The 279624-nt window shown below is 44.6% G+C and overlaps 3 protein-coding genes and 2 long non-coding RNA genes across 20 annotated transcripts; 4 read left to right on the forward strand and 1 right to left on the reverse strand.

The window, feature by feature from the left end:
• Positions 1 to 78675: 78675 nt before the first annotated feature.
• Positions 78676 to 94249, reverse strand: ARV1 (ARV1 homolog, fatty acid homeostasis modulator). Of its 4 annotated transcripts, XM_057490252.1 has the most exons (7): positions 93917 to 94056; positions 91277 to 91415; positions 87808 to 87877; positions 87398 to 87517; positions 85085 to 85238; positions 82291 to 82515; positions 78676 to 81529 (listed from the first exon to the last, which is right to left on the reverse strand). In XM_057490252.1, the coding sequence occupies exons 2-7, from the start codon at positions 91393 to 91395 to the stop codon at positions 81387 to 81389; spliced, it is 831 nt and encodes a 276-aa protein (XP_057346235.1). In that variant the 5' UTR covers positions 91396 to 91415; positions 93917 to 94056; the 3' UTR covers positions 78676 to 81386. The 4 variants fall into 4 exon arrangements, with proteins under 4 accessions (XP_057346235.1, XP_057346236.1, XP_057346237.1 ...); XM_057490253.1 differs by lacking the exon at positions 91277 to 91415 and having other exon boundaries at positions 93917 to 94096; XM_057490254.1 differs by lacking the exons at positions 91277 to 91415; positions 93917 to 94056 and adding an exon at positions 93576 to 93896.
• A 93-nt stretch (positions 94250 to 94342) lies between these two features.
• TTC13 (tetratricopeptide repeat domain 13) lies at positions 94343 to 174994 on the forward strand. 11 transcript variants are annotated; one of them, XM_036875717.2, is made up of 23 exons: positions 94345 to 94618; positions 115884 to 115978; positions 119227 to 119302; positions 122439 to 122509; positions 131426 to 131491; positions 132974 to 133066; positions 135675 to 135791; positions 136805 to 136915; positions 143563 to 143645; positions 145179 to 145320; positions 145699 to 145873; positions 147475 to 147631; positions 155863 to 155993; positions 156575 to 156707; positions 157823 to 157915; positions 160042 to 160125; positions 160943 to 161027; positions 166213 to 166322; positions 168525 to 168660; positions 169584 to 169663; positions 172442 to 172520; positions 172675 to 172754; positions 174211 to 174994. In XM_036875717.2, exons 1-23 carry the CDS (start codon positions 94372 to 94374, stop codon positions 174323 to 174325), a joined length of 2559 nt encoding a protein of 852 aa, XP_036731612.2. In that variant the 5' UTR covers positions 94345 to 94371; the 3' UTR covers positions 174326 to 174994. The 11 variants fall into 11 exon arrangements, 9 of the variants coding, with proteins under 9 accessions (XP_036731612.2, XP_036731613.2, XP_036731614.2 ...); XM_036875718.2 differs by having other exon boundaries at positions 166216 to 166322; XM_057490258.1 differs by lacking the exon at positions 94345 to 94618 and adding an exon at positions 121983 to 122038 and having other exon boundaries at positions 115917 to 115978.
• Positions 174995 to 199308: 24314 nt separating this feature from the next.
• On the forward strand, positions 199309 to 228695 carry C12H1orf198 (chromosome 12 C1orf198 homolog). Of its 3 annotated transcripts, none has more exons than XM_036875705.2 (4): positions 199309 to 199703; positions 212713 to 212763; positions 222910 to 223404; positions 225852 to 228695. In XM_036875705.2, exons 1-4 carry the CDS (start codon positions 199365 to 199367, stop codon positions 225906 to 225908), a joined length of 942 nt encoding a protein of 313 aa, XP_036731600.2. In that variant the 5' UTR covers positions 199309 to 199364; the 3' UTR covers positions 225909 to 228695. The 3 variants fall into 3 exon arrangements, with proteins under 3 accessions (XP_036731600.2, XP_036731599.2, XP_036731601.2); XM_036875704.2 differs by having other exon boundaries at positions 199310 to 199703; positions 222871 to 223404; XM_036875706.2 differs by lacking the exon at positions 199309 to 199703 and adding an exon at positions 212480 to 212620 and having other exon boundaries at positions 222871 to 223404.
• Positions 228696 to 260813: 32118 nt separating this feature from the next.
• On the forward strand, positions 260814 to 266707 carry LOC130679922 (uncharacterized). Its single transcript, XR_008992913.1, has 3 exons — positions 260814 to 260996; positions 266135 to 266277; positions 266552 to 266707. It is a non-coding gene; the product is annotated as an uncharacterized LOC130679922 (long non-coding RNA).
• Positions 266708 to 267057: 350 nt separating this feature from the next.
• LOC130679929 (uncharacterized) lies at positions 267058 to 269178 on the forward strand. The gene is made up of 3 exons (XR_008992924.1): positions 267058 to 267147; positions 267485 to 267674; positions 267767 to 269178. It is a non-coding gene; the product is annotated as an uncharacterized LOC130679929 (long non-coding RNA).
• The last annotated feature ends 10446 nt before the right edge of the window (positions 269179 to 279624 follow it).

Consider the following 279624-nt stretch of genomic DNA (forward strand, 5'->3'; position numbering starts at 1 on the left):
CAGATTTAATGCTCTGCTGTCCTTGTCTTGAAATTCTTCATCATTTTATTTTTGAACTTGTGTTTCGTGCACAGAGTGGGTGGGATGGTGAAGCCGTGCGTGAGCAGAGAGGCCGCCCAGTGTGCTCCCCGCCTGTCGTTGCCTCCTGCTTGTGTGTGGTGTCCCCCTTGCCTGGTGAGCACAGTGTTACAGTGGGCACACTGTGCATGTACTTCAGCAAGACTCAAAGTGAGCACAGGTGAACACGTCACATCCGTGACTAAGTGAACAGGACCACACTTTCCCTACAAACAAGAACTTTGACCTCTTATTTGTAGGAAGAAGGCAGCTGCCTTTGGGGAACAACCAAGAACCCTCCCGTGTCCTTTTTTCACGCCTGTGACTCCCTGTGTTAACCAACCACTTACGCTGGAAATGGTGACGTAGAAGGAAAGGGAAAGGGCAGCACACAGCTCCCTGTCCTTGCAGCTGCTCGTCATCCATCAGCAAGCCGAAGGTAGGAAGGTTGGTAGGATGTCCAGGTATTGAGAAGTGAAGTAAAGACCCTTGAGCTAGTCTTGTGCAGGATATCCACTGCTCTGGTAAGAACAAGATTCATATGCAGGTACCAGCTGTGAAATACGGACTGTGTAATCTTGGTGAGTCCACATACAAATTATTTAAAACTGGCATTGCATAATATAAAGACAAATGGTAAAATTCATGCTAGTAATTAAATATTATCATTTTTATTTACTTAGAATAACATTAAATACTAAATAAAACACCATCCATGACAAGTCAAGAGACCACAAAGGAACAGAGCTTTCTATTTTAGTCCCTTTAACAATGCTTTGTTAATGCATTTTGAACAAAAGCCCGTATGTTTTCATCGCAGTGGGCCTGCAAATTCTGTAGCCAGCCCTGGAAATAGCTGTGCAGTGTCTCCATGGCCCAGTGGGGTAAATGCCATGAGCCTCCTGCCCTGGCAGAGTAGCATCCTGGAAGACCCCCGAATAGAAACAAATCTCTAGGGCAAAGGGGGGGCACCCTCAAATTTAAGAGGATCTAAAACAGGTGTGTTAGTCTGCTGGGGCTGCGTTAACAAAGAACCACAGGCTGGGGGACTTACAGACAACAGGCATTTATTTTCTCACAGTGCTGGAGGCTGGAAGTCCAAGGTCAAGGTGTAAGTAGGGCTGGAATCTCCTGAGGTTTGCAGATGGCTGTCTTCTCCCCGTGCCCTCTGTTTTGTTCTTAGGTCTGTATTGTCTGTGTCCTAATCAATGCTTCTTGTAAGGACACCAGTCATACTGGATTAGGGCCACCCCAGGGGCCTCATTTTAATTTAATCACTTCTTTAAAGTCCCTGTCCCCGAATGCAGTCACATTCTCAGGGGTTAGGGCTGCAACATATGAATTGCGGAGGTACTCAGCCCAGCCCATAACAATAGACAAAACTGGTTTCAAAGTAGAAATTTAAACACATTAAAAAAGACTAAAATTATACATTTGTGCACCCTAGTTGACAGACCCAGATGTATTTGCAGTCTTAGAGTGAAGTGTCCTTTGGAATGAACAAATAGAGCTTCTGTGTAATTCCACATATCCACAAACCAAAACAAACCCCAGAGCTTCCTAATTGGGGATTTGTCCACTTCACGTTCAGTGGCACCAAAAACCAGCCTAGGGCTTTTCTTTTGTTCTAGCAGAAAGTCAACAGGAAGTGGAATTGAGCATTTAGACATCTCCTGGCGTTTGTTTTTAATCACACTCTACTCAGTTGTCCAAACCTAATTAAGCTCTTGGCTTGCTTCATAGGAGAGGGGTGACATTAATTACATGTCATTGGCCACAGTGTGCCCTTTTTTATAATTGTTACTATTTGTATTGTTTTTAGATACACAGACAAGCTTTCTCTTAGCCTGGGCTGCTATAACAAAAATATCATTGACTGAGTGGTTTAAACGACAAATATTTATTTCTCACAGTTCTGGAAGCTGGGAAGTCTTTTATTTTGATTTTTGGAACACTAAGGACTGAAAGAATTCTGTGGTGATACTGATTTTAAGTGAAATGTGCTTCTGTAGTTGGGGTTGGCGAGTCTGGGATGAAGGGTGTGGTCCTAGGCATGGTGGTGGCCGCGTCACGGACCAGCTGGCCAGGAACTGACGGGCTTCTGTCTTCTTTAATCATCGTGGCGCATTTCCTTAAAGGCCATCTCTATTTTCCAACTTTAGAAATTAACCCTGGGGTTTAATAGTGAAAATCAAAGTGTCCTATCTCTCTTTTAAAAAGTATTCTCCCAAAGTGAGGTTTGAAAGGGAGCCCAGTACAGAGCAGGAAGAAAATAACACAAGTTGTATTTGTATTTAATTTTCCTGTCATAAAGTTAACTGTTTATCTTTTGTATGTCATATTCGTACATAATAATTTAGTGCAGTAGTACAAGTCTATAATTTAGAAATAAGCAGGCGTACGTAAGTAAATATGGTGGTATGTTCTCAAAACTTTTTTTTTTTTAGAAAAAAGAGGTGCATAGTAACAGATGTCTGGAGATCCTGCTCTGTGGACCCAGATGTCTTCCCAAGTCCTCCTGTTTACCCTGTGAGTCATTAGAACCCCTTACCACCACACGTGCTCCACAAATATGCTCTGTGCAGCAGCCAGACCTCCTCCCTAAGTCAGGCGGTCCCTGCAGGCTGTGCAGGGGTTTCCGTGAGGGTGGGCATCATTGGTTTACTATTTCCCCTCTCCCTCCATGAGCAGTCCCAAGTGCTGAACGGCTAGTGCAGCCCCTCTTTGCAAACACAGGCTCTGAAATCAAGTGGGTGTGGAGCCCAGTCGGCCCCTCCGAAGCCATGTGCCTTTGAGAGGGTTGTGTGACTTCCCAACAAGACCGGTGCTCATTCATAATATGGAGATGAAAGTAGTATGACCGTCATTGACAGACGTGGTGAGCATCATGCTTTTAAAAATGGCCTGTGCTTCCATAGCGCCCTACGAGGAAATTTACGCACGTAAACGCTGAGAGTGTTTGCAGAGTTACCTTGGCAATTTCTCCATCCTGTAGTGCCCCCCACCTCCTGAAGATTTATCAGGACCCAGGAGTGGCTGCCACAGGGGTCTACCTCCCTTGATGAGTAGCATTGCAGGTAGTTGCCTTAATTTTTTGCAAACTTCTGAATGCATTTTGTCTGGTAGGTCCATTTGTTGGTATTTGCTGTCTGTGTTGCAAATGGAATGTTGCACCAAACACCTCAATGCTATTGAATACAGACCAAGCATTGGTTGACAGCATATTAATTGCTGGGTGATTTTAAGCATTTCATATCCTTTCATAAGCCTGTTATTGACATGTAGACATTTCCCTGTGTTCTAATTAAGTCTTAGTAAGTTGGCTAGGGGTTTTCTTGCTAACATATAATGAATGATAAATGTTCCCATTGAAAATAATGGGGGAAAGACTCCTGTTTTGTTGTTCAGAACCTCCTAGTCTCAAGAATGGATTAACTAGTGTTGAGTGGGAGAGGTCTGTGCTTTGTTCTGCTCTGATTGTGAAATAAAAACACATTGGATAAAAGAAAGACCTTTTTGCCTAAATAATTTCTAAAACAGACTCTTCCTGGACCAAGAGCTGCTCTTCTGACTCACATGCTGATTGTGAGTATCTTAAAATTAAAAAATAATACACCATTGATATTAGACACTAGCTAAATTTGATCTTTTGAAGCTCATTTGTTCATATCTTCTGAGATGTGTTTGCTAAAAGCAGAATGGTATTTTGAGCTCCCAATTTATTCGTATTTTATTGTGATACAAATCATTTTCATAGCTAATATTCATTTACCACTAATAAGCCACAGAAGTATTGCACTGCATAGAAAAGGGTTAGTAATTACTACAAAATGATCCCCTAATTGTATTATGACAGTTACTTTCAATGGTAGGGAAATTTTGTTGGTGTATAAATTACCTACTTATTATATACATACCACTTAAAATTATATTTACTTAATACTTTAAAATTTTATTACACACTACTTTAAAATTTTACAAATTCTAAGTTAAAATACTTTAGACTTTGTAAGTGTAAAACATTTACAAAGACTGAATCTAGTAAAAAATAATTTGAGCCAGAAGTACACCTATGCTGCCCATGAGCCCAGAAAGTGCAATAGCTTAAAAGAAGTTACTTAATACATATTCTGGGGCAATCTGTATTTCCTCTGTATATTACTAATTTTTATTTAGAGACAATCAGCACCTCACATAATGAGGAGCTTTTTTCCAAAACCATTTGAGAGTTGATTGATAACCTGGTGTTCTTTCATTCCTAAAGACTTTAGTGTGGATTTCCTACAAATGACAATATGTGCCCCCATAACCATAACACAAGCATCAGCATCAGGAATTTTACACGGTTACTTTACTACCATTTCATCCACAAACCCCACTCATGATCTGGCAACTGTCCCAGTAATCCACGATGGGATGCATGTATGTATTCATGAGTCTCTTGGTCTCCCTCAGCCTAGAATAGTTCTTCAGTCATTCCTGACTTTCATGACTGGGACACTTTTGAAGATTGCAGGCCAGTTATGTTCTAGAAGGTTCCTCAGTTTGGGTTTATCTGATGTCTTCTCATGATTAGACCTGGGTTATGAGTCTTTGGCAGCAATAACACAGAAGTAATGTTATGTTCTTGCTGCATCCTAGGCGATGACACGGGATTCAGATTTGTCCCATTACAGGTGGTGTTGATTTTGATCGCTTGGTTAAGGTAGGTTCCAGTCTGCATTGTGAAGCTACCATTTTTCCTTCCAAAATTCAGAAGTGTTTTGTGGGGTTGGTATTTTAACATTATATAAACATGCCATTCCTTATCAAACTTGATTCATTATTTTTTATGTATGTTTGAACATACATTTTCCTGTTTTTAAATAGATTACGATCTGTTACTATCATTATTTATTCTGGTGATCATTTTTCCTCCAGTGTGACCGACCAGTGGGCCTTCTCAAGCTGACTTCAGTGTTCTTTTGACGAGTCCCCATCACTCTGTGAGCACTTTGGCACAAGATGTTCTTAGTCTGTCTTGTACTGTCCCTGCTCAGCCCTCAAGTCAGTTAACTTCTGGTTCCTTTCAATGGAGAAGGAAATTTACAAGCCAGGATCTGCACCCTAGGAAGCTCACTGTTGTTGAGATGTCATTGTTTCCAAGCAATTCACTGAACAGTGTGTGTATGTGAGCATACAGACAGGCATTTCCCTCTACATTTACTCCTATGTATCTGTGTATTTTGAACTTGAGTTCATTCATTTCCTTTCAATCCCAGGCCAAGACATGGGTTCATTCTAGTTCTCTCTGCCCTCTCATATTTGTAACTGCCTTCTCCAAACATGAGAATCCTCTCTCCTGTTACCCTTAATATACTTAGAGGATTTGATCAGCTCCCCTGTAAGTAAGCAGTCTCACATCTCCCCGCCACATGCCCGCGCTCCCTCACCTGCTTCAGATTCTTAGTGCTGCGAGGCCCCCACCGACATGGACACCGTTTCATGCTGCTCAGACACTGGCGCCAGGCCAAGCTTCCCCTCTGTGGGGACTCCCTCACTTCCCTGGGCAGGCCCTGAGTCCTGACCCTGGGCCGCTGCTCCAGCCCCACTCCGTGTGGGCACGCTCCTCACCTCTCAAAGGTCAGAAGCCCTACGTCTGGCTGCCCCAACAGTGAGATGCCCTCTGCACTGGACTTGGGCTAACAAACCTCGTGTCAGGTTCTGTGCAGTCTTTAACCCTGGTAACAAATGACACAGCAAAACAAACAAACCTTTTGATACCACTGGCATTTTTTATACTATGCAAAAACTATGTAACTATTTTCAACTTTAATGAAATGTTGGAATATATAAAAAATATTAACCAAACATAAATTTGAAATACTGTTGGATACATGATGGGTACAGGGAGTTGGTGCATGCATGCCATGAAAAGCCCATTAGAGGCCATGCACAGTTTTATTTTAGAAATTCTTAATGTTCAGTGAAGATACAAATTATAGATTTCAACCAAAGGTATACTTTTTTTTTAATCCACTTTTAAATGTATTTGCTAAAGGTTGATTTGCCATGGTGCTTTAAGTAAAATTAATATTGCTAGCAAAAAGTTACAGGAACCAAAATTCAATATACATAATGATCCTGAAAGCATCGAAGGGATTCAGAAATTTTTTGAAGAAAACTCTTAAGCAATACTTACAAAATATGCATTATTGATGGGAAATTGCAACATCTCTTACATTATGTCTACTTCTCCAATGTAGGAAGTATTAGAAAAAGGAGAATGAAAACCCATTTAAACTCCAAATCTCATGGTCAGCCCAAGTCTAATCCAAAATTAATTTGAAAGTAATTTTTTTCTATATTCATTAGAACAATAACATCTTTCAAAGGGAAGTTTATGATACTTACCACCATGACCTCCTCCACGATTCAGATGTCATATATATGAGACTCATAATGAATAAACAGTCATTTTTAAAAAATTTAAACATGGTGTTTTATTACTCCAGTATATATATTTTTGTTTTTTATTTTGGTATCATTAATATACAATCACGTGAGCAACAATGTGGTTACTAGATTCCCCCCATTATCAAGTCCCCACCACATACCCCATTACAGTCACTGTCCATCAGTGTAGTAAGATGCTGTAAAATCACTACTTGTCTTCTCTGTATATACTGCATTCCCTGTGCCCCCACCTACATTATGTGTGCTAATTGTAATGCCCCTTTTCCCCCTTCTCCCTCCATCCCCACCCACCCTCCCCAGTCCCTTTCCCTTTGGTAACTGTCAGTCCATTCTTGGGTTCTGTGAGTCTGCTGCTGTTTTGTTCCTTCAGTTTTTGCTTTGTTCTTATACTCCACAGGTGAGTGAAATCATTTGGTACTTGTCTTTCTCTGCCCGGCTTATTTCACTGAGCATAATACCCTCTAGCTCCATCCATGTTGTTGCAAATGGTAGGATTTGGTTTCTTCTTATGGCTCAATAATACTCCATTGTGTGTATGTACCACATCTTCTTTATCCATTCACCTACTGATGGACACTTAGGTTGCTTCCATTTCTTGGCTTTTGTAAATAGTGCTGCGATAAACATGGGTGCATATGTCTTTTTGAAACTGGGAAACTTGTGCTATGTAATTTATAAAAGAAATAGACTGGGCATATATAAGCAATGTGACCTTGATGGGATATCAACATACAAGGATCTGAGAACCTCCATTTCATTCCTGAGGCCTAGTATGCCATCCTTAGTATATTTTAATACATGTGTGGCAATAGCTGATCAGACGCCTTTCTGTATACTCCCGTAGCTCTCAGGATGTGTTTGACTTGACTCTCAGGACAGTGTCACCGGAGAACGCGTGATTGTTCTACAGTCTGGTGACCCTGAGTTTCTAATGATTTGTGATTAAGTTTTCTATTTTCTATAATTGTATGTTCCATTGAATTTGCAAAATCTATACATACTGACTTTATTGGGTAACTTTATTTTGGTATTTTGGAAACTATTATTAATGAGAAAGAATAATTCAGTAAGCGCAGGTTTTTACTTATGGAAGACGCACTCTGCTGATCCCCTTCAAGGTGTCATGGACGTGCATGCCAGCCCTGTGTCCTGGATGACCCCTGCCCACTCCTGGAGGTGTGACCTGCACAGGAGAGAGGAACCCCTCACACCTCTGACTGCCTTTAGGTCAGGAGGGGCTGTATTTTGACCCCCTAGTTTGAGTTGTTCTCAGCTTAGATAGGTTTCCTTCCCCCATACCCCTTAACCTAGAAAATTACTACTTACCCCATGGGTTACAGATTTATGTGCCTTGCTTGGGATCCTCCAGGACTTGGAGGCCAGGTTGGGGGCCCTGGTCTCTGTCCCCAGAAGACCCCATTCTTAGCAATGAATTACTTGAGCACATTCCTAAATGTGCTACCAGCCAGGGCAATGGTCTATGTGACTATGTTGCAAGTTAAATATGGATTTCAGATATGGAGTGATATTTCTACTTACACATTATTCCTTGCATATGTGAAATGCAAGTTTAAGTGGGCATCCTGGTGCGTCGGTTGTTTGCCGAATCTGGCAACCCTCTCTCCATGGCAGAGTATGATGTCTGGGGGAGGCTTTGGAAATTCTTTGTGAGCCCGCCAGATTCTGAGAGGGCCTGCCTGAAAGAGGGTCAAGGAGATACTGGAGACAGTAAAACAGGGGTCCCACGGCTCCCCCACCAGGAGGCCTCCCTCGGACAGGTGCCCACTTACAGTAGTATGGGAAACCCCCAGCCCCACCGGTTCTCCTGAAGGCTTTGTCCTTCATGCATATAACTGGGGCTGGGACCTGGCATCCTTGAGGGTCTGTGAAAACTGTGGGCTTCTCCAAAAGCGTGCATCACCAGGACAAGGTGCGCAGTTTCAGAGGGCCACAGCCCGTGCTTTGAGGCCTTCCTTGGACCTCACAGGGCACCATATGCCAGAGGCTCTCCACAGACCCTTCCAGCAATAAGAAGTCATCACTCTGTGGCTCTCGTCCTGCTGAAAGAATAAGAAACCAACGTGTGAAGGTACAAAACTGTGGAACACCTTGCCCGTGCCATCATGGAACATTTTTGTCAGATGATGTCAAAAGATTTCACCAACGTTAATCTATTCCTGCCTCTGCCTACCTGGTCACAGGTGGTTGATTCTGTGTTTGCTATTTATGTGTAGAAAGTCACAGATGGAAACAAGAACTTTTCAGGATTTCAGAAAAATTCTCTAAGCATCTTATTTTATTGGACCCCTGTCTTTCCATCTCTTTTGAAGAGAGGTGAGACCTGAGGACAGGTGGGGTTCTCTGATATTACTGGGTTCAGAAGTATCTGGGCAAAATGCCCTGGCAGGTCCCAGGTGGCTAAGACATCCAACATAGTATTGAAGCTCGCAGAAAATACTGTCAATAGGGAAGATCAGGGTTGTATGATGCTATTATAAAAACACAATGACAGTTGCTCTCTGTTGAGCACTTACTCTGAAGGCAGTGTGCCAGGGGCTGTGTTCATTTCTCCATCCCATCCCGGGGACTGAATGAGGCATGTATTGCTGTCCCCATTTTATAGAAGAGGAGACTAAGGCTTAGAAAGTAAACCTTGCCCATGGCCACAGAAGCTTCACAATATTCACCTTAGTCCATACAATACCTAGCGTGGCACTGACAGGCTGGTGAGAAAGCAGGGCCCCACATCTCCCTCCTTTAATTCTGGTAAGACCCCATGGTGCCAGACCATGGGAGGGCCCGAAGGCAAGAGGTGGATTTGGGGGAGTTGGCTGGCCCGGTTTCCTGGGACCACTGCCGTAGGTGGAAGGGGACGCCAGCAATCAAACAGGGAAGGGGTGGAGTGTAGGTTTCTCTGTGTCTTGCTGGTGCAGAAGCGTGCAGTCTGCTCTCAGCCTGGCCACCCCCTGCCCAGGTGTAGTCATGGAGGGACTCTAGGGTGGAAATTGCGCTGTCCCAGATGGAGATTCACCAGGAGGAGCTGGGCAGGGCCTCCCTGGACAGGGTCAGAATCTTGGCGCTGTGTCTGTCTGTCACTTTTATCATGTGCCCTGGAAGCCAGGTTATCACACGCCTCTGGTCAGCCTGGGGCCACCAGATTCGAAGTCCTCACAAACCTTCCCACCTCCTGTCACCTTCAGGTTCTCTGACGTGGGCTCGAAGTCCTCAGATCCTCCCACTGCCCGCAGCCCCCCGAGCACCTGGACTGTTCCTGTGGATCCTGCAGGAGAGAGGGGCTTGTTCTTCCAGCCTGACTCAGGGTTGACACCTGCTAACCCCGCTGTGTCCTCATGCCCCTCAGGGAATGAGCCAGGGAGCCACATCCCAGGTTCAGCGGCCACACAGAATCCCTGGAGCGTGACATCAGAGTGACAGAAATCACTATACAGGACAAGAGTGCAAAATCAACCAATAATGACTTCCATTTTCTATGATCATGAAACATACAGTACCCACCAAATCCATGCCCTTCAGCAGACAACCACTTTGAGAATCAAAATGACAGTTTTACAGGCCTTTGTCAATGAACAGCTTCTATCAATTCACTGCTTAAAAAAAAGATTTGAAGTTTAGGAAACAGACTTCAGAAATGACTTTTAACCTTGCCATTATCTATATTGATTCAGATTGACCCAGATTTGCTTTGCATTTGTGGTCTATGGTCAGAATTTTTCAATTTCTAAAGAGCAGAAGCATGCTCAGACAATTGCCAGTGGGCATAAAAGATGGCCAAAACCTTGAATTAGTTGGAGCAAAGACAGAGGATTAACATTTCTGGAACATTTATTTTGTGTAATACGCTCAGCTCCAGTACGATGCTGAGCGTATTACACACCTTATCTTACTTAGTCCTGACAAAAATTCTCTCAGGCAAGCATTGTATTATTCTTCATGGTACATGTGAAGTACAGAGGTTAAGAGGCACCACCCCCCCTAGCAAATGGGATTCTATTTCTCTAGATCCCACTGTGCTCCAAGAGAAGGACAATTCTCCAACTCTTCTTGGCTAATATTTTAAAAACAATTTTTTTCTTGAGGTACAATTTACATACCATAACATGTTTATAAGTTTCATTTTTTTGTTTACATTTCCCTCCCCACCACCAGCAGCTAGGTGCAGGGCAGACACTCCTGCAACACAGAAAGCTCCTTCCAGCCCCTGCCAGCTGGAGCCCGTGCACCCCACGTAACCGCTGAGATTTTTACTGGACGTTAGCTTTGCCTCTTCTCCCAAGTCACATAAAATGAAACCATATATTCCGTTGTCTCTTTGTGTCTCTTTGATATCTGCCTTCTTTCACTCAACATAAGTTTTGCGACTCACACATAAGTGCTTTTTCTGTCTGTCGTGTGTGCCCTGTTACTGTTGAGTCCTATTCTGTTTAAGGGATACACCCTCACTCTTAATCCGTTCTCCTGATGATGGACACTTGGGCTATTTCCAGTTTTTGACTGTTAGGAATAAGGTCACATGAACACTTGTCTAGGCCTTTTTGGGGGGTGGGCAGACATGTTTTCATTTCTTTAAGGTAAGTATCTAGGGGTGGAACTGCTGGGTCATAAGGTAGATGCTTGTTTGACCTTTTTAAAGAACTACCAACCCGTCTCCAAAATGTTATACTCTTGGTTAAATTTTAAAGCTAATTCAACAAATATTTACTGAACAAAAATCTCTGCTCTTAGGGCAGCTAGTTGGGGAAGATACAATCAACAAATAAACAAGTTAAATATAAAATGCCACATGGTGATATGTGCTGTAGAGGAAAATAAAGCTCTAAGGAGGAGGAAGCATCTGGCTTGTGCATGATTCACATTAGCTACTGTCAATTTTTAAAAAAAGAAACTGGGATTTGCTTCTTTTGTGACCCAGAAGTCAGCTCATTGGATTTTGCAACAGGGAGATGGTTTGGTGACCTCAACTAGAAACGTTTCAGGGAATCATAAGACCTCTGATTTAGCCGTGACTCATTCTTGCCAGTGGATGCAGAAAAGGGCTGCAAACCGTCAGAGGTGAGCTTTGGACTGTGGAGTCTTGCAGGCTAGGCTCACATCCCGGCTCCATCACTTACTGAGTGCTCTTGGGCAACTTACCACATTCTCTAAGTGTCCATTTCCTTATTTGCAAATAAAGATAATGGCAAGAGTCCTAAGCCCATACAGCTATAAGGACAAAGGAGATAATGCTTTTTACGTTGCTTGATACAGACTGATACGTGATAAACACTCAGTGTTGATTGTTGACATTGTAAAAAGGAGACTCTTGCTTCTTTTGTGAGACAGGTGAGCATGTGACCCTCATAGCCTACGTTTTCTGCCAGGTGTCTGCATATTCCCTGAAATTTATATTCTGATGGTCACGTCTGTTTTTGAGTTGCTGCTTCTGAAGGAACCTCCTGAGATCACTTGTGTTTTGCCTTCTGTGGCTGGTCTCTTTCTTCTTCTCTGTGCTGACCCAGATGTGGAATTCAGCCCCCTTTCCTTGATTTCTCCCCAACCCTCAAAATCTTGATTTCACACAAAGCAATTAGGTATAGCAGACATAACTGATGGACTGGGAAGACAAGGAAGGGGCCAATTTATTTGATAATACCCAAACATTATTGAAATGGCCCCAAACACCATAAAATCAGGTACTTCACAAAAGAGTCTAGTCCTTCTGACCCCTGCCACACCATCCCGTTTTTTCCCATCACCTTCTGATTTTTTCTATTTCTCTTCATCCCTCTGTTCTTGGCATTCTTCACCAAGTTCCTGTTCATTTCTCCCAAGAGCAGTTTAATTGTCTCATTTGTTTTCTTGTTTTCTGAAACCCCTGCTTTCAGTGTCCAATCTCTGCCACCAGGCATCTCACCGACAAAGACTCTTTCCTCTACAAGAGAAAGTTTTACAGCAGTTGTACCTGATAAACAACATTTGGCAAATGATCTGTCTTCTGTCCTAGTTATCTTCATGTGTGAGCTGAGATGTCTAATTCTGGGCAGGGACTGGCTTTGCCCCAGGGTCTAAGAGCCAGCCCTTTCCCGGAAGGTGTGATGTCTCAGATGCCCTGCTGGGCTTTCTGACCAGTGGAGGAGAGACCTGGGGCTTTGCAGGGCTGCTTCTGCCTTTCTCTCCCTCCCTCTTCCCCTTCAGGGCAAGGTACAGGGCGACGGGATGGCAAGAGCCTCGCTGGCAGGTGCCGGCTGCATTTCTGAGCTGTGTTCTTGGGCTCTCCTTGAGAATCTCAGCGCATTTTCTGCAGATATGCTTCACCAAGGAAACCTTTGGGGTTTTTTTTGTGCCCTTAGCAAAGTGTGTTCTGTTTTCGGTATTTTTCATTTTTGGAATTATGCCTTGAATTGCAGCTTAATTGTTCTGCTTTTCCTTTACTTCTCTGTAATTGCCAATTCTTCTAATTTTATTTTCTTTTAAGAATACTTTTTAAAAAATCCTCTTTCCTTAGCATAAACACATGCACACACACAAAAACATAGTTAGGCATAAATCTAACAAAATATGTACAAGATCTATACAAGGAAAACTATAAAGTCTGATGAAAAAATCAAAGAACTAAATACATGGAGAGAGATTTCCATACCCACGGATAGTGAGACTCAGTAGTGTTGAGATGTCAGCTCTTCCCCAATTGATATGTAGACTCAATGCAATCCTAATCACAAACCCAGCAAGTAATTTTGTGGATACTAACAAACTGATTCTAAAGTTTAAAGTCTATGTGAACAGGCAAAGACTCAGAATAGCCAACACAATTATGAACAAAGTTAGAGGACTGACACTATGTGAGTTCAAGACTTACTATAAAGCTACTGTAAGCAAGACAGTGCAGGATTGGCAAAAGAAAAGACAAATAGATCAATGGAACAGAATAAAGAGCACAGGAATAGACCCACACAAAGACGGCCAACTGATCTTTGACCAAGGAACAAAGACAACTCAGTAGAGATGCTTGTTTGACCTTTTTAAAGAACTTTTCAACTATGATGCAGGTTCAGGACATGTACCTGCCAGTAAATGAATCTAGACACAGACCTTCCACCCTTTACAAAAAATAACTCAAAATGAGTCATAGGCTTAAGTGTAGAACATGAAACTATAAAATTCACATAGGAGAAAATCTAGTTGGCCTTGAGGTCAGCAATGGTGTTTTAGATCAAAAAGTACAAAGACAAAGTCAGTAAGTCATGCCTCATTAAAATTCAAAACTGCTCTTCAAAAGACAATATTAAGCAAACAGAAGACAAGCCACAGAGTGGGAGAAAATATTTGGAAAGACATCTGAGAAGGAATATACAAACTCAACATACACAAAGATATACAAACTGAGCAATAAGAGAACAAACAACCCAACTTACAAATAAGCAAAATACCTGAACAGACATCTCAACAACCAAGATATTACTGATGGCAAACATGCATACGAAAAGATGCTCAACATCGTAAGTCATTAGGGAACTGCAAATTAAAACAATAGTGAGAAACTGCTACATACCCACAACACCAAATGCTGGTGAGGATATGGATCAACGTAATCTCTCATCATTGCAGGTAGGAATTCCAAATGGTACAGCCACTTTGGAAGACACTTTGGCGGTTTCTTACAAAATCAAACATATTCTTGCGACATGACCCAGCAGTCATGTTCATTGGCATTTACCCAAGGGAGTTGAACACTTACATCCGCACAAAACTATGGAATGTGCTACGTGAGGACTGAACCCTAATGGAACCTGTGGACGTCAGTTAATAATAATGTATCCATATCGGCTCACCAATTATAATAAAAATAACACAGTAGTGAAAGACATTAATAATAGGGGAACTATTGTGTTGGGGGAGATGAGTGTGAGGGAATATACAGGAACCCTCTACTTTATCATCAACTTCTCTGTAAATCTAGAATTGCTCTGTATTAGTTTACTAGGACTCTTGTAATGAAATACCACACACTGGGTGGCTTAAAAACAGTAGAGCTTCCTTTTCTCACGTTTCCGGGGGGCTAGAAGTTTGAAGTGAAGTGTCGGCAGTGCCAGGCACCCTCTGAGACTCAAGGTGGGGTCCCCCCTGGCCTCTTCCCAGCTCCTGGCCCCGGCTGGCAGTCTGCGGTTCCGGTGGCTCACAGCACCATCTGTCCGAGCTCTGCCTCGTCAGTGACCACTCCCCCAACATACCCCTTCTGTGCATGTTTGTGTCTGGTCCCAACTTCCTCTTTTTACAAGGGCAGCAGTCATACTGGCCCAGGACCCATCCCAATGCCCTCATCTTAATTATCTGCAAAGACTCTATTTCCAAATAAGGTCACATCCACACGTACTGGGGACTTCCACTTATCTTTTGGAAGGACACAATTCAAATCATAACGTGCTCTAAAACATAAAATTGCCAATTAAAAAAAATCCTCTTTCCTTCTATTGTCATAGAAGGAAGATAGGGAGAGACATGAAGAAATAACTCCTCTATCTTTGGCTTAATTCTCTGGCAAAATATGTCTTCTAGGGATATTTGACTAGTGGTGACTGTAGACTCTAAGACTTGACGGTGCTTATGATATGATTTTCTGTCATCCTCAGTATTCTATTGAGGTAGAGGCAAAAGATTTAAGTTGCAGGAAAAAGGATCTCATTCTTACTCTTATATGCCATCTCTAAAAAATGAAAAATGCCTCAAAATATAGGCTATCACGGATATCAGTGTCTAGAAAGCAGCAAATTAAACTTGGAGTTTTAATGACCATTCCTTATGTTCAATAGCATGGGGGCAAAGGGTCAGGACGGAGGACGGGAGGAATCCGGTTTGTTGCGTACCTTGTTAACCTAGTAAAATGGCTGGTTACCTGACTTTGTTGGAATACGTACTAAAAAGAACATGGCCTCAGATCTGCTTCCAAGTCAGTACCATGTCCATCTGTTCTGAGCCAAAGCTGTGATCTGGACCTCAGCCACCTCTCTGTCTCCTCGCATGAAGCAGTATCTCTAGGACAGCAGAGGTTCATCTGTGCCAGCTGCAAGTGGCTGCCTGCTGCTTCCCTTCTTCCTGTTTTGTTTGCTTGAGACAATGTTCCTAGTAAAAAACAGTCACCTCCTGTACTCCGTCATAGCTGGGGGTTCCGGGAGACCTCATCTTCTGGAGTCATGTTTAGAAGTCCCCAAAAAGGGCGACCCTTCCTAAACCAAAGAACAGCGGTCTCAACCTTGGCCTCTGCCCAGGTCCCAGGTATGGATGCAGTGCCTTGAAGTCCAGCAGCCGCCTCTTGACTGTGACTGTGCTGGTCTCACTCTCAGGAAAGGGGAGATGATCGGTGGAAGGAATCTGGGACACTAGTGGAATTATGGGGCTGCTGCCCCCACCCCTGCTCATTTTCTCCTCCCACCTTTTTTCTTACAGTTTTATCTGTTGAAGAAACTAGGTCATTCCGCCTTTGCAAGTCGCCACAGTTGGTGCTTCGCTAATTGCATCTCTGTGCTGCCAGTATGTTCCTCTCTGCCTGTTCCCTATAAATTGATAGCTCTCCAGGCCTGCTCTGATTCAAGTTTGACCCTTTGGGGGTGTGGGAGGAAGGTGTATTCACAGATAGTGTTGTAATAACTTCCATCACAAGACTCAGAATGTCTGGTTGTCTGTCTTAAGTGCTATTTGCAGCCCTGAGGTTAGTCAGGGGTTCCAAATAGATGATACTGTGATTTTATTGTTCCTTCATTTATAAGCAGGAATAAAGGGAAACTTGCTCGTCAACTATTTGGTTGCTTTGAGGAACAATTAGTACAGAAAAGATAATATAAACTCTTGATTCTTTTCCTTTATTCATCATTTTAAAAAAGAATGGGTTCATTTCCTAGTATCCTTAAAAGCAATCAATGAAGAGGTTTTTAATATGTTCATTTGTTTGTTTGTTTGTTTTGGAATAACTCCTGGACTTAAATATGTGTTGTGTTTAAGTCCATAGCTATTACTATTTTTAGCGGTACTCAGATAGTCCTACGTTGGCCCTGGGAGTCTCTTCAAGTGGCTTTTGAACCCATTTCTCAGCTCCAGCGTCTCTGCTGGCTTCCTCGCTGTCTGCTGTGACAAGATGCTACAGTCCCATCTTGTGTATTTCCTGGAACCAGCCACTTGGCCATTTCTAGGAAATGGTATTTAAAGACCTCAGTCTGGCGCTTGCGGCTCCTATTGCTAGTGGGTTGGCTGTGGGATTAATATATAAATCAAGTATAGAAATCAAATGTATAATCATATATGACTTGATTATTTTTCCTGTATTTCCTGATACATGATCAAGAACAGAACAAAGTAGACCAAAACAGTTTCCGTGACCAAATTGCCCTTGCTGTTGTTTCAATACCACGTAAGACGTGGTGGCGCCCCAGGAGACTGGAGACTGCCAAGGACTAAGTTTAGAGTTAGTTAATGGTTGTGTATCAAGCCCCCCCCCACAGAATTCTATTGTTGTAAACATGTATTTGCTCAATAAATACAAAGGGAGCCCTCTCAGCACCACTCGTGCTGTTACGCCTCGAGTCCCCTGGCTGGTCCTTTCAGATCTTCAACATCTCATCGTGTCTCCCCACTTATCTGTGGGTCAGAGACAGCCGGTAGCTGACAAGTGGTGCCCGAACAGGGACCCTGAAACTCAGAGCCGGGAAACTCTGAAGATCGCCGATCTGATAAGACTCCCAGGAAATCGCACATAGGGAAAGGATCGAGACATCAGGGACACTATAATGGGCCAAACTGAAACCAAAACAGCTAACTGGAGGATTACTTAAAATTACACCGTGCCCTCCTGAAAACCTCAGGAGTGAAAACTTCTAAAAAAGATTTTGCTCAACTTGACAAATATATTAAAAACATTGTTACTGGTTGCTGCCACAAGGAACCCTCAGACAAGCTGATGGGACTAATGTATTAAAAGATTTCAAAAAGGCTCACAGACAGGGAAACATTATCCCTGTGCCTGTTTGGGTGGATCAATAGCACCCTAATAAAGAAAACCTGGCAGCCTTACACACATTCGTTCAAGAACAGCTTCAGCTAGCTAGATTAGAATTTTCCACGAGCCCATGGAATTCCCCTGTATTTGTTATAAAAAAGAAGTCAGGAAATTGGAGACTCTTACATGACTTAAGACAAAAAAATTAATGCAGTACTTAAGCCTATGGGTCCTTTGCAAGAAGGCCTCCCTTCTCCAGCTATGACTCCGGAAGACTGGGACATGGTTATCATTGATCTTAAAGACTGTTTTTTTTTTTTTTTTACAATTCCTTTAGCTGTGGCAGATAAGGAAAAGTTTGCTTTTACTGTACCCTCCTTAAATTTACAAGCTCCTTCAGAAAGATTCCAATAGAAAGTACTTGCTCAAGGAACATTAAACAGCCCTACAATTTGTCAAAATTATGTACACAGGGCTCTCTTGTCCCCTCCTGGTGTGACCCAGGAGCCATCTGTCCTCTCACTGTATCTCTAAATAAAAGGCTTCCCTTAGCTCTCCTACCTTGACTGTTTGCTAAGTTCATTTATCAGCTCCGCAAACAAGAACCACGGCATCATCTTTGGGGGCTCGTCCAGGATAACTTCAGAGGTGAGTTATCAGCATCCAACCCTGCCTTTTCTTTCACTGTCCTTATAGAAGGAAGCCATCTGTGGCACACACATTGGGCGCTCATCAGCCACTTAAATGGGACTAGCCCAGCTGCCGATCTCAAAGTCTTGAGTGACATGTTCCCCTGTGTCTCCCTCAGTGGATCCCCCATCTCCCTTGGGAGCCGGGAAAGTCACCTGAGTGGAGGCCAGGATTCCCCTTCAGAGGCATCTCCTTGGATGCGAGGGGCTGAGGAAGGCCCTGGGCAACTGCGAGAGTCTAGGCTGAGGCTACACTTCAGCGGCTCCTCAAAGGCCCGCGTGTCTGGAATCAGACCCCGACAGACCGACTGGGTATCCCTGAAGAGTGTCTCTCTTTCTGTCTCTCTTTGACGTCCAGCCTGGTTCTTCAGGCCGCCCTGGCCTCTGAGTGAGGCAGGGGGCGTCCCTAACTCTCTTCTAACTTCATCAACATCATGGAACCCAATGCCAACCACCACAAGGTAAGAGATGGCTCTTGTTCCTGACTAAATGCTGCACTCTTTATCTCATAAAATGTGTCTGAGCACCTGTTAGTCACTTAAAAGACAATTAACGTCAGCTACCAGTCTTAAGTCTCTGATTAGAAAGACTTGGCCCCTGAGAGAAGTATACAGTATAATAAGATTATGCAGCTAAATACATTTTGATACAAAGAAGGAAAATGGTCAAAAATTCCATAACTACAATATGGTATTAGTTTTCTAAATTTTTTTTTGGTGAAAATCTATTCTTAGTGGGTTCATTATTATCTTCAAAATTTGGGAGTTTTTTAAACTAGACTCCCTGAAATGGAAGAAAATTATCTTCTGCAATACAGCCTGGCTTTAAATGACTGGAGCTAGAACTGTGCTTGCATTCCATTTCCAGCCCCTAGACACACACAGTCCCTGTCAGTACAGAGCCTTCATGGGCCCTGTTAGTCTGGGGCCGTCTGAACTGAACCTTAACCCAGTGATGTAAACTGCTCACCCTTGGAGTGTATTCTTGAAAACTGAGATACTTTTAATCAAGTAAGCTAAAAAGAAAGAAGGCAGTTGAATATTAGTAACTCAAATCTTTGTTATCAGTTTATCTGTCTGTGTATATGTCCTTTTATGAAAAGTGTTGCTAACTGTAGTCATTATGTCTCAATCTGTATGTTTGTGTGTCTAAGTGTGTAAATGAAAAATACTTTTCTACCTCTGGATGGTATTAATAAAAATTGATTTAAAGACAAGTGCTTGTGAAAATTGGGCATTCTAAAACTTCCAGAAAATTCTAATAGAAGGTATTAAGCAGTAATGCTAATTTAAGTTGAACTAAAACACACATGTCCTTATGGTTATCAGTTGCCTAAGTTTACCTAAAGTCGTTGAAGTTGATGTTATCTGTTAAATATTTCAAGAAAAAATGCTTAAAGAGAGGCTTGACTTTGTCCATTGCTTGGTAAGCTTTGTAAGCATAGGTGTTAGGAATGAGTAAACTAAATAAGTGTAGCAAGTAAACCTCTTAATAATAGTGTGTTAATGTATTACAGTGTGTTACAATGTGTATACCTACAAACAGCCTGAGAATCTTTGTGGTAACCTAAAATCTTAATGTTTTGCTAAGTAGACATACTTTGTGCTCAGAGATTATGCTATAAAGTACATGGTTCCAGGAATTATAAAGTGTGTTAATAAATTTGTTGATCTAAAGAATGCTAGTGCAATGGTTTACAATAGCCACCTCTCAGTATTCACTGAAAATTAAAGTTCCTAATGGTTTTAAGGTCTAATTCAAGCTACTTAAAGTAATAAAGAACAGCATCTTACTACACTGATGGACAGTGACTGTAATGGGGTTTGTGGGGGGGACTTGGTGATGGGGAGAATCTAGTAAACATAATGTTCCTCATGTAATTGTAGATTAATGATACCAAAATAAAAATAATAAAAATAATAAAAATAAAGTAATAAAGAAAACATCTCTACTTGCTAAAAAAAGATGTGTGTTTTAATAAGAGAAAGTATAAGGGTAAAAGAAGGTAACTATTCTAAAGTACAGCTGTTTATTTAAAGAGGGAGAACACTGAATGTAAAAAGAAGGGTGTAGAAAGTTTATAGAAGAATTATTGATATGGTCATGCTGTGTGAAATTAAAGCAAATAAATCTTGATATCAAGTACACAGCAAAATTAGAATTTTTTTTCAGTATCATTAATGTACAATTACTTGAACAATATTATGGTTACTAGACTCCCCCTATTATTATCAAGTCCCCCCCCACATACCCCATTAAAGTCACTGTCCATCAGCATAGTAAGATGTTGTAGAATCATGACTTGTGTTCTCTGTATATACTGCCTTTCCTGTGTGTCTTGCCAATGGGTTTCAGCCCTGGGCAAGTTCACTATGGATTTAGTGTGACCAAAAAAAATGACAGCAAAACGTTCTTGGGGGTGAAAGGGTTATATCCAACTTTATTTCCAGGTGGCAGGTCAGTGATTAAAATCCCGTTCACTCAGAGTGAGTCTGCATGCAGCAAGCCAGTCTCTGTCTCTGGGCCCCTCTGCCAGCACAGCCATCCTCTGGGCCTCTCTGCACAGCCATCCTCTGGGTCTCTCTGCACAGTCATCCTGCACAGCCATCCTCTGGGCCTCTCTGCACAGTTGTCCTGCACAGCTGTCCTCTGGGCCTCTGTCCTCGGCACTGCCACCACTCCAGCCTCTGCTCTGCTCTCCTGCAGCCTTGCAGCCCTGCCACTGTGTCGCGCCCAGAGCACTGGACGGAGCTCTTTATATAGAGTCAACAGCCATGTATTGCCCACAGGTGTGCAGTGAGTTAGTCAACCAGGGCCAGGTGAGAATCCTGGCCACAGGAACTCTCATTTTATCCACACTGTGTCCCCCCCACCTGCTACATTATGTGTGCTAATCGTAATGCCCCTTTTTCCCCCTTCTCCCTCCCTCCCCACCCACCCTCCCAGTCCCTTTCCCTTTGATAACTGTTAGTCCATTCTTGGCTTCTGTGATTGTGCTGCTATTTTGGTCCTTCAGTTTTTGCTTTGTTCTTATGCTCCACAGATGAGTGAAATCATTTGGTACTTGTCTTTCTCTGCCTGGCTTATTTCACTGAGCATAATACCCTCTAGCTCCATCCCTGTTGTTGCAAATGGTAGGATTTGTTTTCTTCTTATGACTGAATAATATTCTATTGTGTATATGTACCACATCTTTATCCATTCATCTGCTGATGGACACTTAGTTTGCTTCCATTTCTTGGCTATTGTGAATAGTGCTGTGATAAGCATAGGGATGCATGTGTCTTTTTCAAACTGAGCTGCTGCATTCTTAGGGTAAATTCCTAGGAGTGGAATTCCTGGGTGAAATGGTATTTCTGTTTTGAGTTTTTGAGGAACCTCCATACTGCTTTCCACAATGGTTGAACTAGTTTACATTCACCAGCAGTGTAGGAGGGTTCCTCTTTCTCCACATCCCCGCCAACATTTGTTGTTGTTTGTGTTTTGGATGTTGGCCATCCTAACTGGTGTGAGGTGATATTTCATTGTGGTTTTAATTTGCATTTCTCTGATGATTAGCGATGTGGAGCACCTTTTCATGTGCCTGTTGGCCATTTGAATTTCTTCTTTGGAGAACTGTCTGTTCAGCTCCTCTGCCCATTTTTAAATTGAATTATTTGCTTTTTGTTTGTTGAGGTGTGTGAGCTCTTTATATATTTTGGACATCAACCTTTATTGGATCTTCACTTATGAATATATTCTCCCATACTGTAGGATGCCTACATCTATTCTATTGATGGTGTCCTTTGCTGTACAGAAGCTTTTCAGCTTGTTCATTTTTATATAGTCCCACTTGTTCATTTTTGCTTTTGTTTCCCTTGCTCAGAGAGATATATTCATGAAGAAGTTGCTCATGTTTATGTGCAAGAGATTTTTGCCTGTGTTTTTTCTAGGAGTTTTATGGTTTCATAACTTACATTCAGGTCTTTGATCCATTTTGAATTTACTTTTGTATATGGGGTTAGACAATAATCCAGTTTCATTCTCTTGCATGTAGCTGTCCAGTTTTGCCAACACCAGCTGTTGAAGAGGCTGTCATTTCCCCATTGTGTATCCATGGCTCCTTTATTGTATAAATTGGCCATATATGCTTGGGTTTATATCTGGGCTCTCTATTCTGGAAAAATTAGAATTTTGTTCTCAGTTAAAAGGACAAAGTTTTCTTAAACTGTTAGTCTGCTCTTAATGTTGAAAGATTGCAAAGAGTTTTCTAATTGTTTTATCAAAACAGTTTCTCATGCTTAAAGTCTCAATGAGTTGTCTAAGTATTTAAGAAAATGAGACCTTAATATTAAAAGGACTAAAAGCTAAGCTTTGCTAACAACCGTGTAATCTGTATTTGCCTTTAAAATCTTTTATTGTCATTCTGGTTAAATAGATAAGTATTGTTTCATAGTGACTTATGATTCTATTTAGGCAAGTGCCTTAAAAATTTTCTGATAGCTTCCCAAAATCAAATTCAAAAAGGTGCTTTTTACCTCTAGTTCACTCTGATATTTTCCAGAGGGTCCCTGAAGGATGTCAGAGGAATTTTTTCTCTCATCAGGGAAAATATTTGGCTAATTTGGCTTATTTATCTGATATATATTTACCTGGAAAGCATTGTCAAGGGAATGATGCTAAACTTTGTTGCTGAATGTTTTATGTCACAGAATATCCAAATTTCCTTATGCCAACTGTCTTATAGTAAGCTCTCATTAGATCTTTAACCATGGCCATTTGTAAGTCTTTTGTCATTTATAGTCACTGTTTTATTACTCCTAAACTAGTAAAGAACTAGATTTCAGCAGAACAAGTATTGGTTACATAATATTAACTAAACTAAGGGAAATGATTTTGTGGCTTTTTGTTTCAAATGTTGCTGATAAAGTGTTATAAGCTTTTTCTCTTAAGCTGACTGACAACAGTTTTGTAAATCATAATACCTTTATAAGCAGAATTGAAACATTTATCTTTCTCTCTACCTGACCCCTCCAGAATTTAAAAACTTCCAGTATTTTTATATTTTATGGCAGTATGTTTATTTGCATAAGCTCAGTAAGAATCTGCCTTCCTTGTAACAGGACCAATTAAAAACACTGGTTAAGTTACCAAGGCTTTGACTGGAACGTCATACCTGAGATACACGTGTGTAAACTCACATATGAACAGACAGCTTTAAGGAACAGGTTGACTTTATAAAGCCAACAAAGCCCCTTGGAAGAACTGGCCTGGTACCTTGCTTACAGGGTTCCCAGCAGCCTTACCAGGTGAGTAAGGAAGGTCACTTCCTGGCAAGTGCAGGAACCTCAGGATGTCTTGGGAACCTCAAAAAGAGAGGAATTCACCCCAAATCTACAGGTACTGCAGGCAAAACCTGATGGCACATCTGGCTTGGCTTTCTGGCCTCTAGGGACCTTTAAAAGTCCAATCTGAGATTCCTTATAAAAACTTCCAGCAAAGCACACTTAAAAGATCCTATGTAATCAATTGCTCTTCTTGCTACACTTATGCAAATAGTCAAGCCAAGTGTTAATTATTTTCTTAATCTAGTTACTTCTAATAAAAATGAGGGTGATTTTAGAGAAAAGTATTGTTTGAATAATGCAGCCTTATCTATACTAAATCCTAATACTAGTCATTGGGACGTAGACTAGATCCAGAATTCTAGTTTCCCCCAAAGTACCTGGCTATGATTCCCCAGATGTTTAAGTTTTCGCCCACCATTTCAATTAAAATTTTACTGTTTCTCGTCCTCATATGCAGACACACATTCTTAATCTTGTCAAGTTGCTCCAAAAAGGAAACTCCAACTCCAGAACAGACAAAACTAACCTGTGGTAACAGACGTCAGAAAACGGTTGCCTTTAGATTGGGGGTGGTGACGGACTGGAAAGGTGCATAAGATAACTTTCAGAGTGATGGGGATGTTCTGTATCTTGCCCTGCAATTGTCAAAACTCATTGAACTGGTCATCTAAGATCTTTTTATTGTGTTGTATGTTAATTATATAAGGAGGGTTGGAGGGTAGGAGGACAGGGGCGAGGAGGGTAGACGTCCAGGCAGGCAGGCACATGGTCTGCTCAGAGCATCTTGATGGCTTATGCCTGGAAAACAGGCACTGTGCAGGAAGTGAGCTCCACCCCTGCGTGTAAACTGACTATAGGCAGCAAGGAGGACTGAATGATTCTGTGCAAATTACACCTGTGCCTTGGAAAGATTACCTTGCAATAGATGAGATTTAGGGAGTTAGGCTATCTGCTATGACCCAGGTGATGTTACAGAAGATAATTTGGAGACTCCACTTGGTTACAGTGGCACATGCAATGTTATTTCTAACCTCCCTAACAGGAGGAGTTAGCATTTCACTGGTTGCTAGGGAAATTGTGTTCTTAGCAGTTACATATTGGTTCCTAATTTTAAAAGACTTGGGAGAACGGAGAGTCTTAGAGAAACCTAGAAATCTCTACTGGTATGCCCTGCTAGGACTTGTACACTTGCTAAAATGTGGCTATTTTCCTCTTAACGCCTTTCTGAGTGACTGTCACCTTAGCAACAATGATACTGGACAATGCCAGGTCCTTAACGGAGGACTCCCGCGGGTCACATGAAGTCCTGGAAGCTGTGATCAGGACTGCCGGCAGGTGCTGGCACAGATGGGATGACTGGTGGCCGCTGCCAGGGCCAGGGCGTGGGCTGGGAAGATTGTGTGCAGAGGGTAACCTGACAGGAACACAGGATTTCTGCCAGCCCATCAGGGCCACTATGGGGCAAAATTCCACATCCTTTTGGCCCTAGACTAAAGCTTAGTGTGGCTTCTTGGTTATAGTAAACAAAGCTCATGCTTCTCCAATGGAAGACACCACGGAGGCAGTAGGAGAAGAATCCCGAACTGTCCTCTGGCTTGGGAGCCGTAGAGTCCTCAGAGCAACAAGGGTAGCTGTAGGGCCCTACCATCTCCATGATCTGCACCCACACCCAGCTCCATTTAATAAGATGGACAATTGACCTAAATCATTTGTAAAGTGCTAATAAACTCAGTTTGGTGACCCCTTAACCCCCTGCCCACAGAAAATACACAGGACCATCTCTGGCGGAGCACAGAGCTATGTCTCAGCATCCCTGACCCCTTTCCATCCCGAATGCACCCTCTTTCCACCTCACCACTGGAAAGCAATTTTAGGCAGCTTGCCAGTATTTTCCTGAGGTGATTTTGTGAGGAGATGAAGAGGATTTCCCTCTGTTTGGCTCTGGACCTGCCTGTGCAAGTGGGAGTGGTCGGCACACCATCTCTCTGCCCCCCATCCCGAGACTAGCCCACCCACCCCCAAATGCAGGCTGGAGGAGGCTGGTCGGGAAATGCCTCAAGGGAGACGGGGAGGCAGAGCAGAGCGTGAGGCCAGCAGAGGAGGGAGACTGCAAAGCAAGAGGCAGTGTGCAGTGTTCCCTCCTTTGGGAGACAAGGTGCAGGTGGTGGGGCGGCAGGATGGCCGAGGGAGAGGAAGGGGGGAGCGAGAAGCTGGGTACCCTGGCACTTAGCCACCCCCCCAGCCTGCTCTCTGAGGAACGACAATCTCATGACACACGTGGATTTCTGTACCTGTCACAGCGGTGACGTAGGCAGTAGGCATTCACAGGCACGGCTATTTCGGTGGGAAAATATGCCCGACCAAGCAATTTTTTGGAATTTCCTGTTCAGAAAAAGCAACCCCGAATGGCAGCTTAGACTCTTGCATGTGACAGTATGACACAAACAGATGAAATACAATGTTCAAATCAAATAATAAAATACGCTGTTATCTTACTACGCTGATGGACAGTGACTGTGAAGGGGTATGTGGGGGGGACTTGGTGAAGGGGGGAGCCTAGTAAACATAATGTTCTTCATGTAATTGTAGATTAATGATACCAAAATAAAAAAATTTTTTAAAAAAAGATAAAATAAATAGGGTAAAATGTTAAAAAAAAATACGCTGTTATTTGGCATTTTGTATGTCACCTATGAAATAATGGAAAACATATTTTGCCAGGCATTTGTTAACACCAAAGCGTTCCAATCTGCTGGCGGTGGTCTCTTGGGGTCAGCACTGCCGGGGCGCCCTGGGGAGGAACAGGCAGGGTGGGCAGGCTCCTCTGGAAGTGGCTTCTGGCCCCCAGCTGCTCCCCCACCCTAAGGGGTGGGACTGTGCTTCAGCACCCCTCACCTCTTCAGCAGGAAAGCCCTTGCGAGGCTGCCAGGCAGGCTGGGCCCAGAAGACCAGGGAGCAGACCTGGTATACCGGCGGAGCCCGGCACTTGGTGGAGGCCCTCAGAGAGGCCACAGGGGTGGGAGGGAGGCTGTCATTGAGGGGAGTGGGGCACAGCGGTAGGGAATCCGGGGATCTCTGGGCACCCTAACCCCTGGGCTGCAGGGAGCAGGGAGGCCCCTTACAGAGATAAATAGCCTCCAGGATGCTCCCCCTCCAACGTGACTCCATCACTTTGGAGCAGAGGCCCGAACCAGGCCACGCCCACAGTAACAGCGGAGATAAAATCCATAGCAGCCGGGCTGGAAGCAGAAACCCTGTCTGCGCGCAGCTGCGCAGCACAAGCCACTAGAGGCCGCTGCTCTCCCAGGAGAGGAGGGCCACAAACCAACAAGAAAGGAAGTCCTTCCAGCCGTCACTCAGGACAGCTCTGCAAACTATTCCTATCACCATGAAAAGGCAAAGCTACAGGCAGACAAAGATCACAGAGACAACACCAGAGAAGGAGACAGACCTAACCAGTCTTCCTGACAAAGAATTCAAAATAAGAATCATAAACATGCTGACAGAGATGCAGAGAAATACGCAAGAGAAATGGGATGATGTCCGGAGGGAGATCACAGATGCCAGAAAGGAGATTGCAGAAATGAAACAAACTCTGGAAGGGTTTATAAGCAGAATGGATAGGATGCAAGAGGCCATTGATGGAATTGAAACCAGAAAACAGGAACGCATAGAAGCTGACATAGAGAGAGATAAAAGGATCTCCAGGAATGAAACAATGTTAAGAGAACTGTGTGACCAATCCAAAAGGAACAATATCCGTATTATAGGGGTTCCAGAAGAAGAAGAGCGAGGAAAAGAGATGGAAAGTATCTTAGAAGAAATAAGTGCTGAAAACTTCCCCAAACTGGGGGAGGAAATAATTGAACAGACCACGGAAATACACAGAACCACCAACAGAAAGGATCCAAGGAGGACAACACCAAGACACATAATAATTAAAATGGCAAAGATCAAGGACAAAGAAAGAGTTTTAAAGGCAGCTAGAGAGAAAAAGGTCACCTATAAAGGAAAACCCATCAGGCTAACATCAGACTTCTCGACAGAAACCCTACAGGCCAGAAGAGAATGGCATGATATATTTAATACAATGAAACAGAAGGGCCTTGAACCAAGGATACTGTATCCAGCACGACTATCATTCAAATATGATGGTGGGATTAAACAATTCCCAGACAAACAAAAGCTGAGGGAATTTGCTTTCCACAAACCACCTCGACAGAACATCTTACAGGGACTGCTCTAGATGGGAGCACTCCTAGAAAGAGCACAGAACAAAACATCCAACATATGAAGAATCGAGGAGGAGGAATAAGAAGGGAGAGAAGAAAAGAATCTCCAGACAGTGTATATAACAGCTCAATAAGTGAGCTAAGTTAGGCAGTAAGATACTTAAGAGGCTAACCTTGAACCTTTGTTAACCACGAATTTAAAGCCTGCAATGGCAATAAGTACATATCTTTCAATAGTCACCCTAAATGTTAATGGGCTGAATGCACCAATCAAAAGACATAGAGTAATAGAATGGATAAAAAAGCAAGATCCATCTATATGCTGCTTACAAGAAACTCACCTCAAACCCAAAGACATGTACAGACTAAAAGTCAAGGGATGGAAAAAGATATTTCAGGCAAACAACAGCAAGAAGAAAGCAGGGGTTGCAGTACTAGTATCAGACAAAATAGACTTCAAAACAAAGAAAGTAACAAGAGATAAAGAAGGACACTACATAATGATAAAGGGCTCAGTCCAAAAAGAGGATATAACCATTCTAAATATATATGCACCCAACACAGGAGCACCAGCATATGTGAAACAAATACTAACAGAACTAAAAGGGGAAATAGACTGCAAGGCATTCATTCTAGGACACTTCAACACACCACTCACCCCAAAGGATAGATCCACTGGGCAGAAAATAAGTAAGGACATGGAAGCACTGAACAACAGTAGAGCAGATGGACCTAATAGACATCTATAGAACTCTACATCCAAAAGCAACAGGATATATATTCTTCTCAAGTGTACATGGAACATTCTCCAGAATAGACCACATACTAGGCCACAAAAAGAGCCTCAGAAAATTCCAAAAGATTGAAATCCTACCAACCAACTTTTCAGACCACAAAGGCATAAAACTAGAAATAAACTGTACAAAGAAAGCAAAGAGGCTCACAAACACATGGAGGCTTAACAACACGCTCCTAAATAATCAATGGATCAATGACCAAATCAAAATGGAGATCCAGCAATATATGGAAACAAATCACAACAACAACACTAAGCCCCAACTTCTTTGGGACGCAGCAAAAGCAGTCTTAAGAGGAAAGTATATAGCAATCCAAGCATATTTAAAAAAGGAAGAACAATCCCAAATGAATGGTCTAATGTCACAATTATCGAAATTGGAAAAAGAAGAACAAATGAGGCCTATGGTCAGCAGAAGGAGGGACATAATAAAGATCAGAGAAGAAATAAATAAAATTGAGAAGAATAAAACAATAGCAAAAATTAATGAAACCAAGAGCTGGTTCTTCAATAAACAAAATAGATAAGCCTCTAGCCAGACTTATTAAGAAGAAAAGAGAGTCAACACAAATCAACAGTATCAGAAACGAGAAAGGAAAAATCACGATGGACCCCACAGAAATACAAAGAATTATTAGAGAATACTATGAAAACCTATATGCTAACAAGCTGGGAAACCTAGGAGAAATGGACAAATTCCTAGAAAAATACAACCTTTCACGATTGACCCAGAAAGAAACAGAAAATCTAAACAGACCAATTACCAGCAACGAAATTGAAGCGGTAATCAAAGAACTACCAAAGAACAAAAGCCCCGGGCCAGATGGATTTTCCTCGGAATTTTATCAGACACACAGGGAAGATATAATACCCATTCTCCTTAAAGTTTACCAAAAAATAGAAGAGGAGGGGATACTCCCAAACTCATTCTATGAAGCTAATATCACCCTAATACCAAAACCAGGCAAAAACCCCACCGAAAAAGAAAACTACAGACCAATATCCCTGACGAATGTAGATGCAAAAATACTCAATAAAATATTAGCAAACCGAATTCAAAAATACATCAAAAGGATCGTACACCATGACCAAGTGGGATTCATCCCAGGGATGCAAGGATGGTACAACATTCGAAAGTCCATCAACATCATCCACCACATCAACAAAAAGAAAGACAAAAACCACATGATCATCTCCATAAATGCTGAAAAAGCATTTGACAAAGTTCAACATCCATTCATGATAAAAACTCTCAGCAAAATGGGAATAGAGGGCAAGTACCTCAACATAATAAAGGCCATCTATGATAAACCCACAGCCAACATTATATGGAACAGCGAGAAGCTGAAAGTATTTCCTCTGAGATTGGGAACTAGACAGGGATGCCCACTGTCTCCACTGTTATTTAACATAGTACTGGAGGTCCTAGCCACGGCAATCAGACAAAACAAAGAAATACAAGGAATCCAGATTGGTAAAGAAGAAGTTAAACTGTCACTATTTGCAGATGACATGATACTGTACATAAAAAATCCTAAAGACTCCACCCCAAAACTACTAGAACTGATATCGGAATACAGCAAAGTTGCAGGATAAAAAATCAACACACAGAAATCTGTGGCTTTCCTATACACTAACAATGAACCAACAGAAAGAGAAATCAGGAAAACAACTCCATTCACAATTGCCTCAAAAAAAATAAAATACCTAGGAATAAACCTAACCAAAGAAGTGAAAGACTTATACTCTGAAAACTACAAGTCACTCTTAAGAGAAATTAATGGGGACACTAACAGATGGAAACTCATCCCATGCTCGTGGCTAGGAAGAATTAATATCGTCAAAATGGCCATCCTGCCCAAAGCAATATACAGATTTGATGCAATCCCTATGAAACTACCAGCAACATTCTTCAATGAACTGGAACAAATAATTCAAAAATTCATATGGAAACACCAAAGACCCCGAATAGCCAAAGCAATCCTGAGAAAGAAGAATAAAGTAGGGGGGATCTCACTCCCCAACTTCAAGCTCTACTATAAAGCCATAGTAATCAAGACAATTTGGTACTGGCACAAGAGCAGAGCCACAGACCAATGGAACAGACTAGAGAATCCAGACATATACGGTCAATTAATATTTGATAAAGGAGCCATGGACATACAATGGCAAAATGACAGTCTCTTCAACAGATGGTGCTGGCAAAACTGGACAGCTACATGTAGGAGAATGAAACTGGACCATTGTCTAACCCCATATACAAAAGTAAACTCAAAATGGATCAAAGACCTGAATGTAAGTCATGAAACCATTAAACTCTTGGAAGAAAACATAGGCAAAAACCTCTTAGACATAAACATGAGTGACCTCTTCTTGAACATATCTCCCTGGGCAAGGAAAACAACAGCAAAAATGAGTAAGTGGGACTATATTAAGCTGAAAAGCTTCTGTACAGCAAAAGACACCATCAATAGAACAAAAAGGAACCCTACAGTATGGGAGAATATCTTTGAAAATGACACATCCGATAGAGGCTTGATGTCCAGAATATATAAAGAGCTCACACGCCTCAACAAACAAAAAACAAATAACCCAATTAAAAAATGGGCAGAGGAACTGAACAGACAGTTCTCCAAAAAAGAAATACAGATGGCCAACAGACACATGAAAAGATGCTCCACATCGCTAATTATCAGAGAAATGCAAATTAAAACTACAATGAGGTATCACCTCACACCAGTAAGGATGGCTGCCATCCAAAAGACAAACAACAACAAATGTTGGCGAGGCTGTGGAGAAAGGGGAACCCTCCTACACTGCTGGTGGGAATGTAAGTTAGTTCAACCATTGTGGAAAGCAGTGTGGAGGTTCCTCAGAATGCTCATAATAGAAATACCATTTGACCCAGGAATTCCACTCCTAGGAATTTACCCTAAGAATGCAGCAATCAAGTATGAGAAAGATCAGTGCACCCCTATGTTTATCACAGCACTATTTACAATAGCCAAGAATTGGAAGCAACCTAAATGTCCATCGATAGATGAATGGATAAAGAAGATGTGGTACATATACACAATGGAATACTACTCAGCCATAAGAAAAGGGCAAATCCAACCATTTGCAGCAACATGGATGGAGCTGGAGGGTATTATGCTCAGTGAAACAAGCCAAGTGGAGAAAGAGAAATACCAAATGATTTCACTCATCTGTGGAATATATGAACAAAGGAAAAACTGAAGGGACAAAACAGCAGCAGAATCACAGAACTCAAGAATGGACTAACAGGTACCAAAGGGAAAGGGACTGGGGAGGATGGGTGGGTAGGGAGGGATAAGGTGGGGGAGAAGTAGAGGGGTACTAGTATTAGCATGCATGGGGGGGTAGGAGAAAAGGGAGGGCTGTACAACACATAGAAGGCAAGTAGTGATTCTACAACATTTTGCTATGCTGATGGACAGTGACTGTAAAGGGGTTTATGGGGGGACCTGGTATAGGGGAGAGCCTAGTAAACATAATATTCGTCATGTAAGTGTAGATTAGTGATACCAAAATTTAAAAAAAAAACAAACAAGGGCAGTTCCTGTGTGGTAACCTCCAATGAGTTCTACACAAGGGTATAAAGGGCTTATAAAAGTGTAGGCAAAGGGTTTGTTTGTGTTTATACAGAGGATCAAAGCCTAATTGGGCTACCCCAAAAATGAACTAAGATACGATATGAAAAAGAACTTCCAACATCAGCACTCTCGGGAAGACTCATGCCAGAAGACGATCATCAAAATACCCCAACAAAGATCCACGCACTGCTACAGCTGTAGATGCACTCATCCCACCAGTTCCTGGACTTGCCATGGGAATGAAGAAGGAGATATCTAAGCTGGCCTGTGCATACAGTAAAACAACAAATTTGACTGGATCTATACTGTTGGAACTCAATCAAGAATTAGGAGAAGTGCAAATTGTAGCGCTCCAAAATCTTACAACTACAGACTATTTACTGTTAAAAGAACATAAGGGATGTGAACATTCCCCAGGAATGGGTTGTTTTGATTTGTCTGATTTCTCTCAGACTGTTCAAGTTCAGTTGGACAATATCCACCATACCATAGATAAGTTTTCACAAATGCCTAAGGTGCCTAACTGGTTTTCTTGGTTTCACTGGAGATGGCTGGTAATTACAGGTATGCTTTGGTTATGTAACTATACTCCTATTATGTTAATGTGTGTGCGCAATTTAAGTAGTAGCTTAAAACCTATACATGCTGAAGTTACTCTACAAGAAGATATGTCAAAGAAATAATCAATCTTCCCAAGTTTTCTGCCGCCTGCTACTTCTATAGCTTTTATTCTTCCTTCCTAATTACAACCCTTAAATAGAATTCGTGCCTCATATCAAATTTACCGACTATCATAACTCTTCCAAGTGGTAAAGATACCTCAAGACAAATGCTGGGCATAGAAGCTACAGGGCATAAATATGCAAAGAAATAAAACGCTAACCATTTCAAACAATAAGGCTTCTCTCTCACTTACCAACTTTACATTTCCCTGTATGGCCCCGGAAGATGACTGGTTAGCCAGAGACGGGTAAGATTCCTCAAGGGAGGAACAACCTAAGAGAGGCACAGTTGCAGGGGGGCCATCAGGTGAGAAATTGGGGATCAACAGAGGTGAGGCTTAGAACCTCAACCCCCCTGTTCTGAGAGAAATCTTCTGCATACGTGGATGTTTTATTGCCCTGGTCTAGCTTGGATTAACACATAGTCTACAGGCACACACCTGATCATCTACATTTGCTCTCTTACAACACTAAACTATGTTTTCTACCTTTATCTTGTATCTACCTACCACTTCAGCATTTTATTAAAAATAATAATAATAAAGAGAGAATTGTGGTATCCACATATAAATCAAGTATAAAAACCAAATGAGTATTCATATTTGAACTGACTGTTTATAGTTCATAATGCATGAGCAAAATCGAAAGTTTCTGTGATGACTGCCCTTGTACTGTTCACTATGTAACTTATTCATTATGTAAGAATTTGTTCTCCATGTAAGAACTTGTTTGTTATGCCTCAGAAGATTGGAGACTGACGAAAATTAGGCTTGGGGTGGATTAATGATTGTGCATTGAGCATTGACTCCCCTATACAGAATTTTATTGTCATTAACAACCATTTGATCAATAAATATGAGAGATGCCCTCACAAAAAAAAAAAGGACAGACTTCCAATGGTAAAATAAATAAGTAACCGGGATGTAATGTATAGCATAAGGAATATAGTCAAGATATTGTAACAGCTTGGTAGGGTGATAGCTGGAACCTAGAATTATGTATATAAATGTTTTACCACTGTGTTGTACACTTGAAACTAATGTAATGTAATACTGTGCATCAACTACCCTTCAATAAAAAATAATTATTAAAAAAAAAAAAGAATAATAATAATAAAGAGAGAAATGTGGTATGCACATATAAATCAAGTATAAAAACCAAATGAGTATTCATATTTGAACTGACTGTTTATAGTTCATAATGCATGAGCAAAACCGAAGGTTTCTGTGATGACTGCCCTTGTACTGTTCACCATGTAACTTATTCATTATGTAAGAATTTGTTCTCCATGTAAGAACTTGTTTGTTATGCCTCAGAAGACTGGAGACTGACGAAAATTAGGCTTGGGGTGGATTAATGATTGTGCATTGAGCATTGACTCCCCTATACAGAATTTTATTGTTGTTAACAACCATTTGATCAATAAATATGAGAGATGCCCTCACCAAAAAAAAAAAAAAAAAAGTACACACTTCCAATGGTAAAATGATATGTAACCGGGATGTAATGAATATAGTCAAGATATTGTAACAGCTCGGTATGGTGATAGCTGGTACCTAGAATTGTCATGTATATAAATGTTGAATCACTATGTTGTACACCTGAAACTAGTGTAATGTAATACTGTGTGTCAACTACCCTTCAATAAAAAATAATTATCTACAAAAAAAACAAAAAAAACTTTAGTGAAGAGTATTTTTCCTAACTCTGCTGCAAAGGATGGTCAATAGCCTCTTAAGGCACTAGAATAATGGTGTTTACAAATTCACTTAAGCAGCCCAGAAGCCACAGCAGATTAAATCTAGCAGACTATGAAAAATAATACAAAGAAGGCTACTGGATATCACAAGTACTTTATTATTTCTTCTTTTGAAAATCTGTAGAGCATATATATGAATTTTCTCTCTCTTTGGGGTGTTGCTCCCCCAGAAACCCTGGCGCACCCCTCTAGCTGGTGAGCTGGTGGGAAGGAAGCACAGCCCAAGTGGGTACCCCAGCTGTGCATTCTGTCCCTAATCTAATCACCTTCCCCACATAGCCTCAGGCAGTGTGTGAGGCAGGAAATCAACCCTGTAAAAAAAAAATTCCTAATTAGAGGTCCCCTTCTCCCAGAAATGGGAATTTTGGACTCGTTTTTACCCTCTCGTTCAACCTGGCTGGGTGCCTCCAAATGCTTGGGTTCCTGCACAGCCACAGGTACAGAGGGAATGGATGTGGCCCTGCGGTGGGGCGTGGGCATTTGCGCCCACCCGCCTACTGAAATGATCTCAGCGCACAGCAGAATCATCCACTAAAATAGCCAAAACACAAATCTTCCCAAAAACTGAACGTGGAGCCATTCTGGGGAGGCAGTGCCTGCAGCCCTGGCCTCTTCCCTTTGCTGCCTTCCTTGTGGCCACTACCCTTCAGGGCTCGGGAGGCAGGGTCAGCCCAGTGGTGCATTTTCCCTCCCAGGGTCACTCACTGCGACCTGCAGGAGAAGGTGTCTGTGTGTGGATCCTCAGCATCACACTGACAATGAGCATGTGAACAATAAATGGACGGATGATTGAGTTGCTGTGTGTACCGGCCTTTTTCCAGAGTAACAGCATATACGTTATATACAGTTGACCCTTGAACAATGAGGGTTAAGGATGCTGACCCCTCTGGCAGTCGGAAAATTCTACTGTAAATTTTGACTCCCCCGAAACTTAACTACTCATAGTCTACTGTTGAAGCCTTATGGATGACCTAAGCCGTTGATGAACACATATTTTGAAAGTTACAGGTAGTATACACTGTATTTTAAAATAAAGTAAGCTAGAGAAAAGATTCTTTCAAACTGGTGCACATCTCCCAAGATTTTCCAATACATTTATTGAAAAAAAATCCACATGTAAGTGGACCCGCGCAGTTCAAACCTGTGTTGTTCAAGGGTCAGCTGTATTCTAACAATGCCCTCTCTGCGTCAGACTGGACTTTTTGCGTCAGCCGGCTTTATTGGAAGCTCGGGTTTGTTTTGTCTGTTTGCTGTGCAGTTTTCCCCAAAGGTCTGTGTTTCGTGGCTGGGGTTTAAAGGAAGGCTGACTGGAGAGAGAAGGGCTGCGGCCACTTACTGACAGATAGAACTTCAGGGAGAAAACGCTTGGTGGAGACACCCCCGCTGCAGGGCCGCCTCCCATTCCGCCCCCAGCGGGTCCCTCTCTGATCTCAGTCGCTCCTATGTCCCCTCCCATCTGGGGCCACGTCTCCATCTTCTCAGATCCAGTGTCCCCAAATTGAGCACGGGCCTCTGCGGTGGGGAAGGTGTCCTAGGAACAGAATTTACCAGGGTCAGAGGAATAATGGAAAAAAGGACGCCAGAGGGAAATTCTGTAATGTTTCATTCATTTCAACACTTTACAGCAGCTACTTTGATAGATCTGATAACGAGTGCTCAACCGAGAATGCTGACTACTTCCCCAGCCTCCAGTTCCTCATCCACAAAATGGGGACATAGCACCAATCTTGCATTGGTTTTGGGGTGAGAATTAAATAAGAGGATGTACTTGGAAATACTTTGTAAACTATAAAAAATTTTGCAAATATAAATAATGCCAATTATTATTATATAAAGCATTCAGTCCTCGGGTCTGGGGAAATAACCTGGGTGCATATATGAGGAGAACCACCTTCATATTATGAATTAACTGATTTTTTAAAACTAATTGAAATCCTTTCACTTTCTGTTTTGGCCCAATTTATCAGAAAACTGAACTTTTAAATAAGAATCCTCTGCTATTGCTCTGCGCTTCTCGTAATTGTTTCCCCTTGTCTCTGTGGAAATGAAGGAGTCTGCAGACTGCAAGGGGCTGTCCGCATCCAGGCGGCACCCCAGCCCAAGAACGGGGGGGGACGCTGCTTCAGCCGCAGCGTGGCATTGCCCAGCAGGGACAGCGGCAGACTGCAGCCTCCAGCTGGGGGCCAGCTCCTTTGGCCAGAGAAATGGGGAGCAAGTCCTCCCGTGGTTGAGCGTCCAGCAGTCCACGTTTCTAGCTTCTGTGCCCGGTGCTCTGAGTCCCCGTGAGCACTGACTCACTGACGGACCAACGACTCCAGTCCTCAGTCCTGCTGGCTGCTCAAAGGTCTGGAGATGTGTGTAGGCACTGACTCCACCCATGGGTTTCCCGCTTTACCACGTTGGGTGCTGGGTGCTGTTTACCAAGCCCCGGAGCAGATGGCAGGGCCTGCAGGTGGGGGCCTGTTAGAGGGGCTGTGTAGGGACTTGAGGCTCCCACGGAGGGTCCAGACCTGCAAACCCAAGGGGCCAAGTGCAGAAGCAGGAAGAGGGGTGGAAGGTGTCACTTCATCATTCCAAATGGGGAAGCAGAATCCTATCCCATGTCACCTCCTCCTCCCTCAGCTGAGTCCCGGCTGCCTGGATGTGGATCAAATGAGGGTTCCTGTGGCCAGGATTCTCACCTGGCCCTGGTTGACTAGCTCACTGCACACCTGTGGGCAATACATGGCTGTTGGCTCTATATAAAGAGCTCTGCCCAGTGTTCTCCGTGCAACACGGTGGAAGGGCTGCAAGGCTGCAGGAGAGCAGAGCAGAGGCTGGAGTGGTGGCAGCACCAAGGACAGAGGCCCAGAGGACGGCTGTGTGGGCAGGGAGGCTGAGAGGCAGAGACCAGCTTGCTGCCTACAGACTCGCTCTGAGTGAATGGGATTTTAGTGACTGACCTGCCACCTGTGGGAATAAAGTTGGGTATAACCCTTTCACCCCAAGAACATTTTGCTGTCAATTTCTTTGGTCCCATTGAATCCATAGCAAACTTGCCCAGGGCTGAAACCCATTGGCAAGACACTGGACTAGGCGGGCAGAGCTCTGCCAAACTGAGGGGCAGCTCTGGACAGACACAGCCGCTCTGGGAGACCAGGAGGTAGAAGAGAACAGTCATGAAATGGCAGGAAAACCTTTTCGTTGGCGGCTCAGAGCAGGTGGGGGTGGGATGGTTAAAAATCAGGCTTCAAGGAAACAGAAGCTGCAGCAGGCCCTTGGACTCAGCTCAGAAACGAAAGCAAACTGATGATTTTCCTCACCATCAAAATCCTTTTCACAACGGGAGTCAACCGATATGTTTTATCCTAATTTCAAGGCCCTTCAAGAATAGCCCGTGAAAAGAAGAGCAAGCAGGCAAGCACATAATATGGTCAACATTAAGCGGCTCAATTCCTAAGGAGAGAGAGGCCAGAAGCAGGGCTGCATTTGGGGGGTGTCACAGTCCATTAGAAAGCAGTGTCTTAGTTGCATATACTGTGGTGACATACAAGCATATGGAATCCCAGGTGCTGAATATGAATCTGTGGCTTTGCAGGAGGTTTTGTGAAATGGTCCAGGTCCTCTGCTAATGGCCGCCTCAGAGGTCACTCCACAAGCATGCGCTCTTCATAAGTGGTGGTGGTGGCTGCTGCATGAAGGACCCCTCCCTTCCCCCCCTGGCTGGAGGTTTGGGAAACTGGTTGGGGAAGCACTAAATCCTTGCCTTTGTTTCCCACTTGAGAATTGGTTTGGGGTGGGCCAAAAAGAAAAACCCCAAAAAGGTTAGGAATTTGTGCCCTGGAGTCAACCTGCATGGAGTGCGCCGCTCTCGTCTGCACTCTACAACCTTGGAAAGGCTTGCTCTCTGCATCAAGCACACGGGAAAACTTTGTACTGTCTGTGTGTGCGTTCTGTGAGTGCTCAAGGGCTGCACCAGTCTTTTAAAAGTAATGAGCTGTTTTGGATTGGCACCCACTCCAACCTTGACCACAGCAGGTGCCACTGAGGATGTGGAGCAACAGCATTCAACACAACTGAACATACATGTGTGCTGCGCCCCAAATGAGTCGACAACTCACGTCCACATGAAAGCCTGCACACGGATGTTTATTGCACCTTTATGCATAATTGCCAAGACTTGGAAGTAACCCACATACCCTTCAGGAGGTGAATGGATTGACAAACCGTGGTTCATGCAGACAATTGACTATTATTTGACACTAAAAAGAAATGAGCTATATGAAGCCATGAAAAGATACGGAGGAATCCTGAATGCATATGACTAAGTGAAAGAGCCCCGGTGGAGAGGCGGCATGCTGTGTGATTGCAGCCGTTTGACATTCAGGAAAAGCAAAACTGTGGAGGCGGGGAAAGGATTGGGACGCCAGGGGCTGGGGGCGGAGGAAGGGGCAGGCAGAGCACAGGGGATTTGGGGGGGCAGTGCAGCTATTCTGCAGGAGACCCGAATGATGGGTCTATGTGTTTAGACAGCATCAAACCCACAGAGTGTGTTGGGCAGCCCTAGGGTGCACTGCGGACTTGGGGCTGATGTGTCCGTGTAGGTGTGACATTCCGATGCGAGGAGCAGCATGCACACCCCAGGACGAAGCCCGTGGTCTCCTCTGACTCCCCAAATCGCCGAGGCTGCCCTTGGGATCCACACTGGGGTTACAGCTGCCTGTTGTTGCTTTGAGGTGTCTTTCATCTCCTTGAAGGATTTGGGTAATTTCTCCCACTTCCCATTGTATCATTTCGTGTGTGAAAGGCAAGACTTTTGCATGAATCTCAGTACAAAATGTGACAATCTCATCTACTGTGGGCGTCTTCATTTCTTAGGATCTGTAAAGCACTCTGCTGTTGCTTTGCAAGAAGACAGGGAATTATGAGCCATCCTATAATGATGGGATTGCTACACAGTACCCGTGAGGGTTCCATCAGGCAAGCAAGACCACTACCTAGCATGTAGTAAGACTCTGCACCATTCTGGGAGGTGTTAAGGAAGGAAGGGTCTAGAATTGGGCTCTGGAATCAGAGAAGATTCACTGACCAGCCCACCTGAGATGCTGGTGCAAGGGAACCAGTCCAAGCTCTTAGGTGACCGTGAATGGGAGCTGGTGGAGGAGTCGGTCAAAGGCTCTCTCTTCTGCGTGGTCACTGCCCCAGGTCTGCAGCTAAGTGTCTGGTGGTGGACTGGGGCCACTGTTGGTCAGCACGGTCAGCGGCAGGGAAAAAGACAGCAATGGAGCTCGGAAAACAAAGAAAAAGCTTTCGGGCTCCTCTGCATCCGCCTCTCACCGTCCTGACCACAGGGACCCTCAGACAGTAATGGAGCTGCTTTGTTTCCACCTTTCAAATGCTTGATATTCTTCTTTTGGTCATTTCTGACCTAAAATCTTGCAGGGCTAGAGATTCTGAGAAACATATTTCCATCCCAACAGGCCCTGGCCATGCATGAGAGGGTTGCATCTAGGATGGGTTGAGGAGGAGGGAGTGATGACTATTGGCTGTAACCTCAAAAGCAACCTACAACCTTCTCATGCAAATTTCTTCAAAACAAGACCAGCCGAAATTCTGGAGCACCTGTTCTCATAATGAAAAACTTACCGTAAGAAGTAAGTAGATCTGAGCACACAGGGTCAGCCAGCCCTGTATGATGCGCTCCACTGCCCCAGTGGCCCTGTTAGGGGCAGTGAGCCCATGCCCTGGTGTCTGGGAATTACAGCTGCGGCCGTCCCTGTGCACCACCCTTGGCCCCAGAGATCTATCCCACCTGCAGTGGTACCTCTCCTAGGGGAATGTTCCAGAACAAAGGCTGGCTGAAGTAAGGGCGTGGAGGCAAGCCCTTCGTCTCAGCTTGGGAACGCTCAGCTCCAGAGCTCCACTTAGGACCAGCCGAGGCCTTGGGTGCAAGTGCCCTGCTGCTCAGAACCTCCTGCCTCCTCAGGTGTGTCCTGTACACCAGCACACCTGCGTGCGGCTTCCCGGCTCAGTGTCTGTTTCCAGGGAACCTCCCCCATCGCAGGCAAGCACCTCCTCGGAGGGAACCTCTCCCCCGACTCTGGTCACGTGGCTCTAGCAGAAGTGGCCACAGCAGAGTGGCCCTCCGGCTGCCGCAGGGACAGGCATTGTCTCCCGCTCATGGGGAAGTCAGTCCACAATGAGTGAGAATGAAGGCAACACAGCAACCAGCAAAAGTTAGAGTCCTGATTGCCGTCACTCTTGGGGTACCCTACATGCTCTGGTTCCTTGCTTCTTTAGATTTAGTTGTTTAACTTTCTTTGTAGTCTCAAGGGGTTGGAAGGATTTGGGGCTGATCAAGGGAAACAGGATGACCCGGGGGAAACAGAAACACACAAGCTTTACGGGTGGTGTCTTGCCAGTGGGTTCCAGCCCCGGGCACGTTGGCTGTGGATTCAATGGGACCAAAGAAATTGACAGCAAAACGTTCTTTGGGGTGAAAGGGTTTATTACCCGGCTTGTTCTCCCAGTGGTAGGTCAAGCACTGGCGTCTCTGCCTCCGCCCAGAGCACTGGGCCGAGCTCTCTGTATAGCGCAATGACAGCTTACTGCCTACAGGTGTGGAAGCGGTACCCTAGCAACAGGCCAGTTACTACATCATCAGGTGGTTTAAGTTCAGTGAGGATCCTGGCCATAGGAACCCCAACTTCCCCACAGGTGGTCCTTGGACAGACAGAGTTTTGTCCGCCCCAGTGTGAGCCCATCCCCAGGCTACAATACGGGGGCCCCATCCAGGAGGCGAGAAAGAGAATGGGAGAATCTGGAGGGGCTCACGTGGCTGGTGGTGGCCCTCAGCAGCCCCGGCTCAGAGGGTTCTGCAGGTCACTCCACCACCGTACAAACGGCCAGCAGATGGGGGATGAGATGAGGGATGTAAAGCAGGCCTTCTCTCAATGGGTAAAACTGTGTTTGTTTGGGCAATTTAAAAAATAACTGGACGTGTAACAATTTCACTGAGCGCTGATGGACTCTGAGCCGCAGGTCCCAGCGTGCAGTGAAGCCGCGAACGCCCCGGGGACCGAGGCACAGAGGCCATCTGCCCTCAGCTACGCAACAAGTCTACTGGCTCCTGCTCTGTGCTTTCAAAAGATGCCCTTGCTGCTTAAGCTGGTTTAGGCCGAAGCTCTGATAGTTCAGTCAAGGAGGTCCGTCTAGTACAGAAGTCTGGCCTAGGCCTTCCCATGTACAGCGGTTTGTGCCCCTCCCTGTGCTCAGGGCCTCGAGGTCTGCACTGCCCTCAGCACATGGCTCTGTTCCGCATCATCGCTTCAGAGTCTCCCATGGGGCCTGCCTGGCCTCTGTCGCCGGTCAGCTCTCTGAGGATGCAGCCTTGCCTGGTGGCCTGCTTCAGTCAGGACCCCATGCCCGGGGCAGCTCCTTCCTCTCCCCTGCACTGAGGGGCTGCAGGCCGCAGCCTCGCCATCCTGGGGACAGGCTTCCTCCGCATAGGGAGGCTGTGAGAGCTCAGAGTGGACCCACACGGTGGCCTGAGCTGCCACGGCCTTCTGGGTTCCTGCTGTGTCACATGATTTCCCTTTTTACTTCAGTTCCTGGGTGCTCACTGATGCCCGGGACGTTTGCCCATCTGCCGTGTTTAGCCCTCTTACAGGAAGTGGCACCACACTCGATCAGTCAATCAGCCCATCAATAGTGAAAAATAAAGCCCAGACTGGGACGCAGGAGTCCTGGTTCTGGCCCTGGAGCCGTGTAGGCAACTCCATACCTAAGCTTCCCCATCTGCAGTACGAGGATGCGTGGCCCCATGTGTCGGGCATGTCATCCCACATAACAATGGACTGCATATTTGGGAATAACCCCTGGGCTTCCAGAACATACACAACTTGTCTGAGATCACACGCGGTGAGTGGTAGGACCTGGGTGGGGGTGTGGATGGTCTGCCCTGGGAGCCCACCCCCGGCTCCATTGCCCCGTGTTCCCCAGCTGCACCCTCTTAGCTGCCCTCTGCCTCTAAACTCTGGCAGTGTTTGCCGCCGCTTGCACCAGCCCAGCCCCAGGCTGGCTGTGCTCCTGGCCCTTGCCTGGGAACCCGTTTGGACTCACGGCCTTCCTGATTCAACATCACTCAAATTTGTGAGATTTCAGCAAATCGTTGCACCTGGTTTCTTCCCAGAAGACCTAAAACATTAAGGAGGTGATGTTTGAAATGGGGGATGCTCCTTGCTGGCTATGCTGAGAACAGCATTATTTCAGGGAATGGATCTGCTTATCATTTTGTAACGCATATAGAGAGGTGTTTAAAAACACATGTAACAAAGATGGTTATGTGAGTGCCACACACTTAAAAAATAATAAACTGGGTTTAGGCATGCCTACAGAGCACAGGGCTCCAGAGCACCCAGAATCATAGGCTCCTTGCTCTAGAAGGGACGTTCTGTATCATTTAGTTATTTCTCTCAGCTCCATCCATTTCGGTTGGATGGACATCTACTCAGGGAAGAATATGGGGGTTTTTCTGGGCCTGGAGGAGGGCTGGAGGACTGGGACCGACCGCTTCGGCAGAGCGGCAGAGTGGCTCCAGCTCACTCCCCGCGAGCGCAGTGGTAGCCACACACCGAGGAGCCAGGAGACCTATTTTTGGAAGGTATATCAGGACAGCGACTTCATGAGTCTGTGAGAGGATGCTTTTTCCTTTCGAAAATACTCTGTAAGGTCTCAATGTTCCACTTTCCTGGGAACTGAGCAGCTGCTGCTTTTCAGAGGAGCTATAAATAGTCCTAAGCAATTTGAATAAATAATGCAGCAGAATGAGGGTGAGGAGGGCCAGGTGTGCCGGGAACCCTGACTCGCCTGGCAGTGTGAGCAGGGCACACGGAGAGACAAGGTGCCCCGGGCCCAGCACCCAAAAGCCAAGGGTACGGGAGAGAGGGCTACTGCGATGCTCTCCGAAGGAACCGGCCCTCAAGTGGCCTCCCTGCCTGGAGGAACAGTGCCAAGCCCAGAAGGGACTCGTGGCAGAGCTGCGCGGAGCCTGGGCGTGGAGATGTGCTGGGAGTGGCCACTAGAGCTGCAGTCAGGAAGCCCTGATCTGAGCAGGAGGTGCGCAGTGTGTGCTGGGCTCAGCACCCCTCCTCGGGACCAGGACCTCATGTTGGCCTCCTTCAAAAGGTGCCCTCGTGCATGGAGTGGCCCATCTGAGTGTTCTGAGCCGCAGTGAAGCAAGAGCCCCTTCTTGGCAAAGATAAACAGAATGCAAGAAATCATCCCCCATGTGCACAGAATCACCCAAGGCCCAGTGATCAGGGATCCTGACCTGGAATCAGTCAACAGTTCAGCCATCCCTCGCCTCCCATATTCCCGAGCCCCTGTTCCGACTGCCCTCGGGACATCAGTGTTGTCTCCTCACCACTTTGCTCCTTCATGATTTGAGAAGCCTGTTCGGGAGAGCTGTGCTGACCTACGATGGCCTCAGCGTGGGGCAGGAGGGGCCATGTGCCCGAGGGCGGGTGTGGCCAGGCCCAGGAGGGAAATCAGTCCAGGCACTTCCCTGTGTGGCTCCCCTGCCTGCCCCAGGCTCCTCCAGGGACGGCCTTTCCCAGTGGGCAGAGGTGTGGCACACGGCTCCCTGTCTCCTCAAGCCAACAAGAGAGATGTATAGATGTTGAACCCCCAACAGCATTCTCCAGGACATAGTATTTTTGTGCTCTGATTCTCCAGAATTCCTTTCCTGGATAATCTGTCCCCCGTGTGGGAAAAGATGTTCGATTCTCTGAAGACTTGCACTCTTATACAAGCCTCCATTCCTGCCCGTCAGCAGAGCGGCCACACATACAGTCTCAGGTCCAGCTCTGACTACAATCCTCAGTGGGGCAGGAGCAAGCACAGGCATGAATAGCCCATTGCTGGTGTAACGTGTGTAATGCATCCTTCACGTAGATCCCAGGACACAACTTTGGGAGGATCCACGGTGACAGTTAGAGGTCACGGGGGAATCTGCTGCCCCTCTCCCCTAACCTTTCCCCTTGTCCACACAGACCCACGCCAGCAACTGGTGTTCACCAATTAGGCTGTTCATGAACAAGTCAGGAAGAAGAGAAACCAGTCTCTGTGTTTCGTGTTGTCGTACCCCTTGTTGAAGTCCCTCTGCTCCCACGTTTGGCAGGCTCTGGGGAAGCTGTGAATTCCGGTCAGTGAGGCCGGTGGTAGTCTCTAATAGGGGTGAGCACCGTTCAGTTACAATTGGAAGGACTGCTTGGTGTGAGATACCCCTAAAGAAATAACAGGGGCTCATGATTTAAATCCATACTGAGGTATCACACCAGGTCCTCCCAGCAGGATGGCACAGACCGGGTCCTTGATAAGAGGGAAAGAGATGTTTAATGGTCCCTGTCAAACCAATGTCTGGCCAGGGCTGGCCAGCAGGTTGCCCTTTGAGGGGCAGTGTGGGTTCAAGTCTAAAGTTGCTGCTCCTCATTGGCCACGTCCTACCAGGGAGGCCAGCAGAGGCTCCACAACCCTCTCCTGACCTGAGGGAGGGCCAAGGAGGACTCCCCACTTGCATCCCTGGGGAAGCTCTATCATCGCCCGGGTGTCAATGAAACACACATCGTGAAGTGATACCCTAGAGGAGACGGGGTGGAGGCCCCAAGGTAGGACTGCTCAGAGCTCTCCAAGCAATGTCAGTGCTGAAAGCTCCCCATGGATCTGAGCAGGGGCAACATCACCTCTCCCAGGGCCCAGACAGCTGCAGTACAGCACAGGTGGACTTAAATGAGGCACACCTTCCATACCTGAGCCCTCCCAGTCCTTTCCCTGACATTCCTCCTCCTGCAGAGACTTCTGCTGCCCCAGCCACGTAGATGCATTGCTTAACCTCCTTGCACCCATAGCTCAGAACCCGGCTTTCTTCCTTCGCTCACACTCATCCTTCTGGTTAGAATCTCCGTTCTTACCACGTCTCCTCTACCTAGTCAGATATGACGTACCTTCCAAGACCAGCTCAAGTGTCATTTGACTTACTGATCATATTGATTTGTATTTTTCTGTCTTCATTGAGTTCTTACCTTGTGCCAAGAGCTTTACGTACATTAATTTTGGTTCTTGCAACAATCTCCTAAGACCGAGATTATGATTCCCACTTTATAGATGAGAAAACTGTGTTCAAAGAAGCTACATATTTTTTTCCAAGATTACACAGAACTGTCAGAGCTGGGACTCAAATACATGAGTGAATTGATGAATCTATGCTACTGATAAGCAAATGATGCTTTTATCATTATAGAATGATCTTTGTCTCTAGAGACAGTTTTATACTTAAAATCTACTTAAATCTGAAATGAGTCTGTTGCAAACAGCCTTTCATTGGATATTTTTTGTTGTTATCCGTTTAGCCACTCTGTGCCTTTTGCTTAGGGAGTTTAATCCATTTACATTTAAAGTAATTATTAATAGGTGAAAACTTACTATTGTCATTTTGTCAATTGTTTTCTGTCTCTTTTATTAGTTGTCTTTTGTCTCTTTTCTGTTTTGCCCCCCTCTCTCTCTTGTTATCTCCCTTGGTTATTTGATGATTTTTGTAGTGATTTGCTTGGATTCTTTTCATGTTTTGCAGATCTATTACAGGTTTTTTCCCCTTGTGGTTAGCTCAGGCCTTGCACGAAATATCTTATAGCTAAACCACTTAAGCTGATAACAACTTGACTTCAATTGCACACAAAATTTCCCCACTTTTATTCTCCCTATCCCAATTTTCTTGTCGTCAGCATTCGCTCCTTTTCCTATTAAGTGTCCATGAACAAATTCTTATCTTTGTAACTGATATATTTGGGGTCAAAGGTAATCATGCCACTTTTGCAGTGTTAATAAATCTGCATTTATCCATATATTTACCTTTACCAGTGAGACTGAGGCTTTCGTATGCTTTTGCATTGCTATTCAGCATGTTTTCACTTAAATCTGCAGAACTCTCTCAAGAATTTCTTGCAAGGCAGGCCTAGTGGTGACAGGCTCCCTCAGTCTTTGTTCATCTGAGAAAGACTTTATCCCTTCTTTCTTTTTAAAGGATAGTTTTTCCATGTATAATATTCTTGCTTGGCAGTTTTATCTCTCGAATGTATCATCCTATTCTCTCCTGCCCTGCAAGTTCTCTGCTGATGGTTTTATGGGTTTCCTTTATATGTGACAAGCTTTGTTCTTATTGCTTTCAAATTTCTCCCTTTGACTTTTGATAATTTAATTATAATGTGTGTTGGCATCGTCCCCTTTGGAATGATCTCGTTTGGGAGCTTTGCAGCTTCGTGAATCTAGATGTCCATTTCCCTCCAAAGATTTGGAAAATTTTAGACGTTATTTCTTTAAATATGCTTTTTTCTTTTAAATATGCTCCTTCTGCTTTTCCCATAATACATATATTTGTTCTTTTAATGGAGTCATGTCATAACTCCTGTAGGCTTTCTTTACTGCTTTTCATTTTTTTTCTCTGACTAGATAATTTCATAACTTCATAACTTCTCTTCAAGCACACAGATTCTTTCTTCGATTTGATTGAGCTGCTGTATATTTCAGTTCACTCACTGTATTCTTTAGCTCCAGAATTTATGTCTGGTTCTTTTCTTTTATTATTTCTATCTCTTTGTTGAACTTTTCATTTTGATTATGTACTTTTCTGATGTTGTTGAGGAGTCTGTATTCTCTTGGAGCTCGCTGAGTTTCTTTAAAACAATTATTTTGAATTCTTTGTCAGGCCATTCATAGATGTCCATGTCTCTGGGGCTGATTGCTGGGAAATTATTGTGTTTTTTTGGCAGTGTCATATTGCTTTTGTTTTTCATCTTCTTTGTAGCCTTGCAATGATGTCTGTGCATTTGAAGGAGAGGTTCTGTATTCTAGGCTTTGTGGGCTGGTCTTGATGAGTGGGAGACCATCATTTAGGGGAGGAGGCCGCTGGCTGGGTGGCATGTGGAAGCTCTAGCTCAGGAGGGCACCAGGGTGGCTCAACCCCAGGGGAGCACAGTGGTATAAATGTGGGGCAGCTCCACCAGCTGAGGGCAGCATTGGTGAAGACTGCAGGGACCTTCAGGGGCCAAAGGCAGTGAGTGTCTGCAGTGGCGGCTGCTGGGACCTTGGTGGTGAAGGCTGCTGGAATTATCCTGCTCCCCTTTACCTCCGCAGGGGTAGTCAGAGCTACGTGGGACTCACTGGGTGCTGGGGTCCGCAGTACAGGTGTGCACAGAGTGGCTGCAGGGCCAAGGCCTGGGGCACGGGCATGTGCAAATCGGCAGTGGTGCCATGATTGGTATTCCAAACACTTTTGAGTGTGAATTTTCTTTCCAGTCTACATCATCATACAGAAATGCTGGTATAGGAAATTATTCACTGCATAGGTGGAGAGATACCTATAGCCTTTGTCCTTTATGACTTAAAGACTTGATTAGCAATGTGCCTTGGAGAAACGTTCATCCTATTACACAATATATGCTATGGATATATACATTTTTATGAGTGGTGAGCAAAGTTTTTAAAATAAAACTCCAAAATACATAGGCCATTGTAAACACTACGATTAATTTCATGGAGAACCCTGGAATTGTCACTCTTCTGGGATCTGCTGATGGCATGCAGGCCGAAGCCTTTTGTTCTGCCAACTTCTGGTTAAGAAAAGCATGTTATCCATCTATAATATGCTCCACTGACCAAGGCGTGACTCAGGGCCTCCCATGCTCATGCTGCCCACATGAAGCTTGGCGTGACATTCAAAGTGTTTGATAACCAGCAGCATGAGCAGTGACCAAGCATGCAGACATGGACCAGCGTGCCATATGAACTGTGCACCAGATGAGTATCACCTCTGCTTAGTGCTAACGTGTGGCCCCCCTTTTAGACTGAAAAGGTAAAATGGTTTGATAAATACCAAAAGGCCTTAACCCAGAAAAAAAAACTGCAGTTGTTTGTGTGAATTATGACATTTCATCTCTAGGAAGCTTTGCCTAAGAGAAATATCAAAATAAGTGACATAAACATAGGCATAGGGCATTTTTGTCACTGAAAATCATCTCACTGCAAAGTGGCTTCCTACAGTTGGTCAAAAGGGAGAGTCAAAATGAGGTAGTGAAGATCACTTTTTATTCCATTTAAAATTGGTTTTGTTTTGTTCATACCCACTTAAAACATCTCCAGGGAAAATAACTGGTTTCTGGTTAATAGCCTGCAAGAAGTTGCAAGTGGAAGCAGTTTGGTAAATGTTGAGGCCTATAACTTAATAAAGAAATCTTTCTCATGCAAAAATAAGCATTATTTGGTGTGTATGGTGGCGGGGGGGAGTGGAGGTCATGCTGGGAGAGGAGGTAAGACAGTGAGCACCCTAGTGTCACACTGAGCACGGTGTGGGGGATAAAACCTCTTGCACACACCATCTGTGAGCTGTGTACACAAATGCTGGCATGAACCCTGAAAGCTGTGCCCAGATTTCCATATGCACCACGGCAGAGCCAGCCTAGCTTCATAGGACTTCTGAGCAAGGGATAAAATATCTGGTCAGAGCTGACTTGATCCCTTCTGGGGCCTCCCCTGCTTGGTCCAGTCCCAGGAAAGGCAAGGGCATGGAGGCTGAGGGGACCTGGCAGAAGGCACATGACAGCTGCAGTGGCGTTTTGCAGGCAGGAAGGACCGAAGATTCAGGGATGAGACAAAGCAAAATTGTGCAAGTGATGATAATTATCCAGGGTAGATTTTCTTTTTTCATGGCTATTCCTCTTAAATGTCTTGCCACTGGCCACTCATGATTGTGTAGTAAAGGGTTTTAACTTAGCAGATTTATTTAATGGTGTTCAAAGAAACTAGCCCTTGACTGGCTTCTAGCTCCATCCCTTGTGCCGGAGTCCAGCTCCAGTCGGGGGTGGGGGATGAAGCCCAAAAGGATGAGATGGAGTCGGCACCCAGAGAGACAGGACACAGAGTCAGATGGAGGTGGTCTCTCGACAAAGTGCCGATGACAGCTTTATTTATACCATTTTGCACAAGGATATGATTATTTTTTATTGTTCTGTTGATTAATTGGTATAGACAGTTAATTAATAGGTAAAGGCAAGCTTTTTTCTTTCTTCTTCTTTCTAATATATTCATGGTTGGTCAAGTGTTAGACAGGTGATCATTTTCTGTTCCTTGACTGAAACTTTTCCTAGCAACATGTACTCTTTTATGTTTTACGTTTCTATGCAATGCAGTTTCTAAGTAATGCATGTGACCACAGAAATGTACAGCATGTAATAGTGACTATGGAGTCTATCAGCTCAGGGTGAAATATGGGTCACTCACTGCTACAGTTAGCTAGGCAGGTATCATCATCTATATTTCTAATGCAATGGGTACATTTTATCTCCTCATAATATTTATTCTTTTGTAGGTAGATGCAAGATAAAGATAGAAAGCATGATTTAGAACTGTAAGAAGGCAAGTGTAGATGATCAGGTCTGTGCCTATAGACTAGGTATTAATTCAAGCCAGACAAGGGCAACAAAACATCCACGGGTGTAGACAATTTCTCTCAAAACTTGGGGGGGTGAGCTTCTAAGCCTCACCTCTGTTGGCCCCCATTTTCTCACCTGATGGCCCCCCTACAACTGTGCCTGTCTTAGGTTGTTCCTCCCTTGAGGAATCTTACCCGTCTCTGGCTAACCAGCCATCTTACGGAGCCATACAGGGAGATGTAAAGCTGGTAAATGAGAGAGAAGTAATATCCTTTGAAAATGTTAGCTTTTCACTTCTTTGCAGATTTATGCTCTGTGGCTTCTATGCCCAGCACTTGTCTTGAGGTATCTTTACCACTTGGAAGAATTATGGTACTTGGTAATTTCACATATGAGGCACAAATTCTAGTAAAGGGCTGTAATGAGGAAGGAAGAAGAAAAACTATAGAAGTAGCAGAGGGAAGAAAATGAGAAGATTGATTAAGTGTCAGGCAGGGTTATTCTATTCAATATTCCATCATAACTCTATTTCTCTAATTTTCCTATAAAACTCTTCATCACTAATTTCACTAGCATTACAAAAAAGAAGGGGGCATTCCCACTTAGGTGGAGATGGGGTGGTCAATGTTTGACTGACTGACTGCAGGTTTCGGTATTCTATGCCAAGATTGCCATCTGGCCCCTGCATGTTCTTTTCTTCAGGACCACTGTCCTGAAAAGCTTCTGGGAAGTTTATGTTCTCCTCCTTTCTGTGCTGCTTAGCAAAGGTTAGCTTAGCCCTTGGCAACAATGCAAGCAAAGACAAAGCCAATAGTATAATGGAGAATAACAAAATCAAGGTGGGTAATATGGGGAGCCAGCTGCGAAGGCCCCTGCTTTGTGGGGGGGTCTTCCTCCAGCCTGAACTCTGCTACCCAGCTTGAGCAGCATGGCTCCCGGCACCCTTGAGATGTGCTGCCTGCTAAGAGTGTTTTTGTATCCCTGGAACTCTGGGCCATGACGCATAGTCAATGCTAACAGTGTGCTTTTTGTGGGGGCCTTGCGCCAAGCCATATCAGTTTGACTCCTGGAGTAGCTGGAGGCTGAGAACTAACTTTAATCGTGTGGGTGTTCCATGCTTATGTGACCACCCCCCACAAAAACTCTACCCCCCAAGGCTTGAGGGGGCTTCCCTGGTCACCAATAGTCCATATATGCTGTCACATATCAGTGCTGGGAGAAGTAAGGGCTGTCTACACGACTCTAGCAAAGGAGGATCCCTGGAAGCCTCAGCCTGGGTTCTCCTGGACTCCACTCCCACACACCTTTTCCCTGTGCTCCTTTTATTCTGCATCCTTTGACTGTAGTAACCCATAACTGTGAGTGTAACAGCTTCTCTGAGTTCTGTGAGTTCTTCTGGCAAATCACTGGCAAACTTTCTATCTGAAGGTGGTCTTTCCATTTAACCTGCGGGTGGTCTTGGGGATCCCTGAGCACAAGGTTATTTTCGTTCCGGGAGGACTCCGAGCTGTTGGAGTTCCTGAGACGCGGGTGAGTGTTATGTCCAGCCTCCATCGGCACACTTGCTCAGCTGCGTCACACTGTCCCCTTCCCGAACTGCGGGCACTGGTGGGGCATCAAAGTGAAATAGTACAAGCAGGTGATTGGTTACAGGGGTCTGGTTGGGGGGCAAGAGGTGGATGGTGGAGAAGCAATGGAAGAGGGGATCACATGCAGCTGGGAGCAAAAACTAAGATGTAGCAGAGATCATAGGAGAGGAGAGCATGGATGAGAAAAGCTAACCGATCCCTGAGGAACACTGATGGTCGTGCATGAGAGCATCTAAGCTCCCAGGGCCAGATGCCAGGTCTTGAGCTTCATTTATTCCAGCCTCTGGCACAGCACTGGCCACACAGAAACTAATTCTAAAATTCACTCTGATTTATCTGCACTTTCATTTACTAGAATCCTATCATAGTTTAGTATTTGAAATGCTGCTAGGGGATAATCATTTTAAAAAGGTACGATCATGACTTTCATATAAACATAAAATGAACATTTGTAAAGATTCTATTTCATTCATTAATTAACAAGGGAACCAGTAAGATGTCACTAGGACTTTAAGGGAGGATCCAAAGAACACACACATATACAACAGTAGTGCTTAAATGAATTTGCTTATTTTTATTATTATTATTTTGGTATCGTTAATGTACAATTACTTAAATAACATTATGGTTTCTAGACTCTCCTATTATCAAGTCTCCCCCACATACCCCATTACAGTCACTGTCCATCAGTGTAGTAAGATGCTATAGAGTCATTACTTGTCTTTTCTGTATATACTGCCTTCTCATGTCCCCCTGCTACATTATGTGTGCTAATCATAATGCCCCTTTTCCCCCTTATCCCTCCCTTACCACCCACCCTCCCCAGGCCCTTTCCCTTTGGTAACTGTCAGTCCATTCTTGGCTTCTGTGAGTCTGCTGCTATTTCGTTCCTTCAGAAAGATATCTAGAAAATCCCCAGTCACTTGAAAATTAAGTAACTTAATAACACATGAGTTATTTACAATAGCCAAGAAATGGAAGCAACCTAAGTGTCCATCAGTACATGAATGGATAAAGAAGATGTGGTACATATACACCATGGAATATTATTCAGCCACAGGAAGAAAACGAATCCTACCATTTGCAACAACATGGATGGAGCTGGAGGGTATTATGCTCAGTGAAATAAGCCAGGCAGGGAAAGACAAGTACCAAATGATTTCACTCATATGTGGAGTATAAGAACAAAGAAAAACCTGAAGGAACAAAATTTGCTGAAACCAACATCCATGCGCTTACTACCTATTCTTTCTCCAGAGTTTTATGGTTTCAAGTCTTACATTTGTAAAAACAAACAAAAAACTGTTTCATCCCCCTTCTAAACCTAAGACATGCTTTTTGATTTTCATCCTCTTCTATGTCCTCCAGAGACTTGTTTCATCGATCTTAAGACATACCCATTTCCTTTTTTCACTGGTTTATTTAGGATTGCTCTGTCTTAAAAATGATGACTAGAAGTAAATACAGCTTTTTCTTTCCTCAGGTGGTTGTGTTTATATACTAAAGATATATATCCATGTTAATATGTATAGCTCTAATTCATTCATTTTAACTGGTATATACTAATTTGTTTTATAAACAGACCACAACCTTTTAATTAATTTTTCCAATATTTCACTATACAAATAGTGCTGAAATTTACATTTTTGTATATGACCTCTTGTGCACATGGATGAGAACTTTTCTGGATTCTATATCTGGAAGTGGAATTGCTGTGATGGAAATGGCATACAGCTTTGATTTTACTCTGTATTGCTTAATATTTTTATACAGTGTTTATACCAGTTGGCACCACCAGTGTGTAAGAGATTTCCTGTTGTACATTTTTGCCAATCTTTGGGATTTCCTTGTTTTTTGCCTTCCCACTTCCTCTATATAGAACTTGCTATGAAGTCCAGTAGATTTTACTTCTACAGTTTTTTTATTTCTAGCTCTTCTTTGCCCAGCCACAAAGAAAAATTTTTGATTCATTTTATCTCGTATTCATAATCATCTCTGTATTTTTGACTCTACTGCTACAACCTTAGATGAGACCCTTACTGGTTGTCTAAATTATTGCACCAGAGTGAATATTGCAATCTCTCTATTGGAAATCTCTTCCTGCTCCAATCCATCCTGCTTAAAACTGCTAGATCAGTATTTCTCATTGTAAGTAGTTTACCATTGTTTGCAGTGTTAAATTTAAACACTTAATGGGGTATTCAGGGTTATCTATTATAAGGTCCTAAACTACCTTTTCAACCACTATTTTCTGCATATGCCCTATACACAGCCAGACTAGATTTCCTGCATTTATTAATTCATTCAAATAGCTGATATTTAATGCTCGTACTATACTATACAGGTATATTCTCTGATGATGTAAATAGAATCCTACTTTTGTTGAGAGAGTTAAAGGTACCTTATTTTACAAAATGCTTATCAGAGTTATTTAGTAACTCAGGAATTTTTAATATAAATTATTGGTGCTTCCTAAGGAGATTCTAAAGATTATGTTTAGCAAATATTCTAGCTTAGTGAGATTAATGAAGTGAGACTTAACAGTAGTGCCTATAGTAGTGCCTCTATTTAATTTATAACAACAAGTAGTAGATGTCATATATTGGATACCTAATATGTGCAAATGACTGGGCTAATTCTGTTGTAAGAGAGGTAAACTTGTACCTTTTTAGAGTTCTTTTGCCTGGGCCTGGGGTTTAAACTGACATAAGACAGATCAACAGGTGGAAAGCATACAAATTTATGTAGTACAAGTTTTGTGGGACATGGACGTCTGCATAAGGAATGAAGAGTTGGTAGTTGAAGATAGTGGCTTGTATAAGAGTGGTAGCAGTCAAATTCTGAATGTTTATAAGGTACAAAAAAGTTTCTTTGATTGGTTGGATATGTGATATGAGAAAATAAGAAGACAAGATGATTCCCAATTTGACTTTCTGGCTGAGCAACTGGAAAGATGGTGTTGTCATCAACTGTGTGTAAGATGTGGAAGTTTGTCAAATGGAGCAGGTTTGGGATAGGAATGGGGATTTCAGGAGTTTGGTTTTGGATATAGTAGGTGTTTAAGTGTCTAGTAGATACACAAGTGGAGATTGTTGAAAACTTTCCAGAGCAATACCATCTAAATTGAGGTTGAAGAATGAATTAATTTATGATGAGATTTGAAAGCCTTCTTTATACACTTATATGAATCTTGGCATTATCTACTTTATACATTCTCTACTTTACTACTACATAGTAATATCTAAACAGCTAAAGAGTATTATCATTTAAAAAGTAATAAGATTTTTTTATCTCAAATTATTCTGGGTCAAGTTTTCAGAGTATTTCAGTGGCTACTGTATCCGTAAGTTGTACTGGGTGCTTTTACATTTATTGACTCTTACCATAGTTACTTAACAAAACATTACTCCTATTTTACATTTGGATAAACTGAGTCTGAGAGAGATTAACATTGTCTAAGGTCAGTGATACATTAAGCGATCAGTGTGGATTAAAATCTAGGTCTTTAGATCCTATTGCCCATGTTCCTTATTTTTTAAATGTCTTTTTTTTAACTTTGTGAATTTTTAAACTTTTGTTTAATGTTGCAAGGAATTGGAGTCCTATCATTGGTTATTTTTTGAACTGCAGCTGTCAGTACAGTTGGCTCTTACAGAAGCTCCTTTTCCCCCAGCCTCCATTCCCACGTGTAGTGCTTAATACGTACTTAGAAAACTACAGCTGCTGTCATCATCGTCTTTATCTCCCCCTCTAGCATGCTGTGGCCTGGGCAATAACAAATCAAGCTTATTGGAATCGTGTAAATTATAAAACCTCAGAGATTAAGGACTTCTAATTAATGAATCATTAGTTTTAACACATGTATTTTGTCTGATGCAAGCCATTTTTTGTTTCTTTCCCTTTATTGGCTGTTTTCTGGGGAAGTGGGTTTGATAAAGAGCTGTTTTTCTGACTGGAAAAGCAATATTCTCTCAGATGCCAATGGGTATTTTCACTGTGACATTGAACATAAGTCCTTCTACTTCAGTAGGAAATGGGAATATTGGTGTCCATTGAAACGTTTGCTTTTGAGGTAATGATGCCATATTTTAAAAACTTAAACCTTTGCCTTTAGATCAAAATTATGTCTTAAATTTCATGAAACTTGATACTGTATGTTTTTATTTGTTTTGAAAGACATACTTAAGAGCAAGTAATTTCAGATATTCTCCAGGCGAGAAATATTTTAGCAAAAACGTACACATTTTAAAAAGTATCAGTTAAAAAACAAAACAAAACCCTGGTGTGGATAGTTAAAAAACAAAGCAAAGCCCTTCTGTGGATTCACAAAGCCTATACATTTGAAAGGTGATTTTAAGCATATACTTAGGACATAGGTAGGAAATTCACCTAGCCTTTATGTTTCTGTTCTGTAACTATATGGCTTTATTTCGAGTGTACTGGTTTTTACATTTTAAAAAATTTTATGCTGCTTTTCCAAGAAAGAAAAAATACATATTCATCCATCTTTTTCCTTTCTTTAAAGTCTACTCTTTCATTATTTTACCCCAAATACTTAAGTATAATTTAAGTTCATTGTAATCATTAAATGAACTTTTTAAGTGAATAAAAATTTTGGTTGGCCCCAAAACACCCTTCTTTATTGTAACTAAATAATCTGTGTAATTTCATATTTTAGTTAATTCCATCCAGGAGTATAAGTATATATCCTGAACATTTCTACTTACACATAAAAAATAACAGTACATGTGCTAAATGTTTGTGTATTCTTTGTCTATTTTGCTTTATTTTTTATTTGTAGTGTTTTGTCTTTAATTCAGTTGGGGAAAAAGAAAAATGACAAGTCAATCAGAAAATTTTTTGTAGGAAATACCTTATTATTGTCTTTTAAAAATAATTTTACTGAACTAAATCTATCACATCCTTTATTAATTGGAATGCCCAAGTAATGAATATTCTGATTATTTTTTCCCCAAATGCTTTCTCTTAACGTAATTGAAATTTTTACTTCATGTATTTGTACAAGTATAAAATTGAATTATTTTTGATGATTTGAAGAAGGCAGGGGGCTTCTGGGTCCTGATTTAACAGTCTGAGCTGTTATGAATCTTGTTTGAAAAACAGTACAAACAAATATTAAATATGGGTCTTAATTTGATAATTTGAACAACAAAACTAGTTTTGTAAACAAAGCATAATGAAATATTAAAGGTGTAATGGTGGTAATTAAAAAACACCAGAGATTTGTCATATGGGGGATAAAATTAATTGCTAAGTGAGTGATATGAACAGGTATAATACTAGGAGTTGAGATAAGAGAACGGTGGTCACCAGAATGAGTGGTGAAGGATCCTTTAAGGGAAAGGATCCTGAGCTTCAAGCACTGAAGGACTTCAAACATTAAGTTTTATAACATCTTTATCAAGATATAATTTACATACAAGGCAGTTCATACATTTACAGTAGACAGTGCAACAGTTTTTGGTGTATTACATTAAATTTTTTCAGTTGTAAAACATTTAACATAAAAGTTGCCATTTTAACCACTTTTATTCTAATTTTTTTTTTTTACTGAAGTACATACAATAAAATGCACAAATCTAGTGTACAGCTGGATTAATTTTAGTGTGTGTACCCTCTTGTAACTGTCACCCAGATGGAGATATCAAAGATTCCACTAATTTTCCCTGTTTATTTTTCCCATTTTAACTGTTTTTGAGTGTACAATTCATTGGCATTAATTATATTTACAGTGTTGTGCAACTATCACCATTATCTGTTTCCAAACTTTCTTGTCATCCCAAACAGAAACTCTGTAACCAGTAAGCACTAATTCCCCATTCCCCCCTCATTGCAGGCCCCAGTAAGCTTGAATCTATTTTCTGTCCCCATGAATTTGCCTATTTTAGACATTTCCCATAACTGGAATCATATAGTACATTGCCCATTTATGTAGGTTTTATTTTACTTAGTATAATGTTTTCAAGGTTCGTTCATGTTACAGCATGTCAGAGCCTCATTGCTCTTCAGGCTCAGTAATTTCCCATCATATATACATATATACAACAAATATGACATACAGTTGACCCTTAAACAGCATAGGTTTGAACTGTGTGGCTCCACTTAGGCATGGATGTTTTTCAGTAAGTACATTAGAAAATTCTTTGGAGATTTGCAACAATTGGAAAAACTTGCAAATAGACTACAAATAACCAAAAATGTTAAGAAAGTTAGGTATGTCATGAATACATACAATATATGTAGATACTAGTCTTTTATCATTTACTACCATAAAATATGCACAAACACAGACCATAAAGGATGCCATTCACAGTTAAGAGAAATGTGAACAATATGTGTAACAACAACAAAAAAGATGCTGTCTGTTATTGGTAAGGCTTCTGGGTCAACAGTAGGCTATTAGTAGTTAAGTTTTAAATGAGTCAAAGTTATATGTGGGTTTTCAACGGCAAAGGATGTCAACATCCCTAACCTTCATGTTCAAGGGTCAGGTGCATATATATATATGTTCATATATCACATTGGTTTATCCATTCATCAGTTGTTGATGGACATTTAGATACATAAATATCTCTTCAATCCTCTGCTTTCAATTATTTTGGGTATGTGTGTACCTTAGAGTGGAATTGTTATGTCTTGTGCTAATTTTATGTTTAGCTTTTGGAGGGACTGTCAAACTGTTTTGAACAGCGACTGCATCAAGCATTCCTTTTTATTCATTATGCTATAGATACAGAGCATGTAAAAGGTTAGACGGAAGGAATACTAGCTTCAGCACAAACCATACACTGTTTTTAAAAGTAAACAGAAAGCTATATGTTATTCATGAGACCATTTGTATGTATGAAGAGCCACCTCTTAAAGTGAATTTTAATTAAATAATTAAGCCTTCTGGTTGTATGTAATCTCAGTTTTATATGTAATATTTTATAGAACATGGTTATCAAATTTCTATTTCTCATACCCTAGGAATCTGTTGTAAGAGGATAGGTAAAGAAGTTTCCACAAGTAATTAGTGTAACTTTCTGCCCAATTTTAAGATATTTATTTTTTAGTTGCCCTTGTTACATTATAAAGTAAAATCTTAATTATATCTACCTAGAAGATATTCCCAGTATATTATTTTCAGTCATTTTATATTAATTTATTTACTTCATATACATTAGCATTTTATATAAGTCTGAGAGAGAAGATGAGGTATTTCAGTGCACATTTTAAAGATGACTCTTAAAAGTGTAAATTCTAGTATTCAGTGTGAGCCAGAACAATGTGTGGCATTGCTGGTAAGATAATAAAGAATTTAAAGGGATCAAAACTAAAGAGGAAGGATATTAAAAGATAATATTGTTAAAATGTCCGTATTGCTCCAAAGTGATCAGATTCCACGCAGTTCCTGTCAAAATCCCAATGGGATTTTTTACAGAAATAGAAAAAACATGCTAAAATTCTTACATAACCACAAAAGGTCATAAATAGCCAAATCAATCTTTAGAAAGAACAAAGCTGAAGACATCATACTTTCTGATTTCAATATGTATTACAAAGGTACAGTAATCAAAATAGTATTAATACTGATGTAAAAGTAGATGTATAGACCAATGGGGAGAACAGAATAGGGAGCCCAGAAATAAATCCACACATGCAGTCAGCTGAAACTTGAAAACAATGCCAAGAATACACAATAAGGAAAGGCTAGTCTGCTCAACAAATTTTAAAAGTATTTGTACTTTTAGTAAAACTCTTACCAAAGTTGTCCTTTCTCATTTTCTTCTTTCGATTTTTCTTTTATCATGCAATTTAGAAGATTACTTGTCACATGGTAGGAAGCATCAAATGAATCCTAGATCTAATTTGATTCCCAGTATCTTAGTGCATTAATTAAAAAACACACCTAATCTCCTGTACAAATTAATCCCTGATACATAAGCAGACTCACATTTAGCAGACTTATTAATGCCTTAGACTTTTCAGGAACTAATAATATGTGAAAGTCAGATGAAAGTTTTTTAGAGAAAATACTTTTTTTTCTAGGAAGAATAACTTTCCAAGTCTTAGTTTTCACTTAGTACTTGGAATTAATATTTTTTGTAGATTAAATTTTGTCTTTATCTAGTTAATTTCTTTATTGCCAGTTATTGAGAGGTTCTGTTCTAGAGGCTGCTTTGACTTTTTGCGTAGTAAAAAAAACCCTAAACCAAAAGCTATCTAAATAGACTTGAAGGTTAATATTAAAATATGAAGAATCTTCCCCTTATCTAGTGTCTCTGACATACTCTCCAAGTCTAATTCCAGGATGCTGCCTCACACCTTGCTGCCAGTGACCCTGTTTAGATTGGATGGAATGGTGTTCCAGGTGTATTTGTGACCTAGGCCTGCTCTGAGAACACTGGCCTATTCCCGTACAGCATGCAGCGTGGGGGAACTTGACAGCGGAGGAATGATTTTGTTTGCCTGTTACTCTTCCCAGGTCTGTCTTATTATCTTTCTTCTTTCTTCCTAGGTTGTCCAGAATTCCTTTTACGTCCTTACTCTCTTGTACTGATTTGAAGTTTGAATGTCATTACCGAGTCCGGATCTGTTGCCTAATAAGCTTTTTCTAGAGTTCCCAGATTTCTCCAGGTTTGGACTTTTCATCACTGTATCAGGCTACATTTTAGAAGGAAATGTCAATTTTGTTGTCCTCAGGAACACTGAGATCTCTTTTTCTGCCATATGACTTTTCTTTGATGGCCATCTAGTATCTTTTAGAAGACCCTCTTTTATTATTCCAAACTTTATTTGGGGACTCCATGAATCTATAATTTTCATTAGTATAGTTGAGATGCTTTATTAGGGGTACTAATACTTCTCTGTTGGCTTCTCCTGAAAAATGTTATACCTGATATTGAACAGGGGACTTGTATGTGAGTGATGGATTATTTATCAGTCCTAATAAAAGTGCCAGTTTTTGGACTCTTAACTTCTTTGGATGTTTTATCTTAATTGTTAGGTTCTTTCACTTACTTCACACTTTCCCTTTCCTCACATCCTAGAACACAACTTACTGAGGGTGGAAATGGACTCAGTACTCAATTATGTGTCTTGGACCCCAAATGGAGAGTTTTCAGGGTGTCAGAAATTGGGAAGAGGAGAGCAAGACGCTGGTGGTATGATGGTTCCTTGCCCGGTCCTGTGTCGTGATGCACAGTGTTTGAAAGGCAGGCCATCTTTTCTAAGCTGTCGCCTGAGTACTAATGGTATCTTCCCAGAAGACTTGGGTTGTTTCCTGAAATGGGCCTACCTGGTTCTTTGTGGAAGTACTGCCCATGTGTAAGGGGACATTCCTGCATCTAATAAGCAGCTAACAGAAGTCTACAGAGTCCCTCTCTGGAAGCTTTTCTAAAATCTTTATTGCCTAAAAAGGATACGTTTTGTCCTAATCTGTTTATTAATTATTCCTTAGACATGATATTGAAACTGAACTTTGTGGAAATTTGGTCTCCCTAGTGTAATCTGGTGTATTACAGCCCCAATCCCCTGGAGAGCGGGGACCACAGGCCGCATCGCAAGGTCCAGTCTCTCCCTCCCATCGCCCTGGCTCCCGCTGTGTGCGCATGGCGAGGAGCCTCGGGAAGGGCTGGACTGTGGTAAGGGTTACTTAGGAAAGGATTCTTGGGTGACTGGAGAGCCTTAACCCAGGTAGTCACATATCCTTGTAGAAACTTCTTAAGAAGAGTGGCAGTCCAGTTGTCCCTACTTCTTTCAGAATGCCAGGTCTTACAGCAGACTTGCCAGCCAGCCCTTGTAAGAGTTATTTGGGAAGATTGCGGCAGAAGACTCTTTGACTAAAGAGAGATAACTCTAAAGCATGGATGTTGACTTCAAACATTATTTTCTCTAGGATGGTCCTTACAGACATGGCAACTCGCCTCAGCACAGATGCGAGAAAAGCAGAAATGGAGGAAAACACCTCGGTTGACTTGTCAAAACAATCAAGTTTTACTTCACTAAGAAACCCAAACGAGATGACTCTAAGGACCTGACTCTTTGCAGGTATTATTTCTGTTCCCCTGTCCTATATGTTCATAACATCCCATTGTATTTGTTTAGAAACCTTCCACCATACTAAAGGTGACTTTTTGACCATTTGTGTAAATAGGAATTTTCTTATGTAATGTCAACTCTCTACTATAAGTAAATGTATTCTTTCATCTTTTTTATGAATTAATTTGCATCATCTTTACTTGAAAGAGAATGAAAGCTAAACTTTTACTAAAGATGGATAACTCTAGAGCATGGATATTGATTTCAAACATTATTTTCTCTAGTACGAACCTTAATGAAATGGAAACTCATCTCAGCAAAGAGCAGAGAAAAAGAAAATTGGAGGAAAACACTTCTGGTAACTCGTCAGAACCAAGTTTTCCTTGTGTTAAGAAAGAGAAATGAGATGATTGGAAGGACCTGACTGTTTGCAGGTATTATTTCTGCGTCCCTGTCCTGTATGTTCATAACATCCCCTTGTATTTGTTTAGAAACCTTCCACCATACTAAAGGTGACTTTTTGACCATTTGTGTAAATAGGAATTTTCTTATGTAATGTCAACTCTCTACTATAAGTAAATGTATTCTTTCATCTTTTTTATGAATTGATTTGCATTGTCTTTACTTGAAAGAGAATGAAAGCTAAACTTTTACTAAAGATACGTAACTCTAAAGCATAGATGTTGACTTCAAGCATCATTTTCTCTAGGATGATCCTTACGGACATGGCAACTCGCCTCAGCACAGACCCGAGAAAAGCAGAAATGGAGAAAAACACCTGTGGTGACTTGTCAAAACAACCAACTTTTACTTCTCTTAAGAAACCCAAACGAGAAGACTCTAAGGACCCGGACCTTAGTAGTATGGACATTTTAACAATATTAGTTCTTCCAATGTATGAATGCAGGATATTTCCCCACTTCGGTATGTCTTTGTCCTCTTGCATTTCTTTTATCAAAGTCATATATTTTTCAGCATATAGAACATTCACCTCCTTGGTTGAATTTGTTCATAAGTACTTTACAACTTTTGATGCTATTTTGTAAATAAGGTTGTTTTCTTGATTTACTTTTTGGATATAGCATTGGTAGTATAACAAAACCAACTGATTTTTGTGTGTTGATTTTGTGTTATAGAACTTTCCTGGATTTGTTATTAGTACTAATAGAAGTATTGTTAATAGAATCTTTAGGGTTTCTACATATAGGATCATTTCATCTATAAACAGAGACAATTTTACTGCTTCTGTTATGATTTGGATGCATCTTATTTGTTTTGCTTTGCTCAACTGCTGTTGCTAGGATGTCCAGTACTGTGAAGACTAGGAGTGAAAACTGTGGGCATTGTTGCCTTCTGCTAAAACTTAGAGGGAAAGCTTACAGTCTTCCCGCCTTATTGATGTGAGCTTGGGAATTCATAAAGGGCCTTTATTATGTTGTGGTTAAGTTCTTCCTATACCTATTTTTGCTGTTCATTTTTATCATGAATAGATGTAAAACTTTGTGAAATGCTGTTCCTGCATCTATTGAGATGATCTAGTGACTTTTATTATTCATTCTATTAATGTGGTGTATCACATTGACTGATTAGTGAATGTTACACAGATCTTACATTCCAGGTGGAAATCTGGGAAACTCTCTGTACCTTCCTCCAATCTTGATGAGGACCTCAACTGCTGTGAAAGACAGTTGTTATTATGAGTGGCTACTTAGTGACGTTAAGACCATCATAGAAATCATAGTTGGTATATATCAACTATGTTAGAAAGTTTGACTATTTAAGAGGATAAACAAACGCAAAACACTTCGATGAGTAAGCACAAGATATACATTATTTTCAAATACCATAGAAGATGTTTTAAGCAGGCAAATTTTAGGCCTAAAAGTGATCAACTTCATCCAAGCAGAAACCCCAGAAATCAGATGTTCTTGCACTCTGTGATGACAATCAGCTGTCACTTCAAAGTGTAACCAACAAGTAACATCTAGCAGCATACACATTTCACTTAACATCAGTTAAAAGATCCGTTGTATTAAATATAAACATCAAAGTGAGGTTACTTCACAGAGACAGTGAAGTGCCAAGGAGAATAGTGGTGATCAGAGTCAAAGGACCATCTGTCAGAAAAGTGTGGAGCAGTGTAACTAATTCTACTGATACTAACAGTGTCACAGAGAAACATGGATTCTGGCCATCCACAGGTAGTATGCACTAAAGTAGAAAATTACAAATTCAAAAATTGATCCAGAATATAAAAATACTTTCAAATGATAAGGAAATAATCACACAATGAATAATTATATGATAAACTGGAGAGGTGTTCAAATCAAGAAACTCAGAATGTCTTGAGACATTAGTGTCTGTTAGAGAATGTCTAGGTGAAATGCTTTACTCATGAGAACAATATGGATGTTTATGCTTTTAGAGGAAAATAATACATATTCCAATAACTGTTTTAATTCAGGCATATAAAAAAACCTCAAAATTTATAAGATTTCTTAAAATGGTCAACAGAGCTTCAAGGAAAATATAAAAATTTCCCAGCACTAGAAATGATTCAAGAGAAAGATTCAGAGAATAAATAAAAGTGAGAAGCCAGTGATCCATCAGTATACTGGCTGAGCACAAGCCAGGATTGATTCCTTTGTCCCAGATCGATGGGAAAAAAAACAAATAAATATAGTGATTTGAGACTGAAAGGCGAGATCTCCAAACACAAGAGAATGTCACTACAAAGGTGGAAAAGAGAAAAACAATGGAAAGGCTTTATCACTAGAGATGTGCCACGAATTCCTGAAAATTCCAGTGTGCTTTACTGACCACCAGAACCATGAAAATATGAGTGAAATATAATACTCTTTTTATCTAAAGGCTTTCAATGTCTTTTACCATAGTTTCCACATGCATCACAGTAACAGAGAAGTTTAGTCTCATACCACCTGCATCAATTATTGAATTTGGGAGGAAACAGTGAACACGTTCTCTGCATCAGGTACTCTGCTCAAAATCAGTCAATTCCCAGCCTCTCAGACGTTCTCCCTCCTAAATCCCTGAAATGCAGGAAAGTCCAAAATGGATTCTATTTTAACAAACTAAACTTTTCTAATTCCACAGGCCCACCTTATTAAGAGCCATCTTTCCATGTGGCTTTCTCTGCCACACCTAAAGTCCATTTGTCCTGAAGCCAGAGAGGCCAGCCTCTTGTCTCAGAAGCTACACATTACCATGTCTGGCCCCTGAAACAGACTCTTCCCCTCTGTGAAAGTAGAGATTGATAGATCTCTACTTACAGTGACATGGAGACCTAGAGGAGGAGAGATGTGGAGGGAATTTAGGACTAGATACACCTACAGAGAGATGCGATCTATAGACATATGAAGGACGTTGCAGATGTAGGTAGAGAGGCAGATATAATGTGCTTGTATATACATTCAATTAGCAAATATAAGACATATTTTATTACTTGTAGGCTCTGATCACATACATGTGGGAAACATAGGCAGAATTCTAGTGGGTCCAGAAACTCTCGTTCATGAGTACTAGGGAAGTAACTTCAAGCAGAAGAAAGGAATCAAGGAAAAGAACTACTGAAATTCACCCTACAGTTCAAAATGGTTTTTTTCCAACATGATTTTCAGATGCATCTGTGTCCCTTTTATGAGATGTGTGTGTGCAAGAGACAGAGAGAGACACAAGGAGAGACAGACAAATACACAGAGTGAGAATTTATAGTCAACAGGCTCTATTCAGCACTAGTAGTTGACATGCTCACTTCCCTTGTGGGTGGGACTTTCACAGACTGCAGATAGACCTAATAACTGGGGTTCCACTCCCCTCCCCCATGGAGATCCAATGCTTGCCACCCCCAGAGAATCTCAGGGCTGGGCGTTGGAGCCTGCACAGTCAATGGACGGCCTGTGGGAAACACATCTGGGTGCTCTCAGGAGGCCCTGGCTGCTGTAGAACCCAGAGGCACCATTCTCAGAAACAATCTGCCTAAGGAGGTGTTGGGTTTTTAATTATCCCAATTAATGTGAACTTTAACCTACTCACATGGAGATTCCAGATTCATAGGACTTGGCAGTTTCAAACCAGATTTCTTCTACAGCTTTCTGGCCCATGTCAAACATTTGCTGGAAGTGCTTCCATCCAGTTTTTTCAGTAACCATGAGATATTCTTCATTCTCTGGGTGTAGCTGGCAAGAATATGAGGCTATGACGAGTGACTGACAAAAACCACTGCAATACATGAAGAAACAAAGCATCCCTCTCTACAGGTGTCAATGGGATTACACTTTCAAACTCTGCAAGGACATGACCTGCTACCTGCGTAGGATTCTCGCTTTCAATCATTATGTACATGATGGCGATCGCCACTTCAAATGCATACTAGCCATAGCTCACGTCATCCAAGTAAAAAATCCCAGACACTTGAGGGGTGGAGCCAAGATGGCGGTGTGAGTAGAGCAGCGGAAATCTCCTCCCAAAACCACACATATTTATGAAAATATAACAAAGACAAGTCTTCCTAGAATAGAGACCAGAGGACACAGGACAACATCCAGACCACATCCACACCTGCGAGAACCCAGTGCCTCGCAAAGGGGGTAAGATACAAGCCCCAGCCCAGCAGGACCCGAGCGCCCCTCCCCCCAGCTCCCAGTGGGAGGACAGGAGTCGGAGCTGGAGGGACAGGGAGCCCAGGACTGCTGAACACCCAGCCCCAGCCATCCGGACCAGAGCGCAGACACAGTACATGTGTGAGGTGCTGGATACTAGGGAAAAAAGACAGCAAGACTGGTGAGTGGGCCCCTGAGGCCAGTGCCATAGGACAAAGAAAAGTGAGCGGCTTTTTTTTTTTTTAATTATTTATTTGATTTTTTTTTTTTTTTTTTTGGCGCGTGCTTTTTGGAAGTCTTAAAGGGACAGGGACCTCAAAACCAGATGGAAGCATCCCAGGACACTTAGTCCAGAGGCAGGGAATCTGGGGATCTCTGGGGACACTAACCCCCAGGGCAGCAAGGAGCACGGAGGCCCCTTATGAAGATAAATAGCCTCCCAGCCACTACCCCTCCAACGCGGCTCCACCATTTTGGAGCAGCAGCCTGAGCCAGGCCACGCCCACAGCAACAGCGGAGATAAACTCCATAGCAGCCGGGCAGGAAGCAGAAACCCTGTCTGCGTGCAGCTGCTCAGCACAAGCCACTAGAGGCCGCTGTTCTCCCAGGAGAGGAGGGCCACAAACCAACAAGAAGGGAAGTTCTTCCAGCCGTCACTCGTCCCAGCTCTGCAAACTATTCCTATCACCATGAAAAGGCAAAGCTAAAGGCAGACAAAGATCACAGAGACAACACCAGAGAAGGAGACAAACCTAACCAGTCGTCCTGAAAAAGAATTCAAAATAAAAATCATAAACATGCTGACGGAGATGCAGAGAAATATGCAAGAGCTAAGGGATGAAGTCTGGAGGGAGATCACAGATGCCAGAAAGGAGATTACAGAGGTAAAACAAACTCTGGAAGGATTTATAAGCAGAATGGATAAGATGCAAGAGGCCATTGATGGAATAGAAACCAGAGAACAGGAACACATAGAAGCTGACATAGAGAGAGATCAAAGGATCTCCAAGAATGAAACAATATTAAGAGAACTGTGTGACCAATCCAAAAGGAACAATATTCATATTATAGGGGTACCAGAAGAAGAAGAGAGAGAAAAAGGGATAGAAAGTGTCCTTGAAGAAATAATTGCCAAAAACTTCCCCAAACTGGGGGAGAAAATAATCGAACAGACCACGGAAATACACAGAACTCCCAACAGAAAGGGCCCAAGGAGGACAACACCAAGACACGTAATAATTAAAATGGCAAAGATCAAAGACAAGGACAGAGTGTTAAAGGCAGCTAGAGAGAAAAAGGTCACCTATAAAGGAAAACCCATCAGGCTATCATCAGACTTCTCAACAGAAACCTTACAGGCCAGAAGATATGGCATGATATATTTAATGCAATGAAACAGAAGGGCCTTGAACCAAGGATACTGTATCGAGCACGATTATCATTTAAATATGATGGAGGGATTAAACAATTCCCAGACAAGCAAAAGCTGAGGGAATTGGCTTCCCACAAACCACCTAAACAGGGCATCTTACAGGGACTGCTCTAGATGGGAGCACTCCTAAAAAGAGCACAGAACAAAACACCCAACATATGAAGAATGGAGGAGGAGGAATAACAAGGGAGAGAAGAAAAGAATCTCCAGACAGTATATATAACAGCTCAGTAAGCGAGCTAAGTTAGGCAGTAAGATACTAAAGAGGCTAACCTTGAACCTTTGGTAACCACGAATTTAAAGCCTGCAATGGCAATAAGTACATATCTCTCAATAGTCACCCTAAATGTAAATGGACTGAATGCACCAATCAAAAGACACAGAGTAACAGAATGGATAAAAAAGCAAGACCCATCTATATGCTGCTTACAAGAAACTCACCTCAAACCCAAAGACATGCACAGACTAAAAGTCAAGGGATGGAAAAAGATATTTCAGGCAAACAACAGCGAGAAGAAAGCAGGGGTTGCAGTACTAATATCAGACAAAATAGACTTCAAAACAAAGAAAGTAACAAGAGATAAAGAAGGACACTACATAATGATACAGGGTTCAGTCCAACAAGAGGATATAACCATTCCAAATATATATGAACCCAACACAGGAGCACCAGCATATGTGAAACAAATACTAACAGAACTAAAAGGGGAAATAGACTGCAAGGCATTCATTCTAGGAGACTTCAACACACCACTCACTCCAAAGGATAGATCCACCGGGCAGAAAATAAGTAAGGACACGGAGGCACGGAAACAACACAGTAGAGCAGATGGACCTAATAGACATCTATAGAACTCTACATCCAAAAGCAACAGGATATACATTCTTCTCAAGGGTACATGGAACATTCTCCAGAATAGACCACATACTAGGCCACAAAAAGAGCCTCAGTAAGTTCCAAAATATTGAAATTCTACCAACCAATTTTTCAGAACACAAAGGTATAAAACTAGAAATAAATTCTGCAAAGAAAACAAAAAGGCTCACAAACACATGGAGGCTTAATAACATGCTCCTAAATAATCAATGGATCAATGAACAAATTAAAATAGAGATCAAGGAATATATGGAAACAAATGACAACAACAACACAAAGCCCCAACTTCTGTGGGACGCAGCGAAAGCAGCCTTAAGAGGAAAGTATACAGCGATCCAGGCACACTTGAAGAAGGAAGAACAATCCCAAATGAATAGTCTAACATCACAATTATTGAAACTGGAAAAAGAAGAACAAATGAGGCCTAAGGTCAGCAGAAGGAGGGACATAATAAAGATCAGAGAAGAAATAAACAAAATTGAGAAGAATAAAACAATAGCAAAAACCAATGAAACCAAGAGCTGGTTCTTTGAGAAAATAAACAAAATAGATAAGCCTCTAGCCAAACTTATTAAGAGAAAAAGAGAATCAACACAAATCAACAGAATCACAAATGAGAACGGAAAAATCACAACAGACTCCACAGAAATACAAAGAATTATTAAAGACTACTATGAAAACCTATATGCCAACAAGCTGGAAAACCTAGAAGAAATGGACAACTTCCTAGAAATGGACAACTTCCAAGACTGACCAAGGAAGAAACACAAAAGTTAAACAAACCAATTACGAGCAAAGAATTGAAGCGGTAATCAAAAAACTACCCAAGAACAAAACCCCCGGGCCAGATGGATTTACCTTGGAATTCTATCAGACATACAGAGAAGACATAATACCTATTCTCCTTAAAGTTTTCCAAAAAATAGAAGAGGAGGAAGTACTCCCAAACTCATTCTATGAAGCCAACATCACCTTAATACCAAAACAAGGCAAAGACCCCACCAAAAAAGAAAATTACAGACCAATATCCCTGATCAATGTAGATGCAAAAATACTCAATAAAATATTAGCAAACCGAATTCACCAGTATATCAAAAGGATCATACACCATGACCAAGTGGGATTCATCCCAGGGATGCAAGGATGGTATAACATTCAAAAATCCATCAACATCATCCACCACATCAACAAAAAGAAAGACAAAAACCACATGATCATCTCCATAAATGCTGAAAAAGCATTGGACAAAATTCAACATCCATTCATGATAAAAACTCTCAGCAAAATGGGAATAGAGGGCAAGTACCTCAACATAATAAAGGCCATATATGATAAACCCACAGCCAACATTATACCGAACAGCGAGAAGCTGAAAGCTTTTCCTCTGAGATCGGGAACAAGACAGGGATGCCCACTCTCCCCACTGTTATTTAACATAGTACTGGAGGTCCTAGTCACGGCAATCAGACAAAACAAAGAAATACAAGGAATCCAGATTGGTAAAGAAGAAGTTAAACTGTCACTATTTGCAGATGACATGATATTGTACATAAAAAACCCCAAAGACTCCACTCCAAAACTACTAGAACTGATATCAGAATACAGCAAAGTTGCAGGATACAAAATTAACACACAGAAATCTGTGGGTTTCCTATATACTAACAAAGAACCAATAGAAAGATAAATCAGGAAAACAACTCCATTCACAATTGCATCAAAAAGAATAAAATACCTAGGAATAAACCTAACCAAAGAAGTGAAAGACCTATACCCTGAAAACTACAAGTCACTCTTAAGAGAAATTAAAGGGGACACTAACAAATGGAAACTCATCGCATGCTTGTGGCTAGGAAGAATTAATATCGTCAAAATGGCCATCCTCCCCAAAGCAATATACAGATTTGATGCAATCCCTATCAAATTACCAGCAACATTCTTCAACGAACTGGAACAAATAGTTCAAAAATTCATATGGAAACACCAAAGACCCCGAATAGCCGAAGCAATCCTGAGAAAGAAGAATAAAGTAGGGGGGGATCTCGCTCCCCAACTTCAAGCTCTACTACAAAGCCATAGTAATCAAGACAATTTGGTACTGGCACAAGAACAGAGCCACAGACCAGTGGAACAGACTAGAGACTCCAGACATTAACCCAAACATATATGGTCAATTAATATTTGATAAAGGAGCCATGGACATACAATGGCGAAACAACAGTCTCTTCAACAGATGGTGCTGGCAAAACTGGACAGCTACATGTAGGAGAATGAAACTGGACCATTGTCTAACTCCATACACAAAAGTAAATTCAAAATGGATCAAAGACCTGAATGTAAGTCATGAAACCATAAAACTCTTAGAAAAAAAACATAGGCAAAAACCTCTTAGACATAAACATGAGTGACCTCTTCTTGAACATATCTCCCCCGGCACGGAAAACAACAGCAAAAATGAGTAAGTGGGACTATATTAAGCTGAAAAGCTTCTGTACAGCAAAAGCCACCATCAATAGAACAAAAAGGTACCCTACAGTATGGGAGAATATATTTGTAAATGACAGATCCGATAAAGGCTTGACGTCCAAAATATATAAAGAGCTCACCCACCTCAACAAACAAAAAACAAATAATCCAATTAAAAAATGGGCAGAGGAACTGAACAGACAGTTCTCCAAAAAAGAAATACAGATGGCCAACAGACACATGAAAAGATGCTCCACATCACTAATTATCAGAGAAATGCAAATTAAAACCACAATGAGGTATCACCTTACACCAGTAAGGATGGCTACCATCCAAAAGACAGAAAACAACAAATGTTGGCGAGGTTGTGGAGAAAGGGGAACCCTCCTACACTGCTGGTGAGAATGTAAATTAGTTCAACCATTGTGGAAAGCAGTGTGGAGGTTCCTCAAAATGCTCAAAATAGACTTACCATTTGACCCAGGAATTCCACTCCTAGGAATTTACCCTTAGAACGCAGCACTCAAGTTTGAAAAAGACAGATGCACCCCTATGTTTATCGCAGCACTATTTACAAAAGCCGAGATATGGAAGCAACCTAAGTATCCATCAGTAGATGAATGGATAAAGATGTGGTACATATACACAATGGAATATTACTCAGCCATAAGAAGAAAACAAATCCTACCATTTGCAACAACATGGATGGAGCTAGAGGGTATTATGCTCAGTGAAATAAGCCAAGCGGAGAAAGAGAAATTCCAAATGATTTCACTCATCTGTGGAGTATAAGAACAAAGGAAAAACTGAAGGAACAAAACAGCAGCAGAATCACAGAACCCAAGAATGGACTAATAGGTACCAAAGGGAAAGGGACTGGGGAGGATGGGTGGGTAGGGAGGGATAAGGGGGGGGAAGAAGAAAGGGGGTATTATGATTAGCATGCATAATGGGGGGGTGGGAGAAAGGGGAGGGCTGTACAACACAGAGAAGGCAAGTAGTGATTCTACAACATTTTGCTATGCTGATGGTCAGTGACTGTAAAGGGGTTTGTGGGGGGGACCTGGTATAGGGGAGAGCCTAGTAAACATAATATTCTTCATGTAATTGTAGATCAATGATAAAAAAAAAGAAAGAAAAGGGGGATTACTCCCTGATAGGATAAAACTAACTGTCAATCAACGATTAATGCATGCTTTAAATATCCTTAATTTTGATCATTTAAAGGGTATCAGATGATCAGGTATGGAAATACATTTTTCTGATAATATTCCTTTCTCTTAAAAAAAAAAAAGCAGTTCCTGTGTGGTGATCTCCATTAAGTTCTTCACAATGGTATAAAGGACATGTCAAAGTGTGGGCAAAGGGTTTGTTTGTGTTTATACAGAGGATCAAAGCCTAATTTGGCTACCCAGAAAAAGAATTAAGATACGATATGAAGAAGAACTTCCAACATCAACATTCTCTGGAAGAGTCATTCCAGAAGATGATCATCAAAAAACTTCAACAAAGATCCTGGCGCTGTTGCAGGTGTAGCTGCATTCATCCTGCCAGTTCCTGGACTTGCCATGGGAATGAAGAAGGAGATATCTAAGCTGGCCTGTGCATACAGTAAAACAACAAATTTGACTGGATCTATACTGTCGGAACTCAACCAAGAATTAGGAGAAGTGCAAGTTGCAGCGCTCCAAAATCTTGCGACTACAGACTATCTACTGTTAAAAGAACATATGGGATGTGAACAGTTCCCAGGAATGTATTGTTTTAATTTGTCTGATTTTTCTCAAACTATTCAAATTCAGTTAGACAGTATCCACCATATCATTGATAAGTTTTCACAAATGCCTAGGGTGCCTAACTGGTTTTTTTGGTTTCACTGGATATGGCTGGTAATTGTAGGTCTGCTTTGGTTATGTAGCTATATTCCTATTATGTTAAAGTGTATACACAATTTAATTAGGAGTTTAAAACCTATACATGCTTATGTTACTCTACAAAAAGATATGTCAAAGAAATAATCAATCTTCCCATGTTTTCTTCCGTCTGCTACTTCTATAGCTTTTCTTCTTCCTTCCTAATTACAACCCTTAAGTAGAATTCGTGCCTCATATCGAAATTACCGAGTATCATAATTCTTCCAAGTGGTAAAGATATCTCAAGACAAATGCTGGGCATAGAAGCCACAGGGCATAAATCTGCAAAGAAGTAAAAAGCTAACCTTTTCAAACAATATTGCTTCTCTCACTTACCAACTTTACATTTCCCTGTATGGCCCTGGAAGATGACTGGTTAGCCAGAGACGGGTAAGATTCCTCAAGGGAGGAACAACCTAAGACAGGCACAGTCGCAGGGGGGCCATCAGGTGAGAAATTAGGGATCAACAGAGGTGAGGCTTAGAACCTCACCCCCCCTGTTTTGAGAGAAATCTTCTGCATCCGTGGATGTTTTGTTGCCCTTGTCTAGCTTGGATTAATACTTAGTCTATAGGCACACACCTGATCATCTACATTTGTCCTCTTACAGCACTAAACTATGTTTTCTACCTTTATCTTGCATCTACCTACCACTTCAGCATTTTATTTAAAATAATAATAATAATAAGGGAGAAATGTGGGATTCACATATAAATCAAGTATAAAAATCAAACGAATATTCATATTTGACCTGATTGTTTATGGTTCATAATGCGTGATCAAAACCGGAAGTTTCTGTGACGACTGCCCTTGCACTGTTCACCATGTACGAACTTATTCACTATGTAAGAATTTGTTCACCATGTAAGAACTTGTTTGTTATGCTTCAGAAGATTGGAGACTGTTGAGAATTAGGCTTGGGGTTGATTAATGATCGTGCATTGAGTCCCTATACAGAATTTTATTGTTGTTAACAACCATTTGATCAATAAATGAGAGATGCCCTCTCAAAAAAAAAAAAAACCCCAGACACTTGATGTATAGCATCTCCAAACGCTGACTTGCTGTACTCTATTAAAATCTTATGGTTATTAAGATCTCCATGATTGACACCTGAAAGGAGAAAATTACAGCCATGTGATAAGTTATTTAATACCCCAGCTCATCCTCTTTGCTTTTCTCTTTCTCGGGCATAGCCGCTCACACAATTTCACAGGCCTTCAGAGGAAAGAGCCAAACCTTATTTTTCTTGAAATAAAAAAAATTCTCCTGAAAAGGATAAAAGCAGTTCATTTCAGTGGTTGTTTTTGTTTTTGCTTCTCAAAAATACAAGACCAGTAAATGGATGCTCCAGTTATTGCAAACCCCAGATTTTGACCACCAGCCAAATAAAGGGAAAAGGAGAATTGCCCCAAACCAGGAACACTGAAAGAGAACGGGCATGTGTTCATATTATTATAAGAAGCAGAGCCCAAGGACGGACCGGATACATGTGCCTCCAGTGTAAGATTTCAAAAAATAAAATCTGATGACAAAGTAATTCTGGATTTCCTCAGTCTTTTGATTATGGAAATAGATGGTGATATCTTAAGTCATCACTACTCAAATAGGGGTCTGTGGCCAGTGTTCGCCACAGACTCACTGGACTGTGAGATAAAAACAGAAATTAAGAGTGTTTACAGAATTTTATGGCATTCTGTCACCTAAGAGTGTGATCCCTGGCCTTAATTCATTAGCAGAGCATTACTAAGCCAGAGCGGTGTCAAACCCACATGGTAAGTCATCTGTGGTGCAAGCCGTGAAGAGTAAGACCATGTAGCAGGCTACAGTGGGTCAGGAAAAAAAAACCAAACTTGTCTTTCACCATGGATAGTTTGAGAAACACTGATTTCAACTATTAAGGATTAGGAGACAGGAATGTCCATGAGTGCTGAAGCAGTGAGTCATGTACTTTATAATAAACTTTTAATATAAAGTCCATAGTATTATTTTCCAAATATAGTGTGGATCTCTTCTATAAGACTTAAGATTTTTTAAATCATGCTAAAGTAAAGTAGCACAGTGGGTACATGTAGAAATGATCAACATTACTATAAACTAGATTCTCAACTAAATACTTCTGAAAGTTGGAAGCATCATACAACTGATGCCATGCCATAGTTTCAGTGGCAATGCTTTTTCTTCCTTAGAGGTTTATAAAGTAATGGTGCCTCTTAATCCAGTGGTGCTTAGAATCTACTAAATATGTTACTTCATTCATGCAATCTGTATATATAGGTACCTCTCATGTCTCATTTCATTGCTTCTATTCACCTGTTCAATGGCCTATAAAGAAATACAGCTACTTAATGCCTGCGTCTAATCACCCACTTCTGGTTCCACCTCCATCTCCTGGGCCTACCACGGCCACTGCAGCTCTGAGTACCAGCACTATCCCTGTATCTAATTATCCACTTCTAGCTCCACCATTATCCCAGGCACATGGGGCACACCTGCCCAGAAAGTAGTTGGCGTGAAGGAGGGGACATCATTCCTACGATTGAAAGACCTTGTGTTCCTGTATTTCATCAGTACAGCTGGGGGCCACCGGGCCAAAACACAGGTGACACAGGTGAAGGCAAACATCTCAGCTGTAACAGGAGGCCCCTGTGTCACCACCTGCCATTACATCACTTGGAGCTCCCCTACCAGGGCACAAGTGGAGGTATGGGCAATAGCACCCCTTCTGCTATGGCTGGATGTCCTCACTGGCCCCATCAATGCAGGGCACCTGGGGCAACAAAATGCAGGTGGTGTGACAGTGGACAGTACCCTCATTTCTAGAAACTAGTCTGTTCTCAGCCCAAAGCCTGTGCCTCATTGCTCCAGCAGCATGTATGGAGGCTCCTGGTCAAACAGCCACTCCTGTGCTTTGGGTACAAGCTGTACTGATCACAGCTTCGCAGGAACCACCACTTGATTCCGTCCTTCTATTATGAATCTCAACAAATATGGAGAAGATGCTTGTCTGCAATCTGTATGTAGCATAAATGGACTTGACTTTATTAGAAAATCGACCTGCTCTCTTCCTACAGAAAGCCAGGAGCCTGCACCTTGAGTGTGCATGTTGTAAGGACAGTTTTCTCTAGTCTTGGCACTACTGAGGTGCCTGTGGCTGTTATAGGGGCTTCACATCCTCTCATCCATTTAACAAAATCTTTCCCAGAATGTGTGTATATTATATATTCACACTAAACCCTGTTCTTGCTAATGTGCCTCTGCTCTGTTTACTCTGTGACTCGGCGACAGAGGAGGAACACACATACATGAGTGATAATGTTCTGAGCCACACTTAACTATGCAACATGCCCCACGCCCCAGGGACTGGGATGTGGAAGTAGCCGCGTTTTATGACTGTGCGTGCTCACCGCGAGGCCTGCGTGCTGAGCGTTTAACGGATGACAACCCAGGGGGAAGCAAGTCCAGAGGAAGGAGGCCGGGTTGGCTTATGTGGCCCTTTCCCTCTCCTCTCCCACTGCTCTGAGCTCACCGGAGGCTAGGGAATCCCTGCTGTGACACAGAAAACCACTCTTATCATTTTGGTTTTTAAACATGTTTAATTCTGCATGTGTGTGTCTTCTGTAACTTAGACTTTGGCCGATCATCCTCACACATTCCCACTTCCCCACGAGAACGGATTTGGCATCCAGGTCCTCGAGGCTGGAGGAGCCACAGAAGGAAGCGCTTCTGCCTGCTGTGTGATTATTGAAGATTTAAGCTTACTTAGAATTTATCACATAGCTTAAAAATACCAGAAAAGGTCCTCTTTAATGACTGACCTGACTCTAACCTAAACTTTTTGTCTTTCTGTAGAATCTAAAAATACATTTTGGCTCATATATACCATGATGCTTTCACCCCAACTTGGTTCAAAGGATTCAAACACTGACAGAAAACCTTCCAGCAAGAGACCAATTGTCTATTTCCATGTGTCGGATCAGGCTATGTTGTGCACTCATAAAGTGAGTGCTTTCTCTCCTCTGGCACTTGGCTGTGTTGAGAACTCAAGAGCCAGCAGTGGGTGTGCCAGTGTGCCCACCATGGGACGGTAACTGATCATGATTGTGGTTATGAAGCAGGCGTCCTACGATGGCTGGAGTGAGCGTTGCTTTTCAGTAAGAGGGGATATATAAAAGTGACTTAATTTTTATACCTTCAAGTGGACTTCTGTATAAGTATGTTTGTGGTCGTTACACCACATACCGATCTTGGATGGTTGGGGGCCTGGAAAACAAAGACATTATCCTAAGGCACCAAGCCCTGCCACGGCCTTGTAACTTCCCAGTGTGACTAAGAGCAATTCTGCCTCAGCAATCATATCTAAACAAACTTGAAAGACCTGGCAAAACTTAACAACTGTAAAATATAGGTGTGGGGTGTATAAGGGTTATCACTGTACAAGTCTTTTGACTTTTTTTTTTACTTTGAATTTTTTCATAAAAATTGTTGAAACCAATGTGGGGCCAATGACAGTGAAGACAAGCCCCCTGGCTGGGCAGAGGGACGGGGTGCAGGAGGGAAGCAGTCACTCGGCAGCCTTTCCTCCTGGGGTCTTACCTTTACTCTCTCACCCCAATGAGGGATGTAATAAACAACACACTGAGTGGAGCGTAAGGTCAGGGTTGGATCAGATGGTTTCCCCTGCAGACCTCTGCCACATTCCACAGCCTGAAGACTTGTGATTTTTTTTAAAGATTAACAAATACCTTTATGGTCTTCAAGAAAGACTGCGGATGTACTGAGAATGGATTTATAAATGAGTGATGTATTAGTTCACTTGTCTAAATTAACAGACCAAAGATTTGAAAAGCTATGATCAGTGTACTGCACTTTATTTTTCCTAATACTTGTTTTTTAATTTACTGTTTTTTTTTCAGTTGTCTGCTTTTGAAGCATGTTTTCTCCCTCCTGTTACCATCTGCAGGCTCCACCTAGTGGCTATTCTGTGACACTATTCCAATAGATGTGCTTCATTTTTCTTTGGATTCTTTTTAACATCATGTCCTTGGGATAAATCACAACTCATGCAGCCCACTGTAATCCACCTTACATGCTTCCCAGTATAATTTTTAGACTCCCGACGCCCACTTTCCACCTAGGTGAATTGTGTACTATCGGCTCCTGCAGACACACGTTACTCTCTGGCCTCTGCAAGTGTTGCTGCTTTCTGCCAGGGATTCTGGAAGTCCCTTTCCTTTCTCTTGGAAGGTGTCCTCACTTTCTGAAGCTGGAACAGGTGTTTCTGCTCTGTATTTCCCTGGGACTTAACAGTACCATCACACTGCACTGATTTATCCACTCCCAACACTGCTCAGGACCTTCTGAGGACGTATTCAGCACCTGTCTGTACTGTCTGACACACACACAGTAGGTGCTCAGTGAGGACTTCTTCAGTGACTAATAATGAACAAAAGAACAAATGAATGAAAGGGGAGAGAAAAGGGGAGAGGTGCTAGCTTATTTTGTAACAGCTTTACTGACACGTAACTCACCCTTGTAAAAAATACAATTCTGTGGTTTTCAGTTACCTTATTTGTATTTGGACCAGCCAATTTTAAAGAGCAACCTACTTAGTGGGGAAGATACTGAAGTTACAAAGAAGTCACAAAACTATTTTGACTTTATTAAAAGAAAATGTTTCTACTGTTGTATAACACAAAATATTTTAAATATGCTACTTAAAGCTAGTAACATTTAAATTGAAAAGATATAAACACATTAAAGGAATGAAACACAGATCTTTCATGATGTGTGAATCATAAATTCATGTTCTTCTTTCAATGCAAACGCTCATCTGAAATTGTCTGTAACGTACACATCTTCACTTGCTGTGCCTGTCAGTCCCTACAGCAATCGTCCCTAGGCATGTGGGAGGGTGTGTGTGTGTGATGTAGCCGCTCCCTATGTGAGGGAGGTTGTAGGTTGGGGTTCCCAGTGCCACAACTGTGGCTTTCTTTCCAGGAAGTGTATCCATATCTTTGCTTCATTTCGTGCAACAGGAATGAGAAGCCTGGTTTGTATTTTCTCTTTTCTCTCTTTCCAGAGCAGCTGGTCATGCCACAGAGTACAGAACAAAACTGTGGGTCATAAAAGGCTTCAGAAATGGCACTTTCTGCTGAAAATCCAATCAACCAAAGCTGAGGAGGTCAAGCCCTGTACGATGGGAGATGCAGTCACCGCATACACAGTGTTGCCTGGAACCAACCGCTAACCAGGTTGGGGGAGCCAGGCACAGGCACAATTTTAACAGAAGATGTGGACAAGTATAAAGCATGGGATGACATTAAGGGGGATAATGGCTCTCAAATGATGACCTTGTCCTGCCGACCAGGGTTCAGCAGTGTGGGAGCGCAGACAGGGTCCCAGGTGCCGCGCAGCTGCGCAGGCCTGGGTGTGGGAGGGTGATGGTGGGAGAGCACTGCAGACTCCAGTGTTTGCCGAGTTTCACTCCATGGAGAAGCAGAGATGACTGTGTCTGGTTAGGAAGAGAAGAGGCTGCTCAGCTTGGGGAGAGAACAGGACACGTCTGGGACGAGAAGGAGACTGCAGCAGAGAATGGGCGTCGGAAGAGCCCGTGGAGGAGAAATGAGGACCGGGTGTGGGGACCACACTGAATCCTAGAGAAAACAGAAGACCTTCCTCAGGAGACTCTGGAAACGCCTGTGTCCACAGTGAGAATGGTGCGAGACACGGATGGACACTGGAAGTGCTGCTGGGTAAAGATTTCCATGGCACCAGCTTGGCTGGAAGGCCAGTGAAGGGTTACCAACTCAGGCAGGAGATGAGGGGTGAGCTGGGGTCTGAGGGAAAAGGGAAAAGGGACATTTCCAGAGAAAGCTGTCAGCAGAGGCTCCTGTGCGGGTGGGTGGAGGGATGAATGTGTGTGCAGGGCACTGGCCTCCTGGCTGAGGCAGTCGGGGGAAGGGGCACAGAGACGGGAGCTGGGCGATCGGCCTGGAGGAGGCTCCTGTGCCGGAGGGAGGAGGGTCGATCTGTGCAGAGGGGACGTGGAGAAAAATGACCCACAGGCAGCCTGTCCCAGGAGGGCACTGCGTCAGCAGCCTCCACAGCACAGCAAAGAGGGGCCTCCGAGAAAGAATTGGCAATGACTAGCTTCCCTGTGGCTTTGATGAGCACAGACACGAGAGACTATGGGAGAACGCATTTTTATAAAGAGAAAAGGTAGTGGAGAAACAGGCTTAGACCAGTTGCTCCAGAAGCAAGAGCTGAGCCTGACCATTGCCAGAGGGGAAGGAGCCCTGGCAGAGGAGGGGATAAGGAGCAACACCCCTAAAGGCCTGGAAAGGACGGGGTAGTGGCTGAGCGTGAAGGGGGGCAGAGGCGGCAGGAGGGAGGGTGGTGTTTTAGCTCTGTGAGGGTCCCTGACAGACGAGCAGGAGCTGCCTGAGCTTTCCCTCTGTGGGTCACGGATGCAGCCATCTTCCTCCACCTCTGTGCTGTCCTCAGGCCAGCTTGCGAGTCCACTCCAGGGCCCTGCCCAGAGGCTACAGAGGGGAACCAGTCCCAAGAGGAAGCTGAGCAGAATTCTGAGGCGGGAGGAAGGGATGGGGGGAGGAGATGGCCAAGGAGCTGTGAGGCACCAAGGAGAGATCCAGGAAGCTAGCAGTCCTCATTCCCAGCAGAGTGAGCGCAGACGTGGGGGTCAGGAGCCTGCAGGGTTCCAGAACCTGATGGCAGTTCACTAGCGCTGACGATCAGTGATCCAACTGAGGCTCTGTGGACATGCAGGACAGCCTGCATATGTGACACTCGCTGCACACTATGGACAGGATGGATGGTGGGACTCACCAGACAGCTCTGGCAAGGCATGTCTGACATAAGAGGAGTAGCTGACGGAGGTCAAGGGACCGACAGAGAACAGCCCGGCAGCTGCCTCCAGGCTGCACGTGTGGTTGAAATAAATGAGGCTGGTCAGAGTAGAAGCTAGAGGTCAAGGGACTAAAACTCAACAAGGCAGGGAGGGCAGAAGAGAGGCAGTAGGGTGGTGGGAAAGGGTAGGAGGTAACCGTCAGTGGGTGAGATTCCAGAGTCTGAGCTCTTACAGGACTGAGCTGGCATGCCAAGTGTTAGCAAAACTGGGAAGAGGGCCCTAGAAGCAACAAAACCACAATGCTGATGTCACTGAGGATGTGGAGGACCCCGGGAGACAGTTTCCGTTGTCCTTGAGGGAGACGTAGGTGACCTAAAAGGCCATCAGGTGCTGGGGTGGTTATGTAAGGGCACCTGTTATACAATGACATCTAATCTGAGAAGGATACTCATGCATGAACACTAAGACGCTTCTGTACCTCTTCAAAAGTCTTGATATTTATAGCTGGCGTAGTCACTTCCAAGATGCCATTCCACCCGCTGGAAGAAGTAGACCATGGTGCTTTCCAGCAGTAAGCCACTCAAGATGGCCAAAAAGGAGAGCTTTCGGTTGATGTTCAGGGTCACTGGAAAAGAAAAGGCAATAAGCTATTAAGATTTTAATTAAATGATACTGGCATGTAAATTATGATAGTGTGAATGAAACTGTTTTGTAAAGTTGTTTGTAGAAAATCTCTGTTTTTATTAATCAGTGCTGTTCCCTTCTCCCACTTTTCTGTCTGCAAACCTTTTGAGAGTACCAATCATCTGCTTATAACAAAAGCACTCAGCTTCTCCTGTTGAAATGCAGAATCCCATGAATATTAAAGGAGAAAATAAAAAGTTGATTCTAAAGTTATAAAGAGACTAGCAGGAAAAAGTTGACACTATCAGTTTTACAGTTTATGAGATGATAAACACTGTGGCAAGAAGTTATCAGGTTAACAGGCTCATTAAGACAGCACTTCTCACAATGTGTGGGGAAAATGGAGACACACAGGGCTGCTCACCCCTCCCTTGGTATAGTATGAATTGTCCAGGCTTGACAACTGCCTGGCCATGTAAATCTGGACAAATCATTCATAACATGGAGGGAATGATGGCAGCTGTCCTAACTGATCCCACAGGATAGAGATAATGTATATGAAAGCATTTTGAAAATGAAATAATACCATGTGGTAAACTGAACAGAGACTGGTTATGTGCTCTGCATAAGGCACACAGAAACAGAAGGCTTTGTTACTGTTCTATGAAGAATTCTGGTGTTTACCAGGTCATATAAAGCTGTGACCTAAGCAGCTTGTATATGGACTGAAAGCTGAGAAGACAGAATAAAACACAAACATACCTCTAATTGCCTGAAAATGTGATGTTAGAACAAATACTTTGATGAGTCGGAGGCACAGTGGGGTATAGTCGTGTTCCCAGATGACAGCTGGGATCAGCAAGAGCTTTCCATAGCTAGACAATAGCAATGCTTTCAGCAGCAGAATAAAGCTGGGCTGTTTTTTTGCTGTCATGAGTCGTCCTACCCACAGGAAAGTAAAAATGCCGGTAAAAAAGGCAGCTTGTTCTAAGGAGGAAATGGAAAACAAAAATATCAATGCCTCTATCCAGACCATATCCCCTTAAAAACAAACAAACCACAGTTCCAAAATACAACTTATCAACTGACTTCAAGAGAAATGCTTTATCGAGATGAAGCTTTTCCTTTATTTTCTTTTTCTTTAAAAAGAAACTCCCGCCTTTGGTGTCAAATCCTGTTGGCATGAATTCAGAAACAGAAACAATTCTTTCATGACGTATTTCATCACCCACTGAAGAAAAAGTGACTCCATTAGAATTGTAATCGTCGACTTTTGCAGTTCTTCCTAGGAAGTAAGATTCTGCCTAAGCATCTTCAGTGTTAGAGTTCTGCTCCGAAAGAATACGACAGGACAGTGGAGGCTTTCAGTCTAAAAGGTGAGGGCATCCTAAGATGTTCACATGAAGACGGCTCTCTTTGTTCGTTTTTCTATTTATTGAGTACCTATTATCTACAAGATTGTGAACACTGTTATATAAATTAAAAACTCCCTTTATTCACTTAAAGTTTTTCAGTGCAATTTCTTATCCTTCCAGAAGGTGCACATATAGAGTCCAGACCAGAAGCAGCAATAGTCCTGCTGGTGTCCGAGTCAGAACAGAGCACAAGCAGTTCTGTTCCAGCAACTAGGAACTTAGCATTTCTTTGGACGGCATTATTTTTAGTAAGATGGCTAGTCCGCTGAGTACCCAGCTGCATACCTTTTGAGTGGTCTGTCCCTAATTCTGTTTTTTTTCCCCATAAATTGTGTTATTTAGGTAGTGAAAAAGAAACACATTTTTCTGGAATATACACATATTATAGGAGAAATAACTGTATTCTTCCTGAAGTGTTTCATAACCAAATACAGCCAAATTAAAGAAGTTCCAAATACAGGTGATCAGGATCAATAAATAATTTAGGATGGTTGACCTATGTGAAATTTGTTATATTCATCAGGGAAGACATGCTATCTCTCTGAAACATAACTGAGGGCTTGTCAACTGCAAGGATCTGCTCAAAAAGGGAGATATCACAGCCTGGGCTTTGAACAAAAAAATAACAAAAGTCATAAAGAACTCCCTACCAGGAGTCATCTCACAATAGTGGTTGTCTCCTGTCACTGGAAATAAAGCTAGGTTATCTTGTAGAATTGGGAGAAGAGGGTTTCTCACACTGGATAGAAGGGAGGACCTGATAACCTCCACACTAAACTAGAACCTCGGAGGTGGATAAAACTGCGCCAGCACTCGGTCCGGGGACAGACGTTACAGGGCTCAGTCCTGAAGGCCTGCACCCGCAGGGGGGTCCAGCGCAGCCGCTGCCTACCTGCAGACACAGATGTGCACCCAGAGTCCTTCCTCATCTCCAGGCTGATGCTAACCTGCCATGAGGCTGTGGGGAAACCTCTGCCCTTCCTACTTCTGTTTCTACAGCTGTGGGTAGGGGAGAACCCCCTGCTTACCAAAGAGGATGCTTATGGAAAAAAAGTAAGTTGATAAAATCATAAAAGCAGTGTTTAAATTATAAAATGCCATTATTTACGTAAGATATTCCTTACAAACTATTTTAAGGGTATGTAACTGAATTATGAATTCGATAAAGACACATAAGAAAGTTGAGTGACATTAGAAAAAAAATTTCTGATTGAGGGTCAAAATATCTACTATGGAGTAGGGGCTACAGGAATTCCAAACTCAGAAAATAAGCTTGGTTTGTCTTTTGTTTTAAAAATTATGGACATAAAGGAGTTTATCCTTAGAACTTTTAAAAGGCTTTGCTTTAAGGTTTACGATTCTATTAGATTCTAGGTCTTGACTTAGGTGATGTGTTCAAGGGTGTTTTTAATATTATGTGTGTTTGAAAATTCTCAGCATACAAATGGATTTTAAGACAACAGGACTGGACAAGAGGACCAAGGGAGAGGGCAGAGAGAGGAAAAAAGGACAGCACAGGACACAGTTCAGACATATGACACTGAAGTGGGCTGGAGACTTACCATTACTAATAAAGTATTTTCTTATAACCACTGAATTTTAGAAGCAGAGAAGCATGGAAACCAGTAACCTAAGTTACAAATTCAAATTCTGAAGAAAAGCAATTCCTGAACTTCAAGAAATTTGGCAGAGTAGCCAATTTCCCTGGATAAGATCAGATACATAATAAGTTTTCCCTATTTAATACACTGCATTAGTACAATGAAATTAGTACAATACTTCGGATAATGTCTGGCAATTATCAGTCTGTTTTAATAAAGACGGGAACTAGGTAATCTTAAAACTGGATAATGAGAACTTAAATTTAAGAATTTTATCAATAATATTGTCTCAAAATATTTTATGAAACTCTCTAGTCTGATAAGCAACTACTTCCATACAGTTTGTGTGGTAACAAATAAAAAAGATAATTTAGGCAGATAATTTAGACAAACACCTTAGCAGGTTAGTGTAGAACTGAAAACAGTCTCAAGTTTATATTAACTCGCTCCTCTTACTGATGATTAAGACCAGGTACCTCACTTTTAATCAGCATAGTAAATACTAATTAATTAAGAATAGAAAGCACGGCTTCTTCCTACCTAGAGAAGCAATTGCAAACATTCTATAGAAATCCCACTCCTTGGCATATCGGATAAAGTCATCAGGATCAGTGTTCTGATTTGAATCTTGAAGCTGCCACCATCTGAGATATGCTTCACAAAGCAAACAGAATATGTAGAGTTTCCTATGCATCTGGTAGTGAAAAAGATACTGCCATTCAACTAAAGAAACACTTATACATAAACATATAAGCAATAGGCATAGTCATAGCTGAGCATTTGTGGTTTTGAGGAACTTCCCATCTAGTAGTTTTTCAAATTCAGAACTGTCCAGTGAAGGGTGTAATTGTTTACAGTCTGTAAACCGGTGCAGTTAAGTCAACAATGTCCATCAGAATCATATGGGGGATATTACAAAATACAAATGTCTGGGCCCCAATCCTGAATCTGAATCTTTGGAACTAAATCCTGGATATGCACATTTTGTTAACAATTTCAGGGGTGGGGGAGATTCTACTGTGTATCCCTAGTGAAGAAGCACTGCTTTGAATAATTCACCCTTCAGTGTATCCTGTACACCTGTCCTGTACACAGTATCAAGCCCAGAATTGATGTGACTCATTGATAGGTGGGAAGCAGCATCAAGGGAACAGACTTAATCTGAAGATTCCATGATACCTCGTAAGAAGCTATCAGTCTAAACATGAATTTAAAAAAATTCCCCCAGGCTGGATAAGTGTAAATTAAGACATTTGAAGATACAATAATTAAAAGGTGCTGCATCAGCTGGAAGTTCTAGAGTCTGAGATTTTGGCAAAAATAGAAAATACTAGGCAACAAGAATTGGCTTTGTTCTATGTAGTTCTCCTATGGGTTGAACTTCATCAATGTAAAGTGAGGAAAAGACTGTGTGTGCAAATCCAGTCCAGCTGGTTACAGGAATCAGCGTGAACTTCCGAGGCATCTCTGATTTGCACACTGCTTCTCCTAGCTGCACTTCGACTTGCCTAGGGAGTTTTAAGAAATACTGATGCCTGAATCCCATCCCCACAAATTCTGATTTGTTTCTGGGTAGGGCCTCAGCTTGGAAGGCTTAATTGTCGCCCTCGCTCCCAGGTGATACTCTGCGTAGCAAAATTTGAGAATCAGTGCTCTAGCGATTGAACAATGGCACTGGCTAGTTAACCTAGAGGCAAGGGGTGGAGGATAAATTGTACTTATCGTACATTTTAGCCCAAACGCAAGGTTGAAAAAAATTCAGCAAATGAAAATACAGGACACCCACTTAAATATGAGTTTCAGAAAAATAACTTTTTTTTTGTATGTTCCATGAACTATTTGGGACATAAATAAAATTGTTTATCTAAAAAAATATTGTTTCTCTGATTTTCAAATTTAATTGAGTGTCCTGTGTTTTCTGTCAACTCCACCCAAACTATTAAAGAACTACAATTTGGAATTCTGTCAGAAAAACGTATATTTTGAATAATTAAACTTTATAAGTTAGTACTTTTCTGATTAAGCTCAGTGTTGTCATTCATTTCATGCATTCCCTCAGTAGCAGAGTATAAAATGAAAAAAATTGTTTTAAAATATTTTTTCTTTTAATGTTTGCTTACATCTAGGTATAATTCTCTCCTTAACCAGATAAATTTTATTTTATTCTTTTAGAAGTGATGTCAGTTTTAAAAGGTAGCCTCTTAAAAGGCAATCCAGATTCGCTAGTCAGTTTCCTGCCAGTGACCACATTCCTCAATAATCACAAGACATTGTGCACCTTTTTAAAAATCAATGTCTGCTATCTCTAAACTTCCATCATTGTTGATAGAAAAGACCCACCCTCACTGGAATTTTTTTTTCCTGTTTACAATTACTTTATTCAGTTACGGAGAACTTACCTTACCAATTAAATACAAAACATCCCACTTTTATGCAATCTGCAGATTTTACTGCACTCCACAAAAACTGCAATCAATTTTTGAAAACTTGATCACTGAGCAGATATGCAGAACATGAGCTGGTAATACAGGACATACGGTTGGGCCATGCTGTCTGAATTCTTTTGATATACACTCTGATGAAGGTTTCACATGACAAACAATGTGGTTACTACATTCACCCATATTATCGTGCCCCCCCCCCATTGCAGTCACTGCCCATCAGTGTAGTAAGATGCCAGAGAGTCACTATTTGTCTTCTCTGTGCTACACTGTCTTCCCCACGATCGCCCCACACCATGTGGGCCTCACTGAAATTTTAAAAAATAACGTTCCTTAATTCTGTTCAACATTATTAAAAAGGCAAAAGCATCATCACGTAAAATTAAACAATAAAAAAATTACCACAACTTACGTTTATTTTAGTATTGAAAAGAATATGCCTGTAGGCCTGGGCTTTGCATAAAATAGCATTAATCAAGATGATAACAGGATCATACTCGATATATTTGTCTACAGGTTTCAGGCAGGATGTCTGAAATAATGCAAGATAACATTAGAACTGATAGAATCTGGACCTGCATACCATCTGTCGAATAAGCCCTCCCACCATCTCAGAGAGACCTCGGTGTTGTCTTCCCTACGCTACAAGCATTCTCCAGAGGACACGTCAGCAAGCCACAAGCCCACCTTTCCCCTGACCCCTCCCCTCAAAGAGCCCGCCAAAGCCCTGGCCATAAAAAGCCTCTTGACCTGTTAAGAGACCCTCTTTCCTTTGTTCTGCCGGCCAGGACAGAGGGGGCCCTCTCAGGTTCAGCAATCAACCTGCCTGGACTGTCGAGTTCGCATCCCCTCTCTTCTTTCAAGAACAAGAAAATCCATACATTCTGAAACCCTAGAAGATTTCAAAATAGCAGTCTATTTTGGACTTGAATAGCAATAAGGCCATATCAGCATTTATTTAAGTAAATTTCTATTTTGATAGAAAATGCTCATCTATACAAGCTCTCCTTTCAGAATGACTAAATATAATCTTTAAGGTGAGAAAAAATTATTTTTAATCTCATATTTAAGGAGCTAAAAAAACTTTTAATTTGAAGACTGATTTTAGGCAGGAATGTATGTCCTAAAATTCTAATTTCTATGTATGAATTGTTATAAAATAAACTTATAATGTACGTTCATTGATAATCGGTTGCCTGTTGGCTAGATGGCCACCAACTTTGTAGTTCTTGAAACATGATCAGGAGAAAAGTGTGCAGAAAAGTAACCCTCATGCAGAGCTTCTGAGAGCTAAAAGCAAGTAAAGAATGTGGCATGGTGTCAATAATCCTGGAGTGACAGATACCAAGAAAAGCCTGTTTTTTCTGCAAGAACATGGAGAATATGGAAAGAAAATGCTCTTTCTCTGCTACAGGAGACATTGGAGAATGCTGGGCTGTGTGTAAGGAACAGGGTTGTAGTTACCCAAATCAAGGCTCCCTGGACTCTCAGTAATTCCTATTAAATGGCTTTTTTTGACACTTGAGATTAGTGTTTTCAAATACTAACACCGTTAGGACAAATGCAGGTGTACAAGAACAAGTACATTAGAAATGTGACATTGGAAACAGTTACAAAATTGCATCAAGGCTACAATTCACTGCCTAAACTAATGGCTACATTCAACCATAAAATAGAAACAGAAGTGATAGACGTGCATATGCAGGAGGTTGGCCTTGTGATTCCATCAAAGTGCTAGACAAAAAGTGAAGCCCACTGAAGAATAGTAACCCTGCACTCCAAATGCAGTGATAAATTAGATCCACTGCCAATTTAAACAGTTTCTCCACTTCATCCATGTCACAGTAAGAAATGGGTATGTTTTTGACTTATGAAATGAGCCACTGAAGGGAGATGTGCTAGTTCCTCAAATTTAAACCCACTGAATAAAATGGAAGCATGGGAAGTTGATAATTTTGCAGGTTTTTAGCTGAGCAAAGAGTAAGCCAGTATTTACATGGAAACCACAGAAACAGGAATTCCATATTCATGAAAAAGCTGTTTTTCAGATCCATCCCTTGTGCTATGTGGGGAACACTTCCTCTCTTTATATGAACAAGACTGGAAGACCACAGAAGCTATTTTCATTTTAAAATGAAACCACTGACTGGTCAAAAGTCCCTTAAAAGTACTCTAAAACTGATCTTCAGATCGCACCACAAGTCTAAGACAAGATTTGGACAGTTTTTAGAAGCAGCTAGACAGAAACCAGAGCCAGGAGACACCATGGCTCAGTTATTCCTTGCACAATCATTTGTCTGACAAATGTGTCTGGAGTGGCTATCACACTCATGACACCAGTTCCCTCAGCCATTTCTATGGACCAGGCATTTCCAAGGTGCTAGATCTGCACCTTGAAACATAACCCTTTGTCCTCGAGGGCCTTACAGCTCAGAAGGGGAAGAGGAATAAGCATGCCACTCTGATGGAATGCACACAGGGTGACACAGACTCCAACAGAAGAGGCAGCTCCTGGTGTCATGTGATACACTATGTGCTCGGCCCATCTTCCCTTCTTAGCATTGAGAGTATATAGACATCAGGAACTCAAGCCTACAGGTTCCCTCCCTAGCCATTTGGGCCTGATTTTCCCTTGTTCTTCCTTTACCTTGCTGGAAGGAAGAAAATCACACACACAAAACAAATAAATGTAGTACAACATCTTACTAGGAGATAGCTTAACATAGCAGATGTTTTCTTATTTTGGCAAAATCGTTCCATTCCATATTAATAGATGAGTATCCTGAAAGAGAAAGTTGTCTTCTAAGAAATCCCTGTAGCACAGGGACTATGCAAACCCTGGAAACTCACATAGCACCTCCACCACCTCTACCTTGACGTGGATAGGCCTGACTTTCTGCTGCTGTGTTCCTCATTCCCTAATGAATCATGTGTTTTTCAGAACATGAAATGGCAAACTTCATCATGAAATTCTTGTTGCTTCTTCCTTCCCATCATCGCTAGGACCACCCCCTTCCCACTTACTCTCAAACCTGTTTAATTTTAGCTTCACAGCAAACAAACACTTATCTTAAAAGTGGAACCCACTAAAGAGTGTAAGCTCCTCAAGGGCAGAGCTGTCATTTATTCATCTTTGCGTACAGCGTCCGGGTGGGCTGGAGGGTAGGAATGAACACTGTAGCCCGGAACAGAACTGACACCTATGATAACCTCAAAGGAGTCTTGTTTTGTTTTCATAATGAATTTATCAAATATCTGAGCACTTAAAACAGGCTAGGCACTATAGGATATTAAAAGTACTGCATCTTCAAGCATAATTGTAATAAACTATGAAAAGCTGAAGCAGAGCAAGAGGCTAAAAGCAAAGGACATACTTCCATCAGATGAAGGAAAATCAGGGAAACACAGAAAGGCAAGCTGTGAAGAAAGGCAGCAGAAAAATGCAAAGAGCAAAGGGGAGGAAGATGAGGATGAAAAACACAGGTAGGAGATCAGGCTGAATACTCTGCTGACTCCAAACATGGCAGGGAAGACACCAGAGAGTATGTGAGTTACCAGCTTTAACCACTTTAGAAATTGTGGCTATTTTTTCACAACATAGAGCCTGATGTCTAGAATCTTTTACTTTTTAATATCAGCACTTGGAGAGCCTTTAAAAATTACTTATTTTGTGCTTTGATTTCAGAGTCTAGCATCAATTACATGATTTCTCCTGAGTAATGCTATTCTACATATGCATTAGTGTGCCAAAAACGAGGACATTACACACTGTCTCATTAGGGAATGACTGTATACAATAATGATCCCATAATGTACTGTGCCACCATTCAGTACTCCAAATATAACTCTAGAATCATTTTCCTGAGTGAGTGCAGTGTCGGTGGGAAAAAAGTGGGGGAGGCTATCCTGTTGACCCAAACAGCTATCTATTGTGTCTTTCCATGAACATAGAGAAGCCAGCACTGGATGACTAGGGAAGGGACACTGTTGTCAGCTTAATCCAATAATTGAAAAAGAAAAGGCTATTTTATATCATTAAAAATCACTAAATAAAATACATAGGCAGATACTAGCTTTTCTTTGGACAAAAGACTATATTCACTGTTTTGTGGCTGTCATCTTTCAGATGGGCCTGCCCAAAGGTCACTAAGTCATCAATGTCATTTTCAACTGGACCAGCCCTAAGTCACTGGGTTTTGACCTGAGATAGCTTGCCAGGATGACCACGGATATGATTATCTGAAAACCTAGGAAGATCCCTTCATTCAACAGATACTTGCTGAGTACCTACCATGTGTCAGGCATTGTCCTAGGCAATCCAGGTACATTAATGAATGAAATACACATAATCTCTGTCCTTGTGTAGCTTATATTCCAGCGGGAGACAGGCAATAAATAAGTCAATGACATGGACTATTAGATGACAGGTGCTGTGGGAAAGACAAAGCAGGAAAGGGTGATAAGGTGAACCAGACTGGGAGGGGATCATAATTTCTGAGAGGGTGGACAGAGTAGGCCTCTCTGAGAAGATGTTAAAAAAAATACTTGAAGGTGAGAAACGTAGCCATGCAGAAATCTGAGAGCTGTGTTCCAGGAAGGGCGCAACGGCCTTGAGGAAGGAACTTGCCAGGCTTAAGGAACGTCAGGAGGCCAGTGGGACTGCCGTAGAATGGGGGGAGGGAGGGGGAGCAGCAGGAGACCACACAGGGCAGGGACTGGCCTTGACTCTGAGCAAGACAGAAAGTCACCGGAAGGTCTGACCAAAGGACAGACATAATCTAACTACATTTTAAAAGGATCAGTCTGGCTGCCATGTGAAGAGACTCAAAGAGGTAAAGGTGACAGAAGGAAACCGGTTGAGCATTGTGACAATCCCCCAGGTAAGACATGGCAGCCTGGGCCACGGCTGCAGCAGCACGGGTGGCCTGAGCAGTGGATTCCGAGCAAATGTGAAAGTAGAACTAACAGCATTTGTGAAACAACTGGATTAGGAATGTGAGAGAAAGAGGAATCAAGGATGATCCCAAGGTTTTTGGTTTTAGAAACTAAAACGGTAGAGTTGTCATGAACTCTGGAAGTCTGAGGTGACTACTGGAACCCAGCTGGAGAAGTAACGTTGTAGTTGGATTTTGAGTCTGGAGTTCAAGATAAGAGGTTCAGGCTGGAGTTTTAAATTTGGGAGTGGCAACATTCAGATGATACATAATGCCATAAGCCAGAATGAGCTCCTTAAAGAAGACAGAAAGAAGCTCAATAAGGGACTTCACCACTAAGAGGTAAGGAGGGGAGGCAGAACCAGAAAGGAGATTGAGAAGAAATAGCCAGAGAGATGAGAAGAAAACTGGAAGAGCCTGGCGTCCTGGCAGGGGCACCGGGCATTTCCAGGAGAGGCAGGTATGAGGGTCCAGCTGCCGACAGCTAACTCAAAATGGACCACTGGATTTAGCAAAGTACAGGTCACCCAAACAGTGATCTTCAAAAGTGTCTAGGGAGATGGTAGGTGGGAAGAAAGTCTGAAGTAGATTCAAGAGAATCTAGGAGAGGAAATAAAGACAGCAAATATAAACCTCTTTTCAAGGATTTTTACAGGAGAAAAAGTGCAGGAGCCAAAGGAGGAAGTGAGGTCAAGAGTGGGCTGCTTTCTTAATGAAAAAAAACAATAGCATGCATGTTGCTGGGAATGATGCAGTAGAGTAGTAGAGTATCGCTACAGGGATGTCCTTAAGACAGCCAAGAGGATAGGATCTAGCGCACAGGGCACGCTGGCTTCAGACAGTATTCGAACAGTTCATCCGTAGTAAGGAAGACAGAGCACATGAAAAATGAATGCTAGCTAGTATTGGGTTTGTGTGGTTGCAAAGCTCGCGGAAGTTCTCCGTTTTCTTAGCAAAGGAAACAGGATAGGTGAGGACACCTCAGGAGAAGGCGCGGTGATGACCGTCCCCAGGAGCGGGCATGTGGGTGTACTAGTGAAACGAGGCGATCGCCAAACTGCGTTAGGGGCCTGCGTGAGCTCAGTGGTCATGGCTTCAAGATGTCTTTTCCCCCAGCAACATGCAGCTGCAAGAGGGCAGGGACAGATGAGGCAATATGCTGAATTTAACTAGGGTTGAAATTTTGCCAAGTGGAGGAAACCATCTGTGAGAGGAACAGTGATTATATTGGTTGACAATGGCTAAATAGGAACACTTGTATATTACTACAGGCCATTTTTTTCTATTGAGGATTATTAATAAAAAATCACCAGGAGATTAAAAAAAACGGGACAAAGCATACTGACTGCCCATTATATGACATGTTATTTGCTAATGCCCCCCAAAGAACATCCAATTTTATGACTTTTTAAACATAAGTTCATTTTTTATAGACTATGAACACCTTGAAAACAAATTTTCTACTCCCTCGGGTTTCGTTTTTGTATCACCAATGCCTACATAGTGCTTTGTAATACTGTATGTTCAATAACCACAATAGATGACACCTGATAAAAAAAATTCCAGGAAAATTTAACCTCGGTCATGGAGTGTAAGGATGGTAACGCTGTCTATCGAAGGGATAATAGCCACGAATAAAATGGCTTTGCAGCGAACCCAACGTCAGTCTAAACCGACCTTTAAACGTCTCTGCACAAAGCCTCCATCCACCTGCGGCGGAAGATCCGTCCGCCCCGCTCGGTCTCACCAGCGGACGTGACGGTGTGAGGCGAGCGCACAGGGCGGCGGGTTCGCTCCTGCCAAGGTGTTTCGGGCCCAGGCTCGCCGGATCCCGGACGGCAAGGCCAGCATCAGCTGAAGGCTGTATAAGGAGACCCTGACACTCGTTGATTTTTACCGCCTTAAAAAGCCGAAACAGACCCCACTGCCGTTCATGGCCCCCAAATTTGACGCCGCGCCATTTTCTTCCCGAGGACACCCCACGCCCGACAACTCACGCAGATGGACAGCTTCAGCACGCCGTGGTTATAGTCGCGGTATAGCTCCCTGGCCTCCTGGCTGCATTCGATGCACTTGTACCGGCAGGAGGCCGCGGCAGCTGTAGAAGCCGACACCGCCCCCTCCGCGTCCCCCTGGCCCGACCGCGGTCCACTCCGCCCGCCAGGGCCCATTTCCTCGCGACGGCGGCCGGCAGCTTCCCATTCAGCGGCTGGGAAGACGTCAGACCCCAGCCCGGAAGGCCTGCGCTGCCGGGACTCGTAGTCCCAGACCCGGAGATGCGGAATACGCCGCCCGACCGGGACTACGCAGCCGATCGGGAGGCCCCGCCCCTTCCGGGATGGGCCCGCCCCTTCCGCTCCCCCCCTTCGGGCTCGGCCCCGGCCCGCGGCAGGTCAGATTGGGAGGCCCCGGCGCGCGCGGGAGGGCCGCCGCGCATGCGCCCTGGGGAAAGATGGCACCTGCCGGTCGTGGCTGCTGCTGCTCCTGCTGCTGCTCGGGCAGCGCTGCGGCCTCCGCGGGCGCCGCCCGACGCGCCCTGGTGCTGCTGCTGGGGGTCTTGTCCGCCGCGCCTCGCCCTGCCGCCCTGGCCACCGAGCACTACTCGCCGCTGTCCCTACTCAAGCAGGAGGCCCCCGCAGGCGGCGGCTGCAGCCCGCAGGCCGGGGACTGGGGGGACCAGTACTCGGCCGAGTGCGGCGGTGAGTGGGCGGCGGCGGGCGGGCGTCCGGGGCCGCGGGACCGACTTGCGGGCCGCCCTGGCGTCCCGCCGGGCCGCTTCCCGCCACCGGCGCTCACGCTCTTCGTCCTCGCCGGTGGCCGCCCTGGGGAGGGCAGCGAGTGGAGGAAGCTGACAGCGCGCTCCTGGCCGGGGCGACCCTCGGAAGGGCGGAGGAGATGGCGGGCGGTCCCGGGCAGCCCGTGTTCCCGCGGTGGGAGCGAGGGAGGGACGGATGGGCGCGGGGTCCCGGGCCCTATTCAGGTCTGGGAATCAGGTGGCCAAACCGCCCGGGTTTGATGTCCCGTATTAAATACAGCATCTAAAAATACGATCCCTGAAGAAAGAAAGGAACAAAAGACCAAGCCCGTCTTATGTGTTCGTTGGCATCTTGTTTCCAGTTTAACGTGACTTGTGAGCTGTCAGCGTAAAAAAGGACCCTGCAGGCTTTGAGCCTGTGGATAGCAGAGCTGTGTGTGTCCTGGAACCGAGCCAGCTCATTCACTAAGATTGGGCGCTGTTGGCCTCAGTTTAAGAAGTCATTACAGGTGCCACGGGAGAAAAACACGTGTACATTTTTCGTTTTTGATGTTCTGTAGTGGATCTTTTCACCCGCCCACCCCTCCTTCCCTCTTCTGTGTGAGTTCCCACAAGGCTCGCTTTTGAAAGGTCTGGGTCTACCTAACTCACTAGGAGCTGGCTGGTTGCTTTTTTGGTGTGACAGCAGTGTTCTTTAGCATCTGTACCTGAAAGACAGTAAGTATTTTTTAGTGGAGATGAAATGTCAGGATTAGCATACTCATTTCCTTTTGGCATGATCTGACTTCCCAGAGGAACTCATTGAGTGGTATGGGACTTCTTTATTTTGTAGTAGGCCTTGATGGTGACAGCATAAATAATGTGGCCAGTTTTGTATAGTGGGAAAAGAATGGCTTTTATCTCTGTCATTTTCTGTGACTCTGAACAAGTTAATTGACTGTCTTTGCAAAATTGCCTCTATAAATTGAAGACTCTTACCTAATTCCAGGGTTTTCATTTGTTCACAAGAGTGCTATGAAGAAAATGAAAAATAGCTATCATACATAGAGTGCTTGCTGTATGCCAGGTGCTACTGTGTGAGCTAATCAACCTGTTCTCTGTCAGAACACAGGTAACCACTTCATTGGATGGTAGCTCCTTTTTTCAGATGGGGAAACTGGGACACATTGAAATCATCACCTTACTGAGATCCCACAGCTGTAAAGGGAGGAGCCCAGGTGGCCAGGCTCCAGGCAAAACTTTGTCTTAAACACTAAGTTTAACACACTGGTTACAAGTAGGAAAAAGCCATAGTATTTACTACAATATAGTACATACTGTGTAAATCTTCATTTCCCCTTCTCTCTTATAGTCATGTGATACTCACTGGCTAAAGAAGACCCAGATTCTAGGCAACAGAAAATACACATCAACTTCTATTATGGAATTGATTGTTTTTATTGATCTTGGTGACTCATTTCACTCTCTGGCTTTAGGCTTATGCCAGTGCTTAAGAGTCATTTGAGCCAACTCTGAGCCATAGTATGCTTTCCCCTCAGATGATGGAGGTTTTCACAAACTAGGCATCTGGAGGAATCCTGTCCATTCACTCTTCCCTCCTGTATGGAGACCAGTATCTAATGTTCTCTGCTTCAGAGGATGAACACTGTATTATGAGGCTTTAAGCATAATTTATTTAAATCTTCCTATTTTCATTTTACCTCCCCCATGTAGTACTTATTTGCTTAGTTTGGAATTAAAAATGTGCTGCTGCGAATGAGTGGCATGAGACTCTCAGACAATGTCCTTGAGCTGATACGAATGTCCCAGTTGCTGTAGACTGGTGCTACAGTGGCTGGGCTGCTGCCACCATCAGCCCCGGGAAGTAATTCCCAGAGTCACCTGCTTATGGTTCTTGGGGCTCCAGCTGTTTCTTTTAGCGTGACTGGCTGCAGTATGTGACAAAAGCCATTTCTGTTGTGGTAGAGGCTCCCAAAGTTATGTTCCACCTTATCCTAGACAAAGTAGGTAGAAGTTGGACCCTATGAAACTTGCCCCAGTCCCTTTCTGTCCTAAAAGGAACAGACGTAGGAACAAATTCAGGATTTACAGCTGACCATATCATAGGCTTATGTTCTGTATCCAGAGCCCCCGTGTGACCAAGATAAGTGCCTGAATCCAGAACCTAACAGCTCTTCAGAGACTCGCCAGCTACTAACCATGTCACTGTCACCTGCTGGCCTACCTAGCCACAAGCCTGTCCATATCAAGCCAGCCCCTGTACAGAGGACAGACATGGCACAGCCACTTTTCAGAAGCCGCCCCACAGATTGCGAATTCAGATGACTGGGTTGATATCTGCTTGGGTCTAAATCTGCACGCCCTCCAAAGCGCTGTATGTGTACTGTGTATTCTCTTAAGGCAGAACCTCCAGGGGTTGTAGGGCCTAAGAATGTAGGGCTGGTGGGCACCTGTGTGCCTGAACAGTGCACTGGCTGGACCACCTTGCTGTGTGGACCACCATCAGGTGGAATCCAGGGCCTGTCAGTGGGCAGCCCAGTGAGGTCCAGCCACAGAGATGACAAGCATGGTGACCCAGTTTCGAGGCCACAGGTCTCAGCCTGAGCTTTGTTGTTCCCTGGTCCCCTTTAACCTTTGCTGCACCAGCACATTTTTACATTTTACTTGTTATTTGAAAAGCATGTATAACCACAGACTTCTGATCGTCTCTGTTTTTATGCGGTGAAAATAATCTGTTTTAACAAAATGAACACTGTAATGTATATACTTTTCAAATAAAAGTAAATTTCCCTGGTTGCCGTTGCTCTGTCTTCAGTTTGAAGTTGAGGGGAGAAATAATAAACAGGAGTTTTTCACCAAGTCTTTCCCTCAGTTTACATGCATTCTTACTTAATCCCCTTGGCACTGAAGCAGGTAGAATTTTTATTCCCATTTTACCTAAGGTGAAGCTGAAGCAAGGAGAAATAGGAAAGGTTACACAGGAAAGAGTAAGTCAAGGTTTAAACCCAGCCTCCTGACCATTTATAGTAGTTCCTCAGTAATTGCTTATTAGTGTAATTTTTACTAACATTGATGATCAGTTCCTATACCCTGAAGCTTGCTTATTGGGAGTTATGTTCTTAAATAACTTCTAGAATTTTATGTTTACATATATGCAAGGGTCATCATGGAACCTGATATTCTGAACTGTGGAGCTAGAACAGGTCTGTCCTTTCATTTGAAAGCCATCTGCGTGCCTGCCAGGTGCTACTTTGCTCCAGCCTGGGGCGCAACACCACTGGCTGAGACTGTGAGGGGAGCTGTATTCTGGTGGGGGAAGACAGTGTTTGACAGGCCCTGTGATAAGTGCCATGAATTAAGAGTAATGTGGGTGAGACACCTTTGAGAGGTGACATGGTCACAGGCCTGAATAGGGTGAGATTGGGAAGAGTTGAATGGCATTTTGATTTGACACCCTCATGTAGGTCTGGTAAACTAAGGTGTAGTTAAACTAATTCGTCCATTGATTCAAGAATTCAGGTGTTCTCTGCTCTCCTACCAAAGCTAAACTGCATCTTACTCAGTGTGGCATTCATCTACAGTAAACACATCTTTATGCATTTTTTACAGATAGTCTAAGATGTATTTAGTCTTTCAAACATGTTTCTAGTAACTGTTTCAAAAATACTCATTTTCCTGCTTTGACAATGTATTAATAAAAGCAGTGACTTTATTAGATTTTTCTTTTTACTGCCTTCTTGCTCCTAAGTGAGGCAGTCTTGATAGTTTTCAAACAGCCACCTTCATCTAACTGGTGACATTAACATGGTACATGCTTAAGGCCTCAGTCAGATTCAGTGTGATTTTCTTTAGTTTGTTCAAGTTAATAATCCCAGATTTGAGTTTATTTTCTCACAGTTCTTTGTGGAAAAAAGAATATTAGTGTCTGTCCAACTTGGAAATTCCTGCCAGAAAAATATGGAGGTGCCTACAAACCTTGCTCAGTGTTTGACAAAGTAAGACTTAAAGCTTGTCAGTATATGTGGTATCTTCCTTAACTGAGGAACTGGTCATTTAATTACGTAAAGTTGGTTTTATTGCTCATAGTGCTTAAATTATTGCTGTGACTTGAAGGTGGTAGAGAATCAATAAAGGGAAGCTTTTATAATGAGCACCATTTCCTTTTTTCTGGCTACAAGGAAATTAAGAACCCTCAAGTTTTATGCTCAGTTACGGCAACTGGGTAACCTTTACCATAAGTATGTTGGCTTGATTCTCTTTTCCTTGGCCCTGTTAGGTGGTGCGTCCGCTCAGCACCTCTTCCACGCAAAAGACCTGTTGACTCCTCCGATGACTTTTCCCTGCCCGTGTTTGGGGTGTTTTAAGTGCCTCTGTTCCCTAGTCCCTGCTGGTGTCTTGTCATGGCTGAGGTCACTTTACCCAGTATAGCTGGTGCTTGTTAGTGTATGAGAAAGCCTTTGTGAGAAAGCCTTCAGCTCATAAAAGTATGTGCCACTTGGCGCTCTGGTGCCACTTCCAGCTAGCCTATAGCCCCGGGCTAAGTCAATAGCCTCAGCAGGTCGGGCCGGCTGCCCAGTTTTGGCTCCAGCACCCTCTGCCCTGTTCTGTTCCTGGATTGGCACCGCTTAATGTGCTTCCTTGCCTCTTTCTCCATCTGCACAGCTGACCAACTCATTTTCTTTTGGTTTTATATATTCTTCACATGTGTTAGTACTTTTATGTGGGTTAATACAGCTTTGATCAGGTTACATTCACGCTTTAAAATACCACTCTAAGATGGCCTTTGCGGGTCCTTGTTTGAATGGAATAATTATATATTGACTTTATAATCTAATTCTCAGTGAGCAGCAGCGTCTGTTTTCAAGGCACTTTATGGTGACTCACACATCTCAGGTACTGATGAATAATATTTTATTAGAATAGACAAAGCATATAAATTCTCCAAGGAGAATTTTTCCTGTTACGACTTTCCCTGTTATTACATCCTAAAAGACATTCACCACTTGTGACCAGCACTGAGCAGTGTGACGCAGAGCGGCCTCCGTGATGGCTGCCTTGCAAATTCAGAGAGGCCTACAAGCACAAGGCAACGCAAAGTGACGCCACAAGGCAGTGGCTTGGCCTTAAGAGAGCTTCTTCAGCCGTGGTGGTGCTGCCGCCCCCAGGTTACCCCACCCCAGTGAGAACAGCTTGCAGCAAGTGCCTGGCATCTGAATTCCCAGTTCTAGCCCATCCCCAGAAAAAGCCCAGTCATCCTTGTCGTCAGGTATGAACAAATGTGAATGGGCTGAGCTTGGCACATCTTCTGTTGTAACTAGAGCAAGGTGGTCAGTGAGAGCGCCGCCCAGCAGCTGGTGAATGCCTTAAAAATGTTTCCTTCAGGGACTGGCCATGAGTATGCTGTTTGCAAGCTTTCAGTCTTCACTTGCAGCCGTGGATATGTGACAAATACGTGCTACTTCCAATACCACCTTCCTTCCTCACTGGGTGGCGATGACCCCTCTTACTTGATTGAGAAAGAAGCACTCACCAAGAACTCCACACCTCCCCACCATACCCACTCTCCGCCTGCCTGGCTGTACGGGGAGCTTTGGCCTTCGGCCCTGACAGGGTGGGTGCGTCACAGGCTTCTGCCTAGGATAGCGCTCTGGTGCCCCAATGAGCATGTGGTCTGGTGTCCCCTTGTCTCCCAGCTGCATCCAAATGGCTGCAGTAGCGCCCGTCTTGAAAGAACCAGTGCAAAGGCAGGACCACATGTCCTGCAGCCACCACCTCATCTCTTGGCTCCCTTTACAGTGCAGCTCCTCAAAGGAGACGTTTACATGCACTGTCTCCAATTCTTTCTTGAACCTAACACTGTCGGCCCTTTGTCTCTCAACCAAATCTGCTCTTAGAGTCTCTGTATGTGAGATTTAGGAGCAGAGGAAGGAGTTTTGTGGCACTGCTATCCCTAAACTGCTCGTTACGAGGATGCAGCATTGGCAGAGCGAGTGGTGACAAATGAACCGTTACGTTTCTGGTGTGGTCCTAGAGCACAGGTGGGGCAAGTCTCCACTCTGTTATTTCTTCATTTTGTGACCTTTAAACATGTCCATCAACATCGAGCTTACTTCCCTGTGTGTACAATGAGTCTAAAGTATGTTCTGTCAACCTCAGAGGATGAAGAACAAAAAGAAATAATGTTTGTGAAAGCATTTGGAAAGGTGTAAAGTACTGGGAAGACCAAAACAGAGAGAAGAAATGGACGGGAAAAAAACGTAATTTTAGCCTAGATGTATAGGGTAACATTTAGCAGTTATTTCTCTGAATTTTCTCCGAATATCACAGTAGCCCTATGAGAGTATGCAGTAATAGTTATTCCTATTTTACAAGCAAGGGAACTAAGGCTGGGAGCTATTAAAGGACTTGTCCCAAGTCAAATAGCTAGTCAGGCATCTGATCTGAGTCAGCCTGGCTCCACAGCCTGTGCCTGAACCATACTCTATCAGTTTGCTTCCAAGCTAATTAATTAAATTTGAAGTCAGGAAAAGAGTAGATTTTTTTTTTTCCTGTTTGAGGAAATCTTTTTTTATTCCCTATTGAACTTAAGGATTCAAGACACAGGGAACAGTTTAAAGAAAACATACAGAGAACAAAAGTGTATCCCCCATGTTTGGGGGTCACCGGCTGCTCTCACATTAGGATCCGAGAGGAAAGTATCTCCAGGTGCACTTGAACAACACTATATAAGAAAAACCCAGTGTGGAAAAGAGTAGATTTAATATCAGAGTTGGTTCTTTGAAAATACTGGTAATGTTTAGGCAATTATCTAGCAAAGTTGACAAAAGTGAGAAGAAGCAATTATTTGACTTTAGGAAGAAAGGTGTATAATGAAAATTTAAAATCACTGTAACACCTTTGTATAGTTTGATGGCAAAGAAGTAGAATAATTTAAAGAAATGGATAGTCCATTAGAAAAGTAAATTGCCAAGTTGATTCTCCCTCTGCCTCTTCAATACCTTGTTTCCACCAGGCTCAGCTCTTTTCTTCTCCTTACACGTAGCTTCCTCAGCCTTAGAGCTTACCTACTTTCTCTGCCTAGTAATCCCTCATAAATTAGTGATTAGCAAACTGATACCGTAGTTCCTATCTTTCTCTGGAATTTCCTAGCTTTGAGCAAAATGGCTTACAGGTTCGCGTCTCACAGGAACTTGACTTAAACCCAGAGTTACCTCTTTGACTTCCCTGAGCCAGTCTTCCCCTTGACCTTCCCATTTCAGGACAGGGTATCACTCTTTGTCTAGCTGTGCAAACCAGAAGCCGGCACCTTTTTCCTCTCCCCATGCCTACTTTTTCTCAAAGCACTGTTGGACTTCCTATACCTCCTTAGACTATGACCCTCCATTTCAACCCTCTGCCTTTGTTTGAACTTTCCCCCTTTTTTCTCCAGCCAGGCCTCATTGACCTGCCCTCCTGTCCTCACCTCACATGACTGTCAGTGAGCTTTCTTCCTGTGCAAGCCTTCTGTGGCTTCTTAGTATTAAAGAAGAAGGGGGATAAATCAACTGGCTGCTAAACTTGAGAAACAAGAAGAGCAGATAAAGGACATTGGAAGGGCTAGTTAGAGCAAAGCCAGGATAAAGGAATTAGAAACAGAGCAACTGAAGAATTGATAAATAGATCCAGGATTTGGTTATTTAAAACAATAAAATAGATAAACCTGATAAGGCTAACACATAAATAGGAAAGCAGATGCAAGGGTACCTTAAGAATGGGAGTATGGAGGAAGATTCTGAAGATGACAGTGTGAGTAGGGTGGCAGAAATCTCCCAAAACCATATATATTTTGAAAATACAGCAAATACAACTATTCCTAAAAGACTGACCAGAAGATACAGTACACCAGCCAGGCTACATCTGCATCTGCAAGAACTCAACATCTCATGGAAAAGGGTAAGATACAAAGCCGTGACCCGGCAGGACCCGAGCACTCCCTCTACCCCAGCTCACTGGCGGGAGGAAAAGAATTAGAGTGGTGAGGGAGTAGAAGCACAGGACTGCTAAATAACCAGCCCTAGGAATCTGCACTGGGAGCAGAGACACACATTGCATGGGGTACTGGATATTAGAGGGACGGAAAAGCAAAATCCGAGACTAAGACTGCGAACAGGTTCCCACACCCAGCTGCCCTGGGAGAAAAGGAAGGCAGGTGTTTTAAAAGCTTTAAAGGGACAAGGGTTTAACAGGTGGACAAAATCATTCTGGCACACTCAGCCCAGCAGGCTGGGAACTTTAAGGAACTTGAGGCGCCCTAACCCCTGGGTGGCAATGCAGCTCCAAAGCCCCTCATGGCAATAAGCAGCCTGCCATTCCTTCCCCCCTGCCAGCACTGAAAGCAAACCGGCTGACCCACCATTGCTGTGGAACAGCCGGGGAGCGGCTCCGCCCACAGCAACCACACAGAGGCTTCTCCCTGCGCACGGCTAACCCACCCAGACCCAGAGGCTGCCCCCTGCGTGCAGTTGACTGACACAGTGGAGACTGGCGCAGAGTCTGGAAGGCACCAAGGAGGGGCTTTGTTCTTGTGGCAAACAGGTGCTGCTTGCCTGCAACCCCCACCAATGCCCTAGGCCATCCCGAGGGCCACCCTGCCCACACAGCTCAGGGGATTAACCAAGAGGCTGCCCCCTGTGTGTGGTCGACCAGCACAGACAGAGGAGACAGGTGCAGAGTCTGGGAGGCATGAAGGGGCTCTGTTCTGGTTGTGAACATGCGCCGCTGGCCAGTGACCCCCACCAGTGCCCTGGGCCATCTTAAGGGCCACCCCACCCACCGCAGCTCAGGGAATTAAGCCAGAGACTGCTCCCTGTGTGTGGTTGACCGGCACAGCCAGTGGAGATGGGCAAGGCAACCAGCAAGCAGGAAGGGACTTTGCTTTTGCATCTGACACAAGTGCCACTCCCCGGTGACCATTCCCATAACCATGAAAAGGCAGAAGAACCTTGTTCAGTCCAAAATCCCTCAAATACCACAGAGAGGGCCTGGTGAGACTGCAATCACCCATATTCCTGAAAAAATTCAAAATGAAAGTCATAAGCATGCTGATGGAGCTACAGAGAAATATGCAAGAGCTAAGGGATGAATTCTGGAGGCAGATAACAGAAATGAAACAAATAATGAAGGGATTTAAGAGGAGACTGGATGAGGTGCAAGTGCTGTTAATGGAATATAAATCAGAGGACAGGAATACAGAGAAGCTGATGCAGAGAAAGATAAAAGGATCTCTAGGAATGAAAGAATATTAAGAGAACTGTGTGACCAATCCAAACGGAACAATATTCGCATTATAGGGGTACCAGAAGAAGAAGAGAGAGAAAAAGGGGTAGAAAGTGTGTGAAGAAATAATTGCTGAAAACTCCCCCAATCTGGGGAAGGAAATAGTCTCTCAGACCACGGAAGTGCACAGATCTCCCAACACAAGGGACCCAAGGAGGACAACACTAAGACATATAACAATTAAAATGGCAAAGTTCAAAGACAAGGACAGAGGATTAAAAGCAGCCAGAGAGAGAAAAAAGATCACCTACAAAGGAAAACCTATCAGACTATCAGCAGACTTCTCAGCAGAAACCTTACAGGTCAGAAGGGAGTGACATGATATATTCAATGCAATGAAACAGAAGGGCCTTGAATTTAAATTTGAAGGAGGGATTAAGCAATTCCCAGATAAAAAGTTGGAATTTGCCTCCCACAAACCATCTCTACAATGTATTTTAAAGGGACTGCTGTAGATGGAAGCACTCCTAAGCCTAAATAGCTGTCACCAGAGAAAATAAAACCACAGCAAAGAAAGTAGACCAACCAAATACCAACTAAAGTCAAAATAAAATCAGCTATCCACAAAATCAGTCAAGGGAAACACAAAGAGTACAAAATAAAACACCTAACATATAAAGACTGGAGGAGGAAGAAAAAGAGGGGAGAGAAATAAAGAATCATCAGACTGTGTGTATAATAGCATAATAAGTGAATTATGTTAGATGGTTAGATACTAAAGAAGCTGCCCTTGAACCTTTGTTAACCACAAATCCAAAGCCTGCAATGGCAATAATTACATATCTATTGATAATCACCCTAAATGTAAATGGACTGAATGCACCAATCAAAAGACACAGAGTAATAGAATGGATAAAAAAGAAAGACCCATCTATATGCTGCCTACAAGAGACTCACTTCAAACCCAAAGACGTACATAGAATAAAAAGTGAAGGGATGGAAAAAGATACTTCATCCAAACAATAGGGAGAAAAAAGCTGGAGTTGCAGTACTTGTGTCAGACAAAATAGACTTCCAAACAAAGAAAGTAACAAGAGACAAGCACATTACATAATGTGATAAAGGGGTCAGTCCAACAAGAGGATATAACCATTATAAATATGCACTGAACACAGGAGCACCTACATATGTGAAACAAATACTAACAGAATTATACGGGGAAATAGAATGCAATGCATTCATTTTAGGAGACTTCAACACTCCACTCACTCCAAAGGAGAGGTCAACCAGACAGAAAATAAGTAAGGACACAGGCACTGAACAACACATTAGAACAGATGGACCTAACAGACATCTACAGAACTCTGCACCCAAAAGCAGCAGGATACACATTCTTAAGTGCACACGGAACATTTTCCAGAATAGACCACATACTAGGCCACAAAAAGAGCCTCAGTAAATTCAAAAAGATTGAAATTTTGTCAACCAACTTCTCAGACAACAAGGGTATGAAACTAGAAATAAGTTGTACAAAGAAAACAAAAAGGCTCACAAACACATGGAGGCTTAACAACATGCTCCTAAATAATCAATGGATCAGTGACCAAATTAAAAGAGAGATCAAGCAATATATGGAGACAAATGAAAACAACAGCACAAAGCCCCAACTTCTGTGGGATGCAGCAAAGGCAGTTCTAAGAGGAAAGTATATAGCAATCCAGGCCTATTTAAAGAAGGAAGAACAATCCCAAATGAATAGTCTGAATTCATAATTATTGAAACTGGAGAAAGAAGAACAAATGAGACCCAAAGTCAGCAGAAGGAGGGACATAATAAAGATCAGAGAAGAAATAAATTAAATTGAGAAGAATAAAACAATAGAAAAAATTAATAAAACCAAGAGCTGGTTCTTTTTTTTTTTTTTATTGAAGGGTAGTTGACACACAGTATTACATTAGTTTCAGGTGTACAACACAGTGATTCAACATTTGTATACATGATAATTCTAGGTACCAGCTATCACCATACCAAGTTGTTACAATATTTTGACTATATTCCTTATGCTATACATTACATCCCGGTTACTTATTTATTTTACAATTGGAAGTGCGTGTATATATATATATATATATTTTGTGTGTGTGTGAGGGCATCTCTCATATTTATTGATCAAATGGTTGTTGACAACAATAAAATTCTCTATAGGGGGGTCAATGCTCAATGCACAATCATTAATCCACCCCAAGCCTAATTTTTGTCAGTCTCCAATCTTTTGAAGCTTAACGAACAAGTTCTTACATGGAGTACAAATTCTTACCTAGTGAATAAGTTACATGGTGAACATTACAGGGGCAGTCATCACAGAAGCTTTCGGTTTTGAAAGAGCTGGTTCTTTGACAAAATAAAATAGATAAACCCCTAGCCAGACTTATTAAGAAAAAAAGACAATTGACACACACAAACAGAATCAGAAATGAGGAAAAATCACGATGGACACCACAGAAATAACACAGAATTATTAGAGAAGAGAATACTATGAAAATCTATATGCTTACAAACTGGATAACCTAGAAGAAATGAACAACTTTCTAGAAAAATACAACCTTCTAAGGCTGACCCAGGAAGAAACAGAAAATCTAAACAGACCAATTACCAGCAATGAAATTGAATCAGTAATCAAAAAACTACCCAGGAACAAAACCCCGGGCTATATGGATTCACTGCTGAATTTTATCAGACATATAGAGAAGACATAATACCCATTCTCCTTAAAGTTTTCCAAAAAATAGAAGAGGACAGAATACCTCCAAACTCATTCTATGAAGCCAGCATCACTCTAATACCAAAGTCAGGCAAAGACCCCACCAAAAAAGAAAATTACACATCAATATCCCTGATGAACATAGATGCAAAAATACTCAACAAAATATTAGCAAACGAATTCAAAAATTCATCAACAGGATCATACACCATATCAAGTGGGATTCATCTCAGGGATGCAAGGATGATACAACATTAAAAAATCCATCAACATCATCCACCCCATCAACAAAAAGGACAAAAACCACATGATCATCTCCATAGACGCTGAAAAAGCATTAGACAAAATTCAACATCCATTCATGATAAAAACTCTTAACAGAATGGGTATAGAAGGCAAGTACCTCAACATAATAAAGGCCATATATGACAAACCCACAGCCAACATCATATTCAACATTGAGAAGATGAAAGCTTTTCCTCTAAGATTGGGAACAAGACAAGGATGCCCACTCTCCCTGATTTTATTCAACATAGTACTTGAGGTCCTAGCCACGGCAATCAGACAACACAAAGAAAAAGGCATTCAGATTGGTAAGGAAGAAGTCAGCTGTCACTGTTTGCAGATGACATGATACTGTACATAAAAAAAACCCTAAAGTATCCACTCCAAAACTACTAGAACCAATGTCTGAATTCAGCGAAGTTGCAGGATACAAAATTAATACACAGAAATCTGTTGCAGGCCTATACACTAATGATGAACTAGCAGAAACGGAAATCAAGAAAACAATTCCATTCACAATTGCATCAAAAAGAATAAAATTCCTAGGAATAAACCTAACCAAGGGAGTGAAAGACCTATACCCTGAAAACTACAAAACACTCCTAAGAGAAATTAAAGAGGACACTAATAAATGGAAACTCATCCCATGCTCTTGGGTAGGAAGAATTAATATTGTCCAAATGGCCATCCTGCCTAAAGCAATTTACAGATTCAATGCAATCCCTATCAAAATACAAACAGCATTCTTCAACAAACTGGAACAAATAGTTCTAAAATTCATATGGAACCACAAAAGACCCCGAATAGCCAAAGCAATCCTGAGAAGGAAGAATAAAGCAGGAGGGATCTGGCTTTCCAACTTCAAGCTCTTCTACAAAGCCACAGTAATCAAGACAATTTGGTAGTGGCACAACAACAGAAACATAGACCAGTGGAACAGAATAGAGACTCTAGATATTAACGCAAGCATATATGGCCAATTAATATATGATAAAGTAGCCGTGGATATACAATGGGGAAAAGACAGCCTCTTCAACAGCTGGTGTTGGCAAAACTGGACAGCTACATGTAAGAGGATGAAACTGGATTACTGTCAAACTCCATACACAAAAGTAAACTAAATGGATCAAAGACCTGAATGCAAGTCATGAAACCATAAAACTCTTAGAAGAAAACATAGGCAAAACTCTCTTGACTACAAACATGAACAACTTCTTCATGAACATATCTCCACAGGCAAGGGAAACAAAATAAAAAATGAACAAATGAGACTATATCAAACTGAAAAGCTTCTGTACAGCAAAGGACACCATCAATAGAACAAAAAGACATCCTACAGTATAAGAAAATATATTAATAAATGACATATCTGATAAAGGGTTGACATCCAAAATATACAAAGAGCTCATGCACCTCAACAAACAAAAAGCAAATGATCCAATTAAAAATGGGCAGAGGAGCTGAACAGACAGTTCTCCAAAGAAGAAATTCAGATGGCCAACAAACACATGAAAAGATGCTCCACATTGCTAATCATCAGAGAAATGCAAATTAAAGCCAAAATGAGATGCCACCTCACACCAGTTAGGATGGCCACCATCCAAAAGACAGACAACAACAATTGTTGGCGAGGATGTGGAGAAAGGGGAACCCTCCTATACTGCTGGTGGGAATGTAAATTAGTTCCACCATTGTGGCAAACAGTATGGAGATTCCTAAAAAACTCAAAATAGAAATACCATTTGACCCAGGAATCCCACTCCTAGAAATTTACCCTAAGAATGCAGCAGCCCAATTTGAAAAAGACAGATTCACCCCTATGTTTATCGCAGCACTATTTACTATAGCCAAGAAATGGAAGCAACTTAAGTGTCCGTCAGTAGATGAATGGATAAAGAAGAGGTGGTAAATATACACAATGGAATATTATTCAGCCATAAGAAGAAAACAAATCCTACCATTTGCAACAACATGGATGGAGCTAGAGGGTATTATGCTCAGTGAGATAAGCCGGCGGAGAAAGACAAGTATCAAATGATTTCACTCTTCTGTGGAGTGTAAGAACAAAGGAAAAACTGAAGGAACAAAACAGCAGCAGAATCACAGAACCCAAGAATGGACTAACAGGTACCAAAGGGAAAGGGACTGGGGAGGATGGGAGGGAAGGGAGGGATAAGGGGGAAAAGAGGTATTACCATTAGCACACATAATGTACAGGGGGTTCACAGGGAAGGCAGTATAACACAGAAAAGACAAGTAGTGATTCTATAGCACCTTACTATGGTGATGGACAGTGACTGTAATGGTGTATGTGGTGGGAACTTGATAATGGGGGGAATCTAGTAAGTGTATACTAATGATACCAAAAAAAAAAAAAAAGTCTAGAGACAGACCCTAGTGACTATAATGTAATATAAAGCTGGGGTTCAAGTGGATAATTTAATAAGTGGTGCTGGGAATATTGGCTAACGAGATGGAAAATAATTAGAAATTCTTTATATCATAGGCCAGAATAGATCAGATGACTTAAAATTAGCAAAATAAGTGCTTTACAAAAGAAGAGACACAAATGGCCAAGAAGCCAGAAGTTCAATCTTAGTAGTACTGTTTTCAGATTGGTAAATATGAAAAGGATGGCAATACTCTGAGAGAAATAGACTGTCTTGTACATTGCTAGTGGAAAGAAATTGTTATTACATACTGGAAAGGAAATGGAGCAACATATATGAAATGTCTTAAAATGTTTATTATGCCCTTTGCCTCAGCAGTTATATTTGTTAGAATTTAATTTAATTGCCTAGTTGGGTAAATTTTCAAATATATGGGTCAAGGATACTCATTGTAACACTTTATATTAGGGAAAAAAGAAAGGACATCCAAGGTACCCGATGATGAGGAATGGTTACTTTCCATGTGCAGGAATGCTATTGCAGCCATTTAAAATGATATAGGTGTGTATTTATCGAAACAATCAATTCCATCAGTAGAGGAATTGTTGGAATGGAATAAGACCATATATATGTAGTGTCTAGCACAGTGCTTAGCATAGGGTGAGTTCTCAAATGTCAGCTTTTTTCAAAGGTAGGGAAAACAGGTTATAAGTTAATATATGTCTGACTACCCTACCAACATCCATTACTGTCTCTACATTCTCATCAGACTGAAGTCTTTCTCTTAGGTCCAAGACTTTCCCCAGTCTAACCACTTATCTTCCAACCTCATACCTTTTATTTTTCCAACTCCAACTCCCTCCTCTAGCCAAAGGTGTCTGCTCACTGCCTTTTTGCATTTTCTTGCCTTTGTACTTTTGTGTACACCACTCATTCCTCCTGAAATGCCCATTCCCTTTTTGTGCTCCAGTCTAAACCCATCCATCCTTTTAAACCCTGTTTGCATCTAGTGAACCCTAACATTCCAGCTTCAGTAATTTCTTACCAACCACAGCTTCTTTGATGTATCCTGTACAGTTTCTTGTTAAGACACACACGTGAGAATTTGGCTAAGTTGATGCTCTGTAATGACTGCTGACCATATTAGACCATATCTTTTTAAATACTTTATTGAGGTAAAAGGCAAATCACATAAACCATTTTTTTTGAGAGGGCATCTCTCATATTTATTGATCAAATGGTTGTTAACAACAATAAAATTCTGTATAGGGGAGTCAATGCACAATCATTAATCAACCCCAAGCCTAATTCTCAACAGTCTCCAATCTTCTGAAGCATAACAAACAAGTTCTTACATGGTGAACAGTGCAAGGGCAGTCATCACAGAAACTTTCGGTTTTGATCACGCATTATGAACTATAAACAATCAGGTCAAATATGAATATTTGTTTGATTTTTATACTTGATTTATATGTGAATCCCACATTTCTCCCTTATTATTATTATTATTATTATTATTATTTTAAATAAAATGCTGAAGTGGTAGGTAGATGCAAGATAAAGGTAGAAAACATAGTTTAGTGCTGTAAGAGGGCAAATGTAGATGATCAGGTCTGTGCCTATAGACTAAGTATTAATCCAAGCTAGACAAGGGCAACAAAACATCCACGGATGCAGAAGATTTCTCTCAAAACAGGAGGGGTGAGGTTTCAAGCCTAACCTCTGTTGATCCCCAATTTCTCACCTGATGGCCCCCCTGCAACTGTGCCTGTCTTAGGTTGTTCCTCCCTTGAGGAATCTTACCCGTCTCTGGCTAACCAGTCATCTTCCGGGGCCATACAGGGAAATGTAAAGTTGGTAAGTGAGAGAGAAGCAATATTGTTTGAAAAGGTTAGCTTTTTACTTCTTTGCAGATTTATGCCCTGTGGCTTCTATGCCCAGCATTTGTATTGAGGTATCTTTATCACTTGGAAGAATTATGATACTCGGTAATTTTGATATGAGGCACGAATTCTACTTAAGGGTTGTAATTAGGAAGGAAGTAGAAAAGCTATAGAAGTAGCAGGCGGAAGAAAACATGGGAAGATTGATTATTTCTTTGACATATCTTCTTGTAGAGTAACATAAGCATGTATAGGTTTTAAACTACTAATTAAATTGCGTACACCTATTAACATAATAGGAATACAGCTACATAACCAAAGCAGACCTACAATTACCAGCCATCTCCAGTGAAACCAAGAAAACCAGTTAGGCACCCTAGGCATTTGTGAAAGCTTATCAATGATATGATGGATATTGTCTAACTGAATTTGAATAGTTTGAGAAAAATCAGACAAATTAAAACAACACATTCCTGGGAACTGTTCACATCCCATATGTTCTTTTAACAGTAGATAGTCTATAGTCGCAAGATTTTGGAGCGCTGCAACTTGCACTTCTCCTAATTCTTGGTTGAGTTCTGACAGTATAGATCCAGTCAAATTTGTTGTTTTACTGTATGCACAGGCCAGCTTAGATATCTCCTTCTTCATTCCAATGGCAAGTCCAGGAACTGGCAGGATGAATGCAGCTACACCTGCAACAGCGCAAGGATCTTTGTTGAAGTTTTTTGATGATGATCTTCTGGAATGACTCTTCCAGAGAATGTTGATGTTGGAAGTTCTTCTTCATATCGTATCTTAATTCTTTTTCTGGGTAGCCAATTTAGGCTTTGATCCTCTATGTAAACACAAACAAACCCTTTGCCCACACTTTGATATGTCCTTTATACCATTGTGAAGAACTTTTTGGAGATCACCACACAGGAACTGCTTTTTTTTTTTTAAGAGAAAGGAATATTATCAGAAAAATGTATTTCCATAGCTGATCATCTGACACCCTTTAAATGATCAAAATTAAGGATATTTAAAGCATACATTAATCGTTGATTTACAGTTAGTTTTATCCTATCAGGGAGTAATCCCCCTTTTCTTTCTTTTTTTTTGTTATCATTAATCTACAATTACATGAAGAATATTATGTTTACTAGGCTCTCCCCTATACCAGGTCTCCCCACAAACCCCTTTACAGTCACTGTCCATCAGCATAGCAAAATGTTGTAGAATCACTACTTGTCTTCTCTGTGTTGTACAGCCCTCCCCTTTCTCCCACCTCCCCCTTTATGCATGCTAATCTTAATACCCCCCTTCATCTTCCCCCCGCTTATCCCTCCCTACCCACCCATCCTCCCCAGTCCCTTTCCCTTTGGTACCTGTTAGTCCATTCTTGGGTTCTGCGATTCTGCTGCTGTTTTGTTCCTTCAGTTTTTCCTTTGTTCTTATACTCCACAGATGAGTGAAATCATTTGGTATTTCTCTTTCTCCGTTTGGCTTATTTCACTGAGCATAAAAGCCTCTAGCTCCATTCATGTTGTTGCAAATGGTAGGATTTGTTTGCTTCTTACGGCTGAGTAATATTCCATTGTGTATATGTACCACATCTTTATCCATTCATGTACTGATGGACACTTAGGTTGCTTCCAATTCTTGGCTATTGTAAATAGTGCTGCAATAAACAAAGGGGTGCATCTGTCTTTTTCAAACTTGAGTGCTGCCTTTTTAGGGTAAATTCCTAGGAGTGGAATTCCTGGGTCAAATGGTAAGTCTATTTTGAGGGTTTTGAGGAACCTCCATACCGCTTTCCACTATGGTTGAACTAATTTACATTCCCACCAGCAGTGTAGGAGGGTTCCCCTTTCTGCACAACCTCGCCAACATTTGTTGTTGTTTATCTTTTGGATGGCAGCTGTCCTTACTGGTGTGAGGTGATATCTCATTGTGGTTTTAATTTGCATTTCTCTGATAATTAGCAATGTGGAGCATCTTTTCATGTGTCTGTTGGCCATCTGTATTTCTTTTTTAGAGAACTGTCTGTTCAGTTCCTCTGCCCATTTTTTAATTGGATTAGTTGTTTTTTGTTTGTTGAGGTGGGTGAGCTCTTTATATATTTTGGACGTCAAGCCTTTATCGGATCTATCATTTACAAATATATTCTCCCATACTGTAGGGTACCTTTTTGTTCTATTGATGATGGCTTTTGCTGTACAGAAGCTTTTCAGCTTAATATAGTCCCACTTGTTCATTTTTGCTGTTGTTTTCCTTGCCCAGGGAGATATGTTCAAGAAGTGGTCACTCATGTTTATGTCTAAGAGGTTTTTGCCTATGTTTTTTTCTAAGAGTTTTATGGTTTCATGACTTACATTCAGGTCTTTGATCCATTTTGAATTTACTTTTGTGTATGGGGTTAGATAATGGTCCAGTTTCATTCTCTTACATGTAGCTGTCCTGTTTTGCCAGCACCGTCTGTTGAAGAGACTGTCGTTTCGCCATTGTATGTCCATGGCTCCTTTGTCAAATATTAATTGACCATATATGTTTGGGTTAATGTCTGGAGTCTCTAATCTGTTCCACTGGTCTGTGGCTCTGTTCTTGTGCCAGTACCAAATTGTCTTGATTACTATGGCTTTGTAGTAGAGGTTGAAGATGGGGAGTGAGATCCCCTCTACTTTATTCTTCTTTCTCAGGATTGCTTTGGCTATTCGGGGTCTTTGGTGTTTCCATATGATTTTTTGAACTATTTGTTCCAGTTCATTGAAGAATGTTGCTGGTAATTTGATAGGGATTGCATCAAATCTGTATATTGCTTTGGGCAGGATGGCCATTTTGATGATATTAATTCTTCCTAGCCACAAGCATGGGATGAGTTTCCATTTGTTAGTGTCCCCTTTAATTTCTCTTAAGAGTGACTTGTAGTTTTCAGGGTATAGGTCTTTCACTTCTTTGGTTAGGTTTATTCCTAAGTATTTTATTCTTTTTGATGCAGTTGTGAATGGAGCTGTTTTCCTGATTTCTCTTTCTATTGGTTCATTGTTAGTGTATAGGAAAGCCACAGATTTCTGTGTGTTAGTTTTGTATCCTGCAACTTTGCTGTATTCCAATATCAGTTCTAGTAGTTTTGGAGTGGAGTCTTTAGGGTTTTTTATGTACAATATCATGTCATCTGCAAATAGTGACAGTTTAACTTCTTCTTTACCAATCTGGATTCCTTGTATTTCTTTGTTTTGTCTGATTGCCGTGGCAACGACCTCCAGTACAATGTTAAATAACAGTGGGGAGAGTGGGCATCCCTGTCTTGTTCCCGATCTCAGAGGAAAAGCTTTCAGCTTCTCGCTGTTCAGTATGATGTTGGCCGTGGGTTTATCATATATGGCCTTTATTATGTTGAGGTACTTGCCCTCTGTACCCATTTTGCTGAGTTTTTATCATGAATGGTTGTTGAATTTTGCCAAATGCTTTTTCAGCATCTATCACATAAACCATTTTTAAGTGAACAGTTCACTGACATTTAGTAGATTCACAATGTACAACCACCCCAAAGCATGTCCATCAGTCCACAGTAAACCCCCTTACCCACGGAACAGTATCTCCCTGTTCTCTCCTTCAGCCACCAATGTTCTTTATGATCCATGGATTCACCTATTCTGCGTATTTCCTGTAAATGGAGTCATACAGTATGTGATGACCTTTTGTGTCTGGCTTCTTTCACTGTGTTTTTGTTGTGGAGGTTCTTCCACGTTGTAATGTCAGTGCTTTATTCTTTTTTAAGGTTGAGTAACATCCTGCTGTGTATGTGTATCACCGTTTGTCTGTTCATTGTCTGTTGATGGGCATTTTAATTTTTCTGAATAATGCTGCTATGAGCATGTATGTACATGTACTTGTTTGAGTCTGTTTTCAGTCTTTTGGATACATACCTAGGAATGAAATAGTGGGACCATTTGGTAACTCTGCTCTTTGAGGAGCCACCGTGCTATTTCCCACAACAGCTGCACCATTTTGTATCCCCATCAGCAATGCACAAGTGTTCTAATTTCTCTGTATCCTGGCCAACACTTGTGATTTCCCATTAAAAAAGAAATTATAGCCATTCTAGTGGGTGCAAAGTGGCACTGCATTAAGGTTTTATTTGTACCCCTAATTAACAATGATATAGAGCATCTTTTCTTGTACTCAATGGCCGTTGGTATGTCTTTCTTGGAAAACTGCCTGTTTTTCAATTGGGTTGTCTTTTTCTTGTTGAGTTTTAGCATTTGTTTATATATTCTAGATACTAGATCCTTAGAACATATGTTGTAACATTTAGGTGTCCCTGTCTTGACTTTTATCTCCCTTCTGTGATTTTTTTTTTTTAACCCTTGGTGAATTTCCAGATAGGAGATGCCTAATAAAAGGATCATAATAACTATGTAAATTAATGGTTGTGAGGACAATCAGTGATGGGTATGCAAGATTTTTTTACTTGGAAACCGCAAAATGTTACACAGTTGCAAAGGCGGAAGATAAGATGCCCCTTTCAGTGTTTGTTACACTTGTCCTTATTTTGGTTTCCTGGATTCTTAATATTACAATTCATTTTTAAGCACCTAGGAGCCCCAAGTTTTAAGGTGAAGAGAATAACAAGGAATGTTTGCTTTTCAGACTCATCCTTTTTGAGCTTCCATGACTCAGACTGCGAACCCAAAGGATCGCCACCCTGTGACTCCTTGCTTTCCCTCAACACTGAAAAGATCCTGGTACGAACCTTCTTTCCATGCCTTCTGTTGTGTGACCTGAAGCACAGTGATGCTAGTTCCCAAAGGCAGAGGTCATCTCTGTTTATCAACCAGAGTTGGGTCTAGGTGGTTCCATGTGTATAAGATAAAGATGGGTCATCTGGTATCTAATCACATTGAATTACTGACTTACGGATTAGATGACCAGTCATCTGGACCCAGTGCTTTGTAGTTTTAAGTTTTAAGGAATAAAGGGGAGATCGTGGTTGAACCTTATTTCTAGGAACCTTATGTATTTGCACAATCCTGTTTTTCCAGCCTTTGCCTGTGTGGGAATCTTTTGCATCTGTGTTTCTTATTAGTGCCAACAAAACTGTCCGGGAGATCGCTCCCTTCCAGGGATGAGTGTCTGGCGCTGGGTGACGTCTGTGTCTGTCTGTCCGTGTGAGCACATATGCTCCTCCTGCCTGCCTCAAGGTCGGGGGCCTTCTTTTGGTTCATGCATAAGTCTATGAAGCCAAGTTATTCTTCCAGAAACAAGGTTAATGTAGTGTTTCTCCAGGCCTTTCCCTTTAACATCCATGTAGATACTGTTTGCTTCTTTTGTTTAAAATTTCCCTTGAGGATACTCTTTCTTTTCCAGACAAAGTTTTGCCTTTTTGTGTAAGAACTACTGAATATAGGTAGGTATGCAAACAAGAAAAGGACCAACTGATTTTACCTAACTCATTGCGTAGCCATCAATTTGATATATGGAAAAATTTTTGAGTCAGACTGGGTTGCCTTTACTACTGGTAATGTAGTAAGTTGGCCATCACTGAAAACATTGAGGTAGAAATTTGGATAACCCTCATCTTGCGTTGGTGATTAGATTCTTAAGAGTTATTGGTGATCTTCTTACTCATAGTAATGCAAATATTTTCTACTAGTAGAATTTCCAGATGCACTAGCTAGTAAACTGTGGGAGAAAGCCCATCAATCTTGGCCTTTCCTTTCCTGTAGGTTGAAAATATGCGAGTTGGACTATTCATTTATTCACTAATTCTCCAGATATTTATTTCGAACCTATTATGTGCCGGGGGTTGTGCTACTGGGAATATAGCAGAGTCAGATAACCTTGGCTGCCCTGAGAGTCACCCACCACATAATTACACAAACAAACATAGGAGTGCAATTGTGTAATCCCATGAAGGAAGAACAAAGGGTCAGCATATAGTCTCCCTTAAGTTAGGGGAATCAGGCAAGACAGCTTTCAGGAATTGAAGCCTAAGCAGGGACCTGACAGATGGTCTGGAGTTAGGCTGCTAGTGATGTGGGGCTGTGTGTTTAGCTTTCTTGATCATAGCTTCTCACCTCTGTCCACAGAAGGCATCTATAGATGCAGTATTAGAAATGGGAAAGAGTCTTTTTGGTCAAGAAATTAATTTGTCCACACTATACTTTTCCTGTTACAGATTTATTTCTAATATAATAAAAACACTTTTAAATCAGATATGCTCTTCAGCATACTCTTGATTTTGCTTGGTAAATGATTTCTTTTTATTGGATTTCATTTCTTTTATCTTCCCCTATCTTCCTGCTTACAGGCTTGGCAAATGGTAGACCCTCATTTGAATACTGGATGAGATAATAAGACTTTTAAAATATTTAAGGCATTACTTATAGACTCCTTTTCTTGGCTCCAAGCAATATGCTATGCAGAAAAGTCCTTGGCATCTGCAAGCTTTTCTGTAACTGTCTGACACAGGGGAGGGGCTTGTGTATGTATGTCCAGGGCTGTGATGCCTCCCCAGGTTGTTAAATCTGCCGCTTCTTAAAGAAGCTCTTTGAGGTTCCCACACGTAGAAGTTCCCACCTTAGAGCAAAACAAGAAAAGGCTGGCAGAGTTTCTCTCTAGTCATCAAGGTCTTACTGGAAGAAATAAAGTAGAAAACATTTCCATAGAAGAATTTTCAGGTGTTTTCATCTTGTCTAGAGTCCTGACTGGAATGTGGTAAAAATTTTGAATCTCCTGCAATGGGATGCCCTTCTGGCCTGTATCTTTAACCTTGTGTTTTATCCAGAGGGACCTTATTCTTGACCTGCTTTTGTAGGCAAACCAAAGACCACTCTGTATCTGAACATCGATTTGGATTTTGAGGGGATAGGGAATACATGTGGAAATACCTGGTCACTGTGTACCTGAGTCAGTGAAGCCCAGGAGACCACAGTTCAGCATGGCTAATGAGTACCAGTCATTAGCTAAACAGCATATACATAGGTTGGAGGACTACCTCATGTAAAATTATTTGGCTATGATATATACCTGGAGGCATCTGTACTGTGGATTTAAAAAAAGAGGAATTCAGATAATTGGGTTGTCACTGGGTTCTAATCCTACAGTTTTGCCAAAAGCGACAGATCTTTAGTCTCTTACTTTCTCAGCTTTTCCTGTCTGTGCGTGTGTACAAATTCTCATCATATCTTAGGTGACTCTGATACGCAGTTATTTCAGTGTGTACCCTTAGGCTAGGCGCATCTCAATCTAGCGTCAGCAGTCAAATCTTCCTGTGGCAGCTCTTTGTATTCTCAGACATGATTTGCTCCAAAACACGGTGGAGCCATCATTTCATACAGTGGACCAATCCTGCCTGTAAAATCATTCCAGTTACTAGGCTAACTTATTTAATTTTTCCCTAGTTTCTACTTTTGTTTTAGCTCTTTTGCCAAATGTGCATGTGTGTGTCTGCAGGATGTCTTCATGGGTGAATTTACTATGTTGAGTAGGATGGTTATAGTCTTACCTACTGTGCATTATTTAATAGAAAGTCTTCTTTCTTGATCAGATGTTGTAGGTCCTTTTATGGCACCATCTCTGTTCAATGTATAGCTCTTATTTCTAAAATATTTTTAGAGTTTAAAAAGCAGTATTCTGGTACCAAGCCCACTGGAGGGGCTGACCATGAGAATGTGATCTTTGCAACATAATCGAGGTATTAAGTAGCTGTGGAAATGCGGAGGGAGCTTTGAAACACCCAGCAAGATTAATCCCTATGGAAGTAAAAAGACATTTGTTCTTGGGAACAAAACCACTGATGATAAGGGGAGGGAACAAGTCAGCTTCACTATAAACTGTGTCCTTGAAATACATCACTGATGTGACTTTAAGTGAATATTTTCTTGCTTCCATGTAAATCAGATGTAGCTTTAATTTTGTAAAATACAGGTTTTCATTATAAGCTTTCTGTCAGTTTGTGATAAGCTGAAATGCATGTTTGTTTTCTTTTCAGAGCCAGGCCAAGTCTATTGCAGAACAAAAGAGATTCCCGTTTGCTACTGATAATGACAGCACAAATGAAGAGTTAGGTGAGACATGCATTGGGGATATTCACTTGGTGTTTGCCTAGAATTTATGGTTAGATGAAGAGCAGGTAGGCGGGATGCGGTAGAAGGAACAGAGACTGTAGTTTGATCTTGGATAGGATGCTCAGGCGTGGTGAGGGTCCATGCAATATGTGTCCTACAGTAGAAGGCTTGGATGGAATGATCGGTAAGGACTGCCCCACATTTGTGTTTCTAGGGAAATTAATAATTATGCTGATGAGCTCTTATAAGCTATAATCATGCATTAATAGGTTATTTGTGTGCTGTCATCAAATCTGAGCAATATAGAAGTGAAAGCAGAAGAGACTCACACCTCCTCTAATCTGTGTAATAAAATAGCTAGGTTTAAGTTAATTTTACTCAAGAGGCCAGTCCATTACTATTGGGTCTGAGAACGTGGTATAGAAGAGTTGAATTTGTTTGGCTCGGCAGATAGATGGTGCCGTCTGGCTTGTTCATGGCATGTTTTAAACAGGCTTGTTTCCCCAGGGTCTGATATGCTTTGGGTGTGTCTCCCTCTTTGGTCAGCTCACACTCGAAGGAGTGGAAGCAAAATTGTAGACAGGACAGACTTGACGTAAGCACCTGCTTCTTTGCGGGGCCGGTAGCCAGAAGCGCCCTGAGAAAAATGTTTTCTGACTCACACATGATCATTGTACCCTTCCCACGGCCAAACACGGTTCATGTCAAGACTGGGCACTTCTTGTGCTGGCTCCCTTCCTCTGCTAGTGCAGATAATTAAGAGTTGACTGTTTTCAAAGTGTTAATCCCTTCTTGGTGATGTTCTTTGAGAACTGACTTGTTAAGGTATCGGATTTGGTCTTCTCTGAAGTTGCTGGACTCTGGTCAGCCTCTCAACTCATTTATTTTAAATAGTGAGTTAAAGGCCTGGTATGTGCCAAGCTTGTTCTCTGCTCTAAGGGAAATCCTAGTAGACCCTGGGTTGGCACAGGCCCAGGGCTGGCGTAGGATCTTTTGTACCACGGTATTTTTTTCTTGGAAGAGCAACTTCCTTCAGCATACTCATGCCAGGAGGCGTAGAATTGCTGGTTAGTAACAATTTCTCTGAGAATTCCAGCTATCCCAGTTTGTTTTTTAATGTCTTTGGACTCCCGCAATAATATTTGTATCCTAATAGGTATTTATAGTTGGGCAAGATTTGGGGTTTTTTAGTGGATATTTTGGGTTTTTCAAAAAGAATGTTCACCTTTTAGATGGAGAAATTTAAGAGCTGCATTTGATTTTATTTGAGCGCTGTTCACAGCCTACCATGGACAATTTAAACATGTTCCTAAGTACAATATTTATCCCCTAAATCATAGTTTGTGTTTATGGGTCACTTAATTCATTTGCTCATTCAACAAATATTTGCTGATTATGGGAAGATAGATAGGAAATTCTAAAAATTCTAAAAATTTCAGAAGGAACTTAGGAAAATTTTCTCCAGGCTTGTTAGGCAGGACCCAGAGAGTAACAACTGGTGACTAAGGTGATCACGTGACCAGTAAGTGGCAGTGCCAGAACCCAGCCCTGGTCTTGGTTTTCCATTAAATCAGCATTTTCCTGCACTCAAAAAAGTACAGGTCTGTGCTTCAGTCCCTGTTCATCTAATCACTGGGAAATTCAGCCCATTTTGCAGTTGGACCCCATACACAGACATTTATTTCAGGGAAGCTTCTGGTTTGGGAGGGTGGATCCCCCGAGCCAGGCAGCCTGCTTCCTTTGTCTCACTCCAGCTTGTCTTTGGACAGTTTAACTGCTTCTTTTCCTTATCTGCAAATGGGAATAATGTGTCTGCCTCATTGCAATTAAAGAATAAATGCATTAATACACAAAAGTTCAGGACTGTGCCTGGCAGGAGTTCAGGAGTGCAATATACATGTTTTTACTACTAATACAGCTGGCCATCTGCCAGGTGTGTCCACTTACCTTGTTATCTGATACATCTCAATATCCATTCTGATTCTTCTGAATATGAATTTGACCTTAATTTATCTTTTCAAAGAAATTAGGATAAAAACAGTCCTTTTTTGTTTTGAAGAATACACCTAAAGTTCTTGTATTATTATGATGCTCAGTGTTTTTGAACTTTACTTTTATCACCCTAAACCTCTCTGCATTTAATGTTTCTAGCACATTTAATGTTTTTGCTACTTTTAACTATTGGGAAATGTATGCTCTTAATGTCAGTAAAAATTTTAGTTGCCCATCTTGAACACCTATTCTAGGTCCTAGAATTAGAGGGTTGCAATAAAGTCCTTTGCAAAGAAATGTGATCAAAATAGTATTATGTCATGTGAAGAATACAGTTTTTTTTCAGGGATATTTGGGGATTTGGAGTTAGAGCAGATATTATAGATGGAAATGTAACTGAGAATATTAAAAATTATTGTTTTATGGACTGGTGCAAAACTTTAGTTAAAGTATTGCCCTGTTTTAATAGATTGTCTTGGTTCTAATTTCAAAATACCAGTTCCCTAAAGAAATTGATCAAACACTGTTTATTCGTTTTAGTGTATATTTTGAATAGTGTTTTGACTATATTTTGAAAAGAAGAGGTAAGAAAAAGACTACCATTGCATTGCAGTGGTGTGAATTTATCTACAGCTAAGCATTCTGTTAATGTATTATTAATTTGAGCCTCTGTTTTTGTTCTTACTAGGTAATTGGCAGTAAATTCAGCACCCCCAGGAATCGAGATTTGTGATGCCTATTTGGGTATTTCTCATAACTTTCACAGTAAAATCACATTGCCATGTTATATGGATATTATTCAGTCTTGTTACTTGTTCTTTTGATATATAGATAGGTAACATCATAAAGGTCACTTGGTAGTTGAAAATGAGTGATGGGCTTAGGAAAAGATAATTACTTTTTGTAGGCAGATGTTTTATAGATGGCTTTAATAATTTAATCTAGATAGAACTAGAACTAGAAGACTGATGAGCAAGTACGGAGTGCTAGCAGAATTCCATTACATCTTATTAACTTCTCCTTTTCTTTAACTGCTTCTAGTCCTTGGAGCTGCCTTTTAAGATTCAGTAAAGAATTTAGTTACTGATTCCAGTATGAGATCCTTTCTTCTTTCCTTTAATATTTTTTGTATTTTGTTTCATAGCTATTGCTTATGTGTTGATTGGCAGTGGTCTCTATGATGAAGCAATAAGACATTTTTCAACAATGCTTCAGGTAATTTTTCTTCTTACGTAATTTCAAGTTTATAATCATGACAAAAATATGAACTTACGTGTAACTAAAGTGCTGCAATAAAACATCAATTTTAAGGTTATACGAGAAAGTAAAGAAAATCAGCCCTTAGCCCTTTGTTGGTGCGGGCTCTCATCTTGTAACACGCTCTCATTTAATCTAAGGAAATCAAGCAGTTTGTTCATAGTCTCTCCCCTGACCGCCGATCTGGTGTCAGAATGGGGATTCAAATGCAGGTTTAGAAGAGGCAACATTAACTTCAGTTCACATCCCTCTTTGCATGGTATCTCCCATGAGATGTGGACCCTAGAAATTCTTGGAATTACAATGTTTGCTTTCTGCACAGGAGTTGATCTGTACGGTCAACTCAAGTTCCACCCATGGGTTTGTTTCTCACCTTAAAGTGTAATTATGAGACCTCTTCAGTAGAAGTATTGGGCCTTATTGTCAGATGACTGACTGTGTTAAAATCTGGTTAAGATAGAATGCTTAACTATACATGTGTAAGAGTTGCAAAGGAAATCTGTAATACTGCCTAACATTGTTGGTCTTATATCTCATACCGTTATTTAACTGTATTCTCTTAGATGCTTGATTGTTACTGATTGTTGATGTGTCTGTCCAGTAGAGTGTAGCAAATAAAACAGGGACTTTAGAGTGGAGATACCCAAGTTCTCATCCACTCTGCTGCTTACCAGCCAGTTATTTAACTTCCTAGATTACGGGGATAATAACAACTACCTCCAAAAATATTCTTGCTAGGTTTAATGATATATCCTCTAAAGTTCTTGGTTCCAGTGCCTGGCACATAGTAAGTGCTCAGTTAACCTTAGCTATTCAGAGCACCATTCTGACATACTCATCTGTGCTAGTGCAGTAAGAGCCAGCAGATAATTTATAATCCAGCCCGTGACTTAATTTAAAAATGTTAATTTTGAAATATTTACTCTATTTCTGTTCTCTTTTTAGACATGGGATTGGTTATGTTGATATCTATCTTTACTCTCCAAAAATTGATGAGATATCTTTAGTTATTACTTTTAAGTCCTCAGATTCAAGGTCCTGTGTGTTTGAGTAGTCATATGTAATAATATTCTTCAGGTAGTTCAAAGTACAAAGGAAGATTATAAATAGTTTTAAATATTGCCTTTCAATTTAGCATTGCTATATTTAAAAAGGTAAGCAAGCACTTTATACAGTTAACACTTAACCGTGGTTTGAAAGGGACGTTTTGAAACATTTATAGGAGCAAATAGTTAATTTATGGTAACCAATAGCAGAAAACAGTATGAGCTTATAGATGTCTTATCAATTCATTCAACTTTTTGAAAATATTACCATTGTAGTTGAAGGCAATATAACAATGTCAAAGAAGAAACTAAGTACTACAAAATTTCCTAATTTTGCCCCTTTACCATTATTTAAGTCTTTTGTTTATGGCCTTTTCAAAGTATGCCTTTGTGTTTTGTAGTCTGAGTATACGTACTATTTTATATTATGTTTCATGTTATTTCATACTGTAAATGTTTTCCAGTATTTCTCTACAATCTTATGTTTTTCTTGACTCTATAATACCCCTTGTATTGTCCATGTATTGTTGTAAAACATACTTTTCTTGCAGTTGCATTCAGAAAGCAGATCAAAATTTCTCTTCATGCCCAGAAAATATCTTACTGTATTGAAACATGTTGTGGCACTTTCATCAATCTGTGGTACACTGGGCTGCTTTCAGATGGGAAATTTTTCTTGGCGAGTGTGTGCATCATAAGGTCGGACTGCTTTTCTGGTGATTTAAGCTATTGAAAGGGCAGAAATGGAGGCTGGGGGGAAGCAGAAAGTTCAAATACCACTGTCCACAGAAGGAAGAGCTGTGTGATCATAACACATTCTATGCAGGAACGAGAGTGCCCACAGCTTTCCTGTTGGTGCTTTTCTTCGTGCTTTCTCTCTTTTTCTTCTTTATTTTAGTGCTTCCGGGCCTTTTCCACATCATGACACATGGCACACTGAAACAAATAGGAGGAGCATACTTAGAGGCATCCACAGAGAGCTCAGTGAAAATTTGTCACGTTTTCTTCATCTTATATGACCATCATAAATACAAAACACAAAGAGCTGATATTAAATGCTGAATTTCTTTTAAAAAATTTTAATAAGAAACTTGATCCTGCTTTTCTGGAAAAAAACTCTTCCATATTAGGCTTTATGTTTGAAATTGGTGCCCACAATTCCTATTTAAGAGCTTTTTGTTGATTTCTTCAAATTCTTGGCAGGCAGCCAGTCCCATCAAGAAATTGTACATACACAGGTGGTAGCAGGTGTCCAAAGAATGGCTATTATGTGGTTATAATCCTTCTTCAGTTGATCAGAACTCCTTTTCTCACTGTGAATCAGGATTTGCATAAATCAGTCTCTTTAAATTGTATTTTAAAAATATGATCATTCTTTAACTGCTTTTCCTTTTCTCTTATTGGCAAATGCAGTGATTCTATTTCTTAATGAAATTGATTTGTATTCCAACAATTCCTTCTTGTATCCAGTGCTCAGAGGAGTGGTGAGGCGTTCGGTCCCCACTGCTGAGCAGATGCCACTGTCCTGCCTTTCTCTTGTCCCATTAAGACTAAACTAAATGCCACTGGAGGATCATTTTTGTCTGCACCTGCTAATTAGATGATCACCTGTTCCTTGCAAGACCTTCCACATGTGCAAAAACCCTGTATTTTTAATCCGATAAAGTCCTTTAGCAGATCTGCGGTGATAATTGTCCACACACAAACTATTTGGGTTTTTTTAGTTCATTAACTCTTGATAAAACTTTCTTTTGGACAACCTGGGAACTCCAGTATGAAGGAGCAGAGGATGGAATCTGATTCCACTCTAAGCTGAAAACAAAGGGAACCAGGCGGGCTTGGATTTTATTAGATTCACTGTTTTTATAGTATCATTTAATGTAAAATTCGGATATGTGCAAGGAGCTGCTTAAATTCCAGAACGATCTTTGGTGTAAAGCTTTTATACCACCACCCTGTTGTCTTAGCTGCACCATCAGGGAACAAACCTATGAGACAGTTCCAAGATCTGTGTCATTTCAAAGTGTTCGTTTGAATGTTTATCCAAATGTGGTTTATTCAGCACATCTCTCAAGGAAAAAAAGTGCCCCTCAAACACCAGAGTTGCTAAGTGAGCACAGTTCCGAGGCTTAATAGATCTATCCATCGACATTGAAAACTCCTGTTCCACAACTGTGGAGGCGGTGTTGTCTCTAGATCAGTTTCCTTCCACAGGCGGCAGCGCATCAGTGATAGTGTTCTTGAAAAGCGGAGCCGTTTCCCTGGGCCTGTGCTGCTTTGGTCCCCTGGCAGGGCTGGGAGCATAAGCACTACAACCACTTGATGGGACAGTCGACCTCTGCTGTTCATTGTGTGACCTTGAGCTCACCTGATTCTAATCTGATTCTGGTGGAACTGAATTCATAAAAGAACTTTGTTTCTCACTGTATGCTGGCAGATAAAATTTAAACATTCCTCTGTGTATGACTTTGTAAATATCCTTTATGTAAAGAAGTTTGTGCACCTGCCACTTAGGTAAAACTTAATCCTCGTTACAGTGCTGTGTGGTGACTTTTTTAGGCTTGTCTTTGAGCCAGTGACTTTTGAGTTTTAATCAGAAAGCCAGACTTGTGGTGGAAAAATAAATATTTCATGAATCTAAAGTCACTATATAAGTAATATAATGACAATAGTAAATTAGACCTTTATGGATTTTAGAAAATTGATTTTCTGAGAATTAAAACATATAAGTGGACATGACTCTGTAGGGTAACTATCTTACACCATGATTTTGCATTTGTGTAAAATAAGTACTCTTGGAAAATTGAAATAATAGTTTTCACTTAAAGCACTTAAAATTCTGAAAACTTTATAAAATGTAAATATTATGAGACTTGTATACTCAAAAATACTTTGAGAAGCTGATATTCTGAGCCCAGTTTGTTTTTAGAAACAAACATTTGTTTTATTTGAAAAAATAATTCATTGTGACATTCCATAAAGAAAGAGTTTTGACTTGTGGTTAACATTCAAAGCCAATGATAGATAAGATAATAAAGTTGTATCAGATCAAAGAAAGTAATAAAACCTATTTAATTTTAGGAATCTTTAATACTAGATTATAACTGTTAGTAACAACCATAGTAATTGTATATCCTTCAATGCTGTTGTAAAAAAAATGCTAAAAAGGAAGAGTTAACTGAATAGAGAAAACATAAATACTATTTAATTTAGTCGTTCTTTTTGGCATTTTTTCTAACAGCATAAGTAGGATGCTTAATTATTGTTGTTATAGTCTATTATTAAGAGTTCCAAAATGTAAATAATAGATTCTGTTGCTTTTTTTGATTGATGCAACTTCATCTTATCTATCATTGGCAGAATGGGAAGGAGAGTAAGTCACTGCTCTAGTCCTGAGCAGACCAGGCAGGAGCAGCCCAAGAGGGCCATTGTAGAGTCTGCGTGGGGCCCCTGTAGCGCTCTCCGCCAGCAGGGGCCACAGGTAAAACCCTAAGAGCCAAAATAATAATGACTGAATTCAGGAAGTTGTCAGTGCTCAGGTATTTCACTATTATAAACTTCTCAATGGCCATTTTTTAAAGGTTTAAAATTTTTTACTCTATAAAAATGTTGCAAGTGCAGTAGCTGGTGGCACACCTGTCACACAACTTCGTCTGCTGAACCGTGGCCCTGGCCCTCCCCTTCCGTCTGCCCCCCCATTCTTACTAGCCGTACCATCCTGCTCACTTCCTCTAGGAGAACAGGCCAGGCAGAGCCGACTTTGATCAAACAGCCCGTAATGTCCATTCAGATTTCTCGGCTGTCTAGTATATGGCCAGTATTTGTTGCTAAACAATAACTGCCACATATTAAGAGTGTGTGCCACGACCCAAACATGGAGAGACACCCGCTTGAGGATAGTGTATTCTGATGGGGTGACATGCAAAGGCAAGGTGATGATGTAAGAGAAGGGTGACTTTACTGGAGTTCTGTCTCCTTGGATGGTCTAGAAGGCATCTTCAACTCAAAGGGTCTGAATGAGCTGTGCACGCTCCCCTGACGCCTCCACACACCCCTAGCCACAGCTGAAAAAGAATCCCTAGTCATATGCCATGTCTCCTGGCTCAGTGAGGGGCACCCCTCCACTGGATTACACGCGTCCTTGTGCACCACACATCTGTGTGCTACTCACGTCATCCCCAACCCTGTCTGCACACCCCCGTCACGTCTCCTGTGTCATCTGCTCCTCCTGGCTCTGATCTGCCAGATGACTGAAGCAGCTGTCCCTTCCTGGCATATCTCCTTATGCTCTACACACACGCACACACACACACACATGCACATATATACGCATGTGTGCTTTCAACACATACTTTGCTATTGCTTTTAGGTTATAGATAAAAGTCCTTAATAAGGTCCCTAGTACTCTCCAGCCTCATCTTGGAACAGATGCCATGTTCCCTGCTTCCCTCAGGACCTTTGCACAGCCTGCTCCCTCTGCCTTGACCAGCCCCTCTGGGATTCCCCCGCCCCCTACAGATCTCAGCCCAGGTATCCCTTCCTTCAGGAAGCCTTCCTAACCTTGTCTAGGTCTTCATGCATTTTCTAGAATCAACATTTACTAATCTGGCACTTACTGAGCTTGTAACCTTACATTTGTGATTCTTTTGGCTATGCTCCAAGAAGGCAAGAATCTTTCCCTTCTGTGTTGGTTTGTGCTTACTGTGGCGTTCCAGTACATGGAACCGGACGTGGCTGATAGCTGGCCCTGAGTAAATATCTGGTGAATGAATGACTACTGTCCATACAACATACTAAATAAGGTTGAGGAAAAGGAGCATATTTACTTTCCGAGGGAATCAGGAAGGAGTTAGAGAAGAGGCAGTGTTTGGGCTGAGACTTCAGGAATAGAGGACTTTCTTGGGCGTGGGGGCAGTGAGGGGGTGCTTGGGCAGATGGGAGAGCATTTGCAAACACGCTGAGGGTGGGAGAGCATGCTGCATCCAGGGAGCTGTTGAGTAACGCTGACTTACAGAGTATGAATTGTGAGTGGGAGAATGGAAGGAGGTGCTGAGCAGTAAGGCAGGAAGATGATCAGTATTTTCTGCAAAGGCATTTAGGTGTTACCTCCTTGTCAAACTGTGAGGTGCTACCCTTTCTTCAGGCCTGAAATTAATTGGCAAGTCAAGGCCAGCATTTTTAAAAACATGAAATATATTAGACTAAGAAATATAAGATTACATTGTATATAGTAAGGCTAGGTATGATTTAGTGAAACTTGTTTCTGATACATGTATGTATGTATGTGTGTATGTTACGTACATATGTAAAAAAAACAATGTTACAGTGTAAAATGTATTTTTGCCATGGGTTAGAGTACACATGTTTGATTGTTGCTGTTGTAGGTGTCGGGGAGCCAATGAATGATTTCAGCCAGGATAGTGACGTGACCAGACATCCCCGTTAGATAACTCAGTGAAGTCTGGAGACTAGGTGGGAAAAACAGGAAAGTGGTTATGGCAATTACAGGAGCCTAAGTGAGAGAGGGAGGCTTGGGAGGGGGAAAGTGGCCGATGGGTCGGAAGGCAGAGACACCAGCTGTATTCCAGAGGTGGAACTTCCAGGATTTTATCAGTAGACATGTTGGTGGGGCCATGAGGATTCTTGGAGTGGCTGGTCTGGCCCCAGGCATATGGGGGTGCTGGGCCCTTCAGTGGGATAACCACTTACTTAAATACACCTTTTCCTGATTCACCTCTTGGTCGTCTGGTATAAAATTTTTCTCAGTTTTGGCAGAAAAGCTTCTCAGATAGTAGATAATCCTGAGTTGTTGTGAATCTGAGAGCAGGGTCTTCCTCCCGAAGCTTGTCATCACAGGGTGGGCTCGCCGCACCCACCCCAGCCTGGCTGCGGTGCCGTCTGCTGACTGCTCTAGCCTCTGGGAGGTGGTGGTGTTATGGAAAAATCCAAAGACAGTCTTATTTAATTCCTTAATTCCTTATTTCATCAACAGGTAACAGTTTTTTTGGCTCCTCCCCTTCCTCCGTACCTGTATCCCTGTCCCTCTGACTTACTCTGCCTGTCTGTGAGTCAGGAAGGATACTTAAATGTTGAAAGTGTCATCTCTGGGTGTCAGGGTCAAAGGCTGCCCTTGACTTTCCTTTTTGTGGTTTTCTTCATTATTCTATAATTTATAATAGATTTTCTATGTATTCATTTAAATTTTTTGTTTGTAACAAAAATTTCTGTTATTTTCCATAGTACACATTACTTAAAACTTTTTTTTCTGATTATAAATATATATATGTTTGTTTTAAACAAAAGGAATACATGAGTGCATTAAGTAGAAGGGCGACATATCTAGTAATTCCATCCCAAAAGAAAATTACTCTGTAACGAGGATTAGTATTTTGGAGAACATTTTTTCTGGGTGCATACCAACCCACACAATCAAATATAGATTTCTTTTTTTTTTTTTAAGAAGTAACTAACATTCCTCTATAATTCTACAACTTGAACTTCTTTCCCGTTTAGCAAGTAGCGTGGACAACCTTTCATGCCAGTCACATAGAAGTTAAAAATCTTAGATCCAGAGCTCTATGGAGCTGGACCCAGATGGGCCCAGGTGACCTGATAATGCAGAAGAGAGGGGTGGGCCTGTGGTAAACTGATGAATCTAACCCCTAATCTCCAGAGGCAGCCGGCATTTAGCCCTAATGTTCTGTTTTTTTTTTTCTCATGTGAGAATGCCAAAATGTGGGCCTTTGTTGGATTTTTTTGATTTTTCAAGAGAAGCTAGAAATCTGTAATTATTTACCTGAATTTTTCCAGTTTTCCACACACACTATGAGTCAGTCTGCCTGCAGGGTGGTAGCCAAGATTGTGGCGATTCGTCTGTGTCACCTGATAAGAAATGTGCCTCATTCTGTTTAAAGTAACCTTTTTTGTTTTGCAACGTACGGCATATTCTTTATTTTTTCCCGTTTTCTCGTTGAAGCTGATGTGTCTGTTTGCGGTATGGCAGACACCATCTCCCAGATTTGAACCTGAACAATAGCTCCGTCTTCATAGTGCCTCGTCTTGTTCAGTCCTGTTAAATTCTCCAGCAGTGTCCGGAGTTCACCTTACAGCCAGAGGCTGCTTGCTTCTCTTTCTTAAATGTATAGGGAAGGAGTCAGGGAAGAGGTAGAAACTGCAGAGGCTCCATGTGGAGAGGGGCATTTCACTCAGCAAGTGGGACCATTCATCCCACCGACCTGTGTGTGGGCCTGGGGGGCAGGGGCACAGATGCTGTGCCCTTGGGGCTGAGAGGTGGGGCACCTCGCTGCCTGGGAGCAGGTTCTTGTTCTGACCTGTTGGTGTGAAGGCCTGCACCGATCCCGGCTGTTGAGCTGGGCCCCTCCTGGTCCTCACCGCACGGCACCGAGGGGCTCTTCCTATGAAAGGAGGCAAACTAGGAAGACACGTTGTGCAGCCCTTTCCTTCTAACCCTTCGCCTCTCGGAGCCTCCATCTCCGCTGTGAGCCGTCATTGTCGATGCTGCCAATCAGTGTTCTCTAGACGATTACATTTTAAGTAAGGTGACTATGAAATAAATTATTAGCACAGAGCTCAGTAATATTGGCTCTCTTTATTGCATTTTTCATGCAAATCCCCTGTAATGTGACTCATTCAAATGAGATTTAAGAATACAGACTTCTCCGGCCGGGTATTTATTATCAACTCAGGAGTGGTGGCGGCATAAAGTAGCGTGTGTCGCTCATGGCGTTAACATGCTTTAAGCAGAAACTGATGTTGTTTTTTTGTTTTGTTTATAGTTTTTGACGTGTTTCTGTTTTGGTCTGACTAGGAGGAGCCTGATCTGGTTAGTGCAATTTATGGCCGAGGGATAGCCTATGGAAAGAAGGGACTACATGTGAGTATGGAATAGTTAACACTTGCCGTAGTGCCCTGTGGCATGCCACGGACAGGGTGCCCGCAGAGCCGCCCACCAGCAGGGCGCTGCCGGAGCGTGCGGTGTGCCCTGCCAGTTCACAAACGGGAAGATGGCAACAGAGATTGGCCCAAGTTCAAGTGGCTAGGAAGTGTGGTGGACTAGGAATTTCTACCCAGGCCTTCTGGAAGTCACCTTTGCCATCCTTTCTACTCCAAAAGGCCAACCTTTGCCAGCCTAAACTTTATTTCACGATGAACTAGACATAGACCAAGAAAAGCCTGACAGCTTCACTGAATTCCTAAGAAATATTCATTGGTAAAAGCGAAGACAGGGTAGTGCAGTAGGACTTAGCATTTGAGTTTCTTATGCAGTTTTTAAGGTTGAGTAAAAGAACAAAAGTTTTTTTGTAAATTTATTTTAATTCTCGTGTATTACACTTGCCTCAGATAGGTGTATCTTTGTAGCTTATTCCCCTTATTTCTCTGAAGAATGTAGGAAGTTTATAATATTTTGCTCAGAGGCACTGTTGTGTATACAAATGAAGACTTGCCTTAGATTCTATAGTAATAATGAAATGCTCTAAGATCCAGATCTCCAAATTTTCAGTCTGGATTGTGCTATGTAAACTTTTTCTATTGTCTTACTGTATATTAAAAATATTCAAATAAGGTTACAGTTTGAGGGAGAAACATTACTTTTGTATCTTCGCCAATTCAAAACATTGTACTAATCAGGTAAGGCCTATTGGGGCAATTTTATGTGACATTTTTGTATACTCCTGAGACATAGAGGGCTGAGGACAAACTCAGATTTGGTAATGACAGAGGTGTTTAGGAAGAAAATAGTGTTACATTCACAGCATCAATAAATGACCCTATCTACTTTCAGGGTGTCAGTAAATGACAGAAGTTGTTCCATCAGAGATAAGCTGCTTCTTCCTAATTCTCATCTCTTTTAATTTTATTTCTTGACGTGAAATGTGCTTGTATTTGTAATGCATTTTTAATGTAAAAGTAACCTGTAGGTTTTAAAGTGTGCCTAGACTTCTTAGGGTGTAGGTGTAGAGGCCCAGGGATTTGGGGCTCACACTGACTTGACCCTTTCTCCTCCTGCATTGCCACTAGTCAGCATCATTTCACACGCTGGTATCCACATACTTGCCCCATGAAGTTCATTGACTCGGTGTTTAAATGGGTTAAATTTAGAAAATATCCTACCATCTGTGGAACTTGTAATAGGCAGCCAGGTCCAACATGGTATTGATGGAGAGGTAGATTTGAGTGAATCAGGTAACTGTGAAATGATTCATGGAACTGGGCAGATCTCTTATACAGAAGCTAAGTTCATATTTATTTCTAAATAAGTAGTTATATCATTACTAAATTATTAGTTTTTTCAGAAAATCTGTTCCACCTGGTTTGAGTCACAGTACATCTCATACTAAGCTAATGCCTTTTCAAGGATATTAAGAATGCTGAGCTTGCTCTGTTCGAACTGAGCCGAGTAATTACTTTGGAACCAGATCGTCCAGAGGTATTTGAGCAGCGAGCAGAAGTGAGTGTGGTTTTCTTTTTCCCTCTGTCATTATTGTATTAGATTTTTTTCCTATTATTTTATTACTTACAGATTTTAAGGCTCCCATATACCTATTGTGTTTCTCTCCATAGGTACTTAATGCCTTTAAACATGACTGAGATCACTAGAGAACTGTGGGCCAAGTGATACTTATGATTTTAACGTATATTAGTAATATTTAGTTTTAAAATATGTGGTCATGATGTGTACTACTGTCAGTGTTCATTAGAAAAATATATCACACATGATGTTTTACTGTATATGTGACATACTTTTACAAAACTATATGATAGTATGGGCAAAATGAAATTTAGAGCCATTAGAAGTCCGTGTGTGTATGTGTGTGTGTGTATGTGCGTGCATGCTTATATGTAATTCTTTTGAGCTATACCTGTCTACATAGAGACATAGATAAGGTAAGAGCAACTATAACCAAGCTTTGGAGGAACTTCTGACTTGAGGTGGAGACAGAGAGGTAACATGTGGTGGGAACACCAGGTAATATTTGTGCCGGTGAACACTAAGAGGTGCTTTGTCAGGAGCAGAAAGGCAGGGCCTGCTGGGCTCTGGGAGAAGCTGGCAGGGACAGGTGTGGGGAGTGTGCAGGGGCCTCACGAAGATGGTGCTGGAGCCTGTCAGATCCCATGTCTTGGGCACAAGGTGGAGAATCAGAGAAGAGAATTGAACAAGGTGTTCACATCAGAGGAGTGTGTGCAGAGGTGCTCCCTGCAATGCTTTTAAATGAAATGTGTTCATTGTACCATGTTCATAAAATAACAGTCATCTAGGTTTCATGTGCTGTTTGTTTTACTGCACATTTGACCATGTTAAGTGCTTTAGAATTAATGTTAATGTACTCAGTCTGAAGAAAACTTGACTTTAATCATCTGACCCACTGGGATTTCATAGTTGAATACAGGAAAAAATGGCTTCCCTCTCCCCCGCACCCTTTTAGGGGAGAAAACTTAGCAAGTAAGGAAACACTTTCAGTAATTTGAAAACCATATTTGTGATGTTTTTGTTCTCCACACTATGGTTCAGTTGTTTAAAGTGCATTTTATGTTTTATTGGGAATTTGGCTTTCTGAATACAATTCTTTCTCAATTAATGGTAGAATTCCTTATCTCTTGCCAATTTTGGTTTATAACCCCAAGGGTTCAGTGACTGGTTTGTCCATTACTGCAGGAGGGCCTTGGTATTTAGTGTGAGCCCAGGTGGCTGACTTGGTAAGAGGGGTGCTCATACCTTTTGCCTCCACTACTGTGATGTGATGTTACAATGTTATAACAAAGCATGAATTAGGTGTGCTTAGAAAGACTTATTTAGCAGCTTTAAATATTTGTGCATTTAATAAAAAGCTAATTGTGTACCCCAAAATGAGATTGGTAATCAGAAAAGTACTTTTTAACTATCTTAACTGTTCATAGTATCATTCCTCTTTTCTGGCATCATCATTCCAGCAAGTCTCTCTACATAGTGATTTTTTCCAGCTAAATTATAGCCTACCACTTATATATGTCAGAAATTATTTTATGAGAAAACTTTCACTTTCATACTTTCTGAGGTTGTCTATAGCATAATTTAACCATTGTTAGTTACTCAGGTCATTGTTGTATGTATTGATTATTGTGCTGGGGTGTGATAATTCAATATGCATCTAGGTAGGGATGTTGTCCCTTGCAAAATATAAACCCAGACCACTATGCTTTTTGAATTCTCAGGCAGATATTCTATTTCTTTCCTCTTTCTGAGCTGTTGTTCTTGTGATCGGTGATGTGCCTGCCTGAATCCAACCTCTTGTGCTGATTTGAAGTTCCTGCAGAATAGGAGAGCCTGATGGAAATGGCCTACTTATGAGAACAAAATTAACCCTAATTTGAGGACATTTGTTTGGGATAAAATGCTTGAGCTTGATTGCATGAATACTGATACACATTTTGGGTTTTCTTACGTCTTTTCTGGTGTACTTCTGCGTTCTGAATTGTCTTCTGTATTGTCACTGTTGCCTGAACACAACCAATTGCTGGATTGAAAGAGCTCTCCAGACACGCTTGCAGATGTTTTTGCTACTACTTTGCAGATCATGACTGAGGAGTTGAGAGTTAACACAAAAGGGCCTACAAAACACCTGGAATTTTAGAAATTGTCTCTCAGCACTGATGCACAGAGAGCATGGCTACAGGCCATGGAGGACTCTAATCTGTGCCTAATAATCTCTGTACTTTAATGATTCAAAGTTATCTTTCAGAACAATTTTGACATGACAAATTTTGCCTTGAAATGTAAAGGATAGGTTGAGAAAAATGGTCACATTTCAGGAAAAGCAACACCTGTTAAGAGTCCAGAATGTGAAGCAGTGACAAAGCAATTGCTGCCTGATGGCTTCACAGCCTCCCTCCAGCTGGGCCCCACTCGTGGCCTTGGGGCCTCACTGCGCAGTACGTGGGGTAAAGGAGGCTAGTCTGCCTAGAGAGTGATGCTGTGAGTGGAGTGTGGGGAACTGGAATGGGGAAGTCACAGATGTTTTGGCAGTTTTAAGGTTGGCCTTTGGAATTGTTCTTCCCTGATTACATTTTTGGATTTATAGATTCTGTCCCCTCTGGGACGAATTAATGAAGCAGTGAATGATCTCACTAAAGCTATTCAGCTCCAGCCTTCAGCACGGCTGTACAGGCACCGGGGGACCTTATACTTCATATCAGAGGTGAGTTATTTTTGCCTTGAAACATTTGCTTTCATGGTGGTAAAGATTTCACTTTTCCTTGTACTTCAGAAAGCTGTGCTATTTGGTAGGTTTGGGTTTGGGGCTGTATAATATTCTTGTGATGTGAGACAATTATAAAAGCATTTTCTTTAGCTGAAATTGAACCTAGTACAGAAATATTGAGTACCAAAAACATTTTCTTGCTTGAGCTGTCAGCAATAACTAATTCTGGACTAGGGAAAAAAAGAGAGACGGGGAGAAACAGAAGAGAAATTTTGTTCTTCGATTATAGTTTGGCCTTTCTTGCAAATGTCAGCATAGGGAGGCAAGCATTGTGACCAATATGATTATTAAATTTGGAGGTACAATTTGCATCTCTTTGGGTATCACAACTGAAGAGCCATCGCCTGAACTAACTGGTTCCCAAACTGTAGCTTCTCTATGTAAGTGACCCAAATCTAAGAAGATTTGTCTTTTATCATGATAGTGGTATTTATGATTACCACAGTTATTTTGTGGGTTTACAGTAATTTTGATAACAATTTCTATTGCTAAGGAAAACATTTTTAAAGTCTCAGCATAATGCATTTTAAAGTTGATGAATTGCATAATTATTTTAGAAGTATTCCATATAATAAAATGCTAGTATCAGAAAATAATTGTAGTCATCGATTGCATGAATACTGATACCCATTTTGGGTTTTCTTACGTCTTTTCTGGTGTACTATCTAACATGATGAATTTAACAGTTTTAAAAAAATCTTTTTGTGGTTGAGATAGTATACTTCAGTTAAACCTTTCTGAGTTTTTCCTGCCAATTTCCTAAGAAAATCAACTATTTAAACAAACAGTATAAGCATTCAACTAATGTATATGGTCATGAAATGTTTCCTCTAGAGCCAAAGAAAACAGGCACAGGATGAATTGGGACTTTTGTTTTCTACCAATCAAAAGTAGGAAATGTCCAAATATCTAATAAATACTATTTTGTTGTTTTTCACTCCTTTTTGTAGGATTATGCAACAGCCCATGAAGACTTTCAGCAGTCCCTAGAGCTGAACAAAAACCAGCCCACAGCTATGCTATACAAAGGTCTAACTTTCTTTCACAGAGGACTCTTGAAGGTGAACGTGCTGTACGATCTGTGCACAATAGAGCGATTCTGCCTTTCTTTTGTGGTTGGGAAGACTTGAGTGGAATTTAGTTTGGCATGTTTTAAAATGGCATCTCAAGTGTCTGTCTCACTGGCTTATTTTAAAATGGAAGTAGAGCTCCTACTATTTGGTAGGTAATTGGAGGAAAGCGCAGGAAGAGAGCAGAAAAGTCAGGAAGAGGGAGAAATATTCTTTACACTTACAAAGGATACCCAGAGGTTTATTTCCACATGTAATTGATCATATAGTAAATGCACTAAAGAAAGTATTGTAGCAAGGTGCTTTGGAAACAAAGATAAGAAAGATTGTTTAAACTAGGGAATTAGAGGAGGTTCCAGAGGACAAGTGGACTTTGTCCTGGGCCTTGAAGGCAGAGTGGGACTGGGGGAGGGCAGGCACTCGGGGCCGAGAGGAAGGGAAGCCTGCAGCCTGAGTGCTGACACAGAGCATGGACATCGGCCCACTCCGGGGGCAGCTGGTGGCCAGGCTTCAGTCTGGGGAGGTGGGTGGAGAGCTGGCTGACGGAAGTCCTAGGAAGTCTAGAGTACTGTGCTAAGCATTTTGACTTTAATTTGTAGGCCCAGGGAAGGTATAGAATCTAGACCCAGGGAGGTTGGGGAGGAATAAATAGTTGAGGCCAAATCTGTCATTTAGGAAGTGGACTGTGGCTTGACAGCCCTGAGGATGTGAGGGACGGAGAAACTGACAAGGAGACGCTGGCAGCGTCCCGGTCGGGTGGTGACTTAGGGCCTCCCCTGAAGCCCTCGGGAGCCTGCGGGGCATTTCTGCTATGACCAAGTCACTGGGGCTTGAAGGCTGCCACTGGGAGGAGAAGGTGAGGGACTCGGGAAAGGGGCCATCCAGGCTGCCTCCCGTGCGGGGCAGGGATGGAGTGACCCTGCCCTGGACTCTGCCTTCTCCCAGGGAATGCCGAGAACCTGCCGCGCAGCACATGCGCCCTACGCTGGGAGCAGGGGCGGGTCAGACTCCGTGGAGAGCTGGCTTGGGGTCTGGACCTCCTGGTGCTGACTCGGGGTCCCACGGCCTGGCACTTAGGAGGTACTCTAGTCCAGGGCACAAATGAACTGCCTGATGCGAGACAGGCTCCCAAAGAGCTGCGCAGTCAGCCTGTGCAGGTGGAAACGCTTCGTCCTGAGCAGGAGGAGCCCTCGTGGAGAAGGTTGTACATAACCTGAATTAAAAAGCTGAGAAGAATTTCAGACAAAAGAACATTGAAAATACTTCTTGTGAAACACACACACACACACACACACACACACACACACCACTTGGAGGGTGGGAAGAGGGTTCACCTTTAAAAAGGCCTGCAAGCCGATGAGCCCGCGGTGCCATAACGAACAAGACTTAGAAATTACATCAGTGGAAGAAGAAGAAAGGCCTGATGGAAGTGAATGGTGAATGCAACCACCCACAGTGTCAAAAGAAGAAAATTGAACACAAGTATCAAACAAGATAAACTGAATAAATACATCAGAAAGCAGGAGTCCTTAAAAGAGAGATCATCTCAACTACAACGTGAAAATGAGTCGCTCGGACAGCAACTGGATGACGCTCAAAATGAGGCTGAAGACGATAAAAAGGCCCTGTTTAACATCCTAAACCAGTTCCAAGAATCTGTAAAAGAACTTCAAACTGAATATAAAAACGTCGTATGCTAATAGGAAAAAATAAAGAATTAATCAGTGATTGTCGTCATCTGAAAGAAAGAATGAATCAAGGAGAAAATAAGAAAAGAAAACCAGAAGTAGTTGTGAGAGAACTGCAGCGACAACGGGGTGACACCGTAGTACGACCGCCTAGGTCAGAGGCTCTGCTTGCGGGTGCATTACATTGCCGTATTAGTGTGCAAGGTAAGACCTGGTACTTAAAGAAGACAGTAAATAAATACAGAAGTCGAGTAGAACCAGCACTGCAAGAGACGTTAGAGCAGTTAACAGCGACTGATAATGCTTCATTCTGAGGGCAAATGGAACTCAGAATTAAAGACCTAGAATCTGAACTCTCCAAAAAAACTTCTCAAGAAGGTTCTATTAAAACTAACTTGGAAAAATATAAACAGCTCTACCTAGAGGAATTAAAGTTTAACAGGTCATCTGCACCTCGACTAAATGAGACTTATGAGCTGCTAGCAGAGATCAATACCACACTTTCTGGAGAGAAACAGAGCACATCTTCACTCAGCTCTCTTACTGTGAGGCCAGGGCTGGAACCGACTTATGTTGGAATCCATTGACATTTATTGCTCAATAGACTTTACTCCATGAGAATATTTAATGATTTCTCACCTCAGCAAACAAACTTCAAGTAACAGAATGGAGACATACTTGTTCAAGATGCAGCAAGGATTGGAAAAAAATATAACTAGGGAACTAAAAGAAGCTGCTGTTAAATTCAAATCTGAATCCTGTATAGCTGCTCCTCTGGGATCTACTAATGGGTCAACTACAACACAAGATCTATTTTGGCTAAACATTCTATGATCACTTTTTCTGTGATGCTTTTTTTTTTTTTTGAGAGTGTGTGGTAACATTTGTTTATGTGAAAGAAAGAATAAATCCACAAAAATACATATTTAAAAAAATAAGGCCTCAGGCTGTAAAACCTTAGTGTTATGGGCAGTGCCTGTCACATAGTAGGTACTCAATAAGTGTTAGTGGAATAAATGAATTTCAAGGACAGAGCATTGGATTTGGACTTTCCTGAGCCCTCACTCCGAATCTTTTGACCGGACAAGTACTTAAACTCTGTCGGCTACTCCTCCGTGTCTGTCAAGTAGAGACGCTTCTACTCTGCCTCCAAAGTGACTGTGAGGATTAAACATAATGCGCATGGAAAGTACTTTACAAGCTGTAAACGTGAATCAGGTATTACACATTCTTTTACATGTGAGAATTTAATTCCATAGCCTCTAAAAAATAACTCCCATGCACTGAAAACCAAACCAAAAAGAATTTTGCAAATCTGACATCACACTCCTCAGATCCTTCTTGCCAAGTACAGGGAAGGTGGTTCTAACAAGGACGCCTCTCTTGCCTCAGTCTTCACATGGCGGCTCCAGGCGTTGGGAGCCATGATTTAAATTGTGCTTCAGGCAGCTACCAGATGGGCTTTTTGGGTTTATTTTGTATCTGCCCTCTATTCCTCTCATCTTCTCTGGGTCACCTTAAGTAAAAAAATTCAGAATTGCAATACTATATGCAAAGTCTCCCTGGAGGAGAGAAAAGATTTAAACCCAAAAGACCAATCATTAGTATTAAGAGGTTAAAAATATATAAATACATAAAAATTGTTTTAAAGTAAACAAATGTAAACAAAGGATTTCACTTTGAACTCTAAAGCCAGGTTTAGGAATGTGGCCCAGGCTCTTGGTGTTACTCAGAAATGAGGATTTTTCAGAAAAGAGCTTTAATAGAGACTAACCACCAGTTGGACCAGGACTAAATTTCAGTTTGGTTTCCTCCAAATCGACACAATGAGAACCTACAAAGAGTGCCTTCATTCCCTGAGCAATAGAAGCCCCTCAGTGAACCAGTCTCACCAGATTATTTGGTCCTTGGCTTGGCACCGTGCCCATGAGCACAGCATCAGCATGTGTGATGGATGGGAACTTTTTCTTTGCATTTTTATAGATCTGCTGTCCAAGGAGATCTGAGTGTTCACTTATTGTCTCACTCACCCCAACGGCATCTCCATCCCCATGAAGTATAGAAGGAGCAGAGGGTGCCCCAGTTATACAGATTGGAAAACTGAGTCAGTGGTGAAATGCCTTAATTAAATTAATGAATTTAGTTTAGATATAGAAACAGAGTACATAATGGACCAATGAGTTTGAGCTATCTTTGTATCCTAAAGGTGGTCTCTTCAAGTCGGAGCAATCTAGAGACTAATGAAGTGGGTGATTCACTCATTTACTTCATGATATAATGCATTAGAAATATATTAGGCACTGTTATATGACAAGTTGCACGACTGTCCAATTCAGTAGATATATCAGGCATTTGGGGTTTTCCTAGGGGGGGATAAAACAGTAAAAACTTTCCTATTGAATTCTGTTTTATCTATCGTGTAAGGATATTTCAAAAATTGTGCATTCCTGGCACATGTTTTTATCAGCCTTTACTTTGAGAGCTGCCTGAGATTGTTAGTCATGCTGAGCAACCCCCGAGTGATGGCTGCCTCCAGCTAGCAAGGCGGCTGAAGTGGAGACGCCCTCACTACCAGACCCCTTCAGAGCTAGACCACATGCTTAGAGACTGATTCACTCGAACGTAGTTTCTTGGTTCCCAATGGCTTAAAATCGTGATTCTGCTGTGTCCCCCTTTTGGCAGAATGAGGTAGAGAGCTGTGCAGTGATTAGACAGGAACCCTGAAACCAAAGGCTTAAAAGCTGAAGAGGGATCAGACTTTGAAGAACTGTGGCGTGCCAGCGTGCTGTAAGTGCAGTGGGCAGCAGACGTCTCCACAAGACGTCCACCAACACCCCAGGCCGAACCCCCACCGCCCCGCCGCTGCCCTTCCTCCCTACTTCCTTACGTTGGTTAATGCTCTGCCTTCCACCCAGGCTCTTCAGCTTAAAAGCTTCTACCCCCTCTTTTCCCTCATCCCCTGGACCCAAACAGCCACCAAATTCTGTCGTAGTTTGCCTTTAAAAATGTCTCCTGAACTTGACCCTTCTTTTCTCTCCCCAGAGACTCTCTCAATTTGAGCTCTCATTATCTCTTGCCCAGACCCCCATACAGGCTCCACGCCCCGCTCTCCAGCTGTCCTCTCTGTTGCAGTGGTAGTCGTCTCTGAAGAGTAGTTTGTGAGGTTGCACACCTGCTCACATTCCCCCCAGTCCTCACTGCCTGCAGGGCAGCACCCAGACTGCAGAGCATGGTAGAGGCCCACACACCCACCAGCTTGCCACACTGGCCTGGCCTCCCCTGTCCTGAGCACCCCGCACCCCCACCGCTCCACCTACCCCCTCCATTTCCGACCATTCTGTGCCGCTGTACAGGAGCCCTGCCCCGCACAAGACACTCATTCTTCACAAATTCCTGTTCACCCCGTAAGCCCCAGCTCCATGGGCCCTACTCTGTGGAGCCTCTCCCTGTGTTCCCAGGCTCAGTTAGTTGTTCCTTTCTCTTTATTCCTGGAGACTTTTCCTTGTCTCTCTATTGTAGCTCTTAGTTTGTATTCTAATAACCTGGCTACATAATTGGCTTTTAACTAGACTGAGTTCTTAGGGGACAGAGATAATGACTTGCTCATCCTTGTGTCCTCTGTACCTCACACTGTCCCTGGTACATAGTAGGCACTCGATACATGTTTGTTGAATTGAAAACGTAGTTGTAAAAATCCTAAAAGCTCAAGACTGTACCATGGCAGGAAGCCTAATGAAGACGGGTCCTTAATATCTCTTAAATGTTCAAATTTATCCATTCTTATCTTTCTACCAAACAGTAACCAGTGGCGTTCTTTGATGCATTTCTCACTGTTGCCTCGGAAGAGTCTGAAAGCCAGCCTCTCTTGCCCTGCTGGTACCCTCAAAGAAAATCAAGAAGCAGGGGATGCATGACTTTTTGAAAAAAATTAGGATTGTACTGCTTTTGTGTAACTAATTTCAGTGCCTACCAAATCATTAAATATTTATTGAGTGCCTACCATATGCCATCTTTGGTAGTTTTCCATTATGAACAATCTAATCAGGTGTGAAGTGATCTATCACAGAAGCTTTAAAGTCTCTCATTAAAGCTATTAGAGATCTAAATCTGCTTGTAGCCGTTAAGTAAGATAAGTATTTTCTTTGGGAATGTGTAAAATGTCTTCATAAATTTTTATTGCAGTAAATAATCAAGTCATAATGAAAAGCTCATTCTGTCCCGGTTCAAGCCTAGGATGTTTATCCTGAAACAGAATGGCGCATGTTATGAACCGTTTTCCCAGCATCCCAGGCGGCCAGGTGCGCTGTTTCCCAGGGCCGCTCCCTGAAGCACAGTGCCTTCTGGCTTTCACTCCCTGAGCCGCAGACCTGGAGGTGTGCCGGCGAGGCTGTGCCCAAACGCCCCCCATGTTAAGGTCTCTGTTTTATTTTGTCTTGCTGTTTCTTTTCCCAAGCAGCTCATGAGAATCCTTGAGAGAGCTGATCCGGGAGCCTTGTTGCTTGTTTCATTAACGACCTCAAACTGAGGCTCCTTTTTTGTCTTTTTGGTTGGTTCAACCTTAAATGCTGCTAGTCGTGATCGTTTTGAATTATTTTACACAGGTTTTAGGCTTACTTTTGCCCCACAGGGCCTTTATTACTTAAGGAAATGATAGTAATAAGAAGGTGATATCATTAGTAAAGTCCTAATGAAATAGATAGATGCTGTTTCCCTGTTTTGGAAGGAGCAACTTCTAAGGCTCTGTTGTTCATAGTAATGCATTTGTTTACTGTGGAAATTAAATCCTCCTGACTCATAGTTTGTTGTACCTTCTACCTCTCTTTTTTTTAAGTACTCCTATTTTTTAAAAAAATCACTCAGAGGCCATTTATATTTATGTCCTTTAGTGATATATAAGTGAAACTCAATTTTAACAGACCATTACACTAATTTTCTATATACTTATTATAGGAAGCAATTGAATCCTTCAAAGAAGCTTTGAAGCAGAAAGTTGATTTTATTGATGCGTATAAAAGTCTGGGGCAGGCCTATAGGTAAGTAGAGTTCTGATAGTTGGGGTAGGAGGGAGTGTGGGGAGACAAGGTAGCCTTAAAAAGAAATTCCTCCACCCAGAGAGGTGGTCATTCTTAATCGCATAGGCTTTTACCTACTTGTTTAGGTCTTCTCTGAAATACAGAAGGAACCATGTGTCAGGATATCAGGATGCATATTATTATCTCTATAACAACTTCAGTTTGTATATATCGGTCTAGAAAATGTCAGTCCCTCAGGGGTTATTGTTTTGAATGTTGGCATTATGAGCTGTTGAGTGATACATGCTCCTGCTTGTTCAGACAATGACTAAAGTTAATTTACATATCACTATGATCCTTCTGAAGATTCCTAGAATAAAGTGACCCAGAGTTACAATTATCATGGAGCAGCCATGCCCTCCTCACTCCACGCATCGCTCTGACCAGTAGAGCTATTCTGATTTTTGGCTTTCAAAAAGATGTTCCACTCAGACCTGAACAGGACGGCATGGTATGAGGCAAGGGACCCATGATTTAGGAGTCAGGAGATTTGGTTCCAGGCCTGGAATGCTCTTCTACAGTTGTGGGTCCTCAACTTCTCTGAGCCCCAGGGTCCTCACTTAGGAACATATTAGAGAAGTTAGAAAAGAAAGGCAATAACCGAGATCCCCTTCAAAACTCTCTTTAGTTACCTTATTTGGGAAGGATTAATTCAAGAGTTTACTTACCTGATTGAATCGGTAATTGGAGAAGCTTTCTTTGTTAACTTGAAGAAAGTGTGTTTGGATTAGTTTTGGGTTTAAGGAATGATATTTATCCTTCCTGTTCCACAAAATTGTTGGGAATATAAATTGAAAAAAGATTAGAAAGTACCTAGTAAATAGCATGCTATATAAATGTAAGCGGCTATTATATGTTTTTTAATAATCATTATTTATGGAAAATTGATGTATGGGTTTTTTTATGTAAAAATTTTATGAAAAATTTTTGTAAAAATTTTATACATATGAAAGAAGGCTGGTCAGTAAGTCATTTCCACTCTGAAATAATCACAATTCTAAAATATGCTGCTATTTTTTAGAATTTCAAGTTACATAATGATTTAGTAGATCTTAAGTGAAGTGACTTCAGTGACAGAAAAAAAATACAATAGGCTGTGAATTTGATTCAGAATGATAAATCTCTGTATGGTTGTAACTTACATACTTTTTTTTCCAAAGGAGAAATGTATGTTCATATCCAAATACTAAAATTTACACACAGTTTTTTAGGGGTTGAAGCTCATCGTGAATTGGGGAGAGAGAGCTCAGTAAGCACTTGCTTTTGGAAATCAATAAATTAGTTTTCCCCAAAGAATTTCAATGGCTCTGTGGTTATTCTATAATCTGGTAAGGTTTAGAAAAAAGTAAGTGGGATGTGATGTGTCAAAGCCTGTGGAGTTATGAAGCGGTAAAATAAAAAAGGGAATACTCATTTCAAGGTGTCTTGTATGAATATTGAACCATATCCTTACTAAAATGTCTGTACTGTGTTCATAACTTGTTAAATACCTAGAGAACTGGGTAATTTTGAAGCAGCCACCGAGAGCTTTCAAAAGGCACTGTTGCTCAACCAAAATCATGTCCAGACGCTCCAGCTCCGGGGAATGATGCTTTACCACCATGGCAGCTTACAGGAAGCCCTTAAAAATTTCAAGGTGAGCACCATATGTGAGGACAAGTAGTGACTCTATAGCATCTGACTACACTGATGGACAATGACTGCAATGGGGTATGTTGGGGGACTCAATAATATGGGTGAATGTAATAACCATGTGGCTCATGTGAAACCATAAGATTGTATATCAGTGATACCTTAATTAAAAAAGGGTGGGGCCAAGAATAGGTCTTATACTTCAGCAAAAAGAAAGAAAAAAAACCATTGCTTTGTTCAGTAGACTAACGTACAGAGCGTGCATTCGGTCTGATTGAACCTGGATGGAAAACTCCCCTAATCCCAGAATAAAGAATCCAGCACTTCACAGGTATCTTTAACTGTACCGATACTAACAGCATTTTCTCCTTCAATGCCTCAGCGGTGTCTGCAGCTGGAGCCATACAATGAGGTGTGCCAGTACATGAAAGGACTCAGCCATGTTGCAATGGGACAGTTTTATGAGGGCATAAAAGCACAAACTAAAGTTATGCTCAATGATCCCCTCCCAGGCCAGAAGGCAAGCCCAGAGTATCTTAAAGTGAAATATCTCCGAGGTAAGTCGGCAAATTGCAGAATCATTGAATTTTCATGCTCAAAGCTTTACAAATCATACTGATTGTCTCGTCTGGTCCACAGGAGACAGTTGGGTCTCAAAGAAGCTATGTAACTTGTTGGTAACACCCCTTGGTTAAGGGCCGTATCTGGACTAGATTGAGTCCATGCCTACTAACGGCCAGCCTAGTACTTTTTCTACTACTCCCTACATTTTTTCTTTCTAAAGTTAAAAAATTTAATCGAGTCAAAAAGACACATTGTGAACTGAATGTGACAGTCACTTGGGTATACATGACTCATCACATCTCGCCCTCACATAGGAACGGCAGGCAGGGAAGCTTTTAGGGGGTTTTTACTGTTAAGTGTGACCTGGTCTCTCTGCTCTGTCATTCCTTCATACCACGATTCTGACAGATTTTGGAGAAATTAAACTGGGAGGAGGAAGAAGGCAAATCGTTAAGTCACCCTTTTTTTGAGTCATAGTCTTACTCACCCTTCCTGTGCCAAGCATAAAGATAGTTTTGTTTTTCATAGAAAGCCCAAGTCTGCTTCCATTTCTTTCCCTTCCCTTGTCATCATTGGCCTTCTGTACCAATACTGTCCCGCTGAAAGAAATCGCAGGCCGCATATGTGACTTCACATTTCTACTAACCACATTAAAAAAGCAAGAACAAGCAGGTATAATTGATTTAAGTACTATACTTGGTTTAACTCAGTATATTCCCAGTATTAGTTCAACCTATAATTAATATGAAAGCACTATTCAATATATATTTTACATCATTTTTTGTACTAAGCCTTTGAAATCTGGTGTATATTTTATACACAGTACATCTCAATTTGGCTGCTAAATTTTCATTGGAAATACTTGATTTGAAGTTAGATTTCATAATTTAAAATGGAAAAAGTAAATTCGTATATGCAAGTTATTCCAAACATACTGAAGTTTACTAATAATTGTATCAAATATCAGTTTTTAAGTTTAAGTTAATTAAGATTAAATAAAATCTAAAATTAAGTTTCTCACTCACACCAGCTGCATTTTCAGTACTCAGTAGCCAGGTGGCTAGGAGCTGCCTATTGGACAACACAGCTCTGCACTCTGATTTAGAATGCCCTCTTCTCTCCTGGTTTAGAGGAGAACGTGGGCTTGTGAACTCCAGATGGAAGTAGGGGCGCTCTGTGTTCTGGTTGTTTCTGACATTGTTTCCCTAGAGATAAGCAGCAGTTGGTTGGTCAGTTGATGGAATCATCCACATAGTCAGTTGATCTGTTAGTTGACAGAGAGCCAGGCTCTAACACTTCACGTGGATTTTTAGACTAATTTGAAAAGTGAGGTATTTGGTGGTATTCATGGAAAGGTAGTTAAAATTTAGCCAAAAGTGGACCCAGATTGGCTAGCTTGTCTGTATCTGATCTGGGTCACTGAAGTCAATGGCAGGTTCCTCCAATTGTCATATAATAGTGACTTAATAAAATATGGAGTCTCCATTTAGAATTCTCATAATTAACACTTCATTACAAATTATTTGTATGGCAGCTAGCTGTAATGTTTCTTTGGCAATATTTGGGTGTGTCAGACCTCATTTCCTATCTGCAGAGTATTCTCGATATCTTCATGCACACCTTGATACTCCACTTACGGAATACAACATTGATGTGGATCTGCCGGGAAGCTTTAAAGACCACTGGGCTAAAAGTCTGCCTTTCCTCATAGAAGACTATGAAGAGCAGCCAGGGTTGCAACCCCACATAAAGTAAGTGCTTTAAATGAAGATGATTTTATTTTTCAAAACTGAGCTGTAAGTTCATCATGATATCTCTTGATTGGTAAATGGCTTTCTATTCATGTTTCTCATGAATTTATTTTTGGATATGATATGTTTGCAAATATTTCTTTTAGCTTATAAAGTACCTTGTGGCTTTTTAGATATCACCTTTCCTTCTAGCCTGACCCTGTTTGCTAGCTTTGTGCAACCTTCAAATTTAAAATGTACTTACACTTATTGGCAGTATTGTTCTTTTACCATGTTAACTTTCAAGACAAATCACTTACCATATTGAAGGTTTGAAATTACACTGCTGGTTGACTCCTGCTGCAGTCAGACAAAACAGATATGCTAAAAGACTATCCCATTACAAAAGTTAGATCTAGAACGGAAAATAGAAGTTCTTGGAAATCTAGCAATGACTTAAATTTTAAGAAAAATCTGTAAAGATCAACCCACTTACTCTCTAAAGAAAGAAAGTGGGGAGATTTACACCAGAGTGGTCCTGGTGAGCACATTTAAAAGAAAGTAAGTGTGCCAGGGGTTAGTGTATCAACACCTACTACAGCAGAATGCCTTGAGGAGTAGGCAGGATGGGCTCACTGAACTTTAAAGGGTAAAGTGATCCCATGTTGGAGGCATTCCCAGGATCTCAACAGAAGCAAATGCAAATCCTTCCTGGGGAGAAATTAGTACCACCTTGGGCTCCAAGTTTAAGATCATTTGGGCCCAGAGACTGAGAGCATATGAGGAACAGAAGCCAAGATCACCAAACCGTGTGTGAGAACAACAGGAACAACAAATAACAGACTTAGACCCACAAGGCCGTCAGATATGGAATTGTTAAAGACAAACTCTAAAATAGCTCCAAATGACATATTTAAAGAAATTATGAAGAAATCACAAACACGAGCAAGAAACAGGAGATAATCAAAAATGACCAGACATATTTTTTTAATGGAAGTTTTAATAGAAAATATAATCATTGGAATGAATTGAGCATATAAGCTAGACAGCATGTTTAGACATAGCTGAGAGAAAATTATAGAATTGAAAGACAGAGCATTAGAAATTCTCCAGAGTGCAGCACAGAGAGTAAAGTAGTTAGAAAACGTGACAGAGAGATGGATGATGTGGAAGATATAAGGCCTAGTGTACCTCTAATTGAAATGTCAGAAAGAGAGAATTGAGGAGAGACAATTTTTGAAGAAACACCAGCCAAGAATCTTCCAAAACTAGGGAAATACATAAATCCACAGATTTTTCTTAAAAAGCAGAGTTAAGAAAAGAATTCCGTATCCAGACACAATATAGGCAACTAGAGGACACCTAAGATAAAGAGGAAAATCTTAACAAATAGAAAGAAAAGTCCTATCACCTTCCTAGGGTCAGTTACTGACTGACTGTAAACCTCTCAACATCAGCAATGGCAGCAAGATGGTAATGGAATACTATCTTCAAGGTGCTGAAAGAAAATAACTTTCAACCTAGAATTCTATACCCAAAAAAACTATATTTTAAGAATAAAGACCCTATAAGTATATATTTAAATAATCAAAAACTGAGTTAACCACCCACTGGCATTCACTAAAGGAATTTCTAAGGCATGTCCCTAAGTAGGAAGGCAGTTGGCCCCAGGAGCAAGTTTGACATACAAGGATAAATAATGAAAAGAGAAAAGTGGTGAGCATAGCGAGTTGGTAAGTTTTAAACTTCAAGTTTTAGAAAGTTTACTGGGCAAAAATAGCAAGTAAGTTGAGGGATAATAAGACTTGGTCTAAAGGAGTGTGGGTTAAATAATATGTTAAAGCTTTAAGTTATCCGTTAATATTTAAAATATCTAGGGTAAGTACTACAAGTTAGAAACAGAGTGTACCACTCCCATATTAGTAGGGAAGTTAAAAAAAATAGAGGAAAAACCAAAAAACTAAATCTAAAATCAATCAAAAGGAGGCAGGGGGAGTGAGGCATGAAAAGTGGGATACACACACCCACAAAGAATAGGTTGAAATAAATCCAGATACAGCAGTAATCACAATGAATATAAACGGACTAAATGTCAGTTAAAAGACATAGTTGGATGGGATTTTTTAGACATCCAGTTACATGCTTTTTACAAGAGGCATCTAATGTAGAAGGACACAGAAAGTAAAGGAATGGAAAAAAATTACATTAGGGAAACACTAACTAAAAGAATCCTGGCGTAGCCAAATCAATAGGATCAGATTTAAGGGGTAAAAGCATTACTAGGAATAAAGAGTATTACTGCAGAATGGCAAAGGTTCAAATCACCAGGAAGATATAAACCTAAAATTATATATACCTTATAAAATAACTTCAGAAATTGATAGAAATATAGAGAGAAATAAACAAATTTAGTATCATCATGAGAGATTCTAAGTGTTGATAGGTCAAACGCAAAAAAACAAGGAAAGACTTAGATTATTTGAACAATACAATTAACAAACTTGACTAAGTCTACTATAGGAGCCATGTACCCAATAATTAAAGAATTCATATGCTTTTCAAGTATATGTAGGTCATTTACAAAGTTGACCATTTACTATGTATATTTCAATACATTTCAAATAATTGGTATCATGTTGGACTGCAATATAAATGAAAATAAATATAAGGAAAAAAATCTCCATTGTGTGGAAGTTTAAAATCATACATATTGAAATACATATTAAAGATGAAATCACAATGAAAATTTGAACATACTTTTTTTACACTGAGGTACAATACAGTGAAATGCACAAATCTTAGTGTACAGCTTGATGTGTTTTGACATGTATATACACTCATGTAACCATCACCCAAATCAAGATATCGACACTCTCACTAATTTTTTCAGCCCCCTTCACCTATCTAACCCATCACCCACCCTCTTCCCTTGTGGCAATCACCAGTCTGTTCTCTGTGTTTATGAGTGTATTTCAGTTTTGTTTAGTTGTTTGCTTTGTTGTTTAGATCTACATATATGTGAAATCATGTGGTATTTGTCTTTCTCTAGCTTATTTCATTTAGCACAATACCCTCTAGGTCTATCCATGATGCCGCAAATGGCAAAATTTCATTCTTTTTTATGGCTGAGTGATATCCCATTATATATCTATGCATCACATGTTCTTTACCCATTCATTATCTAGGGACATTTAGGCCGTCGCCATTATCTTGGCTTTTGTAAATAGTGCTGCAGTGAGCATAAGAGTGCATGTATTTCTTCAGATCAGTGAATTTGTTTTCTTTGTGTAAATTCCTAGAAATGGAATTGCTAAGTCATGTGCTATTTCTCTTCCTAGTTTTTTGAGAAACCTCCATACTGCTTTGCTTAGTGGCTACACCAATTTGCAATCCCGCTGGCAGTATGTGAGGGTTCCCTTTTCTCCACATCCTCGTCAACACTTGTTACTGTCTTTTGGATGGTGGCCATTCTGACTGGTGTGAAGTGGTATCTCATTGTGGTTTTGGCTTGCATTTCCATGATGAGTAGTGATGTTGAGCATCTTTTCATGTGCCTTTTGGCCATCTGTGTGTCTCCTTTGGAGAAATATCTATTCAGGTCCTCTGCCCATTTTTAAATTGGATTTTTTTTTTTTTTTGGTGTTGGGTTGTATGAGGTATTTATCTGTTTTGAATATTAACCCCTTATCAGATATATCATTTGCAAATATAGTCTCCCACAAAGTAGGTTGCCTTTGATTATACTTTTAAAGGCAACAAAAGTGAAAATTCCACATACCAACACTTGTGGAATACAGTGAAACCGATATTGTGAAAAAAATATGTATCTTTAAATGTTGTACTAGAAATGAAGCAAGCTAATAGAAAAATATAAAAACTAAGGAGTAGGACAAACAACAAAGCAGAAAGAAAGGGAAAAATTAATGAAAGTTAAATATACAACAGAGAAGTTCATCAGAGTCAAAATTTTGTCTTTTTTCACTAATAGAAATTACTATTGTGAGATCGATTCTTTTAAAAGAAAGAAAGTTTAAAAAACTTAATCACAGATGAGCAGACATTAAAATGCTAAGAAGAGAATGCTACGAAAACAAATGTAAACACAAAGAATAAATGGACTAATTCCTAGAAAATCAAAATTTACCAAACTCACTTGAGAAGAAGTAAAAGTCTGAATTATTAAAGATATTGGAGTGGTATTTTAAGATATTCTCACTTAAAAATCACATATCTACCATGCACATACACACACACCCAAAATCACCAAGCCCAAAGGATATTACAGAGTGTGCTGTCAAACTTTAAAGAGAATAGAAGGTTATATTCCCAAATCATTTTGTGAGGCCAATAAAATAAGGATACCAAAACCAGACAAGGATTGTACTTGAAAGGAAAATTAGAGCCCATTCTCATAAGTGTAGAAATAAGAATGCTAAACAAAATATTAGTAAACCAAATTCCTCTAAGTAGAAGAAAAATGACACCATAGCAAATTGGGTGTTTCCTAGGAATAATAAAGTGATCTAACTTGAGAAAATATATAAATATAGTTGACAGTTAACAGATTAAAGGAGAAAAACCATGTAATTTTGTCAACAATACAAAAAACTAAAAAAGAATTATATAACCATTTACTATTTTAAAAAGATAAAACCTTTTAGCAAACTAGAAAATGTGTAGCCATCCCCCCTTATCCATGGCATATATGTTCCAAGACCCCCATTGGATCCCTAAAACCATTAATAGAACCCTATATATGCTGTTTTTTTCCTATACATACATACCTATGATAAAATTTAATCTGTAAATTAGGCACAGGAAAGAGATTAACAACAGTATACTGTAATCTAAGTTGGGGCAATTTAAAACATAAATTGTTTATTTCTGAAATTTTCTATTTAATATTTTCTGACTATGGTTGACCACAGGTAACTGAAATCTTGTAAATCAAAACCACATAGATAAAGGGGGACTACTGTACTTTAGCCTGACAAATGGTAACTACAGAAACCTATAGAGCAAACGTCATTTTAACTAATGAAGTGTTAGATCCATACATGTTAAAATCAGGAACAAGACAAAAGCCTAAAACCATTGCTTCTCTTCAGCAGTGAAATACAGGTCCTAGACAATGCATAAAAGAAAAAGAAATCAACTTACATGCATTCCAAAGGAAGAAAGCTGTCATTTACAGATCACATGTTGTTTTACAAAAGCAAAAACAAAAAAACCCAGATCTACAAGCAAATTGTGAGAAATGATGAGAGTTTAGCAAGGTGGTGATTATTGGTTATAACCGATATACAAGAATCATTTGTAGATGTATACACCAGCCACAAGCAAACACCTTGTAGAACAGCAGTGAATACTTAGGAATATATTTCACAGAAGATGTGCAAAACCTGTATGGAGATCATTACAAAACTTTATTGAAAGTTACCAAGAGGAAGCAGATAAATTGTGAAAAGGACTGTGTTCATGAATTGAAATATCAATAATATCATTGAGTCATTTCTCTGTGAATTAATTATTAGTTCAATAAAATGCCATCCAGACTCCCAGCAGGTCTCTGAGGAACTTGATGAGCTGATTCTTTAAGTCAAACGGAAGAAAAGAGGGTCAGGAGTAAGCAAGTTATTCCTGAGAAAGATGGCCCCCTGGTTTGTCGGGGAAGGTTCTCATCCTCCCAAACAGCAGGGCTTAGGAGAGTGGTGAGGACAGAACGGTGTTGGTGCGGGGCAGGCGAGTGGGTCCAAAGGGCATGAGAGGAGCTGGCAGCACGGCTCCGCAGGCCCAGATAGACGGCAGGGGGATGCCGAAGGTCAGAGTGGGCCTTGTCAGGGAGTGAGGATGGGACAAATCGGTTGTCATACGGCTAAAATAAAATTGATTTTTGTGAGGGTGTCGATAGAGATCCAGTTCCAGATGGGTGAAAATCTTAAATGTGAGTGGCAAAAGTTTTCTAAAGTTTAGGAGAAAATATAAGTAAATACTTTTATGATTTTGAGATAGAGAATGATTTCTTAATCAAGACACATGAAAGCATAGACCTTAGACAGGAAGGTCGATCAACTGGACTGCATTGAGTGACTCTATGGCATCCCACTATGCTGATGGACAGTGACTGAAATGGAGTAGGTCGGGGGGACCTGATAATAGTGGGGAAGGTAGTAACCACAATGTTGCTCAGGTGAAACCTTCATAAGATTGTATATCAATGATACCTTAATAAAAAAAAATTGGACTACATTGAACCTGAGAACTGTCATTCTCAAATGACACCATGAAGAGTGAAAAAATAAGCCCAAACTCTGCAGAGGTACCTGCAACCTGTGACCTGAGGATCCAGAATTTATGAACAATTTCTACCAATTAAAAAGTAAAAGTCAAGCAAGCAATAGGAAAATGTGTAAAAGACATGAATGGGTAATTTCAACAAGGGGAAAACATGAATGGCAAATAAACATATGAAAAGATGCTTCAGTTCATAAATAAATAAAACCATGTGGGATTTCTCACCCACTAGATGAACAAATATTACAAAGACTGATAATAGTAATAATGATGAGAGGGGGATCAAAGGGAAATTTTATATCCTCCTGGGGAGACTGTAACTTGCTAACAGCCACTCTGGCCTGAAGTTTGTCCTTATCCTATAAAGTTGGACATTTCCACATCCAACAGTCTGGCAGTTCTTCCCTCACGATGTCTGTACGTATATTCAGTAGGAAACACTGCACTTGAGCGCGTATCTGACAGGAGACTTCTGCAAGCAGCCTCTGCTCACAGCTGAAAACTGGAAGTCATCCCAAATGTCCGTGAGCGGAATGGATAAATGTGATGCAGTCACACAGTGGGACATCACACAGCAGCGTAAACCAACGACCCGCACACGATGTGGATCGATCTTACAATGTTAAATAAAAACAATAGACTGCAATGTCATACCATTTTTCCCATAAAGCTTATAAACAATGCTATAGAATATGTTGTGTAGGGATATACATATATATACTTTTTTTTTTTAAGGTGAGGAAATCATGAACACAAAATTCAAGATAAGTGACCTCTTGCTGGGAGGCAGGACGGTAGGACAAGAAAGTGACATATGAGCAGATAGACCCATATAATGTTTTGGTTCCTAAGTTGGGTACCAAGTTTATATGCTTTTGCCTCTGTCAGTAATTACATAGCCAAAAGTAATAGGAAGAAAATAGACTGCTCAAAGAGGTTATATACATTCTCTACTGTCCATCTTTAGAGAAATACCAATCTGCAAAGAAGAGTTTGCACAGCAGGCCGAGCTGCTGCTCTTGGGAAGGCCCACTTGTAAGACCGGCCCTTGGCTGGCAACTGGGAGGGTCCCTGCCATGCCCAGGACTGATGAGTGCTTCTCTCTGCCTAAGCAGTTTGTACAAACAACAGGATTTATGCTAAACACCTACTTTTCCATCTGGGTGTCTAGAATTTGGGTACTTGCCAGGCAGAGGCTGCTTCCATGATCAGCTCCCAGTAAAATCCCTGGGCACTGAGTGTCTAGTGAGCATCCCTGGCCGGCAGCATTTCACATGAGGAGGTCAAGCCTGGGCGTCTCCTGGGAGTCTGGGAAGCTTGCGCCTGGTGTCCTTCAACTTTGCCCCGGGTACTTTTTTCCTTGATGATTGTGCTCATGTCCTCTTGCTGTAATAAATCACAACCATGAGGAAAACTGTATGCTGAGTCCTGTGAATACTGTAGTGAATCACCAGACCTGTGGTCTTGGGGACCTCAACGTAACCTATAACTTAGAATTGCAATCTATGTTACGAAAACTTCAAGCAGGCTGGCAGCTGGCCAGCAGCCAGTCGCCCACACCATTCTGGGTGTACTTGTGTCGTACAACTTGGGGCAGGCACAGAGGGTGGATGTACGGCCAGGGTCTGGTTGCTTGTTGAAAAGAGCAGTCCTTGCAGGTTATGGATTCTGCAGAAGCTTACAAAGCAAGTCACGGTCAGGGATGCTTGCTGAACTGCACGCTGGTTACCAGTGTTACCAACAAGCATGTGATAGTAATTGTATTGTGCACACACACTCACAAAGATTCCATCTTTTAATTTGTGTATGGTGGGGTGCAGAGCAGTGAAGTAAAGATTCTGCAGTCATAGGTCTCTTGATTAGCTTTCCAGTGGATGAAGTGACTGCTTTTCAGGTGAAATTGGATTACCAGACATCTGTTGTAAAAGTCCTTATCATACACGTTATATTTCTTCCAGAGACGTGTTACATCAGAATTTTGAGAATTATAAGCCCGAAGTACAGGAGCTGATCTGTGTAGCTGATCGTATGGGATCACTGATGCAATACGAAACACCTGGTTTCCTGCCAAACAAGAGAATACACAGAGGTATCCTGAAACCACCCGGAAATGGAAATGCTTCTGACATAAGCAAGGATTGTTAAACCATGTCATGCTTTGAAAAGGCACTTGTGCTTACTTAAAATCTCATGTGAGCAGAACAGAAATATATAGATTCATTCATACTGAATTTGGAAGGAAGACAGATTCCAGCCATGCCTTCTGTGCCATTGCTGTAGTGTAGATATAGACTATAGGCCATAAGGTCATCACTGTAGACCAGAAAGCTTACCCATGGGAGCTATTCCTCACTGTGGAAGTAAGGGAGAATTTGAAACTCCAGTTGCTTTGGTAGGAGGCAGAGTTGGGAGGAGACAACTGCAGGGTGTCTCTAGTTTCCTCTGATGGAATTTAGCTTTAGTAGGGAAAAGTAAAGGACACTTTTATTAAAGTGTCATTTAGTAGGGCCATCATGACTGTAATGTATCTCTGGTCTTGTTAAATTACCAATACCTGTGATTCTTTCTTTATACAGTGACCTTGGTGTTACCCTGAGACCCTGTAAAGTAGATGAAAATCAGTCCCTCTAATGTACGCTGACAAATTTTCTCATTGTTTCCTTCCTTTAGCCATGGGTTTGGCAGCTTTGGAAGTCATGCAAGCTGTACAGCGCACGTGGACCAACTCGAAGGTTCGAATGAATGGAAAAACGCGGCTGATGCAGTGGAGAGACATGTTTGACATCGCAGTGAAGTGGAGACGGTAACTAACATTTAAGTAAACATAAACTAGAAGGCCTTTCACGGTAAGATAGTGTAAGCCTCCTCTGGGTAACGGGCTTGAATCCTGTTTTGTTTACTAACAATAAGCCTTATAGGTCATGTTTCCTCTCTAAGGTTTGGTCAGAAATTTGCTGATGTTATTATTCCTTGAAAAACAGTTAGCTCACATTTATGAAATAAGAAGTGACTGTTGTCATGTCTCCATGCGCACTTTTGAGTTAAATACTTTAGAAAAAGCAGTCTCTTTGAAAGAGCACCCCATTGCTGTGCTGCCTTTGAGTGGACTTCAGCATACCAGGCCCTCTGTAGGGGAGGTGTACACAGCCACTCTGAGGGGGGCAACCGCTGAAGATCATTTACATGAGAAAATACTGCTCTGCTAGTAAACCTGCACTGACTTTTTACTTGGTCTAGTTGGAACCTCTGTTTGCAGTTTGCAGGCTGGTGTTTCATATTTTTAGATGTAATGGGCTGAGCAATTGCTTTCTTTTTTTTTTTTTGCTTTTTATTAAAGTGTCATTGATATACACTCTCATGAAGGTTTCACAAGAAAAACAATGTGGTTATTACGTTCACCCTTATTATCGAGTCTCTCCCATATACCCCACTGCAGTCACTGTCCATCAGTGTATTAGATGCCACAGAGTCCCTGTTTGTCTTCTCTGAGCTACACTGTCTTCCGTGGGACCCCACACACACCATGTGGACCATTCATGATACCCCACAATCCCCTTTTCCCTCCCTCCCCACCCGCCGTCCCCCACCCCTCCCCTTTGGTAACCACTAGTCCCTTCTTGGAGTCTGTTAGTCTGCTGCTGTTTAGTTCCTTAATTTTTGCTTCATTGTTATATTCTGCAAATGAGAGTCTTTCTCCTCCTGCCTTATTTCACTGAGCATAATACCCTCCAGCTCCATCCATGTTGTTGCAAATGGTGGGATCTGTTCCTTTCTTATGGCTGAATAGTATTCCACTGTGTATATGTACCACACCTTCTTTATCCATTCATCTACTGATGGGCTACATGTTTATTCTTAGTGCTATTGAACACTGGTAGGTGGATAAGGTCTCCATCTCTGACAAGCCCTGTCTTGTAGGGTTGCTGACCCCGACCAGCCAGTGCTGTGGCTGGATCAAATGCCCGCACGAAGTCTCAGCAGAGGCTTTAACAACCACATCAACTTAATCAGGTATGAACCTTCAGTGCCTCTTTCCCGTTTTCATGGGGGTTTATTCTAAATAGGTCATGGAGGCCACAAGTGACCCATGTCTCCTTCCTGGTGATTCTGTGGTGAGGGCACATACACATGAGGTCCTGCCCCTGTTCCCGTGGCAGAAGGAGCTGCAGCGTATGGCTCTTCTCTTTGATTGAGAGCTTAGCTGGAGGGAGAGAAGACTGCCAGATTTTTGCCTAGGACATCGGTCCTTAAAGGCCATAAAACATCATAGAAAGTAATCATATGGAGAACGTTACATTTACCATAGTAACCTGATGGTACTGTGTGACTCAGAATTCTCTGACGTGTCTGGTGGGGGAATGGCTCGCCTACCCACCACCCACACTCAGAGTGTTTGGGTCATTAACTATCTGGTCACTTGGCTGCCTTCCTGGGAGGCGGAGCCGGGTGAATTGATGGGCATTCGTTTTATCCAAAGGCCCTGCAGGTTAGGGATGTGGGTGACCCACTTGACTCCTTACCCCGCCCTTCATGTGCTTGCTCACCTCTGGAAAAATGATGAACAAATATTGGAGAACATCAGCCTCAATGGGAGCCGCTGGATTTAATTTTAGATAAAATTTACTAATGTGCTAGTTGTGTCATATCTAAAATGCTTCTGGTTCCAGAAACCTGATTCAGAAAATACTATTCTATACAACTTTGACATTTAAGTCTAATGGAAATGTCATTAAAACATTTTTTATTAATTTCTAGAAAACAAATTTATTTTCCCCAAGTGGCTTGTGTATCCTCATTTCCCATGGAATGATTCGTGACATTTATAAATAGCCTCAACCAGCTGTAGTGGAGGCAGCGCTGTGCTCTGCACTGGTGGTGAGACGTGAGGTACAGCCAGGGCTTCAGGAACCAGAGCCCCGTGAGGAGCAGAGACCAATGAACTACTGTGTAGCATGTGGAGAGTAGTGTGGCCATGTCTGCAGGATGCCTGGGGGATATAGAATGGGGCTGCCCAGTCCAGCCTTCAGGTGATGCTGGGCTCTTCGGCAAGATGGAAAGCAGAGAGGTGGGCGAGGCCTGGGCTGCAAGTGAGTGCGGCGTGGTCGGGAGCGTGTGGCTGGCGATCCGTCTGCCATGGAGGGACTGTCCAGAATCAAGGCTGGAAAGACAGGCAGAGACCAAAATATAAATAAATTTTTCCCCAAAATATAACTTTATACTCCATACTAAGGCGTTCTTTTTTTCCTGAAGATAACAGAGAGCAATTCAGAGATTGTACGTAGAGAAGTGCCATCAGATTTGCACATGAGGATGATCCATGGCTGCAGGTGGCAGAAGGGATTAGCGAGGGCACAGCGACTTCCCTCGAGGCAAGGGAAGTGGTTAGAAAGCTGTGTAGTAATTCAGGGTCTGGAGCAAGGCTGGGAGGGGGTTTCCCATTAGCAACAGAACAAGGTAGGTGGGCACGTCTGAGAGCTGGAGCTGGGGAAGGTGCGGTTCCAGGAGTGAATTCCAATCCATGAACTTGAGGTTCGAGATGCCTCGGGGGGACCCGGGGAGTGATGTCCAGGGAGCATTTGGATGCTGTATGCATACACAGCAGCTGGACGTGTCCATCAACATGTTGGCTGTACTTGAAGTTCTGGGAGAGAGATTTTAAAATGGTCCATGGAGATAGAAATGTGAGGAAGGTGATAAATATGGAGAGTGGAGAGAGGAGGTGAAGACTGTTGGTCAGCTAGACAAGCGAAAGAGTACCAGCAGGTGATGGTATCAGGAGAACCAAGCAGGCGGAGGAGGCGTGTTGCTGAAAGTGAAGGGATCCGTACAGGGAACTGGCATGAACGTCTGACCCTCACTTAGGTGCCTGAGGATTTTCCCCCCCTTGGGCATCTCTTGGGCAGAGTTTGGTGCCATTCCTACCAGAAGAAGCACCAGAATAAGTTCCACGAGCTGATGAGTGATCTTGCTAAGACAGTTCTTTGCTTCTCCCATTCATTGCTTACAAACAAGAGAATTTCCCAGACTTTTTTGCTGTATACGCTTACAGTTCTTATTGTTCTTTGAATTAACTTTGAGATTAGATGTTGTTTGGACCATATTCCTTTGTAAAACAACTCAATTTTTTTTTCTTGCAGGGGTCAGGTGATTAACATGAGATACCTGGAGTACTTTGAGAAAATTCTTCATTTTATTAAAGATAGAATTCTGGTTTATCATGGGTAATCCTTCAGTTTTCTTTCTCAAAATAATGGATAGATAGATTTCCTGTATTTTACATTAATTGTATTTATAAAACTTGAAAACTAAGCCTATTAACAGACTAAGTATATCAAATATCTACATAGTGTCTGGGATCATAATGTCTTTCCTAATAACTTATCAACTTCCTTTTTAATGGCTTCACAAAATCCATGAACCTCAACTGAGTGTTTTTAATCTTACAGACAGTATTGTGACTTTTCTAGTCTCTTTCTTCTAAAAAGCAGGGTGTTTCTTTGGGTTTCTTACTTAAGGATTTCAGCCTTACTACTCATTCTCCTTGCCTGGAAGGCAGGATGGTGTAGATATAACAGTGAACAGAACACTGGGGAAGAGGAATCTGAATGCTTAGGTATCACTAAGTACATGTAAACTTGTCATGAAAAGCTAGCAGGATACTTCTTCCATTTGAGCAATTGTAGAAAGAAAAAACATTTACTTCTAATTTCAGAGCTGGAATGGGAGAATCAAGGTTTCATGACCAGCCCGGACCCGTACACATCTACACAAAACACGGGCTGACAATCCATCATGTTTTTCCTTATTTTACATTCTAGTTGGGCTGCTGTCTGTTTCCTTAGGTCTTATCTGCAGCCCAGAACTCATCAGGATTAAACCATCCTGCTATTTAGATACTTCAGTTGTGGCCCACCATTTCAAATATTGAGGTACTCATAATTAGGGATTTATTTAAATTAAAGGTAATAGTGTAATGAATTATTACATCACTGTATTAATTTTAGTTTCCATTTCTCTCTCTTTCTCTCTCTTTTTAAGAGCTAATAATCCCAAAGGACTGTTAGAAGTTAGAGAAGCTCTGGAAAAGGTACACAAAGTAGAAGACCTTCTTCCAATCATGAAGGTAAATTTATCATCAGAATTGTGTGCAGTAGGTGTTTCTAGGAAAAAAATTAAAAGGACAGCACTTTCTAGAAAAGCGCTCATAATTGTTAAATTCATGTTTATTAATACTGTGCTATAAGAGGTTTAACATTAAGAAAGCGTGCTACCCGAGAGCACTAAGACAAACTCACTCTGCCTAATAACCAACATCAAGTGAGGCCCAAGCACGACGCTCAAGCACAGAGGCAGATCTCTGAGGAAGCAGCTGATACAGGGAACAAAGAGAACTGAAAAATACACATAATTGAATTCTGCTTCTGGCCGCAGTGGAGTAACGGGTAACTTGACTGCCCTTCCACACTCTGACGATCCTAAAACTGTGTAAAATACAAGGCAACTATTAAAGACTGATTCTTGAGAGGAAGGAGACACAGGAGGGGGGCCCCATTTGCACCCCAGCTTTCCTGCTGCACAGGTATGTGGAAGCCCAGGTAGAGTCCGGTGGTGCTGCTGAGCTAAGGGGCAGGAGTGGAGTTTGGGCCCGGCTGGGGGGCTGGAACTTGCAGGGCTGACTGCGGAGGCGGGAGCCACATGCGCCCAGAGGTCAGCGTGAATGTGCCAAGTGCCAGGCGACTTTACAGGGGGTCAGAGTGGCAGATGTTATGTATGGTGTAATGTACACACACAAAGAGTAAAGAGAAAATCTCCAAGGTTTCAGAAAAGGAAAAAAACATTAAATACTAAGTGAAGAAAACCCACTGATGCTTGACCTCTTCCAGCAATAGTGGATTTTCAAAAGACAAGGAAAATTTAGTTGAACTGACCAAACCAACGTCCAGGTATCAGGGTAAAGGAAACAATGTTTCTAACACAGTTATTTAGAAATTTCTTCAAGCCTAGATCCTCTTTGTCAAAATGCTCCAGGGATATATGTACTCTCACTAAATGATCCCAAGAAAAGAAAACAAGATATAAGAAATAGTAGGGAGAAATTAGCCAATGAAATCAATTGCTAATGCATAATGTTAAAAAATATGTGTTGTCAGAAATTAAAATGCTAAATAATGTCAACATATTAGAGGTTGAGGAAAGAGGATGTAAAAATGTACTAGGGTTCTTACAGCTTCAGTGAGAGAATATAATCACTCACCAACCCATAATATTGACAGAAAAATGGAAGTTCAAAATGTCCATATTAAAAATGTGAACATGGTAATAATAGAGATGAGATACACAATCTTCTAAACTGTAGAAATGGGAAAATGGAATGAAGAAAACAGTCAGTTCAACTAATAGCATATAAAAAGGGGAGGAGAAATAAGATGTGTAGGAAATGTATGTGACGGCAGGGACAAGTCTCAGCGTGACATTGATAACAGATCCCCTTTTGAAAGACTGAGGACTAGATTGGGTTTTAAAGTCCAACGGTGGTCTGTTGAGAGGAGGCACTTATAACAAAATGGCTTTTAAAAAGTTGAAGGGGGAAGACATACAGGCAAATACTAATAAAAAGTAGGTGTGGCGATATCAATATCAGAACCTTTTGAATCCGAGGAAAATGACTGGCAAGCCCCAGGCCTCTGTCCGTGCTGAAGAGCGGTGCTTCTGGCCAGACCGACACAGGAGCTGCCGGGAGGGTCTGATGATTGGCTTGGGGGTTCACGGTCCCCACAAGCCACTGTATTCACTCAGTGAGCACCAGCAGATGACCCACTCACTGCACTAACATGGAATTCATAGAGAATACATCACACCTCAGAAAATTCTTTAAAAAGTCACCACAGTGCCATAAAGGAGTTGTGAAATGTAAGTGGTTTATAGTGGAAGAGCATGTCAGCATTCAGGCATGTCTTCATAATGAGAAGCCATGAAGAAGTAGCCAGTTGCTCACATCTGCGTGTAAAATTGTGACCACGACAGCTACAGATGCAGCCCGTATTGTGAGTCACTATGTCACTGGTGACATGGTTTTCTGAAATGGTGAACTATGCTTAGTAAGTTTCCAAATCATATATGATATATGCTTTTTCCTCAGTTTATATGCTGTGTGCATTACTGGGAAACTCAGTGTGTCTTAAAGCTATGTAACAAGTATTTAGGGTATAACTGTAAAATATTCTAGTTCCAGGCCTGGGTAACTGTTAAATTATTAACAAGTTCTTGGTCTATGTGAAAGTCCAGTTGGACGTTGGAAGCCATATCGTGCACTTGGGGATGTCCAGTAGTCTTGGCCATCCCCCTACCCAGTCACAGTAGCCACAGACTCTCCCATAAATGCTCCAAATGCCCCCCAGAGGGCAGAGCAGCTTTGCTGAGGGCCACTGGGACTCACCCGACAGAAAATTTACTCTGGGCAGCTGAGAGGTCAAGCGTCATGGGCCTAGGGCCCTCCTCCCAGTGTGATGTCACTGCCTGGAGGTGACCATCCCGCCCCAACTGTGGACTCCTAGCTCTCACCCAGGATTATGGATATATTGGCATTTTTAAAGGCACGCATGGAAGTATATAAAAAAATGCCTTCAGGTTAAAGTGCTTGGTGACAGCTTCCTGTCACCTGTTGTATATTCCCTGAAATACACAACATGCTTTTGGTGAAGAACCACCTTAAAATACACCTGGCTCCCCTCAAGCAGCTTACTGACTGCAAGTTATGAAGCCCTCTGTCCCCGTTCCTACTTGCTGACTTAGGCCAGGACCTCACCTCGCCAAGTTGGTGATCACCTATAAGGTTGAGACCATGCCCTGTCTTACTGGTATTGATGAGCATGGTCAGTTAATCTACAACAAAGGACGCAAGAATAGACCATGGGGAAAAGACAATCTCTTCAATAAGTGGCTTTGGGAAAACTAGACAGCCACCTGCCAAACAGTGAAACTGGATCACTTCTTACAGCATACACAAAAACAAACGAGATGGATTGAAGACCTAAATGTAAGACCCGAAAACATAAGACTCTGGGAAGAAAATTAAACAGTAAACTGGGACTTTGGCATTAGGAATACATTTCTGGACATGTCTCCCCTGGCAAGGGACACAAAAGCAAAAATAAACAGTTGGAACTATAGAAACCTAAAAAGCTTCTGCAGAGGGAAGGAAACCATCACAAAACAAAAAGGCAACCTATTGTCTGGGGGAATTATTTGCAAATGATACACCTGATAAATGACTGATATTCAAAATACATAAAAACTCATAACTCAACACCAAGAAATCCCCACAAGTAATCCAATTAAAAAATGGGTAGAAGACCTTAATAGACATTTTTCTGAAGAAGACATATTGATGGCCAACAGGCACATGAAAACATGCTCAGCATCATTAATCACCAGGGAAATGCAAATCAAAATCACAGTGAGATATCACCTCACACCAGTCAGAATGGCCACTATCAAAAGACAAGCAGTAACAAAGTTGGCAAGGACACGGAGAAGAGGGAACCCTCGTGCACTGTTGGTGAGAGTGTAAATTGGTGTAGCCTCTATGGAAAACAGTGTGGAGGTTCCTCAAAAAAATTAAAAGTGGAAATACCATATGACCCGGTATTCCACTTCTGGGTACTTACTTGAAGAAAACAAAATGACTAATTTGAAAGGATATATGCACCCCTGTGTTCACTGCAGCATTATTTACAGTAGCCAAGATATGGAAGCAACCTAAGTGTCCATAGATTGATAAATGGATAAAGAAGATTTGGGGTGTGTGTGTGTGTGTGTGTGTGTGTACATAATGGAATATTAGCCATAAAAAAATGAAATCTTGCCATTTGGGACAATATTGATGGACTTTTGAGGGCATTATGCTAAGTGAAATAAGAGAGAAAACAAATACCGCATGATCTCACATATGTGAAATCTAAAAAAAACCTAAATTACAAAAACAAACAAACAAACAATAAAAAGAAAAAAACAGAAATGCAGAAATGCAGAGAACCAACTGGTAGTTGCCAAGAAGGAGCAGGAATAGGCATAGGCAAAATAGGTCAAGGTGATTAGAGGTACACACTTTTCAGTCATAAGGTCAGTCAGTCCTGGGAATGAATCGCACAGCTTAAGGAATGTGGTCAGTAATGCTCTGACAACTTTGTGTGGTGACAGATGGTAAATAGACTTACTGCGGTGAACGTTTTATAATTGCCAGATTGTTATGTTGTGGGCCTGAAACTAATGTATGTCAGCTATGCTTCAATAAAGAATGAATGAATGAGATTGTGGTCATTAACACATTTCTTCCACTAAAAGTGCTTTTCTTCATGAAGGACGCTCCTTGTTTGAGTGCCCACTGCTTCTTCCACCTCTTGTGCTGTCTGCTCACGTCCATCCCACCCTCCCTCCTCTGGCCCATTACTGAACACCTGCTGGGCCTTGCTGACCTTAGACAGCCTTCCCCCAGCGGTGTCTTATGTGAAACATCACCTTTTATTTTATCATTGGTTCTCTTATTCAAGTCCATCAATCATGAAAAAATAAAATCCTATAAAATCCTAAATTTAGCAATGCAAAATAACTGAATTTGGGGAGGATTTTCTAGAGTAATGACAAAACCTATTTAGTGGCATTTCAGCTCTGTCCAAGATGTTTTAAACAAAAAGCTGACTTCTGAACCTGTTTTCTTTCTCTTCACCCCTGAGGGGCAGTCATAGCTCTGCACACTTCCTTTGACATGCTTCCCTAGAGTCTGTGGAGTTTGAGTGTGTGTGTGTGTGTGTAAATAAAATTCTCCAGCTGAAAAATATTACTCTGAGTACTTTTCAGAAAAATCAAATTCTGCTTTGAAGGAGCACAGGCATGTCCAAAGGTGCTTTTTGAGTCACAGGATATTGGGTACCAATTCTTTAGCTAAGAATCAGAGTTGCTGCCGAGCAAGGTAAACATGAGAAAGATCCAAGGGCCACTCTCCGAAGTGAGCAGTAGTAGCTCTGCTGAGTGTGGGAGCCGGTGAGCCTTCTGTGCCGAGGTTCTCCGCTGCCCTCTGGCAGGGGTCCCAGGCAGTGAAATGTGGGCCTGGAGTCTGTGGGTGGGTGGGCGGGGACCAGGCAGAGGTGTCCTTGGCCACTTGCCGAACCAGAGAACACACGGTCTCTTGCATCAGGGTTTTCGGTGACCCTTCTTAAAAACATGCAAGTCGGAGTCTGCACTGTGTAGTAGCAGTTGGGGTTTACAATAAATTTTTCACTAGTAATGTGAATTTTCTTTTTCCCTGAAAGCAGTTTAATACTAAAACGAAGGATGGGTTCACTGTGAACACAAAAGTTCCCAGCCTCAAGGATCCAGGGAAGGAATATGATGGATTCACCATCACAATCACAGGAGACAAGTACGTAAGCTCCTTGAGTAAAGGTTAAAGGGGGCGGGTGTTGGGAAGCAAGTGTGCCTCCTGTTACAGGAGGGTTAGCGTGCTGGCCTTTTGCTTCATCCTGACATAAAAATGGTCAAAGTACCACATGTCACTATAACCAGTTATTTTTTTAACATGATACTTAGAGTCTTATGCTAGCAGAATATATTTTCAGACTGTGCTCAATCTGACTTCCTAGATATTAAGTATAATGTCTGATGTGGTTCATGGAAAGCATTCTTCTGGGTTCTTGAAGTTCATTGCGGGGAACCCTTTTAGTAATAAAATGAAAAAAGACGAAAGATTGGTATACTGGAGGCCATTGTAAGATTTTTAAAAATACAAGTTTAAATGCATTATAAGAACAGTAGTCTTAGCATAGAAAACTTAGAGTAACAGAAGCAAAGATAAAAACAAAAATCACTAAATTATTTTCTTTAAAAACTGAGACTATGCTGTACATACTGTTTGGAACCTGTTTGTCTTCCACCCCTACCATTACTTTATCATGAATATTTCTCATATCCTGTTCTTAGAAGTATATTCAATAATTGCATAGTTTTCCACTTTATGGGTGTTGTGTAGAATTTCTCCTCCTAATTCTTTTTTGTTACTGATCAGTTAGGTTATTTCCCATTTTTTCACTTTATAAATTGCCCCACCATGAATGTTTCATTAACTACAGTTTTATTTACATCTGCTATCCAGACTTCCTCTAGGAGCTTCCATATCTAGCATTCGATTTTGGGGTGGAATTGCCTCGAACTCACGCAGGCTGCCCTCCCCCAGCACCCAGTCGCTCAGCCGGCCCGTCTCCAGGTCCCCGTGCCGGGCACTGCGGCGTGGTGCGCCCAGCCCTCTGCCCCCCAGGCTCTGCCCTGCGTGTGCTGCCCCCGCAGCAGGGGGCCCTCTGTCAGGTTCAGGTTCCAGAGGCCTTCATGGGCAAACGGCTCATGTTTAACGGCTTCAGGTGTGTGACTTTTCCATGTCCTGGGATCTCTACCCCAAACCATGTATCAAAGTACTTTTCCAGTAAAGACCATCTTCTCCCCAAAAGGAATTCCAGGGTTTGCTATTAACATATAAGTGATTCTCATCCACCATGTATAGGTCCCCGCAGATTACATTCCCAGGCAGAAGTGGGATCCCTGGGCAGAAGAATACCTGGAACCCCTTCCCCCTGCCCGCAGCCCCTTCAGCTGCCCTCCTCGCCCTGCGTGCGGCCCCCTGGCCCCAGCCTCCAGCCGTTCACGCAGGCCCAGGGCCTGGGTCTGCCTCCGGGTGGCTTAGCAGCGCTTCCCCAGCGTCCCCGGGGCTCCCCTCCAGTGGGTGTCCCTGCCTCCCGAAGGCCCTGTGGGCTGCAGCCTGGCCTTGCCTCTGGACCCCGAACCAGCCCCGCTGCCAGGCGCTCGAGGCCTTCGGTCAGCGGCATCCGCCAGCCTCTCCTGAACGCTGTGCCTCCTGGAGTGCTACCGGCCAGCTCCCCGGGGCTGCTCGCTCCCTGAGGCCACCTGCTCCTGCCTCTGGGCCTTTCGCTCCCATCCCCATCTTCACGACCCCAGATCAGGCCCCGTCTTCCGGTTTTCTTCCCTGTCTTCCTAATTAGATCCACTGTCCCTGTTTTTGGGCCCCTGATGAACTGTTAGTGGCCCCGCGCAGGATCTCCCGGCCATTTGTGGCCTCAGCCTCCCTCCCTCCCTCAGTGAAGGCAGCCACCGCGCTGTGTCCTTCTTTTTCCACCGCTGGCATCTACAGTAAGTACCTGTTGCATCAGATTCATGCCCTCCATGGAGCCGAGCATCCCACAGAAACCTGGAAAAAAGGGAGTGTGTGGTGGGGTCTGAACCCGCGCCGCACAGTCTTTGCTCCTCATCACCTATCGTAGTAGGATGGCTGTTCGATAAGACATTCATGGTACAGCATCCGTCCTTTACTGTGTGTAGTTTCCTCCTGCATTAGTGTAAGCTCACATAAGCACGTATGATTAGACTGGGCAAAATCATCCTATTTCATGAAGAACATGGATACACGCCTCACGTGTGTGCAGTCAGAAAGGTAGGGTACACTGGCAGATGTGCCTCACGCCCCATCACCGTGCTCTTCGCTTCCTCTTTTGCTGTCTGTGTTCGGCTCTTTGAGTTCTATAATACATACCTTTGTCACACATTCTTTTATTTTTAGGGTTGGAAACATACTATTTTCTGTGGAAACTCAAACCACAGAAGAAAGAACCCAATTATATCATGCTGAAATAGATGCACTTTATAAAGATCTAACAGCAAAAGGAAAAGTACTAATTCTTTCATCAGAATTTGGGGTAGGTTTTGTTTCCGTGTTACCCATGCTCCCTATAACCCTTCTGGGAACTCTTTAAAACCTCTGTGCTTTCATTGGAATCATACATTGTCTGCTTGAAGTCAGCTTTAATTGATGCCCTGCAAATATTTTTTCCCTAATATTCCTATAGGAACAATTCCCATTTTTACTAACTGCAGTAACTGGGGAGGAGAAATGAAAAATTTATATAGTTACTATGTTGTACTACTGTAAGCTTAGGTTTTGTTAAGATTTAAATGAGTAAGTTGGTCCATAATGAAAATGGCCTGTGCTGCACTTAGTGGCACATTCCCCCTGCTGCCCACGCTGACTTGAGGGGTGCTCCTTGGAGGTAAGATCTGGCGTGTCACCTTCCTGGCTGCGGCTGCCACTGTGCAGAGAGCGTGGTGGGCATGCCACTTGCATTTGGGAACAGGTGCCTGTGTCTTGGGAAGTCACTTTATTTCTCTTGAATTTAATCAGTTCATGCCTACAATTAAGCATCTAAGTGTTCATACATAATTAAAGCATATTTATCAAAAATATCACATCAGAATCTTGGGGTAGAGAGACACAGTTTGAGAAAGCATACTTGGTATCAATAACTGCTTTGTTTTATTTTAATCACAATGTAAATTTTGACATTTCGAGTCACATTAAAGGAGACAGATTCATTTTTGTTAGAAAAATCTTGCAGTTTTAAAACAAGTGGGAAAATATTGCTCTAAGCTGAACTGTGTGTATACCCTTTCACTAGAAAAAAATGACAAAAGAGTATAAAATATTCAGGAATGTGAAAAATAGGTTCTTGTAGGAAAGGAATAATCCTTTTCCTGATGTACTTGATTCTTATGTGCCTTGTCACCTAATAAAAAACTTTATAATCTAGTATTTCAGTTTGTGAGCATGTGTCTCTTTTTCTAGGAGGCTGATGCTGTTTGCAACTTAATCTTATCCTTAGTTTATTACTTTTATAATTTGATGCCACTCTCTAGAGGATCCAGGTGAGTGATACCCTACAGTTTAAAAGTTTTTTTTAAGTTTTTACACTGGAAAATTGTGGTCTTTTTTGCTTAAACTACTTGTTGTGGGTGTGGATACAAAACTACTGGCAATGGCAAGAAACCCCCTTTTTTTTTTTTTCAAAAATCCACCCCCCAAAATTAATTGCTTGATCCACAACATCTTCAGAAGAATTTGAAAGACAGTTCCAATTTGGGTCCTCAGGTTTTACAAGCTAAGGATTCATTCTTCCAGTAAAAATGTTTTGAAGGCTTTCCATGTACATGCACTGTGCTTGCTATGCTTCTGTTTCTGACACTCGCCCGGTTGTCAGCCTACTCTCCTCACCCGCCTCGCCCAGGTTTTCGCCATAAGTTGACTTCAGCCCTAATGTTTATGCTTTGGAGTCACAAACCATTCCACTCTTTTTAAATGATTTTAAATAAATTCTTGATATTTATGATTCGTATAAGGAATTTTTAGGTGTCATAAAAGCAAGAGACATCTGTAGCATTTTCTTTTTCTTTTACCGAGTGTAGTTTACTTTGTGTGTAGTAAATCACATAAATGGCATGTGCTGTTGCTAGTTCATAAGTGAATTTAAGATGTACTAGCTAAAATAATATACTTGAATGTCGTTATCTTCAGTTGGTAGTCTAGAAGGTGAAACTCCAAAATGTGGTAGTCAGTTTTGTTCTAATATTAAGAAGACATTAAAACAAAATAGGAATGTAAACACTGTAAATCAGCATTGTTGTCATTAGTTGTGTCCTCTGAATATGCCGTGCGTAAGGCCCAGACCTGCCGCCTCTCCTCAGCCACACACGCAGGCGTCATGCACTTCTCCGCACTCCGTCGTGCACACCCCACACTCCACTGTGCACTCTCCTTTACTTCTTTGGGGGCCAAAGTTGTTAATGCTTAAACAATCAGATTAGTATGATTGTATTTATAAAGTATATTGTATTTTAAAGCCAAGCCCTCTGAAGTTGTTAAAAATAGCAGGCAGATTTTTTTTAACTCTAATTCATAAGGATAGAAAAGCCAAGTGAGAAGAAAACTCCTGATTAAAAGAAACACTTTCTCAGAAAAAATATTCTTGGTCACATTTTATTCTTAAACTAGGAGCAAATTAACGCTGATGGACAGTGACTGTAAAGGAGTATATAGGGGGGACCTGGTATAGGGGAGAGCCTAGTAAACAAAGTATTCGTCATGTAAGTGTAGATTAATGATTAAAAAAAAAAAATGCAGTTCCTATGTGGTGACCTCTAATGAGTTCTACACAATGATATAAAGGACATATAAAAGTGTAGGCAAAGGGTCTGTTTGTGTTTATACAGAGGATCAAAGCCTAATTTGGCTACCCCGAAAATGAACTAAGAAACGATATGAAAGAGAACTTCCAACATCAGCACTCTCGGGAAGACTCATGCCAGAAGATGATCATCAAAAAACCCCAACAAAGATCCACGCACTGCTACAGCTGTAGATGCACTCATCCCACCAGCTCCTGGACTTGCCATGGGAATGAAGGAGATATCTAAGCTGGCCTGTGCATACAGTAAAACAACAAATTTGACTGGATCTATACTGTTGGAACTCAACCAAGAATTAGGAGAAGTGCAAATTGTAGCGCTCCAAAATCTTACAACTACAGACTATTTACTGTTAAAAGAACATATGGGATGTGAACAGTGCCCAGGAATGGGTTGTTTTAATTTGTCTGATTTTTCTCAAACTATTCAAATTCAGTTAGATAATAACCATCATATCATTGATAAGTTTTCACAAATGCCTAGGGTGCCTAACTGGTTTTCTTGGTTTCACTGGAGATGGCTGGTAATTACAGGTATGCTTTGGTTATGTAACTATACTCCTATTATGTTAATGTGTGTGCGCAATTTAAGTAGTAGCTTAAAATATATACATGCTGAAGTTACTCTACAAGAAGATATGCCAAAGAAATAATCAATCTTCCCATGTTTTCTCCCGCCTGCTACTTCTATAGCTTTTCTTCTTCCTTCCTAATTACAACGAATTCTTAAATAGAATTCGTGCCTCATATCAAATTTACCGAGTATCATAACTCCTCCAAGTGGTAAAGATACCTCAGGACAAATGCTGGGCATAGAAGCCACAGGGCATAAATATGCAAAGAAATAAAAAGCTAACCATTTCAAACAATAAGGCTTCTCTCTCACTTACCAACTTAACATTTCCCTGTATGGCCCCGGAAGATGACTGGTTAGCCAGAGACGGGTAAGATTCCTCAAGGGAGGAACAACCTAAGACAGGCACAGTCGCAGGGGGGTCATCAGGTGAGAAATTGGGGATCAACAGAGGTGAGGCTTAGAACCTCACCCCCCCTGTTCTGAGAGAAATCTTCTGCATCTGTGGATGTTTTATTGCCCTTGTCTAGCTTGGATTAACACATAGTCTACAGGCACACACCTGATCATCTACATTTGCTCTCTTACAACACTAAACTATGTTTTCTACCTTTATGTTGTATCTACCTACCACTTCAGCATCTTATTAAAAATAATAAAGAGAGAAATGTGGTATCCACATATAAATCAAGTATAAAAAAAAAAAAAAAAAAAAACTAGGAGCAAATTAGCAAATATTTTTAAAAACAAATGAAAATACTCTTTATGTTTAACGTCCAAAGAATTCTTAGAATTTTCATCTTTTATGATGGGAAATCCATGGTGAGCTTTACTTTGATGACTGTGTGCAGGCCAGGAGTGACCGGTACTTGTTCTCTGTTTAAACAGTGTGATAGCTTACTCTGTCATCGTGGGAGCAGTGATGGCAAGCGGAAAAGAGGTAGCAGGAAAAATTCCCAAAGGGAAGGTATGTTGGAACTGGAAGGGCAAATGGGTGGTTGTGTGTCTGAATCCCAATCTGTGGATTTTTATGTTAAGATACATAAGTTTTGAACAGATCTCAAAGTGAGCCTTTTTTTCCTCCATGTTTAATTACATTCCTAAATGTCTTTCTTTTTCAGTTAGTTGACTTCGAAGCAATGACAGCCCCTGGCTCAGAGGCCTTTAGCAAAATAGCTAAAAGCTGGATGGACTTGAAAAGGTAACTACCTGTTGGGGGTCAGCAGAAGGACCTGACAATCACACAGGGAGGAAAGGGACTTCCTGCTGCTTTGGGAGCTGCATGGACTGGAATTGTACTCATTCTCATGAGCTCTTATCATACAATGAATTTAATCCACTTTTTCAAGGTTAAAATATTCTGTCAGGTAAGACCCCTTGAAGGGTCAATGTTTGGATAGAAATAAATAATGAATAAAAGATAAGGAAACTAGTTTGTGAAAGAAAAGTTAAAGGTGTCTTGTGTAATCAAATATTCATTTCTCTTGGCTAATTTATCCTTTATTACCAAACTCTTAGGTTCAATATTTAGAAATGAATTTGTAAACTGAGCTGAACCCATTTCAGACTTACTCAGAGTGATAGGACTTTGCCTTTTCAGCTACATTTTTACTGCATTCTAGATTTTGAGACGGTGGTACTTTGTTGTAATTTAGGCAAACAGTATGTGGGAGCCAGTAAATACTAGGCAGAAAGGGTTCCTAACAGTTTGCCCTGTGAGGAGTCCAGACACTCTGAACTTTCCTGACTGTTCTTTCCAGAAGCACTGATGAGTGTACATTTGAGATGAAATTAAACTCTCAGATGCTTTAATGGTTAGTAAAGAACAAGGGAAACCTCACTGACATTATTTTTCCTTGCCCCCACCCCCATGGTTGTTTACACCATGCCCACCTCCAACTGTGCCTTCCTTGTCTGTTTGACATAACAAGCACTCTAAAAATTGCTGAGTGATTTGTGTGTTTAAAACGGAGACATTTGTGTCCATAGTACACTCTTGTTCAATTTGCAAGTATTCCATTAGCTTTGTCATGCGCATTCTTCAGTTACACCTTGTCCCACAATGTTCTTGGTTCAGGTTTACTAGTTACATGTGTTGGATTAATATCACCCAAAAGTAAAAGATTGTGTTTCTGCTACTTGGCATAATTTTACCATGTTAATCTTTCAACCAGTCTTTAAGGAAAGAACCCCACCACCACCTACAGGGGTGCGGCTATGGTTTCCAGCGCACCATGACATACTTACTCTTTCTGCACTTATGTAACAACACGAGTGAGGGACCGTTCCTGTCACTACAGAGCGGGAAGGGGGCTCCAGCCTGCAAGGAGCTGGCTGGCCTGACACCTGGGTCTCTGACCCGACCCCCAGTCCAGCACGCAGCCCAGTGGGACGTGTGTGCAGGGCAGTCATGTGTAGATCAGAGTTTTGTTTCCTTTCCTAAAGACGCTGGCCACGCTGCCAGGCAGCTCGTGTGAGTCCCTCAAATGCTGTAGGAGGACTGCCTGTGTCTACAGCTCCTGCCTTTCTAACAGCGCCCAACGCGGAGCCTGTGTGGCTATTGGAAAGGGAATGTCATAGCAGGAATAAATACAAGCTTTGCCTCTTTTGTCAAATTGTGCTTATTTTCATACCCCTTCTCTGTGTTTCTTTTTCAGTATTTCACCTTCTTATAAGACTCTTCCATCAGTGTCAGAGACGTTCCCCACGCTAAGGTCAATGATTGAGGTGCTAAACACGGACCCCTCTCCACGTTGTCTTAAGAAACTCTAGTTATGCTGTGGTATTTATATAAGTAAAGGGCCAGACCTCTTGCTTCTTAAGTTATTTTTTAAATGGAATTGTAAAGAAAGTAGGTCCTTTATTACTTTTGATACCAATTTTTGATAGGAATTGAATACTTGAAGTCATTTTCTTTACTTTTCTGAACCATAACAAAAATCGTGAAAGACGGTTTTTTGGGGAAAAACCTGCATGTTTGGGAGGAAAGTGTTTGTATGAACAGGTGGCCTGTTGGTTTCCAATTACAAACTCACACCTCTCCTCCCTTATGGCTAAAACAGTTCATTTCACAAACCAAAAATTAACAATTAAAAGGAACAAAACAACAACACAACAGGAGCGTTTTCAGCCCTCTGAAGAACTGGGTATTTTTCAAGGGCCTTCTTTTTCTGCACATTGTGATGGGGCATCTTGTCTTCAACTCATATGACCTTCACGGGCAGGTTCTCTTGTTTTATTCAGACCATGAAGGGTCGTGGGCCGCCACTGTGGGCCGCAGGGCGCCCCACTAGGGGCGTGTGTTTGGAATGATGCGGACAGTATTTGCCAGTGACCCAAACACTGAATTACTGAACCATGTTTTGTTTTGTTTTGTTTTTTCTCTTTGTTAGAAAAAAATAAATGGGGGTGATTTCTATAAATCACCAGTTTTTGACACTGGATCATGTATGTTTTTATTTTGTGAACTAGCTTCACTTTCAGGTATAAGAACGTTCAAAAAATCACTAATTCTCTTTTCCAGACAGGGTAAATGACAATGAGTCAAACGGGCTCATTAAAATATTGCCGTTTACAAATCATTTTCATTTTTCTTGGATTTCTGTTAAAGAGTTAAAACTTCTGACTTCTTTTTATTATTTAGTTTTGTCTTGAAATCTCGCAAAGGGTCAGCACAGCAAGGTCTCAAGGCACTTGCCCTCGTGGGAGACTCAGTAGCCCTGGACATGAGCAGAGTCACCTGCAGGTCTTAGTGCGGCATCAGTGGGGCTGGGCCTTCGGGCACTGGTGTGTGCTTCCTAGCAGCCACGGAGACGGGGCTCGTGTTCTGGCCTCATCTGGCAATCGCGAGAGGAAAAGGGGATAATGATGTAAGTCATCAGGCACATTTTATAACAGATTTCACACCTGCACGTCAGCTTTCTCCTGAGAATAAGGCTGAGCTCATAAAAAAACAAGTGTCTTTATTTTCATTTTCCAGGGTGAGGGGCTGGGATTCTGGGGGTCAGTGACTGTCCAGGGTCACCCCCCTGTGGAAGCGGTGGTGCCAGGGTCCCCACCAGCTCCGTCTGACCCCAGGGCCTGCCCTGCGGCCCCCATGGTCTTCAGGTCCAGAGATTCAATTCTCTGGTTCTTCTGAAGATGCAGAATACTTAACGCTGTGCCGTATTATTGTAGACTTTCCATACACCTGTTCGGTTTCTTTGCACTCATGACTCCTGCTGTTCTGACCACACTGGTCTACCTGAAGATGTTTGAACCACAAAGGAGCTCCATCCAGGTATGCTCTTCAGAATTGCTAAGCAAGATGGGAATTGCAAAGATTAAACAAAGTAGGAGTGAATCCGTTTTTTAAACTTTCCCCTCTTTATGCTTATCTCAAAGTCACATCCTCCAATTTTATCCAGGATTTTTCTTCACTTTATCACCAGCTCTTTAAGATCTTTCCATGTATGGTACCCATTTTTCAATTAGGGATATGGTCCAAAAAGATTAGCCAGCTTTCCTAAAATATGACAGTATGTCCAAACCCCAGAATTGGAACATACTTTTCTTGAAGCCTAGTTTAGCAGCTCCAAATTACTACATTTCCATTTTTATTTAAATAGCCCAATGTCCCTTCATGCAAGTAGCATAGTTATCACATCATGAGAAATACTGAAATGCTAAATTCTGTGATTGCAAGATATTCTGGAAAAACATTCCATCTTTTGCCTCAAGTCCTAAAACTCAGGCCAAGTTGACTGGCCAAACTATCAGACTGCGGTCCTACCTGACTGGCTCCGGCTCCCATCCTCGAGGGCTCTTGGTCACAGGAAGGCCATGAAGACTGGGAATGCATTTTTATATTATAATATTTAAACTTTTCTCACCACATCTCTGTTAAATTGAAAAATTATACCTAACAATCAACCAGAGTTGCATCACAAGTTGTACTCTTTTAAAGCCTTAAAAATAAGCCTCTTTCTTGAAAATTAGAATTAGGTTTGCTTTTATCCTTAAAACTTCATACCAAAAACTTTCTATCATTCTGAGGAAACAAGACTGCTGTGCTTCTTTTGTTATGTTTATCTTGTTAGCTACCTTTGTCCTTTTGATTTCATGGTGTCCTTTTGATTTCATGGCAGCACCGTGTCAGGTGGGCCTCTGCTGGCCAGCAGTCAGGGGTTGCATGAGAGGCTGGTCTTGGCACAGTGCAGGGTGGCCAAATTGTGTCCCTGCACTTTCTCCTGTCCCACAGCCGTTCCCTTTAGAAATACTTTGGTCAACTCCTTTGCCTCCTAGCTGTTGGTCTTAGGAGCCCTGCAGTCCCTAGAGAATTGGCAGTGTGTGTTAAAGGGGCTGTGGATCCTGCAGAAATGCCACCCAGGGTGTGGCCCTTCCTCCAGGGCCCAGGGCAGTGCAAGCCGGCCTTCCTCCTGGCCAGGAGTCGCCCCACTGTCTGCTTCCCCAGCTCCCCTTGCCCGAGCCTCTGCTCTGTCCCGGAGCTGGCCCACACCTGACCTGGCTTCCTGCTCTGCTCTGCCTGCCCTAAAATGAGACCCAGTCTCCCGGCGGCCCACCCGCCTGGCCTCTCTGCCAGCCTCCTGTCCCCTCACCCGTGCACTCTGGCAGCTCTCCTCCCTGTGTGCCCTCAACTCACCAAGGCTTCCCTCCAACCTGAGAGTTAACTCGGCACCACCCACCGGAACGCCCTGGGATGAAGGGGGGGTTCTGTATCTGTCTCATCCAGCACAGCAGGGATTGAGTTTCTAATTTAATCTTGATTTAACTTTGGAGAGCCACATGTGGCTGGTGGCTGTTCTTTGGGCTAGCACAGCTTAGACAGTTCCTAGTCAGACTCTAGGATAAGTTTTTTCCTACAGAAACGATCCCAGATGATGTTCTCTGACACTGATCTGTATTGTTATGAGCTTGGTGACTTGACTGCATAGCTAAGCTCTATTTGTAAAATTCCTCCTATGAATCAAAATGTGCAAACTTTCAAAAGACTAAATTAAAAAGACCCTCTAATAAAACTTGCTAGTAAACTGGGAATTTTATTGGGACTGTTTTAATGTAGAATGTGTGAAGGAGAGGAAACTAATATCCAGCTCTACAGTCTACCTTCCAGTAACTTTGAAGTAAGGAAATAAGATTTCTGTGGGTCAGCGCAGAGACGGGCAACACCACCCAACAAAGCCCACCATGTCCCAGAGCAGCACGACCCAGCTGCGGTCACGGGTGTAGGCCAAGATATCTACGATGGGGCTGGTGATTTCTTGCCCCCAAGTCTCTGCCCTCCCCCACTCTGCCCTTTTTCCACCCGGCAGCTCCAGACAGGAATCAGGGGGCCTTCTTGAGCCTATGTTGGGCCTTCGCTGGCTTCCAAACCACGACCATCCAGTTCACTGTCACATCCCATTCATTTGCCTCTAAAAATAACCCAGTGCGTTCCTCTCTAGCCATCATCACTGTCTCCCACAAGCCTAAGCTATTTAATTTTAAATTAGTTAAAATTAAATGAGAGGACATGCTTATTCCTCAATTGCACTTCATTTCAGCTGCTCCTGGCTGCCAACCTGGACAAGGCACTCAGCACACGCGTCCCCACTGGGAGTCCCATTGGACGGTGCTGCCGGCCCAAGAACAGAGAGCCCTTCTGCTAGCTTGTGTCAGACAGCACTGGGGGAGCCCTGTGCTTTTAGGCAAGAGCCCGGGTTCTGAGGGATTCATGGTAAAAGCCACAGAGTTTGGTGGCAGCACAGAGAGTGGGGGAGAGAAAACAAAATCCCCAGCACCTGCTTGAAAAACTTCCCTTTGTCCCCCTTCCATGCAGGGGGACTGGGGTCAGGCTGGGACCCACACTTTCACAGGTACCCAGGGGGTCCAGGAGCCACAACTGAGAAGCTCAACCTGGGGTATCACGAGAACTCCCCTTGCTGCCTTGGGCTGTTCCCCCCTCAGACTGCTGCTGGGACACCAGCTATGTTCTTGAATGATACTATAGTTGTGGTTAGAATTATGGTCGTCCCTTTTTTCTTTAAGCTGTGTTCCCATTAATTATAAAATTGCTTCAGTTCTACGATCTGGAAGCCTAAACTGTCCAGTCACAGCACTCCATAGAAGTTGGGTATGCAAATCTATAAGAAATAAATTCCTTTTCTTTGTAATTGAATACAATTTGGTTCACAAGCCCTGATTTCTCCCGGCAACGGGAAAGCTGACCTGTTCCGATTCAAGGTGGTTCAGACACCTCCCATTTTAAACTGGCTCATTTCAGTTCCCAAACAGGCCAGGCTTGGCCTTCCAGGCACAGTCTGGGTTCCTGAGCCGGGCTTCTCAGCTGCCTGTTGTCCTGGTCTGGTGGCCCCACTGAGGTGCCACTCGTGCCCTGTTCCCGGGCAGTGGCTTCTGTCCTGCTGTGTCTGGTGCTGGAGGTCCCACGCCCTGCCTGGCTGGGATGCCCTCAACACTGCCTGCTCCCCCTCCCTCTCAACACTCCAGGGCCCTTGGCCGCCTCCTGGGCACCATGCCCGGCAGGCGGGACTCTGTGAACCGTCCTGTCCCGGTGGGGTCCCACCAGCCACCGCCCCTCTGTGCCCAAGCTGCGCCGTCTCTGAGGCTTGCTGCCTTCTTTCCCCGGTGGGGGCCAAGCCTGGGTGTCTCCCTATCCAGGGGGAGAGGCACTTAGTGAGCTCACACATTTAGGGCACCTAAGTACCTAGGTGGGTGGGTTTTCTAAGTGTTGTACATTATTAATTTATTTAATCCTCCCAAGTGCTCTGTGAGGTGACGTTCCTGTGCTCCATCAACAGCGTTGTGGTTGGACTGGTCCTTGTGGTTCTTAGGATTGCAGGTGCCCTTCAGCAACAGCTGTCAGAAAATGGAAAAAGAAATAGAGGTTTATCACTTCTAAGGCCTGGAAATCACACAGCACCCCTAGGGCTGCACAGCAAGACGGAGGGTGGGGGGAGAGAGTACGCCGGGCCTGGGGCTGTGCCTTTACTGGGGTCCAGGGTGGGGCCTAGGGTTTCGGGGGCTTGCTCTTATTGGTGAACTTAAATCATAAGAACAGGAAAAGCAAGGGAAGAGGAATAACAAGTGGCCCAAATGGTCAGCTACTGAACTCAACCAAGATAACTAAGGCAGAGGCGCCTCAGTCGGGGAGGAGGCCTGGCTCCTTATTCAGGGATGTGGCTGGCGGTGCATTTATGGATGCCATCTCCACAGTGGCCTCGGATCTGAAGTCAGGCCCTTGGACTATAAGAGAGAAAACCGACTGTGAGGGCTCACACTGCAGGTAAGCACCAGGGTTCACCCACGTGGAGGGCTCAGGTTGGGGGAGCAGCTTACCTGGCACAGCTCAGGAATTTTGCCAGAGTGCTTGCTGCATAGTAGGCATGCTCTGAAGCATGGTGTGGTGGGCCAGGGGGCATCGGCTCCAGCACCCTTGGCCTTCAGCCCAGTATACTTTTCACTTACTAAGTCATTCAGACAAGTTAAATATGTACAGTGGACAGATTGCTTCCAGCCGTTACCAGGCAGAAATGGCACCATTTGTTAGAGGTCCCCCAGCACTCATCCACCAGGGGGTTGGCTTGTTACCGATGCAGATCTAGGGGTCATCTAAGAATGGGCACTTTGTCCAGGCTTGCTACTCTCAGCTAAGACTGAGAACTGTCACTTACTAGGATCAGCATGTAAAATAACACACCTCTGTCCCAAAATAGATTCTGGATTAATGGGTCTTTCATTTAGTAGGCTTAATAGGTCCAAACCATTTCTTAACATGCAAATTAACTCCTAAATTACCAGTTTGTTGTAGAAGTACCTTCTGAAGTGAATATAGCATCTTCTGCTTCAGGTAAATAGATATATGTTATCCATTCCATTTCACAGAACTTTAATAATGTGTAAAAATACATGTAACACCAAAGATTAATATGCATGAGGGAACAAATTAACTCTATTAAAGTGGACAGTAACACGTTTTATATGCATGCCTTTCAGAAATGCATAGAGCACTTTAGAATTTAAAATGCTCTCAAGTCACCTAGTCAAGCTCCTTCAGTTAATAACTGAAAAAACTGGGATATAGAGTGGTGATAAGCTCTCCAGGGTCCCACAGGGCAGGTGATGGACCTCAGAAAACGGCACCATCATTAGTCCTGTTGCACAGAAGTCCTACCAATCCTCCCCCCACAGGCTCCTCTTCCTCAGGCTCAATAGCCCCTTGCATTGCTCTTCCCAGTCCTCTGTCTACTTCCAGTGCCCATTCCTGCTTTTTAAATGGAACCTACATGCATAAAAATCATAGTCCAGATGTGGTCTGGCCAGAGTAGAATGTGAAGCTTTTTATTTTTAAAACAAAGTCTCGTTATTGGAGTACAGTGTACATAGGAAAAAATGTATGTTCTAATTTACACACTGATCAATTGTCACAAATGCAACACACCTTTACAGCCAGCATCTAGATGAAGAAACAGAGCATTACTAGCACCCCAGAAACCTATGTAAATATATGAATCTATGCATACAGAAATATACATCATAAATTGTATATAATCATGGCACAAGAACAGACCCACAGACCAGTGGAACAGAATAGAGACTCCAAACATTAACCCAAACATATATGGTCAATTAATATATGATAAAGGGGCCATGAACATACAGTGAGGAAATGACAGCCTCTTCAACAGCTGGTGCTGGCAAAACTGGACAGCTACATGTAAGAGAATGAAACTGGATCATTGTTTAATCCCATACACAAAAGTAAATTCGAAATGGATCAAAGACCTGAATGTAAGCCATGAAACCATAAAACTCTTAGAAAAAAACATAGGCAAAAATCTCTTGGACATAAATATGAGCGACTTCTTCAAGAACATATCTTCCCGGTCAAGGGAAACAAAAGCAAAAATGAACAAGTGGGACTACATCAAACTGAAAAAGCTTCTGTACAGAAAAGAACACCACCAATAGAAAAAAAAGGCATCCTACAGTATGGGAGAATATATTCATAAATGACAGATCTGATAAAGGGTTGACATCCAAAATATATAAAGAGCTCATGCACCTCAACAAACAAAAAGCAAATAATCTAATCAAAAAATAGTCAGTGGAACTGAACAGACAGTTCTCCAAATAAGAAATTCAGATGGCCAATAGACGCATGAAAAGATCCTCCACACCACTAGTCATGAGAGAAATGCAAATTAGAACCACAATGAGCTATCACCTCACACCAGTAAGGATCGCCACCATCCAAAAGACAACAACAAATGTTGATGAGGATGTGGAGAAAGGGGAACCCTCCTACACTGCTGGTGGGAATGTAAATTAGTTCAACCATTGTGGAAAGCAGTATGGAGATTCCTCAAAAAACTCAAAATAGAAATACCATTTGACCCAGGAACCACTCCTAGGAATTTACCCTAAGAATGCAGCAGCCCAGTTTAAAAGACAGATGCACCCCTATGTTTATCGCAGCACTATTTACAATAGCCAAGAAATGGAAGCAACCTAAGTGTCCATCAGTAGATAAATGGATAAAGAAGATGTAGTACATATACACAATGGATTATAATTCAGCCATAAGAAGAAAACAAATCCTACCATTTGCAACAACATGGATGGAGCTAGAGGGTATTATGCTCAGTGAAATAAGCCAGGCAGAGAAAGACAAGTACCAAATGATTTCACTCATATGTGGAGTATAAGAACAAAGCAAAAACTGAAGGAGCAAAACAGCAGCAGAATCACAGAACCCAACAATGGTTTATCAGTTACCAAAGGGAAAGGGACTGGGGAGGATGGGAGGGAAGGGAGGGATAAGCAGGGGGTGGGAAAGAAAGGGGGCATTATGATTAGCATGTATAATGTGGGGAGGGGCATGGGGAGGGCTGTACAGCACCAAGAGGACAGGTAGTGATTCTTCAGCATCTTACTACGCTGATGGACAGTGACTGCAATGGGACATGTGGGGCGAACTTGTTGATGGGGGGAATCTAGTAAACCTAATGTTCCTCATGTGATTGTAGATTAATGATACCAAAATAAAAATAAATAAAGTGTAAAAAAAATTGTGTATAATCACAACAAAGACAGTAGCTTTTTAAGGGCAGTTTCATCACATTATTGACCCAAATCAATTAAATACTCTAATAACCTAAGTCTTCCTTTGCTATTGACTCTGTTTAATAAAACCTCACATTTGATCTTTTTATCTCCATTAAGCATCATAATTAGTATTGGTCCATTCTTATAGGACTGGGAGGCCGGTGTGTGGGCCTGACTGACTGCCTCATAGTCCTGATCCCTCAATAAGCACAAATAAGAGAAGAGCTGTGGCTGCAGAGCTGCCCCCTCCTGGCAGGGGAGCTCTCACCTGCTTTGTCCAGGGTGTCTTTGAGCTTGATCTATCTCTCTCTCCTGGTCTCCTTCCTCACCCCCAACTTTAACGTCACTTTATGTGTTTATTGACCATTTGTATTTCTTTCTTGAACTTTATGATCTTTGTCTATTGCTTTTGGTTTATTAAGAAACACACACAGTACATAAAGAATGACACACAGACATCCAGGTGCTCACTGCCTGGCTGAAGAAAGCGGTGCCGATGCCGCTGGAGCCCTGCATGTCCTGTCCCCCTATCTCACCTGCAGCCCTCATTACCTCCAAGGGGTAAGCTTGACCCTAAGTTTTGAGGTCACATGGCCTGTGCATTCCTTTATACTTTTACTACACATATATGTTTCTCTATGATTTATTTTTGCTTATGGATAGATCTGTAGCCATTTGCATCATTAGAAAACAGGCCTTGTAGAACCAAGCTTTTGATGAGATAGCTTAACCCCTCTAGCTCACTGCCTGTTCTGCCTTCGTGATCAGACTTGTGGACAGTTCATTTTCGTCTAGGGGAAAACATCAGTGACCATGGCGACACAATGGCTCTCAGGCCATCACATGACAAGGGACATGGTGTCTGCCTAGTAGAGGAGGAAGCCACTCTACTCTGAAAGCCTTCCCTGTGCTCCTTTCTCTGTCCCGAGTGTCTTTCCGGTACGAGAAAAAGGAACAAGACCAGACACACGACAGTGCTTGCAGAAGCCCGCCTGTCTCTAGCTCATTCCTCCCATCCATCGGACCCACGAATATTCGCTGAGAACCCACCATAAGCGCCAGGTGCTGAGCTGCGCTGGGGAACAGAAGCGAAAAGGCACAGTCTCTGCCTGCTTAGGGTCCAGCTAAGGAAACAGACAAGCAAATCAAGATGGCTCAGAGTTGCTGGTATTTACTATTTGCCAGGCACTGTGCTAAGCTCTTACTTGGAGAATCTCATTTAGTCCTCATGTGAAACATGTACAGCAGGGAAAAGAACAGCACTGATGGAAAAATGGAAGAGGGGAAAACATAAAAAACAGGATCACAGAGCCAGCAGGTGGTGGAGCTGGGGCTTGAACCTGGGCGGGCTGATCCAGAGACTGTGCCTTTACCAGCGTTAGAACTCAGGTCAGGAGATCAGTAACTATGATCAAGCAGGGAAGGGCTATGCCACAGGGTGAGGGGTCCCCTGGGGCACTGCTTTGAGAATGGCTCAGCAGGGAGGCTCTGCACAACACCCTGCAGAGCAAAGGGGAGCTCTTCTCTTGAGCTCAGACAAATGGTTCAGTCCACGCCCTGACAGACACTTCTGTTCTCGACTTACTTTCATTAATTTGGTGTTGGAGCATTGCAAGTAAGCTAGTTTTAAGGCTTGGCACAAAGGCATACCCCAACTTGCTAACTTTGGGCAACAGAGAGATTCCTTGTTTGTAAAATGGGGCTGTTTCTTCCCAGGTATCTAAGTGCCCAAAGAGCTGCAGGGGAATTTCTCTTTCTAAAAGTAACACAAGGAAAGCAGCCTGAGTTTTATGGTTCATGAGGTTCCTTTTATCTTTCCTTCCTTTGCCTTGGTATAAAGTCAGAGTGCCCAGCGACTGAACAAACAGCTGGTTAAAAATTATGAGAAGCAAGAGATGGCAAGTTAATAAAAGAGCAAGTCGTGGAAGGTTTGAGCGTGAGGACCATGGACAATGGGGTCATTACATCTGAGTCCGTGCTGGGGATGTGGCCGTGAGGTGCCTGAACCCCACTCAGCTTCATTGTACTCCAGTCCCTCTCTGCAGAGGCCCCTTCCCAGGAAGTGAGGATCTAACATTTGGTTGCTAAAATGAACTTAGATGACAGAAACAGACCCCTAAGTCTTCTGCCTCTTTGCAGATGGTCTTAGATTACTGCAATTTACAGGAACAGTTCTCTGTTTCAAATTAGGAAAATTACCCTCGCCTCAGGCTCTCAAAAGGAAAATTCCACTTGTACTTCTGGGTCCTGAGCCTTCACACATCAACTATGATTACAGCATGCATCCTTGTAAATGCAAGCTAAAGGCCATGGTGATGCTTTGCAAATGGATATGCTCGCTTCTTTCCCTTCGGTAGAATTTAAGATTAAACAGTGAACCTGCTTCCTAACAGGAGCTCTTTCCAGTGAAGGTCCTTGGTGGCAAAATTCAATAAACTTACAATATAGACATGACTTTTCTGGAGGAAAGCTTTGTAATACCTACCAAAATTCTTTAAAAAATGTTTATTCCTTCATCATTATGTGGAATCCTTTGAGGGGCAAGAAATATAAACCTATTCAAGCTGAATGGGGCAAAAGGGGAGAATCTCCTACAAAGACACAGTCCGGTCCTTGTGCTTCCTATAGCCAGGCCAACGGATAGGACCAGAACAATGTCTGGCTGTGACTGCAGAGAAGCCAGGATCTTTAAGTTCTCTCCCTCACAGTCAATTATTGAAAGACTAGGATTCTCTCTCTTTGTCGATCTCTGCTGCCCAGAGATTTTCTGACCTCTTTCTCAGTCGCAGGTCCCTAAGCAGCAAGCTCTGATTGGTGCCACCCCACTGCCAGGGAGACAGGATCATAGGTACAAAACCCCAGCCCATCCACTGGGGGGCAGGGAAAAACAGTTTCAAGAAAAGTGGGTTTTACTGATAACCTTCCTTCTGGCATTTATGAAAGTCCCAACATATGGGTTTGTTGGATAAATTATGTATTCCCTTATTTTAGAATACTATATGACTGTTGAAATAATGTTTTAGAATATTTAACAAAATTAGAGAAACATAATATTGAAAGGGCAAATTGCAGAGTAAACATTTATTTTTATTATGTAGTAAAAATAACTAATGTAATGAATATAAATTTACTATTATTTTTAGTAGGTCTACATGTACATGGAGAAAGGGTCAGTGTACAAAATAGAATATTCACATAATTATATTGTGTGTGTTTTCTCTATTTTTCAAATGTTTTTATGTTAACATTTATTACTTTTATGATCAAAGTTAATTTTTAAAATTAATTGACAAGTAAAATTACCTGAGATGAAAATGAAAAATCTCAATTTTATCCTGATACAGATATTTTATAATTTCTAAAGTTATGTAAATAAATGCAATGAAGTTTATCTAAAAAGAGAAAATGGCCCTTCTTAGAAATATTTTGGGGAAATAACTGCTTTAAGTATTGGTAATGTTCTATTTAAATGCTACTTTTAAAGTCAAGATGTTGAAAAAGGTCCTGGCCTGAAGACATCTTATTTTAGCAATCAGGTTTTTAAATATCTTAAAACATTATGTCTCTAGTATTTGATGCATAATTTAGACATGGCATGCAATTTAGGGACAACAATAATTCTAGCAATAGATATACGATTAGAAAATATGGACAAGGCAGAAAGAACATACTTGGGGAGAAAATGACAATCGCGTTGTTCCACATAAACCCCTGGTTTTTCTTTCTTTGCAGTGGAGAGAATTGAAGACAGAGAGACATCTGGATGGAATTTCCCAGCTGATAAGCCTTAATGGAGAGGCTGAGTTAGGTGGATCCTTCTCCTATTACTTAGAGAGCATTTAAAAGTTCAAAAAGAATAAAACTACTGACAGGAGCATCATATAAAAGGTTTTGATACAGATTTTACTAGGAACCTAGGACATATGATAAAATCTGGACAAGGAAAGGAAAGTATCAACATGAGCTGGAAAAGCCTGTTATCAGATCTGAAGAGAGACTAGTGTCTGGTCTTGTCCTGCTTAACGACACCATGAGGACAGAGCTTTGGGAGGGTCAGGACGGGCATGCAGAAGACTTTCCCACCAGCTGCCATCAGTGTAGTTCAAAGTCCAAATGCTGCCCCTCACCCCCAGGCCTACCATTCTAGACGCTCCAGCGCTGTCCTCGGCTGGTTTCGCATTTCAGGCTCAGCCGACGTGGACCTTCTCTTCCTCTGTCTGCAGTCCTGGCATTTACTGCCCTGGCTTCCTTCCACTCACTTCTATCTGTGTTCTTGTTGGGTGTCTTTTCTTGGTTTCTGGTCTGGATGGCTTGATCTTGGGCATGATTCAGGAAGAAGACATAAATAATATTACACAGCGATGAGGACTATAAAATAACAATGTAAAAAGTGCTGTAGGAAAACCAAAAGTACCTAATATTTCTGCCTGAAGTGGACAGCTAGGAACGACTACTCTGAGGAGGTGACATACTGTGTTGGATGTTGGTGAGTGAGTAGGAATTTGCCAAGTAAGATACGAGAATCTTCCCGGCAGAGGCAACGTTGGGAGAAAATTATCCAGACAAGTGAAAGTGCCTGGCATGCTTGGGACTGCTTGTAGATGGCACTGGAAAGGTGGTGGGGAGCAGAAGGTGGTGGGTCTTGCACTTGTGCTAAGAAACTTGGACTTCATTCTCTGAGAGTAGATATTAAAATATGGGAACGTCTGATTCCATTTAGAAAGATCGTTCAGAGGGTTGCAAAGTTGGCTGGAAGAGGGCAGGTCTTTCCCCACTCTCCCCGCCACCCCTGCCTTGTTCTCTGCAACCCTAGCTGGATCCTTAACTGAGACTACCTTCCATGGTTCTGTCCAAGGCCTTTCCTTGTCCTACTGCTCTTCACTGACTGTATTTGTTCTCATGGTTTGAACGCTTATCTGTGCACAATTTCAAGAAATTGTTAGCTTGCGCCTTGCATTTCAGCTGGCTACTCACTCCTTATGCCTGCATGTACCACCAGCCCCTCAAACTCAAACTGGGGGTAGCCAAACTCTCCAGGTCCTTCCCCACCAATCAGTTCCTCCTCCTGACTTCATTTCTGCTCTTTGCCCACCAGTCTCCATGTTCTCCAAGCTCAAGGCTGACTGGGTGTTGCTCCTTCCTTTTCTTTGTCCCTCATGTTTAGCCCATTTTCAAGTCTGTCGATCATTTGTTTGTGATTTCTGGCATCTGTGTCTTCCCCATCCTAATGCAGCAGCCTAGTTGAGACCCACCCCCCACCCCCATCCTGTTATAGGACCAAACACCTCCTAACTGGTCTTTCAAGTCTCTGGGAGCTTCTCCCAGGTCATTTTATTATGGTAAAGTTTCTAAAGAACTGTCCTGATTATAGAGGTCCACATGTAAGATAAATATTGAGCATAGTGGCAATTATCTTTGAAAGTCCTTTAGGAAGATGCTATACTGAAGCCATCTCTCCAAAAGTCCAACAAGAGTACATGCATTTTTTTCTTCCAGCATGGGAATAGGTTGTGCTTTCTTCTGTCCAGCACTACAAATACAGTTGGCTTGCATGTAGAAGCCATTTGGGGAGGGAAGTGGGAATGTGTTTTTAAACACTCCTTCTATGAAAGGTATTAAGAAAGAATTGGAACCATAGGGGAGCAGAAACAATTTTCCCTCCATCTGTCTGAGTTCTTGGCTATAACCCTCATTAGAAAAGAGAGATTAATAAGAGAAAAATGAGTAGAAGCTTATTAACAATGTATACCTCATGAACATATGAGAAGGGCCCAGGGAAAAATGAGTAACTCTTTGAGGTGGCTTAAACTCTGGCTTAAATAACCATCTTTGGCTAAAGACAAAAGAAAGGTGTGGGGGAGGAGAATTATGGGTGATCACCCAGAAAAAGCACAGTAAACAAGGGTAGGTTTGTTATGCATACTTAAGTCCATGCCTTCTCTATGGATAAGGGTCTAAAGTTGTGTCGGAGAGTTAGACTTTGTCTTTCTTCATGAGAAAGGGGGAAGGACACCTTTGTAAATTTATGTCCTGCTTTTAGGCAAATAGGGGGAGAGCAGGGAGCTTTTCTTATATGGGCTTCTTTTCAATTGCCTTCAGCTCAAAATAAACCTTATGCCGAACTGACCTATGTTGGAGTGGCATATTCTGCCACCCTTCAAAACTGGCTGAGAGTACAGCAGACCTATACTACCTCTCCTCACTCGGGGCGAGTGCTTATGGAAAGGATGGTTGAACATCATGTACACTGCCCCTCTCCTTTAAAGACTTGTCTCTAATTTTTGCTAAGCATCTATAATTCATTAGGTGGAAATTAAGCACAGATTTTGCTGACGTGGCCCATATGGGTGGGCCATGGTGTCCACATGCCTGCACATGAGCCCCCTCAGGGCTGATCAGAGCTGGGTGGACAAAGAAGGCACCTGAGGTCTGCCATCCTGTGCTATCCATTCAGGGGAGCTCCAAGGGTTCTGAAACTTCTAAAATCAAACCTGGCTTTCTATGTCTTTGTGAAGGTATATTTTTCAAGTTAGAAAATATGTGATTCTTTAATAGTTTGTTACTCTGATTAATAACTGTCAGCCATTTAGATGCATGGTATGTGATACTCCCGCTGTACCCTCCCTCTGGGCCCAGGAGAGCTGGGACGGATGGCTGTGTAGTGGCACATTTTCCTAAACTGGAGGGAGAAACAGCAGGGGGGCTTTACCACAGCCACACAGCACAAACATCTCCAGACCGGTTCTGCGGCTCTTCTTACTTCTCTCTCCACATCTTCCAGGCTCCCTTAGACCCTCTCATGGTGCAAGGAAACCCCATAGGCTCCTTACTTCATTAAGCACAGAGTTTAGATCTCAGCACGGTGCTCTGCTTTTTAGAATTTTTGCTTCTTGCAATGTGGTTCACAGTCCTCAGCATCATCTGGACCCTTGGTGAAACTGCAGGCTCAGCTGCCTGAATAACAGCATTTCCTGTTCCGTAGAGCCCTAACAGACACATTTGGGAAGTGCTAGAACAGAGGCAGCCGATGCTACAGGGAGTCCTGGGGCAGGGAAAGCATTGCGAGCAGAGGAGACCAGGGTTTGGGCCCCAGGGAAGGAGAGGAAAAGCAGAAACAAATCAGAACAGCAGCCCGGCAAAGGATACAGAGAGGAGAGGTTCCCTCAGGGGCCCAGAACCACCAGGCCCTGTCTCACTCAGCAGAGGGCTCGGGAGGGCGAGGCTGGAGGGAGTCCTGCTGCTCGGCAATCGGGGGACAGTATACAAGGGCCAGTGGTGTTGAGGGAAGGCCTTGGCTCATAGGACAGAGGGAAGAAAAAGACAAGAATCTGGAAGCGATGAGCAAATGGAGCAAAATGAAATGGAGAGGCATGCAGTCCACCTCTAAGAGGAAAGAGGAAACAGATAAATCTTGCACACACATTTGGATGACAGATTGACCACAGTGCCAGCTAAGCAGCCCCAGTGCTTTCTGGGATGCAAAGAAAGATCCTGGATGGAAGGAGAGAACAAGGCCTATGTAAAAGAAAAAATAGAGCTGGGCCCCAGTTAGTGGTGAAAAGAGATTTTATTCAAGACCATTGCAAAGGGAAGAGACTCCTCAGTGTAGAACTGGGCTCACTTTCTGACCTTCATAGCCAAGGAGCTGGGTGGAAGTCAGGGGAGACATCAGGGTCAGGGGGAGCCTGGCTGGACAGAGGGAACAGGACTCTTGCTGAACACAGGCCAGGGTGATGGACAGTCACCTGGGGGGTGGTGGGGGATGAGGAGCCCAGTAGGATATTGAGGATGATCAGGTATTGAGGGGAAGGGTTCTGGTTAAACTGACTTGCTAAAGCGACTTTAGCAGGTGGGCCCAGAAGGCTCCAGAGCCTGACTGCTGTGTGGCCTAACAAACAATCTTCGTCCCCTGGAGATGCAGAGCAGCCCGGTCCCTCGCAAGGAGCGAACACCTGGCCCTCCGAGACGGACCCTGTGTCCCCCACACCCTTCCCCACACCAGGCACGTGTATGCCCCCTGCCTGGGCCCAGCCCATGCGTCTTCAGGGGTGCCCCGTTGAGCCACAGAGGGCCTTCTCTCTTCTCAGCCTTCCTGGGTAAGCAAGGACCTTCCCCATCTGGGGAAGGTAGGATGGGCTCCCTGACAGGAGGCTGTGCTCCTGAGAGCCTCTCTGGGTGCCTGGGGCTTGAGCCCATGGGGTTCCTGGGTCACTAGCAGCCCTCCCAGAGCAACCTGGGGCCACCTCCTGGAGCCCTGTTCCTCCAGCACCCCTACTCTGCTTTGCAACACCCCCACTCCATCTCCCTCCTTTCCTTCCCGTTCTTCTCCTGAGAGATCCCATCTCTTCCGGAACTGCCTGCTCCTCCATCCCTCACAGCCACTTCCTATTTATCTGAACCCTGGCAGCTCCCTGAGCTTCCTCTCTGGTCCCCAAGAGTGGGGGCATGTACACACACACCACCCAGTCGTACCAGCCCTGTTCTTGTGGTGGGATTTAATTTCGAGATCCTAATGGCCTTGAGCGCTTACTACATGCCAGGCTCTTTTAAGTAGTTTATATATGTGGTTTCTATCTTTAACCCATAAAAACCTGCTCAAGTCCTTCATTCAGATTTACCATCCTCAGTTCCCACATACAGAAACCGAGGCACAGGACAGAATGGTTGGGGCCCCACCAGGAGCAGCATTGGAGGCTGGAGCTCGCGGCCCAGAGACCCCCGCCTCCCCTCCTGCCCGTGCGCTCCACTCCTAGGGACGCACAGCCTTCTGGCTGGGGGATCCTCCGCACCGCGAGGGGGTAGGAAGCTCCCAGCAGAACAGAGGGCCAATGGTCTTTCTCAACATGTTTTTAAATAAATAGAAAAGGCAGTGAAGTTGATGACCAAGGTGGCTTTGGTTTATTTGGCTCCAGTGTATGGAGGAGAAAAGAGCTGCTTTCTCTTTGTTTTGTCTCAGAAGCTTAGCTTTGACTCTCATGAGGCACACACTATGCGTAGAGACCATGCTAGAAGCACGAGTTGGCTGACAGCACAGGAGGTGAGGCGAGTTCTCTGCCCCCGAAGGAGTGCAGCGAGGGAGGCGGAGGGCAGGGAGGAGGACACCGGCCTGGCTCCTGTGTGACGCTTGCAAGGCTGGCTTCTCTTCCCAGGCCTTGGACACGCCGTGGGCCTTGAGGGATGTCAAGGGGCCTGCTCTCACTTCTGAACCCCACCACGCTGGCTCAGTCTTTTAAGCAAGAGTTTGGAGAACGTCCTGCAGGCTCCTCCACGGTAGTGAGCTCCCAAGTCACTAAGATAGAGACCGTTTCCCTCCCTAGGCTGCACCACCCAGCAGTCTGCTCTGCTCGGGGAACAGGGAAGAAGACACTCAAGCGGCATCCAACAAACACTTGAGAAAAAGTAGGGAGCTGTTTCTGGGCCCTGGGGCTTCTCCGTCTGCCTTTGGGCGGCGGGCCTGTGAGTTGGGTGGACGCGCCTTGCTCCATGGGGGTGAACAGCATGTGTTCCCATTCCTGCTCTGCACCCCCTTGTCAGGAGACTTTGGGCCCACACCTGACCTTTAGGGCCTCCCCGTCCTCGCTGGTAGACCCCTATCTTCACAGGGGTGCTGTGAGGGCAGATGCCAGGCACAGCACGGGTTCCGCAGATCCTTGTTTCCGTCGTTCTGGTTTTCCATCTGCTTGTTTGCTTTTTATCCTATTTTCAGGCTCCCTGTTGGGCGGAAAGCCTGGTGAGGGCAGGGTCTTGTCTGTCGCTCCCCAGTGGCTTGCAGGGCATCTGCGTGGATGAGCAAGTGTGCATTCAGTGACACCCTGGACGGCGCGCTAGCTTGATCCCAGCTCTGAGCCTGTGTTCTCCGAGCTGGAGCAAGCCCCTTGTCTCTGCCTGTGGTACTTTCCTCCGCCATTAGGTGCAGGAAACGGAACCGCCTTCTTCTTCACGGGCGTCATCAGGACCCAGAGCTGCTCAGGGGCAGGTCTCCATCAAGCAGATAAGCTCGGCTTCAGAAATGCTTCACTGGGCTCGGCTCCCAGATGCACAGCACATGGGGAGCTTGGCTTCTGCTTTTCCTGACCATAGTTTAGAGGACAGTTCGGAGGTTATGCAGTAACTGATTCCATCTAGCTATTGCTTACTGAGTAGGAATATAAGTAATATTTCTGAAATGTAGCTCTCTGGATCTCTCACAGCTTAATCAGAGCCTGCCGTATTTCTGGGTTTTCAGCCCAAATATTCTTCCAGGGAGCAAAAGGAGCCCCACATGCCCTGTAGACAGGGAGCCCACACTATCTTCATGGAACAGGACAGCCCATGGGAGCCAGAGCGGCAGGAGGCAGGGACAGGGGGAGGCGGGCGGGCGGCTCCCTGGGCACAGCCTGCACCCAGGCGGCTGGCAGTACATCAGCAGGGGCGGCAGGGGGGGTCGGAGGGAGTGGCGCGTTGGGAGGGCCATGCGTGCCGGATGACTGGTGAGACCTGGGCCGTGGTGGTGGCCGCGGGAAAGGACAAGAGACACTCTGAAGAACACCACAAACGCAATGCGACTTGTTTGGTGGGTGGGATCAAGCTGTGTGCTGGGTAACATGAAATTTGGGCCAATTTATGGTAAGAGCCCCTCCTCCCCCACTCCCCCCCCATCTAAGGAGCCTTCGTTAAGGCGCCCCCTTATGCACTGGCCAGTTGGGGTCACTCACTCATAGGTGGGGACCCTCAGGAGAGGTGACTGGCCTCCCCACTTCCCGTCATGCAGGGAGAGGCAGGGCCCAGCTTCTCTGTCAACACACGGATTTTCTATTATCAGAGTTCGGCAGCATTTGCTATCTGCTCGGAGTTGTGAAGGAGCAGTTGATAATTTTAATGTGTCTGTTACGCAAATTATATTTTCATAGAAATTAAAAAATAAATACAATCCCAGCAACTTAACAGAAACAGTTTTCATCTTTCTGTATTCATTTCCATTCTTTAGAGCATATCTTGGTATTTTGATAGTATTTCAGGGTAAAGGAATTCAAGGACAGAGATTAAGCAGACAGTATAGTGAAAGTATTGTGATGCCTGGAAGGCAGTCTTTGTAATTGCATGACATCTTTACCAAGTCCTGAGCTCTGGCTAATGTGGAAAGGGGCAAAGGAACAAACAGCCCTGTGTCTCCCGGCAAGCAGAGGGCAGTGGTGGGTTCCACGCCTCTCCCTGCAGAGTGGGGAGACCCCCCACATCTCACAGTGGTGACAGTCGTGAGCCAAGGGCCAGGAGCCCACTGCTCAAAGGTCAGGGCAGCCCGAATTGCAGACCAGGACAAGGCAGTCCGCATCTGGGAGTGCTCAGAGGCCGAGCACAGAGAGTTCAGAGGAGGAGGGAGAGGAGTTCCCTTCCCTTCCCAACCACCACATCATCACCACATGCTTTTATACCCTCCTGTCTAGCTCCTTCATTTTCTCTCAGGCCATGTATGCACTATTATTAAACCAAAGATTTTATATGAATTAGAAGCCATTTCCCCACTGTCCCAGTCCATTCAGGCTGCTGTGACACCGATACCTCAGGGACAAACATTTATTAGAGTTCTGGAGGCTGGGAACCCAAGCTCCAGCTGCTGGCAGGTGAGGGCCTGGGAAGGGCCTGTCTCTGGTCTGCAGGTGGCTGCCTGGCCTGCGTCCTCACACAGTGGAGCGCAAGGGGAGGGGCAAACTACTGCTCATCATGACGGCCCCGCCCTCAGGGCCTGATGGCCTCCCAAGGCCCCGCCTCCTAGCCTCCGACCTTGGGGTGAGGGCTCCATCCAGCACAGGACCTTCGGGGGACTCCACACACAGTCCATGACACATGTACACTGCCGTAAATGTTGGCATCGTTCTTCCCAGGACACCAAAGTCTATCTGAGATCAAACTCTGAAGAAGACAAGCTGCGTCCCTTGGCCTCCCTACCTTCTCTGGGTGCAGGCGGTCACGAGGTCTTTATGGAGAAGGAGGCGTTTGAGTCAGGGAGTAGGATAGGATTTCTGTACCTGGAGACAGTGGGGTGGGAGTTCCAGGTGCAGGGAGAGAATAAACAACTCCTTCTAGACTTATTTATATTCTCAGAGTGGACTCTAAATCTCAGAGGCTTTTCTAAATGCAAACATTCAGGCAGGTTGAAGATTTCTGTCGTTTTCAAGAGGCCTTTAAACATTTTTCACAGAACAGTTGAGCCAGTTATCTTTGCTACACAAAGTCTGATGGCAGCAGAGAGAAGGGCTCTGTTTTGAGCCTTATGTGGGTCATGTGGCTTTGACCAGAGAAGGCGACTCTGTCCTGTGGCAGCGCCTTCCACCTGCCTGGACTTGGGGACAGACCATGGTTGTCTCAGTGAAAGCTCTCCTTACAAATGGAAAAGTAACTCCACCCCTCAAAATGTTTTAAGCACATTTCCTGCCAACAGTAGATCTGTGAGGTCACGTCCTTTGCTCTGTCTGCTTTGTCCTTTGTCTTCGTCGTGAACACGGTCCTCCAGCGACACAGTGTACCAGTCTTCCACGTGAGCCAGGTTTTCACTCTGCTCTCCCATTCTTCCTCGGTGTGGGAGTGAAAAGCGAGAACAGTCCCCTTGCAGGGCAGCAGCTGGATTAACCGGTGACAGATGTAGGGACAAATCATCCTCAGGGAACCTGCCTGCATCCACGCTGAAGGCGTCCGGAAGGAAGGTGGCTGCCCTGCCATGCCACCAAAGACTCCCCTCCCCAAACTGCTGTCTGTTTGCCACAGTGCCTGGAATTTCGCCGTCAGTTTCAGCAACTGGCTTGCGCAATGTTGGCTCTGGCCGCTCAGCTTGTAGGAGCAGGACTAGAAAGCTTGCCCTCTGGTTTTCCGTTACCCTGCAGGCATCCCTGGGAGCAGTGGGGTCACAAATCATTTGTTTGGAACAACAAACTCATTCAGCATTTGTACTTGGGACCCTCTGGACATTCAGCCGTGTGATAGGAAGCCTGCAGTGAGTGACAGAGAGGAAAGGAGCCCTGCCTTTATCTCCAGCTGGGGTCAAAGGACTAAAATAGCCATCTGTGCACAACAAGGGACCTTCTGTGTGGGTGAATACGACACATGCAGCGCACGCAGTGCCGCGGGGATGTGGACTGAGAGGGGCTGGCTTCACCAGCGTGGATGAATAGGTTTTTAAAGACGGGCCTGACCCAGAGAAAGGAGTTGCAGAACAGCAACTGTCAGCCAAGATGTCAGGCCTGTAACAGAGATGCTGGGAGTCATTCTGGGTATTCACTTACTCTACTGAAAAAATGAGCACTGTATTCCACTAATAAGTAACTTAGAAACTTTAGTAAATTGTAGCCATACATCCAGTTTATTATTAATAATCCAGTAAAGCACATTAATCAAGTATTAGAGATTTAACAAAGGCAAAGGAGCCTTTGTTATGTGAATCTCTATTCCTTCACAGCCTGTGAGGGGGTATGGGAGATAATCTCAGGTGGGATTCTTCCTCTGGTGCTTTGGTCTCCTTATCAGTAAAGAGGGGATGATAATGCAAACCGTGTAATATCCATTTATTCATTTATTCATTCAACAAACAGTCATGGAGCCTTGACTCTGAAGCAGGCATTCTTGTTCCCAAGAGTAAACAAGACAGACCAGGGTCTCCCAGCTGTGGAAGACCCAAGTCATCTATCGGAGCCATTTAATTCCCAAGAGTTTCTTCTTATATTCCACAAAAGTTTTATTTTAGTTACCTGGTATCATCCAGATGATGTACTTTACATACTTTGGCTGATGTCCCTGAATTATCTGTCATATAACTGGCAAGACATTTTATTTGATCTGAAATACTTAATTTGGCTGTGTTTTGGAGGCAACATTTATTTTTGAAACTGCTTTGGAAACCACACGGGACCAACTTTCTAATGGCACAGAACCCTTCCGACATGATTTTAAAATCAAGCTCAAAGATGTTAATTTCAAGAAAATATCCTTAAATGTCAACCATGTTATATTTTTGATTATTGAAGTATAGCTGATATATAATATTATATTGGTGTCAGTTGTAAACATGGGATTTGACAATTACGTACATTACAAAATGCTCACCACAATAAGTGTAGTTACATCCATCACCATACAAAGTTATTACAATACTATTGACTATATTCCCTGTGCTACCCTTTTAATCCCCATGACTTATTTATAATTGGGAATTTGTGCCTCTTTATCCCCTTCACCTATTTTGGCTATCTGCCCTTCCCCTTCCCTTATGGCAACTACCAGTTCACTCTCTATATTTGAGTCTATTTCTATTTTTTTTGTTCATCTTTTATTTTTTAGGTTCTACCTAAGTGAAGTCATATGGTATTCCCCTTTGTCTGACTTATTTCACTACCATAATACCCTCTAGGTCCATCCATGTTGTGGCAAATGGAAAGATTTCATCTTTTTTGTGGCTGAATAGTATTCCATTGTGTATATGTACCACCTCTTTTTTATCTATTCATCTACCAATGGACACTAAGGTTGTTTCCATGTCTTGGCTATTGTAAATAATGCTGCAATAAACATAGGGGTGCATACATCTTTTAGAATTAATGATTTTGTTTTCTTTGGGTAGATTCCCAGAGGTGGAATTGCTGAGTCATTTGATGTTTCTACCTTCAGGTTTTTGAGAAACCTCCATACTGCTTTCCATAGTGGCTACACTCCCACCAGCAGGGTAGGAGGTTCCCTTTTCTCCACATTCTTGCCAACACTTGTTATTTCTTGTCTTTTGGGTAGTGGCCATTGTGACTGGTGTGAGTTGATATTTCATTGTGGTTTTAATTTGCTTTTCCCTGGTGATTCGTGATAAGGAGCATGTTTTCATGTGTCTCTTCACCATCTGTATGTCTTCTTTGGAAAAATGTCTATTCAGGTCCTCTGCCCATTTTTATATCATTTTTTTTTTTTTTTGCTGTGGAGTTGTATGATTATTTATATATTTGGACATTATCCCCTTGTCAGATGTATTGTTTGCCAATATTTTCTCCCATAGGTGCCTTTTTCTTTTGTTGATGGTTTCCTTTGCTGTGCAGAAGCCTTTTAGTTGTATGTAGTCGCACTTGTTTATTTTTGCTTTTGTTTCCCTAGCCTGGGGAGACATAGTCCCTGTGCATTAGGAAAAAATTGCTAATGCCGATGTTCAAGAGTTTACTGCCTATGTTTTCTTTTAGGTTATGGTTTTAGGTCTTAAGTCCACCTTGAGTTTATTTTTATGTATGGTATGAGACAGTTCACCCATATTATTAAGGATTAGAGAGGAGAAATCATTATCTGGGATTAAATCACTATTATCTGAATCTGGGATTCAGATTAGTGCTCTGTCTGTATAGCACCAAAATAATAAAGAATAATAATACTGAAAACTCTTCTGGACTTGGTGGCTTCATAAATAGTCCCCCCCATACTCTGCAACCCAGGCTATCTAGTGGCTTTTCCCATTGCTTCAATATACTATGCTGATGACATTGTTGATAGCAGTGTCTTTTATTGTGGAGCTTGTCATATTCATGACATTACAAAAATGTTTTCTTAGGATTTCTGGGCCTTCAGAATGTAAGGCCATCTCACATTTAAGACAGAACTCTCCAAGTGATTGCTACTACGGTGTTCAGAATTATCCAAGTGTTACTCCAGAGACAGAGACCCTAAGTTAGCAGCTGAAATGCAATTTTTTTTAAGAGTGGCCATTTAAATCTTCATTGAGACCTGTTACAGTCTTTACCATATGCCAGATGCTAAAGTAGATGAGAGCTCTGTAAAACTTCAATTGTTGTGCTCTGCCTCACACTTCAGAATCACAGTCCCCGGTCCCCATTTGTGGGATGTCATTTCTTTGCCTATGAAAACTTTCTGTCCCTCTTCAGTTTGCATACATGGTGTTGCTGAGAGTTCTTGTGCTTTCTGAGATGATTCCAAAATAAATCTTGTTATTTCACTTGTGGTTTTGGAGAGGGCAAAGGCCAGGCGGCCGACTTGGGGAAAATCGCTTCAAGTGCATTGGCAAAGCAAGTACAGGCGCGCCGCTGGGGCCCGTGCCTGCCCGCAGATCCTAACGCCCCTATTTAGGGGAAAAAAAGACTATGAGTAGCGGCCCGGTGCTTGGTTTCACTCCTGTGCCTTCACACGGCGCGGGAACTGGTTTTCCTCCAACATCCAGAGCCCAGCCCGGTGTCCCAGGCGGTCCCTGGGCCTGCTCGCGGGCCCAGCGAGGCGGGCGGCGCGGCGGGACGGTGCGGAGCCAGGCGGCTCCCGCGAGCCGGCGCTCAGGCACAGGGGAAGAAGGTCCCTTTGTCAAACACGTGACCTTGTCCCCGCCAGCCGCGCTGTCAGACCCGGGCGCGAGCCCCGGTGCACCACCAGCCACCTCCGGCTGGTGAAGGGACGCCCCAGATGCGGGAACCCCCGAAGGCGGAGCCGGGGAACGCCGGGAGCCGCTGGGGACCGGGCGGAGGGCGGGGCCTCAGGGCGTGAGCGGGCGTGGGGGCGGGGCTTATAAGGGCGGGACTCCAGGGGGCGGGGCGGGGGTTCCCGGAGAAGGGGCGGGGCTCCAGGGGGCGGGACACGGGGGAGGCTCTCGGGGCGGGGCGGGGCGGGGCGGGATGAGGGCGGGGCTCCCGGGGCGGGGGGCGCGCGGCGCAGCGCGGCGGGCGCGGGGAAGGGGCCGCGCAGCGCGGGCGGGAGCGGCAAGCAGGGCATGGCGTCCATGGCGGCGGCGATCGCGGCCTCGCGCTCGGCCGTCATGAGCGGCAACCGGCCCCTGGACGACCGGGAGCGGAAGCGCTTCACCTACTTCTCGTCGCTCAGCCCCATGGCCAGGAAGATCATGCAGGATAAGGAGAAGATCCGCGAGAAGTACGGGCCCGAGTGGGCGCGGCTGCCTCCCGCGCAGCAGGACGAGATCATCGACCGCTGCCTGGTGGGGCCGAGCGCCCTGGGCCGCCAGCCCGGCGACCCCGGGGACCCCGAGGACCTCGCGCGCTTCCCTGGCCTGCGCGGGCCCACGGGCCAGAAGGTGGTGCGCTTCGGAGAGGAGGTGGGTGCGCGCCCCGGCCCGGCGGCCCCTGCCTGGGCGGCCGCGCTGGGAAGGACGAGGCGCTGGAAGGGGTGCGCGCGGCCCGGAGCGGAGGTCGGGGTGGGGGCTCCCCGGGCAGTTTGCTTTAAAGACTCTCCGTCCGGACTTGCTGCGCGGGGCCGCGCCGCACCCGGAGACTTCTCCCGGGGCTGAGGGCGGCTGCCCCGCCTTCAGCGTGGAAACAGCAGAATTTTAAGGCGGACCAGCGTGGCTACTGATCCACCCTGCCGTTCAGCTGTAGGGCCGTGGGTGCCCTGAGCTCCTTAGTGCCTCAGTGCCCCCGGGTAAACCGGGAATAACACCCACCCCGTGCCTGCCAGGGAAGGCACTTAGCAAATTATGTTCATTAACATTGATACTAATATTTGTGATGAGCCGTATGGGGAAAGTGAAATTGCCAAGGAAGAGGAGCCTTCCAGGATCAGGAGGAGAAACCCAGCCCTGAGATGTTTGTTTCTCGAGTGAGCACAATGGGCAGCTTTGTCTCGGGGGGAGCATGGTGGCTCCATTTTTGTACGGCAAAACTAAGAGAGAAGTTCCTCTGAGCTCCAGCAACTTCGCTGCATAGAAGAGCACATCTAAGTCTCTGACCTAGACACGGTGCCACACTTGGGGGCAGGAAGAAACTCAGGGATGCCCACTGCATCACAAGGGGCTGAGTGTTCTGTACTGCTCAGAAACTTGGTCTTTTTCTTGGAAATGTGCTTAACTAAAACCTGTTTGGTGCTATTAGAATTTGCAATGTGGCGGTTTGGGCTTTCAAACGCAACTTTTGCCATGAGGGTCAAATTGAAAAGGACCAAGAAGTGTACAAATGCAGCATGTGCCCTGAGAAGGGTGTGGGCTGCAGGAAGGGAAGCTGGGCATTGAGAGCTTTGCCCAGGAATTGAAGAGTGTGGAAGGAATCCTAATGGGGTTTAGATCTGGTTTCAGGCTTGGGTGTGCCGAGCCATTTGTTATTACAAAGTGCACATGGTTATAAGTCCACTTCAATATGAGGAAAAGTGAAAAGACAGATGCTTCCAGTGTTGCCTTCTTCTGACCATTAATAGAAGAGTCTCCCTTGGACTTTCAGCTCTGAAGGCTTTGCCAGGAAAGACAAGGGTGTGGGAAACCAGGGAGATGGAAAATACAGGTTTAGACTGTATTCCTAGGGCTGAAACATTTTTTCAGTGTGAAAGTGTGCATCACTGTACAGATGCTTGCAGCGTTTATGCTTAGGTTTGGGTGATGCTAAAGGCATGAGTAAGTGAATCTGAGAGGAAATAAGCCTGTAAGTACTTAGAAATGTTGGAGAGTGACTGTCATTTTTCCTTAACTTGCTGTCTGGCTAAGAATATCCACAGGCCTGCTTATCACCAAAAGGCTCGTGCCATATAAGGGCCTGATATCACTGCTGACGAGAGATGTGGCCAAGTTACTTTTGTACTCAGTTCCTTAACTGAGGGCAGACTGAGCCCTTTCTGAATCTGTAAACCCAGTGAGATTTGAAAGCAAACGGGCTTGTTGGCTGTGGTACCTGCATGCCCTTCCAGGAGCGAACCAGCCCTATTCTTCAGAACTGAGCTCAACTTTACAGAGCAGGCTGAGAGCATGCCTTGGGATGCCTCTGACCAGCCTCAGCACAGATGGCAGGGAGACAGGGAGACACTGCATTTGAGGGCAGGGGCACAGGAACAGCGCCCAGGGTTATGTTTGCCTGCCTTGTGTGCCTTCATGGCACTATGAAGTCTCACATGCATTCCCCAGGCCTGGCAAGTGGTTGGCGTGAAAGTGGAGTCTGTGGTCTCATGCCCAGGAGGAAGGCTGTCTGTGGAGGAGGGCTGGCTCCTGGGCATGTGGGCTGATGGACAAGAACAAGGTAGGGCGACCCCCAGGCAGGCTGCTGGGCAGAGCTGTGCAGGGAAGTGGCCCTAGGGCTGTCCAGAAAGTCCCTGAACCAGACTGAGTAGAGAGAGCACTGAGTAGAGAGAGCACCTTTCCACTTGATACATCTTTTGATGAAGTCCCAGGGCCTCCACATCCAGTCACAGAACGCTGAGCCTCCCCAGGGCTCTCCAGCACCCACAGATGGACCTCTGATGGATGGGTGCTCCAGGGGACCTGCATGCAGCTCTCGCTTTAGTGGTGGTGGGACCTGAGATGATAAGCTGGGTGGGCCTTATTAATAGTTAGATGAAGACCACCTGATGTACTGTGGTCCAGGGTCGCTCCTAAGGCGATAGTAGAAAGAGCCTGAGCTTTGGGTTTGAATTTTAGGTTTTGATTTTGGCTCCCCCATGTCCCAGCCCTTTGTGGTGAACCACGAGTCCCTCTGAGCTTTGGATTACTCACCTCTGCATGGAAATCCCATTAACAGGATAACAGTAGAGGTAATGTATGTACAAGGCCTGAGTCACTGCTTCATGAAATACATTCCTGTGGTCGCTAAGCCTGATGTTGGAGGTGCGGAGCTGTCTGTGTGGGAAGTGGCCCTGTCCTGGTGGGCTGGGGGGTGTGGCTGTGTGTATAACCTGCCTCCTGATCACCAGTCACTCCAGCCTTGGGTTGAAGGATGAGGGCGTCACCTGCATCTTTGAGTAGCCTCTCCCCATCGCCAGCAGTGTGGCCTGTCTGACACAGCACTATTTTCAGTCAGATCATGCAGACGGACTCCAGATGGGACCGTCAGCCAGTCACCACTGTGCTACACCAGTGGGAGGGGGATTGTGTATTGATGGTCATAGGTCTTGGTGGCTGAGCTCACACATCCACGTTGCAGATGGAGCCACTCTGTACAGTACAGTGCGGCCGTGTGGCCTCTGTGTGCGTTGTTACCCTCACTGAAGTGGGCCCAGGGCCCAGGCCCAGCTGCGTGGGGAGGTTGGCTGCCTTTGAACACAGAAGCCACGAGGGGATGTTGGCTTCCCAGTTCTTTCTCCCCTGGGAGTCAACTGAGCCAATAAAAAAAGGCCTATTTTATTAGAAACTAGAGGCATTCCAGCCTCAGCATAATCTTCCCCAGATCTTTTAAAGATTCCCCTTGGTGGGAACCCTCCTAGACTGCTGGTGGGAATGTAAGCTAGTTCAACCATTGTAAAAAGCAGTATGGAGGTTCCTCAAAAAACTAAAAATAGAAATACCATTTGACCCAGGAATTCCACTCCTAGGAATTTACCCAAAGAATACAACAACTCAGATTCAAAAAGACAGATGCACCCCTATATTTATTGCAGCACTTTTTACAATAGCCAAGAGATGGAAGCAACCTAAGAGTCCATCAGTAGATGAGTGGATAAAGAAGAGGTGGTACATATACACAATGGAATATTACTCAGCCTTAAGAAGAAAACAAATCCTTCCATTTGCAACAACATGGATGGAGCTAGAGGGTATTATGCCCAGTGAAATAAGCCAGGCAGAGAAAGACAAATGCCAAATGATTTCCCTCATTTGTGGAGTATAACAACGAAGCAAAACTGAAGGAACAAAACAACAGCAGACTCAGAGGCTCCAAGAATGAACTAGTGGTTACCAAAGGGGAGGGGTGTGGGAGGGCGGGTGGGGAGGGAGGGAGAAGGGGACTGAGGGGTATTATGTTTAGTACACATGGTGTGGGGGATCATGGGGAGAACAGTGTAGCACAGAGAAGGCAAATAGTGAATCTGTGGCATCTTACTACACTGATGGACAGTGACTGCATTGAGGTATGGGTGGGGACTTGATAATATGGGTAAATGTAGTAACCACTTTGTTTTTCCATGTGAAACCTTCATAAGAGTGTGTATCAATACCTTAATAATAAAAAAAAATTCCCCTTGACGAACATATGATGTCAGCACAGCTTCAGCACCAGGCCACCAGCCGCACTGTCATCTCCCCCAGTCCCTCCCGTGCAGAGCATCTGTTGCTGCTGCCCTGGAACATGTCGCTCCCTGGAAGAAGAGAAGGAGCACCCTGAGTCCCAGACCTGGACTCCAGCCCAGCCACGCCTCCAGCGAGGTGCTGGCCTCCTAGGGGACGCTGTCCCTCTGTGAGATGCGTGGCTCCCAAGGTTCGCGGGCCTGGCTTGGAGCAGCCCTAGGCACTTGGGGGTGCCCCCTGGGTCAGGTATTTGCTATGGACGTTTAAGGCATGTTTGCAAATAGATGCTTTTAACAGCTGGACTTTCCCTGTGCTTCTCTATTACTGCATTTTCCGCCAGCAGTGAAGTCTGAGAACATCTTACTTTGGGAGAGGGAAGGTTTTCGTTTTAGAAGGGTGTAGAGACCAACCCAGTCTGCTTCCTGTTATCAAATAGGAAAAAAACAACCTGAATTTTAAGGGCTGTGTTGTTGTCTGCTCCCTGCCCCTATGCTCAGACTCATAGCCACCCATCTAGGAGGCTCCGAGCACCTTGTTGAGAGTGAGAGGTTCTGAGCTCGGTGCTGCATTCTCGGCTCCAAATGGGCCGTCAGCAGGTGTTCCTGGAAATCCAGTGCGTTTACTTCTCGCGGACCCCCCTGCCTCTTCCACCTCTCTGTAGACTTGGTGGACCTGGGCAAGAAGTGTGTTCCCCATGCCAGGCCCTGGGACCCTGATCAGGGCTCTGCCTGCTGTGGAAGGCAGTTTTTCAAAGTCCTGCTCCCACGCAGCTCCTCTGCCCCAGCGGCCCCGTGTGCCCAGCTGCCGTGGGAAGGACGTGTCCTTCCCTGTGTGCCTTTGCCCTTCCACCTCTTGCAGGAATCTGGGGGCTTGCTGGCCAGTCCTGCTCTCCTCTGGGCCTTCACTTCCTTTTCTGGGGGTGGTCTTGGCGCCCCTGGAACCCAGACACCCATGCTTCTGCCTGAGCCAGCTCTCCCTTCAGCAGGCAGCCCCACTGCCCTTCCGGCTCCTGCTTCCTGGCGTCTGTGAAGCATGTTTCTCTGATGTCCTCAGAGGGCGGGGGTCAGTCAGGGGCACCCCAGTTCAAACTGCTGAACTTCTGCCATCCATCCACTGCCCTTGGGGCCGCCTGCAAAGGGCCTGCCTCTCCTCTCCCTTGGGGTCCAGGCTGGCCAGCCTAGATGTTTGTGTTTTAAAATAAACTTACTAAATTATTTTAAAATTTATAAAATTACTTTATAAAGTATGTTACTTTAAAAGTTTCAAACAGTGCAGAAGCAGCATCGTGAAGGAGTTGGTGGTGCTCTTCCAGAACTTCCCTCGATCATTACATCTCCTTTGGACTCATGTTTGGCTGGGCATGTGGCTTCTGGCCCCCGGGCCTGGGACTCATGAGGCCTCCTCTTTCCCTTCCCCTCCAGCGGCTTGGCCTTTTTCCAGCCTTTGACAAAAAAGCAAAAAGGAAATTTGAGAGTTACCTTGTCAGTGTTTTGGACTTGTTTTTAAGAGAGGTGGAATGTGTAATTAAAATTCCTGCTGACTGTCTGGCAGGTCCATGCGTCTATTTGGAAGAGACGACAGAGTGAATGTGGCCCTTTGTGTCCCTGCAGCCTGGGTTCTGAGCCCCGGCTTTGGGCAGGAGCTGGGAATGAGCCCCGTCCGTTTCCGCAGGCCGTGAGAGGGAGGCTGCCAGGCCTGCCCTCCCGGCTTCCCTGCCCGGCACAGCCCCCGGCCTGGCACCTGTGCGGGGCGTGAGCAGGCGGCTCTCCCCGGCTCCTGCGGGAGGGCGGCCCGGCCCAGTGACCGCCAGGGAACAGGTTTGGCAAAGAAATGAAGTGATGTGCTCACCATTGTGCAGGAAGGGTGAGGGCAGAGCCTGGGAAGCATGCTGGCAGGTCTGGAGTCCTCTTATACTTGACAGGAGTCACTTTAAGCAGGAGATTCCCTTAGTACTGAAGAAAATATCTATTTTTCAAAAAAATAAGGGAAGGCCAGCCCTATCTGTTTAAACTTCCTGCTCATTTTCTTGTTCATTTCCTCAGACCCCTCCTCCACCTGCCCCCTTCCTGCTCCACTCCCACATTGGTGCTGAGCTCTTGTTTTTACTGTGGTCCAGGGAGGCCTCCGTGTTGAATTTGCATCCATGGGGGACCCTGCCCAGCAGTTACCTCTCACCTGCTTTTCTGGAACTGCAGCTTTGTCCTTCCAGTTATGGAAACCTTCTTACCTCAGCAGAGTTCAGTATATTGCAACTCCAAGGGAGAGGCATCGATTCCATCAATATATAAACAGTAGTCCCTGAGAATACGCTGTTGCCTGGTAAACAAGGGCCTATTTTCATCATGCTTCTTCCTAGTTCACCTCTTTTTTTTTTTTTTAGAAGACTATGTCTTAGAGTAGTTTGCAGTTCACAGCAGAATGGAGCAGCGAGCACGGGGAGTCCTGGGTACCTGCTGCCCCCATGTGGGCACGGCCTCCCCACTAGCCCACCCCCACCACAGCGGTGCGTCTGTCAGCGTGGATGACCCCACAGTGACACGTCATCATACCCAGACTCTGTAGCTGACCTTAGGGCTGACTCTTGGTGTCATACAGTCTGTGGGTTTGGACAAATGTGCCATGGCCTGTACCAGCTGTGAGAGGAGCATGCAGAGTATTTTCACTGCCTGAGATTCCTTTGCGCTCTGTTTGTCCCTCCCGCACAAGCCCTTAGCAGGCCCTGGTCTTTTACATCTCCACAATGCCAATGTCACGTACTTGGAATGTCATACAGGTGGAGTCGTCCAGTAGTAGCCTTTCCAAATCAGCTTCTTTCACTTAGCAATATGCATTCAAAGTTCCTCCATGTCTCTTCATGGCTTGATATCTCATTTCTTTTCAGCGCCGAATAACATTCCATTGTCTGGACTGACCGCATTTATCCACTCACTGAAGGACATTGTGGTTGCTTCCAGGTTCTGGCAGTTATGGATATAGCTGCTATCAGCATCCACGTGCAGGTTGTATGTGGACATGTTTGCAACTCACTGGGCTAAATACCAAGGAGCGTGATTACCTCACTTGTTTTTAATACACTGCTGCATCTTTGAGGGACAGAACTCTCACTTAGCAGCTCTCCAGGAAGAATATGCTCAAAGTGTGTGCCAAGGGGCCCAGGCCACCTGACCTCCCCGGAGGGCGGCACAGTCAGCAGCACGGGCTTCAACAGCCCCTTCCCCCAGGCTTCACCGTCTGAGCCTTAGTTCTGTAGCTTGTAGTATTTCACAGTTTAAATTTATTTCTTTCAAGCCAAGATGCCATCATGTATGGTCCAGAAACCCCCCCCTAGTTTATGGACTTCAGGAGTATAGTGACAGTTGATGGCCCCAGTGGGCACCCTGTACTGTTCCAGGATTCTGGGCTGTTTCTGAATCACTCAAGAAAAAGCCAGTATGTTTCTGGGGAGCTTACTGGTTGGGATTTTAACTTCCAGACACTCAGCACTGAAATTTAATAAAGTGTGCACCATGTTCTGACCACTAGGTAAGAACATTTATGGTTCAATACTTACTTTAGTTACACACAGTGTTATTAGAAATGCAGTTGCAGTAGTTTTGAAGGCCAGGAAGCATAGAAGAAATAAAGGAGCTTTTTAAGTGATTCTCATTATGCTGGAGCTTGGCAGCATCCGAGATGGTTCATGTGCCTTGGCTGTTTATACTGATGTCCAGGCCAGGATTCTGCCTGCTGTAAGGTGGTGAGAGCTGGCCCCCCGTGAGAGCAGCCTGAACCCAGGTTGGTTTGTACAATCCTTGATTGGGGATGATGAGAGCCGCTTCTGCCCACGGGATGGCTGGGCAGACAGAAGGGGACCCTGAGCCCTGAAGGTCAGCAAGGACAGGCAGCCTGCTTGGCTGCGCGGTTGGGTGTTTCTGGCACACAGAGGGAGGGAGGCACGTGTGCAGGACTGGACTAGTCAACTCCATTAACTAGGGAGTCGTTTTAAAAACAAAGTCAGGTGGGACACACAGATTTTGCTGCTGTGCAAACAGCACCCCGGATGACTCTGATTCTTAAGCAGGCCTCTGGGCAGCTAGCCTCTGGCATTCTTCAGTCCTGAATCTGATGTCTGTGAACTGCTCCTGTGTGGACCTGAGGCCAGTAAGGAGCTGAGGAGGGTCTCTCCCACTGAGTGCCTGTGGTAGGGGTGCCACTGAGAGGGCATTTGCAGGAAGGTGCTGATGTTCAGGCCCAAGAGGCAGACGGACCCCCAGTCTGGCACGCACACGGGCCCACAGTGCATACTGGACCTTGTGAGTGCTGCAGGGGCCTCAAAAGCAGTTCTCCGAGTGTCACAGCAAAGGGGCTGCTTGCTGTCGGCTGGCTTTGTGGGAGGCGCAGAGGCAGCCTCAGAAAGCCCAGGCTCCTGTCTGGAGCTGACCTTGGATGTCCTCGGGGGCCCCCCGGTGCGCACAGCGCTGTCCGTCCCACGCACTTGAGATGCCGCAGTGAAGTTGACTGGCCCCCAGTTTGGAAAGAAATTGTAAAGGAATAAGTGCTTAATTGTCTCTCATCAAATTCATTAAGAGGACACATTAATATTTATAAAATTTCACAGGAAGGTGAAATTTTATAAATATTAATGTGTCCTCTTAATGAATTTCAAGTCCGGAGTGTCTCAGTTTAATTTTGGAATAGTAATGAGCTGCACAGAGAAATCATAACCAATGGAGTTACTTGTACCAAATAACTTGAAAAGCAAAATTACCAAAATCCTTTTAAAGTTTAATTGCAGAAATTACATTTAATGTAGAAATGTGAACGTCAGTATGTTTGAGTGTATTGGTTGCAGCCAGATGTGCTGGTGAAGGTCTAACATCTGGCTGTGGGGGAGCAGCTGACGGGTGGCACCTGCTGAATGCTGGTGGAGCCCGCATCCCCCCAGGGCCTGTTGCAAGCCCCCAGGGGACTCTTGGAGCCCAAGCCAGGCTGGGAGGAGCAGTGACATGGCTGTCATGTGTAGGTGTGCATCACATCCTGCACATGCAATAGGTATAAATAACCTCAAGAGCACAGATAGTAGCAAAATCTACTAAGGTACTCAGGAAATGGTGATGAGTTTTGAGTATTTATTTACCTTTGTGGGTTTTTTTTTGCAGGGGGGACAAAAAAAACACTCTTTTGAAAAACAGATTTTACTTTTTAGAGCAGTTTCTCAGTAAAACTGAGCAGAAAGTAGAGAGAGTTCCTTCCTGCCTCCCCCCTCACACACGCACGGCTTCCCCGACTGTTAGCATCCCCACCAGACATTGTTTCAATGGATGAACCCACAGTGACGTGTCTCTATTGCCTGAAGTCTTACTCGTGGTGGTGTACATTCCTGTGTGGTACACACATGGGTTTTGAGAAAAGTGTCCGTTATCACAGTCTATCGCAGGTACAGAGAATTTCCCTGCTCTAAACATTCTCTGTGCCCAGCCTATGTGGCCCTCCCTCCCCTCTAGCCCCTGGCAACCTCTGATCTTTTTACTGTCTTTATAATTTTACCTCAGCCTGAATGTCATGTACTTGGAATCATGCAGTCTTTTCAGATTTCATTTTATTGTGGTAAAATACATATAACATAAAACTTCCCATTCTAAGCATTTTTAATTGTGTACGTTTTGTACCTTCCCAATGTTGTGCAGCCACCAGGGCTGTCCATTTCCAGAGCTTTCCCATCGCCTCAGCAGAGGGGAGCTCTGCTGTGTCAGGGTGTTCTCATCCCTCCCTCGCCGCTGGTAAACGCCACCAGCTCCGCCTCCGTGCGTTTGTCTGTTCTAGGGACCTCGGGTGAGTGGTCGCGCACCACTTGTCCGTCTCTGACTGACATGGTGCCCTCAAGGCTCATCTGTGTTTCAGCATCTGTTAGAACCTCCTTCCTTTCTAAGGCTGAGTAGGGTGCTGTTGTGTGGGTATGCCACATTTGGTCACTTCCTCTGTTGACGGACATTTCTGTTCTCACATTGTGGCTGCTGTGAACAATGCAGTGAACCGTGGCATACGTGTGTATGTTCGTGTTCCTGTGTTGAGTTCTCTTCGCTGGGTACCTCGGAGTGGAAGTGCTGGATCAGATGGTAATTCTCTGATTCCTTTTGAGGGACCCTCTCCCTGTTTCCCACAGTGGCTGCCCCATCTTACGTCACCTCCAGCCAAGCACGAGGTTCCCATTTCTCCATTTCCGTGCTCACACTGCTGTTTTCCTTTCTTTAAATAACAGCCATCCTTAAGAGTGTGAGGTATGTTACTTTGGTTTGTAGTCCAATGTGATCGTAAGTTTGTATCATTTAATTTTTAATAATGCCTTTAACAACAGGTTCAAAAAATTCCTAAAAATTTCACAGTCAGCTCTCGTGAGTTGGTGCAAGCCGGCATCCGTACACTGCTGGGTGCAGCCTCCAAAACTAGGAATGTCCAGGGCACACAGAGATCTTAACATGCTCTGACATCCATTCTTTACCAAGTAGTAAATGCCAGAGTCTTCATGAGAACACGCGTTCTGCTACTATGGGCAGAGGATATATGTTCTTTATAAAAAACATGCTGCTTCTGTTAGGAGGTGAACATTGTCTTGGGTAAATATTTCCCAGATAAGAGCGAGTTAAGGCCTGAGACGTGAGAGGGAAAGACACCTGGTGTGTCTGTGGCAGAGGCCTCGGAACCACCTGTGGCGCTGGCTGTGCATCCAGCTGTCAGCGGCTTCCCTCTGCGTTTTGTCCTCCTCTGGGTTTGGTGACCTGAGGCTTCTTCCCCTGCTGTGCTCCAGGGAAGATACCAGTTTCCAGGGAGATTCGCTGTAGTCTGGTATGCCATCTCACTGGTTGACTCCGAGGGTGAATCTTGGCCCAGATGAAGCCCACACGGTGCTGCCCTGGGGTCGGAGCAGCACATGTGCTTCGGTGCTGTGATGGTCTCAGATCTGGGTGCCACGGAGGCAGGCGGGGAGCCCAAACAGCCTCCCAGAAAGCATTTGTGATAGTCCACACGCATGAGCCTGGCCACATTTTGGTGACCTCCTGGTCACTCTGGGAGTAGAAGGGAGCTGTGTGTGTGTGTGTGTGTGTGTGTGTGTGTGTGTGTGTGTGTGTGTGACTTCTGATGCCGTTTTGCATCCACTGCCCGCGAGCCTGTTTCTGCCTCCGGTGCTGCCTCCGGTGCTGGACTGTGCAGTCACAGCCGACATCCGAGCTTCCATCACATTTTTGCTTGGCATGTTTATTTTTGTTAAGTGCTCTATTATTTTTTATGAGCTCAGAGTTGTAGAAATGTAAGGAATTTGGCCCTTGACTCAGCTTCTTGATGGAGCCAACAAAGGACTACTGATCCGACACAAAGCTGGGGAGAGTCACAGTGTGACCCTGCCTCTGTCTGTGACCCCCGTGGAGTTCCAGCTAATTTGGGCTGCAAGCCGGAGACTGCTGGCCCACCAAGCTCCAGGCTGAATCTTTGTTCCTCACAGTCTTGCATTCACTCACCTCAGAAAGCCAAAAGCCTTCTTCTTGTCCTCTTTGCAGATTTCCAAGGAACTGTGGGTACATAATTAATGTTTAGAAGGTAGATCATATCACCCGGTGGGAGAGCCCAGCTCCCGTGTGCCTTACGTGCCCGGCTGATCGTCACACACCTCCTCCACCCACTGCAGAGGCCCCCTGTCCTGTGGCTGGATGGAAGGAGCCCCTTTGCCAGTTTGCATTCACTTTTCCACAGGCCCAATTCTAGAATAAAGGGTGTTTTCAGTCTTTCAGCCTCCTTTATTTTTCCCATCTGAAAACAAAGTCCTTCTTGTTTTATTACTTCAAAGAGGAACCTAGGGGGTCCCAAGGTCATGGAATTTTGGGGACTTCCAGGTCATTTAGCTCATCTGTGCTGTGCCCCCGCCCCTCCCCAGCATAGGCTCAGGACACAGGCTCCCCTCTGCCCCCCACAGCTGAGGGCTGGACCTGCAGCCTCTGCTGGGAAACTTCTCACAAAGGCTGGTTAACTCACATTCCTCCAGGCAGTCCATTTCCATTTTTGGAGGGATGGTTTATAAATTGAGAAGTAACTTGGAGTCCCAAATGGGAGTGCAGTGGCCCACGTTCCTATCATTTTTAGTTTGGCCTGGCGGCCAGGGGTGGCAGGTCACCAGCTGAGCAGGTCAGAGGCCGCTGGGTGGGGGTGCTGGAGAGGGTCTGGGGCAGTGGCGCAGCTGGTGCAGAAGCTTTGCCAGGGGCTGGGGGCGCCTCTGGGTGGGGCCTTCACGACAAGGCTGTCTCCATTTAAAACAGTTTGTCCCATTTTCGGTCTGTATCACCCAGTGTGTCCCAGTTTTTGGTTCAGAAAATGTGATCTGCAGTAGAAGCTGGGTACAGATGAGACGGTTGCTAGCCCAGGAAGACAGCTGGGGTTCTGGGGGTAGCTAAGACCAGGTGATTTCCTGTTATTTTTTAGGCCAGTGACCAAATCCTGGTGCACCCAGGGTCAGAGTCCCAGGGACTGCTCCAAAGGGCCCCTTCAATCTATTCTGCTCGGTGTGGATGGGGGGTGATTTCAGAGTTCTCCTTACAATTAGGCACTTGTATTAAATCGGCGTTTCCTTCACTGATTTTGCTTATCACTGCCTTTCAGATCTGGTAGGCCTGGGGGACAAGGTGGGGCTCAGTCCTACTGGTGCTGGCCGGTGGATGACTGCCCGGCCTTCTGTGCCTGTTGCTTCGTTTCATCTCCACAGCAACCCCGCAATGGGAGGACGATTCTCCTTTTACGGATGAGGAAGCTGAGGCTCAAGGGCCATGTCTCCCTGGCCGCAGGTCTAGGCACCGGCAGAGCCCGGGCCGGAGGCGGTTCGCCCTCCTCCCTTTCGGCTCCACCTTGCTGCCAGCTGCGGGGCCTCCCAGGCTTGCTACCTGGTGTTTGGCTGGGGAGGGCCGGGAGGGATGCGCCCGCGGCCTCCGCCAGATGGAGGTGGTCGGCACACTGTCCGCAGAGCGTGAAAACATCGGGCTGGTCCAGAGCCGGGAGGAGGGACGAGCCCTAAGGTTTGGGCCCCTCCCCCGTGGCCTCGGGTGGATGTTTGCGTGGGACGTGTTTGGGTTTGGATTTCAGACTTATTCTTGAATTTTTATTTCAGGACATAACTTGGCAAGATGAACACTCCGCTCCGTTCTCCTGGGAAACAAGGGTAAGTTGGATTAAATTTAGATTTGTTTGTCCTTGTAAAAAATTGCTTAGTTATGTATTTTTCAGCATTTGATAGACTGGTGGCCCCACAACCAGGCTGTGGGTGACGCGCCCCCTGCTGGTGGACAAGGGAGGAGCTGGAGAATTGTGGGGAGCCGGGAAGTTGTGCGGCCTCAGGTGCCCTTTGCCTGGGGTGCCCAGCCATGCTCCGGAAGCAGGGCGGGAAGCAGCGTGGGCCCTTCAGGGGCCTTTTCTCTGCTCCTACCTCCGCCCACAGCGCGCAGCACCTGGGTGGGATGCTCCATAAGCCAAGGAGTTTATGTCGCCTTCTCTTTTGGCGTGGTAACAACTACTTTTATTAAAATGAAATCAGGGCAGTAAGCCAGGCGGAGAAAGACAAGCACCAAATGATTTCACTCATCTGTGGAGTAGAAGAACAAAGAAAAAACTGAAGGAACAAAACAGCAGCAGATTCACAGAACCCAAGGAGGGACTAGCGGTTACCAAAGGGAAAGGGACTGGGGAGGGAGAAGGGGATTAAGGGGTATTACGATCAGCACACATAATACAGGGGGGCACAGGGAAGGCAGTATAGCACAGAGAAGACAAGTAGTGACTCCATAGCATCTGACTACGCTGATGGACAGTGACTGTAATGGGATGTGGGGGGAACTTAATAATGGGGGGTAACCATAGTGTTGTTCATGTGAAACCTTCATAAGATTCTATGTCAATATGTTAACTTAAAAAAAATGAAGTCAGAGGGCAACAGAGACAGTAAGTTGGGTAGGTGTGGGGCTGAGAGAGACCGTGGCCGAGAGGAGACCGCAGATCCACCGGAACTGTCTGGACAAGCAGGCCGGCTGCAGGCGCGAGAGTCCTGGGGGTGGAGGAGGGGAAGGGAAGACGCGCTTTGTGCCTGGGGGAGCCCGGGAGCCGGGTGATGCGCACACGTGCGCTGGCCCCCACGAGCAGCAGTCCAAGCCAGCGTGGGCCCCTGCCCTGACCTCCGAGTCACTCATTTATCATTATTATTATTGCCAGAGTGTCTTGAGAGGATCAAGCTCAGCTGTGTTTAATTCATTCCCCCGACCCACTGTCTGATCCAAGGAAAAGAGGGAGAAGAATCTTGGACCACTCAGCGCTGGGTGCCAGGGGGCTCTTTCCTTAGTGGGCGCGGTGAGGGCGGCTGTGGCCAGCACTGGGCTCCGATAGCTATGGGGCTCGTTTCCTCACCTGCCCCTGCAGTTACTCGTCCCAGCAGAAATGAGCGTCCAGGGGGCGTGCATGGAGACTGGGGGAGAGCGTGGCACAGCAGTGAGGGAGTGGGTGCCAGGGCCCCGAGAGGCCCTCCCGTGGGGGCCTGTGTCTGAGGAGGAGATGTCTGACGGGTTCAGTGGGTGAGTACAGCTGGTACGTTGCTCATGGGCGGCATTCGGTAAATGATTGCTGGCTGCCCAAGCAACAGGAGCGCCTCATGACGTGGAACCCCGTGAAAGCGAGGTGATTCTCAGAGTTAGGAGGTGGTCTTGAGAGTACATGGCATCGATCCAGATGAATGCGCTCATTTGGCAAGCTCGGAGTCCTGCTGCCTTCAGGGTGCCATTACATTGGGTCCCAAGCACCCTAAAAATAAAGATGCAGATATCTGCATCTTTAATGTGCTACTTTTTATTTCCACTGCAGCTAAATAGCCTAGGTTTGTGCAGAGGGCAGGGTGATGGACTGGTGTGCCTGGAGGTGGAGTCCCCCTATGGACATGGACACCGTGGGAAGGGATAGCCAAGGTTGAGGTTGGAGGAGTGAAGGATGTCAAGGAGGGCCTGGAAATACAGCAGCTCCTACGTCCAGCGGTAGATCCTTTGTCTAGTGACACTGCAAAGGCAGGTGTAGGTGGGTGGGAAGAATGTCTTCACACTGGTATTCAGCCGGGGGCCTTGGTACACCTTGGAGATGGGCTCCACAGAGGGGTGACTGTGAGGAGCTCTAAGCCAGAAGATGCCATCTTGGGGTGGTGGGCAAATAGATGCTCTGCAGGGCAGGGGTGAGCAGCTGCGCCTGTCGCGGCCCAGAAAGTGGCAGACTCCCCAGGACTGGGCCCTGGGTCTGGTGATACCACCGCGATACAGGCCCAAAGAAGTCAGCGGTTGAGACGGCCTGAGCTCCAAGCCCATGTGCGCCTCGTGAGAGTATCTGCTCTCTCAAGAATCACCTCTTCCAGTGTTCCTGGATCTGCTGTATGTAGGACCGGGCAGTTCATCTGTTAGCTGACTTGCTGCAGGTAACATTTTGGGACAAGGGTGCCTGGGGCAGGGGCTGGGATGGGGCTCAGCTCCTGGGCCAATGTGGGGACAGCTGCCTGGAAAGGGGCTCGAGCACAGGGGCAGCTAATGCAGTCCAGTGTGGCTCCCTGCCCCGGTGCTGACTGCCTCAGCGACAGGCCTGGGCTCTTAAGAGAAGGCTGATAAAATCAAGTGAATGTGAGTTGCTCATTTTGACTTGCATCCTTTTAGTGGAAAGTGTGGGCTTTGTGGCTCAAGAATTCTTAGTCCGTTTCATGTTCCCTTTCAACGGGGGAAAACCAGCTGAATCCATGAAGTGGGGAGCTCACTCTGTCCCCCCGTCAGTATGATCTCTTGAGGTCAGGCTTAGTCTACTGTTAGAGCCTTGTGGAGGCAAAAGAGAGAGCATTCCAGAGAGAGAGGAGCTCATCCCTCCCCTTGTTCACGGTCGGTACCAAGTTCCAGAGGTCCTCGCATGCACCCTTCCCCAGCCTTCGGCTCCAGTGCCTGCCTCCTTCCCGGGGGCTCACAGTCTGATAGGAGTGTCTTTGGGGACGTGGCTTTAGCCAGGGCAGGTGGCTCCGGGCTCCAAGCGCAGGCCCGGGCAGATACTGCTTCTTGCTGTCCCACGTTTGACCCTTGCCTCCGTCCGTCAGTTCCCTGCTGATGCGTAGCAGGCTGCCGCACAGCTTCGTGGCGTAAGCTCTCGGTTCTGTGGATTGGCAGTCTGGGCAGTACTCAGCTGGCTGCTCTTCTGCTGACCTTGCCTGGGATGTCAGGTCATCCCAGGGCTGACAGGAGCCAGTCACTCTGAGATGACCCTGCTACTTGTCGGTTGATGCTGGCCGTCAGCCGGGCTCCACGTGGGTGTGGAAGAGTTCAGCAGCTGGAAGAACAACAAATAGGGGCGGGAGGGGAGGCCCACAAGGCCTCTCCAGGCTTAGGCTTAGAAATTGCACTGTGGTAGTTCTGTTTCGTTCTGGCCAAAGTGAGGCCAGCCCAGCCAGGTTCAAGGTGTGAGGAAATAGGTCGCACCTTTGGCGAAGTGGCAGAGAATTTATTGATTTTTCAGTCTGAGGTTCTGTACCCTGGAAGGTGTGACACTAGGTCACTTCATTTGGTTGTTTATTGACCATCCTTTGACTTTTTTTTTAACTGTGGCAAAATACACATAAAATGTACCAGCTCAGTCATCTTGAAGTGTACAGTTCAGTGGCATGAACTACATTCACATTTGTGTGACCATCACCCCTGTCCGTCCACGGACCTCTTTTCATCTTGCAAACTGAAACTGTGTCCCCATCAGACACTGACGCCTGCCCCTGCCAGCCCAGCCACCCTCCATCTACTTTCTGTCTCTATGATGTCATTCATTGATTTTAAAAAAAAGTCAGTGGACATATAGTGTGTATCCTTTCTAGGTCAGATGTTAGACTAAGATCCAGCACTGAACAAACACTTCTGCAAACAACAGCCCAGGGAGTGGACAGCTTCCTTCAGTGGAAAAAACTTCTGCAGGAGAAAAGCTTTAGCCACACAGCTGTTCTTTGTGTCATTTTCCCCCACTGGGCACATATTTATACATGTGTTGGTAGCTGTAATCTCATGCCTTCCTCCAACTATTCAGATCAATATAAGCTAAGTGCCCTGCTCTTTCTCAGCTCTGACTTTTCATAGGACTGCTAGGCAGATCGTCTGAGGCCAGGGTAAGCGTGACCCACGGTCCCGACTGTCGGGGGCAGAGCTAAGAATCCCAGGGATTCGGGTTTCCTGCCCAGTTGCTGCACCTCTGCGTGGGCTCCTTCCTTTAGGCCAGCCCATGGTGGCCCCACCTACAGAGAATGAGCAGGTTTTGGGCTTGGGACCTGGGGTCACTGCCTAGTCAAAGGCACTCAGAGCAGGAGAGCCCTTGATGGCGGGGCGGGTGTGCAGCAGTCTCTGTGCTCAGCTGTGCCCTCACTCCGAGTCCTGCTCAGTCTTCCAGCTCATCCCTCTTTACCTGGGTCACCTCCTTCCCAGGCTGACGCGGGCCTGGGGCCTCGGTGGCTCCATCGTGGGAGGGCAGCTCAGGGAGAGCAGCCTGCCCAGCTGAGGCCGGGTGCTCATGGTCGCGGGGTTTCCCACTCGTCTGTCAGCTTGGCAGGCGTGGGCGGGGAGGGGGTGCCTGTGGGCCCTCTGGCGGATTCCTCTCTCATGCCGCTGATGCTTCAAGAGGAAAAAACTCAGCCCTTGGAATGCTCCGGCGGGGGGAGGCAGGGAGCAGAGAGGCCTCTGGGCATTCTCCCGTGGGCCTGGGCTGGAGGGTTTGGAGGACATGCCTGCTGAGGCAGGTCCGGCCCTGGTGCTGGGCCGCTGGGCTCTGGGGAGCCCCCGCCCCCAACACACACATGTGCTTTTTCCTTTGTGCTGCCAAGGCTGTCTGGCTTTTTCCTTTGTGCTGACCTCAGTCCTTCCCATGTTCAGCTGCCCATTTTGGGGGTAATAAGTAGGAATGGTTGTATGGATTCCCCGATTCCTTTGATATCAAAAGATACCTGATGACCCATGTGGACCATTTCCAGAGTAGGGGGGCCTTCAGGCACCCCTACGGGAGACAGATCGGCACTCACGCTCAAGCACGTCCTCTGCGCCATGCTCCGCGTCTGGGATTTGCACGCACATCGAATTATCCTGCCCTTGGGAGCTGGGTGTCATTGTTCCCGCTGTGGATCAGAGCTCCGGCCGGGGCTGAGGGATGGTGGTAACTAGCAGGCGGTTGAATCGTTGAAGGGAGATTGCAGTCTGGGTCTGTCTGTGGCTTGCGGGTGTCTCCTGCCCGTGGGCGTCAGAGGCCATTCAGTCGAGGTGTTCCCTGCATGGAGGATTCCCCTGGTTCCGAGCCACGGCTCTGCTTGCTGGCCCTCCTCGCTGCCAGCTGAAAGTTTCTGAGAAACATGGTAGCAGCAGCCATCCTGCCACTTGTTACAGTGCGGGATCCCCGTTTGGGCCCCTGGGCCCTGCTCCCCGAGACTCCCCCATCTCTGTCCAGTGGCCGTCTCCCTCCTCCCTGTGCTGTCCCTGACCTGACGTCCTGACGCCCAGGGGCTTTCCAGCCAGCGCCCCCTCCAGCCCTCAGCCCCGTCTCACAGGCCGCCTTGGGGCTGTGTTCCTCTGACCTCGGCACCTCTGTTGGCCCTCTGAGCAGGCCCAGCTCCCCCCCAGACCCTGTGCAGGTCCAGCGGCAGCCAGCAGCTCACACGCCCCCACCTTCCCTCGGATCCTCATGACAACCTGTTTACAGATGAGAAGCGAAGGGGTGTCAGCTGGAAACTGGAGCCCGGGGGCAAGTGCATGTGCCCGTCCTTGGTGCTGTGGTGGAGGGGGTGGTGTGCCAGTCCCTCAGGCCCTGCTGCTCCCTGCTGGCCTGCAGGGCCTGACCCTGTCTCAGTGCCAGAACCTGCTGTCTCTTCCCTGCTAGGCTGTCACGTCCCCATATTTTGTGATTTCCAGTTTCTATTATCTTCCCTTCTTTCTCCCCTTCCTTCTTTGGAGGGGGAAGGGGAGAATAGATGTTCAGTGGTTTGTGGATTTATGCAGATTTGCTCCAGTATTCGATCTTATTTTCTGACAATATTTCTGCAGCCTTTGTCTCAATAATTTAGACCTGCTGGAAGCTGCCAAGCCAAACAGTTCGTTTTGGCTGCATGCACTCCCCTTTACTGAAATATCCCACATTCCTCTCCAGTGAGGGGGCCGTAAAAATAGATGCTGGCCTTGGTTGTGGTGGTTCTGTTTTTAGAACAGATGTGGCCAGCTGAGACCCAGTTCCCCTTGCAGGCCACCACTGCCCGGCCTGGTCCTGGCGGTGGACTGACCTCGGGCGCATCCCCCTGGCCACAGCCAGCGCCTGGACGGCGAGGGGCTGTCCACAGTCCACCGGGGCGGGGGGCGGGTGTCCTGCTTACGCCCACACTGCTCCCGCCTCACAGGTGGAGTAGGACAGTGGGCCGGACCCACCCGGCTTCCTGTCCGTGCCCAGCAGGAGAGCCAGAGCCCGTTACTGTCAGCTTCTCTTCTCAGGCAGTGTCCTCTGCTGGCCCCCCTCGGTGCTGCTCAGTGAGGGGGCCAGGCCAGTGTCACCTCCTTTCCCAAGAGCTCCGACTCCACACCTGGGAAAATAGGCTTTTTTTCCAGAAATAAAAAAACTGCATCTTGAACTTCATTGTCTTTGCGCTTTCCCGTGCTCATCACAGGGTCCAGGAGTGGTCCCCCAGCTAGCCTACCCTTTCTGCAAGGCAGGGCTGCCCCCCTCTGGCCCACTGACCTGCCCTGGGGAGAGCAGGTCCCCCTCCCAGCCGTGTCCAGAACCTCCAGTATGGGTACAGCCTTGAAAAGCGTGAGGTCAGAGCCCGCAGCAGCCCCGGGTCACAGAGAAGTCCGCGGGACAGGACAGCGGCTCCATGGCAGTGCCCCTGGCCAGTTCAGACTCCACGGCCCGACCCTGGGCACCCAGAGTGGGGACTCCAGTCACCCGGGCTCCGCTGTTCCAGGCACAGACACCACCTGCGTGTCCCAGCCACGGGCAGCGTGCCGTGACCTGGTGACCAGAGGGGGCGCAGGAGGGGCACCTCTGTGCGTCCCATTTGGGTGTCTAGTGGGCCTGGGGCCCGGGGAGGCGGGCGGCACAGCCAGCAGAAGCCGCCCAGCCTGTCCCGGAGAAAAGGGGGAGCGGCCCGCAGGAAGAAGGCCTGGGTGGGGCGGAGTCAAGGAAGCCAGGGGCAGTAAGACGACTTTGGGGCGGCCAGGGCTGCCGAGTGCACGGGAGGTGGCGCCTCACGGGACCGCACACTGCGTGTCTTTGCAGGTGAGTGTGGAGCCGCTTCTCGCCCTTGCTCCTGGTGTTGCGTACCTACGGAGCCCCTTTCACGCGTAACCCCCCCCCCGGGGGGGAGTGACACCCTGGGGCCGCGGTCCTGGGAGGAACGACCTTGCCCTGCTCCCCACCCTCCGCCAGGCATCTGCTGGGGTTACTGGCCTGGGGCTGAGACGTGAGCCGGACAGGAAATAGGCCCTTTGCTCCTGTTTGCTTCACTCCCCCTCCTTCCCAACAGGTGTGTGTTTAAATACAAACAACAAACCCAAATCGGAGGACTCTCTTTTAAAGAAGATGGCAGTCACATTTTATTTGCAGAGTAAAAACAACATACACCTGGGGAAAAAGGCCCAGAAGCAAACAGGTCAGGACTTCTTATTCTCCAAGTGTCCCGGCTCGCTAGTCCCCTTTCCCTGGAGCCCCCCAAACCAGCTAGCCACGTCTGTCAGCAGAGCCCTCTCCTCCCGCCAGATGGCGCCCTCCCCGGGGAGCTGTCCCACGGTCCCCGATTGCCCAGGTCGTTGCTCGGGTGCCCTTGCAGCGGTGGCCCGAAGCAGTCTCGGAACTGCCGCGGCCGCCTGTGTCCCCAGTGTCCCCGGCTTGGCCCGTGGCTGCTCTCCGCGTAGACAGATGTTTAGCTTAGTCTTCCGGAGGCTCCTATGCGGGGATCCCCCCTGGAGGGATTGCCTAAAAAGCCTGGGGTTTGACACACTGCTCACTCTTAAGTGTCTTCTATACACTGCAGTTTCCACATAAAAGTCAACTCTGTTCTCTAAATCTTGGTCCCTACTTCTGAGATATTTTTAGCATTTTGTTTGTTTAAAGAAACCATCATCTCTGCCCACAGTCTCCCTGTTTTCTGTTGTGGAATTTGGAAAAATGCAGGTATTGACAATGGTTCACCCAGAAAGTGTCCTTTAAAAATCAAGTTAGATCGTTGACACCCTTACAGAAATCCTGTTGTGTGCATGGCTCTGGTTAACATGGACGATGTCCCTGGCGGCTTCTGGCTTTTATGCATGGCATGCTGCCCGGCATGGCCTCAGGCCTTGGAATCATTGATCCAGGGTAAAATCCCAGCTGTGCCATTTCCTAATGGGCTAGTGACCCAGGACGGTTCACTCAGTGGCTCCAACCCCCCATTTTCTCACTTGTAGAGTGGAAGTGAAAAATAGGCAAACTAAAAACCCAAAAACAAAAACATGCCTCTCAGTAATCTGCATTTGTTCTGAACCAGAGCTTCAAGCAGCCTTTGTGATTTGAGCTCTAGTTCTTCACGGCCTCATCATCTCATCTTCTGCCTTGAGGAGAGACCTCTGGCCATCAGAACTCGGGCTTTTAGAAGTCTGCTTTTGTGTTTTGATGTTTCACTTCTGGAAATCTCTCTGAAGAAGTGAACTCCACCTGGGGTAGAGCTATATGCATGCAGATGTTTTGTGGCAACCTTAATTAAAACAACACAGGTTAGAAGCAGCAGATTGTCTGTCCAATAATAAAAAAGTGGTTAAGTAGATGGTGGGACCAGCTGCTCAGCTGTCTTGCACCCCTTAAAAATGATGGTTATAGAGACCATGTAACACCCTGGATGATGCTTGTGATTTACATGGAAAAAAATGCCCCAAATTATATGCATAACAGAACTGCAACCTCATAAAACATGGACATGGAGAATATTACACAAGAATATAAAAAACAGTGGTAGTCACGGGAAGAAATGAATTTTTTCCTCTTTTTTCTAATTCCCAAACCTTCTGTATTGTAGTTTTATTAATTGTTTTTTAAGGGGGCATTGTATGAGGGAGCACAAATAGTGAGGAGGAGAAAAGGTTTCAAGACTGATTTTAGAAATGATTGGGATCAGAAATTGCTTGTTCTGCAGAATCTGGGGGACGATGTCCTCTGGTGTGAGGGGTTTAGGGTTCCACCTAATGACCGGTTTGCTGGAACATCTCCACGCTGTCATTTTGGAGGTCGCCGTGCCAGTGGCACCGAATCAAGGACAGCATTTCTGGGGCGCTCAGTTGCAGGGTACGGGCTGTGCAGGTACCAGGCCATGCCCTGGCCTCTGGGGTCTGTGATCTAAGGTGGTGATGGGGCCCTGGCTGAGAGGAGCAGGACCCAGTGAGAGTGGGGAGCGGGGCCGCCTGGGGGGTCTCAGAGGAGAGCCCTGCAGCCGTGGGGTCTTGGTCCGGCAGGCCGCAGCTCGGGGCTCAAACAATGGCATTTATTTCTTGCAGCTCTGGAGGCTGGAAGTTCAAGATCAAGGCGATGGCGTGGGAGGTTGGGTGGGAGCCCTCCTCCTGGCCTGCTGCTGTGTCCTCACACGGAGGGGGAGGTCTTCTCTTACTCTCCTGATGAGGGTGCTGGTCCCATCGTGGGGTCCCCTCAGGACCTAAACGCCTCCCAAAGTGCCGCCTCCTAACCACACCACTTGGGGGGGTGTTTAGAGCCGCAGTGGGTGACTTTGGGGCGCACAGACGTGCAGTCCTCAGCAGGCCCGAAGGTGGAGGGCTGGGTCTCTGCAGCTGCCCTCAGGCCTGCCCTTGACCTCGATTCAGTCCAGGAAAGCAGGGTCTGGCTCTGGGGTAAAGGAGGGGAGGCCGGGTGGGCCGGGTATGACCCTCACCGCGGTGCCATGTTGCTTGAGCCATGCACCCCCTCGTCACCTGCCAGGGAGGGCATCCCCCACCAGGCAGCTCCTCAGGAAGGTTCTGGAACCACCTCAAGGGGACGCTCACTGCGCAGAGGGCGTTAATCCTGAGTGAGAACTGGAGCGTGAGCCATTCGTGGTGCCTTCGCACAGCCGCAGCTGGCACCCTGTTGCAGGGGTGCGGTGTGCCCTGGAAGTCACCCCTCAGGGCAGAAAGCCAGAGTGCTGCTGCTGGGGGTGGTGTGGCGGCGGTGAGGGGGCTGGCGCAGCTGTGCGGGTGGTGATGAGGGCCGCTGTCTTTCTTTCTCCCGTGTCGGGCTGCAGAGCCAGATGGAGTTCAGCGTGTCCTCCTTGTCCATCCAGGAGCCGAGCGGCGGCACCGCCGGTGAGGTGCGGTGCAAAGCCTCTCAAGGGGCGCAGATGCCCCGGGCCCCCCAGGGCAGCAGGTCATCCAGCCTGGATGCTCTGGGACCTGCCCGGAAGGAAGAGGAGGCCTCCTTCTGGAAGGTCAACGCAGAGCGGTCCCGGGGGGACGGGCCCCAGGCCGAGTTCCCGTCGCTGACCCCCAGCCAGATCAAGTCCATGGAGAAGGGAGAGAAGGTCCTGCCTGCCTGTTACTGGCAGGACCCGACCCCGAAGGACAAGGAGGCCACGGCAGAAGGGCCGGGCATCCTCCACCAGGAGCAGTGTGGCCTTACCAGCATGGGCACCGAGCACGAGAGACCCCAGCCCGGCCAGGCCTGCACTGCCACCGCGGGCGACGCCACCCCCTCCGAGCCCGCGGGGGAGCCGCCTCCTCCCGAGGCCAGGCAGGAGGCCAAGGAGGACACTCTGTTCTCAGAAGCCATGCCTGCACAGGTGGGTGGTGCCTTCCCCTGGGAATGACAGGGGAGGCCTCCCCAGGATGGCGGGCTGCAGGTGCCCACACTCCCTGCCCACTCCTCGGGGGTCAGGAGAGCTGGGTTGTTACTCAGCTTGGTCACTGACAGGTGCACACGGAGACCTGTCTGTAAGTCCATCTCAATGCCCTGACTTGTTTTCTGCCAGGTGGTGTGGCCCTGGTGCCTGCTACCCTTCCCTGGGTGCCAGAGGGCAGGTACAGGAGGGGTTGGTTACAGGACTCACAGGGGAGGGCTGTCCGCGAGGGAGGGTTCGGATGCCTTTGAGGTGGGCTGGGCTGTTGGCCAGGAGGGGATCAGTCTGTGCCCCGCTGTTTCTTTCCATTTTAGTGTCATCTAGACTCCCTTTTATTTTTTAAATATATGTCTTTCATCTTGAAAATCTGAAACTGTCCCCATTGAACACCGACTCCCCAGCCCTAACCCCTCCCTCGCACCCCCTGGCTCCCACACTCATACTTTCTGCCAGTGAATTTGACTAGTACTTCATGTAAGTGGAATCTTAAAATATTTGTTTTTTTCCATCTGGCTTATTTTGCTTAGCTTAATGTCCTCAAGACCCACCCCAGTTGTAGCATCTGTCAGAATTTCCTTTTTAATGCTGAGTAATATTCTGTTGTGTAGATGTACCACATCTTGTGTATCCATTTACCTGTTGATGGACATTGGGGCCGCTTCCCCCTCCTGGCTGTTGTGAATGTTGCTGCTGTGAATGTGGGTGTACAAATATCTGTTTGAATCACTGCTTTGTATATCTTTGGGATATAGACCAGAAGAGGAATTGGTGAGTCATGTGGTGAATCTATGTGTAGCTTTTGAAGCCATGCTGTTTTCCTTCGTGGCGAGCTCAGCTGCCAGCAGCGCACGAGAGCCCATCTCCACATCTCAGCTGCACTTGTTTTCGTCCCACTTTTTTGACAGTAGCCACCCTAATGGCTGTGATGTCTCTGTCTCTGTGTGGCTTTGATCTGATTGTCTCTAAGGGGGATGTCAGCATCTTTTCATCTTGCTTGTCGGCCATCTGCATGTATACTCTGGAGAATGTCTGTTCGGGAGGCTTGCCCGGCTGTCACCGGGTGTGTGCTCTGTCGTTGTGGCCATCCTCGGGCGTCTCCTGAGTGGGACCCCACCTTCCATGCCTGTCTCGGCAGCTGAGCCTGCCAGCTGTCTTCAGGAGGAGCAGCCCCTGGTGGGAGCTGCCTTGCCAGCTCCCGCCAGCTTCCCCGCGCCCCCTCAGCCCCACGCTCCTGCCCTGTCTCTGACCTTCCTTCACGGGCTCCTTACAGGCCCACTCAGCTCGCCTCTATCCCCATCTAGTGACCTTTCTCTGATGCTGTGCAGCTGGGTCTTCTAGAGGAAGCAGTTCTATGAAAGACGTGAGTCTTCATTGTAAGGAAATGCAGGAAAGTGTGCGTGGGGGAGTGGAAAGGTCGGATAGAGCACACGCAGTTCTCTGAAGGAACAGATGTCTGAGTGCACAGAGTGCACTGCCACCACATGTAAGAAACTGGTAGGAAACCGGCAAGAGGAAAACGTGCCCGATTGTCTCCGGTTTTCCATGTTTTGGCTCACTTTGCATCTATCTCAGATGCAGCAAAACTGGCCTGAGATGAGCTTCAAGTGAAGCTGCTCAGCTACTGCCTGCCGTTGCCTCTGTGTAAGCATTTTCTGTTTGCTGGCTGTGTGGAAGGTGGGGTGTCAAAGTGTCCTTGCCCAGGAAGGCTGCAGCCCACCAGTGGAATATCTGCCTGTGTTTGGCCAGAGGAAAGGTTCTCACAGGTCACAGGTGGCTGGTGGAAACCTGCTGCAATGTGTCTGAATACAGTAGCAGCTTGAGAAAGCCCGTGCTCACAGAGGGGCCCTTCACATCAACCCCGTGTCCCTCAAGGGGGTGTCCTTGGCCTGAAGAATGTCTCTGGGTTAGGGGTTTGGGGAAATCACTCCAGAACCTTTCCCACAATCTGAAAGAAAAAGCTATACATCCCTTCCCCGTATTTTTTATTTCCTCAACTCTGAAAGCTCTTTTTGTTTTGTCTGTATGTGTGTGTGTGTTTTACATTTGAAGACCATTTTATAATTTTTTCTGTTATTCCATGACTAAATTTAAACATGCCTGTCATTCAGAAATAGAAAAGATACACTTTTCTCCTTTTCTCTGCAGGTGGGTCTGTTAAGCTGCTCGCGGGGCATGCCTGGGATCAGAGAGAGGGACATGTCAGATCTTGGCAGAGTGTAGCTTGCCCTGAGTTCTATTTAACTTTCTGGTTCCAGGCACAGAGGCAAATTGAGGTCAGGGAGCCTTGGAGACAGGCAGGCTGTTTCATTTGGGTCATTTAAAATGATATGCTGTTTTTAGATTATGCATAATTCTCATGCCTTACTTTGGTATTTTTGTCCCTTCTACAGGTCAGCTCAAGTAATGTCATCTTGAAGACAGGATTTGATTTTCTGGACAACTGGTAAAATGTGTGAGACAAAAAAAAAATCATAATACAACCCAGAACCCCAAGATGTTTTCCACAGTGGTGTGGTAGACAGGGGGGAAAAGGGCCACACTTCCCTGTGTGTTTTCCTGTTTTCTCTACACTCTTTCAGAATCATTTGGAAACTGGTAATATTGCCTTGACAAGATTTCCAGATTCTAACCTTTTTGGTAAGACCAGATAAATATGCTGTCTCCCAGGATTTGATAACAAAAGTTTCACATTTGGAATTTTTAAACACCATCAGGATTTTAGCGAGTCTTGTAACTAACACTTCTGTTTCCAGTTAGTTCTGCCCAATTTTCTCCCTCCTTTAAAGTTTCCTCAACCATGTCACAAAAATCATAAAAGTGATTTCCAACTCTTTTCTTTTTTTCCCCTCCCTTTAAAAAATGCATGGGGTTAACTTTGATGGGTGACGGTTGGTGATGGCTCTGCCATGTGACACTGGCACCCTGGCTGTGACTGCGGGAAGATCTGCCCCCGTGACCTCTTGCCAATGCCCAGCGCTTCGCTGCCGAAGGCCACATTTCTCCCGTTGTGCACCACCCTCCACCCTTACGCCTTTTCCGGAAAACGGACTGCTGTGGCACGGCGGAGGTTGTCTTTAAGCTGCCCTGATACCTATTCAAACGACACATCCTTGTTTAAGAAGAGTTGCATGTTTAAAAATTTTACGTTAACTTTTCATTATTTTGTATCTAGATTTAGTGGTTGTAGCGCTTCTGTTTTTCTTGGGTTTGTAGCGGTTTCCTTTTGGAACTTCTTTGCGACTTAGGTGCCCCTCCAGACGGCCCCTGTCCTGGCCTCCGCAGGAGGAAGGGCCGTTCTGCTCAGGCGTGGAGGACAAAGCTCTTCTGATCAGTTGTGTCAGAACCTTCCTGTGTGAGACTGGCGGGGGCAGTGGACGTCCTTGGTCCCGAGGACCGCTCAGCTGTGCCCCCCGACCCCGACCCCGACCACGGGCAGAAGTGGAGAAGTGCGTTCTGCACCGCCCAGCAGCGACCCCTGGAGACCTCTGTGGTCATAGCAGTGGCGTCTCTTGGAGCTGGACCTGCTGCCTGCCCACTGCTGCTCAGGCGGAGGCAGCTCCCAGGCGAGCTGTGCCCCGGCCGGTGCAGGGCGGCGAGGTGTGGGCGCCTTACCCTGACCAGTGGGCCCTGAGCTGCCCGAGCCTGCAGGACAGGCCCGAGTGTGACACACACACCGCCTCTCACTGTGTTCCTCTCACCTGAAGCCTTAATGCCGCGAGTTCTTCCAGCGAGCGCCTGGTTTCACATCAAAGGTGTCTTTTAAAAAATGCCTGTTTAATAGAATCTTCTGAAATGATTTCCAGAATATTTTATCTTGCTCTAAGGTAAAGCACATGGCAGCCTTTTTTTCCAGGAAAGTTTCTGCCAAAGCTGTGGCCTAGCCGACTTTTGGTTTGGTTTCTGCCAATTGTGTAATCCCCCTAAATCTCATTTGGCCCCTTGGGGTCTCGGATTTGACCTTCCTCTTTGGTGGCTGACTATATCATGGCACATCCAGGCTCTTCCTGTGCTGTTTGAGGATGGTTGAAACATGCAAGGGAAAAAGGGGTTTTAGCATGGTGGAGGGGGTAGGAGCCTAGAAATCCAGCTGTGACAGCATGGCAGGTGCCAGCCCCTCTGGCTAGCCACTGGGCTTACCACCTGCCCCTCCTTCAGCCCCTAGGGCAATGGCTGCTTTAGAGCCCATATGCTTGAAAGGGGCACAGGCTTTTTTTAAGGGTCCCTTTAAAAAAGAAAGATGTGCAGCCTTGAGTTTGTAGTCCTTGGTGTCAGTGTAGTAGGGAAAAAAGATTATATCCTGGGACAGTTAGCCCAAAGTGATCATCAGTCTGTACTTTTGGGAGGCGATTCTAGTTCCTCTCCCACTCTTTCTGTAAAGCCCAGTATGCCCTTCAGATTCTCCTGGGAGCTAAGGGGGAGTGGGGATTGTTGAAAGCTCCTGCCCCCTTTAGTACCACGTGGGGCCCAGCACCCAACGGTGTTCAGGTATCTCTTAGAATGGTGTGTAGAGTTCCATGTAGTGCAGCCTCCTGGGAGTAAATGCAGCATGGGCCCTCGGAAGGCCTGGAGGGAGTCCTGGAGTTGGATGGTGCCGCCTCGTGCTGCCTGTGGAGATACAGGGTGTGGGAAAGACAAGGCCCGGGAGGGCATGTGCTCGTGGGTCGCCTGCTGCCTCACCTGCATATCCTGCTCTTAACCCAGGGTGGTCTGGGCAAAGGTGGTCCCTTTCCCTGCCTGCTCTGTGTCTGTGTCCTGTGTATCCAAGTAAGGGAAGTTAATCTCCTATTTCCCCATGGATAATATGGATTTTGTAAAACCGGAAGTTTGTCTCTATGACTTAAAAAATACACTGTCAGCTAGTGTGTGTGCGTTTTGAGTGCCCCGGCCCCCAGCCTTCTCCGCACCTGGGATTCAGCTCAAGGATTCAGTGTCTTGCTTTGGGTAACTTTGGGGTATTTTCAGAGCTCTGCCCCAGGAAGTCAGAAACCAGTGCCTGTTCTTTCACCTGGCGGCCCCTTGCCCCATGCTCTGGTTTGGGGGTGCTGCCCACCTGGGGACCTGTGGGGGTCTGTCACCCAGCCTGCGCCGCACTCCATGCAGATGTCAGAGCCACCTCCTTTCCTCTGCGCCTCCCTTCCTTTGATACATTTTCAAAAATGAAAAATTCTTCTTGACTACTTGTAACTTGGTTGTATTTTATATTAATAGCCTTTAATAAAGCCATTTAAACTATTCTAGGTGTGTCTGTTTTGGGCATCCACTGGAGTCGGGAAGCCTTTCAGGGTGATTGCTGTTGAACACAGAGGAGAAAAAAGAATTCGTACTGGTTAAAGCCAGCTTGACACTCTCCCAAAAGCCCACTGCTTAGTGCTGACTCCCGTGCCCTGCAGGCTAGTGGGAAGCGGTGGCCAAAGAGCACAGGTCCCTAGCGGAAGGGGTGGGCTCTGTGCTGTTGGCCCGCAGGGGACCTTCCCGTCTCCAGGCTTTTCCCTATGGCAAGCTCATCTCGTAGAGTGTCTCATTCAGAAGGGCAGATGCTGTCTCCCTGAGAGCTGCCACCTTGAATCTGGTTCAAGCTTATTTTTCCTGGAATAAACACAAAATTAAGCAGGGCCAGTCAATCCTATTCCATTCATTATAGAGTGCAGGTGGTTAAGTACTAGCTGTAGATGGAGAATTTTTAGATGTCATTTTTCCGTCTAAGTTAAGATTTTAAAACTAATACCTCTTAGGAAAATGCTGATTCTGGTTGACAGACTTCTTCTAACTTCCCGTCATGCACAGTCAGGCCTTACTGCATTGGGGACCAGTGATTTCTGGCAGAGCAGGTGATTGTACTTGTGGATTTACTGGTATTCAGTGATTGTGATGAAGGTTACAGGCCAGGCAGTGTTGGATTAGTACTCCTACCTATTATGAGAGGAAGCGAAATAGCTCCCAAGCCCATAGGTTTGGCAACTTTTATGGTAGTTGAGTATATGGTCCTGACATACCTAAAAACAAAAGTTTCTATGTAAGGGGAAGCCATAACACAAGAGACAAAATATGCTTGGGTATATTCAGTACTTTGTAGCCAGGAGGGAAGATGTTGGCTCTGGGGATAGGTGTGCTCTCTTTTGGATATCCATGGGGCTTTTCTAGCAGCTTCTTTGGTCCCATGCTCGTATGCAGTCTTCTAATGAACGTAACAGTCTTTCAGTTGCCTTGGTACCAAGAGGAGGGCACCAAGGAGGAAATTGGTAATTCTGAACCCCACCCAAACTCAGGCAGAAAACATGAGCCATTCTGGATATAAGATCAACAGCAAAAAATGAAGAACAGCAATACCAACTAGAAACTTAAATTGAAAATAGCAACTCCTAATGGCAATGGAAAGCATAAAGTATTCAGGAATCCACTTCAACAAGTATACAGAGACTTCCTTCAAGAAAAGTATAAAAAGGAAATAGAAGAAGTAGAAGATCTGAATCATCCTGAATGGGCCTATGTAATATAAAAATGTACATTTTCCCACATCATTTTATAAAGTTAGTGCAACCTCAATAAAAATTGGAGTAGGATATTTTGATTTACACTGAACTGTAGATGGAAAATTAATAGTTCACTGAAGAATGAGGGACTTTGCTCTGTCAGTGAATGTGTTCACCAGGCCATGGAAATAGAGTTTGTGGGTGCTGGTGCGGGGATAGAGGCTCAGAGCAATGGAACAATGACGGGGCTGGGGACAAACCCACACTTACATGGGAACTCTGTTGTAACCCAAGGGGCACCGCACACTGGCGGGGAAAGGTGTATTCACAAGAAGAAAGTCCTGCCCGGTGCTGAGTGGAAGACGGGTGCATGTGGGTTCAAGACCAGATTGTAAGAGGTAAAGGTATAAAGCAAATGGAGGGGAATATCTTGTGACCTGGGCCAAAGAAGGATTTCTTTAATAATAAAGTTCAAAGGCAAAATATCAGTGAGTCCCAGACATGAAAACAATGTCTGTCTGTGAGGTACAGTATGGATGGAGAGAATTAGCTGCAAGGATGGGAGACGGTAATCGCTGTGTCACTTCCAAGGAACTGCCCTATCCTCATGGGGCTTATATTCTAGCAATTTCATAGAGAAAGATCAAGAGTACATAGGGCACGCCTGTAAATAGAAAAGATGCCAGCAACCTCAGCAGAGAAGGACTAGAGAAGATCCTTAAAAAGTGCCAAGCATATGAAAAGGTGCTTAAAATAACTGGTAATCAGGAAAAATTTAGCTGGATAATGCCAAGTGTTGGAAGAAATGGGACAGAGCCATGCTTTTCAACTGGGGGTGATTCTGCCCCCTTGTGGACATTTGCTAGTGTTGGGAAACACTTCTGTCATCACATGAGAGTCTATGTGGTTGGCATCTGGTGGGTGGAGGCCAGAGAAGCCACCAGACATCCCCTGGTGCTCAGGAAAGCTAAACTAAAAAATCTGGCCCCAAATTTTAATAGTGCCAAGGTTGAGACTCCCTGGGATAGAGGAACTGTATAGCCATTGTGTCAAGAGTAATCTGTACTATTTTGCCAAACTAAGTATACACATCCTGTGACCTCACAACTCCCCTCTAGGAAGTGTGTCTGAAATTCTCACCCTGGCACTTAAGGGAGTGTGTACAGGTCTGTCTGTGCAGTGTTGGGGGCATTGGAGGCAGTCTGGATGTCTGTGCTTGGGAAGGTGTTTAGATAAATGTCATAGACTCTCACCATGGAATATTATGTTGCACTTAAAAGCAACAGATGAGGTGTGTACACAGCAACATGGATGGGTCTGTGAACAAAGATACTGCTTAGTGACAAAAGCAATAATCAAAATGGAATACAGAAGACTATTTGCATAAATTACACACATACACGTATAAAACAAGACATGTAACAATAGAATGATTGCTAGTGGGAGGAGAGGTGGAAAGGTGACAGGAAAGACAGAGATCTGGAATGGACCAGTGGTGATCATGTGCCAGTAGGTGCCTACTTGTAAAGAAACTTGATAACCTCTTGTAATCTGAGTCTGTCACTCATCTGTCACATCAGGCAGGAGGCTGTTTGCTGAGCCATGGTGCCAGGCCAGAGGTAGCTCTTGGCCAACATTGGTTAGATCTTTGGTGGCTTAGTTCTGTTTGGTTCCAATTTGTGTGACTCTGTAGTTGCACATCAGCCAGTATCTATAAGCCTCCCGGATCAACCCAGGCACTTCCATGGTGAAAAAACTGGCTGGGAGGAGAGTGTGTGTGTGTGTGTTTGCAGGGGTGGGGGTTAGTGACCCCAATGCCCTGGTCCTTGGAGGACAGGAATTACGCAGGCTCAGTGAGGTCGAGCAGGGTGCTCTGCAGAGAAGATTCCATCAGTTGGCTGACACCTGGAGCGCAGCAACCTGAAGTTTACCTCAACCAATAATTTGTCATGCAGGAAAATCACAGACAATAAAATGTGTAAGGATTTTAAAGCTTAGGTGAAATTTCTAACTACGTTACAGCAAATGTAGAAAACAGTCTATTGCTTTAACACAATGTCAGCATTTTAAAGCATTTACTGCCAATCTTTTATTGTGAAAATGTCCAGGGCCAGGTGGAAAACATGTGTCACAGGGTCAGTCCAGACTGGAAATGAGAACCAAATGTAAGAATGGCAGCCAGGTGGGGCCCGGCAGTTCTCTCTGTGTTGTGAGCTCTGTTCCCTCCCTCCACCCCCTCATTTTGTCTCCTTCCACTGACTCATGCCAACATCTAGCCCCAGGATTACAGTAATGCCTATTTTTCTTTCAGCTCTTACTATGTTGTGCCTGGTGCTGGGCAAAGGGATTCCGTAGTGTGTAACACGGCCAGTTGCTACCCCCGTGGGGCTTACATTCTAGTGCAGGAGGCCAGCTAAACATATGATCACACAAACAATTTTATAGTTGAAAATTGTTTAAAGTAAATAAGATTTCTGCTTCTGGCCACGATAGAGTAATTTGGATTAGATGTACCCCCTTGTTATAAACAACCAGAGATTTGGAGGAATATATGAAAGAATTATTTGTAGACTTTGGACAACAGGCAGTGCAAGACTGTGCTCCCAAAGGAAGGGGAACGAGTGGAGTAAGCCTGAGGATTGTCCCAGCTCTCTGACTTGAGGCGTTCTCTAGACTGTGTTGTAGGAAGTCTTACTGAGCTAAGGAGAATGAGTTTCAAGAGGAAGAGGTAGCTGGAATTTTCCAGAAGGAAAAGGTAGCTGACGTGTGCAGAGAAAGAGCTCCAGAAGTATCCAGAGGATTCCGCTTAAGTGTGTTGGAGACCATTTCTGTCCTGCAGCACAGGGAAGGGGAAATCCAAATAGCCTGGCAACCTTGCTGAGGTGAGGAAAATGACTGGAGTTGGGGAGGCCAAGGGGTTGGAATTTTAAAGGGCAGAGTTCCAGAAAGAAAGATTTCAGGACACCTGCAGATGGATTACCTTAAGTCTTTGACTCACGACCAGTCTGTACCTGTGTGGGGTGGAACCCTAATGGGCTAGGCAAGGACGACGTCCAAGGAACAGCAGTTGTCAGTGACCTGTAAGATGAACAGTTCCCAGGGCATCACTCATGTTCCATCCAGTCAGTGTGCAGACCACATCGAGTGTGTGGGGCTCTCGTGAGAGAGCCTAGAAGGGCTATGTACTAGAGGTGGGGCTAAATTAAATTAGCCTTAGCGTAAAGAGTGCTCTAGATCTGTCCTGAAAGGGTTTTAAAACAAGACATGAGAGAATCAAACCAATTCACAAACAGCTTAGCTGCCTGCAAGAATATATCCAGCACTTTATAGGAACATCACAAAGTCTAACATTAAACATGGAATTCAAAACACTCATAAACCAATAAAAAATTACGACATACAAGTAAGTAGAGACACGTGACTCATAAACAGAAGAAAAAAAAATAGACCAACCCAGAAATGAAAGAGATGGTGGAATTTGCAGATGGGCTTTTAAAACAGCTATTATAAATATGATTCATATGCTCAAGGTTGTAAAATAAAATGTAAAGAGAAAAATGCAACTTACAAAGATAAAAATATCTGAAATTAAAATTTCATTGGAGTAGATTAAACTTGGTTGATACACTGCAGACGTAAGTGAAGGAGGAGATAGCATCAGAATCTACCCAAAATGAAGCAAAAAAGATTGGGAAAAAAATAAGCAGAGTCTCAGTGTCATGTGGGAAAATATTAAGTGGTCCAATATAAAATGAAGTCCCAGAAGGAGAAAAGAAGGACAGATGGAAAAAAATACTTGAAGAAATAATGGCCAAACTTCCCCAAATTTGATACAAATTATAAACCCACAAATTCAAGAAGTTTAGTGAGTCCCAAGCAGAATAAACACACACACCATGCCACAAATATCTGAAAATCAGCAATAAGGAGAAAATCTACAAAAACAGCCAGAGGAAAAAAGTACAGAGGGGAAAAAAAATTACTACAGACTTCCCAATGCAAAATACACAAGCTGGAAGAGAGTAGAATGACATTGTTAAAGTGCTGAAAAAAGAACTCGAAATTTCAAGTTAGAATTTGATATAATTCAGAAAAACTCCTTCAAAACTGAAGGCAAAATAGAATCTTTATAAAAAGCTGAGAAGACTTGTCACAGCTGGCCTGCATTACAAGCGATCCTAATGAATGTCTCAAGGCAAAAGGAAAATTACTCTAGACAGAAACTTAGGTCTGTGTAAAGGGATGAAGAATGCAGAAAATGGTGAAGTAGGTGAGTAAATATAAAAGCCTTTTTTCAGATTTAAAAACATTTGGAAAGATGATTGTTCAAAGCAAAAACAGTAATGTATGGTGGCATTTTTAACATGTAGATGTAAAATGTAGAACAATAACTGAGAAGACTGAGGAGGGAGGAATGGAAATGTACTATGGTAACAAGCTCACATTATATGTGAAGAGATAAGAATTTCTAAAGGCCAATTGTGGTAAGTTGAACATAGAATTGTAAACTGTAGCAACCACTAAAAAAATTAAAGCAAAGATGTATAGGTAATAAGTTAATTGGGGAATTAAATGGATGCTAAAATTTAATCAACAAGAAAGTAGGAAAGGAGAAATAGACACAACAAAGGGACAAGTAAAAAACAAATAGATGGTAGGTTTATGCATAACTATATTGATAATTACATTAAGTGCAAATGGCCCAGGAGCACCAATTAAAAAGCAAACTGTCGGACTAAATGTTAGACTGGATAAAAAAAGCAAGCCCTTAACATATGGTGTCTATAAAAACTGCACTTTTATACGAAGACACAGATAGATTAAAAACAAAAGGACAGCAAAGAATATACCATGCAACCACTGACCAAAAGAAAGTTGGAGTGGACATATTTTTGTTAAGATATTAATAATTCCCTTCCAATTGATCTATACATTCAATCACACCCAAGTAAAAAAGGTTTTTAAAAAATAACAAGCTGATTTTAAAATGTATATGGAAATTCAAATGACCTAGAGTAGCCATAACAATTTTGAGAAGACAAAGTTGGAGGACAGCCTGGTTTCGAGACTTACTCTAAAACCACAGTGATCGAGATGACGTAGTACCAGTGTAAGGGTCATCATGGAATGGAAATCCCAAAAACAGCCCCTGGCACATATCATTGAATATTTTGGACAAATATGCCAGAATAATTCAATGAGGAAAGGACAGACTTTTCAACAAATGGGCCTGGAAGAATATCCATTTGGGGGAAAAAATGATTTTGATCCTTACCTCATGCCATATACAAACATTAACTTCAAATGGATCATAAACATAAACAGGAAAGCCAGAGCTATACAATGTCTAGAAGAAAGCACAGAGGAAGGTGACAGTTGTATGTATGGGAAGGAAGCTGGGAGGACACGCCGCCATGTCACTGGGGGGAGGGCCAGGGGCCAGCCGGGTGGCCTTGTGGGCCTCCAGGAGGCCAGAGGAAGTTCCCAGGCCCGCCTATGAAGTGGCGTGCCAAGAAGAAAAATAATTAAGCCTGAATCTAAACAAACCCCTAGAGCTAACCTCTATGAACAGGAAAAACAAGAGGTAGAGAAAGAAGATTCATGGCACCACAAAAAAGCAAACATCTAGAATGTGGGGCATGGTTTTGGTTCTCTGGAAGGTAGACACTGGGACAGGATGAGACCACCAAGAAGACATATTGTGGGGAACACCTGTGAGGAGGAGCAGGAAGGGGCTGGTGGGGGAGGCTGGGGCAGCCGCGGGACCTCCGTGTGGTTCTGGGCTCTGCAGAGGACGGCAAAGCCAAGGTGGGGTCGGGAAAGTCTGACTGTAGGTGAGCTGGCCGCAGTCTGTGGTCATCTGCTGGCATGTCAGCCACAGCTAATTCGGCTCTACCCACCTTCCACCTTGCGCGTCTCTGCTCCAGTTAGCAGATTCTGGCGGGAGAGAGATGCGAGAAGGAAGGAGAGAGAGACGACCCAGCTCTGGCCAACTGTCTTCCATCTTCCGAGTCCACATGGCCAGGGGACCCCTGGGAGGGTCTCTGGTGTGTGCAGCTCCCCAGTCGGTCTCTGCTTTGTGCAGGAGGGTGTGGGGGCCAGACCACTCCAGCGGCTGTGTGGAGAAGGAGGGGCAGGGAGGGGGCCGAGTCAGAGCAATGACAGGCAGTCTGCAGGTTAACCCTTGAGGATTTCCCAGTCACCTCGGATGGACAGCTTTGCTCACCATGAACTCCAGTGCCCAACCGAGGCAGAGTTCATCTTACTAAGCCATCAGGAGGTCATTTCTGTGTGCTCCCTTGTCAGCCATGCGTCCCTAGAACTTCCCAGGGCTTGCCTCACGCAGGCCCTGACCCCAGAAATATCCCCAGGAGCCTGAAAGGGAACGTGAGCAAAGGAAATTTTAAGCAGCTTTCGTGCATGATAATGGCAGTTAAAATTGTTTCCAACTCATCATGGCTGGTTCCAGCTGAGCAGACCTTGGAAACTGAAAGAAAAGTCTTGGTTGTTAAGGGGTAAGTGCCAGGCAGAGGCTGGGTTCCCGAGCACACATCTGGTCTGGTGTAAATCTACTTAGAGCTTGGTGACGGACGACGTGGCCTTGGAGGACCCTTCCTCCTTGTGTTCCAATGTTGAAATAGGTCAGTGTATCAGGCAGACATTCTGAAGGAGCTGATGTTACACAGCCTTTTACAGAGCCAATTCCACGGTGGGACCCTTTGATTTCGAAGTAGCTGTTTGGACACAGCTGCCTAAAAGTGTCTGTATTACCGTGAAAATCACTATTGTTGATAAGAAGTGCACACAATTCCTCATTCACACCCCACCCAGGGACCTCAGCCCCTCCCACTTCCAATCCTCCCCCTGAGGGTGGGCGCCTGCAGTAGGGGGAGGCCCACAAATTGGCTGAGAATAAGTATCAGTTTTTTACTGATGCTATAAAAAATCACCGCAGACTTGGTGCTTTGTCTTATTACACTCCTGTTGACGTCTGACACAGGACTCCCGCTCCTCTGTGGGCTCTAGGGGAGAGCCTCGTTCCCTGTGCCAGTTCCTAGAGGCTGCCCCCGTCCCTGGCTCACGGCCCCCTCCCTGCGTCCTCGAAGCCAGCAGCATCACATCTCCTTGGCTGGGCTCCCCTAATTCAGTCTCCCTGCGACTTTCCTGCTTTGCTTCCTTCTTCTACTTATAGGGACCTGGTGAATCACGTGAGTGCCCCTTGGCAGGTGGGCCTCTGCTCCTGAGCAAGGGAGCCCGTTAGCACCCGACATAAACACAGCTGAGAGTGGCCGCTGTGATGGGGAAGAGGTAACGTCTGGATCAAAGCCGACTGGATCCTTCAGAGTCAAGGCCAGGTGAGAAATGGGGAACGCTTGGCCGTTCCTTCAGCAACAGCCTCTCCCCAAGCTGCGCATGGGTCTCAGCGTCAGGTTCCCAGCCCCGTTTTCCTCTCCAACTCACTTGATGGGCTGCTTGCAAAGACGGCCTCCAGCAGGTTCCCCCACTCCTGATCACACACATCACACCTCGCAGGAGTTGGAGTCTCTTCCCTGCCCCTGGATCCGGGCTGACTCCGACCCGGGACTTGCTTCCACCAAAAGAATGCAGTGGAGGCTGCGTGGTATGACTTCCAGCCAGAGCCCCCGAAGCCGGCAGCCTCTGAGCTCACTCTCGGATGCCCCCGCCTCTGTGCCCAGAGCTTGGCCTGGCCCCTAGAGGACCGGGGGCCTCGGGGAGGAGAACATAGGCAGCCCAGGGCCCAGACTGGCCAGGTGCCAGGCACGCGAGCGAGGTCATCAGGGCCAGCGGGCCTCCAGGCACTGACCTGCTTCGCTCGGCTGCCAGGACACATTGCCGCGGACTGGGGCGCACAGACCACAGCCTTCTACTTCTCCCAGGCCTGGAGACTGAAGTCCAAGACCAGGGCACCACAAACCTGGGGTCCGGCAAAGGTCTCTCTGGGTCCCACAGGCAGAGTAGAAAGCCGGGTCTCTTCCCGTTCTCCTGAGACACGAACCCCGTCATGAGCGCTCCACTCTCAAGACTGAGTTAGCGCCAAACGCCCTCCTCTCAACACCGTCCTGTTGGGAGTTAGGGTCTCGGCATGGAAACTTGGGGAACACGCAGCATGCTGTCCAGAACGTGAGCCATGTGCAAACACACGCAGAAGCCCAGCGGACAACACAGGAAGCTGAGAGCAGCCGTCCCAGCCGAGCCCTGCCCTGACTGCCACCCGCGGTCAGGAGCAAACGCAGGCTATTGTAAGCCCTGAGTTGTGGGGTGGTTCAGTGCGTGGCAAGATAACTGATAGGCCTTTTCTGGGGCCCCCTCATCCCTCTCCAAAAGCCTGCAAGGGATTTCTGTTATGAAGAGGACAGAAGAGCAACAGATACCAAAAACCAAAATAAATCTTGCCCAACCAGATAGTTCCTGTGGAGTAGAAGCGCTCAGGGACTCCCTGTGTGGTTCTCTTCACTGAGTGATGATAAACAGGCAGACGCACAGCTGCCTGGCCCTTCGGGGTCCTCGGCCTTTCGCTGAGCACCACCACAGGCCTGTGTTCTCTCTCTGTTGACGAGATAGCCGGCGGCTGCCCTGTGGGCTGGAAGGAGGGAGAACCCTGGGGTGGTGATGAAATGCCCTGGTAGGGTCACTGGAGGCTGCCAGGAACTCTGGGCCAGTTACAGACAGGCTCTCCGTGATGCCCAGTGTGCGTCTGCATACCAGGCAGGTGGTCGGCCAGCAGGTGGCCATTGCCCCCAGCGCTGGGACAATGGGGGACGGTAAAGACGGGCAGAGTCACCACTGCTGCCCCCAGGACGTCTAGCAGGGGAGGCAAGGTGAGGTCCAGCTGAAGAAGCATTCACTTCATCTGTGTGTGTGAGTCATTGTACGTCACCAATGGGACGGAGGCCAGGGGTGTGGGGCAGGTGGGGAGGGGTCCACAGGGGAAACAGCACTTCACCTTCTCTGCTGCTCTTTACCTGTTGCCTCTCAGACAGAGTCTCCCGGGAGGCAAGTTGGCATCTTTCCCATGGCTACGGGGTGGTGGGCAGTCTCACCATCTGTGCTCGAGATGGCAGGAGCTCTCTGGTACATTTGAATTATTAGAATGAGAATGATCACTTACTAAGCTTCTAATATGTGCTGTGGCATCCTGTATGTTTTATTTCATGTCATCTCATGCCACCTGTGGGGTTGGTGTTGTCATAGAGACCATGGAACTAAGCCTCCTTGGCTAAGTGCCTTCCCCGAGGCCACATGGCCAGTTAGGGTCCAACTGGGATCGAAGCTCCAGCTCATCTGACCATCCTGCAGGGGCTGGCTGCCCCCCACGCTCAGTGGAGGGCTCGGCTCCTGAAGGAGAGGTCAATGTGCTTTGAGACATATTCCTGCTTCCTCTTTTGGAACGTGGAACTCACCGAGCTGTCATTCATAAAACCGCCGTGTCCTCTGCCTTCTGGGAGCACAGAAGTCACAAAGAACTCATTTTCCAGACCCTCACATCTGTTTCATATGCTTATTTGTTGTAGAATGAAAAATTATTTTGGTCATTTTAACACCCAGTTTTACATGCCGAATGCCCTAATGTTGATTAAAAAAAAAAAAAAAAAGCTGTGTTCCTGTGTCCTTCCCGTGACCCACAGTGCCTTCTGCCATTTCCATTTGGGTCACATCTCTGGGTGCCCGTAATGCAGGCAGGCTGTGGCAGCGTCTGTCATAGGGCAAGGGACCCTTTTCTAAAGAATGCCATCTCTGGGAAGGGAAGACCTCTCCTTCTGGGGACAAGCAAGCCAGCTTGGAGGAAAAGTCATCTTTAAAGTGTGCATCAGAAGCAGGAGGTGGAGTGGGCTGCCCTGTCTCGCCGTAGCTTTTAGAGCACTTGGCCCAGGATTCCCCCTCTCCAGTATTCACACCCCTCTCTCCAAATTGGCATGAGCCTGCTATAAGATAACATTTTTTAAGTTTCTGGCACAGAGTAGTCCTCATTAAGAGTGAGAGGAACCCACAGTCGTTCATAGTGTGGTTTTAGGCCTGTAGGTGCATTTAAATGATGTTCTTCACGAAATATATCTACATATGAGACATTTAGAAAATCATTTTTAAAAATTGTAGGGTGCTTTAGACACCACAGAGCAAATATACTTATTTCAAAGCCTGTAATTCACAGCCTGTGAAGCATGTTAAAATCATGTTTCTTCAGACCTCAGGAATCTTAATACCCTGAAGGGTGCCTGGCCTGCCCCACCTTTGGGCTCCACCTCGCCGTGAGCACTGTCTGCCGACCTGGTGGTCTGCTGGGAAGCCCGTGGGCTCTGGAGGCAGACAGGTGGGTGTGAAGGGACGTGTGCACTTAGCAGCTCTGTGATCTGTAATGGGTAGATTTTCCTACATTCTGCCTGCACGATGATCCAAACATTCCACCTCAGCGTTATGAGGCTTCCCGAGAACAGGTTTGGGAATCTCAGCCCTCAGGGGTGGTCATCAGCACTTCACTTTCCCCTGCCCCTGAGGTGATGGTGCAGGGGTGGGCTAGTTCAGTGGTAATGCCACTGAGTCATGGCCACATCTAGGTGGGGACTGGACTCCCCCAGTAGTTTTCAATCTGTGATATTTGAATTCCTAAAACTCGGAGGGGCTACTTCAGGGGCCACCTTGCGGGGGGTGGGGGACTGTTATACTCCTTCAATTAGGAAGCCCTAATTTGATGTCTTCACTACACTGAGGCTTTGCATCATATCTTTGTTTTGAAAAAGGTTCCAGGGAAAAAATGAAGGTTAGAGACCCCTGGGTAGTGTAAGCGCTTGGAGCTTGGGCTCTGCACATTCCCCGAGCCTAAGGCGTTTGCCTCCTGCTCGGTGCTGGTCTGGCCCAGGCTCGTAGCTGCCCCAGGTTGGAAGGAGCTTTACAGGAGGTACTGGTCCTGCTGTTGGATAGACTGGGCTGTACCCTAGGGCAGCCACTGGCCACGAGTAGCTGCCTGGCACTTGAAATGGGGAGAGTGCTGAGACATGCTGGAAGTGCACCACGCACACTGGATTTCCAAGGCTCAGTGTGAAAAAGAGAAGGTAGAGTATTTCTTTGCTAATCTTGTTTTACTGATTACTTGTTGAAATAACACTTTGGATATATAGGGTTAAATAAATGCAATGTTAAAATTACTTTCACTTGTTTCTTTTTATATTTCTAAATGTAGTTGCCAGAATATTACTGATTTTCCAAAGAAGGCACACAAATGGCTGACGGGTACATGAAAAGGTGCTGTCATCACTTAGCATGAGGGAAGTGAAACCCAAATCACAGTGAGATGTCACCTCACACCTGCTGGGAGGGCTGTTACCAAAAGGCAAGAGGTGACAAGTGTTGGCAAGGATGCAGAGAAAAGGGACCCTTGTGCACTCCCGGTAGGAGGTGAATTGGTGCAGCCATTGTGGAAAGCAGCTTGGAGGTTCCTCAAAAAATTAAAAATAGAAGTACCATGTGACCCAGAAATTCCACTTTTGGGTATTTATCTGAAGGAAAAAAATCACTTTTGAAAAGATATCTATACCCCCAGTTTCATTGTAGCATTATTTTCAATAGCCAAGACATGGAAGCAACCTGTGTCCATGGGTAGATGGATGGATAAAGAAGATGTGATGTACATATATGTACAGTGGAATGTTATTCAGCCAAAATACATGACGAAATGCCATTTGTGACAACATGGATGGACCTCAAGGGCATTATGCTAAGTAAAATAAGTCAGACAAAGACAAACACTGTATGATCTCACTTATATGTGGAATCTAAAAAAAAATTAAACTCAGAAAAAGAGAACAGGTCGGTGGCTGCCAGAGGTGGGAGGGTCGGGGGCGGGTGAACTGGGAGAAGGTGGTCCACAGGTGCAAGCTTCCAGTTACAAGGTTCTAAAAGATCACACCTGTGCCGCACATTATGTTTCTGTTGGGTAGCACTGCGTAGAGCTCCGTCCCTTCAGGAGCACCTCCCCGCACATCCCTCCCAGCCCACTTGTGCAGCAGCTCCATGCAGGGTTGGGGTATGGACTGCGTACCTCCCGGCATGTGGACAGAAGGCTTAAGTCTCAGCCTGTTATGTCCTATGTCCCTGTGACTTTCTGCAAGTCTGTTTCCTTCTCTGTGACATGAGCACCCCTGCCGGCCCCACACAGTTCTTGTGATGCGCAGACCAGACAGTGAGTGAGACCCTCAAGTGGATGTCATTATCCCATCGTGAGGATGAGGAGGCCCAGAGAAGGGAAGTGTCTCCATGCTGGGCTGGTGGGCTTCCCTCTCTCCTGCAGGGAGTCCCCCACTAACCTCACAGCTGGCTGCACGTCCACCTGACCTGCTGCTCCAGGGGGTGGTCAGATCAATGTGACAGAAGACAGCCCCTGCCAAGGGCAGCTTTGCCTTTTGGCCCATCCCAACCTTTTGGGAATTTGAGCAAAACTGACCTCAAGGAATTGTATAAAATGGTCCTCGGGTGGAGCAGCTTATTTATGGCAGCAGCTTTTCTTGTAAATAAGCAGCGGGCTCCGAACCTTCTCCAGGCCTTTCTGTAATGCTCCCTGCATGCCTAGGAAGATGGTGAGCAGCAATCTCTCTCCTTTCCCGTTGAAGAAACAGAAGAACACACAGGCTGAGTGTTCAGAGGCACCAGCCCAACAGCAGCAGAGCCAGGAGCAGCAGGCTGGGCCTAGGGAGCGAGGGGGTGAGGCGAGGAGGGCTGCCTGCGGGAGGCGGAGGCAGGCAGCTGGCCCAGGCCGCCTGTGCAGAGGGCCTGGCTGCTGCACGGAGGAGGGGCAGCGCCATTTAGGAGGCTGTGGTGTCCCATGAACTCCCACTTTCTAGGACCAGACCCCTCACCGCGAGCCTCTTGGGCCCCCAGTCATCCTCCATCAGAGTCACAGTGATGAACGGCGCCCCTGGTCCCCGGCTGAGCGTCGGTCTCTAAGTGCCTTCTTGGGGTAAGTCCCAGTGACTTGCTGTTCTTCAGTTTCCTCGTTTGTAACATGGGGTAAAATAGTTGCTCTATGAGGGCAAAATGAGTGACAACTTGAAACACAGTCAGTAGAGCCAGGCATCCAGCAAACACTTAGCATGCATTATTGTTATTAGTGAATTATTCTTTATTAGTTGTTTACGAAGCCAGAGAGCAAACTCCCTTGGAGCCTTTTGTTTCCCCTGCAATTTTGTGGCATGGATATTCCATGGCTCAGGTAACTGCTCACGGGGCCACTGCTTCAGTATTGATCTTACGTAGCACATGCTGACCAGAAGCAGAAGCTCATCTCACTACATCACCGCCCCAGGTTTCCCTTCCTGGAGCCCTCTGGTTCCCGCGCACCCACCTGCCACCTTCCCTGAAACACGGTTCCGATGGGCGACTCCTTCTCAAATGTTCTGGATAAAACTCTAATAAAACTCAACATGGGTAACAGTCTCTGCTCTCTGTGGTCTTAATAATCGAGTCATATTACACAGCAAATTCACCTTCCTGCTATACCAGTTAAAAACAACCTTTGTCTGCGTGTCCCCTAGACCACAGGCTCCTCGAAGGCAGGGCCGTGGTCAGTCTTGCGTGTCCCGCCTCTAGGGCCATGTCTGTGGGCATCTCTGCTGCCCACCTCTCTGCCAAGTCGCTGCAGCCACACCGGCCCCACAGCGGTGGTGGGCCGGCTGGGGCGGCCTCCCAGCAGGACCAACTGAGAGATGGTGGCGGGAGCAGCCTGCACCTCCACCGTCTGAGGCATGAAGGGGCCTCCCTGGGGCCAAGTGCACGCTCAGAAGGGAGCTCAGCTCCGGCTGGGTGTTAGTGCTGGAGGTGGGCCGTCGTCCTGATAAGGCCTGGGGTATGTTGGGTGTGTCCAAGGCAGGGAGGAGAGACGTGACATAGGCTCTGTAGTTGAAGTTAATAGAAAAAACAGGATCTCTGGATTGTTCTCCATGGCTACTATTTGGGCCTGAGAAAAATCCCTACTGCTTATCTCGTGACTTCTTGGGACCCCCGTGGCCCGGCTTGGAGGAGGCCTCACGGCAGCTTCAGGGAGGCAGCAGCTCCTACACAAGCCTGCCGATGTCTGAGCCTCAGCTGATCCCGACCTGCCCACCCAGGGGCTTGGAACCCCAAGCCATTCATGCCAACCATAAAGGTGGGTGGGTGGCAAGCTCACCCCCACCCCACGGGACTCCTGGGGACAAGTGTGGGTGAGGCTGAGGTTAGCTTGGAGTCAGGGAAGCTTCCAGTCCCCCGAGGAAGGGCCGCTGGAGTTTGGAGTCCCTGAATCCATCGGTGGGGGGAGAGGAGAAGGCTTGGGGTTGGAGTACTCGGTCCAGTCCTGCTCCGCGAGTGCTCAGCCGCTGCCTACAACGCCAGGGCACCGAGGGGCAGAGGGTTTTGACCTACAGTCCACAGGGACCCTCTGCAATGAGGGGCCTGCTGTGTGTGGGAACATCCCCTAGAGGAAGGGCCCTGGAACACTTTTTTCAGATTCTTAAAGGTGCCCCTGACCCAGAAAAGTATACAGCCTGGGCACTGGGGTTCTTTCATACGTACACCTTCTAGACGTCTAAGCTCCAGGCCTCCCGCTCCTGTCTGCAGGTTCTAGCACTGGCAGGTGCTGTCCAGGTCCTGTCCCTGGGCACGACTTCTGAGGGCGTGGCTCTGAGGGACCCGGGGGTGTGAGACTCTGAGGAAACCCCCGGGGGGGTGACCCTGACGGTTCCCAGGGGGTGACTCTGAGGGTTCCCCGGGGGGTGATCCTGAGGGAACCTGGGGGTGTAAGACTCTGAGGGTTCCCAGGGGGTGACTGAGGGTTCCTGGGGGGGTGACTCTGAGGGTTCCCAGGGGGTGACTGAGGGTTCCTGGGGGGGTGACTCTGAGGGTTCCCAGGGGGTGACTGAGGGTTCCCAGGGGGTGACACTGAGGGTTCCAGGGGGGTGACTCTGAGAGTTCCCGGGGGGGTGATTCTGAGGGTTCCCAGGGGGTGACTGAAGGTTCCCAGGGGGGTGACTCTGAGGGTTCCTAGAGGGGTGACTCTGAGGGTTCCCAGGGCGTGACTGAAGGCTCCCAGGGGGGTGACTCTGAGGGTTCCTGGGGGGGTGACTCTGAGAGTTCCCGGGGGGGTGACTCTGAGGGTTCCCAGGGGGTGACTGAAGGTTCCCGGGGGGGTGACTCTGAGGGTTCCTGGGGGGGTGACTCTGAGGGTTCCCAGGGGGTGACTGAAGGCTCCCAGGGGGGTGACTCTGAGGGTTCCCGGGGGGGTGACTCTGAGAGTTCCCAGGGGGGTGACTTTGAGGGTTCCCGGGGGGGTGACTCTGAGGGTTCCCAGGGGGGTGACTCTGAGGGGACCTGGGGGGGTGACTCAGGGTTCCCGGGGGGTGACTCTGAGGAGAAGCTGGGATGGGACTTGGATGACACCTGTAGTTCCGGTCTCTGTTGTGGAAGAAAATGCCCTCCCAAAGGGCTGTGTTCTTCCTGAGTAACCGGCTGCAGGTGCTCCTGTCAGAGCCGCTTCCTTCTGTTGCCTGTGCTTGGGCTCCAGGGCGTCTCCTCGGGCAGGTGTGCAGCTGGCTGGGGCCCCATCTCCTCTGTCCTGTTCTCCGTGGCTTTGCACCCCGTTGGGGTAGCTTCCGCCTGGGCCCCAGGGCCTGTTGCTGGAGGAAGAGGTGCTCCCCAGGCCACCCAGCTGCGTAGTGGACGCCCGGAGCTCATGCTGCTGGTGTCCCCCACGGAACCTGCTTCTCTCTGCTGTCGTCAGCGCAGGGCAGCGATTCACAAATGGGCTGTTCGGGGCCTGGGGAGTTCAGCCCGTGGAAGGCTGAGGGGAGCTGCCTGCCTCTGAGGATGTCCCACCTCCTTCTCCGGCTCTCCTGCCCCACACTTCCAACCTTCTGGGAGTAAGACCCGGGCCAGTCCTCAGCACCGGGTCGGCTGCCAGGAAGTGGATGTGGAAAAGAAATACTTGAATCTTCGGAGGCGAATGATCTGAACTGGGAGCTCCCCAGGCTTTCAGGGAGAACAGGCCCCCACGCGCAGGCCTCCCCACCGGCCGTTTCTGGAAGTCCAGGCCAGAGACGTCCCTCAGCCCACCAGCCTGCCAGCCCAGCCCTCCCCGACCTGCTGCTTCTCTTAGGATCATGCTAGTGGACAGCTCATTGTTTTTGTATACATTTTGCTTTTCCCCAGAATACTCAGCCCCCATTTAAAACAGGCCTGCTGGCTTGGATATCCTTTGGGCAGGAGAGGTAGGGAGTTTTATTTTTCTATTGAAGGCCTCATGGTAACTACCCTGCCAGATGCTGGGCGGCCTCACCAGCCAGCTGGACCCCAGCTCTCCTCGAGCACAGAGGCAATATTTTCCCTGGACGGGCTGAACAGATGGGCTTTTTCAGAGAGTCCAGGCTTCCGAGCCCCATGCCGTGAGCTACCCCCGTGCTGCTGACGCCGGCCTTCATGTCAGCCTGGCCTGGGCCTAGCCTGGAAAAAGGACGTGCCAAGCCCCAGAGGAAAAACAGTAGAATATATTCTTCCTGCCACATGGAAGTCGTCAGACCTGGGCTGGGTGTCCTCATCTCCGTCGTCGGGGAAGAGCTTGTAAAGACCTTGGAGACAAATGGCTGATGTCCCGATGGCCACTCTCACCTGGCCCTGATACTGACCGAGGCCTTGCCATTCGCCAGGATAGCATCTCCTGAGACCTGGACAGCACGGCAGAGGGCAGGGCCTCAAACTGCCCCCCAAGCAGATGCCCCTCAGGCCACCTCCTCTTTGCGCAGGAGCTGGGGTCCCTTGCCCACACTCACCGGTGCGGGACGCCCTGGCTCAGCTTCTTCCCATTTGCCATTTCCACAGCCCGCTGCTGGATTCCTTGCCCCACTTCAAGCTCTGTGGCTGTGGATCTCCCGCCAGAGCCGTGGGTGAGCCCCAGGCCCAGTCTGCCCGCGGCCTCCTGGCTGCTGCCTCTGGGTGCTGAGCACCGCCCACACAGCCCTTTCTTCCCTGCCCTGGGGAGGCCTAGCCCCCCTTCCTCCGGCGTCAGGCTGCCCGACCCTCCCCAAGCCCCCATCCCTTTGCAGACGCGCCCCCACAGGACTGACCCGGGTGGTTCTGGAAACAGAGGCCCCCGCCTGGCCTCGCCCACCTCTCCTCTTGCTCTCTGTCAGTCACAATGCAAATCATCCATGTTGTCAACTTGTGATGGGCTTTCTTCATCTGTAAAGTGGGTGCGGTGCAGAGCCCGACCAGCACCCTTGGGGTCGTTAGCAGTGAGCAGGGAAACGGCCTGGCCTGTAGGAATCGCCCTGCAAATGGGAGCCGCTTCACTCTGTCACCCGCGGAGACAGCTCTGTCTGTTCGAGACCGACCCCCACGCAGTCTCTGCAGCCTGTCCCTGCCGCCCGCGAGGACTGGCTACCCCCTTTCCCACAAGACCCAAGGCCCCCCAGACACACCCCCGGCCTCAGGTCTGCCTCACACTCTCGCCTTCTCACGCTCTTGCATGTAGCTTTGTGTCCTTTCTCTTTTTCTACTCTTTTTTGTCATTCCCACCACCCTAAAGTAAACCAAAACAATATTCCCTTCTTTCCCTTCAAATAGTGTGTCAGTTACCTATTGCCACAACACACTGCACAGAAACAACACCAGAACTCGGTGTGTGGGTTGCTCATGTGCCTGTGGTCAGGCAGCACTGGGGCGTCAGGGTGCCCACTTCCTGTGTCCCCAGCTGGCCCAGAACATTCTCACAGTGGCAGCAGAGAACAAGCCCACGCATGCGAACCTGTCCAACCCTCCAGCTGTGTGCCCTTGGCCAACACAAAGCAAGCCCCAGAGTCAAAGGGGAGGCACTGCAAAGAGGCAGGGCAGGGGGCCCGGGGCAGAGTGGTGCAGACGGGACCCCGAGGTGGTCGACCCTCCCCCTCCACACAACGTGCTTTGCACCCATTCCTCTGCCCAGCTGTCTGTTTCAGCACCTGCCCTTTGCCCCTTGCTCTCCTGCTCCCACTCCTGCAGGGGCAGGAGTGACGGAGTCTTGGTCACACTGCATCTCCGAGGCTCAGCACGGAGCCGCCCCCAGAAGGGCTCACTGGGAGGGACCAGATTCAATGGGTTCTGCTGTGTGGGCCTGAGCCTCAGAGCTCCCGGTGCTCTGCCATCAGGGAGCCGTCTTCTCTCAGCCTCGACCAGACGCCCTCCCCAGCCCTGCTGCCCACTCGGGGCTCCCAGCCTGAGGGTTGCATTTTGTTCAGGAAGCAGTGGCGGGAAAAACATAGACTCAGACCCAAACACACCAGGATTCAAATCCCTCTCTCCTCCATCCCGACAAGGCCCCAGCCACGTGATACTTCTCATTTCTCTCTGACCATCCCTTTCCTTTTTTTTTTTTTTTAAAGTTTCTCCTTCTTTCTGTGCCTGAACAAGAACACATAAGGCACTAGTCCCTAAAGTGTTCCCTTCTACACTCATTTTCTTGTTAAAGCTTGGCTTGCCAGTGGCCTGTCTGAATTTGTACCTTCCACATTCAAATGACCAGCTCCACAATCTCGCGGAGGACCCACACCCACATTTGCATTCCCTGTCAGGAGGTCTTCACACCAGTATTTCATGATTGGCTCAATTTCAAATGGGAACAGGCTCCTCATCCCAATTACCCATCTTTGTTAGCAGTGCCACTCCCCACACCTGCTGCCCTGTGTCAAGCACCAGCCACCTTTGTCTGTTCCTGCAGTGACTTCTGCCACATTTTCTCTTCCATGAAGCTTCAGGCGACACTGCCACCTTGTGGGGAACACGGCAGTTCCTGTGGCCAGGACCCTCCCTTGACCCTAAACCACGTGACGCTGTCACTGGCCCGCTGCTGGGCTCCTGCCTCCACACCCCAGCAACGGGCTGTTAGTGGCTGAGTCACTGTATAAAGAGCTCCGCCCAGTGCTCTGCGCGCAGGCAGAGATGGAAGAGGATTATGGACCTGCAGACGCTGGATGCAGACGTGATTCTAGTGCTCTGGGGGAATAACAACTGGGTATAAACCCTTTGACACCAAGAATGTTTAGTTGTCATTTCTGGGTCTCACTGAATCCATAGTGAACGTGCCTGGGGCTGAAACCCTCAGGCAAGACACACTTTAACTCCAGAAGGTTGTGGAGACACTAATGAATAATCCCTCCTCTGCACATTTTTCACTGTCTTCCAAAGACAACATTGAGGTTCCCGGACTTGTGGAGTGAGGAAATGAGGCGCCTAGTTAGTCTTCATCTGTCTGGCTGCATGAGGAGCAAGCCTTGGGCAGTGCCCAGATAGGTAGGATATGAGGGGAGAGAGACTAATTCCCTGTGCCTCTCTCCCTTCCTTCCTGACAATGGAGAGTGGCACCCCCACACCCTGGTGGATGCCCGTAAGAACTGCTGCCTCTGGTCCTCTGACATTCTCTGATGTGTGAAGGAGGGCAGTCCTTCCTCCACTCTTGGCTGAGTCCTTTCCAAGAAAATGATCTCATTTATCTTGGTGAAAGGCTTAATTTTAAAGTGCACATTTCATTTTCCATTATTGAATAGACACATACTGTCTTGTAGCTTCCTACTTAGTAATTTCATACGTGGTGATTGTTCCAATTCATATGTGTGCCTCACTCAATCTCTACATATTTCTTACAGCACCGTGGGAATTAAAATATACTGGGTGATGCGTGCCTGTGGTGTGGTTTGTTTTTGGAAAAGTTTTCGTCTGGAAAATCAATGCCCTGGGCCTCAGGAGAAGATGACCCTGCACCTCCCCTTCCAGGTGGAGGGACTGGGCTGGAAGGCGATGTTAGAGAAGCTTTACTTGGTAAAGATGGACAGCAGACCTTCTTCAGATCCATCGCAATAGTGGTCAGGACCACTGCAATAGGGATTTGCGGATGGGGAGGGAGATGCGGGCTCAACCCTGAATAGAACAGTAAAAAGGGGGAGTTTATAGCCATGGGACAGGGCAGGGAGGCCAGCGGATGGAGTGCAACCAAGAGGAGACATCAGGGATAACCCACCCAACAAGATTCTTGCTGAAGGCAGGCCAGGGTGATCAGACATCCCCTGGGGGTGGCTGGTGGGGGATTCTGGCTAAACCGGCCTAGCCAGTTTCTTGCTGAAGTTGGGCGAGGCAGAGATAAACACAAAGGTCTGAAAATTGAGGTCTAGTTGAGAAATTCCAAGGAACCTGCTTAGAGTTTGGTCAAGGAGTAAGTCTGCCCATAAAGAAAATTTGATTCTATGGCTCTGCTATTTACATTTAAAAAATAATGTGTGCCGAAGCTTCCAGAACCACAGTCCAAGATCAAACACAAACACTTATGACATCTGGGAGGCTTTCGATGTTCTGGATTCAGGGAAGTGTTCTGGCACATCTTGGAAGGGGTTTAAAAATTCAGCCTCAGAAATATCTGGGAAAAAACTCCAATCAGAGTTGGTTTTGGTTTTCAAAGGTTTGCAAAGCTAGTGATGTTCTTGTAGAAGTGTGCATAGCTGGCCAGCTACAGCTGAGTTTAAACAAAAAACTGCTCCCTCCTCCATCTCAGAGGTTGCTGGTGATAAGCATACACAACTTCATGAACACAGGGAGGTAAGAGCTTTTTGGAGAATCCTGATCAAAAGATGCCATGATAAGAAATCAGACTCAGAACAACCAAACTTATTTCAAATAACTCTCCTGAACAAAATGCAAGAATGTTTGTTTATAGTACAAAAGAATCCAGTGACCAAGGTAGAAGTCAATGCTTGGCATTCAGTAAAAAAATGACTAATCATGCAAAATAGCAGGAAAATGCAATCCATTATGAGGAAAAAAATCAGTCAGATGAAACTGACCCGGACCTAACACAGATAATAGAATGATATATAATAGACAAGGACATGAAAACTTACTATAACTTATCTCATGTGCTCAAGAAGCTAGAGGAAAGATTGAATTTGTTAAGTGGAGACTTGGAAGATATGAAAAGACCCAATTGAGTTGAAAACACAATGACTTAGGTAAAAAAAAATACACAGAATGGTATTAACAGCAGAGTCAATGTTAAAGAAAAAAATTAATAAATGTGAAGACATAACAATAGAAACTATTCCAGTGAAACACAGAGAGAAAAGACTTAAAAAAACAAAACCAAACATGTAAGCTATGGGACAACTTCAAGTGGCCGTAACATTCCCAAAGCAGAAAGCAAGGGTGGGAGGACAAATGTATTTGAAAAAGAATGACTGAACACTTTCCAAATTCAGTAAAAACTGTGAACTCACACACCCAAGAAGCTCAGTGGCACTAAGCACATGGAACACAAAGACAAAGGCACATTGTATTCACATTGTTTTCTACCCGCAACAAAGGAAAAACTTGAAAGAAGCCAGAAAAAAGGACCCCTTGTATCCAGAGGAATGAAAATAAAGCTGATGAAGCTTTCTCATCAGAAATATTGCAAGACTCAAATTACTGGAATTGGAAATGAATGAGGGGATGTTACAGCCAGATTCACAGAAATAAGGATTATAGGAGAATACAGTGAATAATTGTATGCCAACAAATTGAGAACCTCTGTGAAATGAGTAAATTCCTAGCAAGGCACAATCTATCAAAACCAACTCATGAAGAAATAGAAAATCCAAAAAGAACACTAGCTAGTGAGGAGATCGAATCAGAAATCAAAAATCAAAGGAAACAAAGAGCAAAGAAGAACCCTGAATCTGACGGCTTCACTGGTGAATTCTACCAAACATTTCATACTAATCCTTCTCAAATTCTTCCGAAAAATTGAGGAGAGAGGACATTTCCTAAGTCATCCTATGAGGCCAGTATTACCATGATACAAAAGCCAGACAAAGACACTTTGAAAAAAGAACACTACAAACTATAACATCCCTGATGAATGCTGATTCAGAAATCCTCCACAAATCACTAGCAAACTGAGTTCAGCAGCATATTAAAAGAATTATACACCATGACCATGTGGGATTTATTTCTGGAGTCAACGATGGTTCAATGAATGAAACCAATTAACGTAACACACCACATTAGTATGGAATGAAGTAAAGACCCACGTGATAATCTCAATTGCAGAAAAAGCATTGACAAGACTCAATACAATTTAATGATAAAAATATGTAATAAACTAGGAATAGAAGGGAATGTCCTCAACATGAGAAAGACATACGTGAAAAACCCACTGCTAGCTTCATAATCAATGATGAAAGATTGGAAGCATTTCCCCTTACAGTCAGGAACAAGACAAAGATATCTTATTTCACTAATTCTATTCAATTGTGCAAATCCTAGATAGAGCACCCAAATCATAAGGGAGGAAGTGAAACGATCTCTTTTTGCAGATAACATAATCTTATGCAGAGAACATTTAAATATTGCACAAAAACCTGTTAAACTAATAAATGAGTTCATCAAAAATCTGGGACATTACAAAAATCAGCACACAAACATCTGTTGCATTGAACAATGAGCAATCTGAAAAGGAAACGCAGAAAACAATTCCATTTATAATAGTATCAAAAAGAATGAACTACTTAGGGATAAACTTAGCTAAGGAGGCAAAGACTTGTACACTGACCACTACAAAACACTGCTGAAAGAAATGAATGAATGGAAAGATATCTTATGTTTGGGACTGGAAGACGTTAAGATGTCAATAACATACAAAGCAATCTATAGATCCAACACAATCCCTATTAAAATCCCAGAGCAATTCTTGGGAAATTAATTTAAAAACTCATCCTAAAATTTATAATGAATCTCAAAAGCCATAGCCGAAACAATCTTGAGAAAGAACAAAGCTGGGGGATCCACACTTCCAGGTTTCAAGAAAAAAAGAAAAAGAAAATTACAACTGTTGGTGAGGATGTTGAGAAATTGGAACCCCTTGTACGTTACCAGTGAGGTTGTAAAATGGTGCAGCTGCAGTGGAAATGGTTGTTTCTCAAAAAAAGTAAGCATAGAATTATAACATAGTCCAACAATTCCATGCTTTGGTACCTACCTGAAAGAACTGAAAGCAGAGACTCAATCAGATATTTGTACAGACACGTTCAAAGAAGCATTATTTAAAGTAGCCCAAAGGGGAAAAGAACACAAACCTCTGACAGATAAATGGATAAAAGAAATGGGATATACAATGGGATGATTCTTGGCCATACAAAGGAATGACACTTTGATGCGTGCTATGCCGTAGCACGCATCAGAAAACACGACGTTAAAGTGGAATCAGGCACAAAAGGACAAAAATTGTGTTGATTCTGCTTACTTGAAGTTCTGAGAAGAGGCAAGTTCAGTAACAGAGTTTCTGAGTTTCTGTTGAGATGATGAAAGAGTTCTGGAGGTGGATGGCGGTGCTGGCTGCACAACATTAAGAACGTACTTAATGCTACTGAATCGTACACTTAAAAATGGTTAAAATGGTAACATATTATGTCACATTTATTTTACAATAAAGTAAGAAATTATTTTAATCTGGATGATATGTGGGATGATTTTTTCCAATCTCATTCTTTCACTTACACTTTTTATAATAAATATAATAACATAACAAAAACATAAAATGCCTTATAAACACACCAGGGTAAGTTTCATAAATGTCAGGGCTTATAATAGGCCTTGGAAACGCTCTGCAAGGGCCCCACGGATGGCTGCTGTGTGTGTGCCCTGGGATATGCTGTCACCCGCGCTCACGTCTATCTGTGACTTCGGCTAAGGAACACCTGTTTCTGTGGCCACCATGACCAGCCACCAGCAAAGGGAACGTCAGCTTGGCGAACAGACTGATTTTGACCAATTGCAATAACAGATACAAGTAAACAGAGAGGATTTCTGTGGGAATCTCAACCCCACACTTTCTGACCATCCAGGGTCTTTTTCAGGGACTGTTTGGAAAAGATGATTTTTTTAATGGTGATTATTGACCTCAGCAGGCATATTCTGTGAACTGCATTGTGATTCTTTTGCCAAGAAGGGCCTTGCACCTGTTGTCCGTCAAGGGCTCTTGCCGAGCGCTCCCTGCCGCAGCGAGCGCCACTCCGCCCGCCGAGCTGTGGGGAGGGCACGTGCCACCTCTGCAGCGGCAGCAGAACCAGCGCTGCACGCTGAGCAAGGTGTTCGGTGAGCAGCCCCTTCACGTACCCGCAGGAGCCAGGCCGAGGGTCACACATTCTAGGCCCGGCGCCCCATCCTCCACCCTGTGCCTTAGGGGCACTGACTGGGCGAACCCCGGGGAACAGCGGCGGTGCTGCGCCCGTGGGACCCATGGAGGGGCGTGTAGCTGCACCCTGTCCCCGGCACCGAGCCGCTCCGGGTCCGCAGGGTCGCGCGCAGGCCCCGGGGACCGAGGCACCGTGCAGGCGGGCCGCGATCCTGCGGGTCCGGGTCCGGCCTCCGGGTGGGGGAGCTGCAGGAACAAGCTGGGAGGCAGCGGGGCCCCCCGGGTCGGGGAGCAGTGAGCGCGCTCGTGTCCCCGCTGGAGGGCGGCCCCCGGCTGCTCGGGCTCCGTGCCCAGCGGGTGCAGACGGGGGTTCCCCAGGGGTGCGGCCCAGTAGGGGTGGAGGGGACCGGGGAGAGCACCTCGGGGGCGGCGCGGGCTTCGTGCCCAGCGGGTGCAGACGGGGGCGGGCCCAGCAGGGCCCCCCCCCCGGGAGGGGCGGGCCCAATGGGTGGGAGGGGACCGGGAGCGCACCTCGGGGGCGGCTGTCTCCTGGGGACCCAGACATCCCTCGGGGGGGCCGGGGGTGAGGGAGCCCGGGCCGCGCGCAGCTGGGTCCCCGCGGGCCACGGAGATGTGGGGGTGCCCAGATGGGGGAGGGCGGAGGGTTTCCCAGAGGTCGCGTCCCCATGTGGCCTGGGGAGAGCGCTCGGAACCCCGGGCTCTGCCAGGGACCCGGGCAATGAACGCTCAGGCCCCCGGTGTCCCCGCCCGCCTCACTGGACTGGGACTGGGCCACCCTGACTGGCCTTCAGGGTCCCAGAGTGAGGGAGGGAATCCTAATGGCGCAGTGCGAGGCGGCCCAGAGAGGTTAAGTGGCATGGTTAGGATCACACAGCTGGCTGTGGACTAGAATGAATACAGGGCCCGTCTCTGTCAGTCGTCGGCCTGCACTGGCCCCACGGGGTTCGGCCATGGTGGTCCCCCGTTCTTGGGAAGAGGGTGACCTTTCTCCCAGCGGTTCTACTGGTGATGCACGAACGCCCTCCTCAGAACCAGCCCTGGGCCGCGTTCCTCCGTGCGGAGGACCCAGGCAGACCCCAGGGAAGCCCCTTTCCCTCTCTCTGTCTCTCCCTCCCTGCCTCCCCTGCTCTCAGGAAGACCCCAGGGGCTGGGGCACTGCCCCGGGTGGGCCGTGGTGGCAGGCAACGAGGGTAGCCTACTGCTGGCCCACGCAGCTCCACGCTGGCACTTGGCAGGCGGCCTCGGCCCGCAGAGTGGTGCTTTGTTACCCCAAGTGACCCAGTGCACTGCTCTGAGCAGGCACGGATGACCTCGGGGCCACTGCCAGCCAGGTCACCGGCTCTGGTGCTGTCTGAAGCCCTGGCCCCTCGGTGCCCCGCAGGGCTCTGCCCGGGACAGGGCGGAGAGGAGCCGGGGGCGGGGCAGGCCCTTCGGACGGCCACAGAGCTGTGACCCAGGTGGGCGCCCTGCGGGGTGCGGTCCCAGGAGGCGAGTCATCCCCGCTGCCTGACAGGTGGGCCAGGGGAGTGTCCCAGGCCTCGTCTGTCTCAGGGGCCCCTGGAAGTCCACATTTAGAGGTGTTATTCCTTTCATTGAGGACTTACAATATTACAGTGTCAATATTGTTAGCACATACACAAATTTCAATTTATCAGCCACTGAACAGTTTGAACAGTTAGGTTGCAAGAAAGTTAAGATATATGCCCATATATATATATATGGCCACCCTCTGTGTGCTAAGCTGGTTCAGGTGAACAGGCAACTGCTTGCAGGGGGAAAAGTCTACACCGCAAAATAATATCTGTCCTTTGCTCCGAAGCTGAAACCCCGCCAAGGATTAGCCTCCCTTCCAGCTTTCATCTCCCTGCAAAATGTCACTAGGAGAGGGATTTTTAAATAAGTGTCATTAGTCACTTATAGTTATAAGAGTAATTAAAAAATTGAAAATTAATAGGTAGGTTAGCTTACTGAGATGTACTGAGGTTCAGCTCAGTTTTTTTTTTTTCTGGAATTGATGGCTAGTACTCTAAAAAGAGCTGTTGTCCCATAAAGGATGAGTGAAAACAACATTCTTGAAACTGAGACAAAAACACAAACATGGATTGTCATTTTGACTGATTTAACAAAAACCAAAGGTAGACATTCATTAATTCCATAAAATTTACCTACTTATTTTCTCTTCTATCTGTATCTTTGTCTCTTATCTCATACATCATGTATTTTTTATTAGTAGCTTTATTGAGGTAAATTTAAATTCCACAAAACACACCCATTTATAAGTGTACAATCAAATGTGCTTTAGTAAAGTTATGGTTTTGCAACCATCACAATCCATTTTTAGAATGTTTCCATCACCCCAAAAAGTTCCCTGATGTTGTTTGCAGTTAAGCCCACTCCCACTTTCAGCCCCAGGCACCTGCTGATTTGCTTTTTGCCTCTGTAGATTTACCTTCTCCAGTTTTATGGAAATGGAAGTGGAATAAGTATATGTCAGCAGTTTATTTTACAATATTCACAAATTGTTATCACAAGTTGAGAAAATTCCATTGTAAGGAATTTTGTTTATCTATTCCCCAGCCGTGGATGGTTTTCATTTTTTGGCTTTATAAATAATGCTGCCATGAGTAGTCACATGTACATCTTTGTGTATGTTTTCCTTTTTCCTAGGTAGACGCCTAGAAGTGGAATTGCTAATGTATATGGCAAGTGTGTGCTTAACAGAGAAACCGCCAAGCTGTTCTTCAGGGTGATGGAGCTACTTCCCACCCGCAGTGGGTGGGGGCCCCGGTTTCCGCCCACCCTCCCTGACATGAGGTATCGGCAGCCTTTTCACCATAGCCACAGTGGGTCTGGGTGGCATCTCACTGGGCTTTAATGGGTATGTGTGTGCATTTCTCGAAAGACTAATGATGGTGAACATCTGTTCACATGCTTATTAGCCATTTGTATATCTTTGGGAAAATGTCTATTAAAATCTTTGCCCATTTCAAAAACTGGGTTGTTTTCTTATTGAGTTGTAGGAGTTCTTTATGTATTTTGGACACAAATCATTTCTCAGACATGATTTGAAAATATTTTCTTCCAGTTTGTGGCTTTTCTTTTTACAATGGTGATTTCCGAAGAGCAAATATTTTACTTCTCACGAAATCTAATTTACCAGTTTTCCTTTATGAATCATGCTTTTGGTATCATATCTAAGAAGTCTTTGTCTCATCTAAGGTCATAAAGATAGACTCTTGTGTCTTGTTATAGAAGATTGATAGTTTTAGCTCTTATATTTAAGATCGATGCATTTGGAGTTGACTTTTGTATGTGGTGTAGGGTGGCACCTTTGTAAAAAATCCTTTGCTTATGAATGTTAGAACTTATTTCTAGTGTTTCTCTTCTGTTCAACTTCTCTGTATTTTGTCCTTAAGTCAAGACCACACTCCAGTAAGTTTTGAAATTAGGCAGCGAAAGTATTCTTACTTTGTCCTTTTGTAGCTTTCATGTAGAATCCTCAGGATTTTCTGCATGACAGATTCATGTTAACTGTGGATCTGTGATCACGTTTATGCCTTCCTTTCCAATCTTTACGTACTTAATTGCTTTTTCTTGCGCCTGCTGGCCTGGGTGTAACCTCCAGTACAATGCTGCATAGCAGTGGTGAGCGCTGGTATCTTTGCTGCAGTTCTGATATTTGAAGGAGAGTATTCAGCTTTTATCATTAAGTATGGTAGTTGTGGGATTTTTTGTAGGTCTTCTTTATACAGTTGAGAAAATTTCCTTCTATTCCACTTTTTAAGTTTTAATCATGAATGGTGCTGGATTTTGCTGGATGTTTTTCTGCATCTATTGAGATGACCATGAGTTTTTGTCCTTTATGCTGTTACTATCATGTATTACATGGATTGATTTTTGGATGTTAACCGGTTTTTTATTTCTAGGATAAAACCTATGTGGTCATGGTGTATAAACTTTTGTATATGCTGCCGGATTTAGTTGGCTAATATTTTGTTAAGAATTTCTGCATCTGCTGCAATAGGGATATTGGTCTATAGTTTTCTTTGATGTCTTTGGCTTTTTAGAGTAATATCAACCTTTAGAGTTGAGTTGGGAAGTCATCCCTCATCTGTGTTCTAAATGAGTTGTCTAAGATTTGTATTATTTCTTCTTTCAACATTATATAGAACTCACCAATGAAGTTTCTTCATGGAGGATTTTAAAACTATGATTTCAATTTCTTGTTAACAGATCTATTCAGGACTTCCAGTTTCCTCTTGTCAGTTTTGGTTATTTTCTTTCTAGGAATTTTCCCATTTCATTTACATTGTCCAATCTGTTGGCATAAAGTTGCTTGTAATTCTTTAAATTTTGTAGGGTCGGCACCGATGTCCCCTCCTACATTTCTGATTTTGTCAATTTGTGTCTCTTTTCTTTTTTCTTGGTCAGTTTAGCTAAAAGTAGTCAATATTGTTGATATCTTCTAAGAACCAACTTTTTATTTCCTTGATTTTCTTTGTTCTCCAGTTTTCTAGTTCATTCATTTCTGCTCTGATCTTTATTTCTTCTTATTGTTTCCTTTGGGTTTAATTTGCCTCCTTTTCTTTCTCTCTCTCTCTCTCTGTCTTCCTTCTTTCTTAAGATGGAAGCTTAAATTGTTGATTCGAGAACTTTATGCTTTTCTAAGTTCTACTTTAGTCCCAACCTATTACTTTTGATATATTATATTCTTATTTAATTTAGTTCAAAATATTTCTAATTTCCATTGTGATTTTATCTTTGACTAATGTGTTATTTATTTCTCAAAATTGAGGACTCCCCAAATGCTTTCTTTCTGACTTCTAATTTCATTCCTTCGTGGGTGAGAACATATTCTCAATGGTTTAAATCCTTTAAAACATACTGAAATTTGTTTATGGCCTGGTATATCCTGTAACCTGGAGAATGCTACATATGCTTTTGAAAAATATATATATTTGTCATTTTTAGGTAGAGTGTTCTACAAATGTCTGTCTGTCAAGCTGGTTGACAGTGTCGGTCAAGTCTTCTATATCCGTGCTGGCTTTGTGTTCAGCTGTTCTACAAGTGACTGAAAGTGGGGTGTTGAACCCTCTATCACTGAACAACCTGTCATTGTTGAGTTGTTTTTTTCTTTCAATTCTATCCACTTTGGCTTCAGATATTTTGAGGCTTTACTGTAACATACTGTTACACTTATAGCTGTTACATCTTCCTAATGTCTTTACCTTTGATCTCCAGAAATGTCCCTCTTTGTCTCTGATAATATATTTTTTAAATCTTAAAGTCTGTTTTGTCTGACAGTAATGCAGTCACTCTGGCTCTGATTGCTACCATTTGCACAGTCTGCCCTTTATATCATTTTACTTCCAATCTACTTGTGTTTTTTGTGTGACATGTGTCTCTTTCAAACAGTATCCATGGACTCCTGCTTTTTTTATCCATTCTGACCATCACTGCCTTTTGATTATTTTGTTTAGTCCATTTATATTTAACACAATTATTGATACAGTTGGATTTAGTTCTGCTATTTTGTTTCCTACATTTCATTAATAAAATCTGTTCTTCTTTTACTGCTTTTGTGCCAATGTTTTTAAGTGTGCTGTCCTGACTCCTCTGTGGCCTTAGTGCATTTTTGCTATTTCAGTGGTCACTCTACAGATTGCAATGTACATATTCATGTATACCATCCACTTTAGATTAATACTGCCTTAATTCTAATAAATCATAGTAATATTGCTCTCATGTATTTCAATTTCCTCCCTCTCCTTTGTGCTATTATTATCACATATCTTTATGTATCTTATAAACCCAACAATATATTTATACATATTTATACAGTCTTTATATTTACCCAGAGATGACATTACCCAGTGCTTTGCACTTCTTTCTGCAAATTCAAGTTATTATCCAATGTGAGGCCAACAGATCAGGAGATGATTGCCATTGAAAATATAATTTGTTCTACTCACAGATTTCAAGGCAGAGGGGCATGCTCTGTCATGCAGGACCACACGGGGAAGCTCCAGGGTCGGTCAGGTGGCAGAGAGCAAGGGGGAAATGTGGGCAAGAGCCTTTATTGTGGTTTCCATGGGAAAGACCGGGTGAGGTGTGGCAGGCAGAAGACTGACTAGTGTGAATGGTATCAAGGCTCTGGGGCGTCCCTGGTTGTCTAGTACCTGGCCCCAGGGTGACTAGGGCAGCTGGACAATTGCCTGGCATGGGTGTGAGAGGCTGATACAGGAGGTGGTTGGGGTGTGGGCTCTGGGCTGGTCAGCTTGCATATAAAAGGCACACTTGTAGGCAAGATGTTTGCTATTCCTCTGATTAACTAGCTCTGAGATGCAGTCCCTCCATGATGCAGTAAGGCCCCAAGATGTCAAATAACAGAAACTAGATAACATGGTTATTACACAATGTTCCTATCCTGCAGCCATTGCTGGTGTGCTTAAGGAAGGGCTGGGAAATGGGAGGAGAAAGAGATGCATCTCCAGCCATTAGTCAGGGGACAGGGTTCTGATGAAACTCCCCTTCTAACTCGATCTTCATCCCAACCATTCTCCTTCCTTCCCTCTGCAAGCCCTCCATTCAGCCTCATCTGCCACATTATATAAATAAGGAAATGAGACATAGAATTCATTGAGCCAATATCTCATCATGTTATTTCCCATGATCCAGTGTGGTGGGATTTTCCTGTTCAGTGTCAGGGAAGTGAGAACAAAGCTTCCCCACTCTGTTCTTCTCCATCATGGGGTTGAAGAGTGGGATGACTTGGACCTGATTCTGGGCTCATGGACAAGAAATTACCTTGCATTGGCTTCTCTGACCCAAAGGATGTCTGGGTGGCACAAAGCCGTAGCTGCCAGCTCTCAGAGGTGGGTAGAGATGCTAGTGTGGTTCCACTCCACCGGTAAGCGTCTGGAATTCCCTGATGTGTGCCCAGTGAGGAAACACACTTACAATGGAGAAAATGCTTAGTTCTGACCTCACACCTTTCCTTTCCATCTTAGGCCGCTACATTTATAGAAACATTGTTCTGTACAGGATGCTTGAGTACAGTGACTGACGCTGCATTGAAGCCAGGGTTCTGTGCACTGAGTTGCACTTCGAATAATTGTAAGGGGAAGGGATGTGGAAAGTACGGGGAGGAATGCTAGTGACACCTGAATGGGTGAAGGGGTGAGTAGTGGCATCAGCCATCTTAGGGCAGTGATTTTACAAAGAATTAGCTTAAATTCAGAGAGCCCAGCTGAGTGCACTTCATTATTCCAAGATTGGGATGGTGTGGGGCCTGGCAGGGGAAGGGGAGGGCTGGTCACGTGGAGAGGAGACTGTCCTGGGAAGAACAGCCCTGCACCAGGAGACGTTCTGGAGTTTATGGCTCAGGAGTCAAGTGGCGGTGGACAGGCTGCATCCCCACCAGAGGAGCCTCAGATGTCCATTGTCAAGCTGATGAACTGGGAGTAAAGAGAGAGGGGGGATGGTTATCCCTCCGATTCCCTACCAGCTCTGGTTTGTTTATGTCCTGGGAGCTCCACCAGCTGATCTTTCGCCTACAGACAATCACTTCTGCCTCAACACGAAGCATTACAACATCACTCCTCACCACGTTAAGTTTTCTGGAGGTCCTGAGCCCTTTCTGGTGAGCTTCAGTTAAATGCAGATGGTGAGAGAGAAACATGCTTTCTCCTTGTGAGAGTGGGAGCCTCCCGGAGGCCCCTGGGCAGGGCAGTATAAGGAGCTTTTCCTCCTTTATGAGGGGCCCCTTACTGGGTGGACGGACATGACCTGCCATCCTGGAGGGGCCATGGCCTCAGCGACTGTGGCTCTTTACCAGTGAGTTAGCGCAGAAGTACGGGCTCCCCCTCAGTTCCCTGTCCCAGGTCCCTCCTGCCCCTTCCGCACCAGCTTTCTTATCACAGCATGGTGACTTGGGGCAATGTGATTGTGTGGAATGGTCTTTCCTCTCCCGTCTGGCCTCTTTTCTGGGAAAGGCATGTACCAAGGCCAGGGTTAGGGAAGGTGGCTGGGTAGAGAAAGGTGCACAGACTTTTATGGCAGAGTGACTGTAGGTGGGCAGAGAAAGACTCCAGCTTTTTCCTAGGCTGAGGGGAAGGGCATCTAAAACAGTGGCTTTCAAACATGGCTGCCCATGGACTCGCCAGGGGAATTCAAAAAATATCACTACTTGGACCCATTCCTAGAAATTTGGATTTAATTGGTCTGGGGCATGACCAGGGCAGTAGGGATTTTAAAACCTCCCCAGGTGGCGCTCGTGTGCAGCCAGAGGTAAGGATAGTAGACTTGGGAGAGGGAGAGGGCAGGACTTGGAGGTTTTCTTGTTGTCTGGAGGGTGGTAACTGTGGGCCAGGAACAGATGTTATGCCAGATGACTGAGGTCTGTCGAGGTGAGTGGGAACAGGATAAAGAGCTCGCTGCAGCCCCTATACCTGGACCGTGGCTTGCAAGTAACACCTCGGACCTGAAGCAACGGCATGCCTCCCCTGGTTCCCAGTGCTTTGATGCCTGTGACGGGCTAAGAGTCAACCACACACCCAGCCTGCCACTCTCCCCTCGCACAATGGGCAAGTGGCCACTGTCACACCTTCTTCGTACTTGCTGGTGGCAAAACCTTGAAGTAAATGAGGAATAAAAGGGGAGTCTAGGGGCCCATCTTGTTTAATAAGAAACTAGTTTGAGTACGTACATGTTTGTTTGCAATCCTGGGATGTTTTTATACAGTTACCAGTCAGTTATAGTTATTGCATGTGTTGTACATGGTAAAGGTGAAAGAGAATACTAGAAAAGGAAAGTGTCCACTTTCCGTTCCCAGTGAGATTCTAGCGTACGCAGGGATATGAGATACACACAAGAGCAGTGGTGATGAGTCAACATAGTAAGTTGACAGATTATATGATGTTATTATAAACCCAACTTCTGGTGTAAGATTGGGGCCCAGATCTTTTCTGCAAATCGTGAAATTGGGGCTCAGAGCAGGAGGTTAGACCAAAATCAGCAGGGGGCTGTTGCCAGCCTGTCTTGGAACAGTTGAGAATGGCAGCCATGCCCACAGCCACTCTAAAGGAGCCGGTGTTTGCGGTGTGCACACGGGAACAGGTGGAGGGCAGCAAGAGCCCGAGATGGGGAGCAGGCGAGGCTGCTGTCAGGCCCAAGGGAATGCAGAGCTTGGCAGAGGGACCCAGGGAGGGAAAGGAAAGAAAACGGGAGATGAAAATCACAGGAACCGCTGAAGCCAAGGGTCCCAATGTCACCCCTCTCCCTGTGGGCAGGGAAATGTTGAACCAGCAGTCTCCAGTTAGGTGTGTTCAGGAGTCACCAGGGACCTGCCTGAATGAGATCTGATGTAGTAAGTCCGTGGTGGGGCCAGGCGCCCTGCATGTCCTCTTTGGTTTTGTTTTATTTTTCATTTAATTTTATGGAGATATAATTTTCACATAACATTGTGTAAATAAAAGGTGCACAGGGCGTTGATTTGATACATGTACATATTTGAGCAGGATTACCACTGTGGCTTTAGCTAACACCTCTTTGAGGTCACATAATTATCACTCTTTTTTGTGGTGAGAACACTTAAGATCAGTCCCTTAGCAGCTCTGAGGTTCACACCACACTACTGTTGGCTACAATCGCCACCTGCTACTCTGCATGTCTGACAAGCTCCCAGGTGACACCCGTGCTCTGGGGCATGGCCCACACTCTGCACAGGGGGAGATGGCTGTGCACAGCTGGGACCCATCCTCCGAGCCTCTGACACTCTCATCCATGCTCTCCCCTCCATCACTTTTGCATACACACACTCACAACAAGAATCATGAGACACAGGTGACGTGAGGAGGAGTGTGGACAGATGGGAAGCTGGGAGGCAGGCAGCTGAGGAGCTCCTGTGGCAGAAGGAAGAGAAGGACCAGAATGTGGGGTTTGCCGACTCTCTTCTCTCCATGCCCCAGTTTCCACCTCTGCAAAATGGAGATACTATTAGTCCTTAGCTCATTGGACTATTGTACTCATTACACTCACTGGTAAATGAATAGTACCTCAGAATATTAGCAGTTTTATTGCAGATATTAACCCTGTGGCTGGCTGTGAACCCTCACATGCATCATGCACTCACTCAGCAGGTGCTTACAGAGCGTGGGATGCCCAGTCCTGGCTGGTCCCTGAGCAGAAGGTCTGGCTTGACCAAACCTCATTCATGTTGAGATGAATGAACTCGTTGTTCTCTGTGCTAAGAGTCTGGAACACCCCTAAGAGGGGCGACAGGGGAAAGGCATCACTGTAAGGACAGTTCCTTCAATGGGTTTAACTATTTCCCCATGACCTCGGGCCTTCCGTGAAGCCTATGGAGAAGCTACTCCACCTGGTAGTGAACAGGAGCCTTTCGGTGGCACATGCTGTCATCTACAGTGTCAGCCAGCCAGCCAGCTCCTGCATGCAAAACATTTCCCCTGCCTTAACTTCTGCAGGGCTACAGATCCCCTGGACCCCATGGAGCTTTTCTCCAGAAAAAAGCACATATACGTTGTGGGGAAAATGGAAGTTCCTACAGCCAGGACCCTCCCCTGACCCTAAACTACTTGACGATGTAATTGGCCTGCTGCTTCCACATCCGTTGGTAATAAGCTCTCATTGACTGAGTCGCTATGTAAAGAGCCCCGTCCAGTGCTCTGGGCAGAGGTAAAGGAGGATTAGGGACCTCAGACTGCTAGATGCGCACATTATTCTAGTGCTCGACCTACCGGGAGAATAAAGCTAGGTGTAAATCCTTTTACCCCGAGAATGTTTGGTTGTCATTTCTCAGTCCCACCAAATTCATAGCGAACTTGCCCGGGGCTGAAACCCTCAGGTGAGACATACAGAAAGTTATGCATGAGTCTTGCGCTGTTCAGTCTCTCCTCAGGAGAAGGTGAGCATTGCAGGGGCTCCCTCAGGGAGGAGCGGAGAGGGTGGGAGAGGGGGCGTCTGTGCTGGATGCCCCACCCAGAGCCCTGAATACTCTGAGAAAGCTGCTTCCCTCTCCAGGCTTCCACCTCTCCATCCAGCCAGTCAGCCCTGGCTTCACCTTACAGTCGTTCAGGGGGCTTTAAAAACACCACAGAAAGGCAGAGGGTGCTGTCACCAAACAAAAGGGATAGGACCCAATGACCAAAGGCACTGTGTGCATCCTGAGACAACCAAGCAAATGTAAAAAGATGGCCCTGGGAATTTCAGCATGGACCAGGTCTCAGGTGATGTTGAGGACTTACTGAGAATTTTGTTAGGTGTGCAAATGGTACGACTATTATGCTAAAAACAAGTGTATCTGTTAGAGATATTTACAGATGAAAGGACTGGATTTCTGAGATCTGTTATTAAAATATTCAGAAAAAATAGTATGTGTTAGGGGAATATATGGAAAAGATTAGCAAAATGCTAATTGTTCTGCTGGGTGTAAAGCACAGAGCACCTGGGGCCTGGTCCATGCTGAAATTCCCAGGGCCATCTTTTTACATTTGCTTGGTTGTCTCAGGATGCACGCACTGCCTTTGGTCATTGGGTCCTATCCCTTTTGTTTGGTGACAGCACCCTCTGCCTTTCTGTGGTGCTGTGTGCACCCCCTGATTCTGGTTTGACTGGTCCACTGTGCAGCCTGATCATTGGAAAGTTTTAAAGCTCTGACAGGAATTTTAATGTGTGGCAAAGTTTGAGAAGACGGTGCTGGGCTCAGGGGGGATTGATTTTGTTCTTTATATTTTAGTGTATGATTAAAACTTTCTAGAATAAAAAGTTTAAATAATCTTGGGGCAGAGCTCTAGTCTTGGTTTAAAAGTTCTCCAGGTGGTGAATCTAGCGTGAGGATCCCAGAGTGGATGACGTTAAGCCTGACGTGCCATTTCCCTAATATCCTTGGGTTGTCAGAGCAGGCTGTGTGGAAAGGCTTGGGCTGGACGGGACTCGGGAAGGAAACGGGTGGGTGAGAGAGAGAAGCTAACAAATCTCATTACTTCTGGGTCAGTTTTGATCACTCTTTACGTCAAACAAGCGACCACCTCTCAGGAGGGTCTTTCTGAAGCGCAGCTCTCACAAGCTACTGGGCAGCAGCAGAGGAAGCCCAGCGTGTCGGATCTGCTCACCTCTCAAATCATCACCGGTCAGCAGGTAGGCCTTGCTGGGCCCCCTAGTCCAGCTCCCCAGAGTTCACAGGTGTGGTGGAGGCTGGCTGCAAACAATCTTGCCGTCTGAGGGTCCTACGGGAAATGGAGGGAGCTCTTGCCCTGGGGCCAGCAGCAGGGACTGGCCTGGGCTTCGCAGGCCTTTAAGTCACCCGGCAAACACACGGTGGGAACTGCCAAACAGGACTGGCTCCGTAATTTGTGGAGCCCAGTGCAAAATGGAAATGTTTTTTTCTTTAAATAATTCAAAAATTATTAAGATTCCAGATGGCAACACAGGAGCATGAGGCCCAGCTAGGCATCCCTGGGGCCCTGGCGCCCCCGCAGCGGCCGCCCCGGAACCGAGCCGCGGGCTGGACGCACTTCAGCCAGCCCCGACCTCGTGACAATATGATGGTGACCAGCGGACTCTGGAACGGCCCATCCTCCCTCTCTGGCTTCTCTTGGGTAAGGAATCTCGTTTGAGAGAACCGGTCCGCTTTCAGGGCTCCCCAAATACTCAGGGCAGGTGGGAGGGCAGCGAAAGGATCCGCTCCCCACTCTCCGGGCTGCGGGACCTGACCCACCCAGCCCTGCCCAGTGTGCGCGGGAGGTCTCCCGCCGACCCGTGCAAATGGCTGGGGGCCGCCTCAGGCCTGCACCCCGGCTGACCGCCAGCACCGCCCGGGTCAGAGCACGGCGCCTTGGGCCTGTCTTAGCCACGGTTTTCTGCTTGCTGCTTGTCACAGGTGCCTGGAAGGAGCCGGAGGGGAGGGAGGAGGCATCTCCCCTGGGCCCAGACCAGGCGGTTGAGGACGTCGTGGAAGCCCAGCTGGGGCTCCTGGTCCTCATCCCTGAGGACAATGGGCTGCAGGAGGTGACCACTCAGATCCGGCGGGGTGGGGGGGGTGTGGTGCCCCTGCCAGGGCTGTCTCAGGGGGATGGCTGCGGGGCCGAGGGGACGGGGCAAGGGGTCGCCGGTGGGCTTGCTCTGGGGCGCAGAGCTGGTGGTGGGGGGGCGTGGACGGGTCAGAGGAGGCAGCCCCATGGTGAGGTGCGGGCCAGCGACGGGACCCCCACTCGGGCTCCCTCCTCTGCAGGGCCTCCACTGCCATGGGCAGGGGTGGGGGTGGGTGTCAACTCCAGACCCCAGCTTCCCTCCCAAAGCTTTGCTCTTTTCAGGTAGGTCATTAACCCAGAGCCTCTGCACTCAGATTCAAGTCTGGTTTCCAGCCCAACCGCCTGCAAGCACCTCTCCAACACCCTGCGCGCTTTCCACACGTTTCTTTCACTTATGACCTCCTGGCTCCTGAGGCAGGGATGGCTGTCCGGCCACCAACATCTGCCCACCAGACTGGGGCCAGGGGCTGCACCCCGTCCCCCCGAACCACGGAGGGGGGCGGGGTAAGCACTGACGTGTGTTACTTCTGTCAAGGCCTTCAGCAAGTGGGGAGGTCTTCTCAGTCCTTTTTCCCGCCTCTGCTGGCTTCCTGCAGGTAACCCTGTGGGTCTGGGGGTGCTGGAGCCGCACACCGGAAGGAGCCCTGAATCACCGCACGGAGGTCCCCCGGGGGTGACAGCCCTCCTGCTACACTGTTACGAGTGAGAAAGAAATGTTACTGTGTTTGAGTTATTTATTGCAGTGGCTGGTGCTGGCCTGTCCCTTGGTGTTCCCTATGCTGTGAAGTGCAGAGCCGATGTGACATTTCTAAAATGATGTCAGATCAGCGGTTGGGCGGGAGGTTGTCAAAAAATAGTGGAGCTTGATAATAGATACGCATGTTATGAATGCAATATATTGGGTTTCAAAGGCAACGACTTCCAGTTTGTGAGTGGGGTCTGTGTCCTTGTGTTTTGGCCTTCTGCCCTACTGTGGGAGTTCATCATCATCTTCATTGCCTGTGGCTTACTACTAGTGAGTGTTAGTGTTTCTTGAGGGCTCAATTTCCTTTGGTACCCCATGGAAAATTCCTATTTTCTAATTATGTCATAACTCTAACTTGGCCAATAAATTGTCTTAGCCCATTATCTTAGAAAACACATTGTAAAATCTCCTGGTAGAAACTTTTTCTCTCATATTTCTTCTTCAGGAGAAAATATCTTTTCTTTGAAAAAGCACAAAAACCTCTCATGAACTAGTTTCCCATTTATGTTTTCATTAATTCATACTGACTCCCAAAACTTCTCCAAAGGTGGAAAGGTTCTTACCTGTAATAAGAGGTACCTATGCCCTCCATATATACATACATGGTGGCATACATATTATTCAGTCCTGTCTACTAGACCTTCTAGTTTTACTATTGCCAGCTGTTTCAAGTATCTCTCAATTTATTTAAAAAATTTTATTGAACACATTATTATCTGGACACTATCCTTGGATTCACTTTGCAGTTTGTCTGTATCTAAATCCTGTCTCCCAGTCCTCCTCCTTTTGAAGTTCCTAACCAAAGGAGCTGGATGCATCAATATGCCAACACAATTAACTAAAAAACCAAGGTTTTTAGTTGTTTGACTATGATCTCACATGGTCATAGCAATACAGTTATTTTAAAAACGTCAAGCAGAAACATCTATTTGCTGAAGTTCACAAAATTCCTATGGTCCCTTTCTCCAACTGAAGCAGTAGGGGGATCATAGTCTGGCGGACAATGTACTGAATGCAGGGTCATGTGATCAGATTATCAGGGCCTGAAAAATTACCCTCTGATGTTGGGCAAATCAATTAATGTCCCAACTCTACGATTTTATTTATAAATAAAAGGCATAATAGTATTTTCATCCAGATGTATTACTATAAAACAATAGTAACAAAAACTAACAATTCTCCAGCTGTTATATATCAGAAACTTAACTTGCAATTTTGCATAGGTTTTCCTAATTAATTCTGAAATCAGATCAACACGTATAGACCATTCTAATTTCCATTTCGCAGGTACAGAAAATGATGTAAAAAGAAGTTAAGCTACTTACCCAACATCTTAAAGCTATTAAGTCTAATAAGTCTGATTTTTAACCCAAATAATCTAACTCTAAACCTCACTCTCTCAATCATCACATATAGTCATATGTAAAGTTGCTTTGAAAACTACAAAAGTAGTATTTGAATGTTGCATTTTGTATTTTTTTGTTTGTTTGTTTTTGATAGGGCATCTCTCATATTTATTGATCAAATGGTTGCTAACAACAATAAAAGTCTGTATAGGGGAGTCAATGCACAATCATTAATCCACCCCAAGCCTAATTCTCGTCAGTCTCCAATCTTCTGAAGCATAATGAACAAGTTCTTACATGGTGGACAAATTCTTACATAGTGAATAAGTTCTTACATGGTGAACAGTACAAGGGCAGTCATCACAGAAACTTTTGGTTTTGATCACGCATTATGAACTATAAACGATCAGGTCAAATATGAATATTTGTTTGATTTTTATACTTGATTTATATGTGGATCCCACATTTCTCCCTTTATTATTATTATTATTATTATTATTATTATTTTTAATAAAATGCTGAAGTGGTAGGTAGATGCAAGATAAAGGTAGAAAACATAGTTTAGTGTTGTAAGAGAGCAAATGTAGATGATCAGGTGTGTGCCTGTAGCCTATGTGTTAATCCAAGCTAGACAAGGGCAATAAAACATCCACGTATGCAGAAGATTTCTCTCAGAACAGGAGGGGTGAGGTTCTAAGCCTCACCTCTGTTGATCCCCAATTTCTCACCTGATAGCCCCCCTGCGACTGTGCCTGTCTTAGGTTGTTCCTCCCTTGAGGAATCTTACCCGTCTCTGGCTAACCAGTCATCTTCCAGGGCCATACAGGGAAATGTAAAGTTGGTAAGTGAGAGAGAAGCCATATTGTTCGAAAAGGTTAGCTTTTTACTTCTTTGCAGATTTATGCCCTGTAGCTTCTATGCCCAGCATTTGTCTTGAGGTATCTTTACCACTTGGAGGAATTATGATACTCGGTAAATTTGATATGAGGCACGAATTCTATTTAAGGGTTGTAATTAGGAAGGGAGAAGAAAAGCTATAGAAGTAGCAGGCGGAAGAAAACATGGGAAGATTGATTATTTCTTTGACATATCTTCTTGTAGAGTAAATTAAGCATGTATAGATTTTAAACTACTAATTAAATTGCGCACACACATTAACATAATAGGAATACAGTTACATAACCAAAGCATACCTGTAATTACCAGCCATCTCCAGTGAAACCAAGAAAACCAGTTAGGCACCTTAGGCATTTGTGAAAACTTATCTATGATATGGTGGATATTGTCCAACTGAACTTGAACAGTCTGAGAGAAATCAGACAAATTAAAACAACCCATTCCTGGGGACTGTTCACATGCCATATGTTCTTTTAACAGTAGATAGTCTGTAGTTGTAAGATTTTGGAGCGCTACAACTTGCACTTCTCCTAATTCTTGGTTGAGTTCCGACAGTATAGATCCAGTCAAATTTGTTGTTTTACTGTATGCACAGGCCAGCTTAGATATCTCCTTCCTCATTCCCATGGCAAGTCCAGGAACTGGTGGGATGAGTGCATCTACAGCTGTAGCAGCGCCTGGATCTTTGTTGAGGTTTTTTGATGCTCATCTTCTGGCATGAGTCTTCCAGAGAGTGCTGATGTTGGAAGTTCTTCTTCATATTGTATCTTAGTTCATTTTCTGGGTAGCCAAATTGGGCTTTGATCCTCTGTATAAACACAAACAGACCCTTTGCCCACACTTTGATATGCCCTTTATACCATTGTGTAGAACTCATTGGAGGTCACCACACAGGAAATGCTTTTTTTTTTTAAGAGAAAGGAATATTATCAGAAAAATGTACCTCCATAGCCGATCTTCTGACACCCTTTAAGTGATCAAAATTAAGGATATTTAAAGCATGCATTAATCGTTGATTTACAGTTAGTTTTATCCTATCAGGGAGTAATCCCCCTTTTCTTTCTTTCTTTCTTTCTTTTTTTTTGTTATCATTAATCTATACATACATGAAGAATATTATGTTTACTAGGCTCTCCCCTATACCAGGTCCCCCCTATAAACCTCTTTACAGTCACTGTCCATCAGCATAGCAAAATATTGTAGAATCACTACTTGCCTTCTCTGTGTTGTACAGCCCACCCCTTTCTCCCACCCCCCCATGCATGCTAATCTTAATACCCCCCTTCTTCTTCCCTCCCCTTGTGCCTCCCTACCCACCCATCCTCCCCAGTCCCTTTCCCTTTGGTACCTGTTAGTCCATTCTTGGGTTCGGTGATTCCACTGCTGTTTTGTTCCTTCAGTTTTTCCTTTGTTCTTATACTCCACAGATGAGTGAAATCATTTGGTATTTCTCTTTCTCCGCTTGGCTTATTTCACTGAGCATAATACCCTCCAGCTCCATCCATGCTGCTGCAAATGGTAGGATTTGCCCTCTTCTTATGGCTGAGTAGTATTCCATTGTGTATATGTACCACATCTTCTTTATCCATTCATCTACGGATGGACATTTAGGTTGCTTCCAATTCTTGGCTATTGTAAATAGTGCTGCGATAAACATAGGGGTGCATCTGTCTTTCTCAAACTTGATTGCTGTGTTCTTAGGGTAAATTCCTAGGAGTGGAATTCCTGGGTCAAATGGTAAGTCTGTTTTGAGCATTTTGATGAACCTCCGTACTGCTTTCCACAATGGTTGAACTAATTTACATTCCCACCAGCAGTGTAGGAGGGTTCCCTTTTCTCCACAACCTCACCAACATTTGTTGTTGTTTGTCTTTTGGATGTTGGCCATCCTAACTGGTGTGAGGTGATATCTCATTGTGGTTTTAATTTGCATTTCTGTGATGATTAGTGATGTGGAGTCTGTTGGCCACCTGAATTTCTTCTTTAGAGAACTGTCTATTCAGCTCCTCTGCCCATTTTTTAATTGGATTGTTTGCTTTTTGTTTGTTGAGGTGTGTGAGCTCTTTATATATTTTGGATGTCAGCCTTTTATTGGATCTGTCATTTATTAATATATTCTCCTATACTGTAGGATACCTTTTTGTTCTACTGATTGATGTCCTTTGCTGTACAGAAGCTTTTCAGCTTGATATAGTCCCATTTTTTCATTTTTGCTTTTGTTTCCCTTGCCCAGGAAGATATGTTCATGAAGAAGTCACTCATGCTTATGTCTAAGAGATTTTTGCCTATGTTTTTTTCTAAGAGTTTTAAAGTTTCATGACTTACATTCAAGTCTTTGATCCATTTTGAATTTACTTTTGTGTATGGGGTTAGACAGTGATCCAGTTTCATTCTCTTACATGTAGCTGTCCAGTTTTTGCCAGCACCATCTGTTCAAGAGACTGTCATTTCCCCAGTGTACGTCCATGGCCCCTTTATCATATATTAATTGACCATATATGTTTGGGTTAATGTCTGGATTCTCTATTCTGTTCCACTGGTCTGTGGCTCTGTTCTTGTGCCCGTACCAAATTGTCTTGATTACTGTGGCTTTGTAGTAGAGCTTGAAGTTGGGGAGTGAGACCCCCCCCCACTTTATTCTTCCTTCTCATGATTGTTTTGGCTATTCAGGGTCTTTGGTGTTTCCATATGAATTTTAGAACTATTTGTTCCAGTTTGTTGAAGAATGCTCTTGGTAATTTGATAGGGATTGCATCAAATCTGTATATTGCTTTGGGCAGGATGGCCATTTTGACGATATTAATTCTTCCTAGCCACGAGCATGGGATGAGTTTCCATTTGTTAGTGTCCTCTTTAATTTCTCTTAAGAGTGTCTTATAGTTTTCAGGGTATAGGTCTTTCACTTCCTTGGTTAGGTTTATTCCTAGGTATTTTTTTATGCTATTGTGAATGGAATTGTTTTCCTGATTTCTCTTTCTATTAGTTCATTGTTAGTGTATAGGAAAGTCACAGATTTCTGTGTGTTAATTTTGTATCCTCCAACTTTGCTGAATTCCGATATTAGTTCTAGTAGTTTGAGATTGGAGTCTTTAGGGTTTTTTTTATGTACAATATCATTTCATCTGCAAATAGTGACAGTTTAACTTCTTTATCAATTTGGATTCCTTGTATTTCTTTGTTTTGTCTAATTGCTGTGGCTAGGACTTCCAGTCCTTTTTGAATAACAGTGGGGAGAGTGGGCATCCCTGTCTTGTTCCCGATCTCAGAGGAAAAGTTTTCAGCATCTCACTATTCAGTATGATGTTGGCTGTGGGTTTATCATATATGGCCTTTATTATGTTGAGGTACTTGCCCTCTATGCCCATTTTGTTGAGAGTTTGCTGGGTCTGCATGCTAAGTTAGTTGCTCAGTTTGCAAAATCACCTCATCAGATCTGAAGGAGGAAAAACAGCACATAGGCCTGGGCCTTTTAGTATGCTTAAGTGAATTTTATGCATGGTTACAAATGGTTAGCATAATAAAACATATGCTGCTCTTCTTTATCTAGGGAACATTAACTGATCTCACTGAAGAATGATTCTAGAGCTTAATGTTTAACATAGAGTTTTAGTAGGGGGGTTTCCTTGCATGTAGTTACATTGCTCTGACTGCAAATATCTTGCCCTGCCCCCTCCAGAGGCCCTCACCCTACTCTGACTACATCTATGGTCCCTGTCTCACAGTCACCATGATTCTGAAGCTGAGGAGATTCTACTCCTTTTAAAAGTTCTGGCTTAAGCCAAATATTTACAGTTTTTCCTTATACACCAAGTGCTGGACTAAGTCCCACAAGTAGTGTGGAGAGGTTGGGGTTCCTATTGTGAGAAACACACTCACTGGCCCATATTCAATAAGTGGACATGGAGACAAAGAGAACAGTGGAGCGAGGCTTTAATGACCGTCTTGCAAGATCGGGTGTCTGGTGGGCAGGCACACCTGGGGAGTTTGGTGCCAGTAATTTATCTCCTAGTGCACGAGTCCCTCCCCTGGTTCCTCATTGGCTGAGTACTACAGGGTTCACATTCTTCCCAGATGTCGTCTAAGCCAGTCATATCTTTCCCTTACATTTGTCTAATCTTACTGGTAGGTTTAAAAAACTCCAACAGGTATCGCCAGGCCCTTATCAATTCCCCCGCCCCCACTCTCAGCCCGAGCAGCTTCCACCACGTGGCCCTTTGTTAATACCTTACTGTTAAAGTGCTTAAACATCCTAGTGGGAATAAATCACATTTAGGTTTTATACTCTTTCCTAACACTATGGCCAGGATCCTCACTGAACCTAAACCACCTCATCATATAACTGGCCTGTTGCTAGGCTACGGCTTCCACACCTTTAGGCAATAAGCTATTAGAGTCCTATTCTACCTATAGGACTGCTATAGATAGAGGAGCAACACCTGGTAAATAGCAGAGACCCAGGAAAGCTGGGAGTATGATTCCGTTTGATTCGAGGCCTGAGAAACAGGGGAACCAATGAAATACTGTTTATTCTGCTATATAGGGAGCTTGGCCCAGTGCTCTGGGTGGAGGCAGAGACACTAGTGCTCGACCTACCACCAGAGAACAAGCTGGGTAATAACCCCTTTCACCCCAAAGAATGTTTTGCTGTCAATTTCTTTGGTCACATTGAATCCATAGTGAACTTGCCTGGGGCTGAAATCTATTAGCAAGACAATTGGCAAAGTGGGCAGTGTTCACTCTTGACCAGGGAAAAAGACAGGCTGCCCTTATGGGAGGGGTGCTTCAGTGGGCTGCCCCTGTGAATGGGGAGACAGTGGATCATCCCCCAATGGGTATGTGGTCTAAGGTGGCTTACCTCCTAGAGGACTTGGCCCCACCCCAGGACTGGAGGCAAGTGGAAGTGACACCTGAGGCAGTAGGGGTGGCTCTTGGTATAGTAAGCAGATCCTTTGAGAAGAAGCATAGTGCCCGGGAGGCAGTGGGGACTGTGGGTTGGCTGCTTCTCACAGTATTAAAAAGGTCTACAGAGGAGAACCAAGAAATGGCGGCATGAGAATGCGAGCTGCAAAACTCTGGATTCCCTGAAGAAGGAGATGGCCTTGATGTGGGAGGGGGCAGCACAAGACCACCAGCAGCAAGGTGCCAGGTGTTCTGAAGGAGGAAGAGGCATCAAGGAGAAAGATGAGCTCCTGAAGGAAGCACAGGCAGAGGTGGCACAAGAATGTCAGCTGCAAAGTATTGAGCTGAAGGTAAGAGACCTTCTGAAGACTGAGCTGGCATTGTTGCAAGGCACTGTAGCAGAGGAGGCACTCAGGTGAGGGGAGAGAAAGGTGCCATCAGCCCCAGAAACAGAGGAGCTGGGGAAGGATGAAGGGGTGGTGCCGGAGGCACTGGCCCCTCCTGTATTGAAAGCATGCCTAGTGTTTGTAAAGAAAATAAAGACCCAGCAGCTGAAAGTTCCCCAAGGAGAGGAGCAGCCCCCTTCCCAGGTCGTGGAGCACTCTACGGTCCGCCCCTACACTCAGGCTGAGCTGGTGGATTTGGGCTCCCGGTTTAGGCAGAAGCCCTCTGAGCCAATATCAGCTTGGTTCTTGCGTCTGCGGGACTTTGGGGTGGATGGAATTGTCCTTTGGGATCAGAGATGAGAAAGCTGTGTTCCCTGACAGTGCAGCCTGCCTTGAGGCAGCAATTACAAAATGCACATCAGACCCCAGGGAGTCACTCCCTCCTTGATTGGCTTATGGCTGCACTTCGTGCTGTGTGGCCCAATCCGGGTGACCTACCATCCTCTCCTGTTAGATGGCAGACATATGCTGAGCTCCAACAGGTGCTATGAGAGCTAGGCATAAGAAATGCCATCTATAGTCCAGAGAATTATAACCCAGATGAAGAGATTTTCACTACTGGGATGAGAAATATTGTACTTCAAACGGCTCCTACATCCCTCTTTGGGTCTCTAGTGGCCATTCTTTCCCCTCACTTAGGGCAGCCCATAAGCAAGGTGACACGTACAGTAGCAGACTTAGGAGGGGCAGAAGCAATGAGAATCCAGAAAGATATAAGACCTGTTACTCACAAGAAGACTTTACAGGGCCCCATGAAGGTTACAGGGACCCAGATGTGGGTTGATTTAATACAGGCAGGAGAGATGGAAGGAAATTAGATGGAAAGTCCAGTAGGATCTTACTAGAGCTATGGCATCAGCTGAAACCAGAGCAGCAGTTCCAGCCATTAAGACCAAAGAGGCAGAAGTCAGAGACAGAGCCGCGAGTCCAGCCTGTGTGTTTGCAAGACTTCCTGCTGGAGAGTGAGTCAACCTCACTTGAGCCCACACAGGAAGGTGATTGGGGAACATGGTTTGACTGAGGGAAAGGTTAAGGTACCTGCCCTGAGGGACCAGGGGGGGACCAGAGGCCACATGTTGAAATAGCTATCCATTGGTCCCCAGTGAACATACAACATGTCCTGGCTCTGGTGGACACAGGGGCTGAATGTTCACTGATTCATAGTAACCCTGAGTGGTTCCCCGGGACCCCCACTATCATAGATGGATATGGGGGGAAGGCTATCAGGGTGAAAAAAGCCCAAGTCCCTTTGGGAATAGGGCATCTACCTCCAAAAGTGTATACTGTGTATATATCTCCTATTCCTGAGTATATTTTGGGGATTGATATCCTGCAGGGTCTATGGTTGCAGACCACTGCAGGTGAGTTCAGACTAAGAGTATGTGTGGTGAAGGCAGTTCTGAGGGGACATGCGAGGCACCCACCCATAGCTTTGCCTGTGCCTTGGCGGGTGACTAATACCAAACAATACAAACTGCCTGGAGGGCATAAAGAGATTGAGAAACTTTCCAGGAGCTGGAAAAGGTGGGTATTATAAACCCCACCCATAGTCCTTTCAATTCCCCAGTGTGGTCAGTAAAAAAGCCAGATGGCTCCTGGATTACAGAGAATTGAATAAAGTCATACCCCCTATGCATGCTGCTGTCCCCTCTATTGCAGGCTTGATGGATACCCTCAGCCATGAAGTAGGAACATACCATTATGTGGTAGATCCTGCTAATGCCGTCTTTTCCATTGACATAGAGCAGGAAAGTCAGGAACAGTTTGCCTTCACGTGGGAAGGACGGCAATGAACTTTCACCATCCTTCCACAGGGATTCCTCCACAGTCCCACCATCTGTCATGGACTTGTAGCCCAGGACTTGGCTACATGGGAGAAAATGCCAATGGTGTGGCTGTACCATTAGATTAATGATGTCATGCTCATGTCCAATTCTCTTTCAGATCTAGAAGGTGCAGCACCTAGATTGCTGCAACATTTACAGGAGAAAGGATGGGCTGTGAACAGCACCAAGGTTCAGGGTCCTGGTTTGTCTGTAAAATTCTTAGGGGTCGTCTGGTCCAGTAAGAGCAAAGTTACACCAGAAGCAGTTACAGACAAAGTCCAGGCCTTTCCTACCCCCACAACTGTAGCACTGCTACAGGAGTTTCTGGGTCTTCTAGGCTACAGGAGAGTGTTTGTACTGTACTTGGCACAAATTCTGAAGCCCTTATACCAGTTGGTATGAAAGGGCGTCAGGTGGGACTGGGATGAGACGTGCATCTGCCTTTACTACAGCAAAACGGGCAGTCAAGGCAGTGCAGGCCTTGAGTGTGATAGACCTGTCAAGACCCTGTGAACTGGAAGTTCATGTCACTAAAGATGGTTATGGCTGGGGTCTCTGGCAGTGGCTTGAATGAACTCGCCAACCTGTTGGATTCTGGTCACAACTCTGGAAAGGGACAGAGGTATGATATACTTTGGTAGAAAAACAACTGGCTGCTGTGTATCACGCCTTGCTGGCTACACAACCCATCACTGGAATAGCCCTGATAAAGGTAATAACCACCTATTCCATCTTGCGGTGGTTATGAGATTCGACCCAAAAGCCAAGGAGTGGTGTGGCATAAACACCCACACTAGCCAAATGGGATGCTTACCTACAGCAGCATAGTGCCCTCTCTAGTAGCCCCTTGAGTGAAGAACTCCAATGCTCGTTGAGTCCAGTGACATATACTAGTGAAAAGCAGGAAGAACTTGCTTTTGAACCATTAGTAGCAGAGAGTCCCTATCGGGAGGGAAGAGCCCCTATACCCGAAGATGCATGGTACACAGATGGCTCCAGTGTGGGCAGCCCCCAAAATGGAGGGCCATAGCTTTCCATCCTAAGATTGAGACAATATGGATGGAAGATGGTGAAAGGAAGAGAAGGCAATAGGCAGAGTTGCGGGCTGTGTGGCTTGTGATCAGCAAGGAGCCCTCCCCTATAGTTGCCTGCACTGACAGCTGGGCTGTCTATCGGGGCTTGACCCTGTGGCTACCAACCTGGTACCATGCCAACTGGCTGGTTGGTCACTGACCCCTTTGGGGGCAATAATTATGGCAAGACTTATGGGCCTGTGGTCAGATTAAAATAATTATAGTATACCATGTGACAGGTCATTTGCCACTGGCATCCCCGGGAAATGATGATCAGCATTTGTTGCATGCAGGGCAAAAGACAATGTGGGCTGTAGCCCATCGGTGGGGCTTGCCTTGACCTTCAAAGAAGTTAGTTGAGCCTGGTAGGAGTGTGTCATGTGCTCCAAAAGGGACTTACACCAAGTTCCACAGCAACATGGAACAATAGCTAAGGGGCCTATACCCCTCATCAGGTGGCAGATAGACTATATTGGGCGTCTACCTGTGTCAGAAGGATATCGGTATGCAATGACTTGTGTGGACACAGCTAATGGACTTCTGGTTGCTTTTCCTACCACTTGTGCAAACCAGCAGGCAACCAAAAGAGGCCTGGAGCATCTCTTTGCTGCCTATGGCCGACCACAGGTGATTGAGAGTGATCAGGGCACCCATTTTACTGGACATACACTGCAAGAATGGGTACAACAGCTGAGAGTCAAGTGAAAGTTTCATGTGCCATACAATCCTACCTAGCAAGCACAATGGCTTGTTAAAATCCGGACTAAAGTCAGATACCAATAGTCTGCAGGGATGGTCAGTCCGCTTATGGACCGTGCTATGGCGTTTGAATGAGAGACCCCAAAAGGGAGCTCTGAGCCCATAGACATGTTAACACATGGCTGCCTCCCCTATACAACTGCAAGTACAAACCAAGGAAGAATCACTGAAGCTGAGGTTTGGCCACCAGAATAACATCTTACTGCCAGCACCAACTGCACTGAATCCCAGAAACTCCATTGAGTGGACGTGGCCTTGGACCTTTCGACACTTGGACAACGATGGCTGGCTCTCCTGGCACTTTGGGGACAAGGCCTGGAAGCTGGCCTCCTGTGTATTCCTGGCATAACAGCAGAATGGCCACTAAAGGTTCCAGTAGTATATCCTGAACAGCCAGAAGGTAAGAGCGTCTTTCCAGGGAATTTTGTTTTATCATTGTGGCCAGTGCATGCACCTCCAGTAG

The sequence above is a fragment of the Manis pentadactyla genome, chromosome 12, assembly GCF_030020395.1.
Source record: "Manis pentadactyla isolate mManPen7 chromosome 12, mManPen7.hap1, whole genome shotgun sequence".
NCBI lineage: Eukaryota > Metazoa > Chordata > Mammalia > Pholidota > Manidae > Manis > Manis pentadactyla.

What these genes read in the sequence shown, in the direction of transcription:
- ARV1 (XM_057490252.1), bottom strand. Translation starts at nt 91,395, where the DNA reads ATGTCATTGACTTATTTATTGCCTGTCTCCCGCTGGAATATAAGCTAC. An exon ending in GAACTCGACAGTCCAGGCAG is followed by an intron (nt 87,518 to 87,807) that starts GTTGATTGCTGA and finishes GCATTATTTCAG; the next exon opens with ACATCCTGCCTGAAACCTGT. An exon ending in ACATTTTCAGGCAATTAGAG is followed by an intron (nt 81,530 to 82,290) that starts GTATGTTTGTGT and finishes TTTCTTTTCCAG; the next exon opens with TGACCCTGAACATCAACCGA.
- TTC13 (XM_036875717.2), top strand. Translation starts at nt 94,372, where the DNA reads ATGGCACCTGCCGGTCGTGGCTGCTGCTGCTCCTGCTGCTGCTCGGGC. An exon ending in ATTTTTCAACAATGCTTCAG is followed by an intron (nt 122,510 to 131,425) that starts GTAATTTTTCTT and finishes TGGTCTGACTAG; the next exon opens with GAGGAGCCTGATCTGGTTAG. An exon ending in AGTCTGGGGCAGGCCTATAG is followed by an intron (nt 143,646 to 145,178) that starts GTAAGTAGAGTT and finishes TTAAATACCTAG; the next exon opens with AGAACTGGGTAATTTTGAAG.
- C12H1orf198 (XM_036875704.2), top strand. Translation starts at nt 199,365, where the DNA reads ATGGCGTCCATGGCGGCGGCGATCGCGGCCTCGCGCTCGGCCGTCATG. An exon ending in TGGTGCGCTTCGGAGAGGAG is followed by an intron (nt 199,704 to 212,712) that starts GTGGGTGCGCGC and finishes TTTTTATTTCAG; the next exon opens with GACATAACTTGGCAAGATGA. An exon ending in CAGAAGCCATGCCTGCACAG is followed by an intron (nt 223,405 to 225,851) that starts GTGGGTGGTGCC and finishes TCCCTTCTACAG; the next exon opens with GTCAGCTCAAGTAATGTCAT.